General features: G+C 38.2%; 1 protein-coding gene across 1 annotated transcript; it reads left to right on the forward strand.

Moving 5' to 3' along the window:
* Positions 1 to 23758: 23758 nt before the first annotated feature.
* On the forward strand, positions 23759 to 221714 carry LOC149305461 (uncharacterized protein C8orf34 homolog). Its single transcript, XM_089477523.1, has 16 exons — positions 23759 to 23827; positions 50677 to 50824; positions 52688 to 52819; positions 56571 to 56699; positions 57490 to 57518; positions 58741 to 58913; positions 61794 to 61960; positions 78827 to 78962; positions 84943 to 85028; positions 89180 to 89253; positions 106938 to 107058; positions 110684 to 111186; positions 115386 to 115505; positions 218412 to 218531; positions 221370 to 221430; positions 221629 to 221714. Exons 1-16 carry the CDS (start codon positions 23759 to 23761, stop codon positions 221712 to 221714), a joined length of 2154 nt encoding a protein of 717 aa, XP_089333649.1.
* The last annotated feature ends 35595 nt before the right edge of the window (positions 221715 to 257309 follow it).

Below are 257309 nucleotides of genomic sequence, written 5' to 3' on the forward strand. Positions count from 1 at the left end.
ATATGAGGAATGCAGTAAAAATATATATATCACGGTCTCAAAAAAAGCTGGAAATCTAAATATATATATATAACACTATTTTTGTAAGTTGTTCTTTTATTTGGAAACAGAGGCTATTTGTAATGATTTCTCTTTTTTATTATTATTATAAATTACAGAATATCCATAATTCAATTATACTTAAAAAAAACATTTTAGGATCATGCTGAAAGTCCTCACATTTTTAACTCTATATAATGTACTCTTAGATTGCAGAATATGTACAAAAATATATTTTTATGCTTTAAGAATGGATAAAAGTTTAACTACTTTTCTACTTGGGCAAACATTAACCCACTGAATGTATAAAAAACATACCAATATACGTGTTTTACCATCCTCATGTATAATATGCACCAATGTGTGATAGGCATTGCTCGTTAAGAAGTCTTTTATATAGAGGTCATATTGTTTGTACCTGTACATAATGCAGCTCTCTGTTAGTTTCCTAAAAGAAAAGACAATGTGAGTATTAGATGTGGGATTTTACAGTAAATACAATGATCAATCTTCTTACACGTTAACATAAGTTTGTCTTTAAAATTGTTAGAATCGTATTTATCTTTAGTCCTCATTCTGTGTTGTACAGTTGTGATTCTTATAGATGTCTGTCTGCATAACCTTGTGTTTTCTCTGTTATATTGTTGGAATAAAGTTAACCATGTTGCGTTGTGAACACTTCTTATCTGCCCAGCCTTGCTCTAATTCTTCTGGTTACCAAGTTGGCAGCACATACACAGTTACTTAAGTAGTTTTTTTGTCCCAGAACTTAAATGCAGAAACTGTTTAACTGGAAAACCTACGAGACCCAAAATGACAGCGTTTTCTCTCAATTGGACTACTCTGTGGAGCTGTGATTGCTTAGCCTTCTGGTTCCAGGTGCCAAAGGGACCCATGAAGCTAATGAGTTTACAATCTCTAAGATCATTTTTGAATTTCTTCGAACTCAAAAAAACGACAAAAAAAAAAACATTTACACATGTATACTCCAGACACACGAGTGGTAAATTGGCTTAAATAGGATATTAAGATACCAAAATCTACACAACTCAAATCATGGTATCAATCAGGCCACTACTTAGAGGAAGCTTAAGTGGCCAAACACTCTGTTGAGTACAGAAATACGGGTCTGGATACGGTATAGTGCAAACTGGTATAGGACACTAGTAGAGATTGGTGCAGTTCAAGTGGAATATGAGGCTGGATATGAGACTGCCATAAAAACACTTTCCTTTAATGAATCTCCAGAGATTATGGAAATAAATTTGTTGTCACTGGATGCTTTGTCACTCTCTCACACTCTAATTTGTGTTCTTTTACAATGTCATTCACTTTCTCTCAATCTCTCTTTGTACGTCTCCCAACCTTCTCAGTCGACCGCTGCTGTGTCCCTATCATTCACATGCAGCTCCCCCTTCTTCTCTTGCATCTTCTTGTGTCATCTTTCTCCAAAAACTCTTCTTTCTTTGTCCCGTTCTCAGTGAACAACTAGACATGGCCTCCTGGTGAAAAAGGCAGAGCCTCCGGCACACCCTCTCTCCCGATTGGTGGAACCTGGCAAAAGCTGTCCCCTTGGCTCCACCCTTTTCTGAGAATGTGGTTCTACCCACCCTCCTTTTAGAGTTTCTTAATGGTTTTGGGTTTTCATGAAAACTCAAGAGTAGTAGTTTGTAGTAGGCCAGGTCTGGAGGCAGTGGTATACAGTGAATCTTTGGATGGATACCTTACTGTAGAGTTCCAATTCATTGGCAATTAGCCCGTTATCTATGCTGTAGAAAGTTCTGTTATGGTTCTGATTGTGTCCTGCCTTGAATTCTGCCACATCTTACCCTCCTGAACCTTTGCTGCTGCTACAGACCGAATGCACAAGTCTACTGGCTAGTGATAAGTGGTAATGCCATGTAGTTTAGAGAAGGCTGTAGTCGGATTAACTAATCATAGAAATACAAATACACTAAATGGTTTCCCCCTACAAATGAAGAACTTGCCGTTCTAATTTCTTCTTCACACCCAACAACCTGTCCTCTTTACCCTACCCCCCATCCTTTTGCCTTCAAGTTGCTTGAGTAAGTATGCAATTGCTTAACTAACCTCGGCTCCTCATTTCCCTCCTTGAAGCTCTTTGTTCTAGTTTCAGATCCCTTAATTCTATTGAAACAGAGCTCCTCCCTGCTAATACTCCTGGATCTCTCTACTGCTTATGATACTGTTGATCACTACCTTCTTCTATAGGTAGAACTCTCTCCTGGATCTCGTCATATCTATCCAAGTGTTCTTTCTCTAGCATTGTCACCTCTTATACTGTTGTTGGTGTCCCTAAGGGATTTGTTCTTGGCCCTTTGCTCTTCTCTTTCTCTTTACACATCCTCTCCCAGCAAACAAATCAACTCGTTTGGCTTCATCTACACTTATCACCCAAGTGTAGATGGTACCCAAATCTACCTGTCTTCTCCTCATCTTGTCTCAATTCCATGTTTGCTATTTGTCCTCTATCTCGACTCAACTGTCCTCTGCAATCATGTACAAAATGCTGCTGCTAGGCATATTTTCCTTACACAATGCTCTTTTTCTGCTTTCCTACTTGTTTCCAATTACCTCAAGAATTACATTTTATTAAATTAGATCAAAATCCTTATGCTTACATACAAAGCCCTCCAAAATACTACTGCCCTGTATATTTCTGCCCTCATAACAAAATTCTCCCCTACCCAATTTTTATGTTCTTCCCGTGTACTAAGGCTATCCCTGTCCCTTATTATTATTATTATCCTTTATTTATATAGCGCCAACAGTTTACGCAGCATTTAAAACAATACATAAATTCAAGGGATATGACAAGACAAGAATTGACAGACTAAGACAAACCGATACATTTGGTGGAGAGAGCCCTGCTCTTATCACCTTTTCCTGTTCATGTTTACAAGACTTTGCTCGTGACGACCCATACTTCTGAACCTCACTTCAATCTAACCTCCAGCTTTCAACCTTTCAAAAGTCAAAACACACTCCCCAGGTCGGCCCAGATTTGAAACAATAACATTTAGTAACACAATATTTTTGACAATAAATGTAGTTTTAGATAATTTTTTCTTCTAGAATTCAATCAGTGGATATAATATTCATTACTATTGCTATACTATATATTTTAGATCATTCCATAGAGACTGCTGCAATTAATTTAAATTCTGAGATCGTCTGTAGCCATAAACAAATCTTCAGATTAGCGCTTGTAAATGGTTTTCGTCTGTAGTTTGTTTTAATTGGAACTCTTAATAACATTTTAGTATTAATGACATAACCTATTCTAGAATTCTTCTCATGAAGCGAGATTTGCTCTATTTTTTTTTTACCTGTGAAACATAGACATTTTCTCTTCTCTGATTATTTTGTTTTATATACCCACTTTTAAAGTTTTTTAATCTTTCAGTTGAAATAAAGCATTTTAATACCTACGAAAACGATTAATCTTACTTATATTAAAAGTAAAGCTTACATAGAATATGCAGACATTTTGAGGGGTAAACAATTCTTTGCAAATATTTAAGTCCTCCCTGTGTTACTTCTCTAGGGTTCAAATTACAATATATATTACAGTTGGGGCCCAGACATAATCATCACAGTCCCATAATGCCTAGGTTCCAGCATTTACTGGATGGATGTGTAAGTGCTGGAACCTAGGCATGATGGGACTGTGATTGCTGTTAGCAATCACACTCCTATCATTCCAAGTCAGCCAGTACATGCTGAAACCTGGCTAGCTGCCCCCCTTGTGTATTGATGCTGCCAGCAGTATGGGGTCTGCACATCACTTACAGCCACCCTGTACCAGCGTGTATTGGCTGACTTGGCATGATAGGAGTGTGATTGCTAACATCAATCACAGTCCCATCATGCCTAGGTTCCAGCATTTACTGGATGGATGTGTAAGTGCTGGAACCTAGGCATGATGGGACTGTGACTACTGTTAGCAATCACACTCCTATCATGCCAAGTCAGCCAGTACATGCTGAAACCTAGCTAGCTGCCCCCCTTGTGTAGTGATGCTGCCAGCAGTATGGGGTCTGCACATCACTTACAGCCACCCTGTACCAGCATGTACTGGCTGACTTGGCATGATAGGAGTGTGATTGCTAACAGCAATCACAGCGAGCACAGTCCCATCATGCCTAGGTACCAGCATTTACTGGTTGCCTGGGTATGATAGGAGTGTGATTGCTGTTAGCAATCACATTCCTATCATGCCAAGTCATATTGCTAATTTTGTCCAATTGTGTGTTACCTACTTTTATTAAACATGTGAGTTTTTATTATTATTTTTAAAGGTGGGGGTCATTTTCGGTTTTGGCTAAGTGAACCCTGAATGTTTTGGTCCAGAATTTTCATTTTAGTTCATCCCTAGAATAAATCTAGGGAATCCTGAATTTGTAGTCGCAAAACTTTCAAGGCCCAGAAATCAGTGAGAGGAAGAGTAAAGGTTTTGTGTCATTTTACTTTATTTTAATCTGCATATTTTATTAAAGGCCATATTTTTTGTCACAGTGAAAAATTAGTGCGGCCCGCGCACGTATACAATTCTGATGAAGTGGCCCACTGCAGAAAAAACTTGGAAACCCCTGGATTATGCCCTTTGTACATGCGCCCCTTTTTCTTTGATTTTTTTACAGATATGATTCAATATGTAAATTGAATTTATTGAATTAGTTTTAAAAAAATTGTTGGGTAAAAATCATGTTTTTTTTGGGGGGGTGAGGGGGCCCTTAACAGATTCTCGCACCCGGGCCCTGAGGCGTCTAGTTACGCCCCTGCCCCTCTCCCCCTTTGTAGTTCTCACCTTGAGGTCCAGCGACGGGAGCACGAGGCTTCTGCCTTCTTGCACTGCTTCGGTGGCCGCTGCTTCACTGCTGAGCGCCTTAATATGACGTCATATTTCGGCGCTCAGCGCTGAAGCAGCGGGCACCAGCGACTGGCTTTTAAAAGCTTTCTTTTTTTTTTTTTTGATGCGGGGGAGAACGAGAGCCGCCGAGCGGTTGCTAGGCGCCCCTCTCTCTCCTCCGCATCAGTGTTTAAAAGCCGCTCGCTGGTGCCCGCTGCTTCACTGCTGAGTGCCGCAATATGACGTCATATTGCGGCGCTCATCATGAAATGCCGGCACCGGGACGGAGGTACAGTGCTCGTGGAGGAGAATGAGGGGCGCCGAGCGGTTGCTAGGCGCCCCCCTCTCTCCTCCGCATCAAAAAAACAAACAAGACGGTGTTTAACCCCTTAAGGACCGGGCTCGTTTTTTCTTTTTGTACCCTGTGGGACCGAGGCTGTTTTAATACTTTTGTGGTGCTTGTGTTCAGCTGTAATTTTCTCCTCACCCATTTAGTGTACCCACATAAGTTATATATTATTTTTTTCAGGACAAGATGGGCTTTCTTCAGATACCATTATTTTGATCATTTTGTATCATCTTATTTACTATAAAAAAAAATAAAAAAACATGGTGAAAAATTGAAAAAAAAATGTATGACTTTTATTTGAAAAATCTTTTACTCACCTAAAAAAGCAAGTAAAAAAACTAGCTAAATAGATTCTACTACTTGTCCTGAGTTTAGAAATACCCAATGTTTTTATGTTTTTTTGCTGTTTTTTGTAAGTTATAGGGCAATAAGTACAAGCAGCGTTTTATGATTTCCAAACCTTTTTTAAAAAATCTGGTCAGTCTGCCTCCATCTCCTCTTTGGAACATCTTTGAAGCCGGTTAACTCAATTTAACCCATTCAAACCATATATTTTTAAAAACTAGACACCCCAGGGTATTTCAAATGCTGTTATTTTAACCCTTTCCATGCAACAGTTATACAACTACACTTTGTCAAACTTTGTAATAGTAATTTTTTTTCTTTTTTTTCCACACAAATTGTACTTTAGTTATAGATATACAGGTTCTGGTATATGTCACTGTCAAACAACACCCCAATGTGTGTTCAGGAACATCTCCTGAGTACAGCGATACCCCACATGCATGGGTTTGTCAGATTGTTTGGCTGGTAAAAGGCTACTTTTGGGGCATGCGTAATCCAGGTGGTCATTTGGTCATTCTGCCTCCATCTCCTCTTTGGAACATCTTTGAAGCCGGTTAACTCAATTTAACCCATTCAAACCATATATTTTTGAAAACTAGACACCCCAGGGTATTCAAATTGCTGTTATTTTAACCCTTTCCATGCACCAATTATACAACTACACTTTGTCAAACTTTGTAATAGTAATTTGTTTTATTTATTTTTTTCACACAAATTGTACTTTAGTTATAGATATACAGGTTCTGGTATATGTCACTGTCAAACAACACCCCAATGTGTGTTCAGGAACATCTCCTGAGTGCAGTGATACCCGACATGCATGGGTTTGTCGTGTTGTTTGAGATTTAAAATGCCACATTTGGGAAGTGCGCTTTTTTTCTCCATTTTGGTCAGTCTGTACCTATGCCCTATCTTTGAGCTCTGCCACTCCAATTTACCCCATCAGCCATTTTTTTTTATATTAGACACCCCTTGGGTATTTGAAGTGCTTTTATTTTAACTCTTTGTTGAGATTTTTGAGAAATTTTAGCACTTGCTCAAAATAATAAACTTTATTTTTTTATTTTATTTTATTTTTTTAATACTTTTTTTATATTTTTTTTACACATTTTGCTGGTACTGGATGGTTCATCTAGTGACATCACTGCATAATTATTTTTAAATGTTAGCACATTTTTATTTTTTTCAGGACCGTCAAAGGTCATTAAGCGACCGTTTTTCCATGACGGTCCTGAACCGGCAAAGGTCGTTAAGGGGTTAAAACCCGCTCGCTGGTGCCCGCTGTTTCACTTCTGAGCGCCGCAATATGCCGGCATATTGAGGCGCTCTGCATGAAATGTCGGCACCGGGACGGGGGTAGAGGGCTCGTGGAGGAGAATGAGCGGCGCCGAGCGGTTGCTAGGCGCCCCTCTCCTCCGCATCAAACCCCCCCCCCAAAAAAATGGCATTTAAAAGCCGCTCACCGGCGCCCCCCTTGAGATGGCGCCCATGGCACGTGCTATAGCTGCCATACCCTATATACGCCTCTGGTTTAATAATACTTCGTTTCAGGTAATGCATTCTGGGTATGGTCTAATGGTGTAGGATGGTGGATATAATATGTGATATTGTTCTGTGCTATAACATCTGGCAAAAGGTGTGGAGGGCGTGGGCATGAAGGGGTTAATAGCACCAGGCCTCTGGATTTACTAACTTTACCCCTTAACAAGGCATAAATTACACCAAATTAACCCCCAAATCCTGCCTGTATCCCCCCAGGTAGTCTGCCACCGCTCATGATTTTGATACCGGATTCGTGAGAAATCCGAATTAGAACCTTTATCTCTATATATAGATATATATATATATATCAACCCACCCCGGGCAAACAACATATATATATATATCCTGTAGAACTTAATAACAATACGGTAACGTGTTATCCTCTCTTAGGGTTTGTGGATATCAATACTAGAGCCCAAAGACAGACTTGGATTATGAATATTTTAATAACAAAAAGACAAAGATTACACAGTGCCAGATATACAAAAAAACAAGACATACAAAAGAAAAATAAAACTGCAAACAGTTCTTAAAAACAATAGGACTTAAACACAGGACCCTCACTCACGAGTTTCTCCAATAAGCCGGCCTGTGGGAACTCCTTAAATCCAGATGGTTTCTGATGATGTTCCGATCAGAGTATATCATGGAGTTCTGCTTTGAGGTCGCTGCATTGTCCCTAAATCAGACTTTTGCAAGCAAACGCCCCTCTGACCAAATGACTGATTATATGACACCATCCCCAAGAATCGGGTCCCATCTTTGATGTGCCAATTAGTTATGGTGGGGTAAAGGTGATGGAAACCCCTCCACTTAAGATAGGAATGGAATTCCTATAACTGAGGATCCTTATCTGTTAGGCCATGAATCACCACAGGGGTCCTTTGGGAAGATGACACCTCTAGCCAGAACAGATACAGAGATGTGCACAAAGAAACACATTTAAAGCAACCTCAGATTAACTCATTGAATGCTTAAAAAAAGAAACTAACCACCTCTGCTGGGTTACCCTTCCATGCATCCACTACGTTATATGAGTTAATCATGACAGCAAGTATTAGCCCGATGGTTGTTCACAAGTACTCAGAGATGTGTTTTTTCCAAATACTGTTCTAGTTCACAAAAGCATCCAGAGAACTTAGGACAGAAAAAGAACTTAACAAGATACTTTATAATAAGCTATGTACGTTTTGTTCACATTAGGGCTGTATTTTCTGCAGATAAGCAAGTCAATTCATTGATTGAATATTCTTCAATGTTTACTCTGATCTTAGTTTTGCTGTACTACAATCTATTCTAGAGTTGTCTCTTTCTAGAGATGAAAAAAACCCCTCTGTTTCAGTGTGGGCTACTATCAGCTGTGAAATCCCAATCACATCCTACCCTGATATGTGCTTTCCAAACATTTCCATGTTCAAGAGAAGCAAACACATTCCAATCAATAATATTGAAAAATTGACCAGGATGTGACATCTCATGGACCTGAAGCTGTTGTTGGCTGAGCTTTGAGCTGGCTGTATACCAGACAGCATTTCATCAACAACTGGGTTGTTAAAGAATAAGTAGTCAAGCCCTTAAAAACCTATATACGTGTATATATATATATATATATATATATATATATATATATATATATATATATATATATATATATATTCTGCAAAATGCTTCAGCTGAAAGCATCTCCTGATGATACACTTACTGCCGGTCAATTCCAGCACTAGCACTGAGAAGATTGCAGGGGCTCTAACGAAACACATGTGTGTCAAGCGCTCCCATTGATTTCAACAGCGTGAATCGTCAGACCAGAATGGAGGATGGGAGCTGCAGCCTTGGAGCTGCAACTTCTACCCAAGGTGTTTTAATGTATATTTATAAAGGATGACCCACTTGGCTGGTGGGACAGTCCATGGCGGCTGTTTGCTGTCCTTACCCATGTCCTGATTCTCTGCGATTAGATGCACTATAGCCAAATCAGGCTCTAATTTTGCATTTAAAGAGAGCATCACAACAGCGCCAACTTCATGTTTATGGACCTATTTTTGGGTATCCAAGTGAAGATAACCTAGGTGTTGGTAAACATGTAATGTATAGTGTAAAAACCATGCTAAAAATAGGAAAATGGTTTAATCTATGAAAGACAGCTGTAGGAAACAAGTCATCTCTGACTCTTATAGAACCTTTTCCATGTCTCAGCCTTCACACTGTGAATGTTAAACGGATGTAAAGAGTATACTTGGAGAAAATGAACATGATGACACTTTTTATACTATAATCTCTTTCAGTCATTTTTCTTAAGCCTTTAGACTGTTACATTATTAAGCTTGTATGTTCTCAAACCGGAAAACAAAAAAGAATGTATGAGCAGAACAAGTATCTCCATCTTCAAATGGATCATTTTCTAAAGGTTGGATCTTTGTCGGATCTTTGTCGGATCTTTGTTCTAATGGTGCTTTATACATCGCTTCTAGTGAGATTGACAGTTGGCTCACACAAGGGGCTATGATAATAACTGAACCCTTCTGAGCTTATTTGAAGTAAAATATCGTTTTTATGTTTTTTATTGAGAAAACACAATATTGTAAAGTGTTAATACCGCTGAACTTGTTTTCGTATTATTTATTTTGCTTGACATCATATAAGTTTAATGCAAACAGCAGTAAAAGTATTCTAACTAAAACAATCATCATGTACAGTATAGTATGCATATGGATTGCTGAAAAATACACACACATAATACACAGGTGAATCCATTGATAATCTCACACACCTAGGTATTACAACTACTCAGTTATACTTTGTTTAAAATTAACCCCTGAGTAGGGGAAAAAATCTTCTTGTATGTATCCTAATATGTACCTATTAGTATTAGCATGCCTGAGAACTTTCTGGCACCGGCTAACAAAAGTTTCCAGGTATAAGTATTAGTATTCATGATGTCTTAAAAATAGTTGCGGTTAATCACTATATATATATATATATGTATATATATATATATGTATATATATATATATATATGTATATATATATATATATATATATATATATATATAATGTAAAAGGGTGAAGCCGTATTAGTCCAGTAGACACTTCCCTAAGTTATTGGTTCCCTAAGTTTATTTGTTCTGTCCCTGGGTTATCTCTCTACCTCTCTGCATTTCTCACCTCCAGACCTATTATTTACGACACCCCACTCAACCCCCCCCCCCTTATACCATCACTTGTTTTAAGTTGTAACCTCTATCATGATGATTAGTATTGCTTCAGACCTGATGAAGGGAGGATACCTCTCGAAAGCTTGTCTTTTTAATATTATGTTAGTCCAATAAAAAAGGTATCACCGCATACTCTGCAATACTCTATTTTTTGACATTATATATATATATATATATATATATATATATGTTGCAGCTGAATGCATTCTGCATTTTATCATGTTTATCTTTCAAGCTGCTGGTGTTGTAGCCAGGAATTAGTTGCATGCGCTTGTTACATTTTATCATCACTTTTTAGAATTGAATTTAATAGAGACCGGCTAAAGTACACTTAATGACTTCACCCTAATGCACCTCATTTCACATTAAAGGTTTCTGTGTGTTTTTCCATGGTTTATCTATTTTGTTGATAATTTCTACAATGTAAATTATGGTAACTACCGTCTAAATGGATGTGTTGTGTGCCATTTTGCAGGTGAAAATCAATTTTAGTCAGCAAGTTGTTATTTAAAGGAAAAGTATTTGACATTTAAATGTCATTTTGGCGTTAACAATGGCTTTGTGTACTGTAACATTTCTTTGTGGAGAATTATATTTGTGTTTTAACCCCTTAATGACAAAGCCCGTACATGTACTGGCTCAAAATGCATTGTTTTCAATGGGTTTAGGGACTGCCCATTGTCCTTAAGGGGTTAAAGAAACTTAACTTTTTATTATACCAATCTCATATAGCTTTTTTCCCCAGTGTATCATGTGCCATACAGGTAGTAAAGTGTTGCGGCTTCTGCCTGGCTCCTCCCTCTATTGACAGGGCCATCTTTAATGCTGGTCAAAAGGGCCCCCTTAATGCAGGACCAACCCTGCTACTTTCCTCCTGGGAAGTAAAAGAGTAGTTGCTTGCACTATGTGCAATGGCCAGTGAGAAATGTGCAGGTGAGATAATGGGGTGCAGGAGCGAGTATGTGTGAATGAAGTAGTATGTGTGAATGAAGTAGTATGTGTGAATGTGTATGTATTTATGTATGGATGTATGTGTGTGATAGCATGGATGTGTAAGTGGGGGGGGGCAAATATGCCCCTCTACGTGTCCAACCTGAGTGCTGGATAGGTCCTGTGGCTGCAATCTGGATTATTGGGCAAGTCCTATGGATGCCTTAGAAATCTCTTGTTCTAGCTACCAGGAGCCCCCTTGCAGAATGCGGGAAAGAGGGCCCACTGACATGGATGATCCTATTGACGTCAGTGGGTAGTGCCGACTTGGTAGAACATATGCTATTTTTGGAGGGAAATTGGGCGGGGAGTAGGGCATGCCACGGCCCACTCCCCACCCATTTCCTCATTAAATGGGGGTGTTTCCTGGGATATCAGCGTGAACACCCACTGACAACAGTGGGAATGCCCCCGAGGTCAGTGGGCCCACTGACGTCAGTGAGCATTCCTGGCCATGTCCCACAAGGGTTGCTTACAAGGTATACTTAAAAGTTACATCTCTGAACTCTTCAGCAAGCCCATGAACACTTTGAAGGACTATGCTGAGTGGTCACAGTCTCCATAGGATACATTAAAGGTGCTGTATGCCGTTAAGACACGTTGTGCCGGGATATGACATCACAAGCTCTGCAATTAGGATAGAAGTTGTGGAAGGGGCAGCTGGGGGAGCTGTTCTTAGAATGCTATGGGTGAAGGTCCCACATTTGGTATCAAGGATATTAACATTGGCAGCTTTATCTATTAGCGTTAGGGGTGCCACGAAAGGGACAGCTGGGGGTGCTGTCCTGGGTTAGGTCAAACTTGAATATGTTGCAACAATTATGAAAGTTACTGCAGAAGCAAGCAAAAAAAATTGCATCCTTGTTTGCGGTTTTGAAATCAATAACATCAGAGGACCATTTTAATTCGACAACGTGACTCTATTTAAAACTGTTTGAAGTAACAAACAAATCTCTTGAATAGAAGATTCTCAGGGGTTTTGATATCTAAAATCATCTTTTGCTCTGATATCATAGAACCCTTGGAGGCCGTTCACTCAATGATCTTGAATGAATGGTTATGCACATGAATGTGTCCTTTCTAAATCTGCTACTCCTAAATTATTTATAACCTCAAAGAAAGAAATATGTAGTTCTATAAACTCTGTCATGTGGATTATCTCTCAGATCTCATGCATTTCAAAGCATGCAAAGCAGTTTTTTTTATTACCGCTAGTGATGCTTTCAGATGTATTGCACCCATAAAATCTCATGCTTTCAGCTGAATCCCATTTTGGAAACATTTTTATCCTAATGTGGCTTTGTGATCGCCTTTTTTAAATATATAGTTAAACACATATAAATCATTGCCATATTATACCTGATTTGAACAAATTTACCAGGAACTTACAGTATGTTTGTAATATTTATCCCCCTAACTTGTTCCTTGTTTTGGTTCACCTCAGTAGCGTACCTAGCGGGGGGCGGGGGGCGGGGGGGGGGGGCGGTCCGCACCGGGTACCGCTCATCAGGGGGGTGCCAACTTGCCGGCACCCCTCCAGAGACGGACAGTAATGTCCGCCGCTGGAGGAGCACGCTTTCAAGGGAGCAGTATCGGAGGTCTTTAACAGACCTCCGGCTCCCTTGAGTGGTTTTAAGCCGGGTTCAACCCTTGAACCCGGCTTAAAATCACTCAAGGGAGCCGGAGGTCTGTTAAAGACCTCCGATATCGCTCCCTTGCGATCCGCACGGCAACAGCTGCTGTGCGCCGGGATTTGTTGTCAGATCCCGGCGCACAACACTGAAGCCGCGCCCACTGCCGTCCGTGCCCTCTGACCCGGAAGAAGACAGAAGAACTGAAGAAGAGGCGCGAAGAGGAGGAAAAGAAGCTGTAAGGAGAAAAGAGGAAAGGTAGGAAAGAATTCAGTGAGTGAGAGTGGATTGGTATATGTGTGGATTGGTATATGTGTGGATTGGTATATATGGATTGGTGTGTGTGTGGATTGGTATGTGTGTGGATTGGTGTGTGTGTGGATTGGTATGTGTGTGGATTGGTGTGTGTGTGGATTGGTGTGTGTGTGGATTGGTATGTGTGGATTGGTAAGTGTGTGAGAGTGATGGGTGTTATGCTGTACCATTTCCAATGTATTTTTCATTATATAATTATGCTCTAGTACATCATAACTCCCATCACTCTATACTGTTCCATACAGTGGGAGACAGAGGCCTTGCACCCCCACCGCAGGACTCCTGAAAGGTAAGTGAACTTCAAAGTGGGAGAGGGTAGATAGTTAGGAGGGGGTAGATAGGGAGAAGGGAGTGAGACGGGGGGATAGGGGGTAGATAGGGAGAAGGGAGTGAGAAGGGGTAGGTAGGACAAAAGGGAGTGAGAAGGGGTAGATAGGGCAATCATACTCCTATCATGCCAAGTCTGCGAGTACATCCTGGAATCTGGGTATGCCTGGGCATGATAGAAATGTGATTGCTGTTAACAATCATATATATATATATATATATATAGTAGAGTAGAGGTTGTAGCCGTATTAGTCCAGTAGTGTCTCCCGAAAGCTTGTCATTCCAAAATTCTGTTAGTCCAAATAAAAAAGGTATTATCACAAGATACTTATTCCATCTGTTTTTTGATGTATATATATATATATATATATTAATATTGTTATTTAATTGTTTTGTCCTATTTTGGTGTGTTACTTACTTGAAATAAAAGTGTTAGATTTTTTTTTATGGTGTGGGGGGGGTCATATTCGGTTTCGGCCAGGTAAATGCTGCATTTTCGGTTTCAGTCCAGAATTCGTTTCGGTGCATCCCTACTACTAATGAAGTGGTAGGCCTACACCATATCAATGTTTGGCTTAGTATATAGTGATAGGAGTTATGCTGCACTATTGTCAATGTCTGGCTCAATGTATAGTGATAGGGATTACGCTGTACCACCGTCAATGTGTGCCTCAGTATATAGTGATAGGTGTTATGTTGTACCACCGTCATTGTCTGCCTCAGTATATAGTGGTAGGTGTTATGCTGTACAACCGTCAATGTCTGCCTCAGTATATAGTGATAGGTGTTATGCTGTACCACCGTCAATGTCTGCCTCAGTATATAATGATAACAGTAAGTGTTATGCTGTACCACCTTCAGTGTCTGCGCCGGTATATAACGGTAGAAGCTATGCAGTTTTAAAGTGTGTGTGTGGGGGGGTGCCACATACAGGATCGGCCCCCGGTGCCAAATACTCTAGGTACGCCCCTGGTTCACCTATCCAAATATTCCCTTAAATCCCATATCCTTCATATTCCAACAAACATCTAGTTTTATAAAAGATATATACAGTATATGTGAGTAAAAATGCAGACAACTTTATGAATATATGCCAATTGGTGAATTAAATAGGCTTAAACATGATTTCTGAAGGTGTAGATCATGATTATTGATACCTGTGAGCACCTGTCTCAAACACTTAAGGCCAAACATTGTATATGACATGTATATCCATCTACTAGCTTTGGTGGTGGTGACTTAGAGGGTTCGCGCAAGGTTTTCAAGTTTATAGTTCATACTGATAAATACAGTAAATAAATCCTGGTGATTTATAAAAAGATTGCATGGAGGGTAGCTGTCTGTTTATGAAAAAATTAAGAGCCACTTGAGTGCTGATATGGTAAAGAAAATGATGTGGCCTCTGTCTGCAAAGTTGTTATCAGCAAGAATCTTTTTGCATGGTTTTATTCACTAAAGGGAAGGTTGGAGGAATACTTTGCAGAAGTGTTATGCTTTCAGCTCCTTCTCTTCCCTATGCATTATGAAGACTTATCCCCAATAAGGTTTTGCTGCAGGAATAGGGTTAAAGGATGGCTACACCACAGCTTTTAACTATGAAAAATATTTACAGAATAATTACCACAAGAAATAATAATCTTAATACATGTGTTAATATACCACAAATAGCATTTTCATGAATAACTGAACATTAGCTGTATATTCTAATTTTAGTTATGTAATAATTGTAATTGCCAACTGAGAATATTATTATCACTATTTTAAAATATCTACATTTAGAAGAATTGTTACTCTGTGAGCTTTCTATCCAGTACAGCTTGTATACAAAAAAGTAATTGAAACTATTTGTGACATCCCATTATAAAGGGCTAATGACACATACATGTTGGAAACCAGGAGAAAGTGAGTAAGGAGTAGGCAGAATGTGAGTGAGGAGTAGCCATGGCCATACAATGCTCCCCTGCTTGGAGAAAAAGAAAATGACTCAAAGGTTCAGGGGAAGCAGGGCTTCACCCGTAGACTCCTCAGCGTTCCCAGGTATGCTCACTATAGGTGGCTTATAATACATTCCCAATGAAAACAATGTATTATTTTCTACCCAAAGAGCTTTAATATTGGAATGCCCATCCCCTAACTCATCTCTTATATATGTCAGTGAATGGCGTTTAGCAAATAAAACACTCACTACCACCTCTTCTATTAATCCTATCTTTCTTAAGTATCGTTCATCTCTTTAGAGACATGTTTGTATTAGAGATAAATTACCCAAACTTACTTCAAGTTGCACAAATCATAAAATAGTTGCAATGACAAGATAATACTTGGGAAGAAGAACAACGAAAATCCTATTCTACCCAAAATAAAATACAGTCTAATTATCTACGGCTGCTTATCAGGTAGGTTCTCTAAACAGACTCAAAATACTGCTGCAGGGAACAGTGCTCATATATTCTTTGTCACTTGGAAAAAAATAATCAAAAGATAGCTACACTGTTTGCCTTCCAAGTTGCTTGATATATTTGTACCACATCCTGTTTATAATGTGTGAAATGTTCCAGTAGATTGTCTTATCTGCAAGTTTTGAAGCCATATTTTCATCACCAGATCCCATATGTGTTATATACATTATATAGGGCACACCCATGCTGGAATAGAAATGGCCTTCCCAAACTGTTCCCAGTTGGAAGGTTAGCATTTTCCATAATGTCCCCTTCAGCATACCAAGACATTTTAGACAATGCTATGCTTCGAACTTTGTGGAAACAATTAGGGGAAGACCCTTTTCTATTGCACGCGACTGTGCCCCAGTGTACAAAGCAAGCTCCATAAAGACATGGTTGGATGAGTTGGGTGCAGAAGAACTTGACCGGCCACACAGAGCCCTGACCTCCACACCATCGAACACCTTTGGGAGAAACTGGAATGGAGATTGAGAGACAGGCCTCCTTGTCCAAAATCAGTGCCTGATCTCACAAATGCTCTACTGGATGAATGGGCAAAACTTTCCACAGAAACGCTGCAAAATCTCGTGGAAAACCTTCCCAGAACAGTGGAAGCTGTCATAGCTACAAAAGGGGGAACCAACATAGTAATGTTTTAGGGCTGCAACTAACGATTATTTTAATAATCGATTAGTTGGCCGATTATTTTTTCGATTAATCGATTAATCGGATAAAAAAAACCAATATGCAAATTTTTCATTTATTTAAAATAATTTAATGAACTGGATGTTAAAAAACAACTTAAAATTTACATTAACATTCTTATTTTGTTATGATGTAATAAAAAAACAATATTTTCAAAGTACAAAAACCCAAACACGATATTTATGAAACAAAATAACCCCAAACATTCTGAAAAGAGGTGGACTATTACTGTTCAAGAAACTTTGCACCCAGCACTTTGCACCCGGCACTTTGCACCCGGCACTTTGCACCCGGCACTTTGCACCCAGCCCTGGCACTTTGCACCCAGCACTTTGCCCCACCCCTGGCACTTTGCACCCGGCACTTTGCACCCGGCACTTTGCACCCAGCACTTTGCACCCAGCCCTGGCACTTTGCACCCAGAACTTTGCACCCAGCACTTTGCACCCAGCCCTGGCACTTTGCACCCAGAACTTTGCACCCAGCCCTGGCACTTTGCACCCAGCCCTGGCACTTTGCACCCAGCCCTGGCACTTTGCACCCAGCACTTTGCACCCGGCACTTTGCACCCAGCCCTGGCACTTTGCACCCAGCACTTTGCACCCGGCACTTTGCACCCAGCCCTGGCACTTTGCACCCAGCCCTGGCACTTTGCACCCAGAACTTTGCACCCAGCCCTGGCACTTTGCACCCAGCCCTGGCACTTTGCACCCAGCCCTGGCACTTTGCACCCAGCACTTTGCACTGTGCCCCTGCACCCAGTCTCCAACTCTGCCCTGCACCCAGCCCTGCCCCCACATTCTGCCCTGCCCCCACACTCACACCCTGCACCCACTCTGCTCTGCACCCACACTCACACTCTGCCCTGCACCCAGTCTCCAACTCTGCCCTGCACCCCCACCCCCACTCTGCCCTGCACCCAGTCTCCTGCCCTGCCCCCACACTCACACCCTGCCCTGCATCCCCACCCGCACCCTGCCCTGCACTCAGTCTCCTACCCTGGCCTGCCCCCCCACCCCCACTCTGCCCTGCATCCCCTGAAACCCCACCCCCACCCCCGCGAATCGCTCTGTGCGAATGGAGCCACTCGCACAGAGCGAACCGCAACTAAAAGAAGGCGCGTGTAGCGGAAGCGGGGAACGCTCGCGGAGGTAAGTAAAAGGAGCCGAGTGCTCCAACAACGAATCGATCACTCGATTAATCGATAACGGAAATCGTCGACAACGATTTCCGTTATCGATTATTATCGATTTTATCGATTCGTTGTTTCAGCCCTATAATGTTTATGTATTTAGAATGCAATGTCATAAAAGTCCTGTTTATGTAACAGTCAGGTGTCACAATACTTTTGTCCATATAGTGTATATATGTTTAGCCCTGCATGGAAAAACAGTAGATAATTACTATGAATAAGGCAAGATAATATTGCTCACATTTAATATTTTTTTCAGAATGGATTTTTTTCAAAATGTGTTTTTTTGTGGTGCCCAAATAGGAGAATTGGTTTCTGTTAGCCTGTGGTTCTGTATATGACTACAAGAAACTATAGTTGGTCAACTGGAATTGCCCCAGAGGCTCTCAGTATCATCGTCAATTACTGAGCCGTCATAGCAGCCTCCAGCTGGGTGGAAGGTCCATCTAGCTCGAAGATGATGATATCCATTTTAGGAATCAGGGGTAAAACGATTCCCTAAATTAGGGTAGTATTTCATCAGATAGAAAAAAATTATCTGCAATATGTTGCTTATGGATGCAATAACTTATATTTATGCCAATGCATATTAAACACACATACCAGCCCAAGATACAAGTGAGACGTACTAGCAAACAACCATGTGGAAATTGATACATTTCTACTATTATTATTTAACCATATATGCCAAATTTGTCATATCATTTTATGCAGTTTCATCTGTTTGTGTTTCTTCTCTATGTGTTTGGAGAAACTGTTGTATGGCATGACTGGCAGCTAGTTTTATTTCTTATTGATTTTGAAATTATATATTTGATTATACGATAATTTATAGCTGTTGGGGGGGCGATACAATTTTATCTGTTCGCCTCATTTCAATGACAGGGCTATGCCTTACTTCACTGTCTATCAGATCTGTTGCATAAATAAATGCAATTCCCTATGACACTGTGAAACAAAAATACTTTAAATCAGAATAATGATAGTAATTTACTGACAACAGCCAATTTGCGAATATTTGGAACATAAACCCAACAACCTTGCCATGTCTTGTCATCCTATATTATATATTGGTTTTTCTTCTAAGGACAAAATGCTATCCTATTATGAGTCACTGCATCCTGAATTTATTAAAGAATACCATTCTTTTTGTGTTTCTTGTTAGTATTCTTACTAGGGAGCTGTGTTACCAATGATTAACCATATAGCTAATTATTCCAAAAGGCTTTTGGTGTTGGTAAATGTCTGCCAGCTGTGCAGAAGCATCATTCCCGCAGTTGAGTTACCAGTGGATGTTGTATCCCTAGGGGATAATGCAAATAACTGGGTAGCAGGGAGGAAAAAGGTACATCCTTAAGTTTTTGGTCAGAAGGTTATACAGGTAGACGAGAGAATTAATACCATAATATGCTTCTCAAGTGAATCATTGAAAGTGTTATAAGACCTAGCCATGTTTAACGTTGATTTTAAAATGAAACTATAAGGTCAACTTCCACAGTTACCTTCGACTTCTGGTCTAGTTCTAGCTGTAAGTCAACATCTGCAATGCCACCTCACAAAGAGCTATTTTTCTAAATGTGGTGTAGTCGCCACTGCAATTAATTATATGGTCTTGTACCTATATTGCTCTTCATACTTAATTCCCAAAGGGTTCGTTAGGTTCATTAGTATGCAGTCCAGTGCCAGAGCTCCAGTCTAGACAAATGATACAGAACCTGATACAATATTGAAACAAACAAGGTAGAGACACTAAGAATCCATGCATCATTGCCAATTCAAGGATCCCCCTTCATTCCTCTTTGTATGAGCAAGGAATCAATTCTGTCTTGTGGCTAGCTGCTTGGTTTTGGATGTTCTGTGTATGGAACATCATATTGTTTGAATCTACACCCGTAACATATAGATCCTTTGGTTTATGAGCTCCATTTTCAAATTCATCATGTCTGCCCATGATATGACTTTTGTTTGGTCACTATTCCAATTAAACAGACGCAGGTTGTGTATGTCTTCCGTTTTTGCTCTGTGATTTTTATGGTTTAAAGTGCTGCCCCATTTACTAACATATTGAGTAAATATACATTGCCAGAGCTGTCATTTTACTCTACCATGTGACTAATATGAATGAGACAAAAATTTCACGTGAATAATTAATAGTTTATTGGAAAGATTTGGACATTCAGTAACACTACAAATTAGATTTCTAATGCTGCATTTATTTATGAAAGTGTTACGTTTAGCAGAGTAGGTGAAATAGAATATTTAATGGAATTGTTGACCCATGAACGTTATGAACCTGGCCTCCTGGCAATACAACTAACCATATGCCTCTTTTTTTTTTTTTTAGCTAGATCATATATGCAGTACTTACAGGGATTGACCCACATATACTGTATGTAGGCAGTTGTATATATACATTTTTGTTATAGGCCTGATTAAGGGCAGCCACCCCTGCCACTCCTGTGGCTGCTGCCCTCACCAAACAGCACTGTGCCTTTCAATGCATCCTACAGAGGCTGTACCGACTTGATACAGTCTTCCATAATGTAAATGGGCCAGATTGGGAGAACAGAGATCTCCCTTGTAACCAGTCCATTGAGGAGCGCCACACCCAGGCGCCTGTCCACCCAAGAGGGCAATCCGCACTTCCGAGTTTTGTGTGATGGAATTTCAGCCCTTAGACCTGTTGCTCTAGTTTCCAGAGCACATCACTATGTGTGTTTAGTGTGGAGCTGGTGGGGGCTGCAACCATGCTATTAAATTTGTGAGAAAATCTAATGGAAAGCCTTCCCAGATGAGTGGAAGCCGTTATAGTTGTAAAGGGGGGACCAACTACATATTAAGATCTATGTATTTAGAATGCAATTTCGTAAAAATCCCTGTAGGTGTATTGGTCAGGTGTCCCAATACTTTTGTCCATATAATGCAGTTCCTAGGGCTCTTATTATTTTAACCAAACTTGATTAGAATGTTGGAGGATGGCAACTAGCAGCAATAAAAATAAGTGTACATCACAATGCATATGAAGGCTAAGTAGGTCCTCTACATTTTCATGGTGTCCCCCCTGCAGATGCATGGGAGGATTCATCAGAATTCCCCCAAATGCATTTGCACCTGTCCCCACCCCCAGCCCGTTGATGACCAAGAGATGTGCCCTGCCAACACACATTTCAATGCGGATCAAACTCTGAGGACGGGATCCTACTTATTTCAATGGCAACATTTTTCCTGCCAATCAATGGACAACAGAGGAGCTTCTACCATAGGAAAAATCCTTTATAAATATATATTTTTTTGGGGGGTGGGGGTTGAAGAATGCATATTAAAGTACCCAGGACACTGTCAAGGACAGTAAACTCTAATTAAATGTATATACTGTACAAACCCATGTACATGCACTAAGTGAATTAACATTATACGTTAAGTAAAATATTCTTTTTTAATAAAGCTTTTAATATAATCACTCATGTTCAACGTTTTCAGCACATGGCGAGAGTGTTTTTATAGTTGACCTCTCCTTTATACATCTTGTAAAAAATAACCCATTAATGAAGTTGAATTACATTTCTAACATCATGGAGTATTTTAAGTTTCCCAATCGACTTCTATACCACCTATCCTTATTATAGTAACTTGATTTTTTAAATATATATTGAATATATAAATGTTTAACAACTATCAAAGTATTTGGGGCATATTGTCCCTAGATCCACAAATCAATTACTTTATATAGAAAGAAAGAAAATTCCAACTTCTAGATCACAAGCAATGGATCAAGGTAAGCTGAAAAAGGATCACTGTATGTCGCAGGTGGCAAATGTCTAATCATTTGTTTTGGCTCATTCATTTCCAGGCAACACATTTTGTTCCCTGCAATTCGGTTCAGCCAAAAAGTTTAGGGGCACATTCAGTCTCTGATCGCATAGAAAATGAATGCTGTGATCCTTCCAGGTGTTGTTGCGGGCTCAAAGATGCAAATGCTTTGGGCACAGGGTGGCCCAAGACATTCTGCTGCCTGGATCTCATTATCTCTGTTCTTTTAATGTTATATTCCCTTTCTCCCCATCTCTTATCTCTCTCTTTATCTCATATCTGCCTTTTCTTCTTTCTCACTATCTCTCACCTTTCTCATTATCTCCCCCTTTTCCCAATCTCTCATCTTTCCCATTATCTCCTCTTACTTCCCATGGCTCGTCTTTCCCATTATCTCCATCATTTCACTATCTATCCCCTTTCTTCCTATCACTCTTCTTTCTTATTATATCCTGTTCTCACTATCTCTCCTCACTTCTCCTCTTCCTTATTATCTCTCTCTTTCCTCTTTATCTCATCTGCCTTTTCTCTTTACCCCTCTTCTTTCTCACTATATATACCTCTCTTTATCTCTTCATTTCTTACTATCTGCCCTATTTCTCACTATCTTTCCCCATCTCTTACTTTTCTTAGGTCATGTGGTCAGAGCGAGAGGTCTATCCTTACAAGTCTCTGTTTAAGGCATCATATTCCAGTGCGCAGAATGAATAGCAGGCACACTTCCCAAGGGAATATTGTGTAAACAGACCTTGTGCTCCCTTTCTTGGGCATGTTCTAAGGAAGCATTCACAGCCAAGCTATTTTGTAATAAAAGCACCACAAAACTCATCTGGTAGATAATACACCCAAAGAGCCACATCTAGTGCTGCCCAAAATGCATGTTCAGGGAATGCATACAAAACAGAAGGAAAACAGTACTGATGCAGTCATCGTGTCAATGCATCATAAGGTGCTCTAGACACCCTTCTGGCTATATGCGGAATTACAAAGCAAGCCAAAACATGTGGTGATCCAGCAACTACACAAGGCACACAGCAAAATGACAAAGGTGGCATTTACACTTACTACAGTTACAGATTTATAGCAAACCATCCTACACAAACAATTCTTACCAAATAAAATCTGAGCTGAAAAATACCTGTATTGTTCCCTCTAGATTTAAACATAAAGTATAATTTTGTGAAATTATAATGCAGACAAAGCATGGCCACCTCCATAAACCTCCAATGAGATATTTGTTACCAAGACACACATTTGTGAGATATGTTCTTCTTAGATCATGTTAGATACTGCTCTGCAGAGAGGTCCCATATGTGCTGCCACACATTACCTTATATATATAACAGGTGGACAGGGAGGTAATATACCGTGATGGTTACCAGTACCCAATCAGGGGCTGTTTTACTGCATAACTTACAGCACAACTTGTCCTGCAAGAAATCATCGCTGGGGTTTCCTTGTCTCAGCCAGAGAAAGAGAGAGAGCGAGAGACTGAAAGAGGGGAACAGAGAGGGAGAGAGACTGAAAGAGGGGAACAGAGAGGGAGAGAGACTGAAAGAGGGGAACAGAGAGGGAGAGAGACTGAAAGACGGGGAGAGAGGGAGAGAGACTGAAAGACTGAGAGAGGGGGGGGACTGGTGCTGTTGTTCTGTTGTAACCAAGCACTACAATGAGACAAGGGGCAGGCAGCTCGCACCATGCACTCTCCATTCTCCTCCAAGCTCACTGCAACTCTTCGTTCACCCAGGAATAAGACAATGATTCGTTTGCCACGAATGTGATTCTCCCGGCAGGCAGATGAGCGTTTCTTACATTCGTTACATTTAATGCATTGCCTTTTGCTGCCTTTGTGAAGTTTTCGGAGACACCACCCTGCAGACGTGGATCTACCTTCACATTTAAAGGACCCCATTCAGCGAGTGGCGACCGTCTGAGCCCCCCCCCCGCAGTCAGGATCATCTGGCTCTGTTTAAAGGTCCAAGGGATGGCGTCTCGTCAGCAAACCAGGATCCAGGTCTACCTGGAAACAAACCGGATCGGACCTCTGTTCGAGGTGACGCTGTGTGCTGTTTGTGTGATATGATTGCTTCCACTTACACATCATAGTGTTGCATTGTTAGCCTGATGTGGCATCACATGGGCCGGTACTATTTTGGGAATAGATAGCCCAGATCTATCACACCTTCTGCTTATGTGGCTGTCCGTAATGACACATGGCAGGCAGAATAGACATGACCAAGAACCAGCAGCCAGAAATATTCCGTGCATATTGTGTGCGGTGACAGCTACAGCGTTATTAGAATACATAAGCGATATGTACTAACAATGGGGGTCAGTAGATGAATTGCAGATGTGCCTTTTTGTTGCATTTCTCTGTTATAGGTTGGCTTGATTTGCATGATGGGATTTGTAGTCCGTTAGTACAGGGCTACCAGAAGTTGATGTACGTCTCGGATTTTTCTATTGAAAGAGTTGGGATGCTTCTTCTAATTCATAATGAATAGGAGTAGGGGAGGAATAACGCGGAAAATGCCAAGATAACGTCCAATGCTCCATCTATTGGCATTTTAGCAATTCGATAGAGCGAATGTTATGAAGAATTAAAATGCATCGAACGCCTGTTGCCAGGATCTTAGCAAAGGGCAAAATATTGAGTTCTTCTGAATGTGGTTGGCGGCTATGAAGTGTATGCTCAGGGAGGTGCAGATTTCGGTTTATTGCCATAGAGGGCTATTGTGTGAAGGAAAATGCTGACTCCAAAGCGTCCTGTTTGTTGCCATAGCAAGTGGGTGCAGTGCCCAGGTGTTTGGTGCTGGAGTCAGTGCAGCGCCCCTAGCGGATATCTGCAGGCAGCGCAGCGTCATGTCAACTGCCGCCTCTATAATGTACTATACCTGCCAGGAGCTATTATAATTACATTCATTTGAGGTCTCTCCTTTACTTGAATAAACCCTGTTCACCTACAGTATTACTTATGGTTACTAACACAAATATTTCATATATATATATATATATATATATATATAATCACTTAGTAGACCCATTGTACAGCGCTATGGAATTTGATGGCGCTACAAACAATAAATAATAATAATAATATGCATTTATATTTGTATTTATTAAGTGCTAACAGATGTACTTGAGGCTTTTCAATTTTAAAATATAATAAAAGGTAGTATAATAAGTACAGTAGTCAGACCTCATGAATGGGGTACAACAGGTATGACTACATTAGGAAAGGCCATCTCCTGAAGAGCTTACAATCTAATTCTGCAAAAAGAGAAGTAAAAAAATAGGCATGCTTGTTAGGCATGAATCAAAAGACCTAGGCTGCTGCAGTACATCTTGGGATTGTTAAAAAAAAAGACACAGAAAACACAGATCAGGAAAAGGCACTTTGATTTTATACAGGGGCACATTCATTCTCAAAAGACAGCACATATAAATTCAATTCAATTATTAAACATGCCTGCATAGTATGTTAAAAGTTAACACCGCAAATAGTGGGTTTTTATGCTCCGTTAATGTTAATTTGTTCCTAGATGATAGGGCCTCTTTAATGTTCTTGTAACAATCCGAACTTCATTGTTTGACAATAATTATATGTATTAAAAAATGATAATTCCAAAGGATATACATTTTATTGAATACTTGAAATAAATAGGCCAGTAGAGCCTCGTTATTATTTATTAAATTATATAGCTGTACAACGGGCATGCAGGGCATAACTTGCAGTGTATCACATAATTTAGATTTACAGAAACAAAAGGTGCGGAGGTCCAGCTCCAAGAAATGTGCGATATGCTGCTTTATTACATGCTTGCCATTTAATCTTTATTTTTAATAATCTGATGATTCAGTAAGAAACTTGGATCTGTTCTCTTGTTCAGCTCGGATATACCGAGAGATAATTACACAGCTTGGAATTCATTTGACTTTGGATAAAATCACTAGAACTTACCTCGATCAAACACCATTAAATATTTAATTGAATTGCGTTTGTCTTTTGAATATTAAGTAGACATTTCTGGCAGTGTAAATACTAGTGAAAGTGCTCAGTGGTCAGGTTATGTGATTACTGAATATTATGTTTGTATTGGAGTAATGGCTTTTTGTTATTGAACTATAAATGAATAAAGTGGCAAAAAATGGCATTTTTAAATTGTCGCTATATATATACCAGTATTGTTTGTGAAGTATAATACAATAATAATATAATGGCTGGTACCGTTGGTATTGGGAAAAAATCCCATCGTTTCATATGCTCATAATTATTAACAAAATCCTTATTTTTGATATCTCCTCTGGCAGCTATAATTATATCTCTGATACTTTGTACATTTAATATGACATACGGTAGTTATACAATACGGGTAGCTTTCAGGATAAAATATTTGAACTATTTCAAAGAGAATTCTCCATCTCTGACTGGCAAATATTCACAGCATATATTAAATATTTTATTAAAATGACACTCCAGCCGTCAGAGTCACTTTAACCCATATGATAGCTGAGAGGTCTTGGTAGATTTCTGTGGTGTCCCCCTTGCGAATGTATAGGGGGGACAGCACTCCCACTCCCAGCAGCCTCCTCACTCTACAGAGATTGTCAGATTGTTATGTTATATACTACTTGCTATGTTCTATCTACCCTTTGTACAGCGCTACGGAATAAGATGGCACTATATACAGCAATAAATTAATAATAACTTGGGAGTGGCCCGGAGAGTGTCGCTATGTGGTACATAGTTGGCATTCTAGCACTTTTGTCGCTGCTACAAGCCTTCATACCATGTACGTACCGGCAGCCTAGGGGTTAAAGAGGAGCTGCACAACTACCTATACAATCTGTAGTGTGTGTAGTGTAGTGTCTGCCAAGACGATGCAGGTACAATCCAGGAAGAGAGATATAACGTCCCGCCGGGGCTGACATTAGTGCAGCCTACATTCAAGCTTCATGGGGACAGGACAATGTTCATGAAACACTTTGGTCACGCGCTTGAGGAGCAGATGTAAAGTAGGATGACAAATGTAGATTATTATTTTGATTATAATTATTAATCTTTGTTAACACAATCAGTAGCACTGTTCAATTTAAAGTCATCGCCTAAATATACAGAAACAGGAGTTGAGGAGTCTGCGCGTGAGCTTACAATCAGGTCTACTGGCACTTTGATACGATGTTCCCAGTAGGAATGATGCGAGCTTCCATTTTACAGAAGGTATATAGGCAGTGGCATCGCTACAGCAATGCGACTTTAAATCCCGTCTTTTTTATTTATTTATTTTTAATGGGGAGGAGAGAGAGGGTGCGGCCCGCGTAAGATCGGCAGCCAGGGCAACCGATCTTACGCGGGCCGCACCTCGAGCCCTGCTACTTACCTGTGGGAGGGTCTTCTGTACTGCAGAGAGGAGGCGGAACCTAGCAGAGTTCACGTGACATCACATGACTCTGCTCCAGTCCTGCTTCCTCTGTGCAGTACCAGAGAACGCAGAGGGAGGCCGCGCCCTCTGCTGAAGTCTGTGAGCGGCATCGAGGAGCTGCAGTGCAGGTAAGGGGGTGGGGAGGGTGTTTGAATGAGTATGCGTGATTGAGGGAATTAATCTGTGAATGAATGAGTATATGAATGAATGAGTGTGTGTGTGATAGCATGGCTGTGTAAGTGCTGGAACCTAGGCATGATGGGACTGTGCTTGCTGTTAGCAATCACACTCCTATCATGCCAAGTCAGCCAGTACATGCTGAAACCTAGCTAGCTGCCCCCTTGTGTATTAAGGCTGCCAGCAGTATGGGGTCTGCACATCACTTACAGCCACCCTGTACCAGCATGTACTGGCTGACTTGGCATGATAGGAGTGTGATTGCTAACAGCAAGCACAGTCCCATCATGCGTAGGTACCAGCATTTACTGGTTGCCTGGGTATGATAGGAGTGTGATTGCTGTGTGGGCAGTGTGGACGCCAGGGCTGGCTTTGGGGTGTGCAACCTGTGATCTATGGCTGTAATTTAGGGGGTTTAAAATATGCCTTTTAATGACGTGTTTGTATGTGAATTCCAATTCGGAATTTTTTGGTTATCAATGTACCAGAGCCTGTCCTCGGGTGTGTGTGTATAGGTGTTGGTGTGGCAGAGCCTGTCCTGGTGTGTGTTCAGTTGTCAGTGTGGCAGAGCCTGTCCTAGGGTGTGTGTTTGGGTGTCAGTGTGTCAGAGCCTGTCCTGGTGTGTGTGTGTTTGGATGTGGGTGTGGCAGAGCCTGTCCTGATGTGTGTGGGTGTCTGTGTGGCAGAGCCTGTCCTGGTGTGTGTGTCTGGGTGGTGGTGTGACAGAGCCTGTGTGTGTTTGGTCATCTGTTTCCTGGCACTTAACTTACAGTAGGAATTATTTAATTTATATTTATCCAGAGATAAAATGCCCTCCTGAAGTTGTAGTGACTTCAGGGGACAAAATGTTCATGGCCCTGAAATCACTTAGTGTAAAAGTTATTTATTGTGTTATAATATTTATTTCAAGGATTAGTCGCACTCAGTTGTGGCTTCAGGCTTCCCATGTTGAATGATCAAGTATTGTTTTAGCCCAATATCAAAAGTATAATTCCATAGCACATTACTTTTGGAAATTATAAATGCCCCCCCAGTTTGACTGTGGTATCTTGTGTGCCCCCCCCTATATATTGTTTCTAGAGTCACCACTGTATATAGGTAATGCAGACAAAAGCAAATCACACAATCTGACAAACCTACAGAGAGAACATTAAGTAAACAGAACTAGAACACACGTGATTTCCAGAGCTGGGTTGATTTATGTTTTATTTCAGGTATGACGGCTGTTCTTTAAGATAATACATTTAAGGACATTTGCCATTGTAACATTTAACACATTGAGGAAATACTACAAAGTAACTTTTGGCTCTAATAGCTTTGTGTTACGCGACTGGCTGGATTTTGATTCAGAGCCTCTGAGAAGATACAGAGGAAGCAAAACATTTTCTGGCAGGGTATCACTGAAAAACATAACGGATGCTGCACTCAGATATAAAGGGGTTAAATTAGATACCGATAGAGACAGATAAGACAGATACGTGCTGGCTCGGCTGCCCCCAGTTTTTGGAATCCGATCTCTGTCGTTAATTGCTTAGAGGAGGTGAGGATCAGGGCCGGCCGAAGACTTAACGCCGCCTGGGGCGAAGTTTAAAATGCCGCCCTCCGCCCGTACTTACCCTTAAACAGTCCTGCGGCGAGTCTCCCTGTGCTGCCACGGTGCCGGCTTGTAATGCTGAGCGCCGGAAATTCACGTCACTTCCGGCGCTCTGCATTACACGCCGGCACAGAGACCGAACAGGGAAACTCGCCGCAGAGGAGAGAGAGAGGGGCGCCGAGCGGGTAAGCGAAAACCACTCGGTGCCCCTCTCTCTCTCCTCCGCTTCAAAAAAAACAAAAAAAAAAACGCTTGGGGCGGCAAAGTGCCGCCCCTTCTGAAGTGCCGCCTGGGGCAATTGCCCCAGTCGGCTCCATTGTAGGGCCGGCCCTGGTGAGGATAACAACTAAACTCTCACCTTTGGCCATAATTTTGCATTGAAGTGTTTGAGATGAACTTGATTTCTAGATTCTAATTCAAGGTAGAAACATAGAAACAAAGAATTTGATGGCAGATAAGAACCATTCAGTCCGTCTAGTCTGCTCATTTTTCCTGATGTAGAGACTCAGACCTTAATCAGTCCTTCGTCTTGTCTTAGATTCAGGATAGCTTCATGTCTATCGCATGCATGTTTAAAGTCCCTTACTGTATTAGCTTCTACCACAGCTGGGAAGCTGTTCCATTTACCTACCAGGCTTTCTGTGAAAACAAACAAAAAAAAACCATCTCGGTATAGTAAGAATTATTTCTGATGTATAATAAGTATATCAAACGTGATGCTCCCCCTTGTTTATTTATTTTTTCTCATATTAACTCCTGTTTTGATAAGTTTATCTGTTTACATGTTTTTGCAGGTGTGAGGCGAGCTTTTCGCTGTATTTCTGGGCCTCACTTGTAACATGTCCCGTAGTGTTTTATGTGTATCCTATATATAGCACTGTAGGGAAAACAAAGAAGAACCCTAATAATAGAGAATTAGAAACAATGGGTTGAATTATTCAGGGTGCATGAAACTGCAGCTCTGTATAGCGGCAGTAGGGTCAAAAATGTCTATTTTTCAGGGATCAATAAAGAAAAGAATGCTTGCTCAGCAGATCTCTGTTTTAACACTTAACGAGCTGTGTTTCATTCATTCCTTGTGACTGTTCCTAGCTACAGCCGGGCAGCAAAGCCAGTTATAGATGCATTCTCCCCTAGCGGCAGGGTTTAGGATTAAACCTTCCTGGTTCTCGTCTGGAATAATGGAACACTAGCCTGGTAACATAAAAACACACGGCAAGGAAGGAAATATTCCGGGAATGGGGCTTTTACGACAGTCACGTAAAATTACACCCCTATTTCTTCTATGGGTATAGTCAAATGAAACAGAAAAATAATATAATACAAAACAATCTGTTCAAATCAGTAGTTGCCTTCGTCTTTTAATAAGTTTAATCAGTTGTTGAAATCCACAGATGGCTTTGTGCATAATGAGCAGCATTAGAAATACTTAAATAATGGACAATATATGTTGAGCGCAGTAAAAGTTTTCACCATTTGGCAGATAGTGATGGAGCAATTATCTTGAGCAAGAGATAGGAGACGGAATGTATAAATCCATGTTGAGTTCCATTGACATGAATCATGATGAACATTTACATAAAATAAACATTTAAAACACTAGTCTATGCTACACTAGATTTCAAGACATAAAATACCATCCCTTTACCTCTCATAGAATAACCCATAGACTGAGAGCCCTTATATCAATTAAAAACCTTCCCTGGGTTATGCCCCTTGACATTTTGGTTGCACAATTCATGGGCTTCACATTGACGGCTGTATAGCGGCTGGACGCAGACTACCAAGAAGTGATAAAGCAGACACAGAGATGTCCAGTCAGGCTCTAGTATAGTTACGCTGTATGCTAAACACGCAGTAAAACTGCACTGCACATAAGCATATCATTTTTGTAGACATAAATCAATGTTGAAGATTATTATTCTTATTTTTTTAAATATAGACACGCTCAGGTGACTGATCTCCAAGTGCTTTACTCTTCACCTCTCCCCAGGACTCCACTACTTGACCGACAATGTCCAGGACCAGTGGTTGCTACATACTTGGCGGAAGATATTTCTGTAACTGTTGCATACATGCTAATGACTTACACAAGTGAATGTATATGTAATGTGTTAGTTATCTCCAGTGCTAACCATGCGCAGCACCACCAGTCGCTTCCTCAGCGCCACCGTCCTTACTGCTGAGCGCTGAGATATGACATGAAATCCAAGCCTTTTAAATATGAGCAGCGGTGCTACAGGGAGAATGTTTGATTCACCCCCTGTTATGCATCAATATATGTATGTATGTGTGTGTGTGTGTTAATGACATCTTTATCCTGAGAACAAATTGTTGTTACTTTTTCTTTATTCACACAACATATATTGTTGTTCTTTTCAGATTCTGTACAGTTCTATTATTTTCTAGAATACATAGAAATAAAAGAGTAGAATTGTATCCTGTATCTAAGAGCACCATTGTAGACGAGTCAATAGAGTGAGTGGTTATTGTTTGGAAGCACTTTTATCCATTTCCACTAAGCTATGTAAAGGCAGAAAACATATGTTAACCTTACACAGGCTAAGAAAAGAAACGGAATAAAATGTTCTATGCAGTTATTACCATTTCATGTTAGCTTTGGTCCCATTTAATGTTAACAACAATGGCAGTAGCTATTTTGATCCATAGGATGTAAAAGAAAACGTCATTCATCAGACCAGGCCACCTTCTTCCATTGCTCCGTGGCGCAGTTCTTATGCTCACATGCCCATTGTAGGAGCTTTCGTCAGTGGACAGGGGTCCATGCAGCCCCATATGCAACAAACTGCGATGCACTGTGTATCTTTGAGCCTTGACCGCCCATGACCCTGACGCCGCTCACCACCTTTCCTTCCTTGAACCACTTTTCATAGGTACTGACCACTGCAGACCAGGCACACTACATAAGAGCTGCGGTTTTGGAGATAATCTGACCCAGTCGTCTAGCCATCACAATTTGGCCCTTCTCAAATTTGCTCAGATCCTTACGCTTGCCTATTTTTCCTGCTTCTAACACATCCACTTTGAGGATATATGGACTTACATTAGAACGAATGCTAAGTTGGGATGGTCCCATAAGAGGTCCATGAGGGTCATTTCTCCAGTAGCCCTCCAAGTGCATTCTATATTAGTGTCTATTTTATAAGCTTGTCTTTGAATACTTCTGTATATAGTGATACAACCTCAAATCACATTTAAATACTAAAGTCTCGGTTATTATGGAAGTCACACTAATGGTTTACTTTCTGTTTTTCTATTTAATGTATCATCTGTGAGCAGTTTCCTCTTTGTTGATTTTTTTTCATCCCATTTTCCTGCATCAGTGCCTGACATACAATATAAATTCAAATTAGATTTTTTCTTGCTGATGCTGGTGTTCTGTGCAGAACGGCTTTCATGAAGCCGGTGGTAGATACATATTAAGTACAGCAGCTCATATTAAAGTGAGGGAGTATATCTGTATAAAGTAATGATAAAATACTTACAGATCAATCACATTCAGGTTTGTTGGGTCTCGTATGTCTTTATAACTTAATAACATGGAGTATGTGGAGCTGTCAAGGGACAAGAGTTACTTTTAGATGTGACTGAATGGAAAAGAGAACACAAGGAAACATATAAGATATACACTGTTACTATCAACGAGACTTACGTATTAACTCTTAAAGCACCAAAGAAGTACAAAGAAACGACAACAAGTGGTCTACCGTGCAGGAAGTAGATAAATATACTGGAGTCATGGACCACCTTGCATCGGTGAATGAATGGATGGAACAGAGTAGACAATCATATATATTATGATAAGGATATATTTAATATTTAGTAGTCTCTACCATTACTAAAAGATAGATTCAGTTACCATTTTTTTTTCTCCCAACAACTTCATGGCAGATTTGTTCCTCCGTGTGGTGAATTGTATATATTGTCCAATGGTATTTGGAGCATTTTGGGCTTAAAACGCTTATGTTGGTTGCTTTATGTAAGCTCAGCACCACAACTATGAAGGCTTGCTTGAGCCCACAAGAGGTAGGGTAACTGCTCCTGGCCCTGCGTAACCTCTCCCAACAAAGGTGTCTTGTTTTGGACACCTGACATTTTGGGGAGTATGGTACAGTGTACTCAATTGCATACTCTTAGATATGTGATGATATCACGTTTACAATGAATATCTATATTAAGAATATATATATATATATATACTGTATGTACTGTATATATATATATATATATATATATATATATATTCGCACATGCATTTTTTTCATTGAAGTTCTTGTTCTTGACAAGGCTTCTGAATATTCCCTACAGCTTTTCCTTGTTGTGAAATATGGAGCCTTATTTATATTTTCACCCTAATGCCTGCAGGGAATTATATGCATCAGAATATTGTTCGGGAAATGGGATTATGGCAAACATGTGTATGTGATTAAACTTCAGATGGAAGCAAACATCATGAAAATGTCAGAATGATCGAATAAATTAAATTAACGTTTAATAGCAAACTTGTCGTTGTCTCATATACCCCAGTGTAACAACTTGACAAATGTGAAATCAATGTTTTTTCCTTATTTTAGTCTACTACGTGCAAGTGTAATGAATAATTTATGATGCTTTCAAGGGGAATGGGTCACATTTTGTGGTTGGTAAAGATCTATTATTTAGGCAAGACAAAATGTTACGCATTTCTCTTAAAAAATGTAAAAAGTTCATTAAAAATAATGAATATGTTTTGAATTGGAATAGCCTGGATAATTTGAAATCTGCTTTATAAACATTCATGTGCCCACAACCTAACAGCTGATATAGGTAGTTATGGGTCATATTTATCAAGTCAAAATGGGAGCTGTTTTGGGGGGACAGTAGTAAATGAGGACTAATCACCATGTAAACAGATGAAGTGTCAGAGATGACCACCTCAAATGAAACACTTTGCTCCAGAAACACTCCTGTTTTACCTTCATAAATATGGTAGTTTTCTTTTTATTACGTTCATTGTTATTGCCTAATGGAAAAAAATATTTATTATTTCGATAAAAGTCAAATAAATTAATAAAGGGTTGCATTTTAAAATACACATCTGGAGTTGTTTATAAAAAAAGTGATTTCTAGTTGTAAAAGTGATTTCTAGTTGTAAAAGTGATTTCTAGTTGTAAAAGTGATTTTCTCATCCTAACAACTAATAGAATATGCTTGCTGAGTGGATCATTAGGGTCTGTTACTATTAACTCAAATAAGGATAGAGCCCAGCATTTTCAGTAAGGGCAAATTTTGGCTAATGCATCGACATATTAAATTTACCGGAGGAGGGGGAAGCTTCAGCAAACGTATCATTTTACCTGCCTCTTGCTGACAAGGCAATAAGATTTAATTACTGAAAACTCCTAGTAGCCCATTTACCTGCCCGGACAAAATATATGAAATGTCAGCAACCATCAAGCATGTACTATCACCGATCTCTGCCATCTCTTGTGGCATGTATGCTTTCTTTGTTCTTGGTTTTAGAAAATGAGACTTCTGTCTCATATTTCTCATGCTGTTGGCTACCTCTACAGGAAGAGTACTTAAGTATGCTTCCTGCAATGGGATGTAAAGCTGACTTTAAAATCAGTGTGAGCAAAGGCACTGCTAGTATGCATTCAGTGGCTGCTGCTGCTATTTATTTCAATGAGAGCGCTACGGGGCTGCTGCAGAAAGAGTGCTTTAAATATGCATCCTGCTTTCTGCAGATTCCTTTTATTAAAACAACAAAGAAAACACTGTAAAGGTCCCAAATGTTTACGTAACTTTATATCTTTTTATATCTTTTTCTATGTTGGTCCAATAAAAAGTATCTACTTTAACTAAAAACTATTTTTTTTCTTGGCCTTTTATGGCTGTTTCCAATTTGCGTTCAATAGAGGCAGCCAGGGGAGGTGAGAAATGAGGTCTTCTTTGCTCTCTGTAGCAAACGAAATAATGTATGTAGTAAAATTCATTGCAAAATTGACTTCAATGTATATTAAAAAACAAGACCTTTGCTACTAGGCTTTGTGACTTTTTTGTATTAAAGGTATAAACTCTAAAACAGAAGCATCACTTATAGTTTGAAATGTAAAATAAGAGCCTTATTGGAATGTCGTGCATAATGAGACACTCCAGGTTTTATATGCACTTTAATTCACGTGATAGCTCCGTGGTCCCTTTACATTTTCTCGTTGTCTGTTTTGCAAATGCATGGGGGGGGGTTATGCAGAATTCCCCTATATGCATTTGCTACTTTAATATGTATTCTTCTATAGTAGGGGTGTCAGAGATATTAAACTGTCCCTTTAGCTTGCATGGTTTAATTGATCACCAGTCTGGTGAGTAATGCATGTTTCCGAATCCTTTTCATAAGTGATGAGCATGGCATATTTTGCGCAGAGTAGCAGGTTGAAGCTTGCTCGTAATCACACAGCTCTTCTAGAAGGAGTGCACCATATCAGTTTCTCATGTGGTTCACATCCAGTCTACATTAGCATGTTAATTGTGGTATTGCTTGGCACAGACAGTTTTCTTCTTGCATGCCTAAATGTCAAATCCAGCTCACTGGGACTAACTTGAAAGTACACTCACGTTCTGAGACCAAAAAAAGAGAGAAAATCTGTGTAGGCTGTGTATTGTGAACTGCAGCTGCAAACTTGTTTCACATTTGGAAAATCCTAGAACCCATATTGTGTTTGTATGCTGAGTGAACAGCTGTACAAAAAAATCGTTAAATCTCATTTAACTACTTCATTATTTAAAGGATGCATTAATGCATTGCTCAGTATCGAATCTAAGCAATTTAGTTTCTCAAAAAGCTATTTAGTTATTTTGTAGGTTGAATATATAATGGGCTAAGTTTATTTTGTATGAAGAAAATATAATCGGCTACGTTTTAAAGGCGTACACATGCTTTTGTACACATCTGGAAAACTGGGCAAAAGCCTAGTGGTCCAATGGCCGACGGCACCATACATTGTTATCTTTCTTCATGATCTTCAGCATCTGCAAGAGCCTAGCATATTGCTGTGTGTATCCAACTGGCGGCCATACTTGCATAATTTAGCGGCTGCTGGCCTTAAAGTGCCAGTTCAGATTTTCATCCCTAATTTCACCCTAGTGCTAATCTTCATATAAATGTACAGTCTAGTTCCCAAAATTGTATTTTTTAATGCATTTAGTTACTGGAGAAAATTAGGCTTTTGTCTTATTTTACCCTTTTCCTGACTATGAACTAGGATGTATAAGTAAACGTCTTGCACATGCTTAGTAGCAATCCTATTGAAGTAATTAAAGCAGCATCCAATTTCGTGAATGCTAAAAGAACATCAGTGTTCAGATTGACTGCAACAAGGGTTCTACTGAGCATGTGCAAGAAGCATTCCGTAGTATGATTCCAGCTTTCAGTAGAGGCAGCTGGGGAGGAGTTTAAGTGAGACTCAAGAACTCCAATTATTAAAAAAAGGCCTGCACTGATTTCCATGCAGTAAAATGCGCCAGACTCCATGCAAAAGGTACCTGGTTATGCATTTAACATGAAAATGAGGACTGGAGTGCTTCTATAGAAAAAGAATATACCTGTATACTATTAAATATATTTGCTATACAAAAGGAAAACACATTTAAACACAATTCCTATGGAATATGAATGCTATACTGGAAATCCAAAGAAGAAAACATTAGGAGAAAGTGGAAAGCGTGGGCTTATTATTGGACTGTGAGAGAAAACATTTCATCTCCTACATGTCACTACGAAGCTGCAAGGGCATACATCTTCTATGAGTGACTAAATATGCATTATGCAGGGTCAACATGGCCCCTCACAGGATAATCCTTTAGTAACTGCTGTTAGTGACTAAACCATAAATTCTCTGTAAACATCCTCTTTTATTAGGAGGAATATTCTGCTCACATTCCTTACTCTATATTCTGCGATGATTTTACTAAAATCAGCACATTTACCAGCTTTTATCATGGCTGTCCCTTCCTTGCGTAAACATCTAGTAGTCTAGTGCTTCTAATCCATCTGTAATGGAGAGGGGGCTGAAAACCATTTTTAGGATACTGAACCTGACTCATTTGAGGTTTTCTTCACTGTTAGCCTAATTAATTGCTAATAACATTTGCAATTCTTCCACCGAGGACCCAGACCCTATTCCCTGAAGGATTCTTTGCATCTGATCTATAAGGCATATACACAACATAATACTCCCTTAAGGAGTATTGCTGTTTAGCCTAGCGCAGGTATTAATTACTATTGCTATGACCGTCCATGACAACACCAGTTAAGAATACAAATACCCTTAAATGGGATGAAATATCTTGCATTTATAATATTTAACAAGGTTTTAAAATGATTTACTTTTATCACAAAGAACCTCTCCATAATTGAATGCTACATTTTTCCTATACTAAACAGATTTTACGGATGGTGGGCATTTTTATATTCTTCACAGTCATTGTTATTGATTTTTCTATCAATAAAAAAACATTAACACAACCATTAGTTCTACTGAAGATTTCAAATAGCTTGGTGGCATTGGATTTTTGGACCTCTACGTTTGTATAGAGGATATGCCAGGCAGTATATACCAGAGGCTAGGCATCATGGCAAAGCTATAATTTATCCAGACTCCCACAAAACAATGTTTCAATAATAAAACATGACTCTTTTTGGTACCACATATGAGGATTATCTTTAATGTGAAATTTAGATTATTTTTTGAGTATATCACAGTTGAGGCTGTCATTTGGAATTTAAACACATGCCACTTCTTAAAAATCTTGTAATAGTAGTATGTTTTTAGAAGAAAAAATCCTGGAAGGCTGTTAAAATGAATTATGCCAAAGACCACGTTGCTTATTAACCCAAAACTATGAAGCAGATAAATAAATAAGTTTTTCCTAAAAATAAGCGAATGATATAATCAAACACTTTGCACATCTGGCAATACACTTACAGAAATCACTCAAAACAGATGTCTCCATTGCCGCCTTTAAAGGATCACTTGTGTACCAAGAAGAATTGAGGACACCTAAGACCTGACAAAAACAAAAACATGAGCTCCTCTAGGGCAGTTGTCTGTTGCATGACAGGTCTCATCCACGTAGCCTCCTGGGAACATGAGGCTCACATCCATCCATTGTCAGTTTAATAATTGTACTTGCCAAAGCTACAGTGTGCACTACATTGAAGGCTTACGTGTTTTTCTCTGTACATTTTCTGTTAACCCACTGTTCATTGTACACGGTTTTTAGTAGACTTGGGCGCCGGCCAACTCTTCGTGTTCGTCTTCGTGTGGGAAGAAATCTTCGTATTCCACGAATATTCGCCCGTTCCTGAATTTGGTTCGGGCGAATATTTGTGTGCATTCTTCTTGTTCGTTTTTTCAATTTTTTTTAACCCCTTCGCGACCTTTGCTGGTTCAGGACCGTCACGCAAAAACGGTCACTTAACGACCTTTGACGGTCCTGAATGTCACTAAATGAAATAAGCTTAGAAAGTGATCAACGATCACTTTCTTCGCTTAAACGGCGTTGCTGTAATGCCTCGATGTCGAGGCATTCAGTAACGCCGAGATCGGCATTGGGGGCCGCTCCCCGGGGCGTCAACATCCGCCATACAATGGCGGCGGACGCCCGTTTTTAAAGTGTTTAGGAGGCGATCAACGATCACCTCCTAAACTTAAATGGTGTCGCTGGAATGCCTCGATCAGGAGGCATTCAGGGACACCAAACTCTTACCTCAAGACGGGCTGTGACCCCTCTGGAGAGCGGTCACAGCCGCCACTGCCGGTGATCTTCACCATCAGCAAGATGGCGGCCGCCCTGTAAAAAAGACAATCAAGTTTTAAAAGTTCACTAGATGGTCTCCAGACCCTCTAGAGAACTCTGGCTCCACTTGCAGGTTGAATACAGGTACTGCATTAAACCATGCAAGTCAATGGAGCCCAGCTTTCTAATCACAATGCGATTAGTAAAATAATCAAAAAATAATAAAAAATAATAAAAAATGGAAAAAATAAATTAAAAAAAATGTGCTAACATTTAAAAATAATTATGCAGTGATGTCACCAGAGGAACCATCCAGTACCAGCAAAATGTGTAAAAAAATATAAAAAAAATTATATATATGTAAAGTTTATTATTTTGAGCAAGTGCTAAAATTTCTCAAAAATCTCAACATAGAAAGAAGGGGTGTCTAATATAAAAAAAACATGGCTTGATGGGGTAAATTGGAGTGCCCAAGCTCAGAGATAGGGCATAGGTACAGACTGACAGAAAAAAAGCAGACTTCCCAAATGTGTCATTTTAAATCTCAAACAACACGACAAACCCATGCATGTGGGGTATCACTGCACTCAGGAGATGTTCCTGAACACACATTGGGGTGTTTGACAGTGACATATACCAGAACCTGTATATCTATAACTAAAGTACAATTTGTGTGAAAAAAAAATAAAAAAAATTACTATTTCAAAGTTTGACAAAGTGTGGTTGTATAATTGGTGCATGGAAAGGGTTAAAATAACAGCACTTGAAATACCCTGGGGTGTCTAGTTTTCAAAAATATATGGTTTGAATGGGTTAAATTGAGTTAACCGGCTTCAAAGATATTCCAAAGAGGAGATGGAGGCAGACTGACCAGATTTGTTAAAAAAGGTTTGGAAATCATAAAACGCTGCTTGTACTTATTGCCCTATAACTTACAAAAAACAGCAATAAAACATAAAAACATTGGGTATTTCTAAACTCAGTACAAGTAGTAGAATCTATTTAGCTAGTTTTTTTACTTGCTTTTTTAAGGGGAGTAAAAGATTTTTCAAATAAAAGTCATAAAATGTTTTTTTTCAATTTTTCACCATGTTTTTTTTTTTTTTTTAATAGTAAATAAGATGATACGATCAAAATAATGGTATCTGAAGAAAGCCCATCTTGTCCTGAAAAAAAACAATATATAACTTATGTGGGTACACTAAATGGGTGAGGAGAAAATTACAGCTGAACACAAGCACCACAAAAGTGTTAAAACAGCCTCGGTCCCACAGGGTACAAAAAGAAACAATGAGCCCGGTCCTTAAGGGGTTAATACAGGGTAACACGGTATGGACTACGCAGCAGCTTTGCTGCCAGGAGTTTAAATGTCCATATGAGCAACTCTATTGGTCACTTGCAGGGGCTTCCTCTGCCATAAACCAATAAAGTACACCTGACAGACATGGGCTTGTAGTGGGGGGGGCAGGGGGCTAGCCCTGTTCCCCCCACTACAGCCACTGCCCCCCCACACTGTCGGGGGAAAGGTGCTGTAGTGGGGGGGATAGGTAGTGTAGTGGAGGGGATAGGTGCTGTATAGTGGGGAAAAGCGGCTAAGGGAAAATCAGTTGATTATAAAATTCAAAACAAAATGTATTAAAAAAATATTTGAAGATGGCCGCTGGACGTGTGGCCATCTTCGAATTCCACTACCGCGGACCACGGTCTGCTGCCGCGGGTGAATAAAAGCGCAGAGGGGGCCCCAAATAGGGTGACCACATTTTTTTTCTGTCATTCACACTATGAAGCAGATAAGATTACACAAACAGGTGTATATATATATATATATATATATATATCTATATATATATATATTGTGAGATAGGTCAAGGGACAAGTGCCCGTCTTCATTCAAACCAGGCAAACAGCAGTAAGTTCGTGCAATCTGACACAGGGTCAGGTTTATTAAAAAGGTTGCAAAGACAAAAGAAATATAACAACACAGCAACAAAAGAAATACCTTGCCTGTCCGGCACTTACTATACAAGGGATGTCCCTCACTACCAGCTGGAGAGCTTCTCTCTGCCAACTTAACATAATACGTCCAGCAACCTTTACTCACATGTCTCTCCCACAGACAGCTCTTACAAAAAATTACTGCAGTTTTTCTGAAGTAATACTGCAGTTTTTTGGACATGAAAAAACTGCAATACTGCACTTTTACTGCAGTATTACTTCACATTTACTGCAGTTGTACTGCATTTGTACTTCACTGTATTGCAGTTTTACTGCACATTTACTGCACTTTTTTTTTATATTGCAAACCTACAGTTGTACTTCAATGTACTGCAGCTTTATTGCATTTGTACTTCCGTACAAAAATAACTGCAGTAAAACTGCAGTACAGTGAAGTACAAATGCAGTACAACTGCAGTAAATGTGCAGTAATACTGCAGTAAAAGTGCAGTATTGCAGTTTTTTCATGTCCAAAAAACAGCAGTATTACTTCAGTAAAACGGCAGTATTTTTTTTGTAAGGGAGGCTTTCTGTGTCCTCAGCCAGAGAGCTATCTGCCCTCCTGGCTTCCCTTTTATATCCGCCCTCTCATTCACCTAAATTAATCACCTAGCAGGTGGAAGACTCTGGTGTTACTTCACATAGGAAAGGAATCTAGGAGAAATATACCTCCCTTCCACCACCAATCCTACATGAATGTCACAATATATAATATATATATATCACATACACCCTGATTCACATATACTATTATATATTAATTATTAAGAACCCGTAGAAACCATGTTGATTTAAAATTTAATAATATACATACACTCATTACAGACATGAGTAGATATAGAATATTAACCCCTCTAATACCAGGCATGAGTACATTCAGAGCATTAACTCCTCTATTACCAGACATTACACACACAGTCACACAAACAGACAAACACAGTGACAAACACAGTCACACACACAGAGTCAAACATACCTGGTGCTGGCTGCAGCTTACTCTGAGTTGGTGTGAAGGAGGAACTCAGCCTATCAGGAGAGGCTTCTGAACTCTCAGGCAATCAGGAGAGTTGAGAAGTCTCTCCTGATTGGCTGAGGCCTCCTTCACTCAGTCGTCTAATTCCGCGGCAAGGTATTGTCACCCTAGCCCCAAACCGGCAGTATGACTGCCAGTGGCCCCCCCCGCCCGAAGGTTAGTGGGCCCTGGGCAAACGCCCACTTTGCCTGCTGAATAAAGCAGCCTTGATATGTAGTTACCTATGGGTCACTTAATGGCCTGCATGCTTGATCTATTGAGCCTTTGCTATGTCCTGCTTTCTCATGCAGAATTTCCACCACCTGAGTTATTCATAAATACCTGTCTACCTCCCTGCACTTCAAACGCCCCTGGCATAATTATTGCCAGCTGAGTTACTTTTTTGTCAGTGATTATATCAGCTTGACTACTCTCTGTCTCTTCCCATAGAGCTATCCTGTGGAAGATCTTCACAGATTTACAATTTCTTTCAATTTTTAAGAAAAAAAAGCCAGCAAATAGAGAATTTTAAATAAGAGTTCTTAGACCGGACACCCACCTAGTGAGATTACCCTCATACTTCTATGCAAATCAATTATTTACATATAGAAGCATGATGATGCCACAGACGGAATAAAATTAGAATGTATTCTCTACCTTAATACCTGTTGCTTGGCTTTTTTATTTTATCCATGGAATATTATCTATCATTATAAATGACCGATCAGGGCGACAGAGTAAGAAAAGCTACAACTTCCCAGTTTGCAAACCTGGCTAAGATGTGTTTTTTAGTAGAACAGCATTGTAGGGACTTAATAAACCATGGTTGACTTGCTCCCTTAGTAATTCTGGAAAAAGCTTAGGTTGTAAGGAGAGAGGCCAAAAGGGAGAGAAACTGATAAGATTTTATGAGCGAGAACTAAGTGCATTCACATAATGAAATGATATACTTTATCATAAAATACATGGGTTTGTCATACAGAGCTTACCTAGAATATCAATTTTCAGAAACGGGATAATGCTGCCTAGCAGAAACATCAATATTTCATAGTCCTGAAGTGCTTTTTTATGTTATAATATGAATATACATTTTGTATCATACGGAAAAGCAAAGATGGGTGATAGGCTAAGTGCTTTTATATATTACAAAGATGTTTAATCCATTCATCCATTGAAAGTTATCAAATTTAAGGAACTAAATAATATAATCGGCAATTTGCTTAAGATATGGTTTTTTAGATACTAGCCATATTTAGTAATTAGGTGGTATGAACAACTGCTGCAATCTGGACCTGGATAATATCAGTTGGATGTTCCTATTACTGGCATTAACCACAGAACAAATGGTCAATCTAGTTGTTTGGCTGCCATATTAAGTAGCGGTTGGACTATTCAATACGCAAGTACCAAAAATACTGACATGTACATTTCTTCAAATACATGTTTATTTCAATGTGTATCTTGGCATACTTGGGTACATCCATAGATTAGTGACTCAAGGTCATATCCCTCCTGATTACCAGGGATGAGGGTATAAATTGTTGGGAGTTGGCTGTCTACTTTCCATGCTAGTAGAATGGTTCATTATCTCAGGGCTAGAGAAGCATATTGTAAAACCTGCATAATCAACCAGCGTTCCTAAGCAAGCAGCCCTTATATTAAAATGAAAATGAAACCTCTATGATGCTCTGCTGTGAACATTCAGGGTACAGCACAGGCCATGGGTTTATTCAGATTTAATAGTTAATTTTTTTGTGCTTGTTGTAACCTAGAAGGATGCTTCCCCCGTGAGCTATGAAGTTGCTGGGTGATTCACGAGTAAGCATTTAGCAAAACCGTACACTCAGCAGACATACAGTATTTGTCTTTTCTAAACTTTCACTGGATATCAAGCATGTTAAGGAGACCCAAAGGGATCGCAAAACGTGATCTTGTAACGGGCAGTGCCTCGTGCGAGTTTTATTGTAGATTTCCGCCCTTAAACAGCCTTCGTTTTTAAAGCTAAAGGGGTAGTCATAATATACTCTGCTTTGGTGTGGGGGTTTAGATTAATTAAGAAAATGAAATTGCATTTGGAGATTACTGTTGTTTTAAGTCTATATTTTAGCATTGTTCCTGCTATCTTCAGGTGTTATTTTTTTTCTTATGTGTTTTACCACAATTTTCTCAAGTAGAAAGGGGAGCTCTTGCCTCTTCACAAAAATAATGAACAATATCAATCATTGGCAAACATACTATAGCAATCCAAATTCCAATGTATCATAGTCAGCCTGGTAGCATGAGGTATGGAGGTTATATTTTAACTGGTCCATTTAATTACATAATGGCGCCTAGATTGGGTGGCTTCATTGTAACTACCTTATAGATGTTATTTCAGCTACTTGGAGAACTACCTAGAGGCCTCACCGCCAAAGGTAGAGTTGTCTCCTAGAATTAACAAAAAGTGGATATCGAAAACTATTTCAAGGGCTGATTTGATCTTGTCCGAGTCCCTCTGGACCTCAAACTCCAGTAAGGCCGTTTATAATTTATGGCACCTTCCCTAATGTACAATGCCTATCAGAATCTTTAGAGATGTTCAGATGGGATTGTCACTGCCATGCAAGCTAAAAGCACTAATCCCGCCAACACACTTGCTGAGTATCAACCACTTAGTCAATAATCAGTTTGTATTAAATTATACAGGGGTAAATATAATGCATTATATTAGTATTGATGAGAAACCATTTTAAATAGTGCCTTTGCTTGTTAATTTGTGCATCACATGTGGAGAACGAAAAAAACCCAAAAATGTGTTAATATTTTTTTTTTGTAATAAAAACTTTCAAGAAGGATAAACGTCACTGGTAGAGCTCTGTGTCTCCAAAGTACATATTTTGAAGTTATATGATTTGTGCCACAATAGCGGAGAAAGAACTTTCACAGTACATTGGCTTAAGAACACAAGGGATGGTATGTACTGTTCGGGCCAAATGGAGCCAAGGGTCAGGTATTTTAGAACAGAGTACTGTCAAGTGATTTATGGATTTAAGCTTTCGCTGCCTATCTGCAGATGGCCAGTTTAACACCTCAGCGGATCCAGGATATTTCTTTTGAAAGTTACTTTACAAAGTGAGATTCAAGAGCATTCTAATGTACACAATTAAAACGGTGCTAAAATGGCTGAATATTTTCAAGATGCTAAAACAGAAATAGAAAGCAGAAATAGAAGTAAATTTCACTTTGATCACAATGCTAAAAATATAAGTTATGTTAACTTTTTCAATTTCGGACTTGTAATGCTAAGGAGGTGTCCCCCCCCCCCCGTTTTATGAATGAGGCACACATGAGAGCTTCTTTTGGCTTACATCTCACGAGGACATCTGCAGTGGCCCAGTATGAGAGGAGAACTGCAAATATTAGACTATGAGATCATACATAGGTCCCAATATGCTGGAGGTGCTAGGAAACTATTGTGAAGGCTATTATGGAGATAGATGATTTAAAGCAGCGCTTTCTACGATCCTGTTGCTTTAGACCTCTAGAACCGCTATTCACTGTAAGGGTCGCATTTGGAATGAAACAGAGGGAGAGGAGGGGATTGATTATTGCTAGGAATTTCTTTGTTTCTGGTATGCATTTGACCAACCAAGTTGTTGGGGAAATCCTCATCACCCTGGAGATCATACATTTTTAATGTTTACTTTTCTTTGGTTTTGCAACAAGATTGAAGTGGGGATAACTAGATGATGGGCATGCACACATGTATTAATGTTCCACTTGATGTCATCTTGTATTGATGTACTGATGGAATATACTGTCCTGATTGTTGCGACTTTTCTTAAGATAAAAAGAGATTTAAAAAATATAAATAAATACAATTTCCGATCTATCAGAAGGAAATCGCTGCATAATGATAGTAATAGTAAACTATATGATAGTAAACTTCCCTGGTAAACCATGCTCTGGGTAGTAAGCATTTTAAACATAGTAACCCCTTCACGACAAAGCCCGTACATGTACAGGCTCTCAATGCATTGACCTTAATGGGTTTAGGGACAACCCGTTGTCCTTTCAAAAAATTAGAGAATTGAGGCAGAAGTGTGACATAATTTATACTCATTTACATGTCTTGGTACCGGGTCCCATAGCGGATAAGAACCATTCAACCCATCTAGTCTGCCAATTTTTCCTGCTGTACTGACGCAGACCTTAGTTCTTAGTCTTGTCTTTCAAGATTCAGGATAGCTTTATGCCTATCCCATGGTTACATTCCCTGATTGTATTAGCCTCTACTTTTGACAAAACTCGTTTCCAGAAATTATCTTGATTGGTAGTTTTGACATTAAGTAAGTGTTATTTAATAATATTTCCCTATAACATAATAAATGCAGTTTGCAATTAGATACAGCCCATTAAATATATTGCTTAAAATTATCCTGTGAGCATCCAGGCATTTAATAAAAAATGGGTTAGCAGTTATAGCCTATTAATCACTACTTCAATTACAAGTACGTTTTAATTAGCTGTGTCGGAATGTACCTACAAGGTATTATGCTAATTAATGCAACTTCTACTCCATTTCTAATTGATAAAAGTAAGTAAAGATGTGTTCTCTTGAGATTTAGGCTTTATATGTAGACACTATGGAAATGCTCTATATCAAGTACACAATTGGCTAGTTCTAAATTCAAAAAGGGACAATAACATTGGACTCACTGCTCGCCAAATCCTGCTCCCACTCCCAACCATTCTAATGGTATCTGGAGCAAGCCCAGATGTTCATGGCTAGTCCTGCCCCTTCACAAAGCCACTTCATCATAACAAAGTGAACTCCAGCTAGCCTACCTTGGAAAGTTCCCAGGTATTCTTATTACTTGTCTTATTTCTATTTGATATTCTATTCACGTCTGTTATCCAGCTCTAACAAGACATTTAATTCCTTCAAAGGCACAGTCAGTGTTTCATGCAAAATGCCCTTCATTTCCCATGATCCTTCTGTTATATTTGCTTTGGAATCCCACTTACAGCATATTGCATCATTTTAGTGAAATGTTCATGAGTGGTAGAGACTTTATATATTTATTTAATATCCCTGCACATCAAACAGGGCTAGGCAGCAATTTAAAACAAGGAGACAACACTCAAAAACAGCACATCAGTAACAGAAGTAACAATTTACAATATTATTGATATAATTTTAATTAAAAATGTAAGGTTAGTGTCAATAAAGAACCTTTTGGATGCAGAAAGGATTGTTTACAGACTTAAAGTGGTTCTTCTTATATTGCAGCTAATATAATACTGTAACCTTTATCTTTCTATGGACCAAGGCCTGAAATAAAATTCAGACTGTTTGACCTTTACGTTTATATCATTTGTTTTATCCTTTTGTTCATCGACATCTTGTGGAGCATTGTTCTCCAAATGTGACATGTTAAGTTACTTTCTATAAAATCTTAGCACAAAATTGTTTTTTTTTTAGATGTTGCTGAAGGTCCAGGACATGATGTTTGAAAGATAAAATAAATCCGATTGTAAAGTTATCCTCTTGTTATTAATTGTCAAGATAGCCGAAGGTTGTTTTCTGACACTCTGGAAAAGGTTACAGGAAATATACATATTCATATATACATTCTGCAGAAAATATCAGTTAATATAATGTGCATATAATATATATGTGAACAGACTAGACCATTTTTAATAATAAGGGGGCTCTAGTCAAGCATCCCCTAGTGCTGTCCCAGCCCTTTATGGTGCTGCTCAATGGAGTTGAAGCTCTGTGCAGCCACGGGGGCATTATACATCAAGCATACTTGGCACATGCTTATAGCCCCCTGAGCTCTGGGGGTGGGGGGCAATGCACTAATAGATAATCTATTAGCGCTACACAAGCATACTGTACTGTGCAGGCTAAGGAGTGGGTGCTCAGTGGGTCACGTTAGCTGTAGAGACAAAAAAATACACAACACATTTGTACACCTTAGGAAGCATATACATACAGGGTGTACGTATACACAACAAAGCAGGGAATCAGCTCAGCAAATACAAGCAGCAAATGCTATTTAAAAACACATATCTCAAACACAGTCTGGGGACACTGGGGATTCAGGCGGTAGAGTGGGCTTGACTAAATGCCGGCCGCTCCCACAACCTGGAGACAGAACACCATCACCCCGAGGACTGGAGAAGCGGGTGGGCAAAACATGGACAACTCCTAGGAATGCCTGTATGTTCCTACATTGTTTTCTCTTGATAGATTCAGGGAAGACGTCCTCAGTCTATCTTATAGAAAGGAGTTTGCATCCATTGCGTGCTTAAAGTAACAGCTCTGGATTCACAATCCAAGTCCACCTAGAATTAGATGGGGCATTAAGAAAATATCAGTGAAGCCACCAGTGAAGGTACTCCATATTTATACAGTTCTTCCATCAGACCTTACGTCCAGCTTTCAAGGCATTTCCCTGCCCTTGACACTTATATTTGATTACAGAATTCATATGAATAAATACAAAACTGTGTCCTTTACAGATAAAAAATGTAGTTAAGGATTAAATGTAATTTATTTTCACCTTTAAAGTATAGAAAAATCTAATGTGGATGGATTTGCCTAAGTATACATTTTGTGTGTCTTGGATAATGGTAATACATTTCTAAGCATTCCAGCAAAGTTTTGCAGGTTTCCTAATTGTTCGTATGCTAGAGTGAACTGCTTTTGTTCTCATAATAAAACTGCCAACAATGAATGTGCTAGTTTAGCATTTATCTGCGAATAGAGATTCATTTATTACACTTGCTAAACAAAAAGAAGATTAAGAATATATTCCCTTCGTTCTGGTATTTTTGACTGCACAATAATTTTGTGAGAAGCAAATTTGCTATCATGCAGGGACAATGAAAGGTCAGTAGTGTTTTTGGTCCCAGCACACTCATTTTAGAGATTTACAAAAGTAATTTATGCTGAAATTTCACCATTTCAGACATTAAGAAGATGTAAAAACATTGAATAAAAAAAAAGCAAGTTCAAGTGTTCATCCTTACTTAGCTAACCTTGGCAGGAGAGGATCGTGGTCTAGTTACCATACCTTGGAACTTCTCAGAGCTCCCTGTGGGAGTGTCTTTATAAGGGGGTGGGGGAGTTGTGCAGGGGAGGGGCTAGACTAAATTTAGGAAGTGAGTAGACCAGAGCCTTACCCAGTTTAGGCATGATGGATATAAGGGCAGATAATGATTTAGTGGATATATGACCTGTTTGAAAATAACGGTTTACTAAGAAGGGTAACAATACGCTGCGTGCAGCTTCCTCCAAAGACCGTTCTGGGTAAAGCCATCAGCCCCAGGTGCTTTGGGGAGTTTCAGACCTTCAACTACTTCCCCTACTTCTGGTGCTTACAAGGCTTTCCTGACTTCATGGGTGAGGGCTGGGAACTCAACTGAGTCGAAGAATGTCTTAATATCATCTGCAGATGGTTGATCTCTTTGGGCATCTGTGTATGTGTGTTTTAAAAGAACTTGTAATAATTAGCGAATTCATCTGCAACATCACAGGGATTATACAGTTTGCAGCCTCCCGCAGAAGTAATTAAAGCTATTTCCCATACGTTGCCTTAACGTTTCTGCTAAGAACGAATCCACTCTATTCACTCTTGCATGGAATAGTTGTTCAAGGCTTGCGAAGGGCAGATTCCATCTTTATTTTGTTTAGTTCTCCAATCTCTTCCCTAAGAGGTCTTATAGCAATTTAATGTCTCGGCCGGTTTTTGCTTTCTGTGGTTGTGGTAATCAGCGCACAATTCAATCAAACTTTGATCCAAAGCCACCTTTTTATACATAAAACATTTTATGTGCGATAGACTGTGTTATGATAATATAATTAATAGCATATTGGGTTTTCATCACTGTTAGACTGTTAGCGTCTGCCATACTCCAAATTCATCCCCGTACTTATCCATACATTCAGGTCAATACTACTACCTACCCAAATGTTGGAGAAGGGTAACAGCAATGTAGCTACTGTGAGCATACCAGCAACTCTCCTGCAGTGCAACTTTTTATATATTTTTTCATATATTTTCATCATATTCAGGAAAAATATGGTTTTCAGGATGGTAACATTGCTGAGATATGACAAAGAACACATAAAAATAAAAAAAATCATTGGAAACCAGTATGTTGTAATTCTGGAGAGGACACAACAGAAATATTCAGAGGCACCATGACCCTGTACTATATGTGTTTCAAACAATAATATATATTTTTTTAATATGAGTTTGTATTCTCTTGCATTCTCTCCCTTTTTTCTTTGATCCATCCAATTGGACTTGGAAAAGGGGATTTTAATTTTGGCATCAGAACTTTGCATAAAAAGGCACCTCCACAAACTGGATAAAACTCTACAAATGGGTGTCAGAGGTTTACTCATCTACTTGCTAATGAACTGATAATACTGTGTTAATAAAGCAACACAATGTGATTTGTATATTTTAATTAGAACCAATTATATCAAGTTCATAGAGGTAAGAGCATAGGATTTTAACCATTTGGTGCTAAGCACAATAACTATAATTTAGGTGTAAATGTTGCAATCTGCATTTGTGTGCAAATTTTGGCCACTCTGGTTCTGTTGATATCATGCATTTTCTTGAGTTATTGGACTCCCCCCAAACAAAAACAAAATAAATAAAAATCCCTTGCAGTTATCACATTAACTAAGTATAAAACACATACGGACCGCCTTATCCTGACCAAGTGTAGACATGAAATGTGTATATTGCGCATACATATATAGTTAAACAATAGCTACAATGAGAAGGTAACAATGATTTCATGTAACATGTGTAACTAATGTGTTCTACAAATGTATTGCCTATTATTATTTATATTGTGCAACTCAACAAAAAAACTTTTCTTCCTGTTATCCTTAGGAATTAATGACAAAACTGATAACAGAGACCCCAGACCAGCCAATTCCATTTCTAATCCAGCATCTTCAATCAAAAATAGGACATGTTGGCCACCTACATAGGACCTTATCTGGATCTGCTGCTCTTTGGGCGGAAAGTGAATCAACAGGTAATAGTTTTGCTAAATCATTGTTATCCAATAGAAGGCATTGCAACAAAAGTGTTTGCCCCCAAGGGCTTTTGTTAGAGCCTCCATTCTACATGAAAGATGTTTTTATTACTTAATTACATATCATCTATGGATGGCACTGCTGTCTGGGGACACGATATATTATCTTATAGTCTATAGCTCATTCACTGATGGACCGGATTGACATCTGAATTTATGTCCGTTATCCGGCTGACAAGTTAATGGTTAATGTCTCTCTTGATTGGTGTAAATCATTGTACTTTATTTTGGCAACTATGAAAAAAAAAAGGTTTTGTTCCCCCTGATAAAATACTAATAAAAATGTCACTGTCGGAAGTTGTGTTTGTATTGTATCAATATGTTTATGTCAGCATGTCACACTCCAGCATTGTTACTGGCTATAATATTCAGCAGACATCGCTACTTCTGGTAATTGCTCTCTTCTTGTTTTTCACCTAAAAATTACAATACTGTATTTTTCAAGTTGATGTTATTTACTTTATTGAAAAAAAATGATATTCTCCGCTGGTCCATTGTCACAAAAGCGTCTTCCCCAGGAGCCCCGCAATTGTGCGTGGGACAGTTGCTGTGGCTATCCCTTTCACCCTGTGTTAAAGACAGTCCCGCTTGGATATTTCTATTTCATAGGAGTACTATTCAACTTTTCAATGTGAGTATTATAAAATGTGATCAATCCTATCAAACCCATGACATAATAAACTATAATATATTTTTATTATTTATTCTTTTATATAGCACCATCATATTCCGTAGCTCTGTACAATGGGTAGACAGGACATAACAAGTAGTATATAACATAACAATTTGACATATATATATATATATATATATATATATATATATATATATATATATATATGGATGTGTAAACATGATTTACAAAATTTATATAACAAAAAAATGTTATTTTTTTCAAGAATTTGCAAAATTATTTACTGCTCATATTATTCTTACCGTTGTAATGTGTTTAGGGCACCAGCATTTTGAAAAGTAACACTTCTTCCCTATAAGGGGTTATGTTTTGCGCCACAATAAAAAGAAGTCCTAAGAAATTAGTAATTATTCTTACTTACTCATTGGCGGTGAGAGAAAGTGTTACCTAGAAGACTCAGTGTTATTATTTTTTCTGTTAAAATGCCGCTAATTAACACCTTTTGGTTATGCTTTGTCGGAAGTTGCACTCAAGAGTTCCCAAGACTAAAAAAATAGTAAAATTACAAAAGTTTTATATATTCTCTAACAGCGCACTACCGAACATTTTAATTAGCTGACAAAATAAATATAATTTAAGTTTAATGACTCCACTGCTGCCAGTGCCTTAGTGCTATTTTAGCTGTGCCAACACAGGCCAATGTTTGGCCTACAAGATTAACTTCGAAGCACATTAAATAAACATGGCTTTACAGCCAGCTAAATGCTACCAGCTGAGAAATTGGATGAACGATTTTAGTGCGTAAATCAATATTTCTCCATAAATGACCAATTCTTTATGGGTTTTCTTCCTCTGAAAAATGTGCCCATCCACTGATATTTGGCTATATAACATTAAAGAATTGTCATTTTGTTAATATTGTTTTTAAAATGATCGAATAATTCAATTCCAAACCGGAGTCCCAGGGAAGCAACTCAGGAAGCCTCACCCAGAGATTCGTAGTGTGTTTATGCGGTATATTGAATTCTAAAATGCAGCATTTTACGCTAAAAAGAAATTGCATTCTTTTGAGAATTTTTAGACAAATTATTATATGGGTTTAGTTTCATAGACACAAACTATACATATTGGACGCATGGACAAACCACTCTATAATTTCTTCTATGCAGAAAACAAAGGAACCAGAAGAGATTTTAGATGCTATGACAAGCCCTGGCAGGTAAACGCAAAGAAACCAAAGAAATCAAAGAGTGACCTTGCAGTGTGTAATATTTCACCACCGTCACCAGAATCCAAATCTTGTAAGTATGAATTAAAAGTAAAATAGCTTTTGCCCTTTTTTACATTTATGTATTATTGCAGCTTGTCTGAATAAATGTGCTGATCTGTAGGACTATAATGATTAATGGCCACAGTTATATCCAGCTATTTAATCCAACAAACCGAACACAAGACTATACATCATTATTAACTAAATTTCAGGAGTGTAATATAAAAAGAGTAAGAAAATTCAGGCACTACAGTATTTATGTTCCGTGACATTCCATGAAGGAATTTAAATCATGCATTTATGAAATGTAAATAAAATGCATAATTATTTCAATATATTATGACATCTTTGGAAATAATAAATACATAATAAAATATGTTAAATAGCTTTATTTATGACATACAACCCTTGATTTTAATTTGATCTGTTACCTATAGCTTTTTTTTTTTTGCTCAGTGCAAATATTTTAGAGATATTTGTTGTAAAGGATTGTTTGTGGCCCAATTTCATAAAATGCTATGGCCTATTTTCCTTGCAATTTCTTCTAAGGCTGAATCCACATTAGTCTCTTTCTATAAATAGCATTTCGCTAACATTTCTGAAGTGATACATTTTACAACACAACCTCGTTGTGGAAAAGAGGATTAACAAACTCCACATCAAATCACTTAAATCATCTCACCTTTTATTCTTATTTTAAACATTTTAAGTGTTGCTTTATCACCCATGGCGTCAAACAGAATGGTCCAATCCGCACTATTCAAATTTTGCACCAGAATCACTTTTTAATTCATAACTTTTATACCTTTCTGTTTTAGCAGCACAACATCTTTAAAGGTGTAGAACATCAAATAAAAAGCAATATTTTTTTTACTTCAAAGGGCTGTTGATAAAACTTGTTTGCATACAAATTTTGATAGTAATATGTATGCTGTAGCAGCTACTTGAAAGGAGTCTCAGTCTGTAGAGGTGTAAAATATGGTTGTTCCAGGGGAAGACTAGCACCGTTTTAGCCCTTGTGGCATTCAAAGCTAAGGGACCCCCTGGCCCCTTCCGTCCCCCATAAACAAACTTACACACACTCTTGTATATTGGTGTTCACACACACATTTATACTAACCTGGGATGCCCTGCTTGCACACAGTGTGACCTGCAGCACTTAACTCCAGACTCCCACGGTGGGCGATCCCAAGTTGGACCAGCTCTGTCTGAAGAGTTTTAATGAGCCCGTGACTGAGTTGCCCCCCTGCCCACCAGGCAAGCCACCAGGAGCCTGTCATTCCTAGTAATTATTATTGACAATAATTGTAGCAGTAATGCATTTATTATTTTATTTAGTAGGTGTATACTATCCATAAACAATTAAACAAAAAATGTAAAAAAATAACTTAGTTTAAACATTAAACTATCATGTTTTGTCTCCTATGGGAAAAATAATTCTTATCATCAAAGTGATTAAGCTAAGACATTCTATGTTTTATCACTGTGTTTATATATGAAGGAATTAAAAATGTTATACCACCAAATATTGTTTAATGATACGTTTATATGCGGGCTTGTGCGTATGTGTGAGTCTATCTGGGTACAGAATATAATGTAAATGTAATTGTATGTCATCGTGTTTGTATAATTTATCATCAATCACTTCTGTTTCCATTAAATCAATCAAAGGTGTTCTGATTGTGTCTCTTGCTTGCATACCTTACCCAACCGGCTCACACATGAAACCTCTACTAAATGAATTAGTTATGCTGCATAGATGTTTCCACTGAGATTATCATGTTGCTGGAGATGCAAGCCTTTGAAATATTTATAAAGAGAACTGTTTGTGGTGGAAGCAGAGCGACAGACTGGTAACGGATGATAAAGTGCATTCTAGTTTCCAACAGACAGGATCGGGCTGAACGTGGATGCTCCAAAATAATGATTTTTTTATGTTGTAATGTTCTGTACATTTGTTCCTTTATTACCCTTCTTGGGCTGCTTAAACATACCTCCCAATATTATAAACTAAAGGTCCACTATTATATTACGGAGTGTGGCATGGTGGCAGGGCTTTATCAAGATTCCTTAGGTGCCGCTGTGACCAACTAAAAGCTGTATATAAGATGTATATAAGGTGTTATTAAGATTTTGAGTTTTACGGCTGTAGATTACACCCAACAAACCGGAAAAGAGGGACACTAGGGGAGGAAAGAAGGACAAACGGATTTGGGTCCAAAAAGAGGGATTGGTCTTCCTAAAGAGGGACACTTGGGAGGTATACGTAAGAAGCCAACGCACAAATGATTTCAGTAGAGCTATAAATCATCATGTACTCTCATGGTTCCTAGCTGGCAGGTTACAAATGTTGTATAGAGTCAAGCGGAATTGCTGGTAGATTTTCCTGGGTCTCCCTGCTGCCTTTCCTGTGTTGGTCTCTGTAAGTCAAGTTAATAGGAATTTACATGCAGTTTTTATAAATGAAATATTTCTTCACTGCCCCAGCATGTGTCATCATAATGTCGCTTTAAACATTTCTACAGTGACAGGATGAAACAAATGAACAAGCGTACTCTCCATGTCGTTATAAATAACAGCAAATCATTAAAAAATCATGATGTTGTGTACACACCAACACTGATCAACACTATTTATGTTAATGATATTCCGTGCCCAGCCAAGCAGTCCTTTGATTACTCCATAATAACTTTTTAAGGGAGACGCACACATTTCAATGCAGTGCATTTTCTCCTGATTTGCCCTGATTTCCTAGAATATGTCTGTATCTGCCTTTCTGTGACAGTGAGTAGCTCTTATGGCCAAACGTAGTACAGCATAAATAAAGTGAATTATCTTTTCTAAAAGTAATAAGGCAAATATTCAGTTACCATAGTTATTTTTTTTCCACCGTATTACTAATTTTTACCTTTACATCAGATCCATACTGGCCACTGGTGTGCCAATATCCAGTGGCTCACTGTGACAACCCCTATAGCATGAGGGCCATACATGTCACTTTTAGGGGTCCTAAGCACAGTCCTCTAGGGCAATCAGAGTCAGGAACAGCAGCTTTAAACAAAACAGCGCTTTATTTTAACCACTTAAACCCCAAAAACCAAACCATAAAAAGAAAACCGAGCTCCCAATTGGAGCCCTCTCTAACTTAACTATGCTGGTCTAAACTGACCAGCCTAATCACCCACTACCTCAACCTCCCAACCAGACCCAGCTACGCCAGGCTCTGGAAAACCTCCCCCAGACAGCACACAAAATGTCCAGGCAGGTATTGCCTCACTTGGCTCAGGGATAGTCTTCTTCAGGGCCTCTCCTTGCCCTGGGAGCACAGGAAACTTCCTCTTCCCCCAACAGTCTTCCTGAGTATCAGGCTCCAGGGGTTTTTAATGCCCAGCACCTGTGCCTGCCGCCAGCCTCATAGAAATCCCGGACCGGATCCTGCAGATTTCTTGCCTCCTGGAAAACCCGGCATGGAGTTTCCACAGAATGGGGGAATGGAGCATTGGCCCACCCTGCTCTCCAATTGCTCCACCCCAGGGACCCATATGTATAATCTGCATAGCAGCTGTACTCAGATGCCATGCTAATCATCTCCCTGGGGTTCACACGGTCACACTCACACATACCTTTATTACTGCTGACGCGGCAGATTCCACCCTGTGCTAAAGGATAACTTTAAGATTATCTACTGAATACATTTTAATCCCTGGTATGTCCCTGCTTTAAATCATTGCATTATTAATATATGTTATAATATTGTTATAAATCATTTTGTTGCATTATAGTGCCGAGGTCAATTGAACAGCATAAGTGGGACTGGAGGACGAAACCTGAAAGCCATGATTTTGATGAATTAAACCATATTTTGCAAGAAAGTAAGAAACTTGGAAAAGCCTTGGAGAACTTATCCCGAAGTAAGCGAATTTTAAAGATTTTCTTATTTTATTATGTAGGACTTAAAACTGTGGAGTTCTGTAAATTACAAAACATTTCAAGCATTTTTTGCAGATGTTTTAGTTTAAACAATACTTTTTTGATAAAGCTTTATATTGTATAGACCCAATAATATTTTGCGACGAAGAGGAACGTCCTTTATCTGTATACTGGAGGTTCCCAACTTGCCATTGTTGTCAGTCACATGATATTTTGGATGACTTTCTATGCTAAAACATCACATTAAGCTAATTCTTTATGGTGATGCTAATGAAGACCGTTACAGTATAGACTTTCGTTACTCATTATATGGCTGGTTGAGCCTTTGTATTATTCATCCTAGGTAGTCAGTTTTTGTCTAGTAGATTGGGCTAAGATAACCGAGCTGGAACACATATACATTTTACTAACATGGAGCTACAAACTAGAACTTTTATAAAAAAAGAAAACATCATAATAGTTTTGAAAATGATCTCATACCCAGTAATAATAAAAGGTGGGGGATTCCTGTAGACCAGGTCATCCCTGTGTTTCTCTTGCTTACAAAAAATGGCTATTAATCCTAAATCTTCCCCGGCCTTGTTTTGGCGTATTGTATCTACATACGGTATATATATATACTGGAATATTTTACTGGCTTTGATTCCCAGCAATTATTATTTATTGCCTATTGTTCTTAAGCCTTTTAGGATAAGAACCTTCGAGTTATTTTCCTGCGTTGGTAAGCATTATCAAATTTGTTTACATTTTATTGTGTCTTATGTATTGCAGGCATTGCCATTTCTGATGAATTAGAACAGGTAACAGTAATGATTTGTTTTGCATATTATCTAAATATATAATAACTGTTGTATTGTTTCATTTCTGCTTGGTAAAAAAATACTTGTTCTCTAAATCTTTATGGAATTTGCCACTTTGTGAAAAGGTCAGTGATTTATGGGTTTGTAATAACTACAACATTTCTCACTATATCTGAAATCATTCATTGTTAAAATGTAATGTACAGAAACCCCATTCATTGCCAAGTGTGGGGGTAGGTTTTAGTTTGCAAGTATTAGTGTAAGAGGGTAACTACATTGTAAGTCACCATATTTATAAAAGCCAATGCTCTTGTAAATTGCTCCTATCTAGATCATATTACGTTTTGTATGAGCTCTGAAATAAATGGAATGAGCATGGCGATGACTACAAAGCAAAATGGGAGAAAATTAGACTTTTATAGCATCATTTGATTTGGAAATAGTTTACAGAAGGAATTAGATACAGGCAATTATAAATGACTGAGGATCTAGCATGGTTAATTTTGTTGAACTTCATTAACTGTGATTGGTAGCGTGGCCATTAAATCAAAGAATAAACGGGATAGCCAAATATTCCTCAGTTCAAATAAATGTTTTTCTTTTATTCTTTCTTTATCTGTCTATCAATCTATCATTGCAGTATAAATCTGTATTAACATTGAAATACAGCATAAAATACTTTATATGAATCACTACTAATAAATAAGCCTTTGTATGCATATTTTAGATATTATGATTTAGCAGTTATTAGATATATGATATCAATATATGTGATCGAGGCCTGCCCTAGACCAAATAGTGCCCTAGGCAAGAAGCCCCTTTATCACCCCACACTAGTAGACTTCATGTCTCATTGTAGGCATAGATGTGTTGTCCCCTACACTTTGTTTAGGCTTCCATTGCACCTCTACCAGACCAACTTCTACATACTGGGGCAGTTTCTGGGGTGACACTCAGTAACCCCCTAGTTCCGGCACCCAAGGCAGCTGCCTGACATGCCTGGCACTAAGAGCGGCCCTGTATGTGACCCAGCATATAGCCCATTTGATGAGGTTCTACACACTTTTATCTTGCCTCTTCTTAACGTGGCACTTCAGTATATATTTTAAAAGCATGTTGATGGCAGGTTCATAAGTGGTTGTCTATTAGAGGAAGTTAAGGGTTAATTGTGTGATGAGCTGTAAGTAACCTTCCTTCATTCAGTTTCTCATTTACCGTTAAGGAGTCAAGAGCATTTAACTCGTCCCTTTTGAGACCCTGCGTTATTGGAGAATGGGTTGGCCGTGAAGACAATGACCCAGATCCACTGGCTGCTGAAATGATACAACCCCCTGTGCCAAGGAACAAAAATGAACAAAGGGAAGGGGAAGACGGTAGCAACTCTCCTGCAGGAAGGTATGTAAATAAATGAAAAATCAAGTTCATCACTTGCTGTGGTTAAATTAGATTTTGTATTCTTTGCATTAAATATGTTTGGAAGCGAATAAAAAAAACATTAAAATGCTCACAGCACTTAAATATAAGTAGTTTATTCACAAAGCCATCAACATTTTGCCTACTGGACCTTTGTCAAGATCACATATATACAGTATATATTTTATTACATGATGTTCTTTTATAATTAATTCAATTTTGAAATTGTAAAACATTCAAACAAAACATTTAATAATTCAGATTGTACGTTTCATGGATTCATTACTTGCCAGGTACTTACCATTTAATTATGAATATTTATTTTTATTAAATATTTAGTTATATAATAAAATATATAAAAATACTTTGTTTTGTTTCTGCAGTCAATTTACCATTATTTCGGTCATGACATATATATACTCATAAAGTAAAACCATTCCAACTACTGGACACCTCTTCATGTTCAGAAACTTAGCATGAAATCAAAGAAACATGGAAAAAAACACAATATCCTTAATATTAATGGTGTATTTCTGTTAAAGTTTTTAAGGAATTAGAACAAGTAAACAGCGGGTTGAGATGGGTATGTAGCTCTGCTATTATGTTTTTTAATATGAATTATAGCTGTGATACTGTAAAACAGACAATGATGAATTACCCCTAAACTGACTTTGTCCATGAGCTACATGAATAATTGTATATATAACCTTTGGGAACATTACATACATATTGTTGATGCCTTGCTTACATATAAAGGTTAAACGGTTCTTTTATTATTTTCTCACAATAAGTAAATTCTCTGCATTGGATAATAATATGATTTTATTTATTCTAGACTGCAGATTCTAGAATTTCTTATCAAGGATTTCTATACATCAACACGAAAAATAACTTTATAGTATGTGCTGCTGAACAAACCAAGGATAAACTATTTTACCTTGTATTCTGTATCTGTATCAATTGAATTATTTTTTATAACTCAAGCACAGCCTCAAAGTAATGTTTACAGTATAGCTTGTTTACTGGGTAATAACGTATAAAAGCACCACTAGTAAAGTTTTGGAGGATGCTTTCAATACAATTTTTATAGCATATACTGTATCTATGTAGATTGTGTTGGGTGTTATCAGATTCCGAGAACCTGTTTTTAATGCATAATATTGATGAAATTAGTCTGTAAATACCATTACATTGAGTTATTTAGAGCAATAAACTGTAAAATGGATGATATTGAAAAAGCTTAGTTTTCTCCCAGTGAGGTGAAGAGTTTATGGTTGAAACAGCATCCAGTAAAAAAATAAACAGAACTGAGATATAAACCCAAACGTTGTATTGATTCCTGAAAAGCAAGGCACTGTTTAATGCACAAACTCCAAGAGCCTAAGGAAACTATATATATAAACCTGTGTATTACCTACTGTAACACAAACCTCTTCCCTAGAGCTGTAAACAATATAACTATAGGGCCAAGGTATATAACATTTTAATTTACTTGTTAGTCTGAAGAAGGTCAGTCCCCTGTACCCTAAGCTGGCACTTCCATCCCCCTCCCCCACTGTGTAGGTATACACATACTCTCCCATTTACACTCAACTCTTTTTCACACACACTCCCACACCGATACCATTAATTACCTGGGTTTTGTCGCAGCCAGTTTAGAAATCGGTACCCTACCAGTCACGGTTGGGCTTCAATAAACCATTGTAAGAAATACTTTTAACTGCTCTTAGGAAAAAAAATTTCTTCATTGTTGGGTTTAATATCAAAGCAACTGAGTGGTAGGTCAGTAACAGCATACAGAGTTTCTTGCTCCTGTCCCTACTAATGTAGGTCCCACTCATGATAGCTACTCCCACTCAAGAGCCACCATCACAAAATAAAATATGTTATTAATATGAATTTGTTAATTTTTATTTAAAGGAAGACTCCCACCATCATATGCATCTCCTGTTTGCAACTGCACACCCATACTATGCTCACAGCCAGGTAGCTACAGAGGTGCCTTGTGCAAGAGTTTCAGGGGGTCTGATAAAGCCCCCTGCACATATGCACAGAATGTGCTCCAATCGATTTCAATGGGAGCACTTTCCTGACACGTATTGGCTGCTTCCTTGTTCTTTTAACTGCTTTGGTGGGATTGCATAGGGGCACTGCAGCTGTTCTGATGCCTTGCCAAAATAACTTTATTTCCATGCAATCTCAGCAGTCTTCCTATAAGAAACTCATGGCTGCCTCCCGCATTCCTCAAAGGCACAAAGTTTGCGCTTATACTTTCTGTTTCCTGTTCGTTTCCCCCTTGTGGCTGGGCTTATTAGTGGATCCCACAGCACCACATGGGCAGGCGAGAGCGACACCGTCAGCAAAAGGCATAGGTTCACTAATATGTACACTATGTTTTGTTATAGCATAGTCATTTGGGATAAAGTTATTTACTAACAAGATAGAGTAGTTAAACTGCATGTAGATGACCCGTTTTCCTCTGTAATCTGCCTTTTGCCTTCCAATGGTCCAAGGGAAAAAAGGCTTTGGACATGTGTAAAAGCTTTTGGGTGGGCCAGAATTTTGATAGATCAAGATGTCACCTAACACCAGGGTCCTCTGTGCTTTCGAAGGCTTGTGAGTAATATGTTAGCTCATTAAAGGATCTCAGAAATCTGTGGAGGCTGGTTGACATGGTCAAGCTACCAACGAAAACCATAGATATGGTAGAGAACAGGAGAACAGTGTATATAACAGCCATCTATTCTGTGGCCTCACCATCCACTTCAAAAAAGCAAACTAAGACAATGCATACAGATATGGTATTGAAAATCCCATCTTGATATCTTGAGTTCTGGAGATTTTACTGGTTTATCTCTTCAGTTTAAAGATGGAGCCAAAGAACAAAGGCCTGAAGCAGCAGCAACAACAGCATAAGAAGCTTCTTGCAGCCATGCTCTCACAAGACTCCTTTGATTCTGTACACAGCACTCCACCCTCGGTCACAGAAGAAGACATTGACAATGAGGATGATGCCATGGAACTGTTAGGTAATTTAGAATGTTCCTAATTTATTTATAGCCTCCATAGATAGTACAGCTACTAATTCTCATGTTAAGCAGGTCACACAGTGAAGCATAATGCATGCCTTTGACTTTGTAAGTATTAATTTCACATTACAATATTGGTATCTATTATCAAAATGGATGTTTTGTAAATTAATCTGTCCATACAGTTAAACTAAGTACAACGATCCTATTCTGTCTGTCTTTTTATTTCAGTTATCGTAATTCCTTAAGGCCTACATGGCTTCTAATAGTACAGAGTGGGTTTTTTTTCAAGCTGAAATGGGTTAATGTAAATTTTGTATAGTGGCTAAGTGGATATAAATATGTTTAGAATAGTAAATTAGCAGCATATTTTCTCATTGTTCACCAAGGCAATTGGCTAGATGTATTTTAATATCTTTATAACGTGCTTTATAAGTCATTTTAAGAGAGCACCAGTACCGTTAATTAAAAGAAAAATGTAATTTGGAATAAATTGTAAAAACAATAAGAGAAATGTATTAATCAGCTTGTTGTGTTTACCATCTTCTTATTTTTATGCTATATAATTTTGCATCTCTCAAATATAACTGATAGCAACACACTGCTAAAATCCACACTCACCCACGCCTTATGCCGTAAAAATAAAAGCTTCTCAAAACAGTTTACATACGGCTGCTGATGTGGCATCACCTTAAACATCCCTCTAACATCACTGAACCATCATCTGCTGAAAATAGCTCTTAAATGACCCCTGGGACTGGGGCAGTTTATTCATAGAGACCACTATATGCTTTTTTCTAGCTAATTTTTTGTATTAAAATTATTAGATATTACCTAATGCTAGTGATAACACTAATATCATGTAAATCTTGGATACTTTACTTACATGTGTGCACTTTTTCATAGATTATCCACCTTTTCCCATTGGGGCATTGTTATGACACTGTAATTTTTCTGTTGTATTTTTAAAAAAATGTAATAAACAATTACAAGTAAAACTAACAAACAGGAAAAGACAATGGATATTAGAGGCCGTTTTAAGAAAGGCTCTCCTTTTCCTAGTAAGCGACTGCTGTCTGGCCCTAGAGGCAGGCATTTGTTTATTGTTAGCAATACTTAGTTTTGCCAGCATATTCTCAGCTCCTTCCAACACATCAACTCTTTTTTTCCAATTAGCACAAAATCTTTTTCACATGGGGAATAGTGGTATATTACTAACAGTGTGGTTTGCTGCTAACTTTAACATTGCCAGGCCTCAAGGGTAGAATGAGAGTAACTAATTTTAGCACAGCAACTATAGACACAAAAGAGTACAAAAACATGACAGCCTTACAAAACTCAGACAAGAGTTTCGCAATCCCAAGGCTCTTTCCTCAATATGAGAAAATGTTGCAAGCTAAACAACCTTAGAACCAAAAGATAAACTTCCTATGTAGTTAAAACCAAAAGACTCGATAAAGTATTATATACTAAATAATATTCGTTAATGTTCTGACGGTTAATATACTTTTTTTATTTTGATCTATAATAAATAATTAAGTTTTAATTAGTAAAATGTAGTGATGCACAATAGATTAAGGAAAGTAGTGTACCCTCTTGTGGCCAAAGTATATACTGCAAAATAAAGTGAATTGCCATTAATGTACAGCAAAAACATTTTTGTTTGCACACATTTGACCTAGAAAGAATATTTATGTATTAAGTCATCCTACAGCATATAGACGTGTTGCTTTTCCCAAGTCTCTGCTTCCCTAAGGTCTTGTTTAAGACTCTTGTTCCTTGTTGGTCCTGTGCAGACTGTACAAGTGAAGATTCACCTGTTTTAATGGGTTGATCTGGACATGCTCAGTAAAATGTGAGATGAAGATAAATAAGCACCCACATTAATTGTAAATAAAAGGTCATCTGTCAGTGTAATAGTTAAGATTATGAATAAAATGCAAAAAATAACACTTGACACTTCTTTAGAATGTTTAGACGTCAATGTATGGGATGTTGTGATGAATTATATCCAGTATAGAAATGCACTCTAACCTATTTAGTCACTCAGGATCTCACAAGGGATGGCAATAAAGCTTTCTATGTCAGAGTTACTGGAGGAGATGGCAATAAAGCTTCCTCCCTCTGAGATATTGATGTACAGGAAGACTATTTTTGAGCTGGTATTCTTTTCTGAGGAATTGAAACATCTGCTACTTAAGACTCGAGTTTCAATAAACGTCGATATTTAAAAAGACAAATTGTGTATTTTTGTTTTTTTAAAATAGAGATTTTTTTGAGTTACCAGTTACATTAGCCTCTTCCTTTTTTAGGTACAGGAATTTAAATACGACCTAATCCAGAGGTAGAAGATAGTGTTCTATCAAAAGAGGAGAAAATATATGGTTTTATTTGAATATTATAATATTTATCAAAATGTTTCTATAAAATGTTTTAATTAAAATACATATACAGCACAAATATTCTTTTTTTTTCCGACCTTAGTGTACCACATTTCAATTTTCTACAAAAAGAGGGATAGGTCCTTTAAGAGCTTCATAGTTAAGGCACTAGACAAACCAAAACCAGATTCGGTGGAATTTTCTTTGGCTTCCAGAGAAATGTTTTAGTTGGCTATTAAGTGAAATAAAAAAATACGGTATATATCATGATGCACGTTTCAGCTTTAAACCTCTTTACAAAGTCAATAAATATGTGTCTATACATATCAGAAATCCTTCAGGCAGCACTGCCATCATTATTGATATATAAGCAACAGATTGAGTGGGTATGGAGTGATGTTGGCCAGTGGCCGACCTGGCATTTGCCCGGTGTCCCAGATGGCCAGTCCTGTCCTGTCTAAACTGCAACTGTCTAGTTGTCAGTGCAGAATTTGACAGGTTAAATGCTAATCTAAAGGTATTTGTGAACCTCAAACTCACCCTCTTGTATACATTGTACCACCTATCTTTTGTAATAATAATACTAATACTGACCGATATTGACCCTTTTCACTGATCTCACACTGTTCTCATTATACTGTACTGTATTTTCATCTACAGTTAGTTCTGTGTATGAAAGGATTTGGGAAGGGATGCAATGTTCAAACTGCGTACATCTGTGTCCTTTTTTTCACTCTATCCTTAGACGTGATTTTCTGCCCTGTTTAAGACACCGGATGATGAACATTATCAATATATAAACAGCTCATATCTACTTCTAGTAACCTTCCTCTATCTTTATTATGTATTATGTAATGAATCAAGATGAGATCTTTGTGAGTTTTGTTTTCACTTGGAATAATGGTTGGGACGATGGTTGAAGAAGGAGAGTGTGATTGAGGAGAGTGACAAATATTGATTAGTAAGTGTGAAATCAGTAAAGCAGAAAGCTTGAAGCCGAGAAATTGTTTTAAATTGATTGGAAATATCCTTCCAGGGATTATCAGTGATAGAGATAAGATAAGAAATACAAAAGAATCTAAAAATGGATTACAAAAAGGAACCATTATACTTATTGTAGGCTCATGTGTGTATATAATGCCAATTCTCACAATGATGCTTGTTAGGTCTTCTAGTTTTGCGCAACATGCAATAGGAGTGTGCAGCAGATATCTGATTAGTAATCCACCCTCTATTTGGGATTGGCATCTAGTGTCTACCTTCTGTTACTGTTTCTTTTATTATTTTAAGCTAGTTAAGGATATGATTGTACACTGTGTCAACGGTAGGACCCTTGGTCTGTGACAACTAGAGACTAAACGATAAGATTTTCCCATTTAAAGCAGCCTTTGGTTGAGCCTGCAGGTACCGTGCCAATTTTAACAGCTCCACTCAGAGCAACCAAAACCTACCGGCAAACCTAAATCAAAGTCCAAGAATAGGCCAAAGGGTCGGGCTGGCTTAATACCGTGGAAGGTCAGAGAACAAGCCAAGATCCTCACTATACAGGTTTAAGTAGGGGAAGAGGCTGAAAATGCTGTATGAGACCATGGCGTCACTATGTAAAGATGCAGTAGAGATGCCGAACGCTGATGCTCGTGAAGAATACGTTTAAAAGATGCAGAAGGAGTGTCTAGGCATAAAAGATTACCCTACTGGATTGGAGCAACCAGCAATCAGCGTTTAAGGCCCTGACAATAATAACTTGAATTGGTATTATATATATATATATGTCTTTGTGTCGTTTTTTTATTTTGCCTGCATTTGTGGATGTAGAAACAGACGTACGTGGCTGGAGCTATTCACACATACCTGTGAATTTTTGTACCTAAATGTACTGACCTAGCTCTCTGAGGCCATAAAGATGGAGGGCATTTATGACTCAACTACCCAGGTATTACTGGCTAGGCTGGATAGCTAAGTATTCCTTAAAGCAGAATTGATTAGATGTCTACTCCCTTCCCACTGCACAGCTGCTAAATTCATTCATACCAATGTATTGAGCTAAAATCCCTATTTGTTTATTACCGTCTTTTTAGCGCTTGCTATAAAATCACATTTATGTATCATTACAATTGCATGATCTGGTGATATTTTGTACTTTACACGTAGTTGTAGCAAGTTCTTTAGGGTGTTTCACGCTTTGTTGAATGCCCTGATAATAATGAAATATCAGTAAGTGTGTATATGACATAATTCCCTATTTCTGCGCTACAAACATATTATCAAATGTGACATAACGTAGATATTAAGGTTCCCACAGAATCAATACAGTAATTTCCATGTCATCAGCCAGTCACTAGAGAGCACTGTTGCTATTCTTCAAACCTATTGACTTACTTTATGGGACAGCACAGTGGTTACGAATATCATAAAGCCGGAAAAAATATGACTATAATGACAAACATAATAATGATAAACCTTTTTATATTTTATTTCTTCCTTACAGACAAAGGTTTTCGAATAAAAACATAAGCTATTTAAATAAGCATAACGTGGGCGATGTTGTTCGCCTGCATTAGTTTCAAAATGTGTGTGGGCTGAATTCAAACTAAGCAATTAAGATGGTTCAGTGACCCGGTATTATCAAGGTTCCACCGCTCATGCTACGGCTTGTTCAGTTCAGCAAACAGAAAATAGATTAACAATTGAAATGAATCCTCCAAATATTGTCTATGCCCTGGTTCCTGCAAAGGAGATGGCATTCAATGGATGGCTTTCTTTTTATAGCAAAGAAAGGGTTACATCAATATCACAGTCTGCTAATTGGATTTAAATTCACAACTTTTGTAGAAATCTTTTAGGCCGGTGCACCTAATTCCAAATACATAGAAACCATGAAACATGAGAGAAATAACGTGTTAGATCTTGGACATCAATTATAGTTTTCGAAACAATATTCTTAAGGTGAGGAATTATGTGTTGAACTTTTAAAGGATGCTTTAAGGTTTTTATTTTTATAGATGTTTTATAGATTTAACTGTATATAACCATTACATGTTTTTAATGTATTTAATGCACAGTTAAGCTTGAATCACTTTAAATATGAACAACTTTTAACGTAAAGAGACCAATGAAGAATGCATTTTTAATTACGTTGGAAATTATTTTTAAGCGTGAAGTGGTAAGCAGGAGATGCATTAGACCCGCAAGTCAAGGCGCTGGAAGGCATTGAGTGCAAGTGGATTTTCCGATAAATCCCAATATACATGCGCCCTGGAAAAAAAGCCATTCATTTAAGTATATTATGAGCTATTTATATATAAAGGGCTGAATAAAGAAATTGAGCCATTGGATCAGAAATAAACCTCATTAAGTCTTCGTGTAGACACCTGTAGAAGAATGATAATGGCGATACAAAACATATAATAAAAACAATATGGACTTACAAAATCACCAGGGATCACACTTAAAAGAAAAAAATACATAAAAAAATACATAATGAGAATGTATAAAATGCTTTATCGCCAAAATGAATAATGTACTATAGTAAAAACAAATTCTGGATAAAAAACACAAAACTACATCCTTCTATATAAAAAAGTACCAGAAATGAACTACAGTTATAAGCAAATTGACTTCTGAACGTTTTTATTTTGGGGTTTGTCGTTTGATCCTTGTGCTTTGTGAGAGAAACTCTGCAAAATGTGGGGATCTGGTAGGGATGGTCTCGGGCTTTAGAAAGAAGAGGCACACATTTTGCAACTAGTGCACCTTATACAAAATGCACTTTTGTTGTTATGATTTTTGTTGTATCACCTGCTATTTACTTAGTTTCACTTGAGTCTGAATTGTGTTGCTGAATTCTGCAGAAGATCAAAGCTGGAATTTGCATCAATTTTATTTTTGAGATGGTCAGCATATTTCCCATTGACGTCGTTTCAGACACGCTCCAGGTCAACAATACAGTAGTGAATGGTTCCGGGTAGTTCAAACCAAGGGCACCTGAATTGACTTGAGTTTTAGTCTCCAAATATGGGGCTTAATGAATAGACCCCTTTGACTTCTTTTCAGGTCAGTGACTTTTAAGTATTCATGCTGAGCCCATTTTAATAATAACATAAATTTTTGAAGCTGAAATACCTGCCAATCATTCTTAAGTGCTTATAAAGGATTTTCTAATGCCTTCATTTAATTAATTTTGTAAATTAACCTGAAATTCACATAACCTTTGGAACTTTAAATTGACTTTGTTTAGAGAGAACTATGAGTTTCTTGCTTGGTTGATGGTAGCATTTCCAGGTAAGACTTTTTACATATATTATGCTGTGCAGAGTTACAGTAAATAAGGCAAATGGAAGTTGAGTTCTAAACAAATCCAGTTACGAATTGTGACTGTCAGGCATCTGTAGATGGGTTTCTCCAGTCCGAGCGACAGACACTGTGAAATTGCCCAGTGATAATATGCCCCAACAACAATCTACTACTGTACCGCCTACGAAAATTAAGTTACGACTAGGTATAATCTCAAATTAATGCAAGCTAAAAAGAGCAAAACATGAAATTAATTGACACCTTAAATATTTTTTCTACTTGCGCATTGGTTAAAAGACATAGAAATCACAGTATACCTGGGAAATACTCCAGCTCAGTGTATTTAATCTACAGAGCAAGGAGCTGTGTTTGGCCACATGGACTACCTTCCCAGGCTTCCCTATCCGCACTCAGGTCCTGCCCCAACCCCATCCCCTTCTAATGCTTCAGGGGATAAATGCACCCACACACATTGCTAGCTTGCCCCCTGTAATCCCAGATCCACCCCATAGGAGCGAAAAGCTTAACTGAGCCAGCCCAGGGAAATTACCAGGAATGTACATAAATGCCACTTATATACATGAATAGAATTTCATTCTCTCCATAATCTCAAACATGGAAATTATGGACCAGCCAGATGGTGAACTAGAAGGCGCATGTGCAAGGCTAGCATGCACGTGGATTAATATCCAGTGCTCAGTTTAAAACTTGTTGCTTTAGACAGATGTTTATTTTGCGTTATGGAAATGCCAACATGTTGTTAGGAAGGTCCTGTAACAGTTTCTTGTCTAAAAATGTTCTCACATAGGGTTTAGCCTTTCGCTAGTGAGCACTAGCCTTCCGCTTAAAATTAAAGATCAATTCTCACACGGTTCAGGCTGAAAGTTGTCCAGTTTCTACACTACATATGATATGATAAGATATCCAATACCGTATCGCACAACACATCATGGCTCTTCATATGTTCTGACGACCTTGGTACCAGGACACAGACTCAGTCTTAGCACCAGACATCCAAATGCCTCGGTGGCCTGAATGCAGGGTGCGCTGGGAATAGACATATTCTCTATAAGGAGACAGGTATGAAGAGGTAGGAGCTTTACTAGGTGCAGATGCCCTATTGTTCCAACTCAAATCCATCTGCTCTTTTTCCTCCCATGATGTAGCAACTGTCTAAGAGTGCATCTTACCCAGTGTGAAGTCACAATGATTTTTAGATAAAACAGCTAGACAAGACAGAAAATGTGTTTTAAGATACAATTGTTTCAACACAATTAAGAACATCAAATTGGGGGGAAAAACAGGGTGGGGGGTAGTATTATTGTCTGGGGTGTCATTGAGTCTAGGACTAACCCTGCAGCAGGGTTCCTGCTTCCTGTGAGAGGGGAGAGCATTAAATAATCAATTCTTTCCATACTCCCCTTTTTGTTCATCAAACTTTTGATTATAGTGTCTGTTTCCATATTTAACACATTAAGTCTACTGAAAAAGTTTATAATGATATTTGATATGTGCTTTATTATGTTAATTATGGGAACAAAAACTTCACACATACAAAGCTAAATTGTGGAGGAAATGCCGCTATGCATTTTTTCCTTTAAAAAATAATTAACTTTTTCATGCTTGATGCCTGTATCAAGTAGAACTCTAGTTACATACAATAAAGCATATATGTGCTTTAGCAGGAGTTAAAACCACAGCATATATCTTGGACTATAATTCTCATTATCCATGGTGAGGGCAACTGCAGTCTACTAACCACTCTAGGGACGTGGTGAATTTAAAAAATTTCATCTTTGCTTAAAGTTTTTCTTAAAGCAATAAACAACATCTGTTTCCAACAAAACTGTTTTCAAGACAAAAATGAGAAAAAAAGTAGCATTATAAATTATATCTAAATGTAAAACGAGGCGTGCCCGACCGCCGGGGAAGATGGCCGCATGATCTGACCGCTCTGCCGCCGCTCGCAAAGATCTTATCGCTATCAAGCTCCATCCTATCATGGGCCGTTCTAGAAAGGTAGCCACGGATTCCCCTTCTCCGGGTGACCGGTCGCGGTCATCCTCGGCCTCGTTGCGGGAGTATTTCCGTACTCCCACGGACCTGGCCTCGAGGGCCGCTGAGGACCACGAGGCCGCCTCTCCGGCAAATTCCTCCTCTGTGGACGACTCGACATCAGCAGTCCCCTTACCTTCCGCATCTCACCCTCCCGAAGTGCTGCAACTTTTCTCATCTGCGCCCTGGAAGTCGGACTTCTCCACGCTCATTACGGAGCTTAAACAAGTGGTGCGTGACGAGGTGTCGGCTCTTCGTTCGGATTTAACCTCGCTGGAACAGAGGGTGCAGGTCCTGGAGGACTCCTCTTCCCGCCAACAGCGCACTGTGACGCAGGCTCAGCAATTGGGCGAACGGCACGCGACTTACCTGCGAGATCTTCGCCGCCGGGTCGAGGACATTGACAACCGGGGCCGGCGTCAGAATATTCGGGTACGGGGGGTGCCGGAATCCGACGCTTCGGAGGACATTTTGGCCCTGCTTTCCGAGATGTTCAATGGTCTTTTGAACAGATCACCCGACTCACCTGTGCCGATAGACAGGGCTCACCGGGCTCTCCGTCCTAGAGGTGGCCCAGGATCCCCTCCGAGGGATATCATCTGCCACCTGTCGGATTTCCGCTTGAAGGAAGAGATCATGGCCAATGCTCGGGAACTCGGTACCTGGCCGTTGCAGGGGCACCAGATTTCCTTTTTCAGGACTTGTCTGACCTCACCCTGCAGGCTAGACGGGCTCTTCGCCCATTAACCTCGGAACTTCGTCGTCTACAGATCCCGTATCGCTGGGGTCATCCTTTTGCCCTGGTGATCCGTTACGACAACAGATCCCTCATCATCAGGCATCACCCTGACGTTCTGCCTGTCCTCCAACTTCTGAACTTACCCAACCTGCGAATTCCGGATTGGGTCGATCTGGATGTGGTATCTGGCTTGTCCTCGAACCCATTGTCACAGTTGAGACGCCCTTCTCGCTCCGACCATGTTCGCCGGAGCCCTCCTCGGGGACAGTCCGCCCGCACCCCTGTTTCCCGCCGCCTGGGGGCCATTGAGGAATGAGTGGTCGTGAGTATCACAACTTCGCCCTGGCGGGTCCTCTTACCTGGATGGACTGTCTAGTTGCACTGCCTCACCTCTACACCGTGCAGTGGCTTCCACTCTCCGCGTCACTGGGCTTCGTTGGACTGCTGCTCGGTCACATCCTGGTTTATTTGTTTATTTGTTTCTGTTTCCCGTCGCCTTTCTGTTGAGTTTCCTTTACGGTTGACGACGCTACTACTAGTGGTTTCTGGGGGGCGGGGGGGGGGTGCCTATGGTTTCATATTCCACTCTGAGGGTTCATGTTGCCTGGGCCACCGCTTATTGCTCTGGCTTCGCTGCATATGGGATTTGCGTACTGTGTGGCGTTATATCTTCTATGTGCTGTGGCCCTCAAATGTAACTGTTTATGTTCTGCCTTTCGCTCTGGTTGCGGTGTTCCCTGGCCTATGCACTCTTACACCTCTACACATCTGTCGTTTCGGGGGGGGGCGTTGTGGGTCTTGGGGGGGGTTGGGTTTTTTTTTTTTGTTTTTTTTTTTGCTCTTCTCTGACTATCGCTGTTTGCCACCGCCTCATTTGTATGTACATATTGCCTTAGCCCCCATTCCTTGCTCTGGTCCCACTGTCTGTGGGGCCTGTGCACTGTGGGGCGCTATATCCTCTATGTGCTGTGGCCTCACAGGTAACTGTTTCTGGTATGCCTTCCGCTGGTGCGGTTTCTCCGCATGTGTGGGGACCCGCCCTGGTGGGCTCCCTTTCGCCTCTACGCACCTGCTGTTTCGGGGGAGGGGAGGGGCGGGGGGGTTTTTGGTTTGACGACTGTTTTCTTGCACACTGTTTTATATCTCGGGTGTGGCTGTGATTGTACTTTCTCCTGTTTCCTTGTATACCGATGCATGATGCTACCTCACTCGGGTGCGCGTATTGCCTTGCTCCTCCCTTATTTGTCCCGCTACCTATGTGAATAGTGTACTTTGTGGCTTTAAACCCACTGTGTGCTGTGGCCCTAATCTGCGCATGTTCCTGCTATACCTTTCGCCGGTGTGGTTTTAGTCGCTTATGCGGGGACCCGCTCTAGTAGCGGGATTTCCTGGCCGGTGCACCCTTACACTCCTGCACATCTGTCCTTTCAGTTCTCTTTTCCTTTCTTTTCTCTCTTTTTGTTCCTCCCCTGTTCCCCCCCCCCGGCCCTTTCCTATATATGCTACGACTTTGGTCGCATGTCTGGCAACGCCTTCCCCTGTGGCGCCCGTTGACTACGCAATGGGTGTCCCCTCCCCTCTTCATGGTTTCCCTTGTGCCCAGATTATTTATAGCTGGTTCGTTAGCGTCGGTTCGTTTTGGTTTTTACGGTTTTCTTTTCTCTAGTTTTTGTTCGCGGTTCTCCCTCTGTGGTGGGTCTTGCCCCTACACAGTGACGCCATTCGTTGCCGGGTAGTGGTCCCCGGCAGGCGTAGTTTGTGTCTGTTTTCTTTCCCGCCTTTCCTTCGCTTCCCTTCCGGCCTCTTTCCCCCCTCCTCCCTCGCTCTTTCCTTGTTCCCCCCTGGTCCTGTTCTTGTGCGTTTCCTCCTCGTTCCCCCCCTGGTCCTGTTCTTGTGTGTTTCCCCCTCGTTCCCCCCTCCCCCCCCTTTTTTTTCTTTCTTCTTTCTCTCTCTCGCCTTCGTTATTCCTTCTCTTTCACGTCTCCTTCTCTCTGATTTTCCTTTTTCTGTACTATGGCGCCTCCGGCCTGTTCCGAGCTCGCTTTCCTGTCTCTCAATGCCCGTGGGCTTAACACCCCTGAGAAACGTTCCTCCCTTTTCCGGGACTTGAAAAAGAATCGGATTGATGTTGCCTTTCTACAGGAGACTCACTTTTTTGGGCCTAAGGCTCCCAAGCTTCAACATCGGCTCTATCCCACCGTTTTCGTGAGCAACAACCCCCTGCCCAAATCTAAAGGAGTAGCGGTGCTTTTCTCCAGCCGTGTTCCCTTTACGGTGCTGGACACTCGTGTTGATCCTGAGGGGAGATTTCTGTTGGTGAAGGGGACAATTTTGCAGCAGGTGTACACCTTTGCGAACGTTTATCTCCCTAATCGGGGACAACATGTTGCTCTCCGTGCGGTCCTGCGTGAGCTTGACCTTTTCCAAGAGGGTTTATTGGTTTTGGGAGGGGACTTTAATGTGGCTCTGCACCCGGCGCTTGACGCTTCCGCGGGTTGCACGCGGACTCCTCGACATGTCTTGCGGAAGCTTCTCTCTCTTCTCACGGATCGTAAATTGGTTGATTGCTGGAGGGCTTTACACCCCGCTGTTAAGGACTACACTTTCTTTTCTGCGGCTCACTGCTCCTACTCTCGCATTGATAATTTTTTGATTCCATGTCAGTTTGCCCCGTTTCTCCGTAGCTCCGCTATCGGGATCGCCACTTGGTCCGATCATGCCCCTCTCTCCCTCTCTCTCTCCTCTTCTCTGACCCGCCCCTCTGGGCGTTCCTGGCGTCTTAATGAGTCTGTCCTAACGGATGCCGCGCTCCGTGAGGAGACTTCCCGCGTCCTTGAGGGATATTTTGCTGACAACTTAGTGTCGGGGACCCCCTTATTGACTGTGTGGGAGGCGCACAAATGTGTGGTTCGGGGCCACCTTATTAGCGCCTGTTCCCATCGTCGCCGCCGTGAGGCAAAGAGGATTGAGGAGCTCTATGGGCAAATCGCTGTAGCTGAGCAGGCTCACAAATCCTCCCTGTCGGGTGAGGACCTCCAACGTCTATTGGCTTTGCGGGGGGAATTGGCCTCCCTTCTTAACTATAACATGCAGCGTTCCTTTCTGAAAACGAGGGCCTTGTTTTACGAACATGGCAACAAACCGGGTAAGTATTTGGCACGGGCTCTTCGTGCTAGTCGGAAATCTACCTATGTTTCCACGATCCGCTCCTCTGATGGCGTTTCTAAGTCTCTCCCAACAGACATTGCCGAGTGTTTTAGGGATTACTATGAGGGCTTGTACAACCTTCGCTCAGACGCCGGCACTTCGCGCTCCCCCACTGGTGTCTCCCTGGCCCGCTCCTACCTGGAGAGGGCGATTGGTAGGAAATTGACGGCGGAGGAATCTTCTCCTCTGGATTCCCCAATCACCTTATCAGAATTTACACTGGCCCTCCGCTCCTCTCCACCTGGTAAATGCCCTGGCCCCGATGGGTTCCCTTTGAGGTATTACACCGTCTTCCAGGAGCTTTTGGGTCCTCACTTTGTGAGGGCCTTTAATTCCATTCTAGATGGTGGCCGTATCCATGAACATACTCTGGCGGCCTCAATCGCCGTGATTCCTAAGGATGGTAAGGACCCCGCGCTGTGCAGTAGCTATCGCCCTTTCTCCTTACTGAACGCCGATTTGAAGATTTTTGCAAAGATCCTGGCCAACAGAATGAAGCCTCTCATGCCCCTGCTGGTTCATCCCGATCAGACCGGCTTCATTCCAGGCCGGGAAGCTAGGGATAGCACTATTAGGGCCTTATCCCTCATGCATTATGCCCAACACACCTCCACGCCAGCCATCCTGCTGGCCACTGATGCGGAGAAAGCATTTGACAGGGTGGACTGGGGCTTCTTGATGTCCACCCTCACTCATATGGGCTTTGGTCCTGGGCTGCTCTCCTGGGTGAACTCCTTGTACACCACTCCCTCTGCTCGTGTTCGCGTTAACAGTTCCTTTTCTGACCCTTTTTATATTCGTAATGGGACCCGGCAGGGTTGCCCGTTATCCCCTCTTCTTTTCGTGCTTGCCCTGGAGCCCCTACTCCAGGCTATCAGGCTGAACCCTGACATCAGTGGTCTTCGCATCGGGGGTGCTCACCATAAGGTGCTGAGCTATGCCGACGATCTACTGTTTGTAGTCACCTGTCCTCCGGTCACCCTCCCTAATATTATCCGGGAATTTTCGACCTACGGTATGCTCACCAATTTTAAAATTAATAATTCCAAATCGGAGATCCTCAATGTCACTCTCTCCCAGACTGTCTCGTCTCACCTGCGGTCCTCTTTTCCCTTTGCGTGGTGCGACGCTAAACTTCGATACCTAGGGGTTTGGCTTTCTCCTGACTTCTCCCACCTCTTCGCCAATAATTTCTTACCCCTTCTCACCGCGCTTTCCGATGATTTTCGGTCCTGGAGGCGGTTGTCGGTCTCCTGGGTCGGTAAGGTTAATATCATTAAAATGAACATCATGCCCCGTTTACTGTATTTGTTCCAGACCCTCCCTATTGCTGTCCCCCCTTCCTTTTTTGCCTCTCTTCGAACTTTGTTTCTGCGATTTGTATGGAATTCTCGGGCCCCTCGGATCCGCTTCTCCACTTTGATCCTTCCTAAGTCTCAAGGCGGTTTAGCTTTGCCTTGCCCCCGCTCTTACTACAGGGCTTGTCACTTACTCCGAGTCCTGGAATGGTCCCATAATCCTGGTCATAAGCAATGGGTGGGGGTTGAGTCTGCATTGCTGGGTCTTCCTGGCTTTCGATCCCGACGGCCCGGGGGGTTGCGCTGCCCCATCCTTTCATTAAGGCTACCTTGGACACCTGGCTCTCCATCGTGCGACGGACCAGGTTGTCCACTATTCCCTCTCCCCTGACGTCCTTACTTCTCGAGGCCTTCAGCTCTGGCTCTCCCCCCTTTATGGGGCGTTGGGAGTCTGACCTACAGATTGTCCTCTCTCCCGAGGAATGGGAGAAGATCTGTGTCCTTACTCATCGTTGCTCTAGGAGTAACGGGGACCAAGAGATATGTTATAAATTGCTGGCCCTTTGGTATCGGCCTCCCTCTGTTCTCTCCGCTTACCGCCCGGATGTACCAAACACCTGCTGGAGATGTGACGCGGTCCCAGGCTCTCTTCTTCATTTGTGGTGGCTCTGTCCACGTATCGTTCCCTTCTGGTCTTCCATCCACCTTCAGCTGCAGCACTTTACGGATAGGGCCATACCGTTCACGCCGGAATTTTTTCTTCTTTTTCACATGCAGTATTCTGCCTCCTGGTTCCGGAAGTCGGTCCTTCGCCATCTTCTCACTGCGGCCAAGGCGTTGATACCCCTACATTGGGGCTGCTCCGCCCCGCCTACTCTTAAGGAATGGATTCTCCGAGTGGAACAGACCCGGGTATTTGAGGAGTTCCACCTCACTGCGATCGGGGCGACTGAGCGATATCAACAGACATGGTTCTACTGGTTGGGATTTGTGTCTGGTCCTCTGGCCCGTTCTCTCCTTACCTAGTCCTTGTGCTCTTCTGTCTCGCCCTCTCCTCTGTGATTATGCCTCCTGTCCTTTTCTTCCCCTCCCCTCCCCTCTTTTTTTTTTTTTTCTTCTCTCTCTCTCTCTCTTACTCTCCCCCCTTGTTTTCCCTTGGTCCTGTCGCCCCCGTCCCTTTGTTGTCCACCCTTCCTTCCCTTTCTTACCCCTTCTCCCCCTGCTCCTCCCCCCCCTGCCCATGATACTTACCGTCCCTTTAAGCGTTTCAGGTTTTCGGCTTAGTACCGCAGTTGTGCCCTGCGATGCATCGTACAGGTTACTTCCCTTGGCCTACCCTGACTGGTTATGGCCGTATACTCACCTGGTCTGGCCTATGCTTAGTCCGAGCATGGACTGGATACCATTAGTTGGCCATCTCGATTGGTCTTTCCAGTCCTCTTTTCTCCTCTCTCACGCCTCCTCAACCCACGGTACGCTTTGTCGCTCCTGCTTCCCGTGATTTTAGCACCATTGCGGGCCCTCTGTGAGTGCTGCCACTCCCATAGTGGAGCGCCTTTCCGAGCTGCGACTTCTGCATTTTTTTTTATTTTTTTTTTTCCTGTATATTTAATCTACGCCGGACTTGTGCCTAGTCCCGGGGCTTGTTGTTGCCTCTCGGGCCCTCTCCCACTTGGTGTTGTGTTGGATGCTGTAATGTCCTGTACTGTACCTTATTGCATTGTACCTTGTCCTTCCCACCCTTCCCTTTTTTCCTTTTTGTATCCCTCCCCAAAACTTTTGAAAACGAATAAAATTTGATTTACCCACTAAATGTAAAACGAAGTACAACTAAGTCTGATGGATCAGTGTGCGCATAATAATTCCATTATGTGGCTTTTCTGTTTCATTTGGGTGTAAATGGTAGGTATGGGATTGTCGGGTCTTAACGAAGTCTTAGGCCCTTTGATAATTAAACAGTGTCTGTCAAAAAGCCAGGTCATTTCAATTGATAGAGCAGCATGGGAAAACGGCGTTGCCAAAAGATTTCCTTTTCTGTAGTGTTGAGAAGAGGGCACATCGATGCATGGCGTTGGGTTACCAAGGTGATCAGGGTGGTAGACATTCATATAGCTGCGGAGGGCACAGGTCCAGAGGAGATCTTAAAGACTTTAAAAAGAGGAGACCACAATGACTCGACTTTAAAGTCTATTTCTTGGAGAGACAGGTGGTGCTTGAAATATTGCTACAATAAAATCTAGAAAACATAAGTATGCTGTTTATTAAGACTTATGTCTGTCCTGTTATATTCTCGAAGGTTCAAATGTTTAAAGAACAACATACGCCGAGAAAACTAGTTTTTATAATCATTGCCACTATTTTGGATAAAGTGTTTTATCTGAAGGACAATTGGAAATTATTGAGCAATTCATCAAGGGCTGTCTAAATCTTAATGAATAATCACTGCATTACGGATGCTGAGGAAACAAATGTGAAAACACTTCTCTTTTAGTCTGCGTTTCCCCAGGAAAGCCTTGAATTGAAGTGTGTTTCTCTTTCAGCTTTACATTGACTTCTTCAGCAGTGCCATGTCTGTAATATATTTAATGCATAAAGACGGAATTCTTTTGGAAGCCCTTTTATATCATTCATTATTTGATCGTTAGGCTTATGAATAACAGAAGAGTGAATGTTGCATTCAAAAAGTTACCAAAAGAAAGACCTTTAACACCTTTTACTTGCCAAAAAACTTAATTAATGATACGTCCTGGATTGTATATATGTTTGGAAGTCAAGCTGAGAAGTTAGTTTCCTAAGACAAACCAAAAACTTCCCATTGTGTGTGCTTTCCATGTCCTTGATTTCAATTGCATGTAAATATTCAAAGTTTTAATTCAATTCTACAATTTTTTAGAGGACCTTGATGATCTTCGAATGGAAGGTGTTACAAGCCTGATGCCATCTGGAAGCAAATTCAGTCAGGGACGGAGTACTTACACCACCGAGCCTCAAGCAAAAGTCACTTTAAACATCTGCTCAAGGTGTGCAAGGTAAAAATAGTAGAATAACCAACAAAGGGCAATTGGTTTATAACCAGTGTTATCCAGCTCTGTTTAGGAGAGCTCTCTATTGTCAAACTAGTAATGGAATCATATGGGCTTTACAAGAATCTTTGAGTGTTTTTCTAACCAGCAACCTATCAGTGCCTGCTTCTGTATCACATAACAATTAAACATTCCCTGAGAAATGATGAATGCAAATTAAGGTTTTTGTCAGGGTTTTTGCACTAGGAAGGTTTTTTCTACTGCTATAGTTGGTTATTTAGGTGTTACATTCAGTAGTGTAGGTAAACAGCACCTAACAGCCAGGGCCTGGGGCTCTCCCCGAGTGAAGCACGGAATCTTAGGGTCTCCGGGTGACTACCGGGAAACTTCGGGTTGTGGAAACATTGTTGCGTCATGCCCCACTCCTCACCCATTTCCACTCCAACAATGGCGTGAGTCTTGTGACATCAGCGGGATGCCCGTTGACAGAAAGTTCTCAGGTATGGTGCCTAGACTCAGGAGTGAGAGTGCTTAAGTTTTTGGGCATAGGGCTTTTTTGCCTGTATTAGCTTTGTATTTATGCTGTCAGATGAAAAGTACTACTTACTTCTTACTAATTGGCATCTGTGGCAGGTGCTTGAAGAAGACATGTTGGCCTGCTCCTGTGTCTAGGTAGGTATAGAGAGAAGTCCACCTTTTTTTGGAGGAGCTCAGGCAGAAGGTGGCTAGATTGGCTTCCAGAAAAACACCTTTTACTTCTGATGCCTGTACATATTTTTTAGATGATTCCATCATTACCTGGAATGGTGTATATAAGACTTGGGCGCCGGCCTTTGTTTTTGTCTTCCTGTTCAGTTTGTCCGAATATCGTTTTTTCTTTGTTTTTTTAAGGGGTAAATACGGGGCTACGCAGCCGCTTTGGCGACAGGATTTTAAATGTCCGTACGAGCATCTCTATTGGTTGCCTGCATGGGCCTCCTCTGCCATCAACCAATGAAGTACACCTTCAATGCCGCGATGGTGTCATACAGTGGCATTGCAGGGGTTAATATTTGTCCCCACAAGCTTGTGGGAACTGAATATCAGTCAATGCTGTGCTCCAATGGAGCATCAACATTGAAAGAGTTAAAAAAAATAAAAATAAAAATCATAAAAAAAGTCCAGAGTGCTTCCAGGTCAAATGCTGTAAGTCTGGTAACTGCAGCAGTTAAAAGCTGCTGTAGAACCAATCAAAAGTGGGCTGATGATGATCAGATCACTCCTGGCCAATAGGAGTGATCTGATCATTATGGCAGCCCCTGGATGACCCTGCCCTAGAAAGAGAGAGGGGCCATCTAGGGTAATTATGAAAAACCAACAAATTATTAATAAAAAATACATAACTATTACCTCATCACTTGTCAGTGGCATTTTAATTCACTGATTATTGATCGGTCTCCCTGATCGATGTCAGCGGCCTAAACCTGTCACTTACAAGTAATCTGATAAAAACATATTTTAAAAAAGGTTAAAATTGAAATGCGCACGTTCCAGTTTTGGCTCCACAATATCTGAGAAACATGACTTATCTATGCATCTATGCATCGCTGTACTCGGGGGGTGTTTCTAAATACAAATCACAAGTTGTTTAAATAATTTCATGTACCCAGGGGAAAAAAATACTGAAATTTTAACCTATGAAAATCTTCTCAAAAGTCGGGGGTCGTCTTATACGCCGGGTACTGAAACTTACCGAGCCGGAGAATCACGATTTCTCACAAAGCCACGTATCTCTAGGGGAGGGCCGAGCGGAGAAGCCGCCTCTCCTGGGCCGGTCTTCAGGGCCGCGCCGAGGTAGGTGCAAGATCGTGATCTCCCCAACTAGCCCTGATCAGCGGGCACCCGATGAGCAGGGCTGGTTGGGGAGATCACGACCTCCCTCTAACTAGCCCAACATTAGGGAGCTCGAGGTCTGGCACTTCAGACCTCGGCTTCCGTGCTCCCTAATCACTACGCGCCGACTATAGATGCAGAGCGCGGGGATGACGTCATATCCTGGCGGTCAGCATCAATTGCCGGCGCGTAGCCATGAGGGAGCAGTAAAGCAGAGGTCTGAAATGACAGCCCTCACACTCCCACAACTGGATGGAAGATAGAAGATGAGAAAGGTAAGAGATGGGGAGAGAGGGGCAGGGTATGTGTCTATATGTGTGTGTAAGGTCAGTGTATGTGTATGGTCAGGTGTGTGTAAGAGCAGTGTAGGTTTGTGTGTTTGTAAGCTGGTGTGTGTGTATATATATATATATATATATATATATATATATGTGTGTGTGTGTAAAGGCAGGGGTGTGTGGTGAGGGCAGTGTATAAATGTGTATTATGGACAGGCGTATGTTAGTATGTGTAGATGTAAATATATGTGTGTGTGTGTGTGTAAGGGCAGTCTATGTATGTATATGTCTGTGAATGGGCAGTGTATGTGTATGGACAGGTGTGTGTAAGGGCAGTGTATGTGTATATGTGTGTTTGTAAGCTGGTGTGTACGTGTATATGTGTGTAAAGGAAGGGGTGTGTGAGGACAGTGTATGTCTATACATGTGTGTGTGGACAGGCATATGTTAGGGAGAGCTGACCCACCCAATCCAAGCAGGCTTTGTATACAACCAGCCAGTCACCGGTAAGGTACATCGCTTGGCGTGATTGGCTGGTTGTTGTATACTGGGTAGAGGGGTAGTCTTATACGGCGAGTATAGCCCAAACTCTATATTTTAACTGGAAAAGTTGGGGTTCGTCTTATACGCCCAGTCGTCTTATACGCCGGAAAATACGGTACTGTGTTTGGATAGAGTGGGTTTGTTAAAAATGAAAAAAAATATTTTTACTGCAATGTTTAGGACAGACTGGCACTAAAATAGTTAAATCAAAAGTGTTAAAATGCCCCAATTAAAATACTTTGGGATGTCATCTTTCAAAAAATATATACTTTTGTTGAGCAGTTTTTCTTTTTTCTGGGCACTATTGGGGCGCAAATCCCAAGATACCACATTTAAAAAAAAATCTTGTTTAGAACAGCGACACACGTCATTCATATTTAACCCTGTAAGTGCCAAAATAAATGAAAATACCCGGCATATGAGGTGTTTTTTTTTTCCATTCGCACTGGTTATATTAAGTTTTTATAGGTGAAACTGTGAAAATATTTCCTTTTTTCCTAATTTCTAGATTTTTTTTAGATATTTTTCATACTTAATGATGGTTTATATATCTAATTATTATTTCAAAAGAAAGCCCTACTTGTGCTGAAAAAAAAATATGACTTGTGTGGGTGCACCAATTGAGAAGAGAGAGAATTTACAGTTGAAGAAAGACATAGCAAAAACACAAAAATTGGTCTGGTCTTTTAGGGCAAATGTAGTAACAAAAACCCGGTCCTGAAGGGGTTAAATTCCATTCACCTTTAATACAAACTCACCATTTTTTTCCACAGCAACCACCTACAAAACATTTGCCAGTTATGAGATAATATTTGGACCTCCTGATCGGCTCCAAAAGTTTGTAAATAAAGCAGCTGTTCGGCCTGTATTTATGTTTTAAGAGTACCTATATCTTTCTGGAATGCTTACCGTGTGTTTATAAACTGGTATATTCCTTTTTGGCACCTATGAAATACATACAGTATATTTTGATTGCAGGATCATCTAAAGCCATCTCATAGCATCAGTTCAGAAGTATAGACCTTTACTCAGGCACATCATTTATCTTTATTGCCAAAAATATTTTTTCACCCTAGACTTAAAGGGACACTCCGGTGACTCATACAATCCCACGGACCAAGAACGCATATAAAAGTATTTTAATAATAATAATAATAATAATATACTAGCACGTTTAATAGTAATATACATTTAATGTTATTGATAATGATGGAGAAGTATTGGTTCGGGTTTGTGCATTTTTTATTTTAGGCAACATTACCATTCAATCAGCTGGTAGTTTTGAGACGTTCAGAATAGCAGCAGCTAATGTTCCATAGTACAATGTTAGATCAGAGGGAGGCTACTGTTGGCTCTGCACACGCAGTCGGATTATAGCGTTCTTTATCCCCAGCCAGCCGAGCCATTTCAGCAGATGTTGGAGTTGATTTTAGTTTTAAGTGAGCACTTTGGCTTTCAAATACCTTTTAGACACATTTTTCACTGTACTCACTAAGTTCAAAGACAGGTCTTCCATTAGGCACAGAGTGTGCTTTTTCCCAAGAAAAAATAAATTTTTATTAGTATATTTTTATTCATTATATTAGAAGATGCTTCACCTTAGGCACCGTAACGGAAAACTTCCATACAGATTTTCTACAAATGCTGCAACACAGTGAATCAAAGCCGTGTATATCACCCGATGCTGTAATTATGAGACATGATATTATACAGATGTGATATTGCTTCACATTTTCCACAGGGCTTCCATTGGTGAGAAGAAACATATTGCTTGAATATTTGATCTTGCACCACTGATGTCAAATGCCTTACGTTTTGGTAATTGGAATAATAAATAACCCTTTATTTCTGTGGGCATTGGTGAATACTACCAGAAACCACTAAATGGATTGACTTGACATAAAGGGGAAGTATTCAATTCCAAATTATCCTTGGTCATTTTTGTTGATTTTATTTTTTTGAAAGGCCCTTTTCCAAAGGCTGAAGATGTGGACTTGATGATGTTAGATAGGAGGAACATCATATGGTGTTTTCTAAAACATGCCTTAAATATTTTTACCGGTTGTGTTCCTTGGCCAGTGGGTTGAACAGTGGTATCCACTATTTAGATATCAAGTAACAGGGGAAGGGGGTAGGCAGGTTTTTATTGTAAAATTTTTTTCCAATTTAATGTATTGGATAAGTGGAGAAGTTAGAGAATTTAGACCCAAGGAGTTTGCACACCCAGGTACAATGTACTAAAATATTGTACTATAATTGGAGCCCCAATGGCTAGTTTTATTGAATTTTTCACCTACAGAATAGCTAGATGCCAATCTATCTAAAGCCCAAAGGTCTGGAGTATAGGAGTATGAGTCTGAGTGCAAGTAAGAGCTCAAGCTCTTCTTCCACTTTAGTAGGTTGGTATTCTTACTTGTCATACAGAGAACCTTATGTGGCTGTTGAATTCCGTTCATGTTGTGCCACTGGCTGGCTTCCTCATCTCTAGAGGATATTATTCTTTTAATTCTAATTTTTCTCTAACAGAATAGTCCTCACAGCTATCTGTACAAATTTATGAGAAAGGGTTTTTTTATGTATGGGTTTTGATTTGATATATCATGTATGAAAAGCAATGGATATGTGTTTTCTGTATTTTTTTGTCATGGTAATTATGTATTTTTCTGTTTCTGTGTCCTCAGTTTGACTCCAAAAGTTAGCAAGACTTTTTAATGGCAACAAAAACTTTGACTCTTTCACATAAGCATAAATCGGAAAATGGTGAATTGCATCAGAATGTGGAATCAATTATTTGTGATAGGGAAACCAGAGGACAATTACGAAACAAAAGAGGTTAACTACTTCGCTGGTGTAATACTTGAATATGTTTATAAAAGAGAAAAGGCAGTTTAAGTGTGATAGAAAAGGTAGACGTGAATAAGATGTCATTTGTACTAAACACATAACTGCTAAACACAACAGCCAGAAACTAGCTGACGCAATCGCTGGGTTGAGATACCTTCCATTTCCTCAGTATGGAAAGTTGGAACAAAATTGAAAGCTATTAAAGTGATGGGATATCAATTATCAATGCACAGAAACATAAGATTGGAAAGAATCTATATTTTTGTGTAAAAGGCTGGACATGGCTCCTAAAACTTTACTGCGGGTAAGCTTTATGTATGTGCCATCTCCTGCCTCCTAAAATGTGTAAGCAGGCTTGGTGCCCCTTAATGTGTAAAAACATTTGGCCAGACCCGTGTCTTCTTTTGTTGCATTTAAAAAAACTTAATAATAGTGCCACTGTGTTTTAGATTACAAGGAGATAACCTTGTTCATGGGGTAGATGAAGCACAAAATGGATCTCATTCTACAGAGAAAGTTACAACAGATGCAGCAAGTAAGTAAATCGGTCATTGTTGCGTTTTGTCGTTGCATAGATTACCTTATGTTGGCATGATGTTATTGGTTTTTAAATGTTTCCGTATATAGAGGTGGGCTAATTTAAATTAATATATCTGGTTATATAAAAATGATATCTTTTTTTACGCACATGCCTATGGGAAAACAGGATTGTAGGCAAACGTAAAGGCTGCCATGTGAACCAATTTGTGGTAGAGCTAAATTCACATTTGATCTGATGACAGAAAATAGTATGTACCATAAACATAATATATGATGCATTAAGAATTAGCAATACAAAAAACAGCCATTTCAGGAACAGTGCGTTATTGCTATCACCATGGCACATGGTAGTTTTAAAAAACAGCTTATTGGAATTTACTCAAAGGACCAGGGCCGGCCTTAGGGGTGTGCGACCTGTGCGACCGCACAGGGCGCCATGGTTGCAGGGGCGCCTGACCGGGACTTAGATTAAAGCATCGGGTTTTTTTTGTGTGTTTTTTTAAAAACTTTATTTAACATCATTCATGTTAAATAAAGTTAAAAAAAAAAACCGATGCTTAAATCTCAGTCCCGGTCAGGGGCGCCGAGCGGTTGCTCGTGAAGTTCTCGGCAACCGCTCGGCGCCCCTTACTCTCCGTGACTCCGTCGCTGTGCCGGCATCTCATGTTGAGCGCCGGACTATTCCGGCTCTCAACATGAAATGCCGGCACCCCGGCAGAGCGAGAAGACGGATGCCTCCCGCTCTCACCGCAGGACTCCGGCAACAAGGTAAGTGTGGGGGGGTGTAGTTTGAAGGGGCAGAGGGGGGGGTGTAGTTTGAAGGGGCAGAGGGGGGGTGTAGTTTGAAGGGGCAGAGGGGGGGTGTAGTTTGAAGGGGCAGAGGGGGGGTGTAGTTTGAAGGGGCGGGGGGGTAGTTTGAAGGGGCAGGGGGTAGTTTGAAGGGGCAGAGGGGAGGGGTAGTTTGAAGGGGCATGGGGGGGTAGTTTGAAGGGGCAGAGAGGGCGGGTAGTTTGAAGGGGCAGAGAGGGGGGGTAGTGAGGGGGGGCGCCAGAGGAGTAGTCCGCACAGGGCGCCACAACGCCTAAGGCCGGCTCTGCAAAGGACCAATACTACAGATAGACTAGGAATAAATTTGAAACTGGAAAAATATGCACTTGTGGTATTGTGGGAGAAATCTAACTTTAAGTACATCCTTACTAGGGAAAAATAGAAATAAATGCAAAAATCAATGTGACCCAACGATGGACATAAGGCTAATAAAAAGATTGTAAAGGCTCCTAGGAGTAAATTGTAAATGAGATTGTTGAAGGTTTTTTTTTGTTTTTTTTTTAAAAAGAAAAAAAGCAATTGTATTGTTATTGTCTGCAGAGAAATGAAAGGGATTGAGCAGAAAATAAGTTCAACATTGATGAATGCAAAGTTAAGCATTTGTGAAGTATAAACAAGCCTGCAACAAGTGAAAATAAAGTGTTATTCTTAGCGGAACCCTAGATATATAGAGGTTAGATGTGTCTCTGAACACCGTCAAGGAGCAGCCGCAGAAACAAAAATATAAAGTAAAAAGACACCACTGTAGTATATCATATATACTGCAAGATATTTTGGAATGCTTTCCAATACATAAAAATAAAAAATAGACTTTCCATGATGGACAGCAGTAATGATGACCCGTTTTGCTGGAACATTTGTTTGGGCAGTTGTTCAAATACCCTTTAAATAGGTTAGTGAAACGACTATGATATGTTATTACACAAGCGCTCGTTTTGTTAAATGAGGAAACAAGTTGATAAATAACCACTTTGTGGCTGAATAAACATTAAGACATTTGTACACTTTTTTTTTAAAGAAGTCTCTTTCAACATTTAAAGGAACGATGTATGTATTTTGAGTAAATTGTGTAAGACTGCGATCATCAACATGCATCCATTTATGATGATTTATAATTCCACAGAAGAGTGGGAAAATTTTTTTTTAAATGAATGAGCATGCTTTGTCAACTTGCTGCCTTCAGCAAGAAATAAAAATACTTATTATAAGACTTTTATAATTACTGCATTCTACATTTGTATCTTTATATTCAACATATGCAAGTGTCTCTGCTCAGTGTCAACACTCTAAGAAAAATGATGGTCGAACAAACACATAGTACAGGGGTGTCCAAGTTTTTTCTGCAGTGGGCCACTTCATCAGAATTGTATACGTGCGCGGGCCGCACTCATTTTTCACTGTGAGAAAATATAGCCTTTAATAAGATATGCAGATTAAAATAAAGTAAATGACACAAAACCTTTACTTTTTCTCTCACTGATTTCTGGGCCTAGAAAGTTTTGTGACTACAAATTCAGGATTCTGGATAAGTTAAAATGAAATAGTTCTATTTATCCTAGGGATGCACCTAAATGAAAATTCTGGACCAAAACCGAAAATTCAGGGTTCACTTAGCCAAAACTGAAAATGACCCCCCCACATACTTTTAATAAAAGTAAGTTACACACCAAAATTGTACAAAAAAATTATATATTATGATTGTTAACAGCAATCTCAGGCATACCCAGATTCCAGCATGTACTGGTTGGCTAGGCATTGTACCAGTAATTTTTGTCCAATTTTAGTGTGTAACCACACTTTTATTAAAAGTAACACACCACAATTGGACAAAAAAAAATCAACAATATGACTTGGCATGATAGGAGTGTGATTGCTAACAGCAAACACACTCTTTTTATACCCAGGCAACCAGTAAATGCTGGAACCTAGGCATAATGGGACTGTGATTGCTGTTAGCAGATTGCTGTTAGCAACCACACTCCTATCATGCCAAGTCAGCCAGTACATGCTGGCACAGGGTGGCTGTAAGTGCAGACCCCATACTGCTGGCAGCATCAATAGACAAGGGGGGCAGCTAGCCAGGTTTCAGCATGTACTGGCTGACTTAGCATGATAGGAGTGTGATTGCTAACAGCAATCACAGTCCCATCATGCCTAGGTTCCAGCACTTACACATCCATGCTATCACACACACACTCATTCATTCATTCCCTCACAGGCATACTCATTCAAACAACCTCCCCCACCCCCTTACCTACTACAGCTCTCGATGCCGCTCACAGACTTCAGCAGGGGGCGCGGCCTCCCTCGTTCTCCCCACAGAGGAGGCGGGACTGGAGCAGAGAATAGACCCTCCCACAAGTAAGCAGCAGGGCTTGTAATCCTGGCTGCCGATCTCACGCGGGCCGCATGTTGGACGCCCCTGACATAGTACATTTGTCAAGAGTGCTTTTGTCTTGTTTTGGAATGTTTAACTAGTTATATCTGCTAAATATAATATTGTGAAAAGAAATCCCATGGCATACAGCATATATTGATCTGTGCATCACACATGTATACAAACCTAGTTTTCTGGGTCTTCCTACATGGGTCCCAATTTGATCCCTAATTACCCACATGCCCGCAGCAATTAGATCTTGTTTGGTGGTCTATCCTTTGGTGGTAATTACAGGGGTGTAAAAAATAAATAGTACTGACAGATATAGGTCACCCATAATTGTAGGCCTCCACTCAAACTTAAAAATCTTACAGTAAGGTCAGACCATAGGCTGCACATTAGTTTTATATTTTAATAGGGAAAGGGACAAATATGACATTGTCTTTAATTCAATTTGCTAAATTATTTTCATGCAGGTGACACATTTTTTATGCTATAACATTTTCATTTAATGGAGCAAATCTAATGGGATGCTGATTGTAGCCAAATGCTAAATTTGAAATATGTATGAAAGAAAGAATGTTATGATAAAGTTTAATTTAAACTGAAGGCTATTGCCCTGATTTTCCTAGAAGCATCTAGTTGCATACAGCAATATTAAGGCTACATTGTTGATCATTTGGCACGATAATTCACCCTTCTTGTTTTCATAGTGACCAAAAAAAAGGTTCTTCATAGCCCATTAGGACTTCAATCATCAAAGTATATTCGTGGGCAGACATGATATAAAACATATTACCCGTGTAATTTGACACCTACTTTTAAATCTATTTGTATGGGTTTGGCAGGCTACCTAGAGGTTTACATATTTCAAGAGATTAATTATTGCAAAGTAATTACATGAATCTGAAAGTATTTTTTTTTTTTTGTCTGTTGAACAGATCCATTGCCCAGAGCGGAGGCAGTAATGGAAGATGATGAGGAATTTGAGAGTGCATCTCAAGTGACAGGACCTGTAAGTAGACAAAATTGCTGTTGACTTCGGTAATCATCTTGAAATTGTATTGACAGGACACAGAAAGCAAGAACGCAAGACAACATTTCAGTAGTTACTGATGACTCCTTTAGACAACATAATCATATAATTGAGAATTAAAGCAATAGTCTAAATTGACAATAATTTTTTTATATTACCCAACCTCCATAGTTTCCAAATCCATGAAAACCACAAGTGTCAATCTATCACTATATCCAGTGCTCTTCTCCTCAATCACTTGTGTTTGTAATATATTGCAATGTTTGGTAAAGAATTAAACTTTGTCTGCTATTAAGCTCCTGGGGGAGAAGTTACTGTTTGCATGGGTGAAAGAACTTAGGAGGTTGGTGTTACCATAAAGGCAGACTAAGCAGCCTTAGTGCTGGTGGTCTCAGTTTCGACTAAGGACTCCTTAGAGGAAGAAGGAAAATGACCTGTACCAGTGTGATAAATTTCCTCAAAAGCTACATCACCATAATGCTTTTTTTAATAAAAAAATCTAATAATAAATATTATACTCCATAATTATGTTCATTGTGGGCCCCTAAAAACTTAGAGCTCCCCTCTGTACCCCGTATCCACTTCATTAGTCCCTGTGCTTTTCTATTATGATTTAAAGCATTTTTACTTTGTGCAAGACCAGAAATAGCCATTCTGCAAACTTTACAGATGTCCCTGAACTACAGTTCCCATGATCCATAGCAATCAGAGATACAAACAAGTATAATCAAAGAAAGACAGCGGCACACAGGATGAATTGTCCAAGACATTGTTGCACCCCTTGTCAAACAGTAGACCCTGCCCTGAAAGTCGATGATTCCTTCATATGAACTGACTAAAAATTACATCTATACAATATATATAAATATATATATTTTATTTTATTTTAGAATATACGCTTTTGTTTTTCACTTTGGGTCCATATAATATGTTTTATGGTTTAGTACATGAACACGTATAATCTGGCAGCAGAGAATAAATGTTTGGGTTATTAAGCCTGATTTTTTCCTGCTGTAAAACCTCAAATCTTACTTGGATTACCTTATATCTTTTCAATACATGCTTATATTCTTCTAACACTCCGGCTGGTAAATTTCCTGTCAGCCTTTGTACAGATCTCTACATTATCAGAAAAAAAGCCATAACTTACATTGAAGACCCTACCTTTTGTATTTTCATTATAACATTCTCAATACAACACTTAATTCTCAATTGTCAAATTATTATTTAGGATAATATAGGAAACTTTATACATATTGCCACCCATCTGAAGTACTGTCAATTAGTTAAGGTTCAATCGAAAGCTTGCTTAGAACTTTTGCTAATAGCGCTGTAAGTGGTGCCCTACAATGTAATTATCATTTACTTTGGATCAATGCTTTTGCCTTGTGGAGGACATCCCATTTACCTAGAGAGGACAGTGGTTGTGGGAACAGCTACTGACAAGAAAGGGTTTAGGTGAATAGTTCAGCGGGGTGAGTGGGTTAATGCTAAAACAGGAATTGGTGATTAGATCTTCAGAGATTTTCTCATGCCTCTCTGTGACCTTAGACAAGTTACTTTCCTTTGCTGCCTGTGCTGGTGCCTCCTGCAGTTAACCTTTGGAATCCCAGAGAGGGTGGGTAACATAACCCCCATCAATGTGTTGCCCAAACCTCTGACATTCAAGGGGTTAACCCATTGTGCTCGAACCAATATTAACAAGTGGACCCCCACTGACTAGATATTTGAAAGTGACTAATTGTTCTAAATCTGTTGTATATTGTTGTTGCAATTAATCATGTTAAGCAAATAACGCCCCCCCCTTCATGTGTTATTTTAAAGGGAGACCAGTACGTTATGTTTAATGTTGAAATTAAGTCTACTTATATGTTTGATACATTCCGCATGGAATTCTAGAAAACTGTTCTGTGAGTGCAGTAAGTGCTACGGCCTGTACAGGGTGAAACACTTGGAGTTAAATACAAAAGCAAAATATTTTTATTTAATTATTAAAAGTGCACCAAGTGGACTTGAATAAAAGAAAAATAACCCTTAAACAATAATCCTTTCAATACCCAGGTATACATAATTATTAATTTATAATACTAATGTTTTTTTCATGGGACCATCATTTTAAGATATTTATATGAATGTGTTTGCACTTATCAATACTCTTACTCTGGTCCTGAAGTGTCATTTCCCATGATGCACCAAATCCCCTGGCTACTAGTTCTTCAGATTTTCAGTTATTTCTTTCTTAGTAGACAGGTAATATGACGTGGTTTAGATAAGTGCGCAACACGCCCATATAATAATGAATGTTATGACAGGTTGCTGTCAGTAATATCTTAGACATAGATGAAATTAACAACAGACAATGTTTACATTGTTTTCATTAATTTAAGGCTTCTCTAGGCCCAATTTAACCCCTTTATGATGTACCATGGTGTCATGATATTGCTTTAAACCCTTCATAATGACATAATGGTATGTCATGTAAAATACATTTTTAAAAAATCAGCTGCGGTTCTTACATCCGAGGCAATCTATGAAAATCATTACTGTGTCCAAGACTTCCTGTAAATACATAAGTCTCACATTTACACTTATTACTTTATGTAATGTTATTTATGTTTAAATTGTGATTAAGGAAAATATAATATGAATAATGAGTTTCTCTTTAACTAGTGAATACAATCAATGATACTTCTTAGTTAATGTGTAATGTGGGTTAATATGTAGTTTAGGGTTTCTTATGTATTTTGTTATTTCAGTTCAATTCCACTGCAGATAAATGGATCCCACCGGTTAAAAATATTGCATGCTATTTTTAGTAGGATCTGAGGGTAAAATTTTGTTTTAGGTTAAATATTGGCTTTGATAAAACCTAAGGCATATTAACCAGTGTGATCCCACTTAAGTGTCACAACTTCAACCTGGGGATTTTGAAATGATGGTATTTAGTTCTAGTTTTTCCAAAACCCCACTTTTGAAAAGGTGTTCCTGTGTAACACAGATTGAGACTTTCAAGTTCTGGTCTTTGGTAGGGAGAACGGGCATTGTAAATAAGTAGCATAATATGTGATATATGATCTATTGCATCTTGAAGTGGTTGAGAAAATGTGTCTTTAATCAGCAAAATAATAAAGGCTATATTTTGGTGTTGTGCCTAAAACAAATAGCATGTAATTCGTCTAGTCTTGTGACGTGAGGTCTGATTTGTTTGACAGCTTAGCCATGGTGGATGTATTGCATTTAATTCAAAGAAAAGATATGCACAGATTGTGTATTTTATCAGAAATGCTTATAGGAACTCAAGTTAATGTTGAGTGTGTTGAGGCTATATGATGAAAATATTATTATTTAAATAATAATAATAATAATTTATTAGTAGTAGTAGTAGTAACTGTAGTAATAATTGTAATATAATAATATTATGGTGGACTGAGCAGACTACTTTCTCCTGTAGAATAAAATAGAACAGCATGGTAAACAAAACTCTAAGCTTTTCGATTGTTTGTAACATTTGCTGAATAAATGGGGATGATACTGTCATTGCCAGCAGTGTTTCTTTACTCTCTCAAAGCATGTACTGAATTGGACTGCAAAAGAGGAGTCATTGCTTTTTTGAATGCACTAAAATTATTGCATGCATCATCGCTGTAGCTCTAATGCCAGCGTTAATGCATATATATATGTATATATATATATATATGTATATGTATATATATATATATATGTATATATATATATATATATATATATATATATATATATATATATATATATATAGTGAAAGCCATATACATATATGCTAATCTATTCAGGAAAGCCCAGCCAAGTTGCATCTATTTCTAGTTTAGCGACCAACTGAAGTCGTGATTATAAGGTTTCTACTTTTGGCTAATCAGCCAACTGGATGGTTGGCAGCATGTACTGAAATAAAATGAATGAAGCAAATTAAATTAGCAGTAGAGTTAAACTAGTAATCGTAGCAGTCAAGGTGCTTAACCCCTTCGTGACAAAGGCTGATTCTATTTTTTGTACCCTTCGTGACAATGGCTGTTTTATCGTTTCTGCGGTGTTTGTGTTTAGCTGTAATTTTCTCTTAACCCATTTACTAAACCCACACAAGTTATATATTGTTTTTTTCAGGACAAGAAGGGCTTTCTTCAGACACCATAATTTTTTATATATGATGTAATTTTCTATAATAAAAATAATAAAATATGACGAAAAATTGAAAAAAAAAAAAATTTCTCACTTTTATTTGAAAAATCTTTTATTCATCATAAAAAACTACTGAAAAAACCTGCTAAATAGATTCTACTATTTGTCCCGAGTTTAGAAATACCCAATGTTTTTATGTTTTTTTGCTTTCTTCTACACGTTATGGGGCAATAAGTACAAGTAGCGTTTTGCTATTTCAAAACCATTTTTCTCTGAATCTGGTAATTCTGTCTCCATGTGGTATTTGGGGCATCTTTGAAGCCAGCAAATTAAATTTACCCCACCAAACCATATATTTTTGAAAACTAGACACCCCAGGGTATTTTAGATGCTGATAGTTTAACCCTTTCCGTGCACTAATCCTACCACCAACCCTTGTCAAAGTTTGTGATAGTAATTGTTTTTGCTGTTTTTTAAACATACTTTGTACTTCAGGTGTAAAATTACAGCTCCTGGTATGTTGTTGCTGTCACACAACACCCCGATATGTGTTCAGCAACATCTCCTGAGTACATTGATACCCCACATGCATGGGTTTGTCAGATTGTTTGGGGGCAAAAGGGCCAAATTTGGAACATGCCTCCTCAGCCGTATACCGCTGCATGGCAACAATTGCAGCAAAAATAGTGGGGAAGGAAAGGGTTAATGGCTCTAATAAAAAAAATTAAAAAAACCCTAAAAAAAAAGTACAAAAAAAAAAGTAAAAAAAAATGTAAAAAAAAAGAACCCCCAAAACAATTGCCACTATGCAAGATCACTGTTTATGCAGTGATCAATGGCAATGAAGGGGTTAATATTAAATGGGTGGCTCTTATAAGAGCCTTTGGATCAATATATATATATATTATTGAGAATACCTAAAAACACACTGATCTGTCTCTCTCCCTCACTAGAAGCAAGTGAAGGAGGGAGGCAGATCCAATACTGATCAAAGGCAATGTTTAGAAAACATTGCCTTTGATTTAGCAAATCATGATCACTCTTATGAGTGATCTGACCACTAGGGGTGTTATTCACTGGATGTCCATGACATCCAGCAACACCCCCCCCCGATGATGACAGCAGGCTCCGCCCCCGGCTTGATGGGCGCCGCCATCTTGAAACACCGCATGTGTTTCGAAGACGCCGGCACCAGGAAGGTAAGTTGAGCATTTAGGAAGCGATCGCGAGTCGCTTCCTTTGCTAAACAGGTGTTGCAAAGATGCCTCGATACTGAGGCATCTTAGCAACACCAGCTAAGCAAAGGAAGCGACTCACGATCGCTTCCTAAACCCGTTTTTCGGCGGCGGGCGCCGCCATGTTTGAAAGACGTGCAGTCTTTCAAACATGTTTTTTTATTTGCTCCTAGGAGCGATCGGGTGGGGCCGGGAATGTTTTTTTTGGTGTTGCTCAATGCCTCGATGTCGAGGCATTAGAGCAACACCGTTTGAGTGAAAAAATCGATCACGGATCGATTTTTTCACCCGTTTAAAGACGTGCCGGTCCTGGCACGTCAATTGTCATAATCGTCACGATTTTCGGTGACGTGCCCGGACCGGCAATTGTCATCAAGGGGTTAAACAAATTTCCTGAAGTACAACCTCATGTGTACAGGTGGCAGAGATGTTGGACATGTTGGGCGGGAAAGTATTTTTTTGGGAAACAGCAGGTTTTAAGTGACAAGCAGTGAACTGTGTATCTGTTGGAGCTCCAATGATTCATTGACCCGTCTAACGCCAATTTTAAACACACTTGTCTAAGTACAGTTCAACTTTTTTACTTCATTTAAATGATTAAAAAATACTTGTATGGTGTTGGTGCATTTTATTGTAAAGCTATAACATTGAAGCAAATGGATTATATATGAAGTAGAACCTTTCTCTGAGTTTTATATGTTATTCTCACATTAAACACACCACTTTTTTTACTGTGGCTTCCTGATTTTTTAGAAGATGGCAGGATTTTTATGTGTGCAGCAGCATAGTTTGCATTTTGTACATCCAGTCTAAATCCCTGTACATTTTTTTGTGGCCTGCGGTGATTATTATACACCAAAAAATGTCTTATGACTCACTTTTGTCTAGTAGGTTAACATTTCAGGCAAAGAGTTTTGAAGCCAGGATTCAGAGTAATCTTTGTGAAGTGCTGGACCGCCTTGGCCTTCAAGCCTCATGTGGTTGAACTAATGTGGCTTTCTTTAGTGCATGTCTGAGGTGAAATAAATCTCAAAAGGCAAAGTACATGCTAAACGTAGTTCTTTATCTAAATAGCTGGGTAGGGCAGTTGAGGTATGAGGTTTGGATCAAGGCTAACTAAAGAAAAATAACACGTTCAAAGTGGCAAGTCTTATTACCAGACTATAGACAGCACAGAATGTCGGCAAGGAAAAAAAAGGCATGATGGAAGTTAGAGTTTTGGCATCCAGCTATGGAAGGGGTGTCACCTAATGTAAGAAATCCGTGAAATCCATGCTTATATATATTCACATTAGGCATGAGTGAAACAAGCATATATTCTGGAATTCTTGTATGACATGAGATCTCTAGATATATCCTTGTACTGATATTGTAAAGTACTATAAAGACTTGTTTAGGAGGGCAAAATCACCTCTCTACCTCTATCCTCCACCCTGACGATCCTCTAATCTTTCTCCTCCATCATTTCAAGAAGAAGTTCCATTGTCCTTTTACTATCATCTGTTCCGTTGATGTTAACAGTGTGATCCTTGTCTGTCTGACTTTGACACCATGCAGGAACTGCTACCTCAAGGAGGAAGATGAGGTCACTTGGAAGGTGGAGGCCTTTTTTGGCCGATCCCTCCTTCCTAAGCTATTGACCTAATTGTTGCAATGCTGATGCACAGCAAAAGAGGGTCTCTCCCTAATGGAGACCCTTGGGCAGTATAAGGAAGGGGTGATATGAGTACAAGTTAAAATGCTCAGCTGTGGAAGAGGTGCCTTGGAGATCAGTATTAGGCAGCCACATACAACAGAGTTTAAACTGGATTGCCTGCATCAGTCCACATTGAATAACTTGGAGGAAATATGTGCTGGCCACCTAATTCCCCATTTTATGATGATCTTTCCTTTGTTCTACATGGCATTAGGGGTTTTGTCTTTCCCCAATAAAGTGTCCATTGTCTGCTACACTCAGAACTGACAACTATCTTCTTCACTGGGTGGGAAAAACAGGGAACATATGTCCACGATGGGAGCTAAAGTGCTTTTGGAAAAGCTATCCAGAAGGGAGCACCTGCCATTGCTGATATTTCCAGCAAATCATTCAGAAGACAGTACCCGGAAGGATCTGAGAAGGCTGTTCATGCTTAAAATCTCTTTCTCCCCTGATGCCCCTCTTTCCTAGGAGCTCAGAACGTTTGCTGATATGTTTTCCTGTATCTAAGCGTTCCACAACCATAAAAGTTTTATTTGCTCACTTTATTCATCTTCTAAATACCTTACTCATAGTTTTCAACAGGTCACAAAGTCACATAAAAAAGTCTCGGTAAAGCCATAGCCATGTTTAATTTTTTGGCTCATTCAAAATGTTAGGAAGTATGTAAAGGTTGCCCTTGGTTTTACCAAGGATTGCCTACCAAGGAATTTAATGATAATTTGAAAAGTGATTTCATCATCATTGACTGAACCAAAATCTAAAAAAACAAACATCATAGTTGCAAAGCATTGCCTCTACACAAATCTCATCCACTACAGAGAAACCAGGGTTATGGCTTTGCCAAAAGGAAACAGAAAAAGGCTTCGAAAGCAGTATGAGTAAAACTGATTTTTAGTAAACCAAATGTGAGCACAACTTTTCCTTTTAATGTGTGCACAGATCTTGTCGAGTTAGCCCCATCTGTAGTATTTTCAATATGACCGAAATCATACACTCAATAAATTTGTGCACCTGCTCTGGTGAATGTTCTCCAGAAGACTAAACAAATATAATAAAGGCCAAGGTCCCAAAACCGTCAAATGCTTACTTCTCAAACGTCACCCGTTTCAACTAATTTTTTTCGCTCTATTAAAGTGCTTAAAATATACTTAACACTCCACAGTAATTATGCATCTTTTGTTTTTTCAACAAAAACTTAAAAGGTCAGCCGGAGCAGTAAAATTAATGAAGACTTATAAATAATAATTTAAATAACTGACACATGGCTGACCTTACAAGCTGGCACATTTCTAGTAACCAGATTAATAAATTGACCCAACACGGTCTAAATGAGCTTGTATGATCAGGATAGTTTGTAGAGCTGAGGTGTAACATGGAATGGAAAGAAACATGAAACAGCAGGTGTTCGTTTGAATTTTTAATGTCTTTAAATAAACTTTTAAGTAAACTTTGAACATTTTAAATTTAAATGTAGAAATGAATAAACCTGTGTTGGCATTTGTCACAGTTCATTAAAGACTCGGCTAAAGGAAACTGCACTATTTAGATAAGGACAGTATTTTTGCAAGTTCACCTAGAATGTAACGTCGGTGTTTATAATTTTATTGCCTCTGAAACCCGATCTTGTTTTTAGAAGTAAATCAGGTTTAGTTTCAGCTGATCTCAGTGAATGGGGTCATGCTGCTGACACATTTAATTGAAAATATACTTGAGATCTAAAAGGAACAATTACAGTTACTAAAAATTTTGCAACACATATGAAAGATCAGCCAACCAAAATTTGAGATCTATACCATTGGCAATATTTTGAAAAATAACACTAATTTATTATCGTTGATGGAATTGTCTGGTTTATTTGGCTAGAAATCCATTTTTGGGTGATTCTAATTGTGACCTCAGCAATGATGAATATCTTTGTTAGTAAATATAATAATTTTAGACCATAATATATTGAGATAAATGTGTTTCTCAAGAGAACTGGAAATACGCATCGGGGTTCTGAGCAGTGTTTTTGATAATTTAGTCATATTTTAGTGCTAACAATTAATTAAAGAAGTGGGAGTTATGTAAAAAAAAAACCCCAGCAACTGAACACTATAATTAATAATAATAGTGAATGGAAAAAAAATCTAATGTACCTGCAATCTTAATAGTATATTTTGGGTGAGCACTTGTTAAAGATGCTGTTCCACCTAGCCACAGCACCACTTGCACTCCATTATCCTAAGCAAATCAATCTTAGCAGATCTGTAATTTTGTTCTTCTTTCGAATATTTAGTGCCTGAGGCAAGATTTTACTTGATTAATTATTTCCGAGAAGGGTTCCAGCATTATCCAGTACTAGAAATGTAACTGTTGTAGAATTCAACAGGAAGAAAAGTCAACACGGTTGCTTTGCCTATTTTAATAACTGTTTGCCGTTGATTTCATCTTTTTAAAAACGCCCATGTCATTTAAAAAAAAAAGAATAATGAAAGTCCCTTTAGTTTGTTCTTTTACGTAAGACATGCTTAAACAATGAAATATAAGCCACATTGCCGGCCTGCGCATCAACATTTCTCTGAAAAATGAAGTTTGGCACTTTCCCACCATTGTTTTATTTGATTTAGCAGGTCAACATGTTTTAGTTTTTGATGCTTCTTGACACTTCTGTCCTCCGAGATTGGCTGAATGTGCCTTCATCTTGAATGGTTAATGAAGTGACCTCTTTAAGGGGAAAGTTTTTTTAAGGCATATTAAATAGTTTTTAATTAGACTTAAATTGTTTTTTAACGTTCTTGTTTTATGGTTGTAAGTAATATATATGTTAAGTTTGCTGCAAAACATTTTATTTTTATGTACATGAGTACTTCCCTGCCTCTGATCCTCTGCTTTGTGAGACGTGACCTGGAAGACCTTAGAGCAGGGGTGTCCAAGTTTTTTCTGCAGTGGGCCACTTCATCAGAATTGTATACGTGCGAGGGCCGCACTCATTTTTCACTGTGACAAAAAATATGGCCTTTAATAAAATATGCAGATTAAAATAAAGTAAAATGACACAAAACCTTTACTTTTCCTCTCACTGATTTCTGGAGTGTGATTGCTAACAGTAGTCACAGTCCCATCATGCCTAGGTTCCAGCACTTACACATCCATCCAGTAAATGCTGGAACCTAGGCATGATGGGACTGTGATTGCTGTTAGCAATCACACTCCTATCATGCCAAGTCAGCCAATACACGCTGGTACAGGGTGGCTGTAAGTGATGTGCAGACCCCATACTGCTGGCAGCATCAATACACAAGGGGGGCAGCTAGCCAGGTTTCAGCATGTACTGGCTGACTTGGCATGATAGGAGTGTGATTGCTAACAGCAATCACAGTCCCATCATGCCTAGGTTCCAGCACTTACACACCCATCCAGTAAATGCTGGAACCTAGGCATGATGGGACTGTGATTGCTGTTAGCAATCACACTCCTATCATGCCAAGTCAGCCAATACACGCTGGTACAGGGTGGCTGTAAGTGATGTGCAGACCCCATACTGCTGGCAGCATCAATACACAAGGGGGGCAGCTAGCCAGGTTTCAGCATGTACTGGCTGACTTGGCATGATAGGAGTGTGATTGCTAACAGCAATCACAGTCCCATCATGCCTAGGTTCCAGCACTTACACACCCATCCAGTAAATGCTGGAACCTAGGCATTATGGGACTCTGATTGCTGTTAGCAATCACACTCCTATTATGCCAAGTCAGCCAGTACATGCTGATACAGGATGGCTGTAAGTGCAGACCCCATACTGCTGGCAGCATCAGTACACAAGGGGGGCAGCTGGCCAGGTTTCAGCATGTACTGGCTGACTTGGCATGATAGGAGTGTGATTGCTAACAGCAATCACAGTCCCATCATGCCTAGGTTCCAGCACTTACACATCCATTCTATCACACACACACTCATTCATTCATTCATTCACACATTCATTCCCTCACAGGCATACTCATTCAAACAACCTCCCCCACCCCCTTACCTACTACAGCTCTCGATGCCGCTCACAGACTTCAGCAGGGGGTGCGGCCTCCCTCCGCCTTCTCTGCTAAAGCACAGAGGAAGTAGGATGTCACGTGAACTCCGCTTCCTCTGTGCAGTCCAGAAGACCCTCCCACAAGTAAGTAGCAGGGCTTGAGGTGCGGCTCACGTAAGATCGGTTGCCCTGGCTGCCGATCTTAGGCGGGCCGCACCTCGAGGTCTCGCGGGCCGCATTTTGGACGCCCCTGCCTTAGAGCATGGTGTCTGATTGTGTCACACGTGAAGCATAAGTATTAATGCTGCAAACGCCACATGAAGTAAAATAATAAAGTAAGAGTTTCCATTTAACCAAATAAAAAAATACAAGTACTAGATAAAATTACCCTCTACCCTATCAAAAATTTTTGCTGAAGTATCTTTTTAAATTTTCTGGAGAATACACTGTTTTTCTTTAACCATAGATGATCTAAGTTTTAAAAACCCTTTTAAATATAATTTTTAAGCCATTATTAAATACTTAAATGTTTGTTCAGTATAAATATATGATAATTGTACTAGTGGTTTTCTGGAATAACATCCTCCCTTTTCTTGTGTTGATCTTCCTTTCCCTTCCCAGTCTTTTTTCTTTTTAGAATTGAATTCTTCACTTTCAGGGGTAAATACCGTAATTTGTTTTGCTGTACTGCACAAAAATGCAACACTCGTATTTCCCAAGTTTGCACTCTTGTTTCCTAAAGCTTTGTAGTGCCCAGTTCATTGTATAAAAGCAGAACACGTGTGTCATGGCAGTTTCCCTAAACCTGTAGATCCTTTAACAATGTTCTTCTTACAATTAAAACCATCTGCAGTTACTAACCTGTTTCCTCCCTGTAGATTCCGCAACAGAAAATCAAGTAGAGATGTTTTGGGCAGATTCATTTCAATAGGTGTGGGGGCTTTTTGAAACCTTTTTTGCCCTGCATGAAAAAAGTGTAAGAGTGGCAAGTCACATCTACTGTCAGGATTCAACCCTGCCAGCCTGGACCCTGTAATAATTATACCTACTGCCATGCCTACCTGCAGCCATTAGTGGCCACCCTTCCCTCTCATCAGCACCCCTACTATTTTCTGATCAGCTGAGCCACGTTACCTGGGTGTAGCCCTGCCCTCATATACCTGCTCTGCCCTCCAGTCTGGGCCTTTGTAGTTTAAGCAGCTTACTACTGTGGCGCTGTATCCTGGTCCTGTACTTATTCTAGAAGCTTCCTACTTATCCTATGGTTCTGACCTGGCTTGTTTGTCACCATTCTACTGGATACCTGATTTGGCCATTTGATTTGACCACATCTTTCTGTTACCAACCTGGCTTGTTTTTTTACCACATCTTATTGCCTGAGGGCTTCCTGCCATGTGCTCTTCCCAGCCACAGCGCCCTTTCAAGAGACTTTTCAACCCGTGTATTACCTACAGCCTGTATCCTGTTTGTGACTTATTCCACTGTGTAAACCAGTCCTGTTTGTGTTTCCCAACCAACCATCACACTCCAATATAGACCCTATTTATTTTCAGCATTTTGTGTTTTCTATTCGCCTGTCTGTACCTTCCTGTCTAGTATCATGCATCGTGGGTATCCTCTGCAACTGGGCTCCTACCTGACCAATTTATGTTGAATCCAGTTTGAAATGCCATTTAAGAGGAACATCTCTGATATCGTTCCAGTATTGTTTCTCATGGGATTGAAATATAAACACAACATAGCAATACAGGTTAAGGTAAAGTGAGAATGTTATCATTCACACATATATAGACATTTGTTTTTGTGCCCACATAGAAACAGAGATCCACACCTAATTATACATTAGCTACAAATACCATAGTCAGATGTATATTCACTAAGTTGGGCATTTCCTGGTGTATTACAAAATTCAGCTTCCCAACTTGATTCTACATTAAAAACGGCAAAAACTAGGGCCCTAAACTGGCCATGCATAATGTGAGGTTAATATGGAATGATTTCTAAAAGTAATTGCATACCATGGAAGCCCTTCATTATACAGGCAGTTCAGGCTCCTCCATAGGAGCACATGCGCACGTGAACCCCGCAAAAGGAAAAAAAATTGAAAAATTCATCAAAAATCTATTTTAGATTAAAATGGATTTTTGATGAATTTTGCAATTTGTTTTTTGGGCTTTGCGCTTTGGGGTTCACGTGCCATGAAGCCTCCTTTCCCCTGATGTAGCCTGCCAGTGCCTATGCCTATTGCACACGCGATAGGAAGAGACCCTATTTGGTTCAATTGCTGTCGCGCTTGCTAAAGCGTCGGCTGAGCCGCCCATTTCATCTCTGTTCGCACAGTAAAGGCTGTGCGATTGGGGGAGGAGCTCCCAGCCACCACACTCCCCGCCCAGACCGGAGTCTCCCCTCCCCAGTGACTGACTGCAATCCCTGCAGTCACACTGATGATTGGCCCCGCCCCTTTCCTTATAGGGTCCACACAGCCCAGCAACTCATCTAACTGTGAGTATAAAATTAATATTTGGGCTGCTGAAAGTTAGGGGAGGTGGGGGTTAATTTAGGGGCAGTTATGGTTAATGGGGGTCTTTAGGGTTAATTTAGGGAAATTTATTTTAACCTGTACATTAAGTAATAAATGTACTTTTCATTTTCAAAATGTATGTATTGTGAACCCCCATTGGAATTACCCACCAGCTGCCACTGAATACAGGGTCACATTGAGAAGCTGAAATCATTGGGTGACTGAACTTTGCTCAAATTTAGTATTATTATATCACAATAAACACCTTGCCAGTATTGCTTTGTGGATTTGAAAAATACATTTTGAGTAATCCATTAATTAATCCATTAAACTAATGGTGACAACTGGTAATCAGGTTTAGGTAGGTTCTACCTTCCATATGTGCTAGTTGATGGATGCCAACTCCCATTATGCCCAAACTGTAGCCCATCTGAATATACCTAAACCAATTAACTTATTGGTATTTTCCGATACATTTCTATGGATATGTAAGAAAGAAATCTCAAATAATCTTAAAGTTTTATGGAACTCCGTCAGAGAAAGGTTTTTCCATCGTTAAAAAAAAATGTTTCAGATAAAGCGTGAACATTTATTTGTTTTTACATCTGCTTCACGTTTCCAGCTCTTTTCTACTTGTGTTTTTGATTATTACAAGTAGACCAATAAACCAATGCCTAATCGAAAGGTGGGGAAATCTAGTTGTAAAAAAATAAAAAAATAAAAATTTCCACTGAGGACGCAGAATACATTTATGGAAAACTGTATCTAGTGTATCTTCAGTTTGGTGGTTTGGAAAAGACACAAAGCATATTTTAAATGCATTCAAAAGTATTAATGTAAGAACTTAAATGTGTGTGCGTGTCTTATGTGCACCAGCTGTACTAACAGAGTTTATTAACATGGAATCAAACAAGGTCATAAATTAGGTAATTATTGCAGGTTCTACAGACAATAAGTTGGCAACCATATTTGTTCCAGATACTTAAGTGCTAGTTGATAATTAAAGATTTACTTTCCATTGTTACCAGCTGTCCCATTTTTCCCATGACAGTGCCAGGATTTTGGAGTTTGTCCCGGTACTTTCCGTGTCCCAGGAGATCCGCAGTTAAGGGTGCTGGGTGCAGGGCCAGTTGGGGAGATCATGAATCTCCCTCTAACCAGCTCAAAATGAAGGAAGCGCGAGGTCTATTCCTTCACACCTCTGCCTTAGTGCTCCCTAGCACTGTGTGCCGGCAGTTGATGCTGAGCGCCAGGATAAAACATCATGACTGAGCACTGAAGCAGCGTGCACAGGAGAAGAGGTCTGAAGAAACAAGACACCTTGAAACACCACAGGACTTAAAGAAGAAAGATGGGGAGAAAGGGGGTAGATAATGAGAAAGGGAAGATATAATGAAAATAAGAGAGATAGGAATAGATAAAGAATAGGAGAGATTAGGAGAAAAAAGGTAATGAGAAAGGGGACAGAGAATGTGTTTGTATTTTGAAAGTATGGGTATTTGACAGCATGTGTATCTAAGGGGAAGTAAGTGTGTGGCTGCAAGGGCAAGTGTGAGCCAGTAGGTTTGTGAGTAAGTTCAAATGTGTATGTATATGTGTATGGGCAGGCATTAATAAGGCAGCGTATATGTATTTTGACAGTCTATCCATACTATTACTTTGCAACTCTGAAAATATCTACAATTAGCCATTTTTGTACCTATCCTTTACTTAAAATGTGTGTGTCAGTATACACGGTTAGAATGAGTGTGTATGGGGTGACAGTGTACAGGTTAAGCTGTCTACATCATGAGTCAGTGTACAGTGTTAGACGGTGTGTGACAGCATATAGTGTGTGTGAGGGGAGTGTCAGTGCACGATGCTACAATCAGTGTATGTGTGTTAGTGTACAATACTAGACAGCTTGAGGTGTTAGAATGAGTGTGTATGTGGGGTGTCAGTGTTCATATTTCTTGCTTCCATCCTCCTTCAAGTATTCAAAAAGCCTTCATAATTGCTGATATCACTCGCCAATATATTAACTCCCCAATATTTTTTGTGAACTGTCTGTTCTGTGGTGTAGACAGAGCTCTCTGAGTGAAGCACATCTGCACAGGGTCTTACTATATCTGTCCACTGCTGATAAAATTCACCTGCCTGACATAGATGCCGCATACCAAGGATGTATGATAGTGTGATACAACCTGGTGATATACAGTAATCTGCACCATAATATCTAGGCGGAGCCAAATTATGCTAATTATGTGGATTGTGCACAGTGGGTGGAGTTTTGGGCGGTGGTTGTTTCAATTTTTCAAGTAAGCATTTGATTGAAAATGTTGGCAACTATGAGTTTGAGCCATATTTTGAGTAAAATATTTTTAGTAGTTACCAGTATGTTGCCTTGCTTTGATGTTTTTATTAACAGTTTCTTTTTTCTGTGACTTGTATCAAAGTAAATGGGATAAGAAAAAAAATTATGTTTTTTGAAAAAATATTAAGTCATCACTACGAAAACAGCAAGAAATAGCAGAAGAGAACGGCTGACCTTTTACATATATAAGACACGCACCTTAACCCACTCATGATCTTAGAGCGTACTATTATATTCTGTGTAATAACCGCTGAGGAGTTTACATGGGGGAGACCTCCAGTAACATCCCAGACTTTATCAGGGACCAACGGCAATACCTTTTCAAGCTTCTCAACAATTACATTCTATTTAATCATGCAATAACTTTTTAGAATTAGCATCTACTTATAATAATTTACATAAATTAATCCTTATATATAATGAACATTATTTTGAGATATCACAACTTGGTCTACAAGCCAGCATATTTTTCAATGCACTGGGATTGGAAGAGGGTGAAGGCACCTTTCCCAGTTTCACCCCTTTCTAGCGTCTCTAGTTTACATCACTTTCCAGCTGCAGCATGGTTTGAACATATTCCTGCTCCCCTTTAATTATTTCTTTATCGGGGAAGAGGAGAGAATAGGACCAATGCCACATTGTCTACAAGAAAAGAAAAAAGATAAAACTTAAGCATAGCCAACTGAAACATATGACTTCTTTGTGTAAACAGAGTATCCAAGCAGAGTTGCCAAATCTGAATTCCCCTGCTATAAACTTGGCCTACAGGAGTTTATTGCTATATGTTTTCTATGGTAAAATGTACTGATATTTAGTTTAATTTATGTTTCCTGCAAACCTTTAAGATACTTCCCTTCAAGAATTTGTTCAGGATATTACTATATGAATTTGTTTTTCTTAGTCTTGACCTTCAAGTGCTTTGTGGCCATGTACTTATCTCAAGTTTATGTACTTCCAGTAAGTGGAAATCAAGATCAAATGCTCAGCTACAGCATCAAACACCGCAACATGTCCAGACTTTGGTTTAAGTAAAATTATATGTGGTATGCAGATAAATACAAAAACTATCATTACACAAAAACCCCTTTCCCTCCTCACTTTAAGTGAATACATTGCCTAAGCCTTCTGGTAAAGCCTCATATTAACTAAGTAATCAAACACAGGGCGAAACATGTCTACAGGATGCCACAAGCTGCGTTATGTACATGTATGTATGTATATATATATATATATATATATATATATATATATATATATATATATAATATACACTTTATTGGATTCATTCAATTATTCAAAAAATATGTTACACAATTTAGACAATTTTAGTGTAATTCACAAATATCAGATCAGGGTGGAAAAACTGTAACATATCGTTTCTCTGCCCATTTTCGGTGGATCATGAGACCTCATGATAAGCCACTGTGTCCACATTATTACAAATGTTCTTAGTATTTTCAAGAAAGTTCTGACACCCTTTGGTCTTTTGTCGAATAAGCATGCTAGGCGTTGTAGTTCTAGACGGTCCAAGTAACCCATTTTCTGTAGGCTTCTTAAATAAAATGACAGTAGACACACCTATTGAGAAACTACTAATTCCAAAAGATCTCTGTGCCTTGGGAACGTGTAGTTATTTCTTTCTTTTTTAAATTTTGACTTGTTTGTAAAAGCACTTTCTCTCACTTTTTGAACTTCTTTAGCGTCAACCAGTCTGGGACTCAGAAGCCTTGTCTGCCAGAAGTGGAGGCTCACACAGTCAAAAGCTCCTGAAAGAGGCATTAACCGCAAAAGAACTGCAAAGCATGGAAAAGCATCTGGCTGGTATGTGCTGAAAAAAGTGCCCTTTAATCTGTCCTAGGATGGGAATTTTCCCCAGTCTGCCTGTCAATGGAAAGCAAAATAACATAAAAATCTGCTAAATTCCTTACAGTAATATATTCTATATCCTATAAATGTAAAGTATTGGAAACAAGTTTTTGTGTTATAATACTCCAACGTGTTAACATATGGGCTAAATAAAGACAAATTATCACCAGGACAGCTCTAAATAATGTATTGAAGATATTTGGTGTAAACTGTAAGGTAGCTAGAAATGTCACAGAAGGTGACATGGGCAGAAATTCAATTATTCTAAATGGCTTACAAATATTTACCGCCCTCTCTGGTCACCAGGCCTATCTTATCAGTCTGTTAATATTATGTGTGTGTATATATATATATATATATATATATATATATATATATATATATATATATAGGTATATAAGTGTGTGTTAATCATTATGATATGGTTCTTCTGTTTCACATAAGGCAGGCATAGTTAGAGAACAAAGAAGTAGGTTGGTGATCAACAATCAGCTGAAGCTAACAAGGAGTGGCAGCTTGCAAAGAAAATGCAAGTTGCAGTGAAGTCAGGGCTCTTGAAGTAAGAGGAAGCATGAGGCGGAAGGGAGAGCAGGGAGGGGGAGCTGTGAAAGCTGTACTGATGATAGGAGAGGGAGAGTGTGTGTGTGTATATATGCATAAGTGTATGTTAGAGTGAGTGAGTGTGTTAGTACACTCTGTGTGTGCTGGTATACTGGCTAGTTTGTGTGGCCATACTGCGTATGTGCTAGTATTAGTGTGTGTTAGTGTATAATGTTAGAGTGTGCTTGTGTTAGTGTGTGTGAGTATATGATAGTAATATATTTGAGTGCATGCTTTTAGCATTGTTTGCACATGTTACTGTATGGTGTTAGCATGAGTGTGCGTGTCAGAATATGATGTTAGTGTGTGTTAGCATGGGTGTTTGCCTCAGTATTTGGTGTTAGTGTTTGGGTGGGTGTCAGGGTATACTGTTAACATGAGTGTGTGTAACAACATATGTGTAAGATTACGTGTGTATATTAGTGTATGGCATTTGCATGACTGTGTTAGTATTTGGAGTGCATGGTTTTAGGGTGTGTCTAGGGTTATTGGTGTGATTTGAGAGAAGCAAGATGGTATGTATGTATGTGTATAGTGTTACAGTAAGTGGGTGCTAGAGCATGTTTACTTCTTAGTATGTCCGTATGTTATAGTTACGAACGGGAGCGTAGAAATACTGCGCCCAGGAACAACTAGCACTGGGTCACCCCTGTTTGGCTTGACATCTTAGCTTGACATCTTAGTTAAAATGTATAAAACTACAAATTTTCAGGCAAAGATTCATTGAATTTTTGGCCTATTTGAAGCCCTCAAAATGCTGGATTTGTCCACCTCTGCATTAGACATAAAATAGGTGTGTGAGAGAGCAGTGCTAGTTTTTTTTTTAACTATCCCATCATCTAGTCAGGATGCTAAAGGTGCCCATTTTAATATAATTTACATTTATTACCATACCTGGAGCTTCCTCTCTTTTGGAAGAATGGTTTCACCTAGCAAATGGGCTAGCCTTGCATGGAGCAGGGCTAACCAGCAATGTAGACAGTACTATACCTGTATGGGTAGAAGGGAAAGTGGTCTTGTATAAATACCGCTACCCCGGCCCGGAGAAAAGTGAAGTGACCCTGAAAGCCAAGGAAGCAGTGCTTCTCCTGGAGACTCCTGGTCATACCCTAAGGGCTCCCAGCTATGTACAGTATATTATTGGCTTTGTCATTATTGGATCATATTGAACTCGACAGTTTTGCGTCACTGAATGAACTATATTTGTAATCTAATCACGCCCTCATTGGTCATGTTTAGATCACCCTTTGTAAGGCATATCCTGTCTGCTTTCTTGTGGAAAAATACTCTAAGTACTATCTCCCTTCTTCTCAAGCCTACCCAAAAAGGGTATATCTGTACGTCTGCCCTGCAAAAGGTTGACCGGTATCTCAAACTGGAGCAGCCCTGCAAGATGGGCCAGCTGGAGGCTTGTTCTGGGACCTGGACCCGAAGCATTAGGGTTGCTGTTCTTACTATAACCTTGTTTCATGAAAACTTCTCTTTCAGAGGGTAGACAAAAACCTTTGGAAAATAACAACTATCTTGAAATTAATAATTTCAAAAAGACTGACAATCTTTTTATTAAGCCAAAATGCAATTATTAGAGTTGATACATTTGTACAATAAATCCATAGGTCATTTTGATTGAACCCTATTTCTTGAATTGTGGATTTTCAATATTTTATGTTTATGGTTTCTTAAATATTTGTAAGCATACTAAGAATTGATGTTTCACAAAAGCAAAGTCCCTCAAACCCCCCAAATAAGTGGATTATTAAGTTATTAAGCCTACAGCTTTAAGTATGAATTTGCATGACATAATTGTTTCTTGTAAAGGTGTATGCCGCTATGTTCCAGTCGATGAGACAGTTATTGTATGTTATAAATCCCGTCATTTGCACATGTAGTTCTGTAACTACACTGTGGAATTAACACTGAACAGGATCACAAGTCTCCAAGGATGTGCAACACTAACCTCACCCATATTATTCTCTCCTCCTGTGAATCTCAGAGCACAGTGTCATAAAATATATTTTGGAGCATAACCTTCATAAAAGAAAACACGGTTTAACTTTTAAACAGTTCATGGGGTGTTTTTTGAATTTATTTTGAGATATATTTTTTTTCAGAATTTCCAACATTTTTAAATATTCACCAATTTTAACCTTTAGTGCCTTTTCTAAGTCTGATGCATTTCTTGGCCCACTTCATATATTTTATTTTTCCTTTGTTGATACATCTTAGTTGTTAACTTGCTGGAAATGAAAATGGTCTTCTTAATCACCATTAACTCCATGATAAAGCATATTCCTTTCTGTTTTAAAAATAATTTATGTAAAGCTATGGTCTCAATTGTTTCAGCGATCATTTAAAGAGTTAGGTATCATAGCTCGGGACTGAGCTTTCTTCAGATGAGATTTTTAATGAAGATAAAAGGGACCTGTTTCCAACTGTTTTAAGTGGGAAGCCAATTCAACAAAGAAGGTGGTAGAAATATAAAAATGCCTTATTTTATAGTACAGGAGTTTAGTAGAAGAGGGGATGACAGTATACCCAGTTCTGTTTTATACTTCAGAAAAATATTGTACAGTACAGAATTCTGATGCAAGGTCTACACGATAGAACATTGAGAATGACCATAAATATCTCTTCATGGCAGATACGGAATAAGTTGAGTTGTGTTAAGGGCAAACATTAGATTTCAACTCACTTTTATATTGGTTATATAAACCATTACAAATTCCCATATTTTTTAAGTAATAAAAAATAAAAAGTAATACAAATTGAAAACATGGAACATTGTGTTTCAGATATAACTACAGTATTTGCTATCTCTGCATTATGACTCTATCCTATTGAGTATTTATGTGCAACTCACGAGCACTCATGAAAACTTAATCAGCCATAGTTTTAGCTTTATGCGGTAGTTGTGACAATCAGTGCATTCTGTATCGTGTGCTATAAATTGGATGTAACAATGTTTCCTTTCTTGTTTCAGATATTGAAAAAGACTTGGCTCTCATGGCAGAAGCAAGTATGTCACGGAGTCCAAACAGTCAACAGGGTGCCGCCGTTAATAGTGATCAACAAGGAGTCTACCATTTATCTCAACTACAAAACACAAGACCACAGTTGCCAAACCAAGCTGCAAAAAGCCTACAGCTTCAGCTTCAAGGAAATAAGTCTCCACCTCAGCCAAACAATAGAGGGCAGGCTTCAAGTCTCCCAAATAGTAGGCCTCAAACACCAAATTCACAGTCAAACAAACTTCAAACACCACTTACTCCATTGGGCAGACCTGTGACACCAAACAGCTTGCCATCTCGACCCTTGACCCCAAGTAACCAAGGAAACAAGGATATAACCTTTGCTGGCCAAAGGAGTAGATCTGTAACGATTAAGGGTCAGGTTGCGTGGACTCCAAACTCTGTGTCGGGAGTTCCTGTTCAAATTGCCGCAGAGAATATAGGAAATGCTTCTCAGAAAAACAGTATCTCAGAGGTAAGAATTCTGCTTTGTGAGTATGCTTCCTGTAATAAAATGGACAGCCTTTTATCTCCTGGTGGAGGGGACTGACTTTTAGTTGTGTTTATATTATGCTGTTCCTGGTGGTGGATAAACCTTCCCCTTATGGAACTAGACACTGATTAAGGGCCAGATAGGTCTGACAGAAACCACAAGAAAAATGTTACAACTTGGGCATATGTTGGACATTTTTCTTGCTCCTGTTAGGTGGATTCTGGGTTCCCCTGTAGTGTTTGTCAAGAAATGCGTTGATATTGTGTCCAGTGCCAACTGAGTACCATTTAACAAAACCTAAATTGAGCACTTAGTGAATAAACGCCTTAGTGAGAAATTCAGTTCCGGAATGAAATAATAGTAATAAAGACAATTCCAAAATAATGCCCCAGCGGGGACAAGGGTAAGTTACAACTACAAATAAACCAATCCCGTTCCCGGGATCAAAAAATACCCTTATTATAACCCCACCCTAAAACATGACTTTTATTAATATGTTTATTAAAAGGTATAACCAAAAAAAAAAAAAGGATTTTTAAAAACACCAGTGTCACCAGTTCTACTATAAAAGGTATACGTCACAGTAACATAAACTGTGTAACACCAATATTAGGTCGTACATACTGTTGATGGCTGCAGTCCTAACAACAGAAATAATTCAATTATGACCAGTGACAGAGGCTAATTAAAAACTCAGACAAGTAGCCCCCCTGACATGTTTCGCTCCTCAGAGCTTCATCAGAGGTCTGGGCTAATGGCTTCCAAAATGGAGGCTGTTTGGCCTTATGTCTCCTTTGTTAGTGACATCACGGATTCGGGGAGGGAACAATCATATCCAATGGTTACCGATGTATTAGATGTGTTGCCAGATCCAGCCAATAGCTTTTTTAAAAATCCTTTTTTTTTTGGTTATACCTTTTAATAAACATATTAATAAAAGTCATGTTTTAGGGTGGGGTTATAATAAGGGTATTTTTTGATCCCGGGAACGGGATTGGTTTATTTGTAATAGTAATAAAGACGCACCATAAAAGCAGGACTCCCTCCAAACCATCTATGTCTGTCCAAATTGTCATGTGATTCACTACTGGTTGAGTCCATTTTGTCTCATTGTTGAGCGCTGTGAGATATGACGGAGCTATATAAATTAGTAAATATTAGTAATAATTCTGTAACCATATGCATTCATTAACATGGTGTAACTTAAAGGCTTAATGATTGGCGGCATCGGAAATAGAAAGAAACAGATAGAAATTGGACATAAGACTAAAATCTGGGTAAGCCGGGGGCTGCTATGTAAATGTGTTGAAATATCAGAATAGCCATCATTCTGCATTGACACCCAGAGCTTCAGGCTGCAGAACTCCCCAGTTTGTCTATATAGAGTGATGGCTGCTGTGATATTTCAGCACAGCTGGATATCGGAACTTGTCCTTTTTTTTTTTTCTTTAAAGTGATTGCATTACTGAGGCATTTCCACCTGGCCAATTAATCTTTAATGAAATCATGTGCTTAACAGTGTATTGGGTGACTTATTAGCTCGGGCAATCCTAGTAGCGGTGCATTTAAACCTGTTATCACTTTCCGAATAGTAAAACAAATTATTGCAGTGTGAAAATATTACTGTGCACAATGCAGAAATCATTGATCTTTTTAGATGACATGTTATTTCTTTGAGTTGCTCGGTAAAAATGTCAGATGTTTAGCAGAGAACAAATATTTTGCTGTATTTATCCTGAGTCCTTTGTTATCTATAAAAGCAAACATAAAAGTCTACATAACATAAAAAAACATAACATATAAAAATGAATCAGTGTATTGATTTATAGTAACAAATAAACAAGTGCTTGATTTAGTCCAGTTAATGTGATTAAACTCCTTTTCTTTTTTACGTTTTGCTTTTACTGTCGTAAACAGTAAAGGTCGTCGTGCTACATAATGATCTAAAAGCTTGCAATCTACTGAATGTAAATTAGAAGACAGAGAAGTGTAAATGTAAACATTAGTAAGTTACTCCTGAAACCCTGGGTATCTCCTTAGAAAATGATTACTGTGATGTGTTGTCTCCAGGTCTTTATGATTACTTAGTATATATTTTAAGCAGGGCATATCAAGAATAAGTAAGAGTCTCTGAAAATATGTAAATTTAGAGATAATGGTGAAAATTGTAAATACAGTAGACAGTAAGCTGTAGACAAAGAGGGATATGTACAAAAAATATTCTGGTTAAAGAGACACTTCCAGTGTGCATGAGTGGTATACTCACCACCAGCCAACTCCAGCACGGTTTTATGAGAATCCCCCAGAATGCACATACGGAAAGTGCTCACATTGATTTCTATATGAGCATGTTGGGGGGGGGGGGGATACAACACTGAACTTTTTGTTGGTATGGCTGCAATAATTTAATGTGTTTAAATGGGCCATACCACTATTTGCATATAAATCCCAAATGACCAAGAATCAGGGTGGTACATTTGTAAAACACAATACACAGATTGGATCAAATGTGTAATGTGAGTCCATGGCAGGGCAACCAGGGTCCCCAGGGTTTAAGAGTCTTGAGTAGGATGTTGTCAAAGCATTCATACTTCATAAAAATGATAGCTTCACCATGAATCACAGAGGAAAACATTAACAAAAAGGGAAAAAAAGAGAAACAATCAGACTGGGGATAGCAGGGATAACAGTAGTTTTTGAGTCAAAATTTCAGTCTCACTCTATGGTGACAGTGGTTACGAACATAATGTTTCTTGCAGTAAGGATCATATCATTGTAGAGCAATAATACGACAGTATCACAGATCCCATTTAAACCAATACAATACCCAACCAAAGTGATGTTTTAGCAATGAATGGTTTTTATAACCTTTTGAATTCTAGTTGGTGAATTTACATTACCCAACCCCATTGGTGTACTTCATATTAATACTTGCCTATCACACTACAATTGTAACTCCCTCTTTCGTTTTGATCAGAAAATAGACGCCATTGCCCATCAGTGTAAATGAACAGAAGCAGAGAGGCTGCCTGCTCTGTCTGGTGCATAAATGGATGTGCGTCCATCATTACAGAAGGGATCCCATTAGTCTTAGTCACACTGCGGATGTGCTGGGGACATTGCAATGACAGTCTGGCATTGTAATAAATGATGTAGGGAATATACAGATCTGAATTTTCAGCAGTTTACCAAATACTGCATTGCTCTAAAGACAGCCTTGGGTCTCATGTCCTTTAGTACACAACGGAGAACCCACTGTGTCATTTGAGCTACAATAATCAATATTGTAGTTTAGCCTGGATTCGGTAAAGTTCACCACATTCTGAAAAATATTCTAGCGACCCGGAATACATCAATACAATCCTGATAGAACATATCCTGAAAACACTACACTAGACTCAGAACAAAGATATCACTGAGTTTTCAATGTTCTACTCCTTACTTTGTGTTCATGCTCAGAATGTTCTTTGTGTCAGACAAAGAACATGTAAATGTATGTTAATTGTGGACTAGGCTTTGGTCTGGAACCCATCATCAGGCCCTCTCTACTCCACAAATGAAAATGAGCATGCAAGTCATCTAAAGATAGGTTAGGGACTTCATATTAATAGAACGCACACATACAACTGTTTTCAGGCATTAAGTAAATAAACACTTGAAGCTAAACATTGTGAAGAATTATGCCTCGGGGAGATAACACCTGGCACCAAAAGTTACATCTTACAGCTAATTTAAGTAAATGACCTTGGGCAGTAAGGTGTATTCCATTCCAGCATGAGAAAGTACAGTGTTTACTTAAACAGTAAATAGAAGAATTTTCAACTCGAGCTACATGTTTGTGTTATTAATAACTTGAACTACTATAAAGACTGCATTATATTAGTTCTAGGTAGGGAAACATGAAAACTGTGATTTATTTACTATCACTAAATCTTCAAAACACACAGATTTTACCCTGAAATACACATTCTAACCCCAAACAGGATTTTTTGGCTAAGATGATGGGTACTGAGGGGCCAAAACCACAAAACAAACAACGTTTATTATGTGCATATGCATTGAATCATCATTCTGTCTGAACCAGATTGCTTGGGCCCATGCTAACTAAATATTTATATTATGGGTATATATCTATATATTGTATAAAACTGAAAACCTTATTGATTTGATTGCTTTTTTAGGAGGAGTCTTTTGAACAACTGCAGGGTTCGCGTCAACCTTGGACCCTTCCAAGTGACACAGACAGTGAAATTGTAGAGGCAAAGAAAGAAAAACGTGAGTATTTCAATTCAAGTCTGCAAGTATTTCAAGTCTTCTTTCAAGTTTTGATATATTCAACATATTAACAAACATCATTGTACTTTTTATGAAACATAACAATGTCTTTAGATTTAAATACATTAAAAATAGGATATTATAAGTGATATATAATTAAAATATCACATGTAATCCTCTGTATTCAGTGCCGGATTGAATTGTGATTTTTAACAGATATTTGACATAATTTACGGGAGTCTATACACCAAAGACTCCCTTTATTAATGTGGTATACTGGGATTGAGCATTCCTTCTAAAAGAATATTGGTGCATGGAATTTCTTCTTTTTTAATTTTGAACTATACAATTTGCCCATTGTACAGTACTATGGAATATGATGGTGCTATCTGAAACAATCCATTATAATAATAATCATAATACATAATAATGCTAGGCCAGATCAGCTGGTCTTCCAAGAGAAATTTGCCAGGGTTCACACGTCTGATCTCATGGTTAAGATGATGAGATAAAATCCTTTAAATCAAGTTATTTTAGAATGTTGTCGTTTTCAGAAGTAATTTAAGATTAGAACTGATGAAATATCAACCGATATGTCAACTTTTTTTAAAAACGTTTTCATAAATAATAATGTAATTAATTGCGAACAATTTTTAGTATGCTAGATAATGGAAAATCCTCTTGATAAAATAGGTTTTACGTTAATTTCCATTGATGGAAATCTCAACTTTGTATTTAATATTTCTCTCCATCACCAGGACGTAAGGAGGGCTGGCACCTTATGTGACGTTATGTGACCTCCCAAAGCTGGTTGAAAAATTTGGCTCAGGTCGATTTCTCCCCTGCCCGGGCCGTCCCCTGATATTTTCCTTGAACTAAACAAATGTTACGTCTTGAATACAACTTCACAAAAGCAACGCAATAAATAGCAAAAGCTGTCCAAAATCTAAGACACACTGTGCACATTCCTAAAGATAAATCCCGGAAATTATAATTTCATTCATTCACCTTCTGCACAGCTTCCAATCAATATTTTATGTCATTCAGAAATGACCTTAAAACTATATATAGCATACAATCTTGAACTAATATCATCTGGGAGCAAGCTCAATATACTTAGGAGCACGCTCCCTATAATGTAACAGGAAGCTGAGCGTTATTATTATTATTATTATTTGGAAATCATTCACAATTTCACTTGATTCAAGATTTCTCCAGGTCAGGTATCAATGTGAGATGGAGATTGTGGCTTCCTGTGGATAGTGTGTCTAAAACATCTCATATATTTTTTTGCGTAATTTTGTCAAAACAAAGCCTTCAATCTCATGGGAATCCAAGGGGAAATTCACAAAACTAATCAGATTTGGAACCAACTGACTTGCCAAGGAATTCTCTCAATTATGTGTTAGTAAAATAAACCATAACGCCATAATATGGTTAAAACAGGATGTTCTCAGTCACCTTACATTATGCAACCAGTCAATTTACACATTTTAAAAAAATCCTTGTTTTAGTTTAATTGCGGATTTTTTTACTGGAAATATCAGTCAACTTAGTGATAGCTGTATTAATATTGCCATACCAATGTTACATATCACTTATTTTATTTATTTAATTGATAACCTTAAATATGGTTATATAGCAAAATCTTTTTGACTCATGCTGCAGGTTCAGGTATTTAGAATTTGAATTATATTAATTTGCTATATACACTCCACTCACTTTGAGACTGCAGACATTTTTGACTGTACATCCCTTAGAAACATAGTTTGATGGCAGATTGGAACCATTCGGCCCACCTGCTAATTTTACGGATGTGAAGACCCTTGTCAGTCTTTGGTCTCGTCGTAGGTAGCTTTATACCTGTCCCGTACATGTTTAAAATCCCTTACTGAACCTGCTAGAAAGCTGTTGCACTTATCTACTTATATTATGACACTTGTCATTCACTTCAAACCTTTATCCCCAAAACACAATGGTAAACATATCAACATAGTCATTGTGATGAAAAATATTGCATTCATTATTAACAACTAAATACTTCCCTAGTGTCCCATCTTTTCGAGGCCCAAATCCCTGTGTCTGTCTTTAAGGCCCAGATTTTCAAAGAGCTCAGAATGTTTGATGGGTATTATATATAAACATTCTGGGGTTTTTTTGCATTCTTATACACTGGACTAATACGGCTACTCCAAACTACAGTATAAATAAGTAACGATAGGTAACAAAAAACATAAAATGTCTCGGTAAATCATATCTCCTAGACATGCCTCTAACCAGAGCCTCTGGCTAGTTGAATTGTTCGGAGGTATGCACCTTATTACAGCCTAATCTATGTTACAATTAGAAATGCACAATTGTTATATAGATAAATTTGTGTTTTGACAGGCATGGAAAAGCAAGTTTAAGGACAGGATATTAAAATGAGGTACAGATGTGTACATTCTTGTGTATGAGAGAGTGAAGTCAAGGATAGTTTATTGATCACTGAACAGTCAGGTTTATAGCTATTGCCCCAGTTTCACTGCTTCTTTTTGTAACATTTTTAAAGGGTCAGCTTACTGTCCCTGACAGTCCAACTTAAGAAGAATACATATTAAAGTACTGAGCGAGTACTCTAATATGCATTCTTCAAAAAAGAAAGCATTTAAACATGAGGAAGAAGCCACGGCCCCATTTGTGGTCAGATGGTTCTTGCCACTGATTGGCTGCTTAAATGACAGCCGTCATTCTTGTCAGAGTGTTTGTCTAGTAGATTGGGCCAGGCTAATAAAGCGTATTATTATTAGTTACCCGTTGTAAGGAAAAGAAAACAATATATATGAAAACTTATTTTTAATCTCATAGTAGTAATGAAAACCTTAGAAGAATTCCAGTTTTATAATCTGATCAAATATATATATATATATATATATATATATATATATATATATATATATATATATAATATGAGTTGGGTCAAGTTCAGCATTACTGTATAGTTGCCTTTCTCCAGTATTTAGCATCTTCAAAATGAACTCCCTGTAGCCTTTAATAAGTTTATCTGAACAGAAAGTGGCACATTTGGGAAAGATTCCTGTATAATACATTGTATTGGCCCTCTGAACATTAATTTATTTAACAACAGTGTTATTTACAAATATTCTTGATTATTTTTTTTCTCTTTTTTCACTTTTGAGTGGATATTCTTTTTTTTTCCTCCCGGGAACATGTAGCCTTACCTTGCCAATTCTTTTGTACCTGTTTATCTATTCATAAGGAGTTGCTTGGAATTTTTGGCTTTCTCTACAATTGTGTATGAGAAAATTAAAACCTACAAAGTAAATATGCCATTTGTTTCAGATACATAACGCCTCCCCTCATGGTTATGGTCAGGAATCCAGCAGGGCTCTCATTCCCACACACTCTTCACTTCTGACTATTCACAGCTACGGTGCCAAGTGCTCTGTAATTTAAGTGCAAACAGTGAAATGCAAAAGTATGTTTCAGCACTTTAATCCTATTACAGACAATACCACAAAATAGTTAACACTATTACAAAAAGACACACACAGGCTAATTCCCTGTTAAAAGGCATTGGCACACTGATTTTCAAGCTGCTGTGGAATGCAACACTAATGTCCCTTTGGCTAGGAATGGGGTATATTTTAACACTACTACTATTAATACTATTGTCTTTAGTATTATTAAGTCATGTACACTATATGACCAAAGGTAAGTGGACACCTGACCTTCACACCTATATGAGCTGGTTGGACATCCCATTCCAAAACCATGGACTCTAATATTTAGTTGGATAATGGCTTCCACTCTTCTAGGAAGGCTTTCCATAAGAGTTTGGAATGTGTGTGTGTGAATCTGTGCTTATTCAGGCCAAAGAGCATTCATGGAGTAAGGCACTGATGTTGGTCTACACCAAACCTGTCAAACCATGTCTTTATAAATCTTGCGTTTGTGCACTGGGGCACAGTTATACTGGAACAGGAAAGAGTCTTGCCCACACTGAGGTCACAAGGTTGGAAGCATACAATTGTCTAAAATGTATTTGTATGCTATAGCATTAACATTACTATTTACTTGAACTAAGGGGCCCAAACCCTGAAAAACAGCCCTACACCATTATCACTCCTCCACCAAACTCTACAGTAGGCACTATGCATTCCAGTAGATAGCATTCTCCTGACATCCACCAAACATCCATCAAACTTTCAGATAGTGAAGCGGGATTCATGACTCCAGAGAACATGTTTCTCCAACTCTTGAGTCCAGTGCATCTTTGTACCACTGTGAAGATGGTATGTCCATGGGTTTATACATCTATTAGCAAAAGTCATGGCTAAACTAAATACTTGGGATGGGTGCCCACGTACTTTTGGTTATATAGTGTACGTTAAAACTGTTCTGTCACTTCTTAATGCATAGTTAAGTATGTGAGCTAAAATTGCTTCACAAGTCACTGTTTGTTCATTGATCTCACTTTACATTATAAAGGGTCAGCCGTAGCAAGCTTCTGCTCCAAGAATAGCCTGGATGACCCTGTATAAAACATATTTATTGTATTCTATAGTGCCCATGTTAGAATTGTATACAAATGTGACTCTCCACACTATGAAGAGCTGGTCCTCCTTACGGAATCATCAGCTTGTTTTAAGAATATGTCGGCCCACTAAAAATTATCACATACAATTAAGGACACATACAATATTGTGCTTACAATAGAGTCCTATTAAATCTTTCCATCACTGACCCGTTCTTTTAGAAACATAATTAGTGTTTAAACATTTGCTGTAGTTTTATTCTTCTTGTGTTTCAGCTTATAGTGTAACTATTTATCTTCTTTCTCTACAGGGTTGTGATACCAAGAGAACCTTTCACATTGGTGTCATGAAAACACACTTACATGAGAACTTGGAAACATTTTCTTTTTTCAAAACACTGGAAATATCTGCAATAAATAAGAAGAATAACTATTTTTATATTGTTTCATATTTCTAATTACCTTATAAAGCATTTTCAATGAAATATAATTGGTAGTGTTTGTTAAGATTTGGCATGGTTTGCCCAGTGAAAATGCCCACATCAATCATAATTGATGCCCACATCAATCATAACTGATACCCAGGTTGCCTTGGATATTTATCAGTTCTTTACACGTAAGGTATTTGTAAAATACACATTTCTAACTGGATTATTGCTGTCTCTGGGCACCGGCCTTTGGCTATAATCATTTCTCCTCCTGCTCCTAGCCCATTTTAGGCTGTCTGGGGCTAGCCCTGTCCCTTTGAACAGCTAGCCCTACCCTTATGCATAGCTAGCCCTGCCTCCACGCACGGCTAGCCCTGCTCCCTCACAAAGCCCCTTTCCCAGAAGAAGGAGAGCTCTAGGTAGCACACCCTGGGAAGTTTATGCTTTTATACAATGGATGTTTAATCTGTGACATTTCTATATTATTTGTAATTCTTAATTTGTAAATCAAAACAATGAACATTTCTACAGTTAGGGATTTTACGTAATTCACAGAAAAACGTAACTCCTTTTATACTTCTTCATTTTTCAAATTAAATTCAGTGTTAAAATAAGCGAAAACTTAAAATATACTGAAAATATTTCAAGGGGCTTGATTTCCTTTAATAGTCATTAATATTTAGGATGCTAGTCACATTTATTGCAAAATGTAGAATATACATGATATAAAAACTGAATATATAATATAAAAAGTTTAAACAGTTCAAAACACTGTTCAACACCCTTCATATGTTTTAAGAGGAAAGATACCGTGCAACTTCAAAAAGAGTTTAAAGGTGCATCTGTGCCACCATCTATATTAAAGAAGCAGGTGGTCCTCTTTCAGCACAGATATTTTGAGGGGCACCGCTCTTTTCTCAACACGCTGCTAGTATACAAGCCTTTGCTGTATAGCGTGTGACATAAGATATGTTTGTCTATATTCAGCATTACATTTGCCAAAAAACACTAGCTTTGTGCCGCACAGCACCTCTTGAGTTGCGCTTATTAAAAAATATGCGTTGCTGGCTTACTTTGTTCATCCATCAGTTTGCTCAGAGATGTGTTATTTATATTATGAAAATGATTGATCTGTTTCAAGTGATTTGAGTAATTTCTTATCCCAAATCCTGATACAGAATTAATTAAGTACAATCAATCTATTTATAAAAAAAAAAATCATTAATTAAACAAATGTTAGATAGCCATAATACAATTACTTTACATAAATATCCCATGCATTAACATAAGACACACCCTTCCATTGTTTGGGATTCTGTCGGGTCATATTCAGGTGGAGAGACTCCATACTCTTTGGCCTCATACAACATTATGGTCAGACAAGCTGTAGATGTCTCCAGGCACCTTCCTTGTATTTATGTTGGCTTGCTTAAATGTAACTTCAGAAGACTTTGGACAAAACTACTACCATGTTCTCCATGGCATCTCCTTGTCTCTCCAGGCACCCTTAAAATTGGTGTGCTAGACTACTTCCTTATATTTCTTATAGTAAAACACAGTTCTACATTACAGTAATTATTTCCTCCATTTACAAATTATTGTGTCAGCGTATAAACCACCAACTAGACTGGACCATATTTACTATTGGTTGAAAACCATTAGGTGACACATTAAAAGCAACAGCATAGCTGTATGCACTCATTGTAGAGCGAAGAAGTAGTCACTTTAAATTCCTCCACCGAATCTCCGGAATACTTAGACCAATACATTACGACGTGCATGGTATTTGAATACGTAGCGTTTTCAGAAACTTACATAGTTATTGAATGATAATTGAAATAACACTTTTCTTTAACAAAGTACTATAAATATTGTAAAGTATATGGATCAGTTTGTTTCTAAAATGTTACTATGTGCATTGAATATGAAATTTTTAAGTAGTTTTAATTGGTAATGCTCTGGCACAAGCACTAGTTTATAAAAGCCAACCAAAGGCTTGGCTACTTAGCCTACCCTGCATCCGAATTTTTGAACTTGGCTTTTTAATCTTTTACTGGAAAGTATATTGGAAATTTATAATGCACACATGTACGGGATATTAAAAAAACACGGAAGAACTCGCTGGTGTTGTAAAACATGAATAAAACACACCGCGCCTGTGTGTATTTTATCTTTTTATGGCTGAATAACTATGTTGCATCGTGTTTTATCTTTTCAGTATTATCAGAATGAAAGTTTGACATTCATTTTCTTTATCTCTAACTATATTGAATGTACCCCGTTCCCTTTAAATGGATATTGATATATTGTGAGTGTTCATGATCATAAAATAAATGGCCAGATGGTAATTTTCTTGAAAATTCCTGATAGTAATTTTTTAAATCTGTCATGCTACCTATATTTCTACTTTTTAACCTAAAAATTACTGGTTTTAAATGTGTTCTTATTTACAAAGTGGAACAATGTTTACAGTAATTCCGTGGTACTTAAAAAACTAAGTTATTTGCCTTAATTCATACTTTTTTAATGATGTTTTAAAAAATAATGTTAGAAAAATCGGCAAAAAAAACTTTGACATATTTTTACTGTATTCTTTATCTAAAACTAACTTTAGAACACACTTAATGAATGCTTAAAATGTGTTCTTGTTAAAAAAAAAAAAATGTACAGCATGTCGTTCTTGCTACGTATCTTATTCTTTCCGAATAACATTTGTGGAACAAATGGTTCTGTGAATGTACGTCATATTTTGGAGTGCATGACTTGTCAGAGTTTGAATAAACACTATCACTATGATTACACTAAAAAATATAGAAAAATTTCTAGAATTGCATTTTATAGTGGTTATGGAGGAAGCCTGTACATTTGTATTATATTTTAAATTAATAAATCATTGCTTGATTGCATAATAAGTAAAAATGGTAACGAAACAGTGGTCAACCCCCAGATCACTCTGGTAAAGAAAAAGATCAAATCCCCAACAACAGGAAAATGTTTTTGGAGGCTTTTGTATTGTGGGGCATGTTAAATGTTTCTGTAAACTACAGGGTGACTGCTTTTACACTGTTGAATTTATTAAATGAATGTGCATGATGCTGCTATCACAATAAACTGTTTGCAATAATATGTCTGTAAGATTATTTTATTGCTATTAGGCTATTATTGTAAGTCCTAAGCATAGGTAGGTGGCTCCGGATTCTACTTCTCTTTTTTATGTACATCACAGCAAATCTAAATGTAGATCATACCCCTTTGTATGCATCAAAAAGACAAATCAATTTAGAATACGTTCTTGTGATTGATTGATCATCACATTATTAAATGATGGTATAATATTTGATAGAGATGACCAAAGGATAACTAATTCTGTCATTAACATGGCATCTGTCCTGAGTATGTATTGATTTCCCAATCCTTAACAAACTATATTATTTTGTTCTTTCTTAAACAATTAGAAAACAAGCACTTTATGTCAGTTGGAGGGTGTATAGATTTGGGGCATTATGTACAAACTGCTCAGTTACTCTACTTTAGACAGTTTTCAGAGCTCCTACCAGTGGAACAAACAGGAGAGTGGGATTTCAACATTTCTTCTTCATTCCATTTTTAATTAGAAGGTGGGTAAATAATTATGTTGTGAAATGTACCACCCAGAATCATTTGTATGTCTTATTTTATTGGATTTACTTTTACTTTATTTTTTTTATTTTGGACAAAATGAAGAAAGGATCATTATGTTGCAAGTCTTATATTTTATTGTCTCCCTTTGACATGGATCTTACAGATAAGAAATGCAACCAACCCCAAGATTTCTGTTGAGGTAAGGTTCACTATATCTCTTTCCATTGCTGACGGACGCCTCCGTCCGCTGCCTACCCTCGCACGTTCTTCATCCCCTCCGCCTCTCCTGGCCTTTTTTCATTGTCAAATGCGCCACTTTCTATCCCCACTACTCACTGACGCATCTTTTCATAGGCCACTTACACCACTAGAGACGCTGTGTGCGGCCGCTGCTGAACCCGCTCATCTTTTATCCAGGTTATACGCTCTCTTAGTCACATCGTGCCTTCCTGATAAGCCATACTATTTTCACTATATCTCTTTCCATAAAAACAAAACTTAATGCTCACGTTACACAAAGGATGTTTACTCTAAACTTGCCTGGAGTAGGACAATTTAAAATTTGACCCATATTTGCAAACCTCCTCCACCTTTCCTATATATCTATAGCATTATTGTTATAAGAAATGTTCCTGTAATGTATTAAATTGTTGGGGGCACATATTATTTTGATAGAAATAATAACATCATCCCTATGTTTCACTTTGTAACTAAAAGCCTTCAAAATGTCTGTAAGTACAACTAATGAAACATATTTACTGTATTTTATATATCTCTCCATGTGAATAAACTTGGCACATTGAATAATCTTTAAACATTACAGAAGGCATGTTATGACTTCTTACTTCTAGATCAAACAGGCTTCTTACCCTAAAAAGAAATCAAGTATTGACTGAAGTTTTCTTTGAGTTTGTGTCATAACATATAATAAAACATGTATGCTTTTTTTTTTTACTTATTTGATGGAACTTCTCAAGGTTTAGACTTTTTTTTGTGCACAGCATAGACTTTGTCTTTTTTGCCCTTTTCTTAACGGAGGTGTTGGAAACATAAGCCAGCAGCAGCAAGTCTTAATGTTAATCCTCACATGCAATATTAATGGAGCAGTTTGCCAAGCAAAAGTGTTATAATTGTGGTAAAATGTGCTACAACCTTAAACAAATATAACACGCATTACTATTGAGGCCTTTTAAGTCTCCAACTGTGACTCTTCGCTTTCCATATCCTTTGAGTTAATGACTTATCTGTAGCTTCAATGAATGACGAGGTAAGAGGGGCATTTGATTTGTGTTCCCACACCTCCCAATCGGCAGTCTCAAATTCAGATTTACAACTTGGTACCGCATTGCTAAACCAATTAAGGATATGTGTGCACATGTGTGTTATGTTCTCAAATATATATTAATATACACCATATGGACACAAGTATTGGGACACCTGACCATTTCACCATCAGGGACTTTGATGACTTGAATTATAAATACATAGACAATGTTGTAGGTTCCCCCTTTGCAGCTACGACAGCTTCCACTCTTCTGGAAGGCATTCCATAAGATTTCTGTGCAAATGTTTGCCAATTCATCCAGTAGAGCATTTGTGAGGTCAGGCACTGATGTTGGATGAGAAGGTCTGGCTCGCAATCTTCGTTCCAGTTCATCCCAAAGGTGTTCAATGGGATTGAGGCCAGGACTCAATGGGGTGTGCGGCAGGCCAAGTTCTTCCACGCCAAACTGATCCAACTATGTCTTTATGGACCTTGCATCATGCGCTGGGGCACAGTCATGCTGGAATAGAAAAAGTGTCTTCCCCAAACTGTCCCCACAAAGTTGGAAGCAGAGCATTGTCAAAAGTATCTTGGTATGTCCCCTTTACCATACCAAAACATTTTGGACAATGCTATGCTATTGATTAGGGGATGGTGTTTCATGTAACGAGTAACAAATAGTATATCTAGACAATTGTGGTTGTGTGTTTGTTCCCAGCATACACAATACGAAGATTCATGATAGTGAAGCAAGCGTTTCTGGTCTCATTGTAACTTAAGCTGGTTCCTTTCTGCTCATTAATATACGTGTGCGTGTGTGTTTCGCTGTTAGGAGTCGGGAGTAGTGATTAATTGGTGAGATACACTGGTATATTAAATAATGATGTAATTGCTTATGCATTTATGTCTGTATTTAAATGACTCATTTAGCCATTGTGAATATCTTGATAAGGTTAGGTTTCCACTTGGGTTTTTTTTTGCACAAACGCCCATAATAACGCCAATTCAGCCACACGGCCACACAATTCAGCACAATGTCATATCCACTTGGCGTTTTTCTGTTTGGCGTTTTATCAGTCCTCTTTGGCGTTTTTCTGCTCTTTTGGGCTCTGTGGCAGTTTTTCAAAATCGCAGTAGAACTCTACCAAGGAAATGACATCAGGAGGGGGCAGATACTTGCCATTTATCCTAATCCCTTTTAGCTGGGTGAAAATTCCAATGTGTAAAGGCTGGAAAAACTGCCTAAGGTCAAAAAAGCAATTTCCACAGAAAGGCTAAAACGCCAGAAAAAACGCCAAAACGCAGGAAAATGCAGTGGCTTTTTTCTTGGCGTTTTTCATCAAGAAAATAACGCAGGACAAAAACCCAAGTGGAAACCTAGCCTAACCGGACCGACTCGCTGATGATGATCTTCTTTCAAACTCAATAAATTATCTGCAAGTGGGTTCTTATTATGGATTATCGTTTATTGGCTGCGCTGCACCCAGGCATTGAGAACTTTTGCTCTTGATTTAAGACTACGTGCAGACACAAGTGGACTGTATATATTTATATATGTTTATACACACACATAGATAATCTTTAGTCTTTCAGTTGGCAACTTTGCTTTGGTAAGATTCTAATATGCTCACTTGGTCTGTGATTTGAATGTTCTTTATCAATTATTCCCAAAGGTTATATTCTCGAATCCCCACCATGTGGTTTGGTTGGAATTTGGCAATGATCTATTTAACATCTATCAGGGAGTTATGAAACGTATTTCCATCTAAGGAAGAGACCACTGAGGTCCTAACAGCTTATGTAACCTTACATCTTTTTCTATGCTGGCCCATATCAACTTTTTTTTTATTGCTTATCATACAGATACTGAATAAAAAAAAAAGATCCAACTCCAGAGCTGTAGCAGAACAAATATGTGGAAGCATTTTTTTTATTGGAAGAAAAGTACTTCCATTGAAATCGGTGGAAATGCTTGCGCATGCGTTCGGGGACCTGATAGACTGCTGTTAGAACCCCTGCTGAGATAGCACTGGAGGTAAGTATATCACATGGCAGGAGATATTTTTTAATGGACTAAACACATTTGGCAAAGAAAAACGATGTACTTTTTAAACAATGTACACGTCAAACTATGTGTTCCCCACACTGGTTGTTAAAGACCAGCAACTGCTTCACACGTGCAGTCTGTTTATAGATTTAAGATATTATCTCAATTCATGTGATTGCACTTCCTCAAAGATTCCTTCGGGAAGGACAGTGCAACCATTATGGCTCCACAGGTGTTTCTTCTGTCCTGCATCCAGCTCTGTCCATGAGCTAGATAAACACACAGCCTAGTAGTTATTAGGAGAGATAATTAAGAAGTCCTCTAGTTGACAGGAGAGGAAACAAATTTAATTGCTACACATATCCAATAAAACAGTATAGTGCTATAGGCGAGTGGCTACATTTCACTATGTCAAGCAGTAAAGAACACTGACAGGTGGCACAAACAGAGCAGTGATCACTCCCTAAACATTCACAGATTGTCATACTCCACATAAAATAATAAAGAAAAAGGAAAGTTATTCCAGGTTAAATTATACATTTGACTTCATAATGATAGGGATCTGATGACATACCTTAGGAGTTGCTTAAGTAGGTAACATATGGACTGTTTAAATATACAATGTCTTAATTTTTCAGCCTAAAGTAAGAAAGCAATATTGAACCTCTAGTGTCGACCAAAAGGCATTGTCACACGTCACAGACTAGCATCAGGGCTTTGCTAAAGTCTGAAAGCCTTCTAACACTCGGTCTGGTTCTGTCTAACATCCATGATATTATGTGCTCTACCAACCTTGAAAGATGAGTTTATTGATAAATATCATTGATATACCCGCCTCTATTTCTATTTTTGATACTTGATGCCTACTGGTTCTTTATTTGCTAAAACTAGACCTGGCCAGAGTTGTAATCCTGCTCACTGGGTTAACTATACAATATAAAGGTCCAAAAAACTCTATGCAAGTACTGGCTCTGTATGATGTATTGTTCAGTAAGTGACTTTCAAGAACTTTCTCTGCTCCCCTTGTGACTTTTACCATCTTGCTGAGCAAAAAAAACTACTTGACCATTATGACCAGTGCTTTCTTTAAGGAAATGCCAAAGGGGTCACACAGGAGAGGTGAGGCATTCTAGAGATGAGCTATTCTTGGACAGTATGTAGGGGCTCTGGGGAGTGGTGGCACAAAAAGATACTAATAATACCGCTTCTAACAATAAAGATAGCCCTGTGCTTTACACAATGTTATAATGTCAATAACACAGCAAAGTCCAATAATGCAAAGTATTTGCCACCCAGCAAAGAGTTAATACAGTTCCTAAATCTTCATAGTAATTACTCTATTAAATATCTGATACCAGGGCACAAAAATTTACAATAACACATTCATGGCATACACCCTGAAACTTACTTTTTCTAATTTCACAGAATAATAAGTAAACCAGGCTGATCCTTTTTTTTTTTCTTTTTTTTGTTTAACTTTTCATTCAGGCTGTGATGATATATTAATTATTATCAAAGCATATTTCTGAAAAAGGATTTAATTGCAGTTGTGAGTTGGCACAAGAACAATACACTATACTTGTAATACCGCTTTATTAGGGATTAGTGGAAACTCATAACTTCATACTTTAGCGTAAATGAGAAGACCGTTTCATAAAATATTTTTGGCTGGTTTAAAATTTACATATGTGACATGGATCTAGTGCTACTTGGCTGCTTGGCTTTAGATTTTTGGAGGAGCTCTCTCTCACGTTTTAATATAGGGTGTTTGACTTTGCACAGGAAACTCCTTGGCAAATAATTTTGGAAACTGAATTTTATTGTGTATATTTTTCCGTAATTCACAAGGTGCTAGTTAATTTGCCGTGTGAAAGTAGGTGGGAGCCGGTATCGCCAAGTACTTGATATCTGCAGCAATTTGTAGGAGTGTTTAAAATAAACATAGAGAACATTGCAATATTTCATTCTGACATATAGTTCCTGATTTACACAAGTAACATTAACTATTCACTGATCTGTAGAAGTTAGTCTATATGTGTGTGTATAGCGTGCCTTCACGCATAATTTCATACCACGGATAGACATAGACACCGCTCATGACTCAGCGGGCGACACCGCCAATTGTTTCATTTAAAAAAAACCTCTAAATAGTTCCCCTTGGTTAAAATGTGTTAATTAACCGTGTGTTTATTGTTCCATATACGGTACTTCTCCTCTCTCAAACGAATTGTGTTGGAGTAGGAAACATTTATGATATAATAAAAGGCATAGCATTTTGGAAATAGTGAAATAACACATATATTCTTTGTGTGCAGATTTTTTACACATTTTAGCTGCACATTTGTTAAAATGTTTATAACAATGACACCCCCAGCTGCTAAGTCATATTATCCTAAACTCAAGATTGTAAGCTTGCGAGCCGGGCTCTCTCCACCTAATGTATCGGTTTGTCTTAGTCCATCAATTCTCGTCTTGTCATACCCCTTGAATTTATGTATTCTATTAAGCGCTGCATAAATTGTTGGCCCTATATAAATAAAAGATAATAATAATTAAATGATGAGCTTACCATAAAAAAAGTGCTGTTTTTCACGTGACCTTTCGCAAAGTAATGACTACTTTTTCTACCCATCAGGGCCCAGACCTAAGTTTGCCACCCTAAGGTTGCTAGCTTGCCCCTGCATAGCTAAAACAAAATTACTAAAAAATTATTTTGCTATGTATAAATGGCTTATTTTCCTCTCTTTTTTCTGTGGAAGCCCCATCTCCTTTTTCTACCCTCTTTCTGTCCTCTTTTGTTCTTGCTTGTTTGACTTTTACATTTCCTTCTCTCCTTTATGTTCTATTCTCTAATCTGCATCCTACTTAACATTTTCCCTTTAACTCAGTTCTGCCCCCAAAAGTTACAGCCACTACTTACTGCCTTCGGGGTACCTCCTGCATGCTTCTTGTTGCTTGTATTTCCCACATTGCTCTGCGCCCACAGATATGTCATCACAGTATCAGTGAGGTAGAAGCACTTTTAAGGAGACCATGTCACAGGACTGGATCATGACGATCTGCCACAGTTACCAATTTTACAGCAATTCAAGTAGCGGAAACTAGAATCCATGTACAGACACCTTGCTAACCACTAATTCATACAATTCGTACAAAGAGGAATGAGACCGACTTAACTAAGGGAAATGACTCAATAGCCTGCCTTACAGTGCATCCCTTGCTCATTAGCATCTAAAGTTTTAGGTCACTTGTGCCATTAACACCTAAAAATCTCCATCACCATGCTAGTCTGATCCCGCCAACAAGGACAGTCCAGATAATAATGCACTACAAATTTCTTGGCTGAGTTGGTCTCATACCTCTTTGTATGGAATGTCTCCTTTTCAGGATGTTTTGGGGTTCAGCCAACAGAGAGTCCAAATTTGGACCTCCTTACCTCCATTCCAGGGCTTCTCTCGGTCTCCTCTGTCACCAGCACGCTCCCCTGGTGTCATGGCCAGTATCGGAGCTTGTCCCACAACATCCTCCTGGGTCTTCTAAGGCAGCAGGCTCCTGCTGGTAGGTCGCATGTTTGCTTTAGCAACATGGAGCAATCCCATGGGCAGGCACCCTCTATTCATTTGACCCCAGGATGACCTCATGTGACCAGATTTGCCTTTTTCAGCTCTAGAGGCCTATATCTACCTGGCACTTTCAAATGATAGTTTCCATTGGTTTATGTAAATCTCCTGTATTGATTCTGCTTAGTTTTGGTGATGTTCTAGTTTTTAACCTGACTAGCCTTGACCTTGTTCTTGTTTTTGATTTGGCACTCTGAAAGATATCTTCTGGTTTACACCCGGTTGCGTTCTTGTTTACGGCTTTCTTTTGTGATTCGGCTTAGGTTTGTCTCCAGCTATCTAATGCCTTTTCTGCTTCTTGGGAACCTATCCTACTAAAACATTACAGATACCAACCATACCCCACTGATGAGGTCCAAGCAGAAATACACTATAGGGCAGGCTGTTAACTCGCTGTCTATTCTCAGTTAAGCTGGTCTCATACCTCTTTGCACATCATATCAGACATTGCCAGTGGTACTAGAGGAAACTATATAGATGTAAATGTAATAAGTAACGTAGATGATCTGTGTGATAAGTTTTTGTTATTATATAGTGGACTGGCTGGAGCGTACAGTATTTCTAGCTAGAGTGGCCCGGCATATAAACAGAATTGAATTTGTAAAAGTCTGATTATGATTTTTTGGGTCAGTTTACTGTGAAGTTATATGAACAGCAAAACTGGACAACTAAAAATATTTTAGTTGACACCAGAAGAGGTATTTCCCTCCTTCAGGACCAGGACTTCTACATTCAAGAGTTAAGATTTGGTTATGTGGTTGCATGCAAGTAGCAGACAAGAATTGTCTGGGCATCTTCCATGTTACGTGCAAGTATGGCAACCTAGAGGTCGAAATAAAAAATGCAAGAAATCTAACCTTTTAATCTATTAGTGCTTTCAGTATACTGCATGCCAAATCTGTTCTCGATAGACCCACCTTGGTATCTTATTTCTCTCCCCTACAAGCGAAATTCCTGCCAAATCCTTTATCAGTCCCGGTGTAATGCCCCCTATGCAAACAAAATTACTGTGTTATCTTAAGTGTTTCACTGAGTATTTCTTCTCATCAATTTAAATATATGTGAATGTGTACTAGGAGTTTTAGTAGATAATTAAGAGCACCTTAAGGTTTTCAGTTGTTTCAGACATATCAGTTGTATGACCCAGCTAAGTAAATTGCTAATAATTATTAACTAATTTTCCACCAAGTATTACAAACATAGCACACAAAGCAAGGATAATTAATCATATAGATATAACAAGACATCTTTAGATCAAAGTAAGGTCCAATCAAAGTTCACATGCAGGTCCCTATGACACTCAATGTTTCCTACAAGGACAAGTGCCTTCTGTTGCTCTCCCTGTCCCTCTGATGCCCATTACTCTCTTTCCCCTACAGCTTCAGTAAAAAAAAAAAAAAAAAAGGAAAATTGCGTGCTGGTATGAAAGGATCAAGAAAATAGAAACAAGTGAGAAGAAAAAAGGAGATGGAGAAACGCAAAAAGAAGAGACAGAAGAAATAAATAGAGAGACGTAAAATAGAAGGAAAGAGAAGAAAGAGACAGGAAGAAAGAAAGAAGAAGAGAGAGTAATGAAGAAAGAAAGGAAGAAAGAGTAAAGAAATTTGAGGAAGGGTGAGGAAAATAAAAAAATTAAAGAAGAGGAGTTGAGGAAGGGGAAGAGAGAAGGAGCAAAGGGAAAAGGAAGAGAGATGGGAACAGAGAGAGGAAAGGATGGGAGGGTAGAAGAAAGAGAGAAGGAGGGGAAGGTGGAACTGAAAAAAAATAGGATGGGAGATAGATCTGGAGACAGACAAGGGAGAAAGAAAAGGGAGAAAGTGAAAGATTTTTGGCCACCTCATTGCAATGACTGGCACATATGCTAAAATATATACACAGTCTGTTCCTTTAATAGGTTTTGCATTTTAATAATTTTTGTCATATTCATAAATATTATAACCTAAATGCACTAGTGATTTATAGAGCAATAATGGCAAACCCGCGTATACACAGTATACACATTACTACATGCAAGGAGAAGAGCATCGGCTGATGGCAAGCAAAACAAGTAATTCAATTTTAATGATTCACTGTTGCATGAAGTCATAGCCTCTGCTTTAAACTTTGCATGTAGTGTATTCCCCAGCACTGTAGGGATCCAAAATGTAAGAAAGAATGTCTAATTAGTGCAGAGGGATTCCACTGCCAAAAATAAGATATAAATCTATTAAACCTGAGGGACTGACTGTTCCAAGACTTGTCTGGAATAATGTCAAAGCGTTTTAGAATTGTAATCTTGATACTGTAGGTGGCCGTCGGTTACTCCACAGCAGAATGGGCCCACACATGCTACCCAGGGAAAATTTCCTTTTTCTTAACATATTCCACAGTTTTAATTAAATGTAATTGTTTACTAATTGTCTGTTTAATAATGTTACATTTAAACACAGGCTTTCATCTTAAATTTTCGTTTTCATCTGTATGGTAATTTGCATAACGCTTACTGTTTATGATCGAGTATGTAACAGTATAAGCTGTTTTTGTTTAAAAAGTTTTGCTCTAACTTAGGAGATCCAGTTGTGTAACAACTGGAAGCCAAAATTAGTTCACATTTCTATATAAATAAAATTGACAAAATAATATATTGAGAATTCACATGTCTTCTCACTAGACCACCTGACACATCGGCAGTGGTGTATTTTGGCCAAGGCCTAGGGTTGCAGTTACCAGAGCCCCTTTGTTCTATAACGGAGAGCACATTGCCCTATTAGGTGACCTTGGTCACCGGTGCAACCTTGTAACTGGTCCATATTTACTATAGAGCACGGTGCCTAGTCGGCTCAGGCTCCATAATGATTTTGACATTGTATGTTGATTCCCAGCATAAAAGACAGCAGCCATGGAGCCAAGTAGTAAGGGCTTAAACTGCGTCAGGCCACGGGCAACTCCCAGCCAAGGTATGCCACTGCACATCATTATGCTTAAAAGTATAAAACACCAATGCAGAGTTTTCACTGCTGCTTCTATGTGCTATGGTATTAAGGCTATGGTTTATAGAGACCCATTGTGGAAAAAACACAAGGTTTCTCTTTTATGACGCCAGGAGAATATTGTTGTAAAACATAGCGTGACGTGAAGGCCTGTGTCAAACTGTTGCCTTAGGCCTCACAAGAGCCTCAATCCTTCTGTGGAGAAACCTTTTACTGTTCTTTACACAAAACATTACACTGTGCTTTAATGTGGACAGACACACAGGGAGGTTTTTTATTTAGCCATGCTAAGGTTTTAACTTTCCTTTATTACCTTTTTACCCTTTGGTGGGTGGTATGTTACAACTGCTGTCATTTTATGATGCTTTAATGAATATACTCCAGTGAATTGTAAATTTCTTGTGAAATGTAGGCTTTTGAACAAATAAACTCCCAGATATTTACATGTGGACATTTTGTTGGGTGCTGGCTAACTTTCATGTCTGCTTCCCTGTAAGTAAGAAGATTAAAGCCATATACATATGAAATAAATGTCTTATGTTCTTATTTGGTAATATAATATCTTTAGTATTTGGAATAACTTTTTTGTTACTTTGGTTAGTTTTGTTACTTTAGGCAGAAGATCAGCAAAACATAACAAAGTATTGCATGAGCGTCCTTTAAATCCAGTTTTCCCTACAGTTGTGTGTCGACTTTCCTAGCTGGACTTTCGATACTAAGGGTTAGTACCAGCTTCAGCTGAAGTCAGACAGGGCGTATATGAAGATAAAGATTCACTTACGCTAACTCCCATTAGCAACTTGCACAAAGTAGAAAAAAACCTTGCATACACTTGCATCCAGGTGATGCGAGTGCATTTGAGTTGAAAAAAGCGGGCAACTTGCAGTTCATTGATTTAAGTGATTTGAGTGATTAAGTGCTTCTTTAAGTGAGAGTTACCAAAAGGGAGACTGTCGACTTGCCCCACTCCAAAAGCAATTAAATAACATAAAGAGACCAATGGGAGGCACAGATCCTCAACCATGCCTCCCCCTCACTGGAATGGGATGGTGTGGTTAACGTTTGAAGTATGCCCCTTGGGGACCATATTTGCCACCCCAGCCCCTGCCCACTGGGGCAAAGGGGATTTCAAATAACTGCTCACCATGTGCTTATGGATTGAACATATTAATCACATCTCAAAAATCAAACTCTGGTGTAAGGGTTCATATAATTTGAAGTCTCAACGTAATAAATGTGTGTTTGGGCTTTTAGGAATTGATTAAATAAGTACACTTATGTATTTCTCATTCATAAACAAATGATGTACAGTATAATAGAAACTGAAGTGCAAATTGTGCATGACAATGTGCGATTCGCGGATGCAACTTCCACTGCAGCCGGACGGAGGTGCGGTTAGCAGCGGGGGTTGTCTGCGTTCATCGCGCATACACCCTCCGGCTGTCAGAGAGAATTCCCCGCAGCGGTGCGGGGAACTCTCCTCTCTGACAGCAGGGAAAGGTCTGCGCGATGGACGCAGACAACCCCCGCACAAGAACCATCTACCCATCTAGACTTCTGTAAAATACTGTATTGCTGTATTGTCTTATCTTATGAGATCCTGTGCTGACAGAGCCATAAACCTCCACTAGATGACCAGGTAAACACATTAAAAAAGTCTTGTTTTTTATTTAAAATATAATATAACATACCACCCACATGTGAACAAAATGTCAAATTCCAAATAAATATTAATATACAAAATATTCACTAAATAATAGCCTTCTACGTTGTCCAATAGATGCCCAGATGACCAGTAAAGGGTTTTTACAAAAAATATAGTTTGGCTAATAAGCTATTCATTTTGCAAATTACTGTATATCTTTCATCCTTAAATAAATAACAGCAGTTTCACTTTCTCCTTCTGTACCAGCGTGCCTTCATTTTGTTGTCTGATTGTATTTTGTCAATTTTAATGTTATTGTTATCTTTAGCTGTCCCCCTCTTGTAATAGGTCTACAGAATCTGCTGACACTGTATCATTTAATGTAAAGTAACTCTTTCATAGCAGGACAAAATAATAAATAAAAAATATACATATAGTTGAAAATTATCAACTATAGTTTATACAATTATACATGAATGAAATCTATCAACACAATTATTTGATTTTGTTATAACATATGCTGTTCCTTTTTCAAACAATGCCCTTCATCTTTCCCCGTTTTTTCTTCTATTCCTTGAGGATACTCCAAACAACCAGTTCGGAGACTTTTCTGCAAGTTATCCTTTATTCTTTGCGAACAAGTAGTGTTTCCACCTTTATTCTACCATGAAATGGTGACCAGTAACAGTAATGTACAGCATGCTAATAAGCAAGACCTCCCTGTGGGAACCTGAGAGAGACGACTGTTTCACATTCAAAAGCAGACAGAACTGTTGACACTGGATGTCAAAAAAGCTTCACGTCTTTTGAAAGAAAATCTTAATCTTCTTTATTCATGTGTGAACAGGTCCCGGCCTTCATCCTGTAGATCATATGCATTGACTGCCTAAACTGTGGGTTGCCAGGGCTTTGGTGGGGTTTGTTTGCTTTTGTCTGCCTTATACAAACTGATGGGGATGGAAAATTAAAAATCTGTCTGACACAGACAACTGCTTTTTCAGTCTCTGTTTGAAAAGACATAGCAACCCGGCATGAAATGAAAAGGAATTTTATTGAGTAAGAAAAACGCTAAGTGTTTAAATGTTGGGTACACTTACTGAATGGTCAGCGTAGAAGATGTGGCAGCTGTTTGTAGACATCACAGGGCCTGTCAGTCAAGCCACAAAAAAAGATTGTGTCTGAAAACCAGTACTTTCTTGTGTTAAAACATTTCAACAAACACATTTGTTGTTGTTTTTTGTTGCCAGAATAACAAATGTGTTCTTAATAACGTGGCTTACAATAAGCGAAAAAAAAAATATTAATGATCAGTAGGAATCGTGAAACACGAATTGAAAATTATATTTTTACTGGTCAAGGTTTCTTTTAGTTGCTGTCATAAAAACATACCTGGATTCATCAGAAAAATTAAAAATATCTATTTCAGTTTATAGAAAATAAGTAGATTTATATTATTTTAATAAAATTATATTTCATTTTTTTTCTTGCCAAATATGTGCACATTCTTTGAGCCTATAGTATTTGTTCTGTTTATACTATCTCTCTGTAAACTATAATAAAGTCTATATACACAATTATAATCTGAAATATAAATAATAATTATAAACAAAATGTAGCAGTTAGCAAAATTTAAGTTATTGTTTTTCTCTGCCTTACTAATGAATACATTTCATTGGCTTCCCTCCTACAGAATAAACCTGTACTTAGAAACATCGAATTTGATGGCAGATAAGAACCATTCAGCCCGTCGAGTCTGCCCATTTTTCCTGATATAAAGACTCAGACCTTAATCGGTCCTTGACCTTGATTTGGATTCAGGATAGCCATATGCTTGTTTAAATTCCCTCACTGTATTAGCCTCTGTCACTTAGTGTATGCTTGTTTTTATAACGATACCATGTTAGTTTTCCTCTATCTTAGAAAAGCCAAACAAAACTATATTGATATTGTATTTTTAATAGTAAATAAACTCAATAAATAAAGTGCTACAACCTCATCCTTATAGATTATTCTTTTAACACAGGGAGGCATGCAGACTGCATGCCATTAGTTAGTAAAAAGGTTCCATTTTCTGGACTTTCTGTCACTAGCAGCTGCTCTCTGTTCTCCTTCTTGAAGTCAGAGCATCTGCAATGCAGCTGGTTTGGTGATGTGTAGGTAGTGAGAATGTTGACAGATCCTGCAACAGATGTCCAAAAGAAAGCTTGCATTCTCTCCGAACACCATGGAAATATTGTACCAAATGAGTAATAAGGGTTATACAGTATCAGGGAACAGTCAGCTCTTAAAAGTAAATGTACTCATTTAATAATATTCTATTTTTAACATAATGGAAGTCAGCAAAGGCTCCTCGTTGCTGTCTAAAGGACCCTAGCCTGTCTAGCAGCATTGTTTGCTGAACCTGCTGTGCATGTCTAATCACAGAGACCCATTGCTTCAGGATGAAGGTTTTTTTTTTAACAATTCTATAATATTAGGAGACAGTCATCTTTTAAAAACTTAGCAGCATTAGACATTAAACAGCTGCTTGGATTATAGAGACAAGCATAGTTCAATTGTTGAATCAATAGGTTTGTCATCCCTGTCCCTTTAAATAAAAGAAGTGCAACAGTTAAACATAACAGAAATCCATAATGGAGTCTATACAATCACTGTTTGTTACCATTGTGTTTTTTCACACTAGAGTTGTGGATTCGTCTTCGGGCGAACATGAAAACGAACACGAAGAGTGAGTTTTCGTGTTTGTTCCGAAGACACGCAGAAGAGAAAAGACAGCGGCGGTAAAACGTAGGCGAAGACGAAGACACACACCACGAAGATCTTCGTGATCGTCTTCGTCTTCGTCTACCATTCTCCTTATAACTTACCTTGGCATCGCAGCAGTTCACGGAAGTGGAAATCCGCAGGTTCGCCGTTAACCCCTTCAATGCTGCGTTAGATAACGGGAGCGGAAATCCGTAGGTAAAAGCGCCGTGCAAGCGACCAATAGGCTCACTCGCACGGCCCCTTAACCCCTTAAGGTGCAACAAGTGCACCAGGAGCCTAAAAGTCTGTACGAGCGACTCTGTTGGTCGCTTGTACAGACTTTTAAAACCCCAATGCTGCAACTTACCCTGCAGATCCCACTGGTCTCCCTGTTCTATCAGTTAAATGTCCGTACGAATGACCAATAAAGTCGCTTGTACGGACATTTAACTGATAGAACAGGGAGACCAGTGGGATCTGCCGGGTAAATTGCAGCACCAGGAGTTTAACAGTCTGTACGAGCGACCCTATTGGTCGCCAGCAGGGGGCTCGTCTGCCAATGGTTGATGGCAGACGAGCCCCCTGCTGACGACCAATAGAGTTGCTCATACGGACATTTAAACTCCTGGTGCCAGAGCTGCTGCGGTACGTGTTAACCCCGTATTAACCCCTTAACCGGAAAAAACGAAGAAAAACCGAACACGAAGAATGTCCACGAATATTCGCCCGAAGAGAAGACAGGAACAGGCGAATATTCGCGGAATACGAAGATTTTTTTCCCCCCGAAGACGAGCATGAAGACGAACATGAAGAGCCCCCTGGTGCCCAAGTCTAGTGTTTTCTCTTCAGTCTCACTAGAGTTGTACATTATGCATCCCAGAGGGCTATGGTGGTCACTCTATGAACCGTTGCTGTGGTGGGCTGGTGCTTTCATTATTAAATATTTCTAAGCCTGATGACATGACACAACTTTTCTCCGTGCCATTATCAGGTGGTAGTTGGCGGTTGGGGACTTTGTTGGTATCTGTCCCATTGATTTCGTCATTTTGATTGGCTGAATAGAAACGTTGTCAGGAGTCACGGAAATAGAAGGAGGCATTCTAGAGCAGCTCTGCAGTTGCAGTGTTTTAATGGTTAATTTATGTAGTAAATGATACATGCAGGTTAATCCATGTACTAAGCATGTTAATATGCATTCATGTTTGGTGTGGCTGTCTGTGGTAATAGACTGTCACTTCGAGGCACATTTGGTGTATTGGTGCACTGCACAACTGCCCCATTTACCACACCCAAAATACACCTGGTTTGGGATTTAAATTGACAATCAGACTAGACCATCAAAAATCAATCAGATGAGACTAACAGGATTATTTAAAGTGAATGTAGTCCTGGCAATGAAGCCAGCATTACAGCCAATGTACTAAAGCGCCCTGGTGCAAGTTACTGTATATTATAAAAAAAAGGCATGTCTCTTTTTTGTTCTAGACAAGACAGACTATAACAGTCACATAATGCAAACCATTAAGTACAAGAGCTGCAGCTTAGATACATGGAGCAAAATGAATCCTACTGCAGGGTATTTTCTGAAATAGACAAAATGTACGGTACATTGGCAGATAGAAATTGCCTTTTTAAAATCATGATGCCGGTGCTGGCAATATTCTCCTTAATTGCTTATGGAGTATGAAAGTCTTTGCTAAAGATACAGTGATTTAATAATGTAATGGAAACACGTTGGGGGAAAAGCTGAAATGAAAAAAATTAACTTTCAACAGTACTCAAAAGGATAAAACACAAAGTAATATGTTCCAGAAACGTGTTTAAATCTACTGTATACCAAACTATTTTAATTTAAAATTATCTCTCTAGAATAATAGAACGTGATTTGATCATTTATATTGCGGGTTTGTAGGAAAATAGCTTTCTGGCTTTTGACACTTTGATCCCACACACATAGTCTTTAAGAGGCCAAAGGGATTTTAAGACGTATTAGTTCAAGAAACATGTATTTGTATGTTGATTTGATCGGATATCATTCAGGATTGTTCTAATAACATAAATGTATCTTCTTGGGTTGTCAAAAATCCAATTTGAAATCATCTGCTCTTAAACAGCAAAATATGTGATATAATTATTCACAGGCACACATTTCCACTCATTTGCTTGTCTCTTTGGAGCATATCAATTTCCTCTCATAACCCATACATATGCATTCATTTGCATAGAAATGTGTATTTGATTGGTATATACCTTTATTTCAATGTTTCCCTTCCTCGTTTTTCTCCTAGAAGCCTGTAAATATTTTGTAGCCCTCCACTGGAGCGTATTCATGAAACTATGAGATTGCATGAGGGTCGTGTGAGTTGAGTCATCATCTTCATGATGTGTTGTGAATTTTTTTGGTTGGTCTGGCATAATGAATAGTTGAGTTAGGGAGTTAAAATGTTTTTACTCACTATAACACACCTCTTTATTGATTAATCTCCTTTGCCGTTAGCATCACTATTATTTAATAATTTCATGATTACTATACTGTCCGGCAGAGTTTAAGTAATATCCTTCAGTATTACTAGAAATAAAGAATATTAATGGTGGACCTACGTTGGAACCTATGTTGGAAAGCAGTGCACATTCCCAGCGCTAACTCATGGGATCTCCTGCATTCAGTGTACCTTTATGTAAACATAGATTATTAATGCTAAACATATCAATGTGACGTGAGCTCCGTGATGATTGTGTGCCATGTGCTCATCTGTAAACTCAGAGGTCAAAAGAGGAAACGTTTTCAAGTGACGTGGGAAAATCGAATACAAACCACAAAGGACAGTACATTATGACACCGATCTTAGACACTTAAATTATAAACGGATGTTTTGGCAGATTTTGCCTTATTTATTTTTGTTATTTTTATGTCCGGAATTTCTCTCTCCCTATAATTAAAGACGTCCTGTGGTCTGTAAAATTGCCCAATCTGGGGAAAATAGAAAAAGTTGAATATGTTTAAAAATAACATGAAATTCTGTGGTTACTGGCAAAAACTGATTTTACCGGATACATGTTTTGGTGTGCGTCATTATCTGGATTTTACATAAGTGACATAAGTTATAAAAGTGATTAAATGTATGAGCAACATAGGCAGGGCAGCATAACAATTATAATGTGACACAGAACAGTCCTCACAAAGACTAGCCCGACAGATTTTCTTGGGCTTATTCTAATAGTGTTTCTTTTCATGTTCGCATTGAGAGTATTTCTTCCAGTGGCCAAAGAACTTGTTTGTATATCGCAATGTTCCAGAGTTTACGGGCTCTGTGGGGAATCCGCATGACGATTTTAGTGCAGTAATACAAAACAGAATAAGCATGAAACAATGTGCTTGACCTATAGCCTTTACTCAAGGATAATATACCCAGCCCTGTGCTCTATGGATCCATGTTTACTATTTTGTTGTCTACTTTATATTGTATCTTTCTGTATATGGCAATATAGGTTACAAACATGAACAATCGATTTTAAACTGCTGGAAATCCACTACAAAGCATATTTTGCTATAAAATTGATAAAATGTCTTCTTTTATTTATTAATAAAGTTGTATAATTTATGAGTGAGTGTCATACATCCAAAGAAAAAAGAAAAGACAATTTGTAAACAGTTTTGTTCTTTCTCCTCAACCAAAGCAGAATTTGTACTTGGCATGGAAAGGTGCTGTTTCATATAAAACATTAATTGCAGCAAATAAACCTAAATCAATCAGTCTTTTTATTCTATCTTCAGAAAGTTCCATTATATAAAGTAACACAAAAACTTGAACCTGCTGTGTCACATGATTAACATACATGATTAAAGAATTATCCCTGGAAGGGATGGCTTTCAGAAGAAGTCTCTAACACAGCATTTAGTCATTCTATTTGCATATTTCATAATGTCCCTTAAAAACAACATCATGAAGAAAGTTTGCAGATATGATAAAATAAAATATCATAAACAGGTCAAGACTGGCGATGATAGGGAGGACCTGGGACTTTAAGTCCAGCGGATGGCTGATGCGCATTACGTTGGAGTGGCAGATCAGGTGAGTATGGGGTGCTGATGGGCAGCGGCTCACCAGGCATTTACCTGATCTGCCAAATGGCCAGTTCAGGCCTGAGCATAAATAATAAGGCAATTTTTATTTTTTCTGAGTATTGTGCAGCTAGTACACAGCTACATCATTGGTCAGTCAATGAGGAGGCTGGCCCTTCATGTAAGCTAACAAAGAGCATGAACCCGTATTGATACGATGGTAACATCGTAATACGGTATGGTCACATGGTTTCACCTTTTGTGCGTTCTATAAATATTGTACAGATTGCATACTGATTATTTATATACATTATTTTTTACAGTTACAAACTGTATTACTGCATTTCACCTCTTTATATTCTCTGTTCTGTATCCCTCACTATACCCATAAAAATATCAATAATCATACAATTATAAAATGTTCCCGTATAATACTTGTTTTTTTTACATGTCTAACCTACTTCTTCTCTGCTAAAAGTCAACCTCATTTCATGTCATTGCTCCTGTAGAGTGTTTCCACAGAGACAAACTATTAAGAAGCAAAAGAGATATTTCTCATTAGACATATACACATACAACTTGTACTGCAATTAAGAAGCTAAGGTCTGAACAGCTTTCTTAGCAGGCTAACAGATTGTAGCATCATCATAAAACATGTGTTATATCATGTAAAGTTGTTTTAATATGTTAACTTAAACAACAATATTGGTTCTATGATATGGTCCCTTTCACACTTGATAACTGCTAGAAGAGTGACCAGCAAAATATTTTTCAAAGTATTACACGCCTGTCCGGTACTCATAGGTTTCATTGTATGCTGGTACTATTCAGAGAACTTTAAGATCTGTTAAATAAACAAAGTGTTTCCAAAAGAAATAAGTCAAGCTGGTTGCAAATGAAAGCCAGGATTTGTGGTCACACTCCATAGATCCAGAATGTTGTTCCTTTGATATTCTTTTTTTTCATTTCTATAACAATAAACGTTTTCCCACTCATAGCATTCTCATAAAATTTGGGATATTCTAGCAAAATTTTTCTTTTATATTTATCACATTTAAAAATTGACAATAGTTTTATTAGTAATGATTACTTAAGATAATAATCTAATACAAAAGAGTCAGTTGGAAATGCAGCTAACGTTTGAAAAACCAATATGTTCAAATTTATCCTTACTTAGTGATGCTCATGGTATGCACCTTCTTAAATAAAAACAATGAAAATACATTACAAAATCAAAGATATTTGTGTGATTTATAGGATTAAGAAAACAAAGGGTGGCAAAAACCATAATGGATATTGGATAACCATAAAGATTCAACAAAAAATAGTACTCTCCATTGGTACAATTGTTTCACCCATATTTATTAAAACCATTACATAAATGTTTCAGGGTCTCCTACCTTCATCTGCATGTTATTTGGAGATCATTATCATTTATCCAGTGTATACGTTTATGTAGTGTTGTTTGTCAGGTATGGGTAAAACTAAAAACACAAGGGTTCTCTGAACATGGAAAAATGACATGGAAAATATGAGTATCTACTGGAAAAAAGAGTCTAAGCCAATGAGAATTATTTAAAAAAAAACACAGACATGAAAGTATATGGTACCCTATATCAAATACCAACAGTAATGAGATGTCTAACCTAGATTCAAAAAACTGGCTTGTTATCAAGAATGCTAGTAAGAGGATTAAGGGACTAAAACACTTTCCATTCAAGCCTTAAAAATTGCAAATATTAGTTGGTAACTGCAGAAAAAAAAAATATCCAAAGCTTTATAGGGGATGACAAACATAAAATGTTTTAGTATTGGAAACAACATTAAATCGAATAACACTTTTAAAAGCAACCTATCCATTTTCTATATTATGGGCTATACTATAGTTATGAAGACACTTTGCATCAGAATCACTTTTTATACATAACCATTAGTATGATGCTAAGTAAAGCATGGTATTATTTATATAATAAAACAATCTAGATAAAAGATAGAAGAAGAAGATGCGGAAGTGGTCGGCAGAATCTAGGGAAACATCTTGAGATACACAACTTAATAGGGAAATATGTTTTACTGTTCCTGGTACTAAGGAGCAGTGGTATGCTTTGTTTTGGTAAGGGTTAATTACATTGTCCATATTTTAAAAGCAGTACTAAAAGTAGATCCAACACTATATAAAGCAATAGTACCGTATATAGAGTATATGCATTAACATTTTTTGTCAAGCCACTCAACATTTTTTCAGAATCCATTTCTCCCAAATTAATTTCCATTCCAAGTAAGATTCATTTTTCTGCCAGTTTTAAAAATACAGGTGTACTGATGTCACTTATGACTTTACATCTGCTCTCCAGTGAACTGGAAGCCGTGGCTTTTATTATAAACACAACTGTTCATATTTACTTAGTATTAAATAAATTAATTCAAAGCGGATTAAACAAATATTGAGTTTCTGTAAACCAGGCGACCCTCTTTCCAAAAGTATAATGCTGTGATAGAAAGATTTCCCTGCTCTTTCCCTAACCGTTTTACATGTATTCATGTATTAATTTTGAATGTTATTGAATAAAGTGCAGAGGGAAACTATTATCATTTGGATTGATCTTTTAAATTCTGCTTGCAATTAGGATAGATTAAAGGTGCAGAAGGAGTTAAACCCTTTATCAGATCAGGAAAGCAAACTTTGCCCTCTTTTTTCTAAAGTGTTTTTTCAATGTCAGGTTAAGGCAAGGGAGTATGCATGGATGCATGGCTGTATGTATGTGCATTAGAGTGTATAAGTGTTTGACAAGGTTGACATTGTAACTTGTTTGGGGATACTCTGGGGACAAATATGGCACTAGGAAGCGGTTTGAGGACAGCATTGGCACTGGGAAGCTGTTTGTGGACAAATATGGCAGCGGAAAGATGTTTGGGCACAAAAGATGACACTGTTAAGCTGTTTGAGCACATTATTGTACTGTTAAGCTATTTAGGCACAAATATTTTAGAAACAAGCTGTTTGGGCACAAAGTTGGCATTGTTACGATGTTTGGGCACATGATGACACTGATGACAAAGATGTCAGAGATAAGCTGCTTGGGGACAAATATGGCACTGTTAAGCTGGTTGACACAAATATTTTAGAAACAAGCTGTTTGGGCACAATGATGGCATTGACATAAAGAGGACACTGTTAAACTGTTTGGGCATAAATATAGCACTGTTACGCTGTTTGGGCACAAATATAGCATTGTTAAGCTGTTTGGGGACAAATATCTCAGATACAAGCTGTTTGGACACATGCATGGCACTGTTAAACTGTTTGGGGACAAATATGTCAGAGGCAAGCTGTTTGGGCACAGACATGGCACTGTTACGTTGTTTGGGCACAGAGATGGCACTGTGAAGCTGTTTGGGAACAGATTTTAGAGACAAACTGTTTGGGCACAAAGTTGGCACTGTTAGTCTGGTTGGGGTGGAGACAAAATGGCACTGTTAAGCTGTTTGGGCACAGAGATGGCACTGTTAAGCTGTTTGGGCAAAATGATGGCATTGTTAAGATGTTTGGGCACAAAGATTACACTGTATGTGTGGTGTGTGAATGTACAATAGCAGTGGTTGTTGTTACATACATCATGCTCACATCATGGACTGAGCATGTGCTAACTTCTTATACCCAGGGCATTCCTTGATTCCAAAAGAGATCTCAGTTAAAGCCCAATGATTCATATTATAAATTAGACTTGTGCATTCAGACTTGTACAAAATATTGATAAAAGCGGCTAAGCCACAAAAAGGAGTACAGACCCCCCACCAATCGGAGGAAAATTAAGCAAAAAGCTCTTTAATATGTGGGCCCACATTTACTTACGTTCACTCACACTCTCTCACACTCTTATTCTCCTTCACTGTCTCACGCTCCACAACCACTTCGGCTTTTGCTGACCACTTCTGCATTTTTTATGTCTTCAATCTGCTATCTTCAATCTTCTTTCTTCATCCGTATCTCCATGGAAATAACGTCAGTTGGGGGAGAGGACGTCACCGGAAGCACCTTCATTTTTCCCTAAGCTAAACTCAGGGCAATATGGTGGCACTTTTGGTGACGTCCTCTACCCCCATTGGAAGTTCCCATTGGTTTATGCCTGTGGAGATGTGGACAAAGAAAGAAATATGAAGATAACAGATTGAAAATGGAATAGATAATAGAAGGCAGACGGTAAAAGATAGAAGAGGAAGGAGAAGATGCATAAGTGGTCGGCAGAATGTAGGGAAACATTTAGAGAGTGTGAGAGAGAGTGAATGTGGGCAATTGGCAAATAATTTTGCTCCTTTATTAAAAATACCCCCCCGGATTTTCATCCCAAGTGAATGGGCAGGAAACGTAATTTGTTTCCCGACAATGAATGGTCCAAAAACGAATCACAAAATTTGTCCGAATAGTTTTTGGCCCATTTGCACATGTCTATAAGAAATTTACTAAAAGGTTGGGGACTTTTTAAGATAATTATTTACTTTATGTTATTTAAACTATTTGGTCTGATATTTTTTAGGGAAAATGGAGGGAAAGATTACATATTTTTCAAGTTTTTACTATATGTTTCCCATAACAGGATGCATGGTTTTCCCTAAGAAATATATCTAGAAATATCTTTACTTGCCCTGAAACAAATATACATAGGTTTCCCCAGGTAAAATGTAAGCTGTTTGTAACCTAAATTTAATTATAGGGAAACTATGAAAATTGGTCAGGCCTCCCACTGGGAAAAATGTAGCCAGACCCTTTAGGGGTTAAAGGTGACACTTATCAATCCATGTGGTTTAAAGTGCATACGACAGCTGGAGTTTTCCTTTAAACTAGATTTTATATAAAAATTGCATAAAACCGCCCAATGGCTGCCCTCGCTGGATCACCCCCCCCCCCGTAGTATTAAGTGATCCTGTTGCTTGCGGCTTCTCTACATGTGTCATGCACTTTTACTTTAAGCTAAAATCAACTTTGTAAAATTAAATTTATAAGTGCATAGACCTATGAGTAAGGTCATAAGTCCTAAGGAAATTTGATTCAGTGGTTTTTATGCCCCAATAAAACATTGAACCTTTGAAGACATATTGCTGATGTATGCAACTGCTGACGGGGAAAACTGGAAAGGATGTAGATGATTATTATTTAACATTTGTTTCCACTTTTCACTGTGTCTGAGAAATCATCCTCACAATGTTTTCTATACAGTCTGAAGGCAATTAATTACAATTTGGCAATGAATGTATATGTGTATATTTAACAAAAATCTTGTCAACTTAGATATAATGCTATAAAGTATTTTTATGACAGTATTTTATATATATAATAATCTAAATATTTTGATAATACCCTCTTACATTTTTAGAAACTGTATTAATAAGGCATATATACTGAATAAAACCATATGGGTTAATAACGTTGCAGTTCATGGAATCCCTACTCTATGTAATAGAATGTCACATATTATTTCAGTGTGTAAGTAATTCACATAGTTCTGAAATAATACCATGCAATATTTTATGATAACAGTAACTAAAATACATTGTAACCATGAACCTAGTGAGTTAATGATAAAGGTAGTGAAAATTTTTTATAGGTCTTTGAATAACCCAGAAAACATCATACACATGCATTCACAAGTATATTTAGCTGATTATCATATACATGATATATTATTATTTCTCTCTAAAATAGTAGCGCATGATCACACATGGGTCTGGTAAAGTTTGCTCATTCTTCTTTAAACCCCCTGTGCCTAGTCTGGTTTACATTAGCATATTCTTGCCTTGGCTTGGGGTCAACCCTAATGCTGTAGAACCTGATGGTGCACTCATTGGGCCAGTTACAATGGAGGTTCTCTGTTCTCTAGAGCCATCCAAATAAAATATAGAGGCCATGCGTGACAAATTATTATTGATAACTCTCGGGAGCCTATATCTTTCTTTTTCTAACTAGCCTGCATATTGGGCATATTCATATTTTTATCAAATCAGATATTAACATTAACATTTTTTTTGTGGCAGATCTTTAAACTGTTACACCTGTCACAATATCTGTTTTTAAGTACGCTTTTAAAATTAGATCATGGTTTATGAAGTTATGAGCTCATACTGCACAGCAGTTAACTCTGAATAAACAACTGGATAATGTTAATTTCTTATTTGATTTTGATTTTTGATTTTCTTAGTTTTTCATTTTAAGTCTACAGACTTGTAAGTCGTATTGAACCAAAATGTTAAAAATTAAAATTATCTAGTTCAGTTTTACTGACACTTTCTGTTAAGCATATAGTCCAGCACCTACGATTAATTTACCAAGGATTATTTGTTTAAAGTGTGTGTAATGTGTTTATAGAGTATGGCAGCTGACATAATGTAGATTTTGGCAGGCTGACATATTTCCTCCCCTCATGTAACCATACTACGAACACTTAAATAAAGATGCACAATTTATTTCAAGGGGAAAAATCATTATGTACTTTTTTTTTCTCCAGAAAAATAATTTTCTTTCATTAAATATAATTTAATTAAAAATCTAAAGAGTTCAAAATTGGCTGTATTTGTGAGACGTAATATTGGTTTAGTAATTTAGAAGGGAGTGAAGTGTTTTCTATTAAAACGCTGAAATGTGTAGAGTCTAGCACCATGATGGCTACTTAGAAGTCTGAAGGTTACATAATGTTATATTTGGAATTTTTTTTCCAGGATCCAAACTTCTTTCTAGACAAGAAGTCTCCCAGATACAGATCCTATGCTGCCAGACATGAAGGTATACAAATTGTATTTTTTATTTATATATTTATATTCATTGTATGTACTCATTTATTATATATATTAAATTATTGATAGGTCTGTCCATCCACTTATCCATCTTTGTTCCTAACCCTAAAATAGGATTAAGAAATTGATTTTTTTCATGGACAGTAATATGCCATTGATTTTATCTTTATAATTTCTAATGTGATTAAAGCATTATTCCATTTTATTTAATGCATATTAATTATGAAGAAATGTATAGCTACATAAATCCAAGCTATTCCAGCTACAATTGTTTTAGGCAACTTGCAACTTTAAACATTAAATATGCCATGTATAACTGGTTTAATAGTATACCATAGCAGATTTGCCACATATAACTACACTGTGTACCAGGGCCAGACTGGGAATGACTAAGTAATCTTAGCACTTTAAGGCCAGCAGGTGCCTTATAACGTACATATGGCCACCGTCATGTTCTTATAGAGCATATAGTCACACATATCCAGTTGGCAAGCACTCACTGCAGGACCTGAACGTATCAGTAAGTATGTGTCCCTACAGGCCACCGGCCCATTGGGCACCTTCCTGCCATGGAGTGATAAAAAAGTGTTTTATATCAAACAATATGGCTGTCAACAAACCAAGATCCGCTTTGAACCCAGACGTGTTAATCCTATGTTCAGTGGTCAGAACCCCTGGTATAGTGAGTATAGTGTTAAGGTTTCAATCTACATCGTAAATTTATAGTGGGATTACCTTTTTACAGATGGCTCTTTCTTGTATGTGTTTAATCTAGCCTACAGTACGTAGGTTTAGACATCTCCTCATGTCTGTCCTGGGAAAAATGACACTTGGATGCAACACTTAATAAATAAAGAGTTAGATTCGTGCAAGTGTGTGAGCTCTTATCCACAGCCAGTGAGTGCATTTTAAACCCAGTGGTCCCATCAACATCCAAACAAAGTTACAAAAAATACCACTTTCTGCTCCACTGAAATTCTTGCAAGAAATGCACATCTCCCACACATGTGGGCCTCCTTATTCATTCTAGAAATGTATCATAACAGGGGAGATGCGACAAATACACGTCTAGAATACACTGAGGAAGGTGTAAGAATGAGAGTGTTGGTGCAGCAAAGAAATGGGGGTAAGTTATAAAGCAAAAAATCAAAAGGCTGCCATTTCGCATTAAGACCAAGGTTGACTTGACTGCTAAGTGAAAAAGCCTACCCTGTCTTGTCAAGTGTGCCACATAGATGGTTCTTTGTAATGTCCAACGCAGTATGATCACTACGTATCAGATATTACGCTGCAGCTGGGCAGACGGCGGTCCTCTGGAAAATGTAGTACGTGTTGACCTTTGGATTTAGCAGCAAGAGACTTTTGGTGCAGTTGTGATATTAACAAGTGGCTAAGCATGGAAAACTTTATCCATATAAAAATCTAATCAGGTATTCAATTTATAGCAAAAATTTACAGTCATTTCATTGAGTATGAATACATTCACAGACAGCGGAAAGAATGCTTTTCATAAACTTGATATATTTACGGCTTGCAGCAGAAATATTTAAGACTGAAACCTGAAACATGTAAAATGTTAAAGATTGTAATAACCTAATGACTGGATAGACCTCTGTTCCATATTTATTTGTGTAAGCCTGTTGAGACTTTGCACTTAAAATATATTCCAATTAACCATATTGAATGAGTCAGCAACCTGCCAGAAGGTTGCTATTTTGATTTAAGTATTTCTGAAGTTTATGGAAAATAAAAATTTTTATGAACCATTGCATCAATCCAAACGCAAGCTCTGGGTTTTCTTGCACAATTACAGCTCAGATTGAAATGATGTGTTTTAATTATTTTAATATTTAATAGGACCGCACTACTACTTCTCTGGGTGAATTATGTTTGTGGTATATGAGGCTGAAGGCTGTTCCCATGAAAGTGTTGAAGAACAAGCCGTGTTTTCAAACACAGTTAATATTTAATTTATATTTCTATAAAGTTTTTCTTTGACCTGCTCAGTGAAGTAAGTAATTTGGAAAAATGAAGTCATATGGTTAAATGTCCAGGACAAAGCAAATCTTATTCATATAATACTACTATATTTTGGATTGTGTGTCAAATGGTGTATATTTGCTTCTAATACACACAATAAATACAATGAATTATAAATATTTTTTTCAATTTTAATAATTAAAGTTAATTTATTATAAATAATTGATCTAAAAAAACGTTATAAATATTAAAACGTACCAATATTGTAAACAACCACAATTTATAACTATGTTATTAGGGTATATTTTCACATTCTTACTGGAAATTAATGTAAAGGTAGTCCAGACACTGCATGACTAGCAATCCCATGACTAGCAATCCATAACTAGTGATCATCAATGCTGTGATCATTTCCCCTTTTGAGCATTTTTGTATTTTAGATTAACCTCTTCCTGACCCTCCTGAGGTTACACACAATGTCAATAGGATTACTTTTTCACCATTTGTTACAAGTCATTACCAGTAACTGTTGTCCATCGTGCATATGTGACATTATCATTCCATGCAGCACACTTCTCAGATTCTCTTTGACTCATGATTTAGTAACTACACTTGGAAACATTATTGGAATTTGAAACAAAAAAAGTTGAATTGGCTGACATTTGCAACAGAACCTAACCTCTGGGAAATTACATTAAATGCTTGTTCTTTGAAAGAAAGTATTATACACAAAACTGATTTTACTTAAAATGCCATAGTACAATAGAGAGAAGAATGAAGAGAGAAAAGTATGGTCATATTCCCAGAAACTTCTTGGCTCTCCGTCGATTTAAGGAAATTCTTTTTTTACAGACGTCAGAGAGAGTAAACCATTTACGTTTGGATCTTCCCAATAATCATGTCCTGATAAACCAAATATGTTATGCAATTAGAAGTCCATATCTATGTCTCATACTAAAATAGTTCAATTTATAATATATTCCATACAGTTCTTTTGGACTTTCAGCCAACATAGCTGGCACAATACTCTTGCTTGTATTTTCCACTGGGAGTAGTAAGTGATGTCTATGTTAATCATACGTATTTTCTCAGCACTGAAAAGATTGGCTTGACTTGTAAGACAGTATATATGAAGGTAATATCTAACTCTGGAAACAACATTTCAAGATTTCATTAAATCAACATCTCCTTTGAAGTTATCATTAATACCTAATGAAAAATTCTCTTTTTTATAGCATTTAAGACAATTATTATCATCATCCTCATATTGTTCTATGACATTCTATCAATTTGAGGCATAATTCCAGTTGTCTATCCTGATTTCATACTCCGCTTTCATGTTTTCCTATAAGCTCTTTTATTCTGAGCACTATGTCTGCCTTCTTTTCTCTTATTCCACACATCTCGTAGTCCTCATGACCAATTCAGTCTTGGGACTTATAAGGTGCTCTATATCCAGTTATAGAACACTTTTGATGGTGACCTGATTTTGCAAAATACCATAAACCCACGTGCTTAAATAAACCATTATCAGTTGTGTATCTCAACACTGTCTTTTTTTTAGTGTATACAGTGGTGTAACCAGAGTTATGGTTGCCGGGGGCAGAGTAAAACTTTGCACCCCATCCACATGTACCGCCGTCCACCCTGTCCTGTCCATCTGGTTGTAAGGCTACAGCTTCACACCCATATGTACACACATGTATCTGAGACTTACTCACGCCTGCCCACATACATACACTGCCCTTACACACACTTGCTTACAGTCATATACACATAGACTGTCCTTACACACGCTTGCCCACACACATATAAACAAATACAATGACCTCACACACACATATGTACTGCCCATATATACACATATATTGCCCTAAGACATACATCCCGATACACACATATATGAACTGCCCATATACATTGCCTTTACACTCGCCTGCCTTGCCCATACACAGAAACATACTGGCTCATACTTGCCTATACAGCACCCATTTCTCTGCATCAATTACTGGCACATAGTGATTAGGGAGCATGGAAGCCAAGGTACAGTACACCCCTTGCACCTGCATTGGAGTGGCCCTGAAGACCAGCCCACAAATGGGGGAGAGAACATCAGTGAAAACGCCACGATTTGGGCGGTAGTTCACCTAAGGGCAAAATGGCGTAGTTCCGTTAATGTCCTCCCCCTAGGGCTCCAATTGTCACTAGTGGAATCAATTCGCACCAGGTTATGTCCGTTGCCTGAAAATAAATGGGCCAAAACGAACCGAAAAATTAGTCCAAATTGTTTTTGGCCCATTTGCACATGTCTAATAAATAGGATGGATATTATAGGAAGAGTCTAGCCCAAGAATTATATATTGATTTTGTAACATATGTTAAAGTGCAGTGCACTGCATGCAATTTGGAACATGCATTTTTGGGTTAAAGTTATTGTTTCCTGACTGCCTCTACTGAAACCAGGCAACATTACCATGTAAACTTCTTGCACATGAGTAATAGCACCATTGTCACATTGAAGTTATTGGAGCAGCAGCTTATCGCATGTATTCTAGCAAGACATGTTCAGATAACATATATATAATTGGCTACTGCTGCTACCATTGATTTCAATAGAACTTTAGATCCCATTGACTAAAATTAAAGTTCTACTGAGCATGTGCAAGAAATATGCCAAGGTATGCTCCCTACTTTTAGTAGAGGTAGCAGGGGAGGAGTAAAATAAGACAGATGATGCTTACTTGAGTGCACTGAAGACCATGAATAATGGGCTTTTCCATTTATTCATCATGAAATACGTGTTTATCATGAAAATATGAATATAGTACCCCTTTAAGAAAGGTCTTGATGGATTTGTGCCTTTTTCACCCTCCTTAACTATGACTCCACATAAGTATTGATAGGAAAAAGTAGAGTAATTAAAGTATTTTACCTCCTAAATATTTTTAGTGTCACTTGACTTATGATTAATATAAGAATAAAATCTAATGGCATTTTCTAAAGCAGGCAATATTGTAAATTTACCACACTTGGACTAATAAAATGAGCCTTTTATGTTCACTGGTTAATTCCAATAAACCCCATGGAATGCAATCATATACTTTCACATATGGTAAAAATCACATAATTAATTCTCAGGTGTTCAAACATAGTAGCTCCCTGTGGAAGCAAAAGGATTATACTGAATGAGAAAAAAACGGGTATTTCATTTTATGAGTTAAAAATTAAAAATCTGTAGAACTGACTCTAAAACCAGACATAAGCGATTATATCATGAAAATATGCTTGCGTTAAAATGATATTAATTGCCAGGCTTTACATATCACATGGCTGGCACAATCCCGATTGTTATCATCTTATGCATGTAGCCAAAAAAAGCTTACTCTATGAGTAAGTGAAACGCGTAAGTAAAGCTTGAAATGTATTACCAAACTTCTGTGACTACTCTTCTTCATTGGACGAGTGAGTGTGCTTGATTAATCGGCCAATAATTGTTAACTGGAACTCAGGGAGATCTGCATTATCATCTCATAACCTCACGTGAACTTTGGGGTTTTGCGTCAAGAGGGAGCGGGAGAAGAGTGATCTGTGCTAGGATGCTTACCAGGGACAAACTACAGACAATCACTCATCTCATCCTTACAGATAGGTGTGGATGAAGAACAATGAGCAGGTGCTCCGGATTTCAGTCCACTGTGTCCTCACCACCAACAAGTACAGACCAGGGGAGTTACAGTCAAGTTTAACTTAGTCAATACCAGAGCTCAAAACTGTTGAATATTCATCCAAGAATGATCACATACTGTACAGAGAGATCTTAGACCAACTTAGGGGTTGGTTAATAGATCCCTTCTTATATCTTGTCTTTATTAAAATATATATATCATTTGTAGGCATACATTGACAAAACATGTCACTTTCTGATGTGTATTTTTAGTTCAGGCATATATTATAATAATGTGCTCCTGAAATGATCTGTATTGTGTAATACACCTTAAATTATTGCCATCCGAGAATGACTTTTGTTAGCATAACGGCAGGCTGGCTAACAGAGGAAATGTCAAGTAACATAAAAGGGTTTTTTAGTATTGCTTGGAAGGATTTCTGGCTTAAGATCTAGGATGACACAATTGTGATGTATCTTAATCCAGAGGTTTGGGTAAAATCAACAATGTTTGGACTACAGAGCAAACCATTCTACTAAATGCAAACTGGCAGATGAGAGTGGGATAGCAGATGGAGGCTTAGGTCAGAGTTAAAATAGCTTGTGCATTAATACATTGTTCTGTCTACAAATTGTCATTGTAATTGTAAATTGTAATATTAAAGCAGTTTTGTCACCAAAAGTAGTTTCTTTACCAACTGGTAAGAAGGAGAAAAAATTTGGAGGAATCAAGAATAAAAACAAAACTTAGAGCGCCGTAAATAAATAAATTCAGTCTGATTCACATAACGGAGCGGCTATTGGCAGCATTTTTATGTGACAAATATGGAAAGAGTTCAAAGTAAGATAATATTTACTTGTTGTAATGCGCATAAGAAAGATTGGCAAGGACCATTTTCTTGGCAGATATTCCCTAAAGGCAAAAACAAGAAACACATGTTCACTAGTTCCAATGACTTGGCTGGTTCTGAGAAGTACAACTTTCAATTCAATAGAAAAGAAATGTCAGTAAAGGAATATGCTGCCTCCTGAACATTTCAATGTATGCATTGTTGTGGCTTTGGATACTCTGCAATTTGGTGATTAATGTTCCCTGGTTTTATTCACTGATCTCATCTGATTATACAATACCACTTTTTAGCAATTGACAGATTGACTTTTTTTCCCCAAAGGAATGCCCTGAACTTTTTGAACTTAGACATTACAAATAATATGTAACATTACAAAAGCACTTAACCCCTTGAAGGTCTGATGGGTCTCCAACACTGTATTCCGTATATCTTACATGCAGAAGAACAACTTGAGGTTACGCCACTCCATGGGATTGGCTACCAATGTCAATGTTTTACTTTCCTTCACTTGGAAAAGGTTTATCTTGACTGAATTGTGAATAATATACTCTATTTAAAAAAGGGAGGTGTGTAATTTCTCTATGCCCCCTGCAGGACAAATTAAAAGCCTCTGACGTCTTCATATGGGGTTGGAGACAAGGAAGATTACCCGTCCACCCCTTGGTATCCTGGAAACCTTTTTTAAAAATGTTTTTTTAATTTGGGGATTTACAAGGTGCAGGTTAGCTCAACTTACTTAGTAATAAGTAACAGGTATTTACAATGACTCACAAGCAACTCATATATTAATGAAGATGTACTGTTTAATGAACATGTAGATAACTGAATTCTCTAAAAGATTCCGAGAAGAAATTTCAGGATGCAAGTTGCCATAACTATCTTAAAGGGAAAATGGCAATGATCTGCTGCACAATGAAATCATTCTGTAACTCTAGCTCTCCCAAAATATTACAAAATCTGAGTTGACTGTTGATAATGCATATTATCTCAAACACTTAATGCTTCTACAAATGCCAAGGTTTTTACAGGGGGAATAGACAGACAAGTGAAATTTCACCCCTTCTACTGATGGAAACTTGGCAAAGAAAAGACAGAAAAGTGAGATTTCACCCCTTCTATTGATGCAAATAATAAACAATTTATTAATTCTATATCATTCTAAATCATTACAGATTAAAACCGGTACATATTCTTTTCCATATGTTATGTCATATCGAAGCATTGTGGAAGAGGGGAGCGTTTTTATGGTATGTATCATATCAGTATAATAACAAAAGAAAAGAAAATCAAAACTATTCAGAAGGGAGCAAGAATATAACTGGAGTTTAAAAAGTATGCTGCAAAAAGTTTCAATGTTACAAAAAAGAAACTCAAAAGAAATATTTACATAAAAGGAAAAGTAAGGACGAGTAGCTGGCACAAGAGGCAATTTCCACAAAAGCAAGAGGAGAGATTGGCTTGTGTGCCATGTCTTTGTGTTTTTAGCCAAGTCACTTCATCCACTTCAGGATCAGAAGCCTCAGCAGTTCTGGCATCAGTCTTTCTGGCAGATAGGTACACTTTCCTCCTATTAACATCTATTAGATATCCAATAAATTGAGATCATTTATGCACTGACCATTTTGGGCTAAGATTTCAGTGCCTGGCTTTGATTAAATACTTTTTGAATTTGATTCCAAACAACACAATGTCATTTTGCAATAAATGATAGGGTGGCCACGTGTCTTTTTATGTGTTCAAAGTGTTATATTTGTTCTTGAATTTGTCATCATCAGAATAATGTAATAATTTATGATGCCAAACCAGTTATGTATTTCTGACTTAGTGCTCCTTACTAAATGTACTTTATACATAAATAAATAAAAAGAAATGGTGCAAATGCTGGTTTTTCTAAAACAATGTAGATAAGTATTAATGAAAAGATAAACCTTGATAAAAGATAATAACATATTTATTTGGTGTTAATAGCAGCTCTGGGTTACCGATTCTAGCGCAATTAAGAACACTCAGTAGCTTGCCCACCAACCCAAGGGCATTCCGGAGACGGACCTCCCCTGCTTAAAAGAACCACCAATCCCCAACAAGTGCTTTCTCTTTCAGGAGCCTCAACAATGAGGGCCAGTTGGTACCTTTCTAGGCCCATGAAAGCTACTAGATGTTTTCCTCTGTTTGTTTTTTATTTGGATTCTGTTTATTTATTTTTTTCCCAATAAATCACTTTCCTGGGCCAAACATATAGATTGACAATATAGGGCTTATAAAGTAATCTTTAACTTAGTGAAGGACAGTGTTTTTCACTTTCCACCTTTCTGGAGCACAAATGCCTAATCTCTATTTTTTTTCTTAGAGTTATAGATAAGTAAGGACTTATTTTTGTGGTTGGGAAATGTATTGCCACAGGTCCCCTGTTCAATTAAATGTCACCATGCTAAATAACACATAGAAGAACAGAAGGTAGCATTCGCGGCCAAACCATCTTAAACAGAGGTTTAAAGTTGTGTTTGTATTAATTTTGATGATAAAGTAAGCAGGTCCTTTTCTCTTTGTTCTCTTTTCCACAAGGGAGCTATCTTGGTATACAGCCATGCCATTTTGTACAGTATGAAACTTTTTCAGTCACTAAGATGACCACTCAAGCTGCATCTTTTTTCACAAACAGCTGAATTTTAATTGCAAAACTGAATCTTCAGCACTTCCCTAGGCCTAACCCAGGGCAGCTCCACCAACTGCCCCTAATGTGCCACCATCCTTCTTCTGAGCACCAGTATATCATGTCGTATGTTGGCAGTTGATCTCTTGATTTAGAAGTGGCGCTACAGGGACCCTTATTGCCCTGGGGGAATTGGCTGTTATGCAGTAGAGCGGCTGCCACCCCCTGGACCTGCTGTTGTATGCCTAGTTGGCCTAAGCCAGAATATGCCACTGCATAGAAAGGTTTAAAAATAGTCCAATTTTGCAAATTCATATGGAATAAAATAAATGTCCTTGAGACCTGGAAAATATTTAGGTTGATTGCACCAACTTGTTTCCATAAAGTAATACTTAGTTTCAAATTCTCAGACAAAGTTTTTCATGATATACACCGAACAATGTATTATGTTTTTAAGTCGGTTATGTTAGTCTATATAAATATTTATGCACCCAAGATGATTAAAAACAAGCAGAAGAAAAAAGATTGTCAACCATTATATAAGGCTGCAACATTAATAAATGTAGCAAGTACACATGGCTCTCGTCATGTTTGAGTAATTAAGCCTAGGCTATCCATTTACAATTCTGGATGAGTTTTGTAGTATATGACAATGTATTTGCACTATGTTACTTCGGGTATCTGTGAAAATATAAATTACTCTTCGTGTTTCCATAGGAGAACTAGCAAAATTGTCCTATAGTGACTTTGTTTTACTTTTAAGTACCAGAGACCAAAAAAATGAACATTCCAAACAAAATATCAATGTAGATATATAACTTAATATTATATTATTATTTTATATTATTAATATAGCACTACTGACTATTTTAAGTGATGCAAACCATTTAGATAAAATGTATAAGACTGATCTAACATATTTATATATAAGTTTCAATATTTTTTTCACTGTTAGCATGCACAATTTAAGAAAACAAATTAACTAACTTTATTTTCGATTGATAATCTCTCCCTCAAATATAAATATTTATTTTGGAAAGCCCTGGCAAGTTTATCCTCATCTGGGACAAAGAGAGCCGTAGAGGTTTACCAGCTATAAAGGGAAACAGTAAAATAAAATTGGCTACTTATATTGTATGTGTCAGTCATATTTGGACAGTACCCTACTTATGAAATTACTGCCGTATGAATGCATTCATATTCTTAGCTACCCTGACTTAAGCTTAAAGGAATCAAAAGTCAATTGGATCTTTTATTCCGAGAATATATTTTGGAAATTTACCTATAGTAACAGTACAACACAGAACTGGTGGTCAAACACCTGGGATTGTATATACAATAAAAGCCAAAAACATTCAACTGGTAAAAAAAGATACAGAACACTAAGTTTCCAGTCTTAACCATTTGCATATTTTTAGATAATTATGATGGATTTTGAAGCAATTTTTCTAACTTGTGGTTAATGTCTCACTAATTCTCAGTGTTAATTTCCATATTGAAAAAAGGGGGAAAAATTTAAGGGAATTTCAAATGAGCAGAACATGAGAAAAATAGACGATGAGTTCAGATATTTTATCTTAGAGATATCAGACAAACGTTTATTGTTAAACGTATGTTGATGCAACAGTAAAAATGAGTTAGATTTTTAAAACTTCAAGTTTTTAATCATTAATATTCAGCAAGGAAATTTTCCACAAACAATCAAGTGAATTGCAAACCATTAAATTCAGGAATGTGGATGCCAGGATAGAATGAGTATGTCCAAGTCAATGTGTAATGCCTCTGTTTTATAGTTTTGGACATGAACTTCCAAGCAGAATAAAGGGATTCATTGAAATCTTTACGTGATGATGAATTTCTTCTAACCCTTTGGTTATAGATATAGTAAGGCAGGAGAGGAGATATTAATCGGAGAGTGTGTCCTCTGCAAAATGCGGGTTATAATGAGAAAAAAAGATATTACTGTTAATAAGAAAAAAGAGAAAATAGAGTCTTTAGTCAAAGCTGATTACCTAACAAATCATGAGAGATACAAAACGTTATATTATAGTTATTTCTGAAAATTATATTCAAAAGGACTGGGATTGTTATTGACTGATGTTCTTCTACTGTAGTTTATGTATATACGGTAATTTATAAATACCACTTACAGGGACTACATCAGACATTTTTTCCCAATTTATTTTAGGCCAAAATGTCTAGATTTTGGTCAACACACAGAAAAATAGGTATTTGATTGTGCTTGCCCAAGGTGTGTTTTAGTTTTAGTTTATTAAACACTGTACTGTTCTTGGGAAGAGTTTAGCTGATTAAGACAGTGACAACGAATTCCAAATGTATGCTTGCACAAGGAGCAACACCACAGACAGTACCTCTCTTAAGATCTCCCTTCACCGGCCTTCTCTCTGCGGAGCAGGCTGCCTTCCTGCCTGCTCTCTCCAGAGGCGGTCTGGACTACCCGCTGCTGGAAGAGCAGGCCGATTGGGGAGATCATTGATCTCCTCCTAACCAGGCCAAAATAAAGGGAGTGCAAGGTCTGTTCATACAGACCCCCTGTCTCAGTGCTCCCTTGCAATGCATGGCTGGCTAGTGATGCTGAGCACTGAAGCAAAGCACTGAGACAGAGGTCTGAACAGATTTGGTGCTCCCACCACAGGAAATCAAAAGGATAAGAGATGGGGACAAAGGGAAGCGATACATAGTATAGAATGGATAGTAAGAGAATGGAGAGATACAGAAAAAAATGGGAGCGATATTTAGAAGTGAAAGATAATGAGAGAGATGGGGAAAGGGGGAGAGATAACAAGAAAGGAGAGAAATCATGAGAAGGAGGAGAGATTGGCACAAAGGAGGGAGACCTAGAGAAAGAAGAGAGATAAAGAGAAACAGAAAAAGATGTGATAAAGAGAGATGTTTAGAAAGGAGAGAGATGGGGAGATAGGGGATAAAGAATGTGATGCACGAGAGATAATGAGAAAAGGCGTAGATAATGAGAAAAGAGAGAGATAAAGAGAAAGCGGGGAGATAGGGAGAAAATGGAGAAATAAAGTGAAACAGGAGGAGATATGAAGAGGAAAGGGGAGAGAAGACGTAAAGAAAAAGTGGTCAGATAATGAGAAAGGGAAATCAAAGATGAGATATAAAATAGAAAGGGGAGTGGAAAGGAGAAAAGTGAAAGAGAATGAGAGATAGTGAGAAAGTGGAGGGTGGACAAACAAAAAAGGGTAGGGATAGGGAAAAAGGATGAAGTAAAGAAAAAGAGAAAGGGGAGAGATAAAGGCGGGTACTGAGAAAGGTGAGAGATGGATATAAAGAGTGGGGAGACAGAAAGTGTGTTTGTGTTTTGAAAGTGTTTGTTTGCTAGGTAGGTATGTACAGTGAAGGCGAGGACAAAGAAACTCTAGTGGTGATGACAGGGGGCAGCCCGCACACGGCACCTGAACACCTAAGGCCGACCCTAGCTTAACACAAATGCGCTTTTATGTATGCATCAGACTTATAATATTGTAATAATAACAACAGTTAGTCAGCGATGGTGCTGTAAATGCATGTGTATGTAAGAGTACATGGTTAAACAGCAGACATTTATGATTTATGATCTGCTGCAATCCATTTTTTTATCAGAACTAATTATTTAGCACAGTTTAGTTTCAAAATTCTAAATTTACATTACATCTATAAAAAATAAAAAAAATAATCTATACCATTGGTTTCTTGCCCTTTTTCTTATATTTCTTCTTTCTACTTCAATATTTCTCCCTTTCATGTTGCCATTTGATCTTTGTATCTTCTACAAACCGAAATGCCAGGAGTAAGAATTGGTGTCGCAGCCACGGCTTTTTACATAATTAAATTACTTTGACAAAATTACCTTTAGCTTTTCCCTTTTATCAGTATAACTATATAGCTCAAAGATTCACTTGATGGCGTTCAGATTGATGGCAGCCTGTGACAGATCCAGCTTTATTCAATCAATTTTCTTTCTCACCTTCCTTCTCAATCATCCTTAAAATTGCTGCCTAAACCAATCAATAACAATTAGCAAGTTAACAATGAGCCAGTTAATGTGGAGAACTAATCATGCAGTTCTACAGAATAGGGAGTTAACACATCTGATGGTGGGTTTTCAAAATGTATGTTTATTTAGTGTACAGAAATGTAACCTGCAGGACCTGAAGAAAGGGACAGATCCATTTTGAGTAAAGACATTTCCCCATGCTTCTTCTACACAGACTTCTACAAAAAGATTGTACAATTTGCTTCAAAGCAGTTTCCAGAAAAGACTGCGTGTAACCAGATTTAGAACACCTGGTTAATATTGATGTCTTTCAGATGTCTATTACAAAAAATAGCTCATCCAGTAGTGAAAGCTATTACATCCTCAATGCAATCTTATAAAATACCATCAATTGGTTTACTGCCCAGAAGAAATACTGCTAAGCACATACAGTATATCTAGCACGGTGCGAGCCTATCTATCTATCTATCTATTTATCTATCTATCATATCTTTATTTGTCTCAATCTTTTTTCTGGATGTACAGTGAAGAAAAAAATTATTTGATCCCCTGCTGAATTTGTACGTTTGCCCACTGACAAAGACATGAGCATTCTATAATCTTAATGGTAGGTTTATTTAAACAGTGAATAACAAAAAAAATGTCAGCGGGCAAACGTACAAAATCATGCCTATGGCGACAAGTCCAAGGAGTGGGCAGAGCCTGGTCAGCTTCATTAGAGACCAACAGCCCTTTTGGGATATGGAAGAGTTACCTGTCCTGTCTCCCTCTGTAGTCTTTATATGATGTACAACCTCAGAGTATATAAATATATAGAATTGTTACAAATGATGCCTGCAGAAATTTTAATACTGAATTGGAAAAGAACTTCATGACATTGGCCCAACGTACATTAACAATATTCCATCTACACATTAGAAACACCCTTAGGTTTGTCTTAGTCTGTCAATTCTTGTCTTGTCATATCCCTTAAATTTATGTATTGTATTAAGCGCTGCGTAAACTGTTGGCGCTATATAAATAAAGGATAATAATAATAATAATAATAATAATAGGCTTCACCAGTCTCAATATTTATCTACTGAAATCTTTTCTATCTCTTGATACATTGCTCTACTCTCTGCGTGTGTTGTGTGTGTGTAAAAACAAGTGAAGGGAAATAAATTAACAGACGTGTTCCTGAATGGTCAAGATCTTCCATGTTCCATGTTCTCATGAATCAATAACCACAGTTGGCTTAGACCTTTTTACTCTTTGTATGATAAAAAAAAACTTTTGAGTGGTTCTGTTCTTAATACTGATGTTTGGCTTTAATACGTGGTTTTTTTTTCTTTAACTCAACAGTTTTCCTTGTCATTGTTGGACTTGATGGAATTTTTTATTTTTTCCAATCTTAATTAATGTTAGTATGTTGATTATATGTTTCTACCTTCTTTTATAAAGTCAAACACTGTAAGTAACTGGATTTGATATTGGACATATTGGAGAACACATCATTTTAAATGTATCCAAGTGCTCAGCACATATTTTTACTGTTTCTATATCATCCGTGTTCAGACATTACAAGTTATTAGGTAATTCAGTTTGTAAAACACCTGTAATAACACAGAACATATACTTCATTTCTTAACAGCAGTAATATGCATCTGCTAATGTGACTTACTATTAAGTAGTTGTTATTAATACCACTTTTTTAACCCAGGCTTTATTTGACACATGTTTAACAGTTTTTTTTTCATTAGCAATAGTTGTGATTTTTGTTCTTAAAAGATTGTAAGTGAAATATCTAGCCAAGGAAAGGCAGAATATTGTTAGACAAAAGAACTGGATTAATTTGTTTAATTAACATTGATTAAAATATAAAATATTTATTTATAAAGGAAATGCCAGGGTTTATTGTATTGCTGCAATGCCTCCATATAATTGCTTCTAATTGCTCTTCTGCATCCTTGATTTGTGATACAGGTTTATTGGGGGTTTATTGGGAGTTATGTCTAAAGGTACACCTGCACCATAGGCACAATGTTAAATATTGCACTTGATATAACTGGATTTAGGATAATAGTTTTGTATGTGATATCCCTACTTGGAGTGGACAGTTAAATGTGTAGGGCTTTTTGTATATGTGAGTTCTTTATAACTATTATTATAATTATAACTTGTCCGTTTTGGCTTTTCATTACCATATCTATTAATTGGTATAACTGTTGTACTCTACTCTGCAAAAGTTTGTAGCGAATATGTTTGTGCGTGTCCCAGTTTTGGGACGATGTGCACCTTTTAGCTGAATTCTGGTTGGGGTAGTACCGCTGCCGATACTTCTGTTTGAAGAAGACATTAGAAACATAGTATTTTACAGCAGATAACAACTATCCAGCCCATATATAATTATGTCAAACCATAATCAGTCTTTGGTCTCATGTTTTTTTATTTTTAATATCTATAATAAAGTGTTAAGTAACAGCACTGTAACAACTGAGTTATAACCTGTTTCATAGCTATGGGGCTACCCCATTCTAAAAGAAAAGTGAAAGAACAATAACAACACAAAGTTGTGAATTGTGTTTTTTTTTATAGGAATGTATTAATTAAAGATATATGATTTGAAATGATATTAATAGAGTGATGTTCTGATTGGCTGTTTAGACCCCTCCCTTTCCTAGCCCTTTATGTTGCATGGGCTTGTGTGTCCAGTCACCCTGCTGCAGCCCCAAGACAACAAGTACACAACTAGAGCACACTGTGATCCTGTCACCCCTTGTTCCTGTCTCCTCGTATAGGTTCAAAATTGGTGAGAAAGGGTCTTTTGTGACCTGGACCGCACCAGTGAAACAGAGGCTGTTCTCTGCGAACACCTGGAGAGAAAGCTGCAGGAGTGGTTAGAGGTAAGCAGAGGTGGGATATATGTATATGTGTTTATATATATGGATGTATATGTACTTGTGTGTGTGAGCATGGATGTGTGCTTGTGTGTGTGAGCATGCATGTGTAATTGTGTGTGTAGGTATTTGTTAGCATGTATGTGTAAGTGGGGTGAGATAGAGTGTGTAAGTGTTAAGTGTGAGTAAGTGTTTGTAATTTGTGTAAGTGTGTTTATATATGTTGTATTTTTGAAATCCGGGCAAGGGGCAAAGAAGGCACAGACAAGTTGTTTGGCGGCAATGACAGCACAGACTAGCTGTTGAAGTTAGGGGCCCAGGGCACTTTTGTCACCAGGGCCCATACTAGAGCAGATTAGTAGCACGTAAGTCTCAATTTCTTCCAACCCAATGTTGCATGATATAAGTAATATATTGTGCCCTACATTGTATTTTCTGCTGGTTGTCTTGATATTAATGTGACAATATTGCCCAAGAGTTATGTTCCACTTGCCAACAGTCCAGTCCAATGTCACAAAGACTCGCTCAGTGTTAGTAAGACATGTTATAAACCACTTTGCATTGATAGGCTGCACAGAATGATATCCCATTTATTCTGGAATATTCTTGCTATTTGAAGTGCATATAATATTTCAGATGCTGATTAATTAAATTTGGAGAAAGACATATAGTAATCCAGTGCTTGTTTATAGAAGACTGATACATTTGGTTTTTCTGAGAGATACACAACTGCTATATGTGGTCCAATGTGCAAGTTTGAATTAATCCCGTCTGTGTTCTGGCATTCTAATATTTCAGTTGGCAGCACAGACATTGACATGAAGTCACTCTGGAGTTTTGTATAGAACATAAAACATGACATGGATTAATTCAAAGTTTTGTTTCCTAACATAAAGTTAGTTTAGGAATCCTAAAGATAAATGGACAAATGCCAAATTGAAATAACTTGGAGAATTTTATTTGGAGAATTTCCAAGTTCACTATGAATATGTAAGTGTGAGAATAAACTGATCTGAATATGCTTAATTGAGAACAACATGGAGTTACATTTGCATATCACCATACCTTTAATTGGATGAACACCCTTATGGACTGAGTTAGAGAGTTATAAAACAACCCATTAGGTTGAAATCTTTCTCTAGTCATCATGAACCCGGCTAACCAAGCTCATACCAGCAAGATGTTGAACCAGACATCTCTGCATTTCAGAATTCTATCAATGGAAAAAGTCTAGCATGCGCATTGATTCCTTCCATGAAAAGTCTTTAAGGCTATTGGAGTCCAGTATTTTGGTAACTGTAGATGTCACAAGTAGCTTTTAATTCCTTACAGCAACAATAATACCAACCATGCCCGGACGGGCCATCGGGCATCGGTGGGCCGGGCCGGATTGACTTAGGGGCTGATGGAGCTGCAGCTCCAGGCCCCTACCTTAAAATAGGCCCAGTCAGGACCGAACTAACTGGGCCTATGGGGCCTCTAAGGCTGCATTAACGCAGGGTATAAGGGGCACCTGCCCCTTAAGCCCGCCGCAACTGCAACCGGGTCCGCCACTCTAAGGGGTCGGGAAACCCCCACCAGGGCCGGCCTTACGGGTGTGCGGCCGCACAGGGTTTAAATAAAAACATCGGGGTTTGTTTTTTTTTACTTTATTTAACATCCTCCATGTTAAATAAAGTTTTTGTTAACTTTATTTAACATGGAGGATGTTAAATAAAGTTAAAAAACCCCCCCCGATGTTTTAATGTAAGCCCTGTGCGGCCGCAGACCCCTAAGGCCGGCCCTGGTGGGGGCTTCCCGGCCCCTTAGAGTGGCGGACCCGGTCGCAGTTGCGGCGGGCTTAAGGGGCAGGTGCCCCTTATGCCCTGCATTAATGCGGCCGTAGAGGCCGCATAGGCCCAGTCAGTCCGGTCCTGCCGCGGGCCCGGCATCTAGGAAATAGTGATCACAATATGATACATTATAACTTGTCCTTCAATAAGGGAACTCTTAGAGGAGCCACAAGAACCATGAACTTTAGGAAGGCAAAGTTTGATCAACTAAGAGAAGCCCTTAACACTGTAAATTGGGAAAATGTCCTCAAAAACAAGAGTACAGACACTCAATGGGAGATTTTTAAGGATATCTTAAATTCTCACTGTGAAAGGTACATACCGTATGGGAATAAAAGAGTCAGGAACAAGAGAAAACCAATGTGGATAAATAAAAATGTAAAGGGGGTAATAAATGGCAAAAAAAAGGCATTTAAGCTACTAAAACAGGAAGGCAGTGAGGAAGCACTAAAAAGCTATCGGGAAAAAAATAAAATATGTAAAAATCAGATAAAAGCAGCAAAATTGGGGACAGAAAGACTCATTGCCAAAGAGAGTAAAACAAACCCCAAAATGTTCTTTAACTATATAAATAGTAAAAAGGTTAACAATGAAAGCGTTGGCCCCTTAAAAAGTAATGAGGGAGAAGTTATAGACGGGGATCAGGAAAAAGCTAATCTATTAAATATATTCTTCTCTGCTGTATTCACAGAGGAAAATGAAATGCCAGGTAATATACAGCAGGATGAGATAAATGCCCCAGTACATGTCGCCTGTCTAACCCAGGAAGAAGTGCAGTGCCGCCTAAAAAAAATCAAAATAGACAAATCACCAGGTCCAGATGGCATTCACCCCCGCGTTCTAAGGGAGTTAAGTAATGTAATAGACAGACCCCTATTTCTAATATTCAAGGACTCTATAGTGACAGGGTCTGTTCCCCAGGACTGGCGCATAGCAAATGTTGTGCCAATATTCAAAAAGGGGACAAAAAGTGACCCGGGGAATTATAGGCCTGTTAGTTTAACTTCTGTTGTGTGTAAACTGTTTGAGGGTTTCCTAAGAGATGCTATTTTGGAGTATCTCAATGAAAATAAGTGTATGACTCCATATCAGCATGGGTTTACAAGGGATCGGTCCTGTCAAACTAACCTGATCAGCTTTTATGAGGAGGTGAGCTCAAGACTGGATCGGGGTGAATCGCTGGATGTCGTATATCTTGATTTTTCCAAAGCATTTGATACGGTGCCACATAAAAGGCTGGTACATAAAATGAGAATGCTTGGGCTGGGGGAGAATGTGTGTATGTGGGTAAGTAACTGGCTCAGTGATAGGAAACAGAGGGTGGTTATTAATGGTACATACTCTGAGTGGGTTACTGTTGCTAGTGGGGTACCACAGGGGTCAGTTTTGGGTCCTATTCTTTTTAATATATTTATTAATGACCTTGTAGAGGGATTGCATAGTAAAGTATCAATCTTTGCAGACGATACTAAGCTCTGTAACGTGGTTAACACAATAGAGGACAGTGCACGATTACAAATGGATCTGCATAGGTTGGAGGCTTGGGCTGGGATGTGGCAGATGAGGTTCAACACAGATAAATGTAAGGTTATGCACATGGGGAAGAAAAATCCAGGCTGGGAATATGTATTAAATGGGAAAACACTGGGGACGACTGACATGGAAAAGGACTTAGGAGTTTTAGTTAACAGTAAATTTACCTGTAGCGACCAGTGTCAGGCAGCTGCTGCTAAGGCAAATAAAATCATGGGGTGCATCAAAAGGGGCATAGATGCCCACAACAAGGAAATAATTCTACCACTGTACAAGTCACTAGTCAGACCACACATGGAATACTGTGTACAGTACTGGGCACCAGTGTACAAGAAAGATATAGTGGAGCTGGAGAGGGTTCAAAGACGGGCAACCAGAGTAATAAGGGGAATGGGAGGACTACAGTACCCAGAAAGATTATCAGAATTAGGGTTATTTAGTTTGGAAAAAAGACGGCTTAGGGGGATTTAATAACTATGTATAAATATATAAGGGGACAGTACAGAGATCACTCCCAGGACCTATTTATACCCAGGACTGTATCTATAACAAGGGGACATCCTCTACGGTTGGAGGAAAGAAGGTTTCTACACCAGCACAGACGGGGGTTCTTTACAGTAAGAGCGGTGAGATTATGGAACTCTCTGCCAGAGGAAGTGGTTATGGTAAACTCAATAAAAGAGTTCAAAAGGAGCCTGGACGTGTTTCTTGAAAGCAATAATATTACAAGTTATGGATATTAGATTAATAGGGACAGAACGTTGATCCAGGGATTTATTCTGATTGCCATATTTGGAGTCGGGAAGGAATTTTCCCCCTGGTATGGGGCAATTGGCATCTGCTTCATAAGGGTTTTTTTGCCTTCCTCTGGATCAACACAGTAGGGACACAATATGTATATAGGTTGAACTTGATGGACTTTGGTCTTTTTTCAACCTTATGAACTATGTTACTATGTTACTAGTTGCTGCTTGCTCCGGCAACAAGGTAAGTAGGGTGAGGGAGGGGGGTGCAGTGAGACGGGGCAGAGGGGGGTTAGATAGTGAGAAATGGGGAGAGGGGATAGATAGTGAGAGGGGGTACATAGTAAAAAAAGGGAAACATATGAGAAGGGGCAGATAAGATGGGGAGAGGGGGTAGTGTGAATGCGTATGAGAATGAATGAATGAATAAATGTGTGGATGAATTGTGTGAATGCGTATGACAATTAATGAATTCATGTGTGGATGAATTGCTTGAATGATTTGTGAGACTGCATTAATGAATGTGTTAATGATTTGTGTGAATGAGTAAATGCAAAGATGGTACATGAAGGGTGGGCTTTAACAATAAATAAATAAATAAATATGGGCTGCTCGGGCTTAAATGCCCGGGCCTATTTTTTGTCCTAGTCCAGGCCTGATACCAACTGTGGTTCCATACTATCTACTGTAACAGAAGGAGTGCTTTGTGGACTGTCATTGCTTTATGGAATACCTTTGGCAGCACAAGATTATAGAATAGCAATGTTACTTCTAGTCTGATATGTGAAAAGCTGGTTATTTTGTATTTTTTTTCTTTATTACCATTTATATGTGATAGTGTTCAAAACATTTTGAAAAAATTCCCTTAGAGTTTCAACACTGTACACGTTGGTAAAAATGAGTTCTGCAGTTTGTAACTCATGCAGACACAAATCTTCAACTGATGTATCAAGAGTTAGACAGAGTACCCGATGTGAGTTCAATAATCCATGACATCTTTAAAAAGGTTAATGTTTGGTGCATTATTCTCACTTGTGTGAGGAATCCATCAAATGAGGCTGGATTTCGGAATTCATCCTGTTCTCACAAGAACTTTTTTGGGTGGCACCTGCTATAATTTAAGGCCCAGATACATAAATATGGCCATGAATACAAACCATTGGCCGTCTTCTCATTCAAATGTTTTACTTTTTCCTTGAACAATAACCACTAACAAATGTGGAACAACGAAAACATAATACAGTTCCTCACTAATATGCAGAGTTTATTTAACCAAGTACATTTTAGGCAAGATTATGTAACTTGTTTATTTCTTGCTTAATTTGTGACATCAAATCTTGTAAACCCAGCTCAAACTCCCACCAGGTCAATTACCAATCAAAAGCTGAACTTGTCTTAAACAATATTATAATACAGTTTCCTTGTGATATATAATCACTGTGCTGTTTGCATGAACCAGGATTAAATCGATATACAGAATAATTCAGAACAGTTGTCTGACCTTTAAAATGGAAACACATAACAGGAAGGTATGAATGTAATGGACTAAAAATGTTTATTGGAACCTCTCTTTTCCATGAAAAGTAACAATGGATCCAACGTTTATCAGTGGAGCTGATCTTGATACACATACCTAAAAGGTTACCAAATGCCCCTCTGAACCAGTCTGTCTTTGAGTTTGTCACCAATACAGGTTATAACTAAACTGTTATTAAACACTATTATTTGTATGAAAAACGATTATATAAGGATTAATCATGGGGTTGTAGTAAGGTCTGTGCATCATGAATGGCTAACCACGCAAGGTTTTTCCAGCAGAAGCACTTGCTTTGCACCATCATAAAGTTAATGCAGGAAGATTACATTTTAAAAAGCTCATGTTCTTTCAAATTGTAGCTACCCTTTGTAAGAGAAAGATATTGCACATGGCTTGTTATAGACTCTAAGGGTCGGTTCTATACCAAATACTATCCAGGCAAGTTGTCTCCTTGTTGCCCCTCACATCCATACACTTGGAATACCAGCGTAGGCATAGACCCCTTGTGCCTTCCCCAATATGCTGCCTGTTGCATCCCCGGCAGGTGTCAGATATACTGAGGATATTTTGTAGGGTAACAGCCAGCACCCCCTCTCTAATCCAGGTGCCCCAGGCCTGGCATGATGACCGGCCCTGCTGACTCTGCATACATTTTTGGAACTATCACCTATGATGCAGGTACTCATCAGCTCAAATATTTAACTGCATACTCTTGTTTTTATTATTTTTTTACATTTTCCCACTCAAATTAGAAAGTGTAACCACATCAAATTGCCTACATTATTACTGGCTATTATTTGCCCATTATTAAACACAGCTTCTTGAGGCGGCAGCTGCTGGTGCTATTCAATATATGCGTTTGTAGTCTGACCTAACATAATTCACTTATTCACTCCTCCATCTGTTCAAACCATTAGAAATTTCATAAGCAGTATTTACTTTTACAGACACTATTCTTAGCACATTCTAAATGAATCTTGTTTTAACAAGTGTAGGGGACAGCTCACGCATGGGGCGGCAATGACAGTATTCACACAGGTTTCAAAAGTCAAGCGTGTTTATTTAGATGCTGTAGGCACAGAGCCCCTTGAAAATAAAACAAACTCTAAGCCTGTCCGGCTCTAACTAAACATTCGGATACCTCTCTACAAGACTAAGGTCTGGCACAATGCAAAGTAACAGGTTTTGCATGGGTAAAGCTTCTTACCTGGTGGGCTGCAGCGCTGGATGTAGCTGCTCCTTCACTCAGTTTCTCCTCCACCCTGCAAACCCAACAGCCCTCTCTTTTAAGGCTTCCTCCCCAGTAATGAGCGTAGGAAGCCTCACCTGAGGGCTCCTGGGTTTGCTACCGTGCCTGGCTGAGGAAACCAGGTGAGATATATATCCATAAATCTCTTCCTCTCCCTCCGTCCCTGCCGCCCCCCCCCTTCTTGTACTTACCTTTCAGCAGTCCTGCGGCGAGTCTCCCTGTTAGATCTCGGTGCCGGCTTGTAATGCTGAGCGCCGGAAATTTTCCGGCACTCAGCATTACAAGCCAGCACCGAGACCGAACAGGGAGACTCGCCGCAGAGAAGAGAGCGAGGGGCGCCGAGCGGGTACTGACAGCGGCGCCCCTTTCTCTCTCTTTCCCTTTAAAAAAAAAAAAAGGGCTTCAAGAGTGCCGCCTGGAGCGGTTGCCCCACTCGGCTCCATTGTCGGGCCGGCCCTGTATATATCCCATCCACCACTTTCCCATACACTTTACCACACAAGGTTAAACTTAACTGCTATTCCACCTCTGAAACAGAGATGAATAAGTCCTCCTGGGTTGTTTTATGACTCAAGCTCAGTATGAAAAGAAAATCTAAATTCATAATTTAATTAAGTGTGGGTATCTTCAGCATTTGGAAGATATTGCTTCTTTATACATTTATATTTAAATGCATATTGTGAAAGGAGATACATCCAAAATGGGAAAATATTTTGTTACATCTATGTGAAATATTGTATTGTCATTGGATTGACATATAATTATATTTCTAATAAGACAGTGATGCTTTGTATATCTTTATTCTATATAAATATATAATTGTCTGACCTAAAAAAACTGATCACGCCATCATGTCTGTCTTGCAGAAGGTAGACTCCGGGATTTTTAGTTTGATCTGCTTTAACTCACATTTCTTTACATTGTGTTGTGGGTGTGTGTTCGTTCAAGGCATGGTTGACATATTTTTTGGGACGTTTCCAACAACCAGGTTTCTGGGATTTATTTTATTAAATATCCATAGATGTAAAAAGAAGGCTATAATCACCAAGGAAGAATAAGTGATCTAAGAACATCTTACAATTATAATTGACATTTGTCCTAGAGATCACTTATTATTATTATTATCCTTTATTTATATAGCGCCAACAGTTTACGCAGCGCTTAATACAATACATAAATTCAAGGGATATGACAAGACAAGAATTGACAGACAAAGACAAACCGATACATTTGGTGGAGAGAGCCCTGCTCGCAAGCTTACAATCTAGAGGGAAATGGGGTGACAAACATAAGGCATAGAGAAAGGGTGAGAGGTATTGTGGGGGTTGTATCGATGACAAGGAAGTTCTAGCAGCTAAGATGGTATGCTTCTCTGAAGAAGTGGGTTTTTAGATGTTTCTTGAAAGTTGGGAGGGAGGGACAATGCTGAAGGTTCCTTGGGAGAAGATTCCAGAGATATGGGGCAGCTCGAGTGAAATCTTGTAGACGGGAAAAGGAAGAGGTGATGAGTGAGGAGGAGAGCCTTAGCCCATGGGAGGAACGTAGGGATCGAGTAGGAGAGTATTTGCTAATGAGGTCAGAAATGTACGGAGGAGCAGTATTATGGATGGCCTTATATGTCAGTACCAGGATCTTAAATTTAATTCTAAAGGTAATTGGGAGCCAGTGGAGGGTTTCACAGAGGGGGGAAGCAGAAGAGGAGCAACGTGCAAGGAAGATGAGCCTAGCAGCGGCATTTAGGATAGACTGTAAAGGAGAGAGTCGAGACAGTGGAGTGCCAACCAGAAGAGTGTTGCAGTAGTCAAGACGGGAAATGATAAGGGAATGAACGAGTGTTTTTGTGGATTCTTTGGTGAGGAATGGGCGGATACGAGAGATGTTTTTTAGGTGCAAGCGGCAGGATTTGGCGAGGGACTGAATGTGAGGGATGAAGGAGAGGTTTGAGTCAAGGATGACCCCAAGACATCGGGCCTGGTTAGTAGGAGAGATAGTCGTGTTGTTAATGGTGATAGAGAATTCAGGTAGTGGAGTGGAGATGGAGGGAGGGAAGATAATGAGTTCAGTTTTAGAAAGATTAAGTTTCAGGTAGCGTTGTGACATCCATGAAGAAATAGCAGACAAGCAATTGGTAATACGGGACAGGAGAGATGGAGAGAGATCAGGAGAAGACAGGTAGATTTGGGTATCATCTGCATATAGGTGATACTGGAGGCCAAATGAGTTGATTAGTGTGCCAAGAGAGGAAGTATAAAGAGAGAACAGCAGAGGGCCAAGGACTGAACCTTGGGGGACACCAACCGAAAGTGGAAGGGGTGATGATGTCTTGCCAGAGAAGTTGACAGAGAAGGAACGGTTAGACAGATATGAGGAGATCCAGGAGAGAGCTGTATCTCGAATGCCTATAGAAGTAAGTGAGTGTAGAAGAAGGTGGTGATCAACAGTATCGAAAGCAGCAGAGAGATCCAGTAGAATTAGAATAGAGAAGTGACCTTTTGCTTTGGCAGAGAGCAAGTCATTGGAGACTTTTGTTAGAGCTGTTTCAGTAGAGTGAAGGGGTTTGAAACCAGACTGTAGAGGGTCAAGGAGGGAATTAGAGGAGAGGAAGTTAATGAGGCGGTTGTACACAATCCGTTCAAGCAGCTTAGAGATAAAAGGAAGCAGAGAGATAGGGCGGTAGTTAGTCAAACAGACGGGATCTGAGGAAGGATTCTTTAGAATTGGTGTGATTAGCGCATGCTTGAAGGCAGATGGTACAGTTCCAGATGATAGAGAAAGATTAAATAGGTGGGTAAGTGATGTACCAAGGGATGGATATAGAGACTTTGTGAGGTGTGAAGGGATGGGGTCGAGGGGACAGGTTGTTGGGTGAGAGGAAGAAAGAAGAGTGGCTATCTCTTCTTCGGTTGTAGGGGAAAAGGCAGTTAGTATAGTAGGAGTGGAGAGAGTGGTGTTGAGTGGTGTAGGAGGGAGTTGTAAGGAAGAGAGGTCTTTTCTAATAGTCTCGATCTTCTCTTTGAAGTGGGTAGCAAGATCTTGGGCAGTGAGAGAGGTTTGTGGTGTGGGTGTGGAGGGACAGAGAAGGGAGTTGAAAGTAGAAAAAAGGCGTCGTGGGTTGGAAAAAAGAGAGGATATGAGAGTGGAGAATTAGAGCTGTTTGGTGAGACAGAGGGCAGAGTTGTAGGTGTGGAGCATGAATTTATAGTTATTAAAGTCTTCGCTGGATTTGGATTTTCTGAAGTAACGCTCAGCCGTGTGGCAGCACTTCTGAAGAAACCGTGTGGTTTTGGTATGCCATGGTTGGCGTTTAACTTGTCGGGGGTAACTTGTAGTAATTGGAGCTATGGTGTCGAGGGATGAAGCAAGTGTGTTGTTATAAAAAGAGGCTGCTGTGTCTGGGCAGGAAAGGGTTAACATGGAAGGTAAGAGAGGTTCAAGTGAGGCTGACAGTTGGGTAATGGTATTGTCTGGTAATGGCCTACAAGTATGAGCTGAGCGCTGTAAGTATGTCTTGTTAGGGGTTAGCACTGGAGAAAAGGATAGAAGGTGGTGGTCAGACAGAGGGAACGGGTAGATGGAGAAGTCTGAAAGGGAGCATGATCTGGAGAAAACCAGGTCAAGTGAGTGTCCCTCGGTGTGCGTAGGGGAATTAGTCCATTGAGAGAGACCAGAGGAGGATGTTAGGGAGAGGAGTTTGGAGCTAGCAGAGTTGTTAGATATATCTAAAGGAATGTTAAAGTCACCCAGAATAAGACAGGGGATATTAGGAGAGAGGAAGAAAGGGAGCCAGGCAGAAAGGTGGTCAAAGAACTGCGAGGTAGGACCTGGAGGGCGATATATGACAGCAATTTGAAGAGAGAGTGGAGAGAAAAGACGGATTGTGTGAGCTTCAAAGGAACAGAATGAGAGGGAGGGCTTGGTATATTCTGGAAGGTGCAGTGAGGTGAGAGAAGGATGCCTACACCACCACCCTTTCTGCCATCAGGCCTAGGAGTGTGGCTGAAGTGTAGTCCTCCGAAGGAGAGTGCAGCAGAAGCAGTAGTGTCATGGGAGGGGATCCAGGTTTCAGTAAGAGCTAGGAGGTTAAAAGCATGGGATAGAAAAAGGTCATGTATACAAGCAAGTTTGTTGCATACCGAGCGGGCATTCCATAGGGAACGTTATACATGTATATGTTATTAATAACTTTTATTTAAAAATGCACACGCTGTCGGAAATGAGATAATCTTTCATTTAATTGACAATAGCCAACTCTAACTTCGGTGCCAAAAATATATCACAAATATCAAAACAAGGAATGAACACTAATCCTGGTGCCAGAAATGTATCACAGACATTATAACAGATGCAAACATGTGATAGTCATATTACCCAAGCTTGTGATATCAGTTACAAAACAGATGCAATACCTTTAAATCTGTACCTTTAACAGTGCAGTCACCTGTCAAGGAACGCTTAAATAACTATGCTCCTCTCATACCTGATTGCCAGATTGCTACTTGACATTCCCCAAGGAGCCAAACACGGTAGAGGTTAAGTGTATAAACCGATTCTGTTAAAAGAAAGGAAATCACCATAACCAACGGAAAAGTTGAATCGTGGTGGTAAAAAACACTTTTGAAATCTTACACTAGCGACACATTTTATACATAGCTGCCCAGGGCTGCCATCAGAGGGGTTGTAACCAGTACAGGTGTACTCAAGGGCCCTTTATTGGCTGAAAACACCATCTATCATCTTTTCCAGTTCTACCATTGGTGAAGGAAGTGGGCCTACAGCACATATAGAACCATGAGCACAGAGAAGAGGTTTCATGTGGCCATGAGAAGCATGAGGAAGCAGAGAGCAGCCAGTAGGGGGTGACAAAACCCTTGAGACCCTCTATTTGGGCCTGTTAGTTTATTAGCCTACTAGTGAAGATTGGGCCCCTGGGGCCCAAAGGTGGAGGTTGAGCACCTGGGGATCCACTAGTGTAGATTATGGCCATTTAGTGCAGATTGGGGGCTCCGCAGCTCCTGTGATAAGGTTGGGGCTCAGCAGATGCTGTGAGGGGTCATTTAAACCTTCATTAATGATAAGCTACTGATAAGCCATGCACACTCCTACTACATAAATCAGCTTCAGCCACCCTGACCTCTCAAATGCCAACATAAACAACATAGACACAAACTCATAGATACTGACAACTATTTAACACTGTGAGCATACCCACCCACAATGATGCACACTCATATATACATGTGTGTATTGTGTTAGAATCAGTATGTCTGTGTGTTAGTGTTGGGTGTGTGGTATGTGTGTATGGCATTAGTGTATTAGAATATATATTCCATCTTATAGTGTTAGCGTATGTGTGTGCATTAGTGCATGCTGTTAACATATTTTTCTGTAAGGTGTTAGTGTTTGTGAGCATATGATTTTGCGACAGTGTGATAGACATGGGACATGGGTGATAGACGTGGTACAGTGTGATAGACATGGGACATGGGTGATAGACATATGGTACAGTGTGATAGACATGGGTGGGCTGATGGGAGGAGCATGAAGGCAAAGGCCTGTACTGGACTCCATGATTTCTGATGGTGACCCTATAGCTGCCAATTAAGTTTTGGAAAAACTGTAGTTTGGACTGGAAGTGCGTTGGTACAAATATTTCTGGACAATAGACAATGGCATTACAATAGAGGTCAAGCGGATTAATTCCTAAATGAACCTTGCTACCCCTGTGGCTCATTTAATTTATGGTCTCCCTTATCTTGCTCCTTCTTAGAAACCTTGTTGGAGATGGTCTGAGCTGGACAGATAAGAAGAGAAGGAAAATAAGGAAAAAAGTTTTTGCCAAGTAGGGAAAGCATCTATTGGCACAGGAAATACATTGCTACGTGATATGGCAATTAATAAAATAAATTGGAAAAAGGCTGGAAGGAGAGGCAGAGGATTCTATGGAGAGAGTGGGGGAAAAGAGAAAAAGAAAACATAGAGGCTAGAAAATGTAAAATCCAATATTGCACATATGTAGCTATATGAACTAGCTTGGAATAAGCTGGACAATCCCTAGAATATGAAATCCAATCTTTCAGAAACTGTTCTTTTGTCCGGAACATAGTCACCATAAATACAGCGATCTGCTTATACAATTCCCATGGTGTCCCCTAAATAAACTTTTATTTGTTTTAATGTATTAAAAAGGATTGGAATAAATCAGTAAAATAAAAATAACATTTTAACAAGAATATAATATGATACAGGCTGGAATTTATTAAACACAGTTGCAAGAATATGTTGGAAAAGGAATAGACGGGGCCCATGCCAAAAATATTGTACAGTGTAGTTCAAAAGGTGATGTCTTTGTATGGCTTATTTCAGTTAGGCAGATGGCATGAGTTTGGTCCAAGAAAATGAATAAAGGTAATTTATTCTCGAGATTTGGGAAACAGAAGAATAAATATGTTTAAAAAGGTCAGTCATAACTTGTTTCCAATTTTATAATAATTATTAATTATTTTATGTTTATCTTTATTTCACAGTCTTTTAAAAATATGTTAAAATGCATTGTTAAAGCATTTACCTTATATGTGATTTATTTTAAAAGAAACTATATACTAGGGCTGCAACTAACGATTATTTTCATAATTGATTAGTTGGCCAATTATTTTTTCGATTAATCGATTAATCGGATAAAAAAAATGAATGTAAATTTTTCATTTATTTAAAATAATTTAATAAACAAATGATGTCAAATACAAACAGCAGAATAAGAAAAACTTTGATAAAATGCATTTCTTGTCTTTATTTCCCAACCAACCCCCCCAATTTATGCACATTTGAGCCCAGGCTTGCCATGCTGCCTCCCAGACATGCCACGCTGCCTCCCAGACATGCCACGCTGCCTCCCACATATGCCACGCTGCCTCCCACATATGCCACTCCACGCTGCCTCCCACATTTGCCACTCCACTCTACCCCCACATATGCCAGTGTGCTTGATACGCCTTATACCCCCTGATACACCACTCTATCCTCCCCAGACATGCCACACTGCCTCCCAGACATGCCACGCTGCCCTCCCCACATATGCCACTCCACTCTACCCCCAGATATGCCACTGTGGCCCCAGATATGCCTTATACACCCTGATACACCACCCCGTCCTCCCCAGACATGTCACACTGCCCTCCCCACATATGCCTTACATACCGTATATGCCTTATACCCCCAGATATGTCTTTCCGTCCTCCCCAGATATGCCTTATACCCCCCCAGATATCTCATAGTCCCCTCATAGAGTCACAAACCCTCAGTCCTCATCATTAAATTAACCCTAAACACCCCATCAACCACAGCTACCCTAAAATTAACCCTAAACACCCCATTAACCATAACTGCGCCTAAGTTAACCCTAAACACCCTATTAACCACAGCATCCCCTAAATTAACTCTAAAGACCCCATCAACCACATGGGTTTGCTCTGAAAAAACCCTCATTTTATAATCGATAAAAACCGATTCAACTTATCGATAATGAAATTCATTGGCAATGATTTTCATTATCGATTATTATCGATTTTATCGATTAGTTGTTGCAGCCCTGCTATATACATTGGAAAAATATAGATTACCTTTATGACACCAAACAGCTATATTTCCTGCACACGCTCTGTGGCACGCCTGTTGAAGTCAATGGGAGCTGAGCCCCCACTGCAGTCAGTCAGAGTAGGCAGAAGACAATCTTATGTATGCTAGAAAAACGCTCAATAATGCCATACTCTAATACGCACACTATAATAAGATATGCTAACTCATCACTACTCACTCTTAACACCACACTCGCTCACAATCGAACCTTGCACACAGCCCATCACTCTCTGCAAGCTATTGCACGACTAATTCAGGGTCACATAATGTTGCATTATGTGACCCAACTGAGCACTTCCATTATAAGGGGGGCCATGTGTCGTGTACCTGCTTTAGTATGCCCTAAACAGAATATTTCACACATTAATACTAGTGAAAGGGTTACAGTCTGATAAGGTACAGGTCATTGTAATCTAGAGTGGACATATATTCATATATTGAGAAAAATGTGTTGATTGAAGGGAGGGCCGTTGTCCTGTGGTGATTGTGGACTGCATCACCTATGTTATGATTTCACTGTTGTGTGAAATATATCAGTACCAAGAAAGACTTGAACCTGCATGAAAGTAGTTGGACACAAGGATAGATATTGTGTAGTGGAGCTACAAAATTATTTTTATTGATGCATGTTTGCTATCTAGTAGACTTGTGCATTCCGATTTGTACAAATTGCAAATTTAACAGAATTTGCCAATTTTGTCAATTCGTACAAACGAGGCCAGACCCACCATGAAACGGAGGAAAAGGAAGCAAAAAGATACAAATTTGTCTCGCATCACTGCTTCCGTGTCTCACATTTTCTTGATCTTCATCTTCCTTTTCTTCTCTCTTCCCTCCTCACTCTTCTCTCTTTTTTCTTTGTCCGGATCTCCACGGACATAACCTCCCGGGAAAAAAAATCCACAAAAATTAGAGGGTGGGGCAGAGGACTTCACTGGAAGATCCGCCATTTTGCCCTAGAATAACCCTACGTAAAGTTCCGCTAAAATGGCATAGCAACCCATGACATCCTTTCCCCCTGATTGGAGAATTGAGGAGAGGACATCACTGGAAGGTCCACCATGTTGATAACGTAAACTTTCAACAAAATGGCGGAGTTTCTGGTGATGTAGTCTCCCCTGATTGGATAATTGGGGACAGGATGCGTTGTAATTATCCCGTGTGAACTTCCGCAGCAAAAATGACAGAACTTCTGGTGACATCCTCTCCTCCAATTGGAGGATTGGTCGAAGATTATGTCAGTGGAAATGCGTACGAAGAGAGAAGGAAGAAGAGAGAAACAAAAAGATAGAAAATAGGAGAAGAAGATGGTGCAGAACAAGGAGATGTGAGACACTGAAGCGAAAATGTCCAACAGAGAAGGTAGGGAAACATTCAGAGTGCATGGGAGAGAGTGAGAATAAATGTGGGTGTTGGACAACAAATTTCATTTCCAAATTTTAAATGCCCTCCTGACTTTCGTCCGAAACAAATGGACAGGAAACCGTATTCATTCTCCGAAATAAATAGGCAAAAAAAGAACTGAAATACTCACTCAAATCTTTAAGACCAGATAGTTGTGCCGATTGGATGGTTTAATGGTACAACAGTGTTCAAACATTTACATAAAATATCTATATTTAGTATTTTAGCATTTCTTTAAGTACATTTGACCAATGGGCAGCAGTTATGGACCCAGCGGTAACAAGGCCCAACTTCTCATGGAGAAATAACTTTAAATCAAAACTTTGTGAGGTGTCTCACATAGAACCCTGAACAGACAATTTTGCTATTTTCTTGATAGACATTTATTTCTATTTATTTCTGGTTTTTAACTATTAATTATTCAAAATGCATTTCTAAAGATAAAATTAGAATGTGCTTGAATATGTGTTCAATGCAATATTACATTCTAAACATCACCTTCTAGTAAAAGAATGGACAATAATTTGTCTTTTGTTAAGTAAAACCATGTAATATTTTAGAAAATATTTTAATTGAGAGCAAATATCAATTTTTATCAGTCTTTTCACAATTATAAAAAATAAAATGACGCTTTCAAGACAAAAGTAATAGCCATCACTCATCAGTTTTATTAACCTTTTTTCTTCCATAACTTATTTCTAAACAATCCGATTGAACCCTACTTCATTTACAGATGAGTACTTAAGAGGAAGTTAAGAAAGATCGCATTTTATGCTCCAGTGGTTGTGAATAGTGGAGCACTTATTTAAAATAACTATAACCCTTCTTCACAATGAAAATTGAAATTTATAAGGGTCAATATAGTTTCCCACAGATAACATTTTCTATAAAAGGTGACACTTTGTTCCTTATGAGCATGCAATGTAAACATTTTAACTTAGCAAAAAACATGACATTCTTAAAAGTAGTGAATTGTATGATTTCTTGTGTTCTAAAGGACATCCTTACTTGAAGTTGTTTATAAAGAGACCACCTATAAATTCTTGCATGGAGAACAGTATGTTTGACTCACCATTAATATAAGGCCCTATTAAAACATGGTTGTGTAGAAATGTTTTTAACTCTCTGGGAAGAATAAACATTGGAAAAATAAGTATTTATTAAAAGGTTACTGGGAATACAAAAAGAGCCTTTACTTAGCAATTATAAACCTGCTAAGCTGTTCCATTGGTAACTGTCACAGATACTATGTACGCTGCATATGCACATTTAAAACACTAGGGATATTCTACAATCTCCTCTGCAAAGTAATGCTGTTTGGGTCACAGTATCCATTGAAAAACGTGTAATAAAACCTGCAAACCCCTGGTACAGGGACTGTACTCACCAACATCTAGGACTGGAAGAGTAGGAGTCTTGATTTAATTTATTATTTAAATAAGTTCATGCTTATGAAAAAACAGGTCCGGCTGGCATTATACACAGTATACGTTATACACTATATGACCAAAAATAAATGGACACCATATCAATCAATTAGGTATGCCATCTTCATAGACAAATGAATAAATGAATGTCCTAGCTTACTAGGTTGGGATCTCTCTGGAGTGCTGGCGTGGGCTAAAGATGTTAAGAGCACTTACCAGCGTCCTCCCTGCACACGGTAGCAAAACCAGGCCATCCCATGGGGAGTCCTGCATGTAGCGGTCCGACTAATGCCACCAGAGTTGTCATACCTCAGATGGCCAACTTCTGCACTGAAGCCAGACCCCAAGGGACCCCGTGCCACACCAAGAACATAAGAAAACAATGGGAGGGTGGGCTGGAAGTGAGGGAGGTCTTCCCTCGGTAGAAATAAATACCTCTTGGGAGGGGTAACAGCAAGCATTAGCATAATCCTCTAACAGAGGGTCCCCAGTGGGCTACCACACAGAAAATATACATTGAGTAATTTACAGCCAGCCCAATCATGCTGGCCCCGTGTGTATGTCCTTTTCAGGCCACTACTCTGCTACTGAACCCCAAGGTAGAAAAGTGTTCCTTGGAGTAATGAATCACACTTCACTATCTGGAAGGACGATTCTGGGTTTGGTGCATGCCAGGAAAATGTTACCTGCCAGAATGCAGAGTGCCTACTGTAAAGTTTGGTAAATGATCTGGGACTGTTTCATCCATCATCAGTGCCTGACATCACAAATGCTCTACTGGATTAATGGGCAAAAATTCCCACAGAAACACCCCAAATACTCGTGTAAAGCCTTCCCAGAGTATTGGAGGCTGTTATAGCTGCAAAAGAGGGACGAACTGCATATTAATGCCCATGGTTTGGGAATGGTATGTTAAACAAGCTCATACAGGTGTCATCAGGTATGTACATACTTTTGGTCGTATTGTCTATATACATATATATGATTGACTTTTAAAGCCTTTAAAATGTTAGCTTTAATAATAATTTCAGCAATAACATATTAAACTTTAACTACGATCCCTTTTTAGGGAAAGGGTATCTGACATCACCATCTTTGTGCCACAATGACCTTAAAATAGTTATGATGTCCCTTTTGAATTCTTTTTCAAAAGGAATTAGCCTAAAGCATAAGCCTGTAGTTATTATTACACTGTGCAATGTACTTTTCTTTACATGTATGTATGTATGAATGTATGTATGGATAATCAAATGTAATAGACGTTAACGACAAAGTTGCTGACAAATAAGAATAGGAAATTCCATTCTCACGTCTAGTCTCCTTTGGATTTCCATTAAGTGTACTGATGATGTGGCAAACTCATGACTACTGAAAATGTAAAACTTAAATGTAAATAAGTTATTTCATTCTTGTGGTTAAAAGTGTGGGTTTGCACGTGAGAATTTACATCTGGATATTTACATTGTAACAGAAATATCAATGTTTTTTATCTCCATTAACTAATTATATCTGCTGAGAATTGGTAACACATAAGTAGGTTGAGAACGTGAGGGAGCGGGAGAGGAATGGGACCAGTTCTTCTGCTCCAAACTGTCTAGAGCAAAATCCCTGATCAAGTTATTGATAATCCTGCTGTAATCATGGAATGTATCTCTGTCCCTCCTTAGCAATAGTCATTTCCAGGCAAATCATAAAGTGTCTTTTATACTAGTATGTAGGCATTAAACATCTTCAACAGCACTGTGCCTCTGGAAAAAAGAAAGACCTTTACACTGTGGACAACTTTATGTTCACAACCCTGGCAAGATATTTCCATAACTTTAAGAGGTTTCCAAGAGAACAATTACATAGAGCATATCTGTCAAATGTTTGTCTTTAGGAGGGACATTTCTTTAGGATGCAAGTCCCACTTTTCTTCTTTCAGGGCCCTCTTTTCTATGAGCTCACACTGTGTTAGTGTATGTGTGTCACAGTATTCTACAGCCCTAAAAGTCACAAAACTGTGTATAGAAACAGACAATGTGTTTGTATATTAAATTGTATAAACTGCAATTACACAACAAGCTATTTGGGGGCCACAGTACCACAGACAAACTGGGAAGCCTCTCCCCCAGTCACCCAAAATACCCCAAAAACAAAAGTGTTCCTCTTTGGACAACTGAAATGTTGGTATATATGGCCAAGTATATTTTTTGCTCACTCTATTACAAAAAATAAAGTGTCTCTGTATGTCAGTAAATAAATGTAGTCAACCCAGTTTAATATATTGTCTACACAACAGGTTGCCCTCATCCACTTATTGTTGGGTTCCTAAGGAAGACACCGGTGTCATTATGTCACAGTTATTGATCAGCACAGAGGAGTCCACTCCTGCTATATATAAGTATATTAGTAAAAGCTAATAATACCAAAGTGTTAAGATGTGTATTAGATTGATCCAAGTTAAAAAGGTTTGAAATTCTTGCTAGGGCCATTAGTTCAAAACACGATGACTACTCAAGTCCATATGACATTAAATGAGTGTTGTTTACCGCTTGTTTACAGGTTTCTCTGGATGTCTGTTTTGTATTTGTTCTGTAACTCTGTAGTTATTGACGTATGGCATGGGCTGAGATCAGCATGTCTCTTATATATCCTTATCATCCAGGTGGATCTTCTTCCACATTTTAACTGTTCTCTGTAGATGCTACAGATTAAATTCCTGGTCAAAGTTCCAATAGGTCTTTGATCACCAATATGCCTTTTACAGCAGTAAGCAAACGTCTGATAATACTGTTGACAATAGTGTCAGCAAATTTTACTTCTTTCTTTAGAAAGAAGTGCTGGAAAATACTATACAGAAATTCACCATTGCTTGTTTTTTAATCTTGGTTTTATTAATGCAGAGGACAATACAAATTATTGCAAAGAGGAGCATTTGGGAAAATTAAGGGAAATATCTCAGGAAAATGAATGAAATATGATCAGTTATTGTTATATTTATTAGGGACAGAAAAAACTTTTTTTAGTATTCAACTTTTAATAGTTAAACTATGTTGCACTATTGAAGTATAGTACAGAATATTTGAGAGCTCTCACAGGCCAACTGGAAGTCTCACATCTGGTAATACAGATTTATAATAGCATTGGTATTGTTGGAACATACAACTTCCTAGTGTTCTATTATTAATGTCATAAGCTTTAGGGTATCTTCATTTGATACATCATTTTATTTTAAAATCATACCACTACCAGTAGTTCTGAAATGTATTTAAATGTATTTAACTCCTTAAGGACAATGCACGGCCCCTAAACCAATTGAAAACAATGCATTTTGAGCCCGTACATGTACGGGCTTTGTCATTAAGGGGTTAAATGAAAATATAACATACCGTATTTGCTCGATTATAAGACGACCCTGATTATAAGACGACCCCCCAAAATCTTAGGAAAAAAAGAAAAAGCCTGAATATAAGATGACCCTAAAGGAAAAAAGTTTTACCAGTAAATGTTAATTCATGTAAACTATTTTTTTAAATAAAAGCTATGATTCAGAAAAATATTTTTTTTGTTTTTATTTCCTTGTATTTTCCAACCTGTCCCCCAGTTACGCACATCTGCCCCCAGGCTTGCCACACCAATATGGCACTGTGGCCCATGATATGCCTTTTAACCCTCTATATGCCACTGTGCCCCATGGTATGCCTTTTGACGCCCTATGTGCCAAAAGGCATATTATGGGGCAGAGTGGCATATAGGGAGGTATAAGGCATTTCAGGAGGCAGAGTGCTCTATTAAATGCCCCTTTAACGCCACTCTGCCTCCTGAAATGCCTTATACCTCCCTATATGCCACTCTGCCCCATAATATGCCTTTTAACCCCCTAAGTGCCAGAGTGGCATATAGGGGTATAAGGCATTCCAGAAATGCCCTATGCCCCCATTTAACACACACACACACACGCACACACACACGCACACACACACACACTTACTGGGCTTCCAATTTCCTGCTGTATTGCCGGGGCAGCGGGTTGACGTCTCCTTCCACTGCAGCCGGAAGGAGGTGGAGTTGGCAGCGGGGGTTTGTCTGCGTCCGTCGCGGATACCTTCCCCGGCTGTCAGAGATCAGAGTTCCCCGCACCGGTGCCGCTCGGGGAAGGTATCCGCGACGGACGCAGACAACCCTCGCTGCTAGCCACACCTCCTTCCGGCTGTAGCAGACGTTGTCTACGCGGATCGCGTAGACGTCAACCCGCTGCCCCGGCAATACAGCAGGAAGCACCGGTAAGTGTGTGTGTGGGGGGGAGACAGGAGGATCCAGGTCCCCTGCAGCGGTGCGGGGGATCTGGATCTTAGTCTCATAATCAGACCTCTATTTGAGGTCTGATTAGAAGACGACCCCGATTAGAAGACGAGGGGTATTTTTCAGAGCATTTGCTCTGAAAAAAACCTCGTCTTATAATCGAGCAAATACGGTAATACTAAATTTAAAATTATTATTACAGACCTCAGTGAAGTCACCATGACACTATTAGAAGTACCATTTAGTTACCAGACAGCTTTTCGATGTCTATGAAGACCCCAAATGGATTTCTAGCCACATAAAGTTTAAATGTTTAAAAACAATAACAAATGAAAGAAAAATGTAAAAAAGGTGCCCACTAGACCTGTGTATTGTGTGGATTTGTACAAATTGCAAATTTACTGAATTTTGGTAAATTCGTACAAAGCACTGAAAACAAGGCAAGACCCCCACAAATCTGATGAAAACAAAGCAAAAAGCTCAGAATTTTCATCAAAAAATTGTGGGTCCTTATTCACTCACACTCTCTCACATTTATGGGCAAAATTGGAAGATCAGGAGTGGACGTCACCGCAAGAGCCACCATATTGCCCTTAGTTGGTGCTTTCAGTGATGTGCTCTTCCCTGGTTGGAGGATCACCTCAGCACCACCATTTTGGCGGAAGTTGCCAAAGAATTTGACGGTTATATCTGTTGAGATGTAGACAAAGAAAAAAGATACCAGATTAAGGATTGAAGACCTGAAAACAGAGAAGAGAAGGGAGAAGATAGAAGATAGAAGATGTGGAAGAAGATATAGATGCGGAAGTGGTCAGCAGAGAAGGTAGGGAAACATTTAGACAGCATGAGAGAGTAGTTAATGAGAGTATGAGAGTGAATGTGGGCATCAAGCAAAAATTTAATTCCCAAATTAAAAATGCCCCTGAATTTTTGCACGAACCGAATGGGCAGGGAATGAAATTCGTTGGCCGAAAAAGAAATGGGCCAAAAACGGACTGACAAATTTGTCTGAATCATTTTTGGCCCATGACTAGTGCCCACTTTGTATCGCTCTCTCGCAAAAAAACATTTTCTGCCTCTAACCCAAAAGTTAAAAAGTTAAAAAATTGTGTAATAGGGAATCACTTTATGCCTCCAAAAAATAGAAAACATATGTGTATGCATGCGAGTGGACTATTTCTGAACACCTTATAAATTCACAACAATTCAAACTACATACAGCAATTTAAGATTGACACCTTGAACTATACTTGTGAGCTTCACAATGTACCACACTACACTTAAATAATACTGTATAATATAAGAATATAAGAATAAGTATTTGGTCTTTTCCTAATTAACTAGCTGTGTCCTGCTTGTACGTTGTATTATGTATTTGTTGGGACTTTTTCTTTTAAAGGAGAACACAAAAATAAAGACAAAATCAATCTGATAATGTAATCACTTTAAATCTATTATTTATATTTACATTCATATTACACATAGACATATACATAGACATACAACATAACATCACAATCACATAATTAATAGTTCACTTTTTGTCTTATAAGCATTGGTTTTGTCATGGGAATGCATTTGCTTTCACAGTACACAGTGAAGGTCTGCATGGAATGATCTATGCAGTCGCAATGCTTTTATAGACCATTCTTAATACAACAGCATTTTAGCACAATTGGGTTAAAAATAAAACATAGATGGGTTTTCATAAAGTATGGAGGCATATGCTATTCTTTTCTGTATAAATGCATTTCTGCCCATTATGGTTCTATAGTTATTATTATTATATGTAATAAACACACACACGCAGGTTTTAGTTCTAGTGTGACATATGTCTGAAGATGTGTTTTGTTCTAATTGTTACTTAATAGCAAACGCTATGATACCCTTGGGTATATATTTTTTTAATGACTTGTTGGAAAAATTAAATATTGAAGAAAAACATCAATTTTGCATTACTCTTACCACTTCTTACTGATTCTTCTTATATTCTGATTATATTTTACATATAAGTTTTTCACATGTTTTCCCTCAAACATTTATGCAGAGTAACTCCTTGACCTTAATGCTTGAGTCTGACCCGTATTATGTCTACCCCTCTTTAAAGGTCATAAAGTCTCCATTTCCCAACTACTAATCCCACCATGTGTAGAGTGAAGTAAAATATCAGTTCTCAAAAAGATCAGTGAGAGATTTGGACACAAAGCAATATAAACTTTCTTTAGGTTCCTAATGAGTCAAACATGAACTATGTGTACCTAAATAAAATAAATAAAATTATTTAATAACAAAAACAATCGTTATATATAGCTAAAAAGTCTAAGTATCCAGGGATGGGCTACTGATGACGAGGCTGCCCTGGTGCTTTAAGGCCATGGGCCAGCATGTGACATAAGCGCGTCCAACCGAAGGAGATGTACAGCTGCACGTTACGTTTTGATACACACTTGGTGTGTCAGCCACTGTCCATCGGACAACTGCCCCTTGTGCCAGATGGCCAATCCGGTAGTAGTAATAAAGGTTGTTTTCCCAAAAACAAGACAATTTGAATTGGCTTTTAGTTATGTGACTTAACAATAGCATTACCAGAGACCACTAGGACTAGCCAACTATAGCTATCCCAATGTGTATGGGATCCTAGTCAATTATGTGCCGTAGAAATGTCTTCCACTAAACTAGGGAGGCACTAGGACTTCTCAGGCAAACCGTGAAAATGCCTGGTGGACGGGTCACTAATAGGGCCGCATATTTACCAATAAGGCATTCCAGAAGCCTGCGTTCCTCACACCGTGAGAGTATAAAAATGGAACATGCAGCCGTATGTATCCAGCTAGAGGCTACACTTGTGTCATTAATACCTTAAAGTGCCAGGGCCATAATTTAGTCCTCCTCAGTCTGGTCCTGAAATGAACTATGTAAAATGATATGGTAGCTATGGACTGCAACAGGAACTGTGATCTTGTTTCAAGTCTGTAAATGTCTCACTTTACTCAGGGCGTCCAACTTGACCTTATTTAAGAGGTTTTCTTCCTGATGTCATTATTAGTCTTCTTTGATGGGAGCTTATATAACATGGCTGGTTCAAATAGAAGAGTGGGAAGAAGGGAGTTTGCACACCTCCTAACACAATAGTTCAGTAGGAAACAATTAAATAATAGAAAACGTATAAATTCCAACTCTTACGCATTCGAAAAAAGTACAAAACCAACATTAAATACTTAAATTTTCCATTGAAGTAATTGAGGGGACCGTATTCCTAGAAGTTCCTGAAGTACTTGGGTCAGGACAGCTATAAACATGAATGATATGCTTGTGAATGGAATATTACCTGTTTGTGAATGAGTGTATTATTACACAAGCTATTTGGCAAGTAAGTCACCCAAAGAGAATAATTGTAAGAAGATACTGTATCTGCCTTTAGGGTATTCCTTAAGGAGCACTATGTGATTAAAAAGACACGGTCAGACATGAAGAGACATGTAAAAGAAAGAATGCGCCAGAGGCAATTCACATTGTTTTCCCTTTTAAGAAACAGCACTTTTTGTGATTAACATTATAGAAGGTGAGTAGAATATAGACTTTTCATGGTTTGCATGGAGCAGTAAATTTGATGGGAAATTTCTCTTGTAAGACGTGAGCACTTTTAAAAATCACCTATACGTAAATAAACTAATAAGCTAAAATTTGTAAAAATTATGTAGTGCGATTTTTTTTTTATTGATACAAATTTTGTGAATAAAATATATAGCATACCAAGAAGCTATTGGTGAAAAATCTACAAATGAACTAAAAAAAGCAAAGAGAACACCCAGAATATGTTATTTTATTATGACGGAAAGTCCATCATTTCATCCCAGGTCATGTGACGTTTTTCAGGGACAAACTGTACTTAAATAATACATGCACATGGCTTCATATATTTGGAAATGTCAATCACTAAAGACATATTCAACTCAAAGTTAGTGAAAGAATATTGAAATAGCTGAAAGTGAGATGCTTGATATAATATGTACTATATGTAGGTCAGCATTAAAATTGTTTTTAATGAAAACGTTGTAAACTCTTCTAAGGTAATGGAGAATAACCGTAACAAAATATTTTATAGCCTAATAATTAGTTACAGAACCTACCTTAAGGAAAAGCAAAGAGCAAATTCAATTAAGACAAGAGGGGAAAAATATGCTATGAAAGGAGTTTACAAAGTCACTTTTTGTGCTATTTCTTATAGAAGTGAGATCATTATCTATTTGGATATTACTGTAGTGAACGTTGGCAAAACTCTGAACTCACTAAGTGTATGGAAGTTTAAATCACATACTTGCCATCTAGTGGGTTGCAAGTTACAACTTCAAAACTTGTGGATTGTGCTGAGGTGCTCAGGCAGCTTACTTAAATACGTTGCCTTATTCAGCAAAATAAGATAAGACAGGAAGAAAAGGAGACAGAATCCTCTCATTTTCTAACAACCATACAGAAATGGCTCAAGTGTTCCTTTAGAGCTGATGATCCACTTTGACGAAATATTAATTGCGCTCTCTAGTTTATTAAGCAAATAAACCTTAGGTGATCAGTCTTTTCATTATTTCGTCTGAAAGTTTGATCCTGGAGAGGATAGAGCTGATGATCCGTCTGTGACCTGTGATCAGCAGCTTCTCTAAAAGGAAAAAAAATAAAATCCAATTGCCTGATATGGCTGCTAACATAGTAACATATGTTGCTTAAGGGACAGAACGCTGATTTCTTGTGAGATCGGCTGGCTAGAATGCTGGAAAAAATAGCTGATCCCCGCTTACACGTAGGGATCAGTAATTGTGATATCATTGGTAACCTCTACTCTAAAAACCCTCTTATATAAAAATATAAACACAAGGATATCTTAATTTGCGTAAATACATTGATTTTTGAAATATAAAATGGACCAATTCGCTTATGTGAAATACTCATCACTGGCACTCAAACGTTCAACATATACTGTATGCTATACCAAAATGTAAAGTCTAAACACCATTACTGGGTTTCATTTAGTGTACTAAGCTGTAGACGTGTGCATTCGGATGTATGTAAATTTAAATGTTAACAAATTTTGCTAAATTCGTATGAATGGCTGAAAACGAGGAACAAACCCCAACAAATCATACAAAGACAACATTGAAATCTTTGAATTTTGGTTTGAAGCATGCTGATTATTTCTCACTCAGACAACTGCTTTCTTGTCTCCGCTTTTCTGTCAGCATTCTTCTCTCCTCTTCTGAGCACTTCCACAACTAGATGGAACCTCGCAAACCAGGGGATAACCTCACCCCCCATTCCTCTGATCACATTGGAGGAACGCGGAAGAGGTTGTCCTGGTGGCGTGCCTGTTGAACTTTTAAAGAGGGGAGAAGAATGTAGACAGAGAAGCGGATGTCAGAGACGGTAAGGAGAGAGTAAGAAAATACAATGAATTTTAAAATCATTACTAGGAAAGTTAGTTAAACTGTTCACAAAATCAAAGGAACACACCAAAGGACTCAGAATTTTCAATATTCTTTAACTTTTTAATTAAATAATTCTTGCTTTTATTTTAACGGACTGTAAGTCTGAATTTAATACACGCTTGTCATTTTTATTAAACAACAATGGTATTTTTTTAAATTAAATTAGAATGCTCATTTCAAGTTTTCCAAATAACCCAGGCTCCCTGACATGCAAAATGCTCAAAAAAGCCATACAAAGTTTAGATTTGCAAGGTTAAATATGAAACTTCAAAATCAAATGCTGTCATTCTTGTTTTCAGTCACTGATTATTTCCCTCTAGGAAAATTCTATGAAGCAATTTATCCTTTGAGTTATGGTTTTATTTTATTTTTCTAACCACACTTACTTGCTTTGTGCTTTCATCTTGATGTTGCTAGATCAACTCTTAACTTTTGAACTCTTCAGGTTCACATGAGCCTTAGTGTCTTGGCTGAAAAGCTGGCATTTATTATTTTTTTTTTATTTGGTGGACAAAAATGTGTTTTTTTGTTTTTTTTTTCAAATAAACATTGTTTGAGATGTGGAATTGACCTTCATTAACAGCAATTAATTAAGCAATGTTTGAGGATGCTTGGGTAGGATCTATTGTCTAGCATCCCTAACACCACTCCGCGATACATATTAGGTGCCTCCGTCTAGAGTTGTTAGTAGAGCAGCACAGGTCCGTCTTAACAGAAATGTTGGCCCTGGGTAAAGCATGGGCACAGATGGGTCCATTGGACCTAGGCAGCACATAGCAGTGGTTGGCATTGGCCGGGGAGCACCGAGGCAGGCGCACCCCACTGTAGGAGGGCAGCTTGCATGCTGCTGCTGACCACATGAGAGCCATATGGAAACATAGAGATGAGGGTCTCCACTGATCTAAGGGGCTCCTATAGATGTTGTATGGATAGTAAAGTTATATCACTATTATATATTTTACTTTAAAACATGCGATCATAAGTAATGTGTTACTTCATATACTGTTGTACTTGAAATCACTTACATTATACATGGCCCCCTCAAATCTTTGTGCTTAGGCGTCTAGCGCCACCCCCCTGTGCAGCTCCTTAGATAGCCTATTTAACAAATTGAGCTGGGCTGGTTTGGGCTTCTTTTATGCTAAATTTGTAGTCTGTGTTGCGAGCGACAACCCACACACATTTTTGTAAGTGTATTTAATGCACAAAACATGCAGCCTTCAACTAGCTTTGATAATGGAAACATCTGTCAAACAGCAGGGGTGTGCCCGGTGCTTCTACAATTCAACCCTCAGTGATAAAACACAAGTGTTACATTCAGCCTATTTCCTTTACACGAAACCAATAAAGCTGTGTTTGGAAATTTGTATTCTATGAATTCTTATCGGATTCCAGCTCTCATCACCATCAACAGTCCTCTAGCTGGTGGAACGTAACAGAGCTGGAGTCCAAATATTACTGGAAAGCAGTAATGTCACTGGCTAAAATGTATCGGTACCAATGGGCTACAGGCCATTCATGCTACATATTAAAATTAAAAGTCAAAATGTATTTAAACATGAACTTCAGTCTTTGTATGTATTTGGAACGCTATGGCTCGCTAAAAAGGAGGTGGGGGGACTTGGCACAGTAATGATTTAAATGGGTGAGGTTCTCAGCAGACTTGGACATAGGTAGCAAAACATATGTAACTATAGCTGACCTAGTTGTGACCCATTGTCTATTTCCAAAAAAGATAAAGATACAGATTGAAATGAACTGCCAACTTCAACAAATATTTGCTGAATTCTCACCAAAAATATTTTTTGTCAGGCATTGAGCCTAAAAACACTCAGATTGAATCAGTAAATGTGTTCCAGAACACTAGACAAAATCAATGCAAAGGGGAAAATATATAAATTATCAGTGTTCCTCCTTTTCCCAAGAAATCACATTTTGGATCAGAATTTTGTATTTGATTGAAAACGATTTGCAAACTAAATAGTTACACCGGAGACAGGTATAAATAGGCATGGATGTTAAGCAAAAGTACATTAACTTGGTAATGTTCCCAAATCCTAAATTTGAAAGTTCACTTAGTTTAATAAAAAAAACAACAACATTATATGTTATGTGGAATAACCTCTTGATCTCATGAATCGTATGGTTATTCCTTCAGATTTAAATTAACCTTCCCCTTTGACGGAAGCCGGTTGCTACTTAGGAGATGTAACTTTAAGGAGTCACTTTTATACCTCTGAAGGTATAGAGTTAATAAAAACCTATATCAACCATACGAAAAAATTATCACCCCTCTAAACCTAATAACAGGTTGTGTCAACCCTTGGTGACAGTAACTGCAATCAAACAGTTGCGATAAAGTGGCAATGAGTGTTTTAAATCTGCCTTTTTAAGGTCATATCACATCATCTCAAGTCAGGACAACGACTAGACGACTCCAAAACTTTAATTTTGTTTCTTTTGAGCTATTTAGAGGTGTCTTGCTTGTGTGCTTTGGATCACTGCCCTGCTGCATAACCAAACTGCACTCAGTCTTTTGGTCTAGAACTGATGGCCGGACATTCTTCTTCAGGATTTTCTGGTAGAGAGCAGAATTCATGGTTCCATCAATTATGTCAAATCACCCAGGTCCTGAAGCACTAAAGCAGCCCCAGACCTTCACACTAGCACTACCGTGTTTGACTGTTGGTATGATGTCCTTAATGTGTGCTGATAAGTCAAAAGTGGAACTTTTTGGAAGATATGGATCCCAATACATCTGGCTGAAAGCTAACACAACATTCTACAATAAGAATATGATACAGCCCCAGATAGTCACAGCGGTGGTATTGTGACTCTCTGGGGCTGCCTTGATGCTTCAGGACTTGAGTGACTTGCCGGAACTGACAGAACCATGAATTCTGCTCCCTACCAGAAAATCCTGAAGCAAAATGTCTGGTTATACAGCAGGACAATGATCTGAAGCACACAAGCAAGTCCACCTGTGGATGGCTCAAAAGAAATGAAATTCCTGACTTGAATCCAATTGAGATGCTGTGGCACGACCTTACGTCCATGCTCAAAAACCGTCCAATGTGGCTGAATTCCAACAATTCCGCCAAGAAGAGCGTGCCAAAAATCCTCCACAGCGGTTTAAAAAACTCGTTGCCAGTTGGCAATTGCAAATGTTTGATTGCAGTTGTTGCTGCCAAGGGTGGCACAACCAGTTATTAGGTTTAGGGAGGCAATTACTTTGTTGCATGGGTGATATAGGTTTATTAACTCTTCACCTTCAATAAATTAAATATTCATTTAAAGGTTGCATTTTGTGTTTACTCAAATTGTCTTTGTGTTATATCAAAATTAGTTGGAGGATTTTAAATGTGACAAAGAAGCAAAAATAAAAGAAATCAAGAAGGGGCAAATACTCTTTTCCAGCACTGTAGTTCCTTTTCCACATTCTCATCTTATGGGGGTTATACTTCATGAAACAGAGGTACACCATACTAACCAGCATAAAGCAGACTGTCTAGACTGGACTGAATTATGGAAAATACATTTTGCGAAGGTTGGTGGCAGGGACACCCCATGATTACATCATGGGAACAAGATGCTCTTATTTTAGAAGGCATGCAGTTTTGTAGTATGTAATTGTCATAGACGGACTTGTTTAAAAAGGAAGTGCGGGTAACCAAATGTCTGTGATTTATTAACTGCAAAGCATATGTTGGGAAAATTCTCAAATTAAAAACATTACAGTTATGAGCAAAGATATGTCTCATTTCAGACATACATATCCATATATTTTATTGGTTACTACGCCAACTGAAATATTAAATGTGGTATTCCACTTAATCTGCAGAATCTAAACATTAGAAACATCGTTCGTAGCACTGCTGATTGTCCAAACCCTTCCCGCATATAATTGTTTAATCGCATAGCATTAAGCCTCAATCATGCCAAGCTGTCATGTGACACCAAAGCAGGCACTGAATAAGATTAAACATTCACAGGGAAAGAATAAAGTGGCAGATCTACTTAGTTATATTTGCTTCTTATGCTACAAAAAAAATTATGTTTTGTCTTGGTGGATGAGCACGTTTAAACAATAAGTTTTCCATGTTCTTACAGGAATGCGTTGTGACTAAGAAGATTTCCATTCCATCTTTTAAAGAACTATTCCCAAAAGAGGCAATCATGTGTATTAACAACTTTCCATTCATTGAGTAGCGTAGTATAGTTGAAAGACAATTAAAATTGTTTTAAATGACCTTTGAAAAGGCAAATAGGCAGGGAGAAACCGCATGATGGGGATAGTTTTAGGTTCACAGTGGAACAATTCCTAGACCATGACTATCCTACAGTAAACTTGTCACAAATACATAAGACAAAAATAGAACTTGATTCTTTAAATCATTGCAAAAGGATTTTAGGGGAGCAAAACAAAAAGTTATGTTGAAAGAATATCCAAATGTGTTACTGTGGTAAAATGAAGAGTTGATGTGGCAACTTTATACAAAACTACTGGAGGTCTACACTTGATAAACTCTCAAAATCATTGCTCATGTTTGCCTCTTCCTATCACATCATGCAACTAAATCTCAAAGGCACAGCAGGGAGTGAAGCTAGCCAAGATCAGGATGCTCACTATTGGGAAAAACACAGATAGGAAAGGTCAGGAACGAGAAAGCCTGTTAATGCAGGATTCGAGGAACATCGACTCATAGTACACAGGAACATGGGAACATAGGAACACGACAGTCAAAGGAACAACTGGAAATCAGGATTCAAAGAATTCAGTACCAGCTGGTAGCAATGATATTAGCACATAAGGGCACAAGAACTCAGGAACAGAGACTGCAAGAACAGCACCAACAGGAGCCTTATCATGGGGCAAAGGTGTGTGGGAAAGGGAGGCTTATAAAGGGACAAAACAAGTTGGCTGGTGGGATAATGACTGTAAGGTGAGTGAGCCCAACAGGTCTACTATTCTGTGAGCTTCAGAAATGCCCAGCCATTGGTAATACAGCCAGCATGCGAACCTTGGGTTTGAGTCCCAGGTGAGCTGCATGGGCATCTGTATCACAGGGAGGAACCAGGGACTATGGTTTATTAGGGCTTTGAGAGTTACCTTAAAAGCTGGCTTTTTCTTATGCTTCTGCAGTACATTATGCAAAAAGTGTCAGTGAGAGCTTGAGTAGGTGGAAACGAGTAGCAGTCATCATACAGCACAGGACGTAAACTTCAGTGGAAACTCACACATGGAAACAAGTTTCCCAGGGCTAAAGTAGCACAGTTTTGGTGCTTAGCAAATTATTTCACTGAGCTCTTACTATAGGAGCATCATATACTACGACGGTACAATATTTGATACTACATCACCATGTAAAAATTAAACATAATAATTTTACATCTTCTTTTTTTATTATTATCTTATATTCTTCTTCCTTTTTCTTTTATCTTCATCTGCATCTCTGCAGAAATAACCTGGCGTGAACTTCCACCAAAATGGCAGCGCTTCTGGTGACGTCCTCTTGCCCAATCCTCCAATCGGGTGGGAAAGCTTCCATTTGCATATGTTTATCCCTTACTCTGCCATTGATGCATAATAGGTTTAGACAGTGTTGTTCTGTTGTTGTTATGTTGTGCCACAACAACAACTAAAATCTTGGATAGATTGGACTGCCAGTCAATAAATTATCTATACATTGGCAAGTTTTTTGGTTTTTTTCTGACCTCATAGTCTGATCACAAGTAAGTCCTGATCAAAGCTTCACCAGCCTCCAGGCCACATTTTGCACCTTGTGATACCTTGTGATATATAAGGTTTTTTCCACGGTTGTAGTTTTCAAAACAAAGTTAATGCGAATTCTTCTATTATAATTAATAAAAGTGTTTTTTAAGATACGCCTCCCTAATAGCTTTTTATTTGGAAGGAAATCTAGCACTAAAAGGTACAAACTATACTTGCTTATAATTAGGGTACTCACATTAGGGAGAAACATTGACTACACAGAGGATCGTAGTTATTCCTTTGGTACCATATAGGACATGTTTGGTCACCAGGGGCCTATGAGCTACTGACTGTCAAGTGTTGGTTTTTCAGCCATGCCTCACAGCCTTGTCCGGAATCTTGTATCATAAAGCTGGTGGGAAAAGACATATGTTGACCATGAAATTATCTATTCCACAGGACTTCTGGCAAGAAAAAAAACTAATGATCCAATTCAATTCTTCAAAGCTGTTTAAAATGCTGTATAGACTAATACCATTAGGATTTTAGAAACCCTTCGATAGATGTAAGGCTGTCATGAATATAAAAGGAAACCAAAGATCAAAAACGGGCTATAGCTTTAAACCGGGAACTTCAAGAAAAGGACAGACTAGGTGGTCCATGCATTTTATTGTTTGACATTAATGCCTATGTGCCTATTGTATACTGGGCTGAGAAAATTAATTCTGTAAATTAGCAAATAGTTGTTGAGAATTATAGTATCCCTATCGACCAATAAAATGTTAGGATAAAATATTATTTGTTTTTAATTACTGTAAATCAGAAATAGATAACACAATAATTTGTTCAATGTCTTTTATTTTAATCTGCTTAAATTGTACACTTAAATAAATTACATTTATGTTTTGGAAGTTGTAAAAACAAATACAGCAGGATTTATTGGTTGTATGTTTAAATGGGTTATTTAAAGCTTTTCCAAATTGCATTAAATCACAAATCTATTTTCAGGCACATCATTTTAACACATACTTAAATATACCGGAAACCATGCATTAAAAATATTTATAATTTTTCCCTACTGTACATAAAGTTATGTTTTACGTACATAAAAAAGGTATATCAAAATGTAGTTCATGGATTTGAAGCTATATTTTAAACCTGTGTCCACACAAATGTAGTTTGATTTCATTATCTAGCTAAAATGTATGATATTAAGAGCATTTTAGATAAAATCGCACTGTGTAATTTATTAACATGTTGAGCACGAGACTGCTCTCTCTGCTTCATTAGTTTTCTTAAAACGCTACTTTTTCTTTGCTTAAGAGAAAGGGTAGAGGTTAAAATACAGGGGGCTGTTGCAGCACGGAGAGCAGGCACCCAGCACAATAGCGTGGAAATCTGGTCTATTGGCTCTGAATATAGTGATGACGTTTGTAAATTAGACAAGTACTGATATAATGTCAGTTTTTAAAAAAGGCAGGAAGTACATCTAGCTCTTAAATATCACTGCAGGTACCCTGTATAATTTTACAGCATTGTTATTTATTGTTTTACACAGTATCGGATTCCATAGCGCTGTACAAAACTGAACAAAATTTTAAAAAAAACAATATAGTATGAGGTGCCGTTAGGGACATTATTTCAGTTTTTTATCTCACATATATCATATAGTGAAACGCATATATCATATACTGAAACGCATATATCATATACTGAAATGCATATATCATATACTGAAACGTATATATCATATAGTGAAACACATATATCATATAGTGAAATGCATGTATCATATACTGAAACGCATATATCATATACTGAAACGCATATATCATATACTGAAACGTATATATCATATAGTGAAACGTATATATCATATACTGAAATTTTTCATATATCATATAGTGAAACGCATATATCATATACTGAAACGTATATATCATATAGTGAAACGCATATATCATATACTGAAATTTTTCATATATCATATAGTAAAACGCATATATCATATACTGAAATTTTTCATATATCATATAGTGAAACAGATGGAGTGAAATTTGTATATATCATATAGTGAAACAGATGGAATGAAATTTGTATATATCATATAGTGAAACAGATGGAGTGAAATTTGTATATATCATATAGTGAAACAGATGGAGTGAAATTTGTATATATCATATAGTGAAACAGATGGAGTGAAATTTGTATATATCATATAGTGAAACAGATGGAGTGAAATTTGTATATATATATACTGAAACTGGTCATCAGTCACATGATCATGACCCTGCCAGGTTGACTCCGCCTCCTAGAGCTCATTCTGCACTTGCTGGTAAGCAGTGTAGGCCTCTGCATTGAACTGGGTAAGTTTTTCTTCCCATTGTTTTTGTACATTTGAGCCCCTTTGCTTAATTTGTGATCATTTTCCTCATTTTGAATTGTGTATTATATACATTTATGTTAGTATCTGTGAAATGGTTTTACTGTGGTTCAATTAGTTTCATTGCTAATGCTTGTTCAAGATGGCATGATGCTATCATGTGAGTTTTTGGATGGGGGTTCTGGGGTGAGATGGGGACTTGCTTGTTTTGATCTTTTTTGGGCATGTGAATTAATGATGATTTTTGGGGTTCGTGGGGTTACATGTGGAGGTGCTGCCTTGAGATGGTCTGTTGTGGGATTAGTGGTTTTGGGAGGTGGAGGAGGTGTTTCTTTTTATTCAGGTTTTTTTTTAATAAATTTTGCCATTTCATTATGTTTATCTTTTCATTAAAAAGACAGTGTAATGTGGGTTTGATTTTTTGATTTTAAACTGATTGGATTGGTTGGCGAATTTGTTATTGATGTCATTGTTGGAAATTTGCTGTTATTGAGACCTTCTTGTTGTGTTGGGTTTTTAAATTTTTCTTTTCCTTTTCAGGCTCTGTGTAGGACTTGTTTTTCCAGACACATTGAAGATTATTTCTAAAAGGTATGTGATGCATTAACCATTCCTTAAATGTACAGAACACAAAACATAGTGACATATAGGGGGCACATAGTGAAATACAGTGGTACACTATAAATATAGGGACACACAGGGTGGTACATAGACAAAAATAAGGACATCAAGTATAGAGACACAGGAGGACACAATATAAATATAAAAACACATGGGGGCACAGAAACATAGGGGCCCACAGACAAACAAAATAAAAACATAGGTACACAGCGTCACACATATATACAGGGAGACACACAAAGACACTCATAGGGACACATAGAGACCAATACGCACAGGAACACACAGGGTTACATAGAGGGGTACGCTTGAAAAGTAGTTCATTTGCATATCAAAATACAGGTAATGTCATAGACATGAGGAAACCTTTTCCTAATTCATGCATTTGCTTACATATCTGTTGATACAATGTATAGATTATTCTTTATCATTATTTACACATTTAATATGGCTACATCACATAGAGAGTGTCCTTACTTTGTGAATTACATTCATCCCATTTGTAAAAGGTAGAAAATACCTACAAATTGTTGCGTCTCCCTTTCCAAGTGTCACTTCTTGCTTGAGCTCAGTATACTTTTGATGCTCAATTTCTGATTGATTTATCTTTATTTTTTCGTTGTTTTTGAAGAAGATTTTACAGTTTGGTCACCCTCCATGTCCTTGTTCCTGGAGCTCAGTTTACCCCCACATCTTACAGTGTATTAAAGATATTAATATTGTAATTAATGACTTTTTTTTTTAATAAATTTTTTAAAGCTATTTTAAAGACGACCATCAATAACCTTTGGACACCGCATTTGATGTTGTAATACTTTATTTTTTTAATTTGATTTTAAAAAAGTGTTTTTGTTCATTTATATTTCATTTATATTCCATTTTATTACATTTGTAAATACAACAGATGATACTTTGGAATTCTTATTACAGTTAAAGCAATGCTTGTCTGCAGTACAAATACATGCTTTCTCAAATGATTGCAACATTATTGAAAATCTAAATAGGAAATTAGACGATTATTTAAGAATTTTAAGTGCATAATTGTTTGTTTGCACTCTGTGATAATTCTTTTTTTAATTTTTTACAGGCTCAAATCCCATTGGAGGACGCCTATTGGAGACCAACATTTCTTAGCTCCTCGCTTGGTAGTGACTGGCAGGCGGGGACGTCCAAGATATGATATAAACATGGAACATATTTCTGCTTTTTCAACTCTTGGTTTTCGTTGGCAAACAATTTCTAAATGTTTTGGTATTAGCCGTTGGACTTTCTATTATCATAGCCAAAGAACTGGATTTTGAAGACCCCGGTTATCAAATATTTCTGATTCTGAACTTCAAAATCTTATATGTGAAATTCTCATCACTACTCCAAAATGAACTCGAGTTCAGCAGTGTTTAATGTTTATTGACCCAGTTGGAAGAACAATCAGAAGAAGATCAGCTATCCAGAGAAGAGTTTCTAATGTATTATGCTCTAATCAATTATGGTAAATTTTAATTTAAGAATTTTATATTTTGTAATAAAAAATATAATATTGTATAATTCCCTTAAAAATTGTAAATATATGATATATAAATTATATAATTATACCATGCTTACGGTCTATCCATTGTCTCAATTATTATCTTTGTTAACATGTTTTTCTTTCTTAAAATGGTGACAGCACATGAAGAGAGTCCTTACATTTGTGAATTAAATTCATCACACTCAGAGAGGAAGTACACAACCACAACCTACAGCTCCTCTCCTTCCAACTGCCGCTTCCTCACGGAGCTTAGTGTTGTATTCTACCTCCTCACAGAGAGGATGTTCGCTGTTGAAGCTCCGTGTTATGCATTTTAAAAAAAATAATTTTTTATTTCATTTATTCTTTTTTTTCCCCAGAATATTTACAGGTTTTTTTATTCACTTTCATGGCGTATACCTGAATAGAGTGTACCTAGATTACCTATGTGGTTTATGAGGTGAGGAAGCTGTAGTCAACGCATCTCCTGTTGTAAGGTACCATGAGGTACCTGGGGTGCGGGCGAGGGAGGAGTCCAATATGCAGGGGCGTCTAGAGAGATTCCCAAGAAACTGAGAGGAAGTCAATAGGCAAACCGAAAGTCTAGGCAGGCAGCAATCCAAAGCAAGGTCAGAGAACAATCCGTGGTCAGGTCCAGGCAACAATCAATAGGCAGGGTCAAAGAACAATCCGTTGTCAGGTCCAGGCAGGAATCAATAGGCAGGGTCAAAGAACAATCCGGGGTCAGCGTACAGGCAGCATAAGGGTGCTCAGAGGTTTTATAGGGATGACGTCATGCCTGAAGATCCACCTCCCGCGCCTTCCTTACTACTCTCTGTTGAAGGAGAAGGCGCTGTAAGCGTCGCCCCTTCAACTGAACCCAGGGCTGTCCTGCCCTCCTTCCCTTCGAGCACACAGTATGTAGGAGAAGGCGGCGCTGGAACAACTTGTAGAAGCGCCGCCCCTCCTGCCGAAGTGCCCATTGTCCCTTGCCACTGCCTCCGGTGTGTTTAATGAATAAGAAAATTGATAAAAGCTTCTGTTACTGATGAATGAAAAATGGAGGTGCCTCAATCACTTCTGACTGTACGGTTCGTCTTACCAGGAGGAATCCGGAATGCAGGAATGGAACACACTTGCTCAGTACAGAACGCGCACAAGGGGCCTGGTGAGGGTAACAGGGCGTAAGCTGTAAGCACGGGTGGCCAGGGCGGAGCCGTTTAGTAGATCAGGGTCGGGATGCCAGGGGTACACAGGAGCCATTGAGAAAGCCGGGGTCAGGAAGCCAGAGGTACTCAGAGTTGTTGGGATAGCCAGAAATACATGAGAACCGTTAAGCAGACCAGGGTCAGATACCAGGAGAAAAATAACTTGAAAAACGGAGGGGCTCACGAGATACAGGAAGCACCAGTATAACTGAGCACGTCCAGTGGCTGCCCCCGCTAGACACCATGGAGTCTGGGGATGCAGTTGTAAGTCTGGGGGACGGGGGCAGAGCGGCATATCAGGGTGGCATAAAGCATATCAGATGGCATATCTGGGGTTATAAAGCATATCTGGGTGGGAGAGTGGTGTATCTATGAGTAAGGTGCATTATGAATTAAGGGGGAGGACCTTAAAATGGATATTGGGTTTCCAAATTTTTGTTTGTATATGACCTATGCTGACTAACTGCATAATGTATACCAAAATAAAAATGCATGTATTCCTGTTCATTGGATAAAATACTGCTTTACCATTCCACATGTATTTGTTCTCTAAAAATATTTTTTTCTTTAAAATAGCACCAAACGTTAATGGTGCCGCCTATAATTGAGCCAATACGGTATATTTAGACATTTTAAAGGTACTGTCACAGTAGTGGTTATGGATTCCTCGCCAATACTTTACTCAACAGGATATTTGCCACATGATCCTGCTGCTTGCGCATCCATGTAATTGTACAGGAGATGCTTTGACCAAAGCTTCCTCACCTCATAAACCACATAGGTTATTTTAGGTACACTCTATTCAGGTATATGCCATGAAAGTGAATAAAAAAAACTGTAAATCTTCTGGGAAAAAAAGAATAAATGAAATAAAAATATATTTAAAAAAAAATGCATAACACGGAGCTTCAACAGCGAACATCCTCTCTGTGAGGAGGTAGAATACAAAACTAAGCTCCGTGAGGAAGCGGCAGTTGGAAGGAGAGGAGCTGAAAGCTTGTGGTTGTGTACTTCCTCTCTGAGTGTGATGAATTTAATTCACAAATGTAAGGACTCTCTTCATGTGCTATCACCATTTTAAGAAAGAAAAACATGTTAACAAAGATAATAATTGAGACAATGGATAGACCGTAAGCATGGTATAATTATATCATTTATATATCATATATTTACAATTTTTAAGGGAATTATACAATATTATATTTTTTATTACAAAATATAAAATTCTTAAATTAAAATTTACCATAATTGATTAGAGCATAATACATTAGAAACTCTTCTCTGGATAGCTGATCTTCTTCTGATTGTTCTTCCAACTGGGTCAATAAACATTAAACACTGCTGAACTCGAGTTCATTTTGGAGTAGTGATGAGAATTTCACATATAAGATTTTGAAGTTCAGAATCAGAAATATTTCATAACCGGGGTCTTCAAAATCCAGTTCTTTGGCTATGATAATAGAAAGTCCAACGGCTAATACCAAAACATTTAGAAATTGTTTGCCAACGAAAACCAAGAGTTGAAAAAGCAGAAATATGTTCCATGTTTATATCATATCTTGGACGTCCCCGCCTGCCAGTCACTACCAAGCGAGGAGCTAAGAAATGTTGGTCTCCAATAGGCGTCCTCCAATGGGATTTGAGCCTGTAAAAAATTAAAAAAAGAATTATCACAGAGTGCAAACAAACAATTATGCACTTAAAATTCTTAAATAATCGTCTAATTTCCTATTTAGATTTTCAATAATGTTGCAATCATTTGAGAAAGCATGTATTTGTACTGCAGACAAGCATTGCTTTAACTGTAATAAGAATTCCAAAGTATCATCTGTTGTATTTACAAATGTAATAAAATGGAATATAAATGAAATATAAATGAACAAAAACACTTTTTTAAAATCAAATTAAAAAAATAAAGTATTACAACATCAAATGCGGTGTCCAAAGGTTATTGATGGTCGTCTTTAAAATAGCTTTAAAAAATTTATTAAAAAAAAAAGTCATTAATTACAATATTAATATCTTTAATACACTGTAAGATGTGGGGGTAAACTGAGCTCCAGGAACAAGGACATGGAGGGTGACCAAACTGTAAAATCTTCTTCAAAAACAACGAAAAAATAAAGATAAATCAATCAGAAATTGAGCATCAAAAGTATACTGAGCTCAAGCAAGAAGTGACACTTGGAAAGGGAGACGCAACAATTTGTAGGTATTTTCTACCTTTTACAAATGGGATGAATGTAATTCACAAAGTAAGGACACTCTCTATGTGATGTAGCCATATTAAATGTGTAAATAATGATAAAGAATAATCTATACATTGTATCAACAGATATGTAAGCAAATGCATGAATTAGGAAAAGGTTTCCTCATGTCTATGACATTACCTATATTTTGATATGCAAATGAACTACTTTTCAAGCGTACCCCTCTATGTAACCCTGTGTGTTCCTGTGCGTATTGGTCTCTATGTGTCCCTATGAGTGTCTTTGTGTGTCTCCCTGTATATATGTGTGACGCTGTGTACCTATGTTTTTATTTTGTTTGTCTGTGGGCCCCTATGTTTCTGTGCCCCCATGTGTTTTTATATTTATATTGTGTCCTCCTGTGTCTCTATACTTGATGTCCTTATTTTTGTCTATGTACCACCCTGTGTGTCCCTATATTTATAGTGTACCACTGTATTTCACTATGTGCCCCCCTATATGTCACTATGTTTTGTGTTCTGTACATTTAAGGAATGGTTAATGCATCACATACCTTTTAGAAATAATCTTCAATGTGTCTGGAAAAACAAGTCCTACACAGAGCCTGAAAAGGAAAAGAAAAATTTAAAAACCCAACACAACAAGAAGGTCTCAATAACAGCAAATTTCCAACAATGACATCAATAACAAATTCGCCAACCAATCCAATCAGTTTAAAATCAAAAAATCAAACCCACATTACACTGTCTTTTTAATGAAAAGATAAACATAATGAAATGGCAAAATTTATTAAAAAAAAACCTGAATAAAAAGAAACACCTCCTCCACCTCCCAAAACCACTAATCCCACAACAGACCATTTCAAGGCAGCACCTCCACATGTAACCCCACGAACCCCAAAAATCATCATTAATTCACATGCCCAAAAAAGATCAAAACAAGCAAGTCCCCATCTCACCCCAGAACCCCCATCCAAAAACTCACATGATAGCATCATGCCATCTTGAACAAGCATTAGCAATGAAACTAATTGAACCACAGTAAAACCATTTCACAGATACTAACATAAATGTATATAATACACAATTCAAAATGAGGAAAATGATCACAAATTAAGCAAAGGGGCTCAAATGTACAAAAACAATGGGAAGAAAAACTTACCCAGTTCAATGCAGAGGCCTACACTGCTTACCAGCAAGTGCAGAATGAGCTCTAGGAGGCGGAGTCAACCTGGCAGGGTCATGATCATGTGACTGATGACCAGTTTCAGTATATATATATACAAATTTCACTCCATCTGTTTCACTATATGATATATACAAATTTCACTCCATCTGTTTCACTATATGATATATACAAATTTCACTCCATCTGTTTCAATATATTATATAAGCGTTTTTTCAGTCTATATATATACAAATTTCACTCCATCTGTTTCACTATATGATATATGAAAAATTTCAGTATATGATATATGCATTTTACTATATGATATATGAAAAATTTCAGTATATGATATATGCGTTTCACTATATGATATATACGTTTCAGTATATGATATATGCGTTTCACTATATGATATATGAAAGATTTCAGTATATGATATATACGTTTCACTATATGATATATACGTTTCAGTATATGATATATGCGTTTCAGTATATGATATATGCATTTCAGTATATGATACATGCGTTTCACTATATGATATATGTGTTTCACTATATGATATATATGTTTCAGTATATGATATATGTATTTCAGTATATGATATATGTGTTTCACTATATGATATATGCGTTTCACTATATGATATATGCGTTTCACTATATGATATATGTGAGATAAAAAACTGAAATAATGTCCCTAACGGCACCTAACGGCACCTCATAATATAGCTGCATCTGTAGAACTCTACACAATGTTACAATGGTAATCAGTAATCAAACCAAGTTCTTTAAGGTTGTTATAATGTTTCATTTTATTGTAATTTCTGTTTTATTATAACTGGGTTAGTTGGCATTAATTTGAACTAGAATCAACAAGATAGCAAGCATCTGTCCAGCCAGCTCAAACACCGCTTCTTAAACCTGCTGAGATCAGTGAAGTGCGAAATGTCATGAACTTCTGGATCAACTTTTATTGGGGTATCAAGCAAATGAAAGCAGCTTTTTATCTTAGCATATTTTCTCCATTAATATCAATAGAGAGTATAAGGAAACTTCTCACACCAATGCATAAATGTAAATATGGTAAAGAACACATTAGACATATATCCATCCATACTGGACAGTTGTCCACCCTAACATCAGAAATTTCCAGAATATGTACATTTTTCAGTTGATGAGTACAACCTAACCTCCAACACACTTCTGTTTCTAGTGCATTAAGAGGGTTAGCAATGTGGTTGCATTGGTAAACTTCAGAACGTTTTAAACATGTAAACAAATGTGCCTAAACTCTTGTAATACTGGTATATCTAGGTAAAAGATATGTTTTGTAGAGAGTGCATGGTTCAGAAACAGATGGATAATGGTTAAATAGAAGTGGAACTTAGTAGCTTAGAAGTAGTGGACAGAGCTGTTCCTAGCCCTTCCCCTTCTTGCCTCCGTCTGTATCCCAAAAAATGGTAATCTAGATGCATGCATTTTCCGCCTCAAGGGATATCTGGTCCATCATTGGCCACCTAGAGATGATACTTATGTGCATGTCCTATCATTTTCTTATTAACTTCTATTAGTTGAGCTAATTCACTTGATTTTTTTCTAGTCTTTGATTCAGAAGAAGAAGGTCCTTTAAAGGAAAGATGTTGCAACGTTACTCAATGGAGCTTGTTTTTTTAAGTTGGAGAGATCTTTGAAGATAGTGTGAGGGGTTCACAGTAACAGAGAAGCTTTAGTTCCTTCTCTCACCAATGAACCAGAAGCTATAGTTCCTTTCCTCTCGCCTCGGAATCTAGGCCCAAGGGTCTGATACTCTGCTTCAATCAGTAGTTCCAGCCAAGGACTCCATCATGGGTGTTTGGCCGGTATACTAGTGTAGAGTGGGGAATAAAGCTGTTGCAAAAGCATGGAGTAGAGAGAGAGAGAGGACTCATAGTGGACTCATTGGGGCAGACCAGCAGAGACCAGTTTGGAAAGGATATTTTCAGTATTATTCTCTATGTATAGGCCCTCAAATAAAACGTGGTTATTAGTGCACCATAACAGGATCTATGGCGGTACAATGGAGACCAGCCATTAACTGTACCTTGTAGTTTGGCAGCAGTGCAGATAGTGGAGACATAGCGTAGGGGTTACCATGAAGAAGTGGCAGAAAAAGTGCAAATTCCAGGAGAGGGCACTGTTGCAAAGGCCAGAAAATACCCTGAAATGGTTGCAGATATGTCCATTATGTCAAACTGTAAAATCATATAGCATAATGCTTCCTTTTATTTATGTGTCCATGGAATGCTAAGAGAACAAAGACTTCAAATATGTCTAGTAAATGAATGTCCTCTGTCTAGTTACAGAGCAGTACTGAGTAGAAGGTCTGATTAAGACTCTCCAGAGATAAAACACTGATAACACTTATAATGTGAAATACCTGTTGAAAAATGAGAGAGATTTTTAAAACTGTGGGATTTAGCTATTATATTTAATGAATAAAAGATACAAATAATAATTTATACATGGGGGAGGTCAATACATAATAGAATTATGTGATTTCTGTTGCAACATGATCTTCAACAAATGTGTCTACTATCAATTACAACCTAAACTTTAAATTATATGTTTTAGATTTATATAGATTAGACTGCATATTAATGTACATTATTGTTTAACTGACAAATGCTGGGTTTTTTTGGTGGTATGACATCAGTGGCGGATCTACCGGGGTCGCAGGGGTCGCGACTGCGACCGGGCCCCGGCGGCAGGGGGGCCCAAGCCAAGGGGCCGCCCGAAATCTTTTTTAAGTTTTTTTTTTTTTTTTAAATAAGGCAGGGGCGTCCAACATGCGGCCCGCGAGACCTCGAGGTGCGGCCCGCGTAAGATCGGCAGCCAGGGCAACCGATCTTACACGAGCCGCACCTCAAGCCCTGCTACTTACTTGTGGGAGGATCTTCTGGACAGCACAGAGGAAGCGGAGTTCACGTGACATCCTACTTCCTCTGTGCTTTAGCAGAGAAGGCAGAGGGAGGCCGCGCCCCCTGCTGAAGTCTGTGAGCGGCATCGAAGGGAGATGCAGTGCAGGTAAGGGGGTGGGGAGGGTGTTTGAATGAGTGTGTGTGATTGAGGGAATGAATCTGTGAATGAATGAGTATATGAATGAATGTGTGTGTGTGTGATAGCATGGATGTGTAAGTGCTGTAACCTAGGCATGATGGGACTGTGATTGCTGTTAGCAATCACACTCCTATCATGCCAAGTCAGCCAGTACATGCTGAAACCTGGCCAGCTGCCCCCCTTGTGTAGTGATGCTGCCAGCAGTATGGGGTCTGCACTTACAGCCACCCTGTACCAGCATGTACTGGCTGACTTGGCATGATAGGAGTGTGATTGCTAACAGCAATCACAGTCCCATAATGCCTAGGTTCCAGCATTTACTGGATGGATGTGTAAGTGCTGGAACCTAGGCATGATGGGACTGTGACTACTGTTAGCAATCACACTCCTATCATGCCAAGTCAGCCAGTACATGCTGAAACCTAGCTAGCTGCCCCCCTTGTGTAGTGATACTGCCAGCAGTATGGGGTCTGCACATCACTTACAGCCACCCTGTACCAGCATGTACTGGCTGACTTGGCATGATAGGAGTGTGATTGCTAACAGCGAGCACAGTCCCATCATGCCTAGGTACCAGCATTTACTGGTTGCCTGGGTATGATAGGAGTGTGATTGCTGTTAGCAATCACACTCCTATCATGCCAAGTCATATTGCTAATTTTGTCCAATTGTGTGTTACCTACTTTTATTAAACATGTGAGTTTTTATTATTATTTTTAAAGGTGGGGTCATTTTCAGTTTTGGCTAAGTGAACCCTGAATGTTTTGGTCCAGAATTTTCATTTTAGTTCATCCCTAGAATAAATCTAGGGAATCCTGAATTTGTAGTCGCAAAACTTTCAAGGCCCAGAAATCAGTGAGAGGAAGAGTAAAGGTTTTGTGTCATTTTACTTTATTTTAATCTGCATATTTTATTTAAGGCCATATTTTTTGTCACAGTGAAAAATGAGTGCGGCCCGCGCACGTATACAATTCTGATGAAGTGGCCCACTGCAGAAAAAACTTGGACACCCCTGGATTATGCCCTTTGTACATGCGCCCCTTTTTCTTTGATTTTTTTACAGATATGATTCAATATGTAAATTGAATTTGTTGAATTAGTTGAAAAAAAATTGTTGGGTAAAAATCATGTTTTTTGGGGGGGGTGGGGGGGGCCCTTAACAGATTCTCGCACCCGGGCCCTGAGGCGTCTAGTTACGCCCCTGTATGACATCTACAGAAATCTAGAGTTCCCGCGATTGCTCTCTGATGAAGAAGATGCTTTAACAAATTTAAAATTTAGTGTACAATTTTATCTACATAGCTCAAATTTGTTTTTTATGGACACAGAAATGTGATGATAATTATTGTTAGATATACCGAGTGGGAAAGCTGTCTATCAATACTATTTTTTAACCATTATTCTTATTTATGTAAGCCCTTAAACCATATATTTTAAATATATATATATATATATATATATATATATATATATATATATACACATGCTGCTTTCATTGTTTCCTAGTTTACACAACATTTATTCCTAACATTTAAGGAATAAATTTAAGACTCAACTCAATGATACCTTTATCACAGGTAATCAGTTAGATGACGCTCAGCAGTGGGATATTGAATTTAAATCTGGTCATCAGAGGTCATTTACAAAAGGTAGATGTGAATAAAGATATAAGCTAAGTGACACTATAGAAAGACACTTCAAATACCTAGATCTTCGCACATATTTACATATATGCCCGAGTCTTTTGTTCACAAACTCCAAACAACCTTCTTTTTTTGCATAAGAATGAACTAAAGAAACCTTATTTTAAATATCAAAACATCACAGGAAATGAATAAAAAAGGGAACCTTGTCAATTTTGTTGGAGCAGACATTGAGATCTCATTCTTCATGTCAAATATATATTCTATATTTGTTGAAATATCTATATTTTGGGGTTTTAGAGAATTATATATACATAATGAACTACATGCTTCATTTATTTACAGTATGCTGTTACTTTACTCATCTGAAAAGAATAATTCTAAAGCATTAATCAAAATCAAGGAGCTACGGCTACCTTGTTTTACTGCATGTTAACAAGTGATTTGTTGTAATTGCTGCTGCTTTATAAATTGCTGTACTTTGATACCTTTGAAGGGCAGCATCTGTACTTTAAAACAAACACTCCAGGCATAAATTCACCGTTTGCAAAGCAATAAAAGGAGTGTTAGTGTGTCTGATTATAAGAAGGCATGTGTGCGGGCCTCTTTAACTGTATAAACGCTGGGATCATGAGAAATACACAGTGGGGTTAGTTTACTAAGCTGAAAAGTGGTAGATTGAAAACTAAAAAGATTTGTGTCTATTCACTAAATGGTGAGCTGTAGGTGAGTTGAAACCTTTTGTTAAATTAAGCATGCATTAAGTAGAGCCATTGTATAATGCAAGCGCCATTGCTAGCAAGCTTCTCCTGAAGTTAAATCAGTGACCTGTGGTCAAAGGATTCTCACTGATTAAATTAGATTGTAAGCTCTTTTGAGCAGGGACTTTCTTATATTTTGTTTCAGTAAGTCCAAATAGTTATGTAATGCACTATTATTATACTTTTCTTACATGTGTAATTATTCTGTCACCACTTCCATGTTAAGACCTTCACTCTGCTGTGTATTAGGAGGCTGGTTATGTCATGTTCTTTTTAGTAATTGATTCTGTTTGTACTACATCATTATCACTGCCGCATATCACTTGGCAAACTATTAATATATTGGACACATTTTGTTACATTGTTAACTAATCTATACATATTAACATACTTTGGTTTCTGCAAAATGTTTAAAATGGATAAAATACATGATATTTTGTATTTATTAATATATTAGTTTAAATTAATAATAAGAACATGCATAGTTGGACATTGGTTTGCTTCTAGCTTGAAAAGCTGAGCAGAAGCATTTGTAGTATGAAGTATGGGCCGTGTCAGAAAGTTATATGTCATTTAGGGTGGATTGTAAGATTTTCTTGTCACTCAAAGGGTTAAAGGAATTAGTTACAGGAGCAGACAATATGGAATGTTAGTACACATCCCCGAGATGTCTTGAGTGGTTTCCATGTGCCTCGGGGCTGGAAGTCAACACAATGGTTTTCTGAAAGCAAATACACCAGTCTGAAAAGGCCGATCTAAAGTCTGCTACATAGTGTTGTGACTTTTGCTCATTATTGTGGCTGCCTGCAGCTAAATAATCACTAAATCAGTGTCCCGTGCAAGCAAGATTTTACATGAACGTAATACAGAATTTGGATGGAAACGTGGCAGAGACATATAATGAATTAACAAAAAAGTTTGTTTGATGGAGTCTTACAGTAGTCACTAAAATGCATGTTCGAGGCATATAGTTGTACTCTGTTATCCATGGAAAAATAAAATAAAGCAAATTTACAAATACGGTAATAAAGCAGCCAGTTAACTAGCTGCTTTTGCCATGTAGTAGACCTAATTAGTCTTGAAAGTTTCCAATGTAATAATAATAATAATATTTTTTGGTTTTTGTTTCTTAACAGTAGATTAACTATCTTTATTTTTAACATTTTATGTACTTGTTTTGCATTACTCTATCTTATGTTGGAGACATTTCTGGGAAACTCCAAGTTGAAAAAAAAGCAGTAAAGCCAAAAGAACAAAAAGTCTACAAAAATAAAAAGAAATGCTTCCTTTTGTCGATTGATAAACCCAAGTGTGTATCTTATTCACTCGCCAATTTTCACAGCAGGCAGACTTTATCAGATAGCCATCCATTGTTACAATGTAAAATTCACATAATCTACAAGCAAGTTGAAGGTTTAATCTATCACCTCCCTTTATGGCAAAGGCTTAGGTTTGAGCAGACTAAAACAATAATGACTCCTCAAAAAAAGGATTTATGGCACTGCAATAAATAAAGCTTCCAAGTCTCCAACAGCCTTTTACAGTGCTGACACAAGTACATATGTAAATGGGTGTGCATATCTTATGTATAGATTCATTGTAGCATTTAACCTCCCAATCACCATACCACCCAGCAACAAATCACCCTTTGTAGCTGACAGTATGATGTGAATGTGTATGTGTGCACATGAGTGTGTGTGTGCTTATGTCGGACCTACAAAGTTAAGTCATCATAGACCTATATTATTAAAGGCTAGATAATATAGATAGTAGGTGATTATTAATAGTTAACAGTTGATCCTGAAAAAAGTAAGTGCCAAAACCAGAGAAACACAAGAAGGTATATTACATCTGTTCCACATTGAAATTTGGATGAGTACTCCACTCTGGTAGAGGTTTACAATTGTACTGTGTTAGCTGTGGAAAGAATTTAAGCAAACTTGGTAAAATAACATCTTTATTGATTAATTGAATTGTATTACATTGCAAACTATAAAGACTACCAAGGTCTCATCTTCAGGAACATTCTGGTCTCTAGACAATTCTCCACCGTGTTCCTGTTTTTTGTGTTGGTGATATATATATAAAGTCCATGATATCTTAAGTAAAGGGCCAAACCCCTTAGAAACTTATGGTACTCTGGCTGCAGTGAAATGAAAGTAAGTTGCTCGGAGTTCTTTTGGAATTCCTGGCATGGATCACTGTGTTTTTTCACCACAAAAAGCCAAGGGTTTAGTAAATAAGCTTTGATAAAGTTTTATCCCAAAGGCATTCAGCAGTCAAGCTAAGCCCTGTAGAACCCCCCCCCCCCATTTTATACATGTCTGGCCAGTACAGCCTGCAGTATGTGGCATGCATATACTCATACAAGGGAATCCATCACTCGTTTATACATCCCACACACTACAGTGCGGGGCTTTACATGTGCTGGGCAGCAACTTGAAAAACTCTAGAAAATATGGCCAATATGGCAAACCTAGACCTTCCTATAGCATTTCTTTGCCTTTTGTCTATGGTTCCCTATTCATTCCACATAGCTGTAGAAAATTATTTTTTTTTTAAACTAAAAATATGAGAAATTTAGCTGTTTTCATGAAAACCCAAGATAATCTCTAGTTGTATAACATAATTGCAAAAGGGTTTTCTAATGATCAATTAGCCTTCAAACATAAACTTCGATTAGCTAGCACAACATGCCATTGGAACACAGGAATGATGGGAGTGATAAAGGGCATCTGTATGCCTATGAAGATACTCCATTAAAAATCAGTGGCTTCCATCTACAACGGTCATTTACAACATTAACAACGTCTGATTTTATTTCAACAAGGACATTCCTACGTGACCCCAAACCTTCCTAGACGTGCCAAAGGACACCAGGCGGATATAAGGAAAGTAACATTTTATAGGAGGGCAGGTGGGCAGCTATCAACATACCTTGTTTCTCAATGTTATCTTTATACATATAATTCCAAGTCAACCCGTAGACTGTAAACTAAAAGAAAATGTAAACTAAAGATAACTCTATACTACTACACTTTGGTAGTTTTATTTTCTCTCACCTGAAATGAGTGATGATTAGAAAGCTTCCGTGACTTTTATAAAGAGGTCAAGGAAAAGTGATACCCACATTAAAACTTTATTTAAGATGACATTTTGGTCTCTTCAAAAGGTAGCATCAAATGCAAATGGTAGGAATTGACCCTGAGTCTAGATAGCGAGTTTGGTTCCAAGTCAAAACTGGCGGCTTTCTGATATATTTTAAAATATATAATCAATGGTTAGTCATTTTTTAGGTCAATAGTGTTTAACTAAGTCAAATTAATCAAAGTTATCATAAACGCTGAGCTAGTCTGTTCATTTTTTTTTTTGGCTGTGTTTGTGAGGGTTCCTTGATTTTATTCTATGTTCACAGGTCCATCCGACATGTGCTTGTAATATCTTGTCTGTCCAGTACGTTCTTATATTAGCTTGATTGTTCCTAGTCTGAATAGTGACTCTTTTTGCTTACGTCTTGTTACAACCTTTTCCTTGTCTGACCTTGGTACAAACCAACATTGGAATGCATATGGTCTTACTTTGCATAACATACCTATCCTGTTTGCATTTTCTGTGGCCCTATGGATTTCCAATGCAAAATAGGTACAAAGAAAGCAACAATGTTACATTTTATGATCAACATGGTGAAGAATGTTAGCTCCAGTTGAGTCTGACATGTACACATGCCTTGGAGTTTTCTAAATTAACAGACCCTGAGATTTTTTAAATATTAACCCTTTAATAGTCCATTGTGAAAACTACTCGGCAAATATGGTAACCAAATGGGTCTAATACAGGTCCTCTTGGAATTGAGTCACCTGCATTCAAGCAGGGATATTCTGAGGGTTCCCAGGTATGCACATACATCTATACTTAACATACATGTAAGATCAAGGTAATGTGTTTAATACCTGATGATAGAAACATATTTATTTAGAAGGAATTTGCAGGGAATAAAACCACTATAATATTTAACATAGGTGTCAAAAATCAGCGTTCAGAAGTAATTCCAACATTTTATTTATTTTAGTAAAAACTATCAAGTAATCTTGAGGCCTATCAAGCCCCATAATCTGTTAAAACATTTACTAAAGAAAATACTAGATATAATTTCAAGGGTCAGTGACTGGTAGGTTAAGAGCAATGATATTTATGTTGAGTCTGTTTCTTTCTTAAAAAGGTGAAGGGTGCGGGGGAAGGATGAGAATGGTTACTAAGCCCTCTTAACCTTCCCACCCCCTGTGCCCCACTCCTGACAGACATGTAGCATCTGTTCCTTGGACATTCTCTTTAATATCACTATGTGTGTATATACATGCCGGTATATACAGAGAGAAATACAGACATGTACCATTTGAAAAACTATTTTATTAAAACTAAATATACTAAATACATAAAAAAAAACTCTTCTAGCATAAAAATCTATACAATTTATCTAGTTATATAGCAAAATCATATTCTGCAGTACTGTACATATATAAATAAATATATATATATATTTTTTTTTATATATATACATACGCAATGTCTCTCATCAAGCAAATGGATTTTCCATAACTCTTACCTAGTGGCGGCCCCAGGAATAATAAGGCAGCATCAATTACTTGCTGGCTTGTAAATCCTTTTCCTCTAATACGCTAAATATTTATATATGGCACTGGCAGCTGTGTTTGAAAGCTACGGACGTGTTTACGTCTAACACACAAATTAGTACAACCTATATAAACGCAACATTCAGCTGTAGAATATGAGGATTGTGTATGAATATTAGGATTTTCAGTAACAGTAACGTAATGCTCTGTATCATTTGCTTCACTATAATGCCCACAGCCTTGCGCTTCTTGTTCTACGTCTAATTTTAGTTATTTTTTTCCTTCTCTGCATCTATGAACACACACTAGTTTAAGATAATAGGTAATAGGGTGTTTTTCGTTCTCTTTCTCCAGACGCATATACTTATTGCTCTTGCAAAAGCTGCATGTACATCGGGGTTTTTTTAGGTTTAATACCATTAATATATGTTTTAATCACCTCGCCCAGAGTATCACTCCTGTTACGTCTTCTCTTGTCAGTCTATAGCAGGAAAAAAGTTCTCTCCGGGATTAAGAGATTTATACGATATCGTTTCACTAGTCAAAGCAAAATGTTAAAAATCGTTTGTGTACAGTAATAGTGACAGGTGATTTAATACTAATAGAGCGCTAGTGTCTGACCCCATTCCTGTATACATCACATCTTAATTGTATTTGCTATTTAATAAAGGAAATGTATCATTTAAATGTATTGTAATCGCAGAAATCATTTGGGCTAGGGTTCTGGAAACCGCTTTAAGCCCTGCCCTTAGTATTGTAATATTTTGGTGGCAATCAGAGTAATTGTGATGTGCCGGGTCTGGCTCTATTAGGCATGCAGTGGAGGCCGCTGTATTTTAATGCAAGTCTGGGTTGGGGTCCACTGGTGTCACAAATTATTTCAACATGGACTCACTTTAAAAGTTTTCCCTGTGGCAAATTACCAAACCCTGCTCCCTGAGTATCCCCAAGCTGAGCTCTCCAAATATGCTTTAAATGCATTTGGCAACACTGTGAGCAACCCTATTGGGTTTTGTACCTAAATTGGGTCAATATAGCCATCCGCCGGGATTATACAACATTCAGACACTGAAACAAGTGTTACCAATTTCATTAAAATTTATAGGTAAAACTAGCAAAAGTGCAAACAGGAAAAGGATTTAGGAGGAAAAAGGCTAGACATTATGAGGTGATTTATGAAGGTGCAGAAAAGGGGGAAAATGGCCAAAACCATGACTGCTCCAACGTATAGAGGAGGTGAGTGGCTTGACTGTGTATACAAGGGTACTGGAACAATATAAACCTGTGCAAAATTAAGGAGGATGAAGCAGGTAAAGGAGATGAGCCAGTGAGGCAGACGTTGGGGAGTAGGATGAGAGCAGCTGATGGCTTAAGAGTATACTGGAACAGGTCCCTAAGCTGGACCAAAACGGACGTACAAATGCGGATATCAGTTCTAGAGAAATAGGCACGTAGGATGGAGGGCCAGAAACTTTGAAAAAGAGTGTCTAACCATTTGTGCATCAGGGTACAAGGGGAAAGGCTTGGACCAGCCACCTTCTCAACAACCATGAGATCAGTCCAGACTGGAACGAACAAGCCGAAATAACTAGACAGGGGTCCAGAGCCAAGCAAACCAATACGAGGAAGGAGGGAAGATGGGACAGGCTAGCAGGAGCAGGTATAACTACTTAAACAAATAGTGTGGCCACCTATAATGTACATGTTTTGTCCTTAATATAAATCACCCCAATGTCTAACATATCATGGTATCTCTGAGTCATGGAGCTGTTACTGAAAACCATATTTACTAATTAGAAAATGTCCCCTTAAAATAAACTAATGCCTGGACAGTGGACGCTATAAAATGTTACCCAAAATAGGCACATTTCATAATATCCGCCTATACAGTATATTCAAAGCTCCCAAAATCATTTTATAAATGTAAGCGTTCATTATTCGTTCCAACGTAAGCATTCCTGCCCCTTTAAGTGTCATGTTTACTTATTTCAAGCATGAAATCCTGCACGTATGGATCTTTTTTCACTCTGAAAGAGACACTTCTCAGCCTCTGAAAACAGACATTATGAGGTGTTGGTTGACATTCCCAGCTCAGCTGATTCTGTTGGTCAGTTTTTGACAGCTAGTAATCTGTAGATAAAAAAAGAAGTATTTTTAACATTTTAGCAAATGTGTTGTGATGAAACAACCAAATGGACCTGATAAGAGGCCTCTTAATATTTGATATTGCACTGCATTTAAAGTTGATTTGTCACTTTTTCACAAAATTATATTTTGCAGTCAATGTATTACAAATACAAAATATGTCATTAGTAACCCACTTTATGTGTAAACAACTGACAGAATTTGCATGTTTATAACTCTCCATTATGTTATTTTTATTTTATTGATAGGTTGCTAATTGCGTTTGTAAGAGCGGGGTGAGAAGACAGATAACGTTAGGACATTAATTAAATTTATATGATTCTGTCACCATAGGCCATACACTTTCTACAAAATAATCCCCCAAATCTTTTCAAAACAATTAAACAAAAAGCATGTGTTATAGATTATTTTTAATACACTAACTTGGTTATAACCACATCAACCATTTCCCCAGGACAAACTGTAGTTTGTGGAGTCGATTACCTCATGTGAGTGCATGGATCCCACATACTGTGGGGCAGTACTTTTCCATTATATATATATATATATATATAATGAACAATGCATAAATGGATGGAACCCTAATGTGGAACCAGGGCCGGCCCGACAATGGAGCCGAGTGGGGCAGCCGCTTCAGGCGGCACTTTTGAAGGGGCGGCACTTCGCCGCCCCAAGCCCTTTTTTTTTTTTCTTTCTTTCTAAAGCGAAAGAGAGAGAAAGGGGCGCCGAGTGGTTTTCGCTTACCAAGCTGTCAGTACCCGCTCGGCGCCCCTCTCTCTCTCCTCTGCGGCGAGTCTTCCTGTTCGGTCTCGGTGCCGGCTTGTAATGCTGAGTGCCGGAAGATTTCCGGCGCTCAGCATTACAAGCCGGCACCGAGACTGAACAGGGAGATTCGCCGCAGGACTGCTGAAAGGTAAGTACAAGGGGGGGGGAGGGTAGATAATATGGGGGGGGTAGATAATGGGGGGGGCGGCAGGGACGGAGGGAGAGGAAGGGTAAAAAAGGGGGGGGGCGGCATTTTAAAATTCGCCCCAGGCGGCATTTTGCCTTGGGCCGGCCCTGTGTGGAACGCTCATATTCCTATCTTAATGGAGTCGACTAAAAACAATGGCCGCAATTTCCTACCATTCAGTATCCAACAAATGCAGGAAACACCTGTTACCTGCACATGGCTCTACCTAGAGGGCAACTTATTGCAGAGGGCTTTATAGAGTGACCAAAACAGTGTTTCAAGGCTGCGTTGACAAAGATAGCCTCAGGAATTAGTAATAATTCAATCAGCCATGAAATGATGTCAAGATTACAGGGATTTAAAGTGACTGCATTTGACTACTACTCTTCGCAACCTAATACACCAAGTAAAGATCTGTAATGAAACCTGCAGATTAAACATATATATATATACACATGCATACATACATACATAATTACATACACACATACACACATACACACATACTCAGGCACCATTCTACACACCCCTGACACTAGCTTATGTCACATTAGATTGAATTTATTTATAGAGCACCAACAGATTCCATAGTGCTATAACAACGTTAAAATTGACAATATACAATATGACAATACCATTTACAAAAGTTAAGACTTACTGGTACAGAAGAATAGAGCCCTGCTCTCAGGAGATTACAATATATTCAGAGGTTGAGGGGGAATGAGACAAAACGAGCCAGTTACAAGACAATGGATGGTGTATGTTCAATTCATATCGTTAATGTAAGCATTATATCATTTTAATCCACGAGGATTTTTCTGTGCTCATTTTTAATATAAAGCTCATATCTTGTGTCATTCATAATATCTGATTATTTTTCTAAATGTACATTGTACAGCGCTGTGGAATATGATGGTGCTATATAAAACGATAAATAATAATAAATGTTTTGCTTTTTATAATCAGGTACATCTTCTGAAAGTTCTTCTAGTGTCACCAGTGAAAAAACAGATACATGAAAATTCTGGTAAGTAAGATTGTTTTGGGTGTTGAGCAAAAGGCCTATTCCAGGTGGCGTGTCATCTCCCATTAATTCTTTCAAGGTGGTAAGTCTTCAACAGAAGAAAAGTCTACTACAATCCACATCACATTTCACAATAGCGCTCTCCCTTCCCCCATTGTTTTTTCTTTTCTCATTGTGCTTATACATAATTGCTTACCACAGGGATCATTTTACAGATCGCCCGTTGTGACTTGAAAAAACATGAAGACAGTCTTACAATGGACCAAATAAAGACAGACACTTCTTGATAACAGGTGCCAGTATTACAGATCATCTAATACATCTAATACATAGTTCACATATAATAATAAATGTTGCCAGCAATAAAATGTACCGATCAAAAACCACTAAAGGACCCTGGTAAAGTTTTAATAAATTACTAAATAATCTTGTAAATTAACAAGTGTTTTTAACATATGTAAGAAAATGTTTAACAGTTGTGTTTGCCAATAATATATATATATATACCGGTATATATATAATTGTGGAAAGAAGGGGGTAGCAACATCTACAGAAAATACATTAAATGAGAGGCTATGCATATACAGTTAAACATTTGGAAGTTAATGACCTTATAGAAAAGCTGTTATTTTCCCCAAATGCTATATTTTCCAATTCTTTACATTACAAACTAGTGTAATGGTGTTTACATATTACAATATACATACTGCTTTAAACCAATCTTATTTTTATACCACCAAAGTTATGCTTTACAAGATTGCAAGGGGCAAGAAATTGATTAGGTAATGGATGATCTGCCACAAGCTGCCGCCAATTTTAGGCATGAGGCGAATGAATCACCAATAGATGAAATTTAAAAAAACAGCACAAACTATTATAATTAAGCATTTTTTTAACAAAATTAAGCATTTCAAAAATAATTCCTAGTACTGCTGAATGTCCAAAACCTTCCAAGAAATAATAAATCAAGTCCCATTTACCTTTAATAATAGCCTGTGGGAGCTCTAATTTTGTTTAAAAACCTTCTACAGTGAAATATAGAAATGTAGTCAAACATGGCAACATTTTCTGACAGCAACTAAAGCCTCTTGGTTTATTTAGACAGTACATTTATAATACAAAAGAGAGTGTTTGTGATTTCCCGTCTGCATTCTTTAGTTATTGGAGTTAGAAAATGAGACCTCTGTATCACGTAACTGCCCTCACGTAACTGTTCTCTCATTTATAATATATATATTTCAGCATCTGTGAGGGCAGGACATATTTATCCCCCTACGTGTGATTGTACCACACTTCCCACCATCATGGGAACCATGAAGCAACAACCTCAGAATGACCCCTAATTTGCTCAACCCTGTGCTAGGCAATGGAATGAGGTAGCAATGCACTGAGACTGGAAATATTCTTTCCTATTCAAAGACACCACAGCTGTGGACTACTGTTTGCCCACCCATCAATTTTGAATCAATCCCTAGCGGTTAAAGGTGAAGGGCAGACTAAGACAATGGAAAGGGGAGCCACCGATTAAAATTTAAATTTATTAATACCCATTCATACTCTGGTCATATATGATGGCAAGAGATCATCTGTCTGAGACATTGTGCATCCCAATGTGTGTTATTCCATAATTGGGCTAGCATGTAATGTATGTGGAGTAAAAAAAACTACCAGAAATCAGGTAAAGCAAATCAAACTTTACTAAAATCTTCATGTGGAGTCTTCAATGGGGCCTATGGATTTATTGCAATACATATTATTTATATGTATATGTATAGAAGCAGGTGTATGTATATGCTTATATACCAAGAAACACCATCTGTGATGTCATGTTTTTTTGTGTACATATTGTGACATTGACATGTATATTTCACATAGCTATAAGCCAGAAGAAATAAAAAAAGGCTTACTAAACACTGGATTCCAAAGTCTGAACTGGATGTTTATTTTTTCCACAGTTTTACACATTATATATATATATATATAATATCTGCTGTTATGTTGCTGATTGGTCCAAACATTATTTGTAAGGTGCAAGGATATAGGAACAGAGATAATGATTAAATATGCTATTTTTTCTTTGTGCCACTGATCTCTGATTCTCTGAAGTTAAATAATCCTTCACTTTAAATACAAATATCTAAATCTTCAAAACAATTACACTAATTGAGAAACTAATTGAGTACTAGAGGGGATTTTTCTAAATGCACTGTGTTAGGTTAACAGCTGTGAAGCTAGCAGTTCCTCTTTAATAAATCAGTTTTTTTTATTTTGACATCTTATTTTTTTTAGAATTGTATTTATACATTTTTGGAAACTTTTAACTTTTCTCTTTTTGTCTGTGTGCAATGATATTATTATCAGTCAAAATGTCATGGGCTGCAGTGGTTTGGACTTTGGCCAGAAAATATGTGGAAAAAAAGTGCAAAGAGCCTTTCAGCATTCTAGAACTATGTGGGAGAAAACTAGAAAGACTTATACAAATCCAGCTAGTATCTAGCATGTGTCATGTGTTTTCAGGGTTCCATTTTTCACATGTTTTAATGCATATTGGAGTCACTTTTTATGGACTCCGATATATGTTACTGCATGTGAATCATTACATGATATTGGAATTAGAAAAAAGACTCCTGTTTCATTTTTCTTCTCTCCCTGGATGCCTCTATTTAAAGCAGGAAGTGTACTTCAGTATGCTTCCTGCACATGCTCTGTAGGCGCTTCTATTTAAGTCAAAGGGACTTAGCTATTATTGAAATTGATGAGAGTAGCAGCAGACAATTATCCAGCTACCGTAAACTGAGATTTATCCAGCTACCGTGATTGGCTGCTGCTACTCGGGTTGATCACAAAAAAATGCTAAGCTCTCATTAATTCAAAGGGGGCTCAGCTTATGTGACCCATAGTTTTTTTTTAATAGCCTTATAAAAAGTTTCACCTTTGATTAAATACTAAGTAACTAACGGTATACTCTAGTGCCCCATGAAGCCTTACCAAATCCATATTAAAGCTTGAAGCAGCAAATTAATGAAAGGAAAGTGCACCCATTTAAAACAATGGGAGAGCTTTCTGCACCTTTGCACGGGAGATCTAAATATACTCCTCCTGAAACTCTTAGCGAGCCAGCACTGGAACAGAGTGGAGGTGAATACATCACTTGGGTGCAGTCGGTAGAAGAAGGGGGTGCCGGGGAAAGAGACATTTGCACATCAGGGGATTTTGCAGAATCCTTCCATGCATTTGCAGGGCACATTGCTTTCATATGCATTAAAGTGCATAGGATGGCTCTAGTGTCACTTTAATTGGAAACTTTCATTGACAATGATTGATCTGTGATCAGAAAAAGGAAAAACAAAATTGTGATTCATTTTATCTCAGTTAATGAATCTTGGAAAATATACCTTCATTCCACAATTTCCAGCTGCAGTCTACGGGAGGACTGCTAATGATTGTGATTTATCTCTGGCAAAGGAATCTAGCCCTATGCTTTGGACATGTATTTGATGAGCAGCTGCAGGGGCACATCAAATTTCCAAATTTCTGGACATAATAAAGCTACTTATATTTATTTTTTAGTTGCATAATATATTACAAAGTTTATTGTCCCAAGATAAGAGTGCTGTTGAGTGTGAGTGTTGAAAAATTTACAGCACAATTAATTCATATTTTCACAATTTTATCTGTTATATGTTTATTTTTGTAGCATGGACCATCATTGCCAAAAGGTTATGGCTTCGCAAGTCTGGTAAATTGACTTTTTTTTTCTTGCTTGTAACTACATCTACGAATAAAACCAGTGTCAATGCCCAAGGGAGTATTCAGAGTGACACAGTTTTGGTAATCCAAGATTGTGTTACGTTCTTGTGGGACAAGACAGGGTATGTGCCTTGCAGCCATGGCTAGTTGTGTTATGTTGTGCAATACCCATGGGATAGTTGTTTTAGCCCACCCTCACCACTTTCAGTATTGTTGAAAATCATGCTACTTCGATTGTTTACCTAGAAGGAGTTTTGCTTGAGTAAATACCGAACATCTGTAAGATGAGTTGACTTTAACAGGCTGAAACAGACACCACATAATTACTTTTAAAAGAATATAAGAAAAGAGGAGAGATCTTAACAATCTTTTGTTATCAGATTTTAAAATAATAACAGAAAAGCTAAAGCTATTACAAAATGTAAAGCTGTAATTTCTATAGTTTTTATAAAACATATACATTTCATGTGTACAGAATAATCATGCTGACAGATCGTAGCATTAAAAGGACGTCCCAGTAAAAACCTGTTCAGAAAAAAAAAAAAAATAGAGGATTCTTATCATATTAAAAGGGTCCTCGAAACAAGTAATGAAAAGTTAAAAAAGCAAGGAAATATTTAAAAAAAAAAAAAAAAAGGTTTTATATGTCTTTGTTTGAAGCATCTTCATAGCTATTTGTGCAACTAAATTGATTTATGGCAACTACCTGTACCTTTTTCCATCCATGTTCTGAAGATATTTAGTGTTAAAGTTAGTAGCAGAGATCTTGATACCAAAACTAGCATTGCTATTACTTTTCTTCCTTCTCTTCACCTATGCTTACAAAGGCTGTCTGAACCAATTCACAGCAATCAGCAATATAGCAATATGGGAAATTGAGATTTATAGGAAAAGAGCAAATCCACTTAAAAAATAGTTATCACTGACAATAATAATATTTGTCATATTTCCATTATGTTTTTTTCTTGTATCTGCCACAAATTACACTCACATTTAGAAAAATAACATATATTGTAGATCCTAAGATTACTGATTACAGAGTCAGAAAATGTGACTTTGTGATAGCAAATACACACAGACACACCAAATTGCAACACAGGCAAGAAGCCCCTCTTTCGCCCCCCACATTAACACTCCATGTCTGTATACATTTACTATGTATATCCTTCTTACATCATGGAGGCTTTTGCTGCATCCCTACCAGGGCATTCAGGGGCATTCTCTGGGGTGACTGCTGGTGCCCCGTTTGTCCAGGCTCCGCAGGTAGCTGCCTGACTTGACTGGCACTGAGACCAGCTCTGCCCAAATGTAGCAAACAAATCTTGTTTAATATACATAGAAATACAAAAAAAAATTGTCTGGGAAACATGGTGTAAACAACGAGGGTGAGCTTAGGTTTACCGGTGCCTGGGCTCTGGACTATTTTGCCCATCCTAACACATTTACACAGAGACTAACTCAAAAACTCACAATCACACCATACGCTACCATCCCCACACACGCTCTAACACCATAGACTAACACACATCGCACTCTTACACTGCACAGAGCCTATCTTTAGCTCGCACACAGAACATACTTTGATTTATAACATGCAGACTTTTGTTTGGGGAATCCAGAACTCTCCGTCTCTGATGAAGCTTACAGAAAAACAGACATGCTTTATACATTGTCAGTTGTGTCAGACCTAGGGAAGAAAAAGCCCGCAGCGACAAAGATGAGTGCTTCTGCTCTCAATGAATACCTGCTAACTATACTTCATTTAAAGGGTTAAATTATGAGAACAAAAACTGTGGCCTATACTTTGGAAAATTCAGTACACCTATATTGATCTTAATTATAAAGTGCTTTAAGAACCACGGGTCCATATTTTTACTAACAATTTTAGGGGGGGGTGAAGTATGGTGCTATCACCATGGCAACAAATTGAATCTTCATGCTGTTTGTTCCCCATTTTAATACTTGATTCAGAAACAGTTAAACAATTTGACAGCAGAAACAGTATGGATGTCCAAAAAATCCTACGAAACATGATGCAGGAAGGAGTTCTTTATTGCAAGTGCATAAGCTCGATGTATAAGTAAGTGCCAGTTGGGGTGCGAAATACGTTAAGCCTATTTCACAGGTTCTCTGTGCAACGCACTGGCAGAACTCCTTCCTGCATCCTAAAAAGATTTTTGGTTTTTTTGTGCATTGTTTGGTCCCAATTGGATGGGACTTTTGAAGATTCTTGTCATCCGTGTTTTCTCTTTTCATGGGGTGATCAAAGTGATGACACATTTACTGATTACAGAGACCCGAAAGCTTGCAGTACGTGCAGCCCGCTGATTCGTTGTACAAGTCCTAGAAACATGACCCATCGCACTCATCCCAAGAGATGGAGGCCAAACGAAGAATGGGAGTGCTTTCTGCGCTGGGTGGGGAGGGACACAACTTTAGCAGCACCATCACAGGGGAAGTATAGCAGTAACTTTATCACATGGCAGGAGATGTGTTCCATCAAACACACGCCCTGTAGGGTAAACACCTGGAGGTTGGCAAAAGGGGCAAATTCACATGGTGGGATTTGAGCATCCCTCCATGTATTTGCAAAGGGGATGTTATGCACATTTAGAGGGACCTCTCAGCTATAATATGCATTAAAGTCCATATAATGACTGGAATGTCCCTTTAAATTACGGTTAATTCAGGCATCATTTTGCCTCTTTATTTCTTAAGTAGAATTGTTGGTGCTTTCTAGTGATTGCTCCATTTTTCCTTTTATTGTGCTCAGGGGTGGCAGGAATATAAGCCACCTGTGGACATGGTGTGTTAGAATGGCCAAATAATACCTGCCAGTATCCACATTACACCCAGGTGCCCGAGGCTGTGCCCCAGGTCAACTGGTGGTATAATCTCTTGATGAAAATTAAGCTTTACAAAGTATTATCTTAGTCTGGGTTTTAATCAAATATAGCAGGGGAAAAAAATTCCACTCCTAGGAGTCGGTTTTATTACTTAAATTATATTAGCAATAAAACCAGCATGTATCATAATGCATTAGTTTTTGGTTCCTTTTAAACAGGAATATTTTTACATAGACAAAAAAGACTTGGAAAGTGACAACTATTTGGGGGAAATAAAACATGACACTAGAAGGTTGCAAAATGTAAATGATTACAGACAGCTTAATTTGCACCTACTTATTTAAATCTAACAATTCTACAATAATGTTATTTGTAGACTAATATAATATTAAATTCACCGGATGACAGATTGGAATGCATGGGCAGCTAGCAGAAATCTGTATTTGGTATAACAATCGCAATGTAAGCATTAACATAAAGCAGTGATCGCTGAAAGGGGGTGATTGAGCCGGATTCAGTGAGATCCCAGGATCTGCTTTATTAGAGAGCTTCTCTTTAATGCTTCTTAAACGTGGGGCAGAGAGAAAGGCACAATGGGGAAGAGACAGCAGGGTCCCGTGTTAGCAACACACGGCTGTCTATGGGAGTTCACAGCTCAGCTAATTGAACAGAAAGAGGGCAGGCTTCGTGGGAATGAGCGGGCGGTTCGATGGAGTTTAATCGTATTCCGCTCCACAAGTTTAGATGAACAGATCCGAGCATCTGATCGGACTGACAGTATGTCTAAAAGGTAACCCTCTCACGGCCAAGGAGCCCACGGGAAAGCAGCGTGTCGGGCGCAGCGTGCGCACTCTCTCTGCGGTCTAAACATGCTTTCATTTAACCCACGAGCCGCTGGAAGCAACCGATCAGGGGAGACGGAGGGGTGAAAAAGGGGCTGAAATAGTGCGAACTACTCCGGTATTATTCCATAAGAGCGAGGATCCAGCTAGGACACAAATTCTGGGGGAAAAAACACGAATTGCCACTTTTTTTTTTAAAAAAAGTGTGATTAGCAGGAAATGACCCCCCAATAAAACACTTATTTTTATGTGGCTCTTCTGCTTTGCTTAACTCCACACAGAGGTTCCTAGGGGTTCCTTTGGAATGTTAAAGGGAGGGGGGGGGTTAGTGAAACTAACACGAGTGGTCATCACATCTGATCACTCCCTCTACCTTGTCTGCAGCACCACCCACCAGTTCTCTTTTTATAGCGCTCCCCATCTCTCACTCTCAGGTTACTCGTGGAAGGGTGTTCGGAGCTGCTGCCTGTGTCTGCAGCCTCTGGAGGGGGTTTTTTTTTTTGGAGGACTCATCCAGCCCCATTGATTGGATTGGGTAGCCTTGTCTTGACACAGGACTGTGCTGGGCGACGTGTTTCAACAGATGGTTGGGGTTAGAGTGTGTCATCACATTGGAGTGGGGATTAAAGCTGCGAGGGGGCATTGCTGGAGCTGTGTGGTCGATCCCAGTTAAGTGCTAACTTGAAGAAATAAAAAGAAGAAGACAGAAGCCAGGAGTGTCTGTGCTCAGGTAGAGTGAAATACCCTTATCGTATGCCTGGCTGCCTGTGTATGAAATGTGAGCCCAGTACACTTGTCAGTGGCTGCTGCCTTATCAATGCTGGTATTGTGCCTTCTAGATAACAAGTTTCTTGTTTCTCTGCTGGCTGGAAGTGGCACTATTGGAAGAGGCTGGATTGTGTAGTTTACACACTTCTGGAGAATACACACACTCCTTTCTCACATGGCCAAACGTATGACAGTGGCAGATTGTAAGCTTCTGTGAATAGGAAGCCTCCAATTCAGGAAATCCCCCCCATAACCAGCAGCAGACAAAAATATTTGTAGGAACTGTAACAGTTTAAACTTTACAAACTCTGTATTTCAAATAGGATACACTAATCAAAATAATAAATGCAACACCATTTGGGACTTAAAGGTTTAAATCTTTGAGTGACAAAGTAATGCTTTGCAATGCTGTGCTTACCCCATCCATACTAAGCCGTCAACATTTTAAATGGCATTATTCCGCACATCACACTATCATACTAGAATAGACATGTGTGAAAAATGTAAACTTGAAGCACGCTGACAACATCACGCAACATCTGTATATCTCTACTTTCTAGGAAATGTAATGACTACAAAAAAAACCACCATTATACTATATTAATTCACTTTTCGGTTATTGATTTAACTTAATAATCTGAAGATATTGTCCATTAAAATTGCCAGAGGTATGTTCTCACTACTTGGCAAGGTGTAAGTGATAATACTTTGCAGCGCTGTGCTTACCCCATCCATTGAAAGTCTTAAACATTTTAAATGACATTAATCCACACATACACATTTGCCATATGTAATAAAATGCATCACATTTTATTGCACTAGAATAGACATGTGTGAAAAAATGTAAACTTGAAGCAGGCTGACAACATCACGCAAGCATGACATCTGGAGGCTATGAAAAATGTTTAGCGGTATAGGTGTTACACAAAAAGATGCTCTGGCATAAAAAGAGAGACAGAACCCCCAGGGTGTCCCAGGTTGTATGACGGATGCACAGAGGCGGCTATTCGCTAAATAGAGAGGTCACAGGAAAGTTGTATTTTAAACTTCTTCACTTGGAGGTCCAACCCCAGTGAGTCTCTCTTGCGAGAATAGTTTGGCTGGCCATATATATAATGCCAAAATAAATTAGTGAAATACCTTCAGTCTCCTTCTTGGTGGAGAGCTCAGACCTTCTTGGTGGAGAGCCCATAGTGAAATGAGGATGCTTTAGTGAATTAACCCAAAAGTATGCCTAGTGATGTCCATTGCACCAGCTCACTATCGCCCATTGGTTTTGTTATTGCATTAGTTAAAGTGCAGGATTTTGCGCAATCATTTCTGATGTGTTTGGAAAGTTTGCCTATATGATCTTGGTAAGCGCTTCAGAATCGATATATGTCAGGGAGCCTCAGTTTCCTTTTTGGGGACTCCTACTGAGTATTCTACATTGAACTCTTCTTTATAGGCTATAAATTAATCAGGATGGCTTCCAGATATATCTGCCTGGCTCCTAAACTCAACACAAATTTGTCAGTCTCCCCGATCTAGGTCAGGGTTGGGGCAAAGGGCATTCTTTTCCAGCTGTTGTTGTGCTTCAGGTGCTATTACGCTTAGATAACATATGGGGTTTAACCCTCTGAGCCACAGAGGGGAAAGCAACACATCGCATTATACTTAATGACTGAAAATCTTTAGATCGGTATTGAGAAGCTTCCATCTGGTGATGGGCTGCCTTTAAAATCCCGCTATTGTAAAGCTGTGGGCATCAAGTAACAGAACCCTGCGTGAAGTGTAATGAAACAAAGATACCAATAAGTGACCGTGGTGAGAGCCTGGTTCATGGGAGATATGGTTACTTATTTGTATCCAAAGTATAATTTTTTCTTTATTTGTTTGTGTGCAGATTTTACAAAATTTTATATTTATAATATCTCTCAAATCTGTTGTTTGAGCGAAAGTGTGTGTCTACTTTAGATGTTTGCACATATATCTCTTTCAAGCTAACATTTAATATAACAATGCTTTTATAGATTATAACAGATGGAGGGACCCAAGTGTCTCGTTTACTGTGTCAGGTTACATTTACAGCCCCTACAAGAAATCCCTAAGATAACTTTTGGTGGACAAATAAATATAAGGATATTTTATTTATTGTGGCCACTGCCTATGTCTTCCTTTCTCATTTCGCATTCTTTGGTTAAAAAAGTGTAAGTAAATTGCATGTATTTGACTTATTTCAAAACATTGACTGTTTTAATTAGTAATAAAGTAGTGATTTTATTTTAAAAGAATTGTATAATACTGATTATAATTATTTTTCAGTCTTTCCTTGGTATAAGATAAAACCTGGTTGGTGTTATTAACTTTCAGATATAAATGCCAAGGATACCTCAGCCATGTTCAATGGTGGGGCATAAATAACATATATAGATAACTTTAAGAGGTGTGGAGAGCCCTGATTGCTAGTGGTAGCAATCTAAAGAATGTCTCTTATTTACATTTCTGTGCCATTCCTATATGCTGTTAGGCAGCGATAACAAAACACTGCAAATCTATGCCATATCGCCTGCTGTCAGACTATAATTCCCATTATTCACTCAAGTTGGAGTTGATCAATATCAATTCATTCGTGTATCCAGCCTGCTCATGTTGCATTCCAGTGATCAACTCCCATGACCCTCAGTAAGTCTAAATCATGGACTGCATAAGTTTGTTACTTGTTACTCTGATAGTAAACATACTACAAGTATTTTGGAAATTTGCATGGTTTTCTTGGTTAATTGTAGAAATATGTTTATACTTCTATTAAAGCTATTGTCTTAAATGCAATAGATCACAACACCTTATCCCTGAGCATCAAAAATGACACCTTAAAGATTGGTAAAAAGTGCAATTAAAAGATTAGACTATTCCGCAAACAGATACTCTTGCAAATAATTTGCGGTCTAAGATAATCTATTGTAAAGTGTACATTTTGAGTAATTATGGATCGTTAACTATATATTGCCTTGGTAATTTACAATACCAGCTTTATGATCTGCTATCCCACAAGTGATTTGTCTATTATGATAACTAATAATCCGTTATTATAAAATCTATATATAATCTATATGTTAAGTTGTATTTGAAAGAAACTACATATGGAACAAATATTGTACTAATCTATATTTTGTAAAAATGTCAAACAATAAAAATATCTCTATATAATCTGTATATTTAATTACTGCTTAATTATTACATTTAAAAAAATATAACTCGAAACTGATATTATGATAAGATTTATTTACAAACAGCAACACATTGTGTTGTACAATAATTGTAGTTGCTATTGGAAAAACTTATCCCTGTCTCCGCTAGATATATAGAATGCCAAGCTGCCTTTGCACAGAGAATTCCTCGAGCACAGCGACATCCAGCTAGAATACTTGGCACCCCTTTGTCAAATGTTTTGGTGCCAGAAGACTGGCTTTTCTTGTGGCACTGAATGGGGTAGTGCACAGCTCCTATAGCTGTTAAACCTAACTTTTAATATGGTTGGGTAGAAGACAGGATGGATTGAAGAACAAATGATCAAAGACATGTAGTTTAGTGAGCTAAGCAATTTAACGTTTGTGATCAAAACCTCTGATACTTTTCACGTTCAACAAAGGATGTGCATAGTTCACATAGCAGATTTGCAGATAACATATAGGAAACCATACTTAGGCCTGTGTTATCTATGTAACGTCACTCAACCAAAGCATGAGAGAGAAGGGTTAATACCAAGTAAGCTGAATAATTACAATGGGCGCTAAAGTGGCCAGACAAGATATGTTAAATGCTTCTCAACTGTCGTTAAACACAGAAGGTATAATTTGTTCATTGAGTTGGAGGTGTAGCTTCGTGAAATTAGGATGCGACGTCTGGTTTTGTGTGGTGGTATAGCTTTTAATGCTTCATTTCAGCAGCAGAGGTTTATGCAACAAGTGGCCATTTTGAGCAAGTGGTCATTCTAGAGACACCCAAGAGATGCATGAAGCTGGTTTTATTATGGCTCCTTCTCCTCAGTCCATAAAAATGTAAAAATGTACATTTCTGCTATATGAGTTCTAGACATTCTACGTTTTATTGTTCATCACCTTCTCTGTAATAATAGAAATGCTATTCTTCTGTTCTGCCTTTCCTACTTAGATGATCTTCCATTCCAAGCCATATCTGTGCTTGGTCACATTTGTCTTATAAAAGATGGGACATTAAGTAACCTATATTTTTGTGATTTTTTTTTTTTTTTTTTTAAACAAACAAATATAATATAATAATTAATATATATTATTAATAATAATAAGCATCTGTAATGGATGTATGACTGATGGTTTGTATAAGTGACCCCCATTGTATGAATATTTTATTATTTTTGAAATGCGGAATAATAATCTCCTCCAAGAAGACTCCTTTTACTAGTTCTTTTTTTCACCTGTTAAATATATTTTTTGAGTAGTAGCTCAAAATATTACTACACCCAAGATTAGGAAAGGAATGAAACCAATGTAAGATTTATTAGTTGAATAAAAATAACACAGTTCCATAAACTTAAAAGTGATGAAGTAATTGTCCCCTATGCAATAAATAGTATAGCTAAATACATCTGCCTCTGGGGACATCCAGCTTGTTGTCAAAAAGTAATTTACTGTTCCAGGTGGTGAACATTCAGGCAAAATATTTATGGTGGATTCAGCATTCCTGGCAAATGTGGAGTGTAACAGAGTCATTTATTAGCAACACACAGGACCTCGGAGTCTGTTCTGTTAGTATTTAGAACTAATTATGAAAGGTAATACCTGTTACGAGGATTGTGTCGCTGAAATGAGAGACTGTTATTGTTTGGGGAAATAGGGTTATAGAATAGAATGAAATGTACAGCACTATCTTAAAAAACACATCAGACAATTATAATCAAAAGCATAGCCTTTTATATCATCACCTTTTTAAAATGTGTAGCCAGCAGCAGTCTTGCATAAAGCAAACCCAGTGAGTCCACTCTGTGGGCATTTCTCAGATGAAGCAACTTGGCATCTCATGACACTTATGAAGGTCCACCAGTGGTTGGGGGAACCGACAAATATTCTGGCCCAGGGTGTTATTTATTTTGGTTCTGCCCCTGCATGTGGTGTTGCCTGCCACTGCGTTTTGTTCTGTATAGCTAATAAATAAAATAACAAAAGTAGTTTATGAGAAGCAGCCACACTTCTTTTCTGCTAGCTAGTGTTTTACCACAGCTTCTACTACAAATAACCAGTCGCTATTTTATCATAGAGATTGAGATTCCTTGGTTTCCTGATAACCTGACTTGCACCAGTCTGCAACTAAGGCTACAACGGTGTTCTGGCTACCAATGCCCTTGCTTGCAATATAAAGCCTTGTGGAGCAGCTGGCAAAAATATATGCTTAGAAAGTCTCGTCCAAGCTGCTAAAACTCCAGGTAGTGGTACTGTAGCCATTGTGATATGGGAACTGGGGTAGACAAGAGCCTGCCTTGGTGTAGAGGACCGTATACTGCCACCATAATATAGTTTGTTGAAACTATTTTGTGTTGGAATCTAGAGTGCTTTTAACCAGATGTAGTGTTTCAGCGTTTATCTTGCGTATATTTTACTTTATGGGTTCTCAAGGGGGATAAAGTAAGTTCCTCGCCGTTCTATACTTCAGTGTGATAACCTCATCATACTATATACACCAGGCTGTCAGCTCCATTCTCATCTCACAAATGACTCAAATAGTTTTTAAAACCTATGTTATTGAAAGTGATCAAAAGGCTGTTTTGTGAATCGTCTGAATGTTTGTAATCCATTTTGTTGTTTCTCTGAATGTGAGATTAATGAACACATCTTGCATATCTCAAGCGGGATTGTTTTTTGAAAAGTCCAAAAAAATTAACAAACTGCTGATTATCACAAGTATTTCTTTAGAACCTTTAAGATGGTCTCATTATTAATATGCCTCGTAGAATTTTCAGCTCTGTGTTGCAACAATCCACATACAGTCCCTTCCAGGTTGTAGTTCCCGTCTATGGCAACTTAAAGACCTTAACTTGACTTTATCTGCTAGTGTTGTCTGCTGATAGCTGGCAATGCCCCAAACACACGTTAAAAAAGGAAGCTGCTACATGACATGAGCAATCCCGAGTGGAGTAGCTTCACACAGACAGTTGGGTACGTTGTCTCTAGGAGTCTGGGAATATAAATCTGGACTTTGGCGTGTGGTGTCCAGATGTAGATAGGTTTGTTTTTTTTTTTGTTTTTTTCTGGCAATGCTTAGATATTGTGGAGCTTTATTTCCAGGTTTCTATCCAGCTGGCAAGTGAAGGATGGTGTTAAGTTTTAATAAGAGCTGTGCAATTGTTCATTTACTCAGATTGAGTTAACAGATCAAACACTTTAGAGAAATTGATCACCAATAATGTAAAATAGTACGTATGAATCTCACTGAACACATTCCTGAAGGTTTAACAAGTTCTTTAATGGATGTATTTCTGTACCTCTAACATCAAAACAAAAAATGCATCAACAACACATAAACTATGAGGCTCTGCCCACTTATGTGGACCTACATAGAATATAGCTTGCATGGTATTCTGTAAGTGAAAGTGGTGGATATTGGACTTTACAGAGAAGAGCACACTGTTTGGGTGCATCTAGAAAAGGATGGTCAACCGGTTCAAAAAAATGAAAGCATGATATGTTTGTGTGTAGTTGCATATTGACGTGATCAAAAGTTCAGAGGTTTATTTACCAAATTGTGAGCACCTGATGAAACATCTTGGCTCCTTGACTTCACTATGCATTATAAAAGACCAGCTACAAAGGCTACATTATCTCACAGAATTTATAGCGTCAGTAAGAATGCTTGAATATCATCTCATACACTCATACTGTAGCAGGCCCTTCGTAGTGCGTAGTGAATCTGTAGGTTTATGGTTTAACTCATAAATCCTGTTGATGTTTCACAAATCTATCACACAGAATTGTGATAAAAGGCCCTGTCCTGGATACATAATATTCTCTTTCCCGAAGGATGTAAATTGAAATACGGCGTGAGATGGGATATCTTAACTGACTTGCTACCTTCTCCTCCTGATGACCCAGACTCAGTTTTTTTGATGCACTTCTTAAATCACAGTTTATTGATGAAGTTTGTTAACTGATTATATGGTAATCACCGAAATTCTTACATTCTTAGCAGCATTGTAATGACCATATCTGTCATATCTGTTCTACAAATGGTCAATGCAATAAATGCTGTGACAATTTGAGTACCTCTGGTTTTCAATCAAAAATAGTTTATATTTGCTAAATGAACTTGGTTGCCCCTCAGTGGTTGGACTTTTCATAACCTTATTAAGAGTCCACTGAATGCATGAGTACATCTGCATTGCGATGAGATCTAAAAAAACCCAAAAGAACTGTGCTAAATGCTTGAGATCAACTTGCCTATTCAAGTCAACAGCTGAAACTATGGGTTGAGACAATAGCCTTCTGCTTCAGAAGATAAACTCCCTAGTTCAACACAGGTGACCAGGTTGCTCCACAATGGATAGCTTTGAGTTTAAGAAAAAGATTGAACCCACAATTCAGTTTCAGAACCAAAAAGTTAAAATGTAGGCACTCTGGTCATTTGTGATTACTTAAGTTCTCATATATATGATTTACATCTGTCATCACCCAAAATACAGCACTGACATTAAAATTTATTTCTCATTGAAACAAAATAGTTGCACAATGTTACCTTTCCAGTGTCTTTGTTCATATATACCAGGGGTGTCCAAGTTTTTTCTGCAGTGGGCCACTTCATCAGAATTGTATACGTGCGAGGGCCGCACTCATTTTTCACTGAGAGAAAATATGGCCTTTAATAAGATATGCAGATTAAAATAAAGTAAATGACACAAAACCTTTACTTTTCCTCTCACTGATTTCTGGGATTTCTGGGCCTACAAATTCAGGATTCTGGATAAGTAAAAATAAAATAGTTCTATTTATTTTAGGGATGCACTAAAATGAAAATTCTGGACCAAAACCGAAAATTCAGGGTTCATTTAGCCGAAACTGAAAGTGACCCCACACACACTTTTAATAAAAGTAAGTTACACACAAAAATTGTACGAAAAAATTATATATTGTGATTGTTAACAGCAATCTCAGGCATACCCAGATTCCAGCATGTACTGGATGGCGGGGCATTGTATTTTTTGTCCAATTTTAGTGTGTAACCACACTTTTATTAAAAGTAACACACAACAATTGGACAACAAAACCTTGGCATGATAGGAGTGTGATTGCTAACAGCAAACACACTCTTTTTATACCCAGGCAACCAGTGAATGCTGGAACCTAGGCATGATGGGACTGTGATTGCTGGTAGCAGATTACTGTTAGCAATCACACTCCTATCATCCAAAGTCAGCCAATACGTGCTGGTACAGGGTGGCTATAAGTGCAGACCCCATACTGCTGGCAGCATCAATACACAAAGGGGGCAGCTAGCTAGGTTTCAGCATGTTCTGGCTGACTTGGCATGATAGGAGTGTGATTGCTAACAGTCCCATTATGCCTAGGTTCCAGCACTTACACATCCATGCTATCACACACACACAAATTCATTCATTCACAGATTCATTCCCTCAATCTGACATACTCATTCACACAACCTCCCCCACCCCCTTTACCTGCTCTACAGCTCTCGATGCTGCTCACAGACTTCAGCAGGGGGCGCGGCCTCCCTCGTTCTCCCCACAGAGGAGGCGGGACTGGAGCAGAGAATAGACCCTCCCACAAGTAAGCAGCAGGGCTCTTGTGATCCTGGCTGCCGATCTCACGCGGGCCACACCTTGAGGTTCCGCAGGCCGCATGTTGGACGCCCCTGATATATACAGTGTGAAATCTTGATTACATATTAGCAATAGTCAAGCATGTTTTTTATTTGGGGGGGCATTCTTAATCAGAGCTGATATTGGCATGGTGTTCAGATCTTGTGGAAAAGCTGTAATTTTTATTTGTTCAGGACATTCCAATAAATACATTCAGGACATTAGTTCAGGACCTACGTCTGCAGAAACTGGCACATCCACTGATGAATGTGGGAACGAAAAAAGTCAGAGATTTTTTATTTTGTTTTAGCAATATTTTGTTCACAGCTGTTTTCTGGGTTACTGCCTACGAGGGAAGGTGGCTATATAGCCATAGACAGAGCTCCAGGGCTGTGTTGCATCACAGTGGGGTCAAACCGCAGCTCGCAAGCCGCATGTGGCTTTTTCCGTAACGTGCGGCTCATAGAAATATATTGGTCGGGCCAACATATTTTCATGCCAGCTTACTTGGATCACAGACAGACCTCCTGCGAGTGCAACCATACACTCACTCACACTCAGTGTATTTAATTTTTGTGTGTTTATATACTGTACTGTAATTTATGTGTTTAACCGTGCCCTGGGTAGGGGTACAACTCATTAAGCGGGCACGAAATACATTAGGAGTGCCCTTAAGATCATAAAAGGTAATAGAATGTTAATTTCCCCTTTAGATCGGATCAGTTTGCGTTCAACTAACATCGTAGCACCAGGCTGGTTTGTGATCTGTTTATACTCTTACTGCAAGGTTTATTCTTTTATTAGGTACATTTACACTGAGGTAATAGGTGAAAATTATTCCGTGACCAAAAGAACAACCTATAAACATATGTTAAATATTTGGTTTGGCCAAACTTAACCTAAGGAGAAATCAGTAGAAGTATAAACACATTTATATAGTTAATGTGTCAGTCTCCCTGTTCACTAAAGAAGGCTTCTGCTTATGTTAAAAATACTGCGCAGCTCTCACTAAACATATACGTATTTTTTTCCCCAAGAAACCCTTATGAGGTTCATGGACAAGAATTCTAATTTTAAAAAAACTAATTCTAGGCTGTAGGTTGCCGATGCATTGGACAACCAGCCCTGTAGAAATACAGATATCATTTTTCTGTTGATTAAATTGTGAATTGGGTAACCAAATGCATAAAAGCTCATTGTATCAGGTGTCCTAATAGACTATAGTCTTCAGTAAAGCAAAAATAACATTTTAGTTTTTCTCTCTTTTTAGGAGAATATCGTTGCCTATTTTTTTTGTGAAGGGCCACTGCTGACGTGTTGGACATGGCAGAGTCATGCTGTTTTTAAGGAGTGACGTTAACTACCGACCACTCTAGCCAAGTAAGTTAAAAGTGTCCATTTCTGTGCTTCCAGATGCCACCGGAACAAGCCCCATCGTGTGTGTGTGTATTCCTCAGGTATATATCTGTATGTATAGGTTTACCTGCAGAGAAAGAATCCACAATAGTCCCATTCAGTATTTTTATACAACTTTTTATAGTGAGCTGCAGAACCAGTCCTATCCAAGACACAAGCGATTTCTTTTCATTATGCATGTGCCTGAATAAACCTGTGAATGCCCCTGTGTTACAGAACTTTCACTATTCAGTTATTAAAGGGTTAATTAAGGGCAAGTGCAATGTGGAAAAGATGTTGAAAGGGCGCTGTAATTGTTGAAAATGTAGAAAGAGGAAGTCATTATGATGGATTGCTGCAAAATAACCTATAGACCACATTTCATTAAACCCTTCGGTCACATTTGCTTAGAGGAAACTACAAAGGTCGGCATAATGAAAGGAGTTAAAACCAAGAAAATAGAAAAAAAAAATCTAAGAATTATTGATAATGATTAAGGACACAGCTGCCGGTATTGCAATGGAAGAGGAGCGCTGCTGGAGACGGGAAGGATGTTAACATCTACGTGTGAATTTATGCTTCGAGTAAGAAGTGGAAGGCATTGTTAACATATACAGAAATTATAAAAAAGCAGCTGACCTTAGCCTCGTAGACGTAGACATTATTAGTATCACTAGTAGGCACGATTTAGAGTAAGTTCCTTTGAACATGAGCACATTTATGATCACCGTACTCAAATGTGGATTGGATGATTTCTTGTTTCGCTACTTGGTTTTCATTTCAGTCTTAATAAATGTGTGGCAAATAGTCTGAACTGCTTCATTAGCATGAACTGGGACTTAAACTTACAGGTGAAAACCCCAATACAACCCTGCCTGGGATTCAGAAGTACTGTACTGGGCACCAGTGTACAAGAAAGATATAGTGGAGCTGGAGAGGGTTCAAAGACGGGCAACCAGAGTAATAAGGGGAATGGGAGGACTACAGTACCCAAAAAGATGATCAGAATTAGGGTTATTTAGTTTGGAAAAAAGACGGGTTAGGGGGGATTTAATAACTATGTATAAATATATAAGGGGGCAGTACAGAGATCACTCCCAGGACCTTTTTATACCCAGGACTGTATCTATAACAAGGGGACATCCTCTACGGCTGGAGGAAAGAAGGTTTCTACACCAGCACAGACGGGGGTTCTTTACAGTAAGAGCGGTGAGATTATGGAACTCTCTGCCAGAGGAAGTGGTGATGGTAAACTCAATAAAAGAGTTCAAAAGGAGCCTGGACGTGTTTCTTGAAAGCAATAATATTACAAGTTATGGATATTAGATTAATAGGGACAGAACGTTGATCCAGGGATTTATTCTGATTGCCATATTTAGAGTCGGGAAGGAATTTTCCCCCTGGTATGGGGCAATTGGCATCTGCTTCATAAGGGTTTTTTGCCTTCCTCTGGATCAACACAGTAGGGACACAATATGTATATAGGTTGAACTTGATGGACTTTGGTCTTTTTTCAACCTTATGAACTATGTTACTATGTTACTATTTTACAAAATGTGTTTGTTAGTGGGACTTCCTGGGACAGAATATACCGGTAGATCTCATGTACGGTAAACTGTGTTTAATGCAGCATGTCTGTCAAGAAGGGAACTCGTGTTTCAAATTGCAAGGATGGCAAGACTATCTTCAGCTAAGCGCGAGCCCTGTTACCAACATAGCTGGAAATTCTCGGTCAAAATTGCCGGTACTTTGGCCATCACCATATGCAACCACGTAATCCTTTTTTTATGACAGGTGCAGTTTAACCAACACATTACATACTTTATATTTAGTGCAGGAAATTGGATTCCTGGCCTATTCTTGGCTTCCAGATTTCCACATAAGTATATTCTTTGCTTATTTTAATTAGCCTACAATTAAACAATTAACCTAGTTTATTACTCTGAACACCTGGTGGCTCTATGGCCCCCGAGGACATGAGTTGGACATGTCTAGTGTATTTCATTTTAACTTTTTTTTCTTTTGCAGATGATATCTTCAGAAGTGCAAAGCTTTGCATTTTACAAACCATTTTCCCTCCCATGCATAAGATATTTCAAACATCTGCATTTTAAATAGCTATAAAAATCAGCTGCTGAAAGCATTTTTCTCTTGTATAGGAAGACCAAATTCTACCCTAATGTTATTTACTTTAGTTCATGATTGAACTCTGCCGTACAATTACTTTTGAGAGATAGGCAGCATGACAAACATAGACAAAGTGTGCATTATCCCCTTAACTACCAGTTGTTTTTTGTTTGTTTTTTTTAGTACCGTACGTTTGTTGCCATTTTTACCATATATTGATTTCCCTTTTCTATGATTTCCACGCAAATAATACATCTGTTTTTAAAGAAAAAACAAACCAGGGCTTTTGTTTGCAAACATAGAAACATGAAAAAAAAATATATCATCCATCTTCTATATAGTATCCTATAAGGTAGTATTTTTAATAATTTCTGGCTCAAGAGGTTTGGGGTAGTGAACGTGGAGGTTATACTTTTTACATGCTGTGCTAGGGAAATGGAATGTTGGCTTCTGCTGACAGAGGTAGTTCAGGGTGTCAATAGACAGCCCGATCTCCCATGTGGCGGCATGGAGATGTCCCTGAAAAGCAATAAACTAAATAGAATTAAATATTTTTCTCTGGAAAACATTTGGACATTCAACCATACTAGAAATGTCGCTTATATTGTATTTAGTTCTAAAAGTGTTAAATTCAGCAGAGTAAGTCGAACAGCGCCTTGAAGGGTCACACTAGCGCAAGAAGGCGTCTGCAACTTTATGAATAAGTGTTCTTGTTAAGCTTTTCCATGTATGTTAGATTGTGTTGTTCTTCAAGAAATTTGTGAATGCTAGCTCTTAAATACTACTGTTAAATGAGGATAAATTACAGCTTTTAAAAAAAAAAAAGTAGTCGGAGAAACAAAAAATGGCCTGTTGAGTTAAGATGAGTCATGGGAAATTTTCTCCTTGGATATATCCCAATATATTCCCTATATAGCTTTTTCTGCCAAGATTGTGAACTGAATGAAAAGTTGGTTGTGGGAGATAAACTTTTGTATGCACTTGTTAATGCTATATAGTTTTCTGGTTTTATGGATTTAATACCTTCTATTGTCGTTTAAACCAGTTGAAGTCCATTGGAGAATACAAAAAAATCTCAAGTGGTCTCCCCAAATTGATGTTCTGTTTTCAGTTTTATATGCTAGGCTTCGGTATATCCAGAAGCAGACATCTGATTGCAAAGCGCTAGTTTAAATGTTTTTTTGACCAGCCATAGCTGCACAAAGTAGATGATGTATGAAACACATGCCCACCTCTACAGGGGAGTTTTCTAAAGACATGGTGAAGCAACTTGAGGCAAGAAGGATTTAAGAAATTCTGAAATTAATGAAAAGAGATGACTAGTTGATTTCACTTTTGAATTTGCCTTTTTAATGGACATCCATGAATTTCCAAGAGAAGTGCGAACAAACGAAAGAGTGGCTGTTTGGATGGAATACGTAGGAAGTAATTATTACTAAGGGTGTATAAAGTGTGTGCGTAGTGTAGAGCACCACTGTCTGCGATCAGGCTTGGGGAAGTCTCTGGTTTCTAGAACCAAGGTTTGATTTCCTTCACAATACTTGTTTCCTACCCTTGGTGACTACAGTAGGAATGGGAGTAGTGGGGAATTACAAAATGGGCTTCCATTGGAATGCGAGTCTGTGAGAATTATAGTAGGAACAGCAGGCATGGAAATGATTTGTGAGAATTTCAGATGGAACAGCTGTTGGGGTGTGGATTAGTGAGGATTACAGTGGAGCAACAGGCACGTTGGTGGATGGAGTGGTGATTGCTGTAGGAGCAGCAAACATGGAGTCGGAAGTATTAGTCATTACAGTAGGTACAACAAGCATGGTGGAAGTAGCGGTGATTATACTAGGAGCAACACGGATGGAGTGGGTTTATCTTCTAACTTTTATTTATAGAACACTAATAGATTTGCTAGGGAATACAGCTGTTAGGATGAGGATCAGCAGATGAAGCACTAGAAGCGGAGGGTGTTGTAAATATTTAGGAGTAGCAGCAGAAGGCAGATATATTGGGAAATCCTAGAAAATCATTCATAGCAGCGGCCAGCGAGATTATAAGGGAAGAGACCGTAGGTGATCCGAGAACCAAAGTAAGTACTGTGAAGACTGTTAGACGAGGAAGAAACGCATATTTTTTTATTTTTTTATTTTATAAAAATTTAAGGATGTATTCCTTTTAAATGAAAATACTTGAATGCCTTCTGAAACACACCTCTGCCTTAAATCGTGTTTATCTTTTGATTATCTCAACATTATGTTTTGTATTGTTAGTATTAATGCCACATTGTGCAATACAAAAGAAACACTCACCGCAAAGAAGCTACCCTCTTCTAAACAAAGTAACTGTACAAGACAACAGAACTGAACTGAAAGGATTTCCTGTTGTTGTAACATGTTTTTTAATCTGTCGCCATAGTCATTGATTTTATATTTTCATATAGGCTTCTTTTAATGTTATTACCGGTATTTGTACTCTTTTTTTCTTTCACTTTTGCCAACAGGAGGTTGATTTGTTTGCTAATGTTCTGGAGGGATTTACAGTGTATTCCGTGGTAATCCACCAATACACTTTTCCACCTAATGTGAACACTGACCATTTCTTTTTTAGTAAAAAAAAAGAATTTCCCTCTGTCTGTGACTCAGCTAAATTTTCTACTGAGCCTCACTGAAGCATATGAACCATTCATTTTGTTTGCCAACTTGTAACGTACTGTACTATAATTCTGTAATTAGGAAGCAATTAGCGAGGCTGCATTAACCCAAAGCCATTTAAGGGCATATGCAAAGTCCCACGGAAACTTTTTCGGTCCTCATTTAAAGAGTTCTTTTACTTTAGAGCTAAAGCATCAGTGCCTGTTTAGTCTAATGCGAGTTCCATTAATAGAGATACGGCTTTACCTCCACGAAATGAGCAATGAGCACCTTTTGTGCAGTTCCTGGCGTGTGCGAGGAAGATTAGGCAAATTCAAGCCGTAAAGTACAAATGGAAAGAGTTTTATGGACTGAAGCTATCCTGTGAACTTTAAATGATTGGGATCTTTAGGACTCCATAGTGTATACCCCTCAGAAATGAGATTGTAATGGAATCTAGTCTAGGAAGCCAGATCACTGACATAATACATAATAAAGATTATTTTTTTGGGCTGCGAACTGATATTTGCATAAACAATCTCAATCCATGGCCTTGTATGTAAATCTTTATTATATAATTCTCCTCAGCCAATTTGGAATCTGCGTGGAATGGTATAGATTGTAACAGTATATGATAGTAGTCAAAACAGAACTTCACAATACTACAAACAAAAGTAGATTCTGAAGGTATACTACCTAATAAAAATCTAGTTAAGGCGGGTTATTCTACTTCACACAGAGTAGGACATTATCTGGATAGAGATCGTGCTGCTGTTACATAACCAATAACTATATGATTGAAAAACGAATCAAGCTTGATAAATGTGTGCCTGTAGCTAGACCCATACATCTTTAACATGTAAAGAATATACGTTGTTTGCGTTTGGAATGCTTTGCTTAAGCATGTGTGCTACATTTACCAAACTCCAGCATGAAGTTCTACCAGTAGAAGTATTGTACATGAAAATGAAACAAAATTGTATAATTGTAACTTATATTCTTTCTTTTTACACCAAATACTCTGTCCTCAAACAGTCATTAGGACATTATTAACCAGCAGCTATATTCACCAGAGCCCAAGGATGTACATTAATTTTGCTTGTATACTACTATTTCCTTGGTAATTTATTAAATAAATCAGTTTTTATTTTTTTTTAGAACATGGAGATTATATTTTAAGTGTTGCAAACCATATTGCGTTATTTACTTAGTATTTGGACTAGAATCAACCTTGGGTTTTAAATTGGATTAAGTTTTTTGTTTTTTTAAAGTACCTAAAACGACATTCGTGAGGTTGTTTCTTTATAAATGGAAAGCTTATTCTGCCACAGACTACAAATAGGATTTGTGATTCTACAAACTCCATTAGTCCTGGATTAATGTTTATGTCAGACTGGTTCTTTGCTAAGCTCAGTTAATGTACCTTTGGGCTACAAGGTGCTAGTATTCACCAGAGGTACATGTCCCATGGCTTTAAACAGTACATGTAATAACAAGTTCATTTGCCTGGTTCTAGATCTCTGCATCCATTCAATTATACTTGTTATACGGAACGACTTCCTCCTGAGGATTTATAACCCCCTGAATTCGAAGCAGAGGGATTTTTAAAAGCCCAGGGCTATAAACAATAGCTTCGTTTAAACACCCAGCAGTGTCCGATACTCTGATTTCCCTGATCAGTTTTTGATCCATAGCGGGACACTTCTCAAAAACAGAGACTGTCTTGCTTACCATGGGACACTTGGCATTTGAGGTCCTATGAAGTGCCATCTCTTTACATATGTTTTCAGTGTAGATCCCCCCCCCCTCAGGGGCATATTCACTAAACTGGGAAATTGCTGAACATTTCATGTCGCAGACTTCATTATATGCTATGAACAGCCAAGCCCAGACATGTCGGCTATTTCAGGCTACAGGACCTGAGCACATTTACTATCTCGTTCTTCAACCCTAATTTCATTATTTTATTTACAAAAGGATACAGTGAAAATAAGACAATTTAAATATCATGAACTGACGTTAAACGTACAAGTAGGCAACAAAACATATACCAATTAAAAATTTCTAATGGGAAATGGTTTTTTTCCTCCATAATTTTGCTTAGTATTTCACCTTAATATTTTAGAGCGCCAAAATATTCCCATACACAAAACACAGTTTTTCCATTACTTTTTGGTTGTCCAGCTAGCGTGCTGTTACTGTCACACGATGCTGGCTGTTGCTGACAGGGGTAGGACGAGGCTCTCATCACACAGCTTTCTTCCTGTGATCACTGGTGTCATTTGGTGAAAGAGCTGACATTTTAAACCATAATACATGCCATATTATTCTTTGGCGAGGCCCTAGGCCAAACCAAGGGCATCACCACCATCACCACCAGCTGCCCCTTCCACCCCAAACCACCATCCTTCCAAGTGCCGCAATATGACATCATATCCTGGTGCTACGCACAGAGCCAGGTGTAATTAAACTGTGGAGGCTATGCTGACTCAGCACAGTCCTCCATAATGTTAATGGGCCAAATGGTGAGATTGGTGAAATCCCTTTTTAACTGACCCATTGAGCAGAGGAGCTACAAGGAGCCCGATCGCCCAGTAGGGTGATCAGACTCCATGTTAATAAGCGGAAGACTGGACCTACTGGCCTAAAGGAGAACACACCACTTTCTTGAGTTATCATACTGATATAACGCTCAGCCAGTATAGTCTGTTTCCCGCAATACTTCCATTTATTTCCTCATGTCTGCATTTCCATAAAGTTCGCCTCCTCATTTCATAAATATCCAGTGTTTATTCTAGTCGAATATCCGTTGAACGTTATTTTAAATAATTTACACAACCTTTAAATATTTGAGGATCATGAAGATAAAAATAGTTTGTTTTTTTTCTGTTATTGTTGTATAAAATACCAAAAGATGGGGGCTGAAATAAAAGTTTCCATATTTTTTTCCCCGGCTAGTGATGTTTATTGTGAATGCTGAGGAACATTCCCAGCTATACTGCACTGCCTACTGAATTCCTGGACATAGATCATTTCAGGACTCCCGTCAAGAAAAGGAAAACAAAACAAATGTGGGCCCATTGAGTTTTATAAAATGTGGTGTGGGATTGCTGCTTACATCAAACTCAGACATTGTTTTTAAACTGTCTCTTCCTTATGCATGAGTGAGGCACGGGCTTTGTGCCGGCATAGCCCACGTTCACTAGGATGACTCTAAAAGGAAGCTCTTAACCCCGGGGAATGTGTTGGTTTACACAGGTATACAACATACATCCTCACTGGTATCCTCATGGTCTAAAAAGAGATAATGCGAGATAGTTAGAACCTTAATGACTGATGACCCATCTCTTCCCCACGCTGGTTAAAAGCTGGGAATGACCTCTACACTGAAGCTTAAATTGGCTTAAATGTGGGTTTAATTATAGTTGGAAACAAAAATAAGTACAAAACTGAATATATTTACCATAGATATAAGAATTCGACAACCGATAAGAACCATTTATCCATCTAGTTTGCCCATTTTTTTTCTACTGATTTACTTCCCCCTCAACCACTGACTAGATTGTAAGCTCACAAGGCCAAGGCCCTCTTCTCCTTTTGTACCAGTTGGCTATTGTTTGTGGATTTTAAAATATTCTACTGACTGTTGAAACAGCGCTACAGAATCTGTTGGCACCATATAACTAAATGTAATGTAAACACTCAGACCTTAATCAGTCCTTGGACTTGTCTTAGATTCATGCCTCTCCCATGCATGTTAATTATGCTAGCCTCTACCACTTCTAATGGGAGGCTGATCCATTTATCTACCACTCTCAATACCAAAGAGAACCTTATTAAGAACACTGCAGTGTTATCATCAGACCTTGTGTGTCTTTTTGTTTTATTACATTTTGTGACAGTGTGAAAACGCAAGCTTTTAATATCTATCCCAGGGTTAATTTGTGAAGCAGCAAGTAATAGTAGTAAGGTTCCTTTAGCAAACATACCCCTGGAACTGGGCTGGACTGGGAATAACTAAGCGGCCCTAGCAAGGTCAGCTCCATGCTGCACCTGCATAAAAAAATTAAATCGATGTTCCATTGAAAGCAAAAATGTAGATTTTTGGAATGGACAAAAACGGTACGCAGTTGAAAATTCTCTTGTCTAGATTATGTTTTTTTTGTAATAAAAAGATTATCAAAACCCTAACTACAGACAGATTAATTTTTAAATATAAAATGAAAAAAGATCTGAAAAAGAATGAACTTGCTTGTAACACAATCTCATGACTCATTAATCCACTCGCTGGATTATAAACCACCATGAAATTTATTATCAAGGCAGCTATTTTAATAACGTTTGAGATGACTTAAACCAGTAAAAAATAGGTTTTATAAACTTTAATATCCCAACAAAATCTTTGTGCCTCTTTCAGGGCCGCCATCAGAAATTTTGAGGACAGGGCAGGAGACTAAAGACAGAGTCTCCTGCCCTGTCCCACCCCATGCTTTTTCCTACGGTTTTACATTTTTTTTTTTATTTATTATATAGAAATGATCTTACAAAGTGAGAAAACAAAAAAAAAATTTGAAATGAAAATGAACACAACTGTAAAGTATCAACGCTATCTAAATGGTCCACCAGACCCAAAAAGCCCAGAAAAGGATTTTTTCTGAGCTCCATATATTTGCTAGGGATGAGTTTCTCAGTGCTTTATAGTCGCATTAGACTGTATGAACATAGCAGAAATGAATAAATGAATGTGTAAACGCTCGCCACAACCATGCTGTCTAAAACAAAAGTGTCTCTGCTGTTGAACTAAATGTCCCATGATGTTCCTATGTGGCTGACAAAGCATCATGGGTCATGTAGTTCCAGAACAACCAGCGAGCTGCTCATGAAACTGGCCCTGTTTTTAACATTGACATTTAAATGTTGAGTTCTAGAATATTTAAACAAAGCCGTGAGCTTTCCAACAGCCAAAGGATTGACTAAAATGGTTAAATTGTCGAATTACACCAAAACCTGGTTTTACACAATCGGTATAACATCGGGTTTTAATAAGTCACCTGTTTGCTGTTCACGTGTGCTCAAGACTGCATGGAAACCACATCACTACAGAAGAAAGGATTACTTTAGAGTCCTCTGAAATAAGCATTGTTTGAGATAGCCTCTGGTGACCAGCATTCATGAATGGCTGATTTTTAGTAGCAAATCATCTCGTTTAATTATATCACCCTGCTTTGTGTGACAAGTCCATTTTAAGTAAGCAATGATATCTGCAGCTTTTATTTATAATTGGTTAAAACCATAGAAAAATCTGAAACTTGGGCTACCGCACTAAAAGTTCCATGCTCCTCGAGTCTAAGGGTTGCAGGACTAATATTCTCAAGCGTGTAGAATGATAGAGGCTTCCTATATCCATTGTAGATGGCAAAGAGCATGAATATAAAAATAGTTTGATCTTTATTTGTTGTCGGTTGGTATGGAAGGTTGGGAAACACAGTTTTGATCTACCCACTCCCTTTCAGTGAATATATGTTGGGCAGGACTGTGTAACCCATCTTGGGTGTGCTGTCTGCCAATATTTGGGGGCTTTTTAACTCTTTTTAGGCCTGTTGGATGGAATTGTCCCTCGGGGTGATTGTTGCCAGTCCTCTCCTAAACACGGTAAGCATTGTATCATGGGATTTTCAGATACAGACGTGTCTGGACAATAACTTCTTGTTAGGATGATCCTGGAGGTTACATTGTATGGCTCATTATGGCTCATTTCTCTGAGCGCTGCATTATATACACTGGCAGTTATCAGGCTGTCAAGGCAATTGGTATTATCTTGACAGGCAGATAACAAGCAGTGAGTTTCATATGATAGGAGGCCAAATCCTTGAGACCAAAGACATTGTTTGGCACTGTAGTGTTTTTCATTTTCTGTTTTGCTTTATGTCGCTATTTTTCTATTTCAAGCTTCGAGGAACACTAATTGGTAACTTTTGTCAGGTTAGCCCAGCTTGAGAACTAATTGACTTGTTTGGTGTTACTAATATATAAATCGACAAGGACATTCCCTAAATGAAAAATCTTTTTATTGAATATGAATATATATATTAGAAAATTAAGGCTTTTTATATGTAGCCTTTTCATGTATGCAGCATTAATGGACACCCAACTGTTATTGCTACAATATTTTTTAAAATGCATTATTAAAGTATACATTTAGACCATTTTATATAAGAATTATGTAGCATTTGTGATTGACTAATACATTCCCAAATAGCTGCATAAAATACTGCATGTGAAGAAATGTATAATTATTTCATCTACACAAATCTACATTTTAGGTCAGGAGCCTATGATGGGTATATCTATGACCAAAGATGCCAGAATGACAATTTGTCTTTTAGATAGTGCTGTATGCTGATTTATCCTCTCAAGCAATAAATCAAATAGATAACAGACGGTATTAACAGGACAATGGAACAGTTTTATATACACAATCTGAAGACGCAGCATTCCCAGCATTACTGAGAGTTTGAGGCTTGTGATATAAGGTTTTTGGGGCACCGTTACTAATGGTGGATCTCCAACAGGTAGCTTTTCAGCAGTGGTGGAAACAAGCGTCCATAATGCTTAACCAACTACAGACTATAAACCATTGGTTTTGGCTACAAAGTTTTACTTGGGGAATATGGTCAGTTCGCCTGAATTTATATATCATGAGCCCTGTCCATGGGTCTATCGGAGGTGGACCTCCGTTTATCTTGGTGAATTCTGCAATTCTACAGGTTTTACATGGGTTGTGAGGTGACTGTAACTGAATTCTCTATGCCTTAGGTCATCAAGTTTTAGGTCTCTTGCACAGATCCGTATTGTTTGAATGAATCATAAGGATGGTAATCTGCATCTAGTTCATTATACTGCTTAGTTTATTCCTTGGCTTTGGGTGAGGTATAGCTTTTTCATACAAATTATACAGTGAACATACCTTGCATGCCTTTTTTTATGCCGGCTACAATGATAGCACAACTTGGACTCTGTTTAGTATTAAGTTACCGAACACTATGCACCTTAAGCCTGCAGACCGGATATCCCTCAGGAAATTGAATTGGCATTTGTTTCTGTTATTCTAGATATTTTGAAGACGTTCCTTAATCCCTTGTAGCCTAGTCAACTACTTCATCCATGTCACCAATTTAGAATATAACATTAAAGCATGAAAAATATATATTTTTTACAGTTCAGACAGGTGTGATATGTATTATGGACTTTACATTGTCAGTAAATTTACTTTGATTTAGCTCCCTGAGAATGAATGCAAAAGATTGTGCAGCGCTACGGAATATGGTGGTGCAATAAATGCACACAGCTGCTACTTGGAGGCAAGAGGACTTTTAGAGATACATTTTTAATAAAATAAGAATTAAGAGATGTTTAATGGTCTGTGCCACATGAGTTTTATTTGCATCTTTACAGAGGAAAATATTTCCATAGGTATATCCTATAGATTCAGAGAAGGTGCATATGGGACGTATATGATTATGTGCTTGGTCAATAAACCAAGCTAACTTATCTGCATTGTTAGACAGTGCTGTCCAAAACATTTATTATCATAATTATAACACATATAATTATAATCACAACCCTACTTGTGTTTATACTGTTGCCCCACAGGGCAAGCCCAGCCAGGGGGTCCAGTAATACAGACCCAGAAGACCAGAAATTATTAGCAACATCAAATACAGTGTTAAATCCTGTTGTGCAGTGGGGACTCCCTCTTTTAAGGAGCGGCATAATGAGGTGGTGGGACTAGCCATGCATAAGGGTTGGCTAGTCCCAGGCATCATAGAGTGGGAGGTAGACATGGAGTGGGCACGGACAGTTACCACTCAGCTGCCCGAGGACTCAGGGAAGCAAGGCTTCATTCAGAGACTCTGGATCTCCCAGAGTTCCCAGGTCACCATATTCACTTTTATACCTCTGGGAAATTTCCTGCTTACTGAACATCAAATTCCACATTTGTTTTCCTAATTATGTGTGCTAATAATACCTAATAACACCTAATAATATTTTAAAGAGTTTTTTTGTAACATCATTTCAGTAAGTGATGCATGTGGCTTTTGTTAATAACTCTGATCAAACTACCGTAATCATTCTCTTCATTTTATTTCCTTGAAGACTGAAGCTGGAAGTTAGTCTGAAGACATATGACAGATTTAAAAGGGTGCAGGCAAAATAAAAGATTGCTTGTATGGAAATTGGTCACAATTCTTGGTAATTTATAATGATCAACTGTGTAACTGGCTTGATGAATCCTTATACAGAAAATGTTTACTATTTTGTATGTAGAGGCAGAAGTAAAAAAGTATCTGCCTTATGCCTAGACGTTATTAAACTACATCACTACTATCTAGATTTCTGTTTCAGTCTAGAAAGTAGTGATGGTAGTTTAGTACCGTCTAGGCATAAGGCAGATACTTTTCCCCAAATTCATGTGTATCTGAATCACCAATTGTAGAAGGTAATGAACTCTTGAAAAGTTTTATTGAAGAATGCTGAAAACAATGCTTCAGTTCATATAATATCAAATCAATGATGTGTTCTTGTTTCTCAATCCATATTCGGTGCAGGACCTCTAAATAAATCGATAATAAGTCATATGGGAGGTCATGGCTCAAATAGATATGCATAAGGGAGGGATAATAATGAAGTTTTTGCATTAATCATAAATTTTTCCAGAGAGGGATGTATGGAGGAAAACTCTTATTGTTCCATATATATATATATATAATATATATATATATATATATATATATATATATATATATATATATATATGAAAGGTTCTTGGCTAACAGTGTCTTTCGGTCCCTTTTCTATGAGTGAAGGCACAGTGTATGCATCATATGGGATCTTGGGCGCTTTTGAATAGAGATGGGCGAGCCAAGTGTGATTGTGTGCCAGCATGACCCTGCTTGCGCATGTCCACAGGCCAGCAAAAGCGTTCCAGTCCTCATGTCAACCGATGGAATGTGAATTCTGATTACCACTCCAGAACAGAATTGCTCTTTATATGTAACTTTCAGCGGGTCACAGTTATAAAGGGCATTTCTGTGTTCTTGTTCGGAATTTGGAGCAATCATTATGGAAACCAGTGGACGTAGCAGCTGATTTCTGGATTTTGCTGTTATCCTCATAAGTGCTTGTTCAGATGGCTTTTCTTCAGCAATAAATTGGACATAACACATCCATAAATTTAATATGCCGTGATTTTATTTTAACTAACAATTCAGTTGAGCAGAAAGTCGGCGGTTAAACATATCTATTGCCAGTAGCTTTAGGATTCTGCACGTTAATCCTAGGACTGAAAGAAGAGGCTACTATGGAACAATGATATCATGGTTACTTATTTAGACCTCAGTATTTGAAATGTAATAGTATAATTACCATACTGTATATTTAGGTGCGATAATAGCACAGTAAAGGTATCATTGTGGAAGAATGCGGAGAACACCTTATTTTCACAGTTATTGTGTTGAGCTGGTGTGAATTTTATTAACACTGAGGTGTAATTGTCAGGCGATTCATACCGTGGAGGTAGAGGGGGGTTATTCAAACACTTGGCTGCCAATGTTTGCTTAAGGCAGTCAGGATGACCGCACTTTCTGGGTCAACACCGTCTGAAATATTATCTGCGTAACAGAGATGTATAGGGCATTTCCCACGTAGCCTCTTCTCCTGTGCTTTAAAACATAGCAACATGTGTCTATGAAATAACAGAAATGCTTGTTTAGGTTTTTTTCTATTTCTATCGTGTATTAGAATATTGTATATCCACTTTACTGTCACTCTTCAAATGGTTAAATGCAATAAAAGGTAATTTTTTTTAATATGTGTGTTACATTCTATTTGTGAAAGGAAATTATTATTCAAGACCCGAACTCCCAATTTTTCATTGGGACAACTAAATCCCATTCTATAGTGCTGTAGAATATGATGGTGCTATATAGTACAGTAGCATTACATTTATTTATAAAGCGCCAGCAGATTCCGTAGAACTGCTACAATAAGATACAGTGACAATAAATCATGAAACATCATTAACCGACGTTAAACTGGTAAAGAAAGAAACGAGGGCCCTGCTTCATCAAGCTTACAATCTACTTGATTGTTAATTAGAACGGGTAATAAGGTTTAAATTGCAAACATTACCATCTCATAGGAGATATTTATCATTGTACCTCTCCAGTTTAGACATTAGTGAGTTCTACTGATTACTAACGTCTTCAAGAGAAGAGACAGATTCACTTTAAGGGAAACTTGTTCCGGTTCCCTTTATAAAGGTTTCCCAAAGCCTACATTTTGCAGTTTCATATTCTAATGGAATGGGATTGTTTATCCCATTGTCTTTTTCTGCACGTAATTAAGATGCTGATCTCCTTGGTGGATTTTGTAAATGAGGAAAAAGGGAGATGCTTAATTTTCCATTATTTTTAGACTAAATATCTTCAAAACAAATATACTGATTACAGACAAAAATCTACACGTTGTATTAATTCAAGTATTTCGTTTTGTGCCTTATACTGTGGACGTGAAAGTACCTTTTTTTATTAAAAAACCTAGTTTAAAGTCGATTCAGATGAGATCTTTTATTAGGCCAACACTAAAGATGTTCTACAGTCACATAAACTATCGAGACGTGAGAGGTCTCTTTTCATGATATTGGCCCAATAAAAGGATATGTAGAATATTCAGGTAGACTCTATGTCCTCTTGGACAACGCTAGATCCGCATCCCTGGTTTTTACATCTGGCAATCCATCTATTTACATTAGTTGTGATTTTTGACAGAGATAAATGTTTTTTTGCTTCCTGTTAATCTTATTTCGGATCTAATTGGAATGTAAATGAGAGGCATTCTTATGCACAGGGAAGTGGCTTGTCTGACATGGCGGGGAGGTGTAGCAGTTTCTCCCTCAGATTAGATGAGGCAGTGGGAGGTGTTTTGCTTTGTATGTCAAAGTAGTTTGCAAGGATTATCTCCAGCCAGTGGACAGAAACTGGGATTTTGTTAAACTTCACTATAACCGCGATCTTCTTATGGGGTCTTGCTCTGAATTCAAAGGCCATTCGTAGTTTGATCTTCGGTAACTATACTGGTAGCTGGATTTTACTGGAAAGCACTTTTTACAGGTATGTTTGGAGAAAAAATCTTTCATGTGCATTTGTTTAATTTACTTCTAAAAATTACTATTTTCTGTGATTCCCCCCCCCCTTTTTTTTTATATGCTACGTCTCTCAATCTGTTTTGTGTATAAGTACTTGTCTCTCCCTTTCTCAGTGACCAATTCTATTATCTTAAGAGCTTCCCAAGGCAGTTAGACATAGGAGGAGAGAAACTTTTTAAAAAACTTTTTGACCATTGATTGGGAGTGAATATAATTGGTTGATTGGCTTGTCAATGTTTAGTTAGTTATTATTATTATTATCTTTTATTTATATAGCGCCAACAATTTATGCAGCGCTTAATACAATGCATATATTCAAGGGGACTGACAAGATGAGAATTGGCAGACTAAGACAAAGCGATACATTAGGTGGAGAGAGCCCGACTCGCAAGCTTACATTTTATACTTCAGTAGAAATTAGGTGTGTACATGTATGTGTATATAAAATTTTATATTTATATATATATATATATGTATATATATAATCTTGCCCCGTGTTTTAGCGGTGTATGTGTGTATTATATGGACTTCCTGCTTCATATTATATCTGTCTTGTATACAGGAAGTGTGGAGGATAATTGCTTCCCCCATCGTGTTGAAAGAATAGCACATGTAGTTTAAATTGTCTTACCCTTAACTTTGCTCAAGGTAACTTTTTTTGTATTTGGGTATTGGAATAGAAATGTGTATATGTATGTATGTGTTTGTGTGTGTGTGTGTGTGTGTGTGTGTATATATATATATATATATATATATATATATATATTAGTGTGTGTGTATTTATGTATGTTTTGTTTTTTAAACAGAATTCAGAAAGTTGTATGAATGTATCAAATCTTTGTTGCTAAGAATACCCAAATACGGTATTGTTTGTACCGATTAATTACATTTTTGTTACATTTCCTTTTCAGAAGTGTAAGAAACATACAATATAGTTCTGCTGACACTTGTACGCATCTTCTTAATACTGAGTAATGTAACTAGAATATTATCTTTTCTTTTATTTTATTAGTGCCATAATACAGCGCCTTTCAATATGGTTTTTCTATGTATACTCATAATTCTTGTTGAGTTTTATACATTACTTCCCAGTCTTTCCCCCCCAAGAACTTTTAAACTTTTAAAATCAACTTTAAAGTAGAAAAAAAACCTATTGTTTCTACTTGATTACATCTCTATAAGCATGTGTAAAATACCCCGAAACTTCCTCTTTTCATTGATGAACAGACAGATCTATGTGTAGCTTTACTGGCTAAAACATCCTATGTTACAATCTAAAGCACATAATTACTCAAGGATCGGAATTTTTCCTTTTTTCCCATAGAGCATCTTATCTGCTTTGTCAGTTTTAACCCAACCATAGAACACGCTTATGAAGTCTGTTAAAAATACTGATAAAACATAAAGGGAGTACTTAGATTAGCGCTTCCCTTTCAGGGCCTGTCTTATTCCAGCTGTAAGCACATTTATGTATATAGTTTAGCCTTTACTGATTACGCTGGT

The sequence above is a fragment of the Sceloporus occidentalis genome, unplaced genomic scaffold, assembly GCF_023333645.1.
Source record: "Sceloporus occidentalis isolate IW3139 unplaced genomic scaffold, rSceOcc1.0.p SCAF_11, whole genome shotgun sequence".
Classification (NCBI taxonomy): Eukaryota; Metazoa; Chordata; class Lepidosauria; order Squamata; family Phrynosomatidae; genus Sceloporus; species Sceloporus occidentalis.

Excerpts from the sequence above, each read along its gene's own strand:
- LOC149305461 (XM_089477523.1), top strand. The coding sequence starts at position 23,759 with ATGGCGTCTCGTCAGCAAACCAGGATCCAGGTCTACCTGGAAACAAAC. Across the intron at positions 56,700-57,489 it reads CTTGGAGAACTTATCCCGAA|GCATTGCCATTTCTGATGAA; the intron begins GTAAGCGAATTT and ends TATGTATTGCAG. Across the intron at positions 78,963-84,942 it reads ATCTGCTCAAGGTGTGCAAG|ATTACAAGGAGATAACCTTG; the intron begins GTAAAAATAGTA and ends ACTGTGTTTTAG.